Source organism: Geotrypetes seraphini, chromosome 1, assembly GCF_902459505.1.
Source record: "Geotrypetes seraphini chromosome 1, aGeoSer1.1, whole genome shotgun sequence".
Classification (NCBI taxonomy): Eukaryota; Metazoa; Chordata; class Amphibia; order Gymnophiona; family Dermophiidae; genus Geotrypetes; species Geotrypetes seraphini.
This window is the reverse complement of record NC_047084.1, coordinates 387,982,467-388,240,901: the sequence shown is the minus strand read 5'-3', so window position 1 is coordinate 388,240,901 and position 258,435 is coordinate 387,982,467. Positions and strand designations below refer to the sequence as shown.

Below are 258,435 nucleotides of genomic sequence, written 5' to 3'. Positions count from 1 at the left end.
GCATGCGCTGTTGAAATATCGTGAGTCCTGGTGGCATGAGGTGTGCCTCTGTGTCACTCCTCACGGCGCCTGCGCTAGCTGGAGGCGCATGTGCCAGCGACTCCTCAAAATTCAGCCGGGGGTGGGAAATCCGAATTGCACACGTGCTCCAGCTCCGGATCGGATCCCGCTTCTCCTATCTCCCCCCCCACCCCTTTCCCGGCTCCGGAGGGGAATCAGTCTCAGCCCTGGATGGGGGCGCGCACCGGTCCCTGGTCCGATCCTGCCTCTGGTTCAGGTTTTAGCCGCTTCCCGGTTACCCCGGTTCCGCTTCGGGATCGGAACTGGCTCCGGCTGCAACGGGGCGCCGACTCGGCTTCTCCCTTTCTTTTTCTTGCCCTGGGAGGAGGAACGGGGAGGGAAAGATGTCAGTCTGGAAACAGCTGGGCAAAGCCCAGCCCCGCGGGGAGAGAGGCAAAATGTGGATCCGGCAGGACAGGGCGGCCCTGACTGGCATCGGGGTGGGTGGGGTGGGGGTGTTTCAGTGGAAGGGGGATGGAAGGCAGGCAGGCTGGTATCGGAGGGGGTGGGGGGGTTCAATGGAAGGCAGGCAGGCAGGCAGGATGTCATCGGGGGGTGAGGTGGGGGGGGTTTCAGTGGAAGGGGGATGGGAGGCAGGTAGGCTGGCATCGTAGGGGGGGTGGGGGGGTTTAATGGAAGGCAGGCAGGCAGGATGGCATCGGGGGGGTTGGTTTCCATGGAAACATGCTGCTCAGGGGGATGGGAGGCAGGCAGGCAGGCTGGCATCGGAGGTGGGTGGGGGGGTTTCATGGAAACATGCTGCGGGCAGGCAGGCAGACTGGCATTGGGGGGTTCAATGGAAGGGGATTGGGAGGCAGGCAGGCAGGCATCGGAGGATGGGTGGGGGGTTTTCAATGGCAGGCAGACAGGCTGGCATCGGAGGGGGGTGGGTGGTTTCAATGGCAGGCAGGCAGGCTGGCATTGGGGGTGGGTGGGGTGGTTTCCATGGAAACATGCTGCTCAGGGGGATGGGAGGCAGGCAGGCTGGCATGGGGAGTGTTCAATGGAAGGGGGATGGGAGGCAGACTAGCATCGGAGGGGGGTGAGGTGAGGAAGGAGGCACTGGGGGCACTAAGGACAGAGAAAGGGGCACAGGGGGCACTATGGACATAGGAAGGGGCACTAAGGACATAGGAAGGAGGCACTGAGGGCACTAAGGACACAGGGAGATTCACAGACAGAAAAAATGACAGTCAGGCAGCGTGCAAGGAGAGAGAGACAAAGAAAAAAAATACCCAGACAGACAGACGTCTACTCTAGCACCCGTTAATGTAACGGGCTTAAAGACTAGTACCATATAATCAACTTTAAAAAAGCCTAAGCCCCAAACGTCTAAAACAAGAGCTTTTAGGCGAAGCCCTCTTGCCCTGCGATCCCCAAACCCCCCGACGACATCGGGGCAAGAGGGAGCCCAAGCCCTCTTGCCCCGCAGCACCCCCGACCTCCCCAACACTATCGGGGCAGGAGGGAGCCCAAGCCCTCCTGCCCCGCGATCCCCAAACTTCCCCCCAGGCCGAATCCGTTGGGGCCAGGAGGGAGCCCAAGCCCTCCTGGCCCACTGATCTCCCCCCCTACCCCCACCACATGATCCAGCCAGGAGGGAGCTCAAGCCTCCTGGCCCGTGACCCCCTCTAACCCCCATCCCCCACTAAAATACGGGCAGGAGGGATCCCATGCCCTCCTGCCCTCAACGCAACCCCCACCAACGACCACCTCCCCAAACCCCCGATCGGCCCCCCCTACTGACCCGCGACACCCCCCCACCGTCAACCTCACATCTCTCCCACCCTCACCCCTCTTCCCCGTATCTCAAAAAATGTTGGACGGACGGACGGGTGCCAAGCCCGCCCGTCCGGCAGGCCAGCCAGCGCAGGAATGGGGCCAGGTTGGCTCAAACCCATGTGCTTAAGACCCCACCCACAGGAGGAGCCTAAGGCTCCTGGGCCTATTCTGGTTGGCCCAGGCGCCTCATGCCCCACCTGTGGGCGGGGTTTGAGCCGACTGGGCCAATCCGGCCCCATTCCTGCGCTGGCTGGCCTGCCGGACGGGCGGGCTTGGCATCTGTCCGTCCGGCCAACATTTATCAAGGTACGGGGAAGGCGAGTGGGGGGGTCATGGGGTCGGCGGGGGGTCACGGGTCTGTGGGTGGGCCGATTGGGGATTCGGGGGGGTAGTCATTGGGGGGGCTGCGTCAAGGGCAGGAAGGCCTGGGATCCCTCCTGCCCGTATTTTAGTGTGGGGTGGTGGTTAGAGGGGGGTCGCGGGCCAGGAGGGCTTGATGAGGGTATCAATTTGTGTCTCCTCGTGTTTCGCCGCCATTTTGTCGGACGAGCTTGCCTCGGTTTTGGGCCGCTTACCGCTGGTCTGTATCGGAGCAGCGTCTCCCTTTATGATTTTCGGCGGTGACATGCAGGAACGAAGGTAGAATCACTTCTGGTAGTTTGAAACCGGTGGGGCAAGGAATAACCACAATGATCTAGTAAATTGGTGCTAGCGTGGAGGAGCTGCTACTCCATGCGTCCATTCTCTGTAGTCAGCAGGCCATGCCCCCAGCTGGAATCTAAGAATTTGAGAGATTCGTAAGTGCATTTTATAATAGGGTTATGTTTCCTATGTTTAGAGAGAGACATGTCAATAATTTTGGATAAGGAGAGAGATTGAGTATAATGAATTTCAAAGGAGAGCTATCGAGGTTGAGCAGAGGCATAAGAGGGTAAGATCCACTCAAGACCTTGGAGGAGGATGAATGACTTATAATAAAGAAGGTCAGGGAAATCTACTCCTCCTAAAATTTAGGGTTCCTCCATTTCTATAATGATATTCACGGTGTTTTGCCATTCCACAAGAATTTTACAAGGAGTCTCTCCAGCTGCCTGTAGAAAGGCAATGAAAATAATATAGGGAACATGATCAGTAGATAAAGAATTTTCGGGAGTAGGACCATCTTAAGGGATTCAAGTCTCCCCCACTAAGAAAGGTGGAGGGGGAACATGGAAGAATAGCTTGCTTGATTTTAGTCAAGATATGGTCCATATTAATCTTGGTAGAGGTGAATAGCTAAAGAATATTCCCAAGTATTTAAGGGATGAAGGGACCCAGGTTAAAGAAACATTAAGTAGATAAAAAGGAATACAGTGGTCATTCAATGACATACATTCGGTCTTGTCTCAGTTGATCTTGTAAAAGTTGGAAAAAAGGTTAATAAGCTCAATCAAGGCCAACAAGGAGTTCTCAGGATCAGTTAAGTAGAGAAGTATGTCGTCTGCATATGCAGATAGTTTGTACACCTCTACACCAAAATCCAAACCATGGATGTTAGTGTTAAGTCTTATGGCAATTAAAAGGGGCTCCAGGGACAAATCAAAAAGTAAGGGGGAGATAGAGCACCCCTGCATAGTACCTCTCTGGAGAATTCCCCATTGGCCAGAATTCTTGCTGATGGAGCAGTGTATAACAATTGTATCATTTGAATGAATTTGGGGGGAAATCCAAACTTTTCCAAGGCAGCAAATAGGTATGGCCATTCGACCTGTTCGAAGGCCTTCTCTGCATCCAAAGAGAAAGACATAACAGGAGAGGCCCTCGATTGGGCCGAATGTATGATGTTACAAAATAATCTACTGTTATCAGTACCATACCTACCACCAAGGAAGCCAACTTGGTCTCTATGTATAAGAGGTTATATGACCCTTTCTAATCTGAAACTCAAAAGTTTGGTGTAAATTTTATAGTCCACATTAAGCAAGGAAATTGGTCTAAAGTTTTGTATGAATTGATCATCCCTATCCGGTTTTAGTATAATGACGACGGTGGCTTCAGAGAATCTACCTAATGAAACAGGGTTAGACATAATCACTTGGTAGTAACACTGGAGCTTGTCAATCAATAAGGTTGAAAAGGACTTGTACAGTTCCGCAGGAAGTCCACCCAGACCAGGAGATTTTGCAGTTGGTAAGGATTTAATAGCTGATAGTATTTCAGAGGTCTGGATAGGAGCTTGAAGTTGTTGAAGTTGAGCAGACTTGATCTGAGGCATATGAAGATCCGAGAGGAAGCTTTGTATCACATTCAGTGAAGCATAACACTCCAAGGAGTACAGAGATTGATAAAAATTATGGAAAGCATGCAAAATCTGGGATGTAGAAGTGAGCAATTGTCCAGATGACCCTTTTATTAAGGCAATATGATGTTTAACTCTACGACCCTTCAAATAGGATGCAAGTAGTTTCCCCAACTTGTTAGCATCTGAATAGTATAAGGCACTTTGACGAAAAGAGAAGACCAGAGAAATGTCAGAGACAGTTGTGTTGTATTCAAACTTTAATTTCTGAAGCTTTTGTTGAGTAGCGGGATTCCAAATTGTGTATAGACTTCTCCATCTGGGACAGAGTAGAGGCCAGGGTTTTGTGTTTGTGAGCAGAATAGCTAATTACCACATCTCAGAGAAATGCTTTATACGCCTCCCATATGGAAATATAGGAGATATCAGGAGCTTCGTTGGATTCATAGAAGAGTTTGCTCTGCTGCTGTATGTAAGAGATGAATTTTTCATCCTGGAGCAAAGAAGTATTTAGTCGCCAGGAACCAGAAGATTTTTTCTCTGTAAACCAAGAAAGGCTGCACTGGATTGTAGCAAGATCTGAAATGGAAATTCCATGGATTTTGGCTGAAGTCAACATCAGAATAATAATAATAATAACAGCTTATATACCGCAATACCGTGAAGTTCTATGCGGTTTACAAAGATTAAGCAAAGGTACAAATTGATTGACTTTAAGAGGGGAGGAAGAAAGAGGGTTAATAGGACAGGAAATCCATTTTTGAGGAGAGAGTGATCAATAGAACAAGTTAATCGCTATGGAGGGGAGAGAGAAGAGAGGATCAGTTGTCTAGATATTTTAGGAACAGGTGTGTTTTCAGATGCCTAAATTCCTCATAAGTAGTGGGCAAAAGCAATTGTTCTAGGTCTTTACCCCATGATGCTGCTTGGTGCGAGAGAAGATGTTCATGGTGTTTTTTCAGTTTACAACCTCTCACTGGGGGGGAAACGAAGTTGGAATGTGAGCTTCTCTTGTGTCTGTTGGCTGAGAAGACGAAAAGGTCAGTTATATATTTAGGGGCAAGTCCGTGTAGTGCTTTGAAGCAGAAGCAGGCAAATTTAAACTTTACGCGCGCCTCCATTGGCAGCCAATGCAGCTGCCGGTAGTAGGGTGTCACGTGGTCAAACTTCCTCAGCCCAAAGATCAGTTTGACCGCTGCATTTTGCATCAATTGTAAACGCTGCATGTTCTTTTGGGAAATTGCTAAATAGGCGATGTTACAGTAGTCAAGTAGACTCAGTACGAGGGATTGGACTAGGGTTTTGAATGCCGCTGTATCGAAATAAGCTTTAATGGATCTGAGTTTCCAGAGAGTGAAAAATCCCTTTCTGATCAAGGAGTCCATCTGGTCTCTCATGGTTAGGCACTGATCCAAAGTTACACCTAGTATCTTTATGGTAGGTTGGATAGGGTAATTAAGATTATTGATACATAGTGGTGATTTGGTGTCAAGCGGAAGTGGCGAAGCAACGAAGAAAGTTGTCTTTTCTGAATTAAGTTTGAGCCTAAAGGTTGTCATCCAGTGTTCCATCACGTTTATGGCTTCTGAAGCTTTAGGAATAGTTTCAGAGATAGAATTAACGAATGGGAAGATGATCGTAAAATCATCAGCATAACTAAATAGTTTTATCCCTAACTGGGTTAGCTGCGTGCCTAGTGAGGACATGTAGACGTTGAAGAGCAATGGAGATAGCGGAGACCCTTGTGGCACACCGGATGGATTGCTCCAGGTATCTGAAAGTTCATAATTAAAACGTACTTGATAAGTGCGGGACATAAGGAAGCCACTGAACCAATTCAGCACCTCGTCCCTGATATCAATGGCGTCTAGGCATTGCAGCAGTTTCCCGTGGTCTACTAGATCAAAGACAGAACTCATATTGAATTGCATAACCAAGGCATTAAGGCCCTTACTAAACAGTAGGCGCAGATTGTCTAAAATAGCCACAATTACTGTCTCAGTAATGAATAACGGTCTAAAACCGGATTGAGTTTCATGTAGGAGAGAACTGATCCAGATAATCCATCAGTTGGGTGTGTACCAATCCCTCCATAATTTTTACAATAAACGGAATGGATGCTACTGGTCTGTAGTTGGATATTATAGCTGAAGATTCTTTTTGATTTTTTAGAATTGGGGTTATTATTATGTGACCATTATTAGAGAGGAACTTCCCAGTTTTTAGGTTATGAGCCAAATATTGCATCAACGATAGTTTAAATACTAAAGGTGCCGCTTTCATGATTTCTGGGTGGCATGAGTCCAGAAAGCAATAGGATTTAGAGTATTTGTTATATAGTCTGTTGTAATTGTTCCACTCTAAATCTTGAAAGGAGCTCCAGATCATGTCTGCCGGTGTATCATTTTCATGGGTGATAGGTATCGGATGATCACTAGGGTCGTTTGTTGAACAATGAATTCTAAGGTTTTTAATTTTCGAATCGAAGTGTAATAATAATAATAATAATAATAACAGTTTATATACCGCAATACCGTTAAGTTCTATGCGGTTTACAGAAGATTAGTGGAGTACAAGTTGAGTTGACGTACAAGTTGAGTGTAGTGCTATGTCATTTGCAGAGGGTAATTTAGAGTTGTGTGTGGGTGTGATGTAGTGAGCGGTGCCAAATAAATTTGTGATCAGGTTGAATAGTTCTTTTGTATTGATTCCTTGTGAACCATTACAAGATGAGTTGATTTTAATTGAGTAGAATGCTTTACGTTTGTCTTTTATCATTTGTTTGTAGATTTTTATGTTAGCTCTCCATTTGTTACGGTCTGTTAGTTCTCCTGTTTTTTTCCAAGTTCTTTCTAGTCGTCTAGCTAGTTGTTTCAGTTTTAGAAGTTCGGTGTCAAACCATTTGTTATATTTATTTGCATTGCTTTTGCTATTGCGCATAGGGGCGATTTTATTTAAAATGAGATCTTTGGAAGCAAAAAAGTAATCCAACCAGGAATATGATTGATGAGTATTAGAAAAAAAGGTGTAGTCTTTCATGGTAGGATTGAACAATCTCCAAACATCAGACCAACCATTGGTGTTGATCAGGATAGCTTGAACTTGGAGTTTAGATGGTCAAACTTGAGATGTCCTGTCTAATAGCGGGTCCAAAGGGAAGTTAAAATCTCCTCCTAAGATTGTATGAGATATTAATGCTGAAGAAGAGGCACAGTTAAGGGTTTAGGAAAATTGTGGATCATCCGCATTCGGGGCATATAGATTGATTAGAGTAATTGGGGAGCCTTCAATGGAGCCCTCTAGTCTAGACCAGCAATCCTCTGAATCACAAGCATGAGAAAGCATTTTGAAAGGGAAAGATTTATGAATTAGAGTAATAACCCCATTTTTTTCCCTTAAGAGCTGGAGAGGTGAAACATTGATCATAAAATTTACCAGTGAGCTTTTGAGCTTCCAGGGTGTTAAGATGTGTTTCTTGTAAAAAGCAAATGTTTGAATTCAAGTGCTTGAGGTATAAAAGGATTTTCTTCCTCTTGATGGGATTGACAAAACCTTTGACGCTCAAAGAAGTGATTCTAATCTGTAACATAAGAAGGGCACAAGAGGATGAAGAGAAAGATCATCACAGTAACAAGGTCAGGTAGAACTGATGGTGCTGTGAATTCCGGTGAAAGGTAAATAGCAAAACAGCACAGGATATTCTTGGAAAAAATAAACTGTAAAGAATGAGGATGTACAACTGTGCACATCCAGTCCAGAACTTACAGCGGAAACAAAAAAGAACAACAAGAAAAAATACTTTTGGGGTATGTGAGGTCAGCAGGACACAGCAAAACTAAAATCCCAGCAAACGGGTAATAAGGTAAAGTGGCAGATGAAATTTAATGTAGACAAATGCAAAGTGATGCACATTGGGAAGAATAGCCTGAATCACAGTTACCGGATGCTAGGGTCTACCTTGGGGGTTAGTGCCCAAGAAAAGGATCTGAGTATTTTTTTAGACAATACGATGAAACCTTCCGTCCAATATGTGGAGGCGGCCAAAAAAGCAAACAGAATGCTGGCAATTATTAAAAAAGGGATGGTTAACAAGACTAATAATGTTATAATGCCCTGTATCGCTCCATGATGTGACCTCATTTGGAGTATTATGTTCGATCCTGGTCTTCTTATCTCAAGAAAGATATAGTGGTGCAAGAAAAGGTTCAAAGAAGAGCCACCAAGATGGTAAAGGGGATGGAACTCCTCTCGTATGAGGAAAGACTAAAATGGTTAGGGCTCTTCAACTTGGAAAAGAGATGGTTGAGGGGAGATATGATTGAGTAGAATGGCTACAAGTGGATTGATTTTTCGCTGTGTCAAAAATTATAGACTAGGGGATACTCGATGAAGTTACACGGAAATACTTTTAAATCCAATAGGAGGAAATTTTTTTCACTCAGAGAATAGTTAAGCTCTGGAACGCGTTGCCAGAGAATGTGGTAAGAGTGGATAGCATAGCTGGTTTTAAGAAAGGTTTGGGTAAGTTCCTGGAGGAAAAGTCCATAGTCGGTTATTGAGAAAGACATGGGGGAAGCCACTGCTTGCCCTGTATTGGTAGCATGGAATATTGCTACACTTTGGGTTTTGGCCAGGTACTAGTGACTTAGATTGACCACTGTGAGAATGGGCTACTGGGCTTGATAGCCCATTGGTCTGACAAAGTAAGGCTATTCTTATGTTCTTATGATGTGAAAAAACAGCAGCACATCAGCCATAGAACTAAGGTGAAACACTGATATAGGGAGCCAGTGTAGCAGCCATTCAAGTTGGATGATTCAGCTGATCTTATAGGAATTTTTGAAGAGTGGCTGGGTCGTCATAGGTTTTTGTAGCATTCTTATAAGTCACCTTTATCTTAGCAGAGTAAAAAATGGCCATATTGGGCATCCAGAGATTTCAATTGTGGGTGCAATCCCAGGAAGATTTTTCTACGTTTGGCAGTAGGCTAGGAGAGATCAGGCACAAAAAATAATTTTTTATCTTGAAATTGCAGGTTAAAATTAGCTCTTGCCACATGGAAAATCTGTACTACTTGAGCATGGCACAGAACCTTAAAAATGAGAGGTCTGGGAGAGATGATCGATTGGATGGGTTTAGCCGGAATGTAATGGGCCCTCTCTATTTCAAGGGGAGGTGAAAATTGGAGGTGGAGGAAGCCCTGGAGAAAATTCAATAAGAAAGAGGCAGGATCTGTACCTTCTGTGGTCTCGGGCAGACCTAGAATCCAGATGTTCTTTCACCGCATTCTGTTGTTCATGTCCTCCAAGTCAAGCTGCAGGAGGTTGATTTTGTGCAGCTTGCGTTGAAAGACCACATGGAGTTCATCATGTGCCGAAGCATGCTCTTCCAGGAGCTCAATGCAGGCATTAAATTGGGTAAGCTGTTTGGACATGGTAGAAATGTCCTGTTTTATTTCGGAAGCAGTCTGTAAGTTTTGCTGCATTAAATCAATAAGGTGCCTAATATTTTCAGCAAGGGAATCAGGATAAAATTACAGTGGTCTAACTGATGTATTTGGCAAATTAAACCCATAGCTGGGAGAGAGATCGCGCTATGCGGCCATGCTGGATAGAGTCACATGACGTACCCTTGGATATCTTCTTTTGTTTTTTTCTATTCCATTTGTTGTTATATGAAAACTTAATAAACTAAACTAAACCTTAAGTTTATATACCGCATCTTCTCCACAGATGTAAACATAGAAACATAGAAAGATGACGGCAGAAAAGGGCTATAGCCCATCAAGTCTGCCCACTCTACTGTCCCATCCCATTAAGTCAGAGTGCTGCTCGACCCACGTAGAGATCCCACGTGGATGTCCCATTTATTCTTAAAGTCGAGCGCGCTAGTGGCCTTGATCATCTGCACCGGTAGTTTGTTCCAGTGATCCACCACCCTTTCTGTAAAGAAATACTTCCTGGTGTCACCACCAAATCTCCCTCCTCTGAGTTTGAGCGGGTGCCCCCTTGTGACTGAAGGTCCCTTAGGAAAGAATATGTCGTTTTCCACCTCGATACGACCTGTGACGTACTTAAATGTCTCAATCATGTCACCCCTCTCCCTGCGCTCCTCTAGAGAGTAGAGCTGCAACTTGCCCAGTCTTTCCTCGTATGAGAGACCCTTGAGTCCGGAGACCATCCTAGTGGCCATTGACTGGACTGACTCAGCTCGAAGTACATGTGGCCTCCAGAATTGCACACAGTACTCCAGATGAGGTCTCACCATGGTTCTGTACAGTAGCATTATGACTTCAGGTTTACGGCTGACGAAGCTTCTATTGATACATCCCATCATTCGCCTTGCCTTGGATGAGACCTTCTCTACTTGTTTGGCAGCCTTCATGTCTGCACTGATGATTACTCCCAAGTCCCGTTCTTCTGAGGTCGTAGCTAGTGTTTCTCCATTCAAGGTGTATGTTCTGCATGGATTTCTGCTGCCGAGATGCATCACCTTACACTTCTTTGCGTTGAAGCCCAGCTGCCATGTTGAGGACCAGTTTTCCAACTTGATCAGATCCTGCGCCATACCATCCGTGAGATCGCTTTCACCTACTATATTACACAGTTTGGCGTCGTCGGCAAACAGCGCTACTTTTCCCTGAAGCCCTCGGGTCAAGTCCCTTATGAATATGTTAAAAAGGGATGGTCCCAGGACTGAGCCCTGCGGCACTCCGCTAGTCACCTCCGATGCCTTAGAGAGGGTGCCATTGACCACCACCCTCTGAAGTCTTCCACTCAGCCAATCATTGACCCATGCCGTTAGTTCGGCACGGTTTACAAGAACTTAAATATAGGAAGAGAAGAATAAGGGGTTGGGGTTGCGTACAGGGGAGAAGAGAAAATTACATTTTTGTGAAAAGCCAAGTTTTCAGGTGCTTACGAAATAATTGGAGGGAGTTCAGATTCCGTAGTGGGACAGTAAACTTGTTCCAAAGCCCTGTGATTTTGAAAAGGAGGGATTTTCCCAGTTTACCCACATAGATAATACCAAGTAGAGATGGGAAGGATAGTTTATATTTTGTGTGGGTCTGGTGGGTTCAGGACTCGAGGAGTTTAGGGATTAGGGGAGGTGGAGGATGCCGTGAATGATCATAAAAGCCAGGCAGGTACATTTGAAATGAACTCTGGAAATCACTGGGAGCTAATGAAGTTTGGCCAGAAGTGAGATATGATCAGATTTGCGTTTTGCGAAAATCAACTTGGCCGCAGTGTTCTGGATTAGCTGGAGTCTTTGAAGACTTTTTTTTGTTAGACTTAAATAGATGGCGTTGCAGTAGTCTAGAGGATGATAGATTGGACAAGGACAGCAAAATGTTGTTGGCGGAAGTAGGACCTTACTTTCCTCAGCATGTAGAGGCTAAAAAAGCATGATTTTGCCAAGGAGTTGAGGTGGTCATTGAAGGAGAGGGAAGAATTGATAATGATGCCTAGGACCTTGCTTGAGAACTCAAGCTGAAGAGTGTCGCCAGAGGGCAGTGAGAAGAGGGTGGGCAGGTGTTCTAATTTTGGGCCGAGCCAGAGTAGTTTCATTTTAGATTTGTTCAGTTTCATCTGTACCGAGAGGGACCAGGAGTGGAGTCTCGTTATGCAAGCTGTAATGTTCTTGTGGAGGTTGGTGAGGTTCTGGTCTGTCTCGAGAAGGACAAGGATGTCATCAGCGTATGTGTAGATTGTTTCAAGGGGAGATAGTTGGAAAAGTTTCAGAGAAGACATATAGATGTTAAAGAGAATAGGGGATAGGGGTGATCCCTGCGGGACTACGCAAGATGGTTTCCAAGGAACGGACATGGTGCCATTTGTGTTGACAGTGTAGGAACGGGAGCGTAGGAAGTTTGAGAACCACTTTAGGACGGTGGAGTCAATGCCTATCTCGGAAAGTTGATAGAGTAGAATATCGTGGTGGACTACATCGAAAGCTGCAGAGAGATCGAATTGCAATAGGACAGCAAACTTGTTACGAGAATGTAATTGTTGCACCTTTGAAATTAAGGAGACTAGGAGGGATTCGATGCTGAAGCTGGGTCTGAAGCCATATTGGTAGGGTAGGAGAATGGAGAATCACTCTAGGTAAGATGAGAGCTGGGTAGAGATGATGGTCTCTAGCATTTTAGTCAGGAGAGGGATATTTGCTATTGGGCGGTAGTTAGATGGTAAGGAAGGGTCGAGATCAGCTTTTTTCAGTAGTGAGGACAAGGCAATATGTCCCATTTCTGTGGAGAACAGGCCCGATAATAAAGCAGAGTTTAAGGGAGGAGATGGTCTGCGCAGGAATGTTCTTGTAGAGGTAGGAAGGGAAAGGATCCAGGAAGCATTTGCAGGTTTTCAGTTTGAGGCAAAGTTTAGAGATCTGGGGTTCGGATACGATTTCAAAGGCAGTCCAGGATCTATCTGCAGGGATAGGGTTAGAGTCATTAGGGGCCAGAGAATTGTAAGAGACTGCTGGCGGGAAGGAGCTCCTTATGGTAGTGATCTTTTCGTTGAAAAATTTAGCTAGGTCTTCTGCGGATGGGGAGGAGGGAGGAAAGGTGGAGTCGTTTTTTGAAGTTAGGTTGCGCCAGATGTTGAACAGTGTACTACTTTGGTTTTTAGATCTGGAAATTTTATCACCATAGAAATTCTTCCTTGCTTTTTTTAATACTGTGTTATAGAACTTGATATTGTCTCTCCAGGATTGTCTATCTGAAGGGGATTTGGATTTTTTCCATTTACGCTCCAGAGCTCTACATTTCTGCTTCAATTCCCTGTGGTATGGAAGATACCAGGGAGCCTTGCGGGAGTAGGAGATAGGTTTAGTAGATAAAGGGGCAAGAGCACAGTAAGTGGTCCCGGAAAGGATTACCCAGTTGTGCCAGTTGGATTCTGGGTCAACAGGTTTAGGAAAAGAGGGAAGTTTGTTGATAAATTGGGTCCAGAACAGTTTGCTTGTGATTTTTTTGCGATAGGTAATAGAGTTTATGGCCCGGGGTGGATTACCAAGGTGAGACATGAAAATGGGAAGGCAGAAAGAGCCTATAAGGTGATCGGACCAGGGGACATATTCCCAACGAGCCTCTTTGGCAGAAGTTTTGTGCTCGGTCAGGTCGAGGAAGCTGATGATGTCTAGTGTATGCCCCTTTTCGTGGGTAGGGGCGGGCGTAGGTACGGTGAAACCTAGGGAGGTGAGAAAGTTGTTGAATTCGGTTGCATCCTTGCTGGTGTTATCATCTAGGAGGAGATTGATATCGCCAATGATCAATAGTCTAAGACTAAAAAAAAAAGGGAAAATAAAATAATACCATTTTATTGGACTAATGCATTTTTTAATTAGCTTTCGGAAGTCAAAATTTCTTTCCTCAGGTTAATAAAGTATCCTGTCCTGACCTGAGGAATGAGAATTTGATTGCTGAAAGTTAGTCATAAATGTATTAAAATTAGTCCAATAAAAGGATCACATTATTTCCATTTTCTATTTATAAACATTTATCAACAAAGCTACAATACTACTTTATCCTAAAGCAAAAAAAAAAAAAAAGATTTTTTTTTTCTACCTTTGTTGTCTGGTTTCTGCTTTCCTCATCTTCTTGTCATTCTCTTCCTTCCATTCATCCACTGTCTACCCTCTGTCTGCCTCTTCCATATCGCATCTGCACTCTTTCTATGCCCCTTTCAGAAACTGACTGCCTCACCCTTCCACCTCTCCTCCCTCCCATTGGTCTGGCATCCATATTCTTCCCTCTGTTCCCCCCATGGTCTGGCATCTCTCTACTTCCATCTCTCCTTACCTCCCCCATGTGGTTTTCTCCATCTCTCTCTTCTCATTTCCTCTGCTCAGATCTAGTATCTCTGTCTCCTTCCTCCTTCCCCCCATGCTCTGGCATCTCTCTCTCCTCTCTCTTCCCTGGTCTTATTCCTTCTCTATTTTCTTTTTCATCTAAATTAAATTCTTTTTTACTATCTAGTCCTCAGTTTCCCTCTTTTCACTGTATCTACCCATAGCTTGCCACCCCTTTCCTTCACCCCCTCCAGTATCTCACTAACTCTAACCTCTTCCCCATCCAGCATATGTTTCTTTATCCCCTCCTTCCATCCAGTATGTGTTCTTTTTCTCCACTTCCATTCAGCATCTACTCCCCTCCCAACTGATATCCAATATCTGCCTCTTCTCTCTCTCCCTTTACCACACTTCCATCATCTGCTCCTTCTCTCTCTCTCCCTCCACCCTAATTCCATCGTGTATCCAGCCCCCTACTCTCCTTCTCCCCCCTCCAGTTCCATTGAATATCCAGCCCCCTTCTCTCTCTCTCTCTCTTTCCCATTGAGTTATTCTGTCCCCTCACTCCCCACCACTACTGCTACTTTCTCACATACTCCTGACAGCACAAGATAAACCTCAAGCACCACTTAACCTCTTCCCCTTGTTGGAACATCTACCTCCGTTCCCCTCACCTTTGTGGTTGCCTTTCAGTTTCAAAATGAATGTTTTCTTTTTCAGATGGGCCCTGACATAGCAGCCATACTCTTAAGTTGCATGCGGCTGCTTGGCCCAAAGCTTCTCTTCTGACGCAGCTTCCTATTTCTGCCTGGGTGGCTCTTATCAGAGGGAAAGCTTTGGGCCGAGCAGATGTTTGCAACTTAAGAGCATGGCTGCTGTACCAGGGCCTATCTGAAAAAGAAAATGTTCATTTTAAAACTGAAAGGCGACTGCGAAGGTGAGGGGAAGGGAGGGAGATAGGCCAACCTTATTTCTCTATCCGGGGAAAATACTATTCAGCCAAAGTGTGATGTGTGCATGAGTGAGGAGGAATGTAATTCAATAAGCTTTCTGGAAGATGAGGAAATGCAGTGGGAGCTTGAAACTGAAATATAAGGTATGGTTGTGTTGGTATGAATGTTGTATTACAGTGGGAAATACTGAGGAATAAAGCTGACACACTTCAAAGCAGTTTCAGTTGCCTGTCAGGAGAATTACTGTAGGGGGAAGGGAATCCTTAACTCTTTTCTTCTCTAATTGACAAGCACAATTGCAGCAGTGCTAAAGCTTGAAGTTAAAGTTCTTTTTTTAAAAAAAAATATATTTATTGAAAACTGTAACCAGGACATACAAACAGGAAACATTCTGTACAATACAATTCCATGAATAGTAATACAATGCAAAGCAATATACAAAGCAGTAAAGAACAGGGAAATCCTCAACAAAGGCATCGATCCGGACCGTGCCCAAGTCACAGTCTGATATCATTTTAATCCCCAACCTAGCATTTCCAGCTCCCAACAAACACCCACTGCCACTGGAAAGCAAACCACCACAATCCCCACCACATGCTCCCAAATATACCAACAGACAACATACATTCAACATTCATGAAAGCCTGTCCCCTCCCCACTAATCTCCCCTTATAACCATAAGAGACAGCACCTCCCTATGGGCATCTGCCAATAGAATATCCATCAAGTAGTCAGCAGAGTTCTCCACAAGGCCACATAACTTAATCTGTCCAAATGGTATGAGGATTTAAATGTCTGGATTTCAAAGCGGGCAAGCTCCCTCACCTTAGCCATCCACTGCTGAACAAAGGCTGCTTGGTCTGTGACCCAATATTGTAAATGAAGCTTTTTAACCATGAGAAGCACCATGTAAATAAACCTTTGGTAAGGAAGAGACACCTCCTCCCGTATTAGTGCCCTCTGGTCCCCCAACAACAGCAAACTGTAATCCCATGGTACAGGGCCCTGCAAAATTTGCTCCAAGAGAGGGAGGACCCAGAGCCATAGCTCAGTAAGTGTACACTCTAGAAATGAGTGAATGAGAGTGCCTGGCTGTTGTTTACATTTGGGACATAAACTCTCCTTCCATAAACCCATGGTCACCCCCTGGCTCAAGAGATACAAGCACCATGCAGTATCTTGAATTACATCTCTTTCAGGCCAACAGAACCCCCCAGTTCATGGACCTGGGTAAAAAGATCCAAAAATTGTGGTTGCTCATAGGTTATCCCCATATCCCGCTGCCACCTCTGCCTCAGAGTATGCTTCAGAGCTGATTTTAAGACCTTATACCAGGTAGAAAGTGTGTTCATATCTAGGGTAACTTGAAGAAATATACATCCAAGGGACCACAGAGCCACGACTCCCCCCATCTCCTCTGCAAGGTACCTGAAGATAGGCCCAGAAATGAGTAGTAGGGAGCTTCCACCTATCCCGCACCTGAGCAAAAGAAGGAAAGATCCCCTCACCCTCATCCCACAAAACCTACAAAGTGCCACACCATCTCTGCTCACTCCCAAAAGACCAATGTCCCCAACCCTGGTGGAAACTCCGCATTACCCAGTATCTCCAGCAATAAATATGCTTCTGGCACTCTCCCCTGCTTCCTGTGCCACCAGCGCCAAGCCTGTCTAATTGAGGATAAAAGTGGAAGCTTTGGGCGCCCCCTGGAAAGGCTGTGACCGGTAAATGTAATATATTCATGAAGGAATGTGGCAAACACCACAAGGTCCACCTGGGGAATATTTGAAATTACCCATCCAACCCTCGTCAATAAAGTGAAGTAAGGCCACCACATTGTACAGCCTGAGATCTGGCAAATTCAAGCTCCTGACCTATTTATCCAGTACTAACTTAGCATAACCAATACGGGCCCCCTTGCCCCGCCAGATGAAAGATGTAATGGATCTAAAAGCCTTTTCATCCCTATTCAGTATCCATAAAGGTAAAGTCTGAAGTGGATAAAGATCTTGGGTAATAAAACCATTTTTGTTAAGGCAATCCTACCCCACAATCCCAGGGGCAAATCCTTCCACTGAACACACAAGGTTTTAATGTTCTCAAGATGGCAGAGAACATTGTACTGATACATGAGCTTGACATTCAGGCTAAGATAAAACTCCAAATACTGCATTGGTTTCTTAACTGATGGTATGGTCAACTGATCCTGCCAGGTGGCCCTCCCTGTAGAGTCCAACGATAATAGTTCAGACTTCTCATAATTAACCCGAAGGCCTAATATATAATCAAAATGCTGCACAAGGTCCAGAACTTTGTCCAAGTGCTGAGGAGCGTGTTCTAAATAAAGAAGAATATCATCTGCAAAGAGGTTAATGCGGCTCTCCTGATCCCCTATTCTAATACCAGCTATGCCAAAACCCCCTCTAATTTTCTGGGCCAAGGGTTCCAACTCCAGAACAAAAAGAAGCGGAGACAAGGGGCATCCCTGCAGGGTTCCTCGGGCTAGCGAAAATGGTTCTGACAGCTGACCAATCACTAAGAGGCATGCTTGAGGATTGATATATAAACAACGAATCTATTCTAAGAGTTGCCCTTCCAGGCCATATTTACCTAACACTCAAAAAGATATTGCCAGGATATGCTATCAAAAGCTTTTTCCATTCTAACCCCACAATGGCTGCTTGGCCACCTCTCCCTCGTCTGGAGTATAGCACTATCAGCACCTGGTCCTCATGCACTAGCAGGGGAAGAACCCTGTTCAAACATTTAGCCAACAAGGCAGCAAGCAATTTGGCATCCTGACTGAGTAGTGATATGGGATGATAGGAGTCCACCAGCGAAGGATCTTTGCCTGGTTTCTGCAGAAGGACAACATGGGCCATATTATAAAACTCCAACCCCCTCTGAGCATGTAATGCGTAAAAGGTGTCACTCAGTGCAGGCGCTACCATATCCGACAGTATTTTATAGTACTCTGGACCTGGTGCTTTAGTGAGCTTCAAGGCCTTGATACCCACCCTTATTTCCTGGGCTGTGATGGGAGCATGCAAGAAAGCAACCTGGTCCCCCGCCATGGAGGGCAGTTCCAGACCCTGAAAAAAGGAGTCCCTATCCATATTTGTATATGGCCTATCCACATACAGTTCCTCATTAAACTGAACAAATTGTTGTCTAATGTGGTATTCGTTCATATATCTACACCCCTTACAATCTTTGATAGACAAGATAACTTGACGTTTCCAATACGGGCAGATCAAATTGGCCAAAAGCCTCCCTGACTTCCCACCCCACCTGTGGAGCTTGTACCACTGATAATAAACATCCCGCTGGGCCCACTGTGTGAGAATATGGTCGAGCTGTTGTTTCACTTCCTGTAGTCTCTGCTTATCCTCTGCCCATTAAAAGCTCAATAAAAAGGGTCAAGAGCTCTGCCTCTCGCTTCCTCTTTTTGCAAGAGGTATAGGCTATGACAAACCCCCTAATCATCGCCTTAAATGCTACCCAAAATACTCTCAGATCATTCCCCGGGGTCTGTATAGTAGCACAATAATCCAGCCATTGTTCCCTCAAATATGTATGGAACACAAGATCCCCAAACAAATATCTCGGCAATTGCCAGCGACGTTCTCCTGAGTCAGATGCAATCGACAATGATAGCACTACTGGGGAGTGGTCGGACAGGGCGTGTCCAGAATACGAACATCGTCCACCTGAGGAAGCAGAGAGGGTGGGACCAGCAAATAATCCAACCTTGCATAAACATGAGGGTTGGAGCAAAAGGTATATGTACGTTCATTAGTATGCATAAGCCTCCAAGCATTCAAAAGATCCAACTGATCTGTCAAAAAATTAACCCCCTTGGCTCCGTGGTCCCTCGGAAACTTCTTGGGTGGATTATAATCCATAGTGGGGTTAGCAGTAACATTGAAATTGCCTCCCAGAATGAGTTGATATTCCGGATACAAGAACACTTTGGCTAAAATGTCAGAGAAAAACCAATGATTATAGACATTAGGTGCATGCAAATTACAAAACATCCATTTGCTGCCCCACAATTCTCCCAGCATGATCACCAATCTGCCCTCTTTATCTGGTAAGAAGTTGCGTATGAAATAGCACAGCTACTCTCCGCTGCCTGCTTTTGTATGCAGAGCAACATACCTCACCCACCTAGTCTCTACTCAATTTCAAATGTTCAAGATCCGTGAAGTGCGTTTCCTGAAGAAATGCAACACCACCCCCTCCTTCTTGATCCAATTCAATATTTTTTTTCTCTTGATAGGGGAATGAAGACCATCCACATTCATGGATGAGATTTTCAACTTAACCATGCTTTATATCCTTCTAGGTGCACAGAGGTTCAAAGTAGTTGAGTTAGTATCAGTGGAGTGATCCCCAACTAGACCACCCCCCTCCAAAAAAGGTCTCAGGATTGTAACCCAGAGGCACTACCTCCCAACTCCACCCAAGAGCAAAGAAGCCTAGCATCTCATAAAAAGGGACAGATTTACACACATATAGCACAAACCACACATTTGCACCCTGACACACTCTCCCCCTCCCATACCCCCAGATACTCCTGCAAGAAGGATTGCTCCTGTCCTGACTCACCACCAGGGCTTAAAGCAGGCCCACAGGAGGCCTGCAATGGGTCCAGGAGGTGGGGTGGTTAACAGTTTGCTAGGACAGGACTTGGAAAGAATCACTCCTGTCCCGGCTCATCGCTGGACCACCAGGACTTAAGAGAGGTCTGCAGTGGGCATCAGAGGCTGGGTGCAGAGCTGGGCAAGAAGGGAGGGAAGAAGGGCTGGGTGCGAGGCAGAGCAATTGAATATAACCCCCCTCCCGGTTTATATTCAAGCAAATCTTTTTCCCCATTTTTTTTTGGGGGGGGGGAAAGGTTACCTTGTTGTAGCGGTATATAAGAAATAAATTACATTTTATTATTGGATGGTTTATATTTGAGTATACACTTTTCCCTCTGTATTCACTGTGATAGGGGATTAACAGAACCGCAAATACAGAAAAAGCGTGAATAACTTTTTCATATGTTATTCGCTGTTTTCTATTAAAAACCATTGTGAATATGGTGAAACTGCAAATAACATGGTGGGAGACCTGGCTTGTTCCTGAAGGAGATGCAAAACACAGTGAAGAAAGTGCTGGGAATCAGCGATTTCTCTATGCAAGCTGACATAATTTAGGGGGAGGAGCCAGCAAGATAAAAACCATGAATAATCAAAACCATGATTGCTGAAACTGCGAATACGGAGGGATAAACGGTTGGAAGGTGATTGATGTTTCTAAAATATTTTATTTGCTCCCGGGGCATGCTTGGAGAGCAGAGAAGAAGGTCAATTGGCTACTTTGATGTAGATGGAATTTTCCCTGAGATCATACTTTCACTGTTACCCTGCAGGTAACCCTGTGCTCCAAAACTGATTGACTTTAAAAGTTATTTTAAGTTTAAAGATATTCCCTTCTAAGGACAAAAAGTAATATTAGTTGGGTTACACAGATGTGGAGGAAATCCTTTCTCTTTGTTAAAATAATATTATTGCAGTAGGGACAACTTTATTTTCAAGCTCCCCAGCAAGTATTTCACCAGGCTTCAAGAGAACAAATTCACTTTTGCTGATCCAGTGCATTTAGAAATTTCCTGAAGAATAATTGTGATGCATGAAATAATATTTCTTTTTCTGCCTGGTAATAGCTGTAGACTCTAAGCTATAAAAGATTTCACAGCTGCATGTGAAATAAATTGTTGACGATATTTCACTGTTTCTCTTTTCTTTTATGGTCTTTCATTCTTGCTCCCCCCTCCCCCCCAACACCACCACCCTTCTCCATCACTAACTGCTGAGTTCTGGAGCTGAATATTTCTGTTTTAATTTTTGTTGCTCTGTTCCCCCCAATATTGTAGTTATTATATTTCACCTTTGAAGATTATACTAACGCTCAAGTCAAAAAATGTTTTCTCATTTTATGGAAACTTCGTATCATTAAACATAGTAACATAGTAGATGACGGCAGATAAAGACCCGAATGGTTCATCCAGTCTGCCCAACCTGATTCAATTTAAATTTTAAAATTTTTTTTTCATAGCTATTTCTGGGCAAGAATCCAAAGCTCTACCCGGTACTGTGCTTGGGTTCCAACTGCCGAAATCTCCGTTAAAACCTACTCCAGCCCATCTACACCTTCCCAGCCACTGAAGCCCTCCCCAGCCCATCCCCCACCAAATGGCCATACACAGACACAGACTGTGCAAGTCTGCCCAGTACTGGCCTTAGTTCAATATTTAATATTATTTTCTGATTCTAGATCCTCTGTGTTCATCCCACACTTCTTTGAACTCAGTTACCGTTTTCCTCTCCACCACCTGTCTCGGGAGTGCATTCCAGGCATCCACTACCCTCTCCGTAAAGTAGAATTTCCTAACATTGCCCTTGAATCTACCACCCCTCAACCTCAAATTATGTCCTCTGGTTTTACCATTTTCCTTTCTCTGGAAAATATTTTGTTCTACGTTAATACCCTTCAAGTATTTGAACGTCTGAATCATATCTCCCCTGTCCCTCCTTTCCTCTAGGGTATTCATATTCAGGGCTTCCAGTCTCTCCTCATACGTCTTCTGGTGCAAGCCTCCTATCATTATCATCGCCCTCCTCTGGACCGCTTCAAGTCTTCTTATGTCCTTCGCCAGATACGGTCTCCAAAACTGAACACAATACTCCAAGTGGGGCCTTACCAATGACCTGTACAGGGGCATCAACACCTTCTTTCTTCTACTAGCTACGCCTCTCTTTATACAGCCCAGCATCCTTCTGGCAGCAGCCACTGCCTTGTCACACTGTTTTTTCGTCTTTAGATCTTTGGACACTATCGCCCCAAGGTCCCTCTCCCTGTCCGTGCAAATCAGCTTCTCACCTTCCAGCATATACGGTTCCTTCCGATTATTAATCCCCAAATGCATTACTCTGCATTTCTTTGCATTGAATTTTAGTTGCCAGGCATTAGACCATTCTTCTAACTTTTGCAGATCCTTTTTCATATTTTCCACTCCCTCTTCGGCGTCTACTCTGTTACAAATCTTGGTATCATCTGCAAAAAGGCACACTTTTCTTTCTAACCCTTCAGTAATGTCACTCACAAACATATTGAACAGGATCGGCTCCAGCACCGAACCCTGAGGGACTCCACTACTCACCTTTCCTTCCTCCGAGCAACTTCCATTAACCACCACCCTCTGGCGTCTGTCCGACAGCCAGTTTCTAACCCAGTTCACCACTTTGGGTCCTAACTTCATTCCTTCAAGTTTGTTCAACAGTCTCCTATGAGGAACTGTATCAAAGGCTTCGATTTCTTCTCCTTTTGACTGCTGGTTCAATCTCTGATCTTAAGTACCTTAGACTGTTGCAATATTGGGATCTCTCAAGAAAACCATCAAACGACTGAGAATCATCCAAAATGCTGCAGTCCGTCTCATTTATGACCTCAAGAAATCAGACCTTGTAAGCCCGTATTATAAAAAACTACACTGGCTGCCTCTGGAAGCAAGGGTCATCTTTAAGTTTTCTTGCCCTTGCTTCAAAACCATGACAGGTTGATCCCCAACCTATCTGTCTCACCAATTCAAATTCCCAGGCACAACTAATAAACACAGTGCCTACTTGTTCGCTTTTCCATCCCTAAAGGGCTGTACCTACAAGAGATACCTCGATAGAACATCATCATTCCAAGCAGGCAAATGGAACAAATGTTTAACCAACTTCATCTCAAACGCACTTTCATACCAAATGTTTAGGAAGTCAATCAAAACTTATCTCTTTGATAAATTTCTCTGACCCCACTTCAACCTTGATGTACACTTCCAGATAAACTTGACTAAGCTTAACATGCCAATGTAATTTCGAAAGTTCTCTGTAATGTCGCTGTCTGTATACAGTCTCTTCCCCTGTAAATTGCTTTGAACTGTTTGTGGTATGGTGGTATATAAAAACAAATAAGTTATTATTATTATTACTACTTATACTAATAAAAGAATATCTACATAGTAACATAGTAGATGACGGCAGATAAAGACCCGAATGGTCCATCCAGTCTGCCCAACCTGATTCAATTTAATTTTTTAAATTTTTTCTTCTTAGCTATTTCTGGGCAAGAATCCAAAGCTTTACCCGATAACAGAAGTAGAAGTCATGGTTCCACTGGGAACGAGTGATCACAATGTAATCAACTTTAAACTTGACATCGGGAAAGGGAAACATACCAAAACCTTAACCACCACCTTAAACTTTAAAAAGGGTAAATACGATTGCATGAGAGCCATGGTAACAAAACGACTCGAGAAGATGGTGGACAAACTTGAAACAGTAGATCAGGCATGGTGCCTATTGAAAAATACTATTGCAGAAGCACAAGATCTCTACATTCCGAGGATTTCCAAAGATCGGAGAACTAAAGGCAAAGGAGAACCGGCATGGCTTACCATACAGGTGAAGGAAGCCATAAAAGAAAAGAAGGACTCTTTCAGAAAATGGAAATGCACGAAGACAACCGAAGCCTGGAACAAACATAAAGATGAACAGAAGAAATGTCACAAGGTGGTGAGGGATGCAAAACAGGACTATGAGGAAAAAATAGCCCGGGAGGCTAAAAACTTCAAGCCCTTCTTTAGATACGTGAAAGGGAAAAAACCTGCAAAAGAGGCAGTGGGACCCCTGGACGACAAGGGAAGAAAAGGGTACATCAAGGAAGATAAACAAATCGCAGACAAACTAAATTCCTTCTTTGCGTCCGTCTTTACGAAGGAGGACACCTCAACAATACCTGAAGCGGAGAAACTGTTTACAGGAGAAATAGAGGACAGCCTCACCACAGTTGAAGTGAACTTAGATCAGATATACTATCAGATCGACAAACTTAAAAGTGACAAATCCCCTGGACCGGATGAAATTCACCCAAGAGTCTTGAAGGAATTGAAGGTTGAAATCGGAGAGTTATTGCAAAAACTTGCAAACCTGTCAATCAGAACTGGTCAGATACCAGACGACTGGAAGAAAGCAAACGTCACGCCAATTTTCAAAAAAGGATCGAGAGGAGAACCGGGCAACTATAGACCTGTGAGTCTTACGTCTGTCCCCGGCAAGATGATTGAATCACTGATCAAGGATAGCATAGTTCAGCACTTGGACACACACGACTTGATGAAACCCAGTCAACATGGATTCAGGAAAGGGAAATCGTGTTTGACGAATTTACTCCAATTCTTTGAGACCGTGAACGAGCAAATTGATAGTGGAAAGCCGGTGGACATAATATACTTGGACTTCCAGAAAGCGTTCGACAAAGTTCCACACGAAAGACTTCTCAGGAAACTACAAAGCCATGGCATAGAGGGAGATATACAAAGATGGATAGGCAAATGGCTGGAAAATAGGAAGCAGAGAGTGGGCATAAATGGGAAGTTCTCCGACTGGGAGAAAGTGACTAGTGGTGTACCCCAGGGCTCAGTACTTGGGCCGATCCTTTTTAATATTTATATCAATGACCTGGAAAACGGAACATCCAGTGAGATCATCAAGTTTGCAGACGACACAAAACTCTGCCGGGAAATCAGATCGCAGGAGGACAGTGAGGAACTCCAGAGCGATTTGTGTCGGTTAGAAAACTGGGCGGAGAAATGGCAGATGAAGTTCAATGTGGAGAAATGCAAGGTAATGCATTTAGGCAGTAAAAATAAGGAATACGAGTACAGAATGTCAGGTGCAACTCTGGGAAAAAGTGAACAAGAAAGGGATCTGGGTGTACTGATAGATAGGACCCTGAAGCCGTCGGCACAATGCGCGGCAGCGGCAAATAAGGCAAATAGAATGTTGGGCATGATAAAGAAAGGAATCTCGAGTAGATCGGATAAAGTTATAATGCCGCTTTATAGGGCAATGGTCAGACCACACTTGGAATACTGCGTCCAACATTGGTCTCCCTACCTAAAGAAGGATATAAAACTGCTGGAGAAGGTGCAGAGGCGAGCAACTAAACTAGTGAAGGGTATGGAGAAACTGGAATATGAGGATCGACTTAAAACACTGGGATTGTTCTCCCTTGAGAAAAGGAGACTGCGTGGGGATATGATCGAGACCTTCAAAATACTGAAAGGAATCGACAAAATAGAGCAGAGAAGATTATTTACATTGTCCAATTTGACACGGACAAGAGGACATAAAATGAAGCTAAGGGGGGGCAAGTTCAGGACTAATATCAGGAAGTTCTGCTTCACACAGAGAGTGGTTGACATCTGGAATACTCTCCCAGGGGAGATTATTGCAGAATCGACAGTCCTAGGCTTCAAGGGCAAACTAGATGCATATCTCCTTGAGAGAGGCATATAGAGATATGGTTGGCTATAGGGTAAGCCAGGTGTATACCTAGCAGGGCCTCCGCGTGTGCGGATCACCGGACTTGATGGACCGAAGGTCTGATCCGGAGATGGCGCTTCTTATGTTCTTATGTTCTTATGTTCTGTGCTTGGGTTCCAACTGCCGAAATCTCTGTTAAGACTTACTCCAGCCCATCTACACCCTCCCAGCCACTGAAGCCCTCCCCTGCCCATCCTCCGCCAAACGGCCATACACAGACACAGACCGTACAAGTCTGCCCAGTACTGGCCTAGTTCAATATTTAATATCTGTTCAAAGTGGCTCACCAATAAAATACATTCATAATCAAATTATACAAAAATACGTTTGCTTGCTGCTATAAATTACATGGTCTGCCTTTTCAAGCCTGTTGCTGTATTCAGGTAAGCTACTATTCCTGCTTCATCTGTGATGTTTTAGATGCTTATAGAAATGTATGGGGCTCAGGTTGCTGGTTCCCCTCTAAAAAGCCATTTTGAAACAGCGTTTAAAAATGCAGGGAGGAATCATTCTGCATAGGGGCCATAACAGAGTAAGAGCAAAGTTCTGACATCTGCAAAGACTATGAGAGATTCCTGGAGGAAAAGTACAGTGTCTGTAGTTCACAGTCATGGATAGGCAGCATGGAATGCTGCTACTGTTGGTTTTCTTGCCAGGTACCTGTCACTTCTATTGGCTTCTGTGATAATAGCATACAGGGCTACATGGACCATTGCTGTAATGCAGTATTGTTATGTGGCTCTTGTACTGTGTAGATCCCTCTCACACACACACACCCTGTAATATTGCATATGCAGCTGTACGATGTCCCGGCAAATAAAAACCTCCTTCCTCTTTTTCAGGACCTGGCTCATGTATTGCAGATACTACAGACACTCGCTACAGAGGAACACCTGCACATCATTCCTGGGGAACACACCTCTTCACTCTTCCCTTCCTCCATCCCTGCCTATGGGGGGAGGGGGCCCTCCTTATCCCATGATCTCACCTCCTTCCTCCAATGATTGCCTCACTTTAACCCCCTCCTTTCCCCCTCTCCTGGGATTCTTTCCTTACAAATCCTTGATCCTGGGCACATGTGTATGTGTGGCATTGTTGTTGGCTCCACTGCTACTGCAGGGTGCTTGTGCACACCGAATGGGGGGGGGGGGGGACTACCCTCTCAATTGACACTGGGCTGCTTCCTGATGCCTGACCTTGCACATGTGTAGCTCTTATGGGATCTATCTGTTTGTATATGATAGACAGCATTGGACAGCAGTCACTGGCTCTGCTTTACATGAGTCATCAATCATAACATGTCCCTTCTGCCTAGGGTTAGCAGACATCTCTAGAAATAGGAGGAGCTATTCAGACATTCAGGTGTTACTTCTATTGCAGATCATGGAACTCACAAGCCCACGTCTACATCTCTCCCCTTTGTCTTCAACTGTGACTAACACAACCTCTGTCTCATGCCCTGCATGTGACATGGACCTGTTGTCAACCAGATCTTACTTACACGATGGCCATGTTCCCACTTTGAGTTGGCTGCCTGCCTGCATGCCTGCCTGCCTGCCTGCCCTTTTGTTAGGTGCAGGTTTGTGAAATGACATAAAGGGATCAAACATAACACCCAGTTTAGAGATAGATATCTGATATTTATTTTGCTCTTTTTTCTAGTCAAGAATCAAATATAAATGCATACACCCTTGCTGAGGTAGAAATGAATGGTAGAACACCTGGTCACAAAAGACTGTCATAGAACAATAGCCATACAAATATGTATTCATTATGAAAATATGCTATCATACTTATGGTAACAAAATGGCACACGCCTGTCCAATTGTCCCAACATGCCTAACACTGTTCCACCCTGTGCAAAGTGAGCAGTTCTGAGCCTCACATACTTTTTCATTTTTAAGGGTCAGCAAATTTCAGTGAGGGCTGTCCTGCTGGGAGTGCAGCTGCCTCTTTCTCCAGAGGTTGTGGCTTCTAATCTCAATGGTGTTCCCTGTACTCCTGGCCTGGTTACATCATCATCCATTGGCCCATAGGTAATAGAAGATATTTGTACCCAATTAAAGGTCTGACCTCATAAATGCAGCCTAGCTTTCCCACTTTCTCACAGTGTCAACTTTATGGCCTCCTCACCACATTCCATATGATGGTTGGGTCTTTTAATTTCACTGGAGAATCAGGCCCCCTCTGATACCTCTTTTCCACTGATATAGGGAGGGTACCCTTTATTGAGTTTAACATTGTCCCACCATATGCATGTGGGGGAGGGGGTGAATTGGCGGTAGGCCTGGCTTCGGCGCTGGAGGGATGGAGGCAGACAGGCAGGCTGGCTTTGGCACGGAAGGGAGGGAGGGGAAGCAATCGCCTGTCCTGTTGTCCCCATGCACAGCTTCAGGACGTTGTCTTTGAAAACAGGACATTTCGGTGTCCCAAAGCTGTGCATGGGGACAATGGGACAGGGGATCTAAAAACAGGACGGTCCCATTCAAAACGGGACATATAGTCACATTAGTCATAGTCTTTATCTGCTGGCATGTTCTCTGTTTATGTGTAAACTAGAGAGTTTCGTGGGAACAGAAATTTCACCATCAACACGGGAATCTATCCTCTCCCCACTCATACCTGCAGGTACTTCCAGCACTAAGGATGCAAAGTTTAAAAATGAAATAGGGAATTGATTTTTGGAGCAGATTTAGTTATTCTTATAGGTGCATACCATTTCATATTAACTTTCACATGGACATTTTTATCAAGATCACTTAGAACAGTGGTCTCAAACTCAAACCCTATGCAGGGCCACATTTTGGGTTTGTAGGTACTTGCAGAAAAAATAGTTAATGTCTTATTAAAGAAATGACAATTTTGCATGAGGTAAACATCTTTATAGTTTATAAATCTTTCCTTTTGGCTAAGTCTTAATAATAATATTGTAATTGATAGCTAAAGAGACATATGATCAAGAAACTGTTTTAATTTACTTTTGTGATTATGATAAACATACCTAGGGCCTCAAAATAGTACCTGGTGGGCCGCATGTGGCCCCCAAGCCATGAGTTTGAGATCACTGGTTTAGAACAATATGTGAATATTGTACCTGCAGCCTGGTAAAGCCTTGATTTCAAAGCACCAGTTGAGCCAGTGCTCGAATAGCCTCTCAGTGTATTCCATTTCTCCTCCATGCATACCTGTACTCTGTCTGCCTTCCCTGCTTCCACATCTGTTCCTGAAGTTCATCCCTGTTCTTTTTGTTCTGAGATCTCGGATACCTTTTGAGTACAAATATGCTTACCCTGAATTTATAACTATTTATTTAAAATCAGCTGGTTTCCTTTTATTTATTTTCCCCATGGCTCTGCATTTCAGTTGCATTGATACGAATCTCACATAGAGGGTTTAAAAAAAGAAACAAACAAATTTGTACTTTACGTTATGTTATGTTAATCAGGTTTCTTTTCCATCTTTACCTATTCAGTTCAAGGTCTGATTACATTACAAGAGGTTGGGTCAGTTACCCAGGAAGTTACAATGGATAGTTTTGACATGGACATGCAATATGGTTGCTGGTACAGGTAAATCAGTACAGTTATTAATACAAGGATCCTATTATACTATTGTCCCTTAATACTGAAATTTTGGAAATCTATTTGGGATCAAGTAAATAATTTATTGGAGAATCCAGTGGCATTATCGTATGATACCATTTTATTTGGTACATTTATGAGAGCGAAGAGTCAACTATCTGCGAGAAATAATAAACTTCTTTTTATAATGACAGGAGTTGCCATTCAGCTTATTTTTAAAAATTAGGATAGACTAACCTACACATTTTGGTGGGAATCCCTCTGTTATATTTTTCAAATGGAACGCCATTGAGAAGGGAAGTTACAAGAAATTCATTAACTAAGTACTGTAAGGACTGATCTCTTTAGATGTCCTTTTAACATACACATCCAGGGATGGAGGGGGCATGTTTTGGAATTGATTTAAGGGGGATGTTTAGATATTTCTTGTAGGCATCTATGTATTGATCAACAGGTGGAAGGGTGTGGGGAAATAATTTTTTCTAATAAATTCTTATAAGTTTAACGTACTTTAATTGTAATATTCTATGTAAATGTATTAATTATTGTGCACATCTGTAATTAAAAAATGAATAAAGAATTTGAAAAAAAAAAAAATAAGGATCCTTTTACTAAGGCGCGTGCTGATTTAGCATGCGCTAATCGATTAGCGCACACTAAATTGGCTAGCATGCCTTAGTATAAGAGGGGGACAGTTAGGTCATAGTTACAAATACATATACATACATTTCAAAATACTGTAGTGGAAAAGAACAGAAAATATTCAGCTTGTGGCGGTCAGTGTTTTCTTCACAGGTTGAATTAGACTTGGATATTCATTTCCAGGCCTAATCCGGCTACTAGCACTGAATATCCAGGTCTTTGTGAGCTATCAGAAATTTCTGAGTCCACAGGAACAACCATACTGGGTCAGCCCAATGGGCCATCCAGGTCACAAGCACCCGGCAGAAACCCAAATGGTAGTAACATTCTATACTACCAATCCCAGGGCAAGCAGTGACTTCTCCCATGTCTGTCTCAATAGCAGACTATAGAGTTTTCCTCCAGGAACTTGTCCAAAACTTTCTTAACCCTTTCAGGACCATAAGGATCGTAGGCCAATTTTTGTGGTTTTGACGACATGTTTATGGTAAAAAGGGCTTGCAGATGCCAAAAAATTGTTTTTTTGTGTGAAATATCATTATTTTTATTTAAAAAATCACACTTCTGGCTTATGGACAGTGTGGCAAGTGAATCTTCTCGTCAATCTGGCAACGACGCTAATGAATGAATGTCGGAACCAGTTTGTTTACATAAAGGCAGTATCATATGGAATCCGTACATATCAAATTTAGAACTGTAGACTATCCCAATCAAAATTTATAGGATTTTAAAGTTATGGGACAAATATGTCCCTTGGTCCTGAAAGGGTTAAACCTAGCTACACTTACTGTTGTTACCACCTCCTCTAGCAATGAGTTCCAGAGCTTAACTATTTGTTTTAAAAGTACTTGGCTCCGGTATTTGGATTACTAACCGGTCAGAGTTACAAGAGGACTGCATTTTATGTAATCCTAATTGCCTGGTTAGTCGTCCACACACTGCCATTGAATTTCGGTGGTGCCCACATAACTTCTGGGTCCATCCCAGCACTAAGTGGGGAATGCCTTGGTAGTCAAATTTTCAGTGGCATAACATAACATAAAAGTTTATTTATATACCGCAAAACCTTGCATTTTAATGTGGTTAATAATAAAAGAAAAACTGTACAAACACAGTGATATACAAACTTAAGTTGACAAAATATTTTTAAACAAAAAAGTCTTAAGCAATTTCCTAAAATGTTGGTATGAAATAGAGTTGGTTATCAAAATATTAACGCTGGGTTATACTAAGCAGCGTAAGAGTATTTTACTGCGAGCCAGAAAGGTAAATGCTGCGACACTCATAGGAATTCAGTGAGTGTCAGAGCATTTACCTCAATGGCTCACGGTAAAATGCTCTTACGCTGCTTAGTAAAATGAGCCCTAACTTCTTTAGCCCATATCACAGCCTGAATAGACAATAATCTATGAAAATATCTTTTATGCAAACAACCTTTTATAGATGGAAAAGAGAACAAAGTAAAAATTTTTAGTACGTATCTACAAACAGAAAATGGTCAACAAGATAATCTGGAGTTAGACCTTGTGTTACTGAGTATTAATATTTGAACCAGGCAGAAAGATTTAAGGGAAAAAGAAATGGGACTTGTATACTGCCTTTTTGTGGTTGCACATTCAAAGTGGTTTACATATATACAGGTACTTATTTTGTTCCTGGGACAATAGAGGATTAAATGACTTGTCTAGGGTCACAAGGAGCAGCACCTTAGGGTGCTGAGGCAGCAGCTGTACCACTAGGCCACTCTTCATTTAACCAAGCAGAGACCCCATATTGATCCCCGTTTTTTAAAAAATGGATGTCAAAGGCGAATAAAATCAATCAATAAATGAATAAAATCAATGAATCTAAACCATGGAGGCATAAAGACAACAAGCAGAAATTTTAAGGATTGCTGGTATTTAATAAGGAACAAGTCTCAACAAAGTGGTGTTAGAAGCTTTGACGGTTTTCTCCATGTTCCTCAGGAGGTTATAGGATCATTTTCTCAAGCAGTTCCTGTGTTCTCTTTTTTGTCAGCAATGCTGATATCAGCGGTGGTGACTATCGGCAGACCTACAGGGAGCAAACAAATGTAATCATGACTAAATTGAGCTAATTATTTAGCACTCAGTGGCTCTTCTGGAGTAGAAGCATTCCCAGGCTAGGTACCTTTCAGCAAGGTTCCTACTTGCCTCAGTTTTGTGCCTGCAACTGCGGTCTCAGAATTTATACCATTTCATCCCACAGTGCTCAAAGTTTTTGTAAATGCTGGCTTCTGTAGGCTAATTTAGACCTGAATACTGTATCAACACCGAGCCATATTCGGCTACTGATGCTGGATATTTGGATCATCAGTGGTCACCAGAATTTATCTAGATATTGCCTATATTCAGTGCCAGTACCCAGATAGCTATCCAGGCAGGTTAGGACTGCTATTTATACAAGTGAATTTTTGCAATGCCAAATTGCTTCCTACTCCACCTTTGCTTCACCTCCACCACTACTCCACCACTCCACCACTAACTGGATAATGCTGCAGCAGTCTGCACAGATATTTGGCAGCAGTTAACCCGAGAGTGCCAATGAATACTGCACCAGATCTGGGTAATGTGAGACAACTGGGTAGAAGCTGCTCCTGCCGTTAACTCACGCTGAATATCGATCCTTTTGTTTTCCACATTTGGGATTGTGCTGCTTTATTCTGAGTTAATCTGACCTATTTTACAGAGCTGGCCAAAATGCCACAGCACATAGGCCTCCCTTATAAGACCTGGGAAGGTTAAGCCTCTCAGCCCCAACTACAGTCTCCCCTTGACTTCAAGTCAAAATGTCAGGCAATATTTATTCACCCTGCCTTCCCCTAGAGCAGGGGTGTCCAACCTTTTGGCTTCACTGGGCTGCATTGGCCGAAAAAAATGTTTCTGGGGCCCAAACGCTGCAGTAAGACACAGGAGGGAGCTGGCAAGACGGTAAACACCCAGGGGCAGCAAAGGAAAACACTGCATCGCCCTCGATCGGGGCCACACAAAATACTTCACTGGGCCGCAGGTTGGACACCCCTGCTCTAGAGAATGACATCTTTGTCCTGTCCCTGCAAGTTCTATCCCTTTCCCTGCCCCATCCATGCAAGCTTTTTCCTCATCTGCACAAGCCTCGAACACTTTCAGGGATAGGGTAGGAACAGAGACAGAATTTATGGGGATGGAGATAAATTCCTCTACCTGTCACTTTGACTTGGAGGCTGGGCTAAAGGATGTCCAGCCCCTGTAGTCCAGAATCTTCCTCTAGTTTCCTCCTCCCATCTTCCTGAGATCTGTACCAAAATAATAAAACCAGCATAAGGGCATGGAACCAATCTCTACTTGGCACTGCTGATTGTTCTGCCAACCCTGTCCTGGAGGACTACCAGCCTGTTAGGTTTTTTGGATAACCCTAATGAATATGCATGAGAGAGATTTGCATATAATGAAGGTGACAGGCATACAAATCTACCCCATTCATATTAATTAGGGTTATCCTAAAAACCTGACTGGCTGGTGGTCCTACAGGACAGGGTTGAGAACCACTGCTGTAAATGACATCTAACTTTAGGTGTCCACAATGTGGACTTCCATCGACTTAGGCATCCAAATAAAGCGGATAATAAGTCCTTTTAATGACTATAACAAGCATTAATTGGAACTTAGACATCCAAACGCTGGATGCAATTCTCAAAATAAACATCCACAATTTCGTGGACGCCTATCAGAAAAAGTTGTACCTAAAAAAATAGGCATGGGCAAGGCATGGAAGTGGCTTTGATTTGGACATCCATTAGAGAACTGCATGCCGCTCAGCACCCAAATGCGTCTACCTAACGCCAAAAATGTAGGTGTTGCAAAACCAGGTCTACTTTTGAGCGCGAGTTGGGCGTGAGCTAAGTGGACGTGACTTAGGCATCAGGTGGGTGTCCACATATAGGTGAACAGGGATTTATTTTTTGGGTTAAGGAGGACTCCAGGTTGATATTAAGGTCAAAATATGTTTGATAATGCATTACTTATGCAAAGCACATGAAAAATATAGATATATTGCATACTAAAATTCTATTTTGGGCTAAAGAGGACTCCTATGAATGTATGAGCAAGGTTTGTGAATGTATGTCCTAACATGGTTTGAAGTTGAATGTGAACAAAACAGAACTTATGATAGTAGAGAGGAAGGATGAAATCAATGGGAGAGAGAGTGTTCATATTATGGGAGAAGAGATAAAGGCAAAAAAGCATGTTACAGTGTTGGGTGTTTGCTTAGACTCAGCTCTAATTATGGGGATGCAAATTGGGTGTATCATTCTGAAAGATTATGCCCAACTTTGTATGTTGTATAGGCTAAAACCATTTCTGAATAAATATGACTTCCCGCTCCCAATGCTGCACTGTTTTCACTCTTTGGGTCATGGGCAGCATGAGTGATGTAAACCAGGCTGCCTTCGGTGGCCTGGAAGCTTTCCCTTTGTTTCAAATTCCCACCTAAGCGGAGACAGCAAGCTATAGCAGAGGGAAATCTTCTGGGTTGTCAAAAGTAGTATGTTTACTTGACTCACACTGCCCACAGTCTGAAGAGTGAAAAGAGTGAGGTGCTGGGAACGGGAAAAGTAAGAAGATACCATAACCAACTAGGGGAGGGAGATTGAGTGGGATCTGGTACAGGCTGCGAGAGCCACTTAAGAGGTCTTGGAGGGCCACCATTGGCTCACAGGCCTTGTATTGAAGACCACTGCTTTAGAACAGTATCTCAAACTGTGTGCCACGGCACAGTGGTGTGCCCCAAAGAGATTCTGGGTGTGCCACGAGAGATTCCAGAATTTTACTTTATTTATATACATTCTCTTCATAAGTATATACTAGAATAGATGATATATATATTGCGTACACAAGAGCCTGTCAATGTTATGAGTGTCTGTGTGCTTAAGGATACAACCATCCAGACAAACAAATGTGATTGGTCCTTGAAAACTAACGGCAAGTAAGTTTAGTTTTATTTTTAAGCAGTAGTTATCCTAACTTAAGCAACAAAGCAATCAAGGCTTTGTTATCGTTTGGATCTTCTTATCATTGCAAACTTGGATTTTCAGCTCTGACAGAAATGAAATTGAAAAAAAGAGAAATGATTGCAGATGGTGGTTGATGAAATGTATGTTTACTTGTTGACTATCGAGCCATTTTTTGAGTTAATTTGCACATATCATATGATACTGTGCTGTTTGGTATGGCAAATAATAACAAATTATTACTTATAATGACTGTGGGAGCCATTAACAAAGTATTGTACTGATTAGATGACAATTTTTCCCTTAAATTTACAAGTTCAATTGTGAGAGGGGGGAGGGGGGTAATTTTATTGTTACTTATTGTATAAGGTATTGATTATATGATAGGAAAGGGTGGGAAGGGTGCGAGATAAAAGCATATCATTTGTACCATTGATGATTATTAAGTGATATATTTTTTGTTAATTTGGACATATTGTCACACTTATTGTAAGTTTGAAAATGAATAATTAAAAAAAAAAAGTTAATTTGCACTAAAAAACAAGCTTATCCTTCGCATTGACTAGCAATTTTATTCTATCTAGTTTAGTTTCATTCTTGTTACAATTACCCATACATAGCTTAGAGAACTTTAAATAAATAACTCTCAAATAAAATTTTTTGTTGGTTTTGCAATTTTATAATTTCAATTATGAGCCGCAAAAAACATTTGCTCTGTTTAGTATGCTGGAGCTAAAAAAGTTTGAGAGACACTGTTCTAGAGCAACAGGAGCTTCCTCCTTTGGTTCTTCCACCTCGTCATCCAAATCTCCCTGTTCCGCTTCAAGCACAGATCTCTCCATTTCCAAGTTTAATCGGAACTTGCTATCCTGCAGATCAAATATTTGTTTCTCCATCATCTCTTGCTCTTTTGCTATTTTTTTTTCACTCTTCATTCTCCGCTTTTCTTCATCCTTCTTCCTTTTTGCCTGCCTTTCCTTCTGTAGTTCTTGTCTTCTGGTCTTAGGGAGGTTGACTGGTCCATTCTGACAAAGCCAATACTCCCAACTTTCCCTCTGTGACCTTTTATAAAGGCTAACAATCACAGGAATCTTTTTCTCTCTACTGTTGTCACAAAGTATATGTATTCCATTGACACAGGCTGAATTGCATCCCACATCAGTACAACTCTATTTCACACTTGCAGGTAAGTATTAGAGAATTGCGCGGGGACAGAAATCCCACTCGTCCCCGCCAAATCCCACCCGTCCCCGTGAGGAATCCCTCTGTCCCCACCCGTCCCCACGAGGAATCCCTCCATCCCCACCCGTCCCCGCGAGGAATTCCCTCTGTCCCCACCCGTCCCCACGAGGAATCCCCTCCGTCCCCATAAACTTCAGAAATAGTTATTTCATTTAATTATGCTACTGAATTAGGCTCTGGTAGAGACCCATTGACAAATAAGCAAAGACACTTTATTCATTTGGAAATATTAATTGGGAAGAATACATACTTTGTAAACGGGTTTCTACCAGAGCCTCTAATGTAAATATAAAATATAAATACTCAGCTGATGAGAACCCCCAAGGTGTCAGCTGAGGACTTCCTTTGCAGTTGGCCGGGGGTCCCTTTTGCCAAGCTTGGCAGGCAGCAGTAGTGTCCCTGAGTCACAGATGCTGGTACCTCAGTGGCTCATGGATGTTGCCAGCGACTGCTATGCTTGGTGGAGGGGAGTTCTGGCTGTCTCTAGAGGAGGTCCTCTGCTGGCGGTGTTTGGGGATCCCCACCAGTCACAGCAAGGGTCAGCAAGTACTTCAACACTGTAGAAATAAAAACAGAAATGCATTTCCTTTTCTTTTGAACACAATACAAAGACATCTGCTATATACATTTCCCAAAGCTAACATATTTTAGTCAATAAATTTCATTTTTTACCTTTGTTGTCTGGAGACTTATTTTTCCACCAAGTTGGTCCCAGTTTCTTTTTTCCGCTTTCCCATCTTCTTTAAATTCTTCTGTTGCTGTCCATTGGTTCCTCCAACCATGGTCCAGCATTTATCCCTTTCTCATCTTTCACCCCTGCCCACCAGTCCCATGCCCAACATTTCTCCTATCACCCCTCTCCAGCATCATGCCACATCTCTCCCTCCATTCCCTTCACTATGTGCATAACTTTACATTTCTCCACATTAAAGCTCATCTGCCATTTATCTGCCCACTCACTCAGTTTGTCCAGGTCCCTTTGGAGTTCTTTATATTCCTCTACAGATCTAACCTTACCAGAGAGTTTGGTCTCCGCGAATTTTATAACTTCATACTTTGTCCCTGTTTCCAAGTCATTATGGTCCCAGCACTGACCCTTGTGGGACGCCACTTGTGACCTCTTTCCAGTCAGAATAGTGTCCCTTTACTCCTACCCTCTGTTTCCTGTTTGCCAGCCAGTTTCTGATCCATCTGTGTATGTCCCCTTCCACCCCATGGTTCCACAGTTTCCTTAGAAGGCGCTCATGAGGTACCTTGTCGAAGGCTTTCTGGAAGTCTAGGTATACTATGTCTATGGGGTCACCTTTGTCCAAATGTTCTTCTTCACCCAGAGAGTGGTAGAAAGCTGGAACGCCCTTCCAGAGGCTGTTATAGGGGAAAACACCCTCCAAGGATTCAAGACAAAGTTAGACAAGTTTCTGTTGAACAAGAACGTGCGCTGGTAGGGCTAGTCTCAGTTAGGGTGCTGGTCTTAGACCAGAGGGCCGCCGCGTGAGCGGACTGCTGGGCATGATGGACCACTGGTCTGACTCAGCAGTGGCAATTCTTATGTTATGTTATGTACCACTATGTCCAACATTCCTCCCTCTTGCATCCATTTCAATCTGTCCCACTGTTCCCTTTCCACCACAATATTTCTCCCTCTCATCTGTACCTCACTCCCTCCCTATGACCAAAAATTCTCCTTTATTCCATTCCCCGTGTACACAACCATCTCTTTCCCTCCCTTCCTCTCATGCCTTCTGTGTCCAAAAACGCATTCCCTCCCCCACCTCAGCATCTCTTTCCCTCCCTTCCTCTCTCCCAAGTTTATGCCTTGTATCCAAAAACGCACTCCCTCCCCCCTTTTGTGTTCCGCGTTTGTCTCCCAGCCCTCATCTGCAAGCAAATTACCTTAGCAACTTTCTCAGCCAAATGGAGCTCGAGCCGTGAGGTTCGTCTTCTATTTCCTGTCTGCCCTGCCCCAGCACACATAGCCAACTGGAAGTCTTCCCCGATGTCAGCGCTGATGTCGGAGGGACGGCTTTACTTAAGCCCTCCCTCCAACGTCAGTGCTGACATCGGGGAAGACTTCCAGTCGGCTATGTGTGCTGCGGCAGGGCATGTAGAAAAAAGAAGATGAGCCTCGCGGCTCGAGTTGTATCGAACCCCGCAAGATCCCCGCGACCTTAGGAGGCATCCCCACAGGATCCCTGCGACCCTAGGGGGCGTCCCTACCAGATCCCCATGGTCCGAAGGGGGAACCCTCGAGTCTGCGGGATTCCCATCGTCCCCATTCCCATGCAGCTCTCTAGTAAGTATGAGATTCTCCATAAATCTGTCTTTCTCCTTCAATTTTGCTCTGCCCACAGAAACTTTGTCATCTTATTACCACATGGATTTCAACTTCACTTTAATCCTCACATGGCTATTTATAACAGGAGCACTGAATTTTGGATTTGCTTTGTAACCACAGACATCTCCAAAATTGACATACTGTTGCCATGGGATGTGCACCAGCTCCAAGTTTATTAAAAAAAATTTGATGCAACACTTATAAAATTTCTAAGCAATTTCCATAATAATAAAATTAAGGGTAAACAAACATCATGAAATAATTGACATCAACATTAATTATTTGAGGCTCAGGAAGGGAGGGATAGAACTACAAAATTATTATAGAAAAGAAGAACATAACAGGGCTAACAGTAGGGCATGGGGTTAAAAACAGCTGATTGGAGTCCAATATGCAAATTTCAATCTAGTGGCAAAAGGGTTAGATGACATGTGGATCAGTTCTCGAACGCATCTCTGAAAAGAAAACTCTTCAGGGAGCCCTTGAATCTTTCTAAAGTAGATTATTTTCTAATATAGGCTGGTAAAAGATTCCATGTTTGTGGGCAGTGACCATGAAAATGTCTGCACGCCTAGTATTAATAATTTTTAAGGATGGCATTGATAGGAGATGCTGGTCTGTTGATCTTAATATCCTAGGGGGAGCATATGGAGTGAGAAGTTTGTTGAGAAATGCAGGTTGTTTTGTTTGATGGATTTTAAAGGTTAAGAGTCAAATTAAATGTTATTCTATGGGGCACTGGGAGCCAGCATTTTTTAGGAGAGGCTTAACATGGTCATATTTCCTTGAGTTTGTAATGATTTTAACCGCCGTATTTTGTATAATTTGGAGTCAACTAGTTTCTTTTTGTGAGATACCTTTTATATAGGGTGTTATAGTAATCAATTTTAGAGATTATAAAAGTGTATTAAGACTCTGGTTCTAATACCTTTGCCAGTGATCTTATCATTCGTAATTTTTTTTAAAATTCAGTATCCAATTCTTTCTCGAACACCTTTGGAATGCTGCAAGGTTCGATACTATCACCGCTCCTATTCAACATCTTTTTGGCTCCATTGTTAACACTCGGTCAATCACTTGGATAGATGATGTATGCTTATGCTGATGATATACAACTCTTGCACCCTCTGGACTCCCTAACTTCCACACTTCTCTGTCACTTCCTTGAGTGGCAGGGCCTGGTCTCCCTGTCATCTTACCAGGTCTTCTGCACTGTTCCTCTGCTTTATATGAAAGGTAGTCTGCCACTTGAAGAAGCAGCAGAGTGGCACAGAAGTGGCAGTGTGTTAAGAAGACCATACTGCTATCCAGAGATATAACATAGGTATGCAGAATCAGCAACAGAAGGCCCAGTCCTGTCCTCCCAAAGTATTCCTGGCATGCAGAAGAGTGATGTAAAAAGCTCAAATCCTTTCATCTGAGTAAATGGCAGAGGATCCTAGATGTAAGTGACAGAGTAGGTGAACACAAGACCCCATCTGCACTGCACATGTCCGGGTAGAACAGAATGATTTCTCAGGTGTTAGAGAACTCAGGACTACTTCTCATGAAATCATCCTAGTGGCACATTACAGTGATGCCAGGGTTGATAAAGAGAGCCCAGGTCTCTTTCCTAAAGAGGAGAAGGCAGTAGCTGAATTTGGAGGGTGGGGGGATAAAAGATGGACAAGCATGAAGAAGGGAGGCGTCAGAGGAGGATGGGGAGGAAGAAGAGGGGAGTTAGATGAGGGGGATCCTCTCCATCCCCACCCATCCCCGCCAGGATCCTCTCCGTCCCCACACATCCCCACAAGGAATTACCTCCATCCCTGCCCGTCTCTATAAAAAGCAGCAATTACTTCTGACAGGATCATCAATTCTTCAGTTTCTTTTGTGTTTGCGCTGCTGTTTTCCTTGTGGAATCTCTTTGGTGGAACCCTTTTTTTGTTTTCTGTTCAGGTAATTAACTTATAAACCCCCTCTTTTACTAAGGCTGACGTGTCCATTATATTATATGGATGAACCCTGCTCCCAAAGCCTTCCATCCCCGTGGGAGTCTCGTGGGCCAGAGTTAGGTCCCCGTGGGAGGCCCATGGGTTAGGGGGGGATTCCCGCGATCCCCATTCCCGTGCAGACCTTTAGTAAGGAAAGGCTTTTGGAGGGTTCCAAAGAGGGAGGGGGAAGAATTCATTTTACAGGTCTTTACCAGATACGCAGTCCGTCTGTGCATATGTCTCCCCTCCTCACACATCCCCTCATAATCATACCTACCTACACAAATATCACACAAACCCTACCTCTTCTAATACCTAACCCCCAGCACACATAGTCCCCATCTCTTTACCTCCCATACACAACTCTCTCCCCTTGTTATCAACTTCTCATGTCCCCAAATTCATCAAATTACACATACCCCCTGATACTTTCAGTCACAGAATCCCATGCTCATATCACACATCTCCTGCAAACACACACACACATACCCCAAGTTTGCATATGCCACTGTCTGTATTTTCCAGACTGTAAGTGCCAGGTAAGATGATGTAAGTTATTATTAATAACAAAATTATTGGTCACATAGAAAAACATGGCTTTAATGGGAAAGAGCCAGCATGGATTTTGAAAATCACAGTAGTGTTTTACTAATCTTACTGTAGAATTCTTTGAAGAAGTGAATAGCTATATGGATAAAGGTGAGCAGCCTAATATGTGACACACTGGGCAGTTTCTACTGGTTATACTTCTGTTTATTGCTATAGCTAACTCCAGAGGGCATAGAAGAGCTCTGAGAGAAAATGAACACATGCAAGTTCTAGGAGCTATAATTCCTGAATGTTCTGAACTGACATGAAATGAGCTTACATTAGAGACAAGCAGCCTGGAAGATGGGGTAAGAAACAGCAAGGCTTCAGTGCACAGAAAAAGGAAACAAAGCACATGGGAACAATTAAGAAGGCTGCTAGTGAACAGAATAAAAAGCATAGATTGTTTTCAGAGAGAGGCCAACAAAGACAAAGCCTTGGAGAGACAAAGCTGTAAAAACCATTGGTGAACCCTCCTCTGGTTGAAGCACCTCTTTCTCCAGGAAGTAAGGGGTGCATGGAGAGGTCAAGAGGCTGCATCCCGCATTTGCGCAGCCTTCAGCTTTGCCTCAGAACAGGAAGTTGATGTCAAAAGGGGTGGGGACTAGCATAGCCAACAGCTGTGGGCATATGGACTGCTGCCTTACAACCACTCTGGCATTCCCCAACTCCCTGCACCCAGGGCGGACTGTCCCCACCACCTCATTCTTGATACACTAGAGGTAAGGACATAAGAGTTGCCATACTGGGAGAAACCAAAGATCTATCAAGCCCAGTATCTTGTTTCCAACAAGTCAATCCAGGTCACAAGCACCTTGCAAGATTCCAAAAGAGTAAAACAGATTTTATGCTACTTATCCTAGAAATAAACAGAATTTTCCAAAGTTCATCTTAATAATGGCTTATGGATTTTTCTTTTAGGAAATTATCCAAACTTTTAAAAACCTGCTAATTATTTTCACCATATTCTCTGGCAATGAATTTCAAAGTTTTGTTACATGTTGAATGAAGAAATATTTTCTCTTGTTTGTTTTAAATTTACTACTTTCCAGTTTCATTGTAGGCTTCCTAGTCCTAGTATTTTTGGAAAGAGTAAACAAGCAATTCACATCTATCCACTCCACTCACTGTAAAACCACAAGATGTATTCATTAGGTAGGGTTACCAGATGTCTGGATTTCCCCCTCCTTTTGAAGACATGTCCAGGTTTTGAAAAGCTGTGTCAGGCAGGGAGGAAGTCCACACATGCGTGGACTTCCTCCCTGCCCAACAAGAGCAGGCAGCAGGGGGGGAGGGGGAGGAGCTAGGGCAGGATTAGGGCGGGGATGGACATAACTAGGTGGGCCTTGGGGGTGGGGCTAGGGTGTCCAGATTTTCTAAAAGTTGTCAGATCTTGAAATGATAGGAACTTAAATTCTGTTGCAGTGTCTGGGCTGAGAAATTTTGTCAGAGGATTTGGAAAGCTGATATGAGAGTAATATGATTGTTTTGGGTGGTACCAACTTGATGTTGCAAGATTTTTATAGTGTTTGGGCAGGGAGTCTGTACTGGTGATCAGGCAGATAGGCTACAATAGGAGTACCGGTATATCCTGGATTGGAGTTGTGCCAGAATAAAAGTCTATGATACAGAGACAGACAAATCAGTGCTGCACATACAAAGCTGACAGGAGAGCCAGCTGGTACAGGCAAAGAGCCTAGGGGTTTTAATATGTATTGGAAAGTTGGACAAGTTGAAAGAAAGAACTTTATAGTATGTTTGGAAAGTATGCTTTGGATAACATTATGTTTATGTTTATTAAAATAACTTGTTATACCGACACTCTTCATCAGATCTAGGCAGTTCAAGTTTCAAGTTTTATTGATTTTGATATACCAACCATCAAATTAATAAGATAGGGAAAACTGAGAAGAATAAAAATGTGTGAACATATAATAAAACAAACAAACAAACGAACAAACAATTACCAGACGTACTGGAATGTGAGGGTGGAATAATGGGATGGGTAAAGTTACATATTAAAGAAGAAGAAAGGAGATAGTAGGGGTTGGGTAGTACATAAAGGGAGGGGTTGCTTTGTCAAAGAGATTGTTGTGAAAAGGAAGAATAAAAGTTTATAATAATAATAATATAAAAAACAGTTAAAAGAATAAAAGAACTCCATTTTCTGATAGGAAAGATTAAATCCACTTATAAAGACAGTCACTCAAACACTATGGGGTTCATAATTGAAACAAATGCATCTAAAAACCCGCCCAAGTGCCGATAATTTAAACAGCTTTTTGGATGTATCCAGGGACTTTTGTGCATCTGAATCCTACTGTGTGCCCATTTCTAGAGGATTGTTTAGGGCGGGATGTGGGCAGGACCAACCTAGACTTAGACGTCCTGCAGGGATAACTGTATGTTTGATGAGACTTCCTAGGCGAAACTTATACATTGTGACTTAGACGATGTAAAAGCAGGTATAAGTGCCAAAAAGGTATCCAAAATGACCAGATAACTACTGCAGGGACAAAGTAAAGACACCCACACACTCCCCCCATGTTCACTGACTCTGTTGCATCCCCACAAAGTTCAGAATAAAAATGTACATAATTGCCTCTGGAACATCAGTATCTGGTATAGGAAAGCCTAGTAGAGCTGCACAGAGGTGGCTTAAGTAGTCTGGGGGTGGGTTACTGAGCCATAGAGAGGAGGACCCAGGCCCATAAGCCACTCTAACCACTACATTCATGGTGGAAAATGTGAGCCCACCAAACATCACCTACAGACATAAGGGCTATTAGGGTTTTAGACAGGTGGGTATAGTGGGTTTTGGGAGTATTTTGGTGGGCTTACCATAACCTACAAGGGACCTCTGGTAAAATGCTTATCTGGCACCCTTTTTGTGAAGTTCACAGCAGTGCCCTATAAGGTGCCCCTCTGCTCTTTTGCCATGTCTGGGTGGCCAGTCCATCACAATGTGGCCCCTCCCAGGTCCAAATGGTCTTGTTCTGGGTGTTTAGGACTTGGACAAATTTTTGGTCGAGAATGTGGTATAAAGATAGACGTAGTGGCAGTCCGGTCTGGATGATCAAACACCTGGACGTACAGATAGATGACTTTCAAAAAAAATTATATATTTTAGACGTACTTTTCGAGAATGGACATTTTGCCCCTACATCCAAATCGGACTTAGACGTTTTATTTATTATGCCCCTCCATGCACCTTGTGTTTTCTCTACTGACCCCCAAACCCTATTCCCATTATAACAAATACACACTCTACCCTTCTATGTTTGCTTAGACTGTAAAGCAGTGTCTTTCAAACTTTTTCGAGCCGGGGCACACTAAAGGCACCCAGAAGTGTGCGGACGTCGCTGTGATGACATCATGTTCATGCGTGATATCATCATGCTGACATCCACGCATGCGCAGAGGCCCTCCAGACAGGCCCTGAAATGCCAGTAGGGTGTGCCAGCAGTAACAAATATCAACCGAGTACCCCCAAACATAGACCTCCCAAACTCCACCCTAGAACCACCTAAGCTCTTCCCCAGATCCCACCCCCTTTACTAATTGCAATGTAATTTTTTTCCATTCACTTTTCACATACATACAATATACACAGCAGATATAAATTCTCAAAACTGATACATTTCAATCACTATATATAAAATCATTTTCCTTATTGTTGTCTTGTGACTTTATTTTTCTGTGCTTTTAACTATGTTTCCAGGGCCTTCTTATCCATTGACTGTTTTTCTCTCCTTCTTCACTTTCTGCCTTGCATCCATCTTTCCTCACATTCAAGTTAGTAACCTAACCATAGGATTGTAACCAACAATTTTAAAGTCACTCAGAGATATATGAAACTCTTCAAGGGGGGACCGCACCCCCCTAGTGGTGAAACAGAGTTTACTTTCCAGTCATTGCAACTATTTCAATGCTGGTCATGCTCCAAGGTTGGTTGCAAAAAATAAATAAATAAAGATTGTTACAGTCTTTCAAACACTTGTGTGGAGATTCTTTTTCTTTTCAAGCAAACATCACTCTAAGATAAATAAGTTATAGCATAGTGACTTAACTTTATGACGGGTTAGGGGTCTCTGGTGCATTCCCAGTTTGTAAAACACCTCTTAGAACGAAGAGTAGGGCAACATACTCCATGCGGACACTGTAAAATGTGCAAATACAGTGTTACTTTACAGCATATGTCCATACACAGCAATTGTCTAAGCAAAATTAAATCTCCTGCTACAGATTGTGATTCCAGACAAGTGGTGTATGTGATTCAATGCCCGTGTCATCTACTGTACGTGGGATGTACTACATGAAGTATCAAGACCCGTATTGGAGAACACATTAGTAGGATTGGTTCAGCATTGGTTGCAACATCAGCATGCAATCATGGATCTCAAATTCTCCGTACTTAATGTTATTAATTTAACTAGAGGAGGAGATGTTGCCCATATACTTTGGAGACAAGAACAGAAATGGATTTTTACTCTTAATACGTTACATCCTAATGGCCTCAATAGCGAAATGGAATGGATTGCCTTCCTGTGAAAAGATCATTTGGTGACATAAACTTTATCAGCACATTGCTGCATTTACAGTGATTATATCAGTTTTATTGTCTTCTTTTTTGCCTTGGTCGCATGATAGCAACAAATCTTTTCATGGACTTATCTAGCAATAGTATTTGGATGATATTTACTGTGCCACGTATACTAATGACGTTAGTCATAACTCTGACGTGTAGGGAGCTCCTCCCCCATTTTACATTTAAACCGGAGAGCTGCCGCTGTGGTTCCTCTGGCTGTTGAAATCTTTTGCACCGACAGCGTTCTTCGACGGTATGTATCTTGCAGTGCCTCCTCTCATGTAATAGCCTTAAAGTTTATTTAGAAATTCGCCGCTGTGAGGACAGTGAAACCTTTCCCCATAAACCAGCTTTTTTGTATACTCTGTTTTTCAGATGTTGTTACATCACGAAGTCAAAACATTTTACCAGTATTGAAAAGGACTTTCACTATACTTATGATAGGGTCTCCTGAAGAAGAAATCGAAACGGGGTCACGTAGAGACCCCTAACCCGTCATAAAGTTAAGTCACTATGCTATAACTTATTTATCTTAGAGTGATATTTGCTTGAAAAGATAAGAAAGAAAAAGAATCTCCACACAAGTGTTTGAAAGACTGTAACAATCTTTATTTATTTATTTTTTGCAACCAACCTTGGAGCGTGACCAGCATTGAAATAGTTGCAATGACTGGAAAGTAAACTCTGTTTCACCACTAGGGGGATGCGGTCCCCCCTTGAAGAGTTTCATATCTCTGAGTGACTTTAAAATTGTTGGTTACAATCCTATGGTTAGGTTACTAACTTGAATGTGAGGTCAGTTGTTTTTTCTGGATCCTAGCATTTTCTGACTTCCACTAGTTTCCAACTAGTATTACCCCAGTGATTTCAAAAGGAAATTGCATCCATCTTTTGCATTAACTTAGAATTCAATATTTCCATTTTTCTGCTTTCTTCTCAAAATCTATTCTCTCTCTCTCTCCTTCCCTCCCTATTTCCATGGTCCGGACATCTCTCTCCTCCCCCCACCCCCAGTGGTCCGATGACATCTATCTCCTTCCTTTCCCCCCTTCCCAGTCTGGCATCTCTCTCCTCTCCTTCCCATAATCTGGCATCTTTCTTTACTACAGTACTACTGTTATTATTTCTATAGCGCTACCAGACTTCTCTTCTTCCCTTCTATTCTCTGGCCTGATATTTCTCCCTTCCTTTAGTCATCTCTCATCCTCCAATTTCTGTTTCCCTTATTCCTTTCTGTCCCCTGCATTCCATCTCCCTTCCCTTCCTCCTTTCTGGCCCCCCTCCCAGTCCAACATTTCTTCCTCTTTTCCACCAGTCCAACATTTTTTTCTCTCTTCCTCCTGCATGATTCTCCTCTGGTCCTCCTTCCTTCCCCTAACCAACATCTCTCTCTCTCCTTCCATGAGTCCAACTTTTCACTCTCTGCCCTCTCCCCCTTTTAGCTGTATGTATAAATTATGGTTCATTGAGATTTGAGTGTTTTATTGTTTTGTCATTAGAATGGTTCTTATTACGATATTTATGAAGAAAACATTTTTTTTTTTTAACTTTTGTTCTTAATCTTTCCTTTTCTATTTTTAATGGAGTTCTTTTCTTGATGAATGTGATTTATGCATTGTAAACCGCTTGGATCATTTTAGGCCGTTATGTGGTATATAAAGTTTTTAATAAACAAACATAAACATGTTCAGCAGTGCCCCTTCTCCTTTCCCTTTCCAGCAATACCTCTCCTGTCACTGCTAGCAACAGCTCACTGTGTGCTTTTAACTTTGGCACACAGCTGCCGCTAGCAGTAGTTTAGCCTGGTTTAATCAGGCAGCCTCGGGGGTCTTTGCTAGGCTGGCCTGCTTCGATGATATGATGCAGGCCGGCCTAGCAAAGGCCCCGAGGCTGCCTGATGAAACCGGGCTAAACTACTGCTAGCGGCAGCTGTGTGCCGAAGTTAAAAGCACACAGAGCCGCTGCTGCTGCTGCTCTGGGGGCATGGAGACGAGGAAGACAGGAGTCCTGGGGGCGCGGAAATGAGGAAAGCAGGAGTCCCGGCAGATACAAGCAACATGAAGGTAGAAGTCAGTTGACACAGGCGCCAGAGCCTCTCTTCCTGCCCTGTGAGCTGTGGCACACTTAAAATCTCAAAAAGAACACTAGTGTACCGTGGCACACAGTTTGCAATATACTACTGTAAAGGCTCAAGAAAGCATGCTAACTTCCATGCCTGTGAAACTTCGAAGTCTTGCTTAAAGAAATGGCATTTCAGCATTGATTTAAATTTCTTATGATTCAGTTCAATACGAATTTCACATGGCAAATGTTAACTGTAGAAAAATTTTACTATGAAGCTTATAGTAAAGAATCACATAAACTTGTAAAATAGGACCTGTAAATACAGTACAGTAGTACACCAATGAGGTCTGCTCATACTGTATATGAAAAGAATAGTACTGAGTTCCAGACATCAGATAGTTGAGCTAAATGGATAATGGTATGACAGATATACAGTATATGGATTTTAGACAGCACTTGGTCAACTATCTCATGGAATCTTCCTTGGGAAATTTAAAAGTCATGGGATAGGAAGCAATGTCATACTGTGGATTGCCAACTGGTTAAAATATAGGAAACGAAGAGCAGGATTAATTAGTCAGCTCTTTCTATGGAAAGGAGTCAATAGTGGGGTGCCTCGGGGTTCTATTCTGGAACTGATTAACATATTCATTAAAACAGCAGCCTATTTAATTAATTTATAAAATAACTGATAGATAATAATGATTTGTCTATCAGGAAGAATTATCAAAAGAAGGACAACTTTTGAAATATTGTAGAGTTTATTACAGCATTTATTAAGGGAATGTCCTAAGGATGTGTCAGTGCGCTCCCCCCAGCCCCCCATGGCATTCTAATTTCAAAAATGTAAATTGAAAGATAAACATCTAACGAGTGAACATTTAGTTATATAAAAAGACAAGAACCTGAAATACGAGAAACACTTACCAGTGGAAACTTCCTGATTTTTTGAGATGCTTTTGGTCAATGCAAAAATACATGGAATGGTTACAAGGAGAGTGACTGGATAGGTAACAGTTGCAAACACTAAATACAAAAAAAGAGGAAAGAGACACAATGTCCATGTTAGTTGAATATGGGATCTATATGGCCCCAAAATATTTTTGGCGGGTCCTAATCATAATCATTACTACAGAATGGATAAGTTGGGGGGGTCAAATTTAAAAATTGGGTTTCCATAGAATACGGGGGAACATTTTTCTTCCATTGATCACCCAGGCCCTTCTTTTCGATGGCATCTCTCACAAACTCACTTCAGAATTATTGCTACCATCCTTTGCACCATGATCTGCCCCATGACAGCACTATCTAGAAGAAAAATCAACCTGTAATCTGCAAGACCTTGCATGCTGACAGAGCCTATGGTAGCCCTGTTCCTTCTCCCTCATGGCTGCCTTATTGCCATGGAAACCCATGTGAGGGGGCAGCACATCATAGAGCCTGCCAGCAACCATGAGCTCATGCTGAAGTTTGTTCTCAGAATTGCTGCAGCAGTGGGGCAGATGCTAGTATAGGGGACATCAGCATGGTAACAAGTCCAGAGGGCAGCATGGCAGAAACAGCTGAAGTTCAGAGGCAATAGTCTGTGTCACCTATTTCCAAATATAGGCTTTATAAAAATTACAAATTAGAAATAGTGAAACCTACTAGTGACCAATGAAAAGTCGATATGTAGTACTAAATGTAACCAGGGTTAAAAGTTTAAAAGTTATCTGAGTGAGGAAAAACAGGGTTTAAAGATGATTTTAAAGGGTTTTAAAGCAAATAAGTTTTGGGAGAGGAAAATGGTGACAGAATTTTAAAAAGTGTGGGATAAACACAGAAGATCTCTAATTAGAAAAGGAATGGTATAAATTAAAGAACTAAGGTCGGTACTGGACATACTTGCACAGTCTCTGTCACATATATGGTGATTTGGTGTAGGATGAGCTGGGGAGGGCATCAATGGGAAATCCACTAACTTGGAACATGAGAACATTGTTGGCCAGACTTTACGGTAGGTATCCAGTAATCAATGGGATGGTTGGATAGGCTGGAGTGAGCTTGGATGGCAACTCCAGGAGTTGGAACCTAGGACAGTACCAAGTGGACTTTATAATCTATGGCCCAGATATATCAAAGAAAGAGACAAGTTAATTTAATCAAGTATTTTTAATGAATATAACTAATTGGTAGACTGGATGGACTGTTCAGGTCTTTATCTGCCATCATTTACTATGGGGCTCATAATCGAAACTTAAATACGTCTAATAACCTGTCCAAGTGCCGATAATCGAAATGGTTTTTTTGGATGTATCCAGGGATATTTTAGGCCTCTGAATGCTGTTGTGTGCCCAGAGCTGAAAGAGGTGTTTTTGAAGGCGAGGTTAGGGTGGGATGTGGGCCGACCTAGACTTAGTCATCCTGCAGGGATAATCAAATGTTTGACGAGACTGCCATAGTGAAACTTATATGTTGTGAGTTAGACGATAGGTATAAGTGCCCAAAAAGGTATTGAAAGTGACCAGATAACCACTGCAGAGACAAAGTAAAGACCCACACACACTGCCCCAATGTTCACTGACCTCCTCACATCCCCACAAAGATTGGAATAAAAATGTACATACCTGTCTACATAACATCATCACCTAGTATAGGAAAGCCTAATAGAGCTGCACACAGGTCTCTTAAATAGCCTGGAGACGGGCTAGTGAACCATAGAGAGGAGGATCCAGGCCCATAATTCACTCTAACCACTACATTTTTTGTGGAACTTGTGTTCCCACCAAAAACCCACAAAACCCTATTGTACTGCCATATAGGTGCCTCCAGCAGCTATAAGGGCTATTGGGGTTGTAGATGTGGGTATAGTGTGTTTTGGGAGGCTCACCATAATCTATAAGAGAGTTCTAGTGAGATGTTTATGTGACACCCCACTACTCTGTTACCATGTCTGGGTGGCCAGTCCATCACAATGCTGGCCCCTCCCACATCCAAAAGGTCTTGTTCTAGGTATTTGGGACTTGGATGAATTTTTGGTTGAGAATGTGGTATAAAGATAGACGTAGTAGCGGGCTGGACGATCAAATGCTAGGACGTACAGATAGACAATTTTCCAAAAATGAAATAGTTTAGAAGTACTTTTCGAGAATGGCCATTTTACCGGTGCTGACTGTGGGTGACTAGCGCCCTACATTCAAATTGGACTTAGATATTTCTTTTGATTATGGCCCTCTATGTTACTATGTAATTAAAAGGAAAATGGAGAGCGACAGGGCATGGGTTGAAGTTGAGATGTTAGGCTCAGGAGTAATCTAAAGAAATACTTTTTTTTAATAGAAAGGTTGGTAGATGCATGGAATAGTCTCCAGGTAGAGGTGGTGGAGCCCAAGACTGTGTCTGAATTCAAAAAAGGAGGAGATAGTAGATGGTGCGGATAGGCAAACTTGATGGTTCATTTGGCCTTTATCTGCCATCATGTTTCTATTCCAAGGCATAGTTACTACATCTGCTCAATAATGAAGTTAGAATTTCACATGCTGGTGAAACCTGGCCAAAGCCACTATTTGTATTTCCAGATCATAATTCTTTTCCAGGCTGAAAGAGAACAGTATTTGGCCTCTTTTTCTAGAGTTGGGATTTCAAGTCCTTGAGTAATGTAAACAAGTTCGGTTTTCAGGGTATCCTTACAAAATATGTACTGGAGATATTTGCATGCCTACTTCCTCCACTGTATCCAAGTTTCCAAGTTTATTAAAAATTTGTTATACAGTACTCCCCCGAAATTCATGGGGGTTTCATTCCAGGAACCCCCATGAATCTTGAAAAACCACGAATACGTGGGGGACACTGAAGAGGGCAGCCGGAGTGCTGGCGAGTGAAGAAAATCACTCACTGTATGCTCCGACCACCTCTTCCTGCACTAAAGTTGGGCCTTACCAGTCAGGAGCTACGTGTCAAAGCAGCTCCTGATTGGTAAGGCCCGACTTTAATGCAGGAAGAGGCGGTCAGAGCATACAGAGAGTGATTTCCTTCACTTGCTGGCAATCCGGCTGCTCTCTCCTGCCTCTCCAGCTGTCCTCTCCTGGTCGGCGGTCGCGGTCAGAAAATACTGCGAACGACTGGGGGGAACACTGTACCGCCAAATCAAAACTTAGCAGTTTACAAAACATTAAAAGGGTTCTTGATTGGCTCTTGATTGGTTTTCTAAATTTCTACTGTCTCGTTCTTATTCAGTCAATATTGAAGGTGATATTTCCAATTCCTGGCAGCCTCCTTGTGGGGTTTCCCAGGGTTCTTCGCTTTTCCAAATCTTGTTCAATCTTTATATGACTACTTTGAACACTTATAAGTTGTCAGTTTGGGAAATGCTTTTTACCTATGCGGATGATATCTTTATACTGATCGAGACTGATTCGAATAGTACTAATTTAGCTTTTAAAATAAACTACTGTATTTCTAAACTTCAAGCTTGGGCTATGTCTATCCAGATGAAGTTAAATGCAGTCCAAACTAAACTTTTGTGGTTAGGCCCCAAACTGGACTGCTTTCCTTCCACCATACTTCTGGATTCTGGGGCCTCCCTGCAAATCGAGTTCTCCTCTAAGATTCTGGGAATCCTTTTTGACTCCTCTCTTACCTTTAAGGATCAAATAAATTCTCTGGTTAAGAAATGCTTTTTCAGTTTACGAATGCTGAGGAAGGTTAGATCTCTTTTTCATCAACGCCATTTTTCTGTCCTGGTCCAATCAATTATACTATCTCAACTAGATTACTGTAATGCTATTTATCTTGACATCACAAAGATCTGTCTCCAAAGGTTACAACTGATTCAGAATACCACTGCGAAGCTGATTTATGGAAAAAGCAAATTCGACCATGTGACTCCTTTGCTTTTGAGCCTTCATTGGCTTCCGGTTCATCTCAGGATTCAATTTAAATGTGTATGCATTACTTTTACATTTTTATATGGTATTTTTATTCCTCTTGTTCCTCTGCTATGGAACGTTTATAGATTTTCCTATGCTAGAGGCATTCAACAATTTAAATTTTCCATTCCTTCTAGGAAAGGTATTAAAGGAGTCAATAACTTTAGCCTTTCTTTGGCTTTTAAATTTTCTCAATTATGGAATGAACTCCCTTTAACTTTGAGATGCCCTAGTCCTTTCCAATTCTTCTACAAATCATTAAAAAAATTTTTAATATGCTAAACATTTTGAAAATTAATCTCCTTGCAATTTTAGCATTGTTTTTAATTATTGTTAACCGAGTCAAGCTTCCTCTGGTTGATGACCCGAAAAATAAAGCTAAGTTTTAGTTTAGTTTAACATAATGTGAGTAACAAGGCTAAAAACAAAGTAAAACCAGCAAATTAGTAACAAAACAAATAAAATTGCAGAACCAAACAGGAACAAAAGGAGTTAAGGGTAAACTACATTATTGATAGGAAAGATAGGACAAGGAAAGAGAAACACAATTGGGACTCTTCTTCTGCCCTGTGTTCAGGGCCGACAGACCACCGTTCCTGCTCTTCTGCAGGCAGAGGAAGGAGGAAGAAGGCTTCCATTTTGTCCCTCCTTCCTCAGCCTGACTCTGCAGTACAGCGACGCCGATCGGGCCAGACTCCGCCCACCCAGTTCACTCTTCTTCTGCCCTGTGTTTAGGTCCAATGACTACCGCTCCTGCTATTTAAGGCAGAGGAAGGAGAAAGCCCCCTGCCATTTTTGCCATCCCTCTTCTGCCTGACACCGCTTGTGCAGGAAGGACTGATCTCGGTGCGGTTTTATCTTAATCTCGATGTTAGGTCCTACCTCGATGCAAGTCCTTACATAACACCAATAGCTGCTTAAGTTCTACCCTGCTTATGTCTTACTAGAAGCATTTGGGTGCTGAATTACCTTCTGATTTAAGTTTCTCCTCCATTCTGTCTTACCAGAAGTAATTAGATGCTAAGTCTTCTTTAAGTTTTATCTTACCAGAAGCAATTAGATGCCAAGTCTTCTTTAAGTTTTATCTTACCAATTTCAATGTCTTACCAGAAGCGACTGTCTTATAGATCAATATGCTCTTACTAGAAGAAATTGGGCGCTAAGTTTTCATCCTACTAGATGTAATTAGGTGCAAAGTTACTAGAAGCAATCAGCTGCTAAATTTTACCTCCACCTACATCTTACATCCTACTAGAAGCAATTGGGTGCTAAGTCTTTTATTCTGATTTAAGTCTTTTATTCTGATTTAAGTTTTTACCTCCGCTCTGTCTCCCTAGAAGCAATCAGGTGCTAAACTTTCTTCCATTTCAAGCCACTGTGCCAAGTTCTTTATCTGCTTTAAGCCACTTTTCAGAAAGTCAAACAAGTCCTAAGATATCTACTATCAAATACCCAACAAGAACCTAACCTCCAATTCCAGATCCTCACACGTTAAACAAACAGGTTCTGCCTTCAGTCCTCTTACTGGTTCTCCATCTTCTTGGTTTTTTCTTCTCTTACTCTGCTCATTTACCAACACTATTCACTGCCTGAAACCTCTCCCCCCCAATCTACTCGACTCCACAAATGTCAATAATATTTGCCCTGGCCTCAGAATCCCTGCGCTAGTGCGCACCAGAAATCACCCCTTCAAAAACACCCTCCAAGGAGTCAACTACATCTCTTTAAAGCCCGTTCCTCCTGCCAATCTACCCAGCCTCACCTCCGATTCTCTCACCCCAGTCCCAACACTCTATTGTAATGCTAGATCTGCTTGCAACAAGACCCTAATATTAAAGGACCTACTTGTGGACTTCGATCCTGGATTCCTGTGCATCACAGAAATATGGATTGAAAAAGACGATCTATTCATGCAAAAGAATTCTGCTCCTATGGTTACCATGGCCTCTTCTCTCCCAGAATAAATCGGAAAGGAGGAGGCCTGGCACTCCTCTACAAATCATTTTTCGACATTCAGCTCCTCAAAAAGGGTAGCTACACCTCACTAGAATATATGCTAGCTTCAGTCAAGGACGAACTCTACTCCTACCCATTAGGTATCTTATTACTATACCGGCCACCAACCCCCTGGAACAAATCCTCCAAAAACTCATCCTCGAGAACGCCTTCCTAAAATTTCAGAGACTATTGATCATTGGCAATATTAATCTCCACTTAGATGACAACACCAGCAAGGATGCAACCGAATTCAACAATTTCCTTACTTCTCTAGGTTTCCCTTCTCCTGCATCCTCCCCAACCCACGAAAAGGGGCTCACACTAGACATCATCAGCTTCCTTGACCTGACCGAACACAAAACATGTGCCGAAGATGCTTGTTGGGAACATATCCCTTGGTCCAATCACTTTTTAGGCTCTTTCTGCCTCCCCATTTTCATGTCCCACCTTGGATCTCCACAAATCCTATCACCTTCTGCAAAAAAATCGCCAGCAAACTGTTCTGGTCCCAATTTCTCAACCAACTTTCCTCTTGTTCTAAGCCTGCTGACCCAGAATTCAACTGGCGCAACTGGATAAACCTCTCCAAGACTACCTATTGTGCTCTTGCCCCTTTATATACCAAATCTATCTCTTACTCCCGTAAGGCCCCTTGGTATGTTCCGTACCACAGGGAACTGAAGCAGAAATGCCGAGCACTGGAGTGCAAATGGAAAAAATCCAAATCACCTTCAGACAGACAATCCTGGAGGGATAATATCAAGTTTTATAACGCAGTACTAAAAAAAGCAAGGAAGAACTTCTATGGTGATAAAATTTCCAGATCCAACAACCAGAGCAGCACTCTTTTTAACATCTGGCGCACCTTAACTTCTAAAAACGACTCCACCATTCCCCCCTCCTCCCCATCAGCAGACGACCTAGCAAAATTCTTCAAAGAAAAGATCACTACCATAAGGAACTCCTTCCCTCCAGCGGTCTCTTACAACTCTCTGGCCCCCAACAACTCTAACCCTATCCCAGCAGACAGATCCTGGACTACTTTCAAACTCGTATCTGAATCCCAGATCTCTAAACTCTGCCTCAAACTGAAATCCTGCAAATATACCCTGGATCCATTCCCTTCCTACCTGTATGAGAATATTCCTGCGCAGGCCATCTCATCCCTCACCAGACTTATAAACTCTGCTTTACTATCGGGCCTATTCTCTACAGAAATGGGACATATTGCCTTGTCCCCATTACTGAAAAAAAGCAGATCTTGGCCCTTCCTCTCCTTGTAACTACCGTCCCATAGCAAATATCCCTCTCCTGACTAAAATGCTAGAGGCCATCATTCCACCCAGCTCTCATCCTACCTAGAGAGATTCTCCATTCTCTTACCTTACCAATAAGGCTTCAGACCCAACTTCAGCACTGAATCCCTCCTGGTCTCATTAATTTCAAAGGTGCAACAATTACACTCTCGCAATAAGTTTGCTGTCCTATTACAATTCAATCTCTCTGCAGTTTTTGATGTCATCCACCACGATATTCTAATTTATCAACTTTCTGAGATAGGCATTGACTCCACACTCTTAGAGTGGTTCTCGAACTTCTTACGTTCCCGCTCCTACACTGTCAACACAAAAGGCACCACGTCCGCTCCTTGGAAACCAACTTGTGGAGTCCCGCAGGGATCACCCCTATCCCCTATTCTCTTTAACATCTACATGTCTTCCCTGAAAATCTTCCATCTATCTTCCCTTGAAACAATCTATACTTATGCTGACAACATCCTTGTCCTTCTCGAGACAGACTCGAACCTTACCAACCTCCCTGAGAACATAACAGCCTGCATAACGAAACTCCAATCCTGGTCCCTCTCTCTGTTCAAATGAAACTGAACAAGTCCAAAATGAAACTTCTCTGGTTCTGTCCACCCTCTTCGCACTGCCCTCTGGCACCACGCTGCAGCTTGAGTTCTCAAGCAAAGTTCTAGGCATCATCATCGACTCTTCTCTGTCCTTCAATGACCAGCTCAACTCCCTAGTAAAATCATGCTTTTTCAGCCTCCACATGCTGAGAAAAGTAAGATCCTGCTTCCGCCAACAACATTTTGCCATCCTTGTTCAATCCATCATCCTTTCCAAACTAGATTACTGTAATTCCATCTACCTAAGTCTAACTAAAAAGAGTCTTCAAAGACTTCAACTAATTCAGGACACTGCGGCCAAGTTTATCTTCGCAAAATGTAAATTTGACCATGTTTCCCCACTTTTGTCCAAACTCCACTGGCTCCCAATAATCGCCAGGGTTCATTTTAAATGTTCCTGTCTAGCTTTTAAAATCCTACACGGCATCCTCCCTCTCCTAATCCCTCTATCTTGGAACTACCCAAATCCCGACAACACCAGACCCACCCAAAAACTTAAACTATTCTTCCCCTCACTAAAAGGTATTCTCCATGTGGGAAAATTGGGAAAATCTCTCTTCTTTAGAATCACAGAGCTTTGGAATAACCTTACTACCCCATTGCAGAATCAGGTCTCCTTCCAACTATTCCGTAAGCACCTGAAAACTAGGCTTTTCACAAAAACGTAATGCTCTCCTCCCCCCCCCTTTACTCAACCACCAAACTCAATATGCTATACTTTCCTTTATTAAGCTCCTGTAAACTGTGCCGAGCTCTATATTCATGGAGAATATGCAGTATATAAACCTAAGGTTTAGTTTAGTTTAGTTTAGTTTAGGGAGGGGAGACAAATTCTTTCAGAAAAGAAAGGGATCAGAATCTTTGCTGAATGGAAAAATATCTCTTGTGTATTCACACAAGGACTCAACAAAGAAGTGAAATGGACTGTGTTGCAATAGAAAATCTGGAATTGGTAAGCTGACAGGGCAGGATACAAGAATGGAGGAAAGGAAGTGAGGTCATGCTGTTTGAATTTCCCGGTGAACGGTGTGTTTCATGTTGATCAGCTGATACCCGGTTTGTGTCGAACCCTGGGTTCCTGCTCGAGTCACATTAGTTTTACTGGTAGGTGATACATTTTATTAAAAATTATAGTGGGGAGTGTGGTATATTTGGTATATCTGGTATGTATGATTGGGAACGGGTGTGATCATTTTGTATTTTAGGAGAGCGTTTGTGGCTGGTGGGCCTTGTAAGCACAGCTCCTGAAGACGCCATGCGGGGAAACACAGTCCTGTGTCAGGCTGAATGCTTTGCTTTCTAAATGCTTGGTCTTCCAAAGTGTTGGACAATTGAGAAGAAAGGGCTGAGCCCTGTGTTCTAAAGTGATGGACAGTTGAGAAGAAAGAGGGGAACAGCGATTGGTGATCGAGGAGTTGGTATACATCTGTCTGGTTGTTGCGTAACCTTTAGTCTGATTCCCCCTCAAATGACATAAATGAACATTAAACTGTAATTCTTCATTAGATAATTGCGATCACATTGAATGCAGCCCTATTCATGAAAACACAATATGTTGTTATTGGTGGGTGAGTGATTATATGTATGTATAAGTGTGAATGGTGTATGAGTCGGTTGATGGGGGAAAGGTTCACCAATTGTGAAACATTTATAAATGATATTTATGTCTTGTGAAAATTTATGTACTATTTATACTTGATATTGGATGGTTTCTATAGTTAAAATAATTAAAAGAAAAAGTGATTTAATAAACAAAATTGCTGATTTAATTGTTGTGTATTCAATTGGGATATCCTGAAACATGGCTGGTTTGCAGATATTTGGGACTGAAGTTTGAGAACCTATTCTAGAAAGAAGAACGTGTAGAAAAATAGACATATTAATTAGAGCTAAGACAGAGGTATTCTGTCCATACCGTCTGTACCTGTAAGCAAAAGCAGCTTCCTTTAAAGGCCATATTTGCTCTTATAGGTTGAATGAGCTAGATGACCCATTTTCTCCAGTCTAATTGAGACTTTCCAGACTTCATGCTTTAGTCCAAGATATGATCTATGACCCTGTTGCCTGCTTTTGAGGATGTATCTTTTTTGTTCTCTTATAAGAGAAATTCAAACCTACGGGATATCTTATGTCCTGCAATTACTGGGTTGGGTAGGGAACATAGGGATGTTATAGCAGGACGCCGTACATGTTGCGGTCATTGCTCAGTTTGTGACTTGATGCTGCAGGCTACATAATTTAAGGCTCTTAATGAAGATCATATGATACCATGGAAATCTTTTACTTACTGCACTTCTATGTGTGTGATCTATGCCCTGATCTGCCCATGTGAGTTAATGTATATAGGGCAAACATCATGTCAAATGAATATTAGACAGCCATAGACATTGTGTATCTAGTCATAGACGTACTGCACTGCTGGTAGAACATTGTGTATCAGTTGGACATTCATTTTCAGACTTTAAATGCTTTGTAATTGAACAACTTGATGCTGATCTCCGTAGAGGAGATATTAGGCGGCGACTTCATCCGAAAGAACAGCGTTTAATTTTTTCTTTGCAGACTATTTCCCTTAGAGGTTTAAATTCAGCCATCGAATGGCAAGCATTTCCTATGAATGGAGTATTCTCTGTGGAATGTCGTCATCTCGTCCTTCTATGTCATCGCTTTATTACATCCATGCATGCTTGAGTTTTTAAATGCACGTTGTGAGTTTTTGATTTGCCACTTTTTGCCTTACTGAATGCGGAGCTACTTGTGGATTATTCCCCTGAAGATGTGCCTTGCGAAATGGGGTTCTCCCATAGGGATGATACTTGGTCTGCATTTCATACAGCCGGAAGAGAAGCAGCACAAGATAAGTAGTGGTTTTGAGATTTTTGTACTGTTAAGTGTTGGCTATATGTATGAGATTTATTTACATTAGTTGAAAGACACTGCAATTCCTGGTATCCAGTGAGAAGTCCTATGCAATACTATATATTTATAAAATAGCAGTTGGAGTTTTTTGTGACCTATGACTATTATGGAATCACTTATTATACTTGCATTGAAGCGTTCCCTAGTCCTTCGGGGCTTTAACTGAGGTCTTTTTCTGTATTTGGCTTGCTTCTTTTGCTTTGGTCTTCTGCTACCTCTCAGATTCCAGAAGAGAGTGGACTTTTTATTGTATGTAGAGTTATTTCTACTCTTTCCTTATATTATTTTCCTATGACCCTATTGGTCATCTTTAAGGAAACAGCCCTTATGGTTATCTATAGGGTAATCTGTTGTACTGCTCTCTCTGACGAAGACATCTTCATCGTAGACACAGAAAGCAAGCCTCTCCACTGTTTTCTTCCCCTTCTGCTGCTGTAAACAACATCATCCATTCACTCAGTTACCAGTGATGCAAATAAAATGTCTACAGAAACACTCATCATGCTTGTATTGAACCAGGGTCAGTGCAGCACTCTTGGGACTCCTTTTACAAAGGTGCGTTAGGGCCTTAACGCGCGGAATAGCGCGCGCTAGCCGCTACCGCCTCCTCATAAGCAGGCGGTAGGCGCGCTAATCCGGTGTGTGCCCTAAAAACGCTAGCGCACCTTTGTAAAAGGAGCCCTTGGTTTCAAGTACAGTATCTACAGTAAATTCCTTGTCAAACAGTTGGAAAATTAAATCAGATCGACATCTGTATAAGACTCATTTTCTTAATTTGCTGTCTAGTAATACATGCTACAAGGACAATACAATAATTATAGATAATATCAGCGCTGCTATTAGTACAAAATAACCTGGGATGTTATCTGTATAATAAACTTTATATAAGACCAAGTATTATTACAGTATTAGAGCTCCATGGAAGTCTTATTGCCCAGGTAGACAACTTCTCATCTTTTCATATGTAAAAAGATATATACATAAGTTATATGCATAAATATATATATAAGAGCAAGGGAAAAATGCCTTGTACCATTAGTAATTAGTAGTATGACTACTGCAGTGAAAGTGACAAAATGAAGCAGTGTCAGGCTTGCCAGGTATCTTCGTAGGCTGTGTATTGCTTCATTAAAATGTTGGCACTTCAGAGTGACTAGCAAATTACTAGCAGATAGAGAGAGGTCGTAGCTCCAATCCTTAAAAGAATGGAAAATAACTGTTAGAAATAAAGATGACAAAGACAGACAGATGTAGACACAGGTTTAGAGAGATCAATGAGATTCTATGGAATTTGTGTGCACACTCTGCTAAAAGCAGTCTGTGCCACCTATATAATTAAGCAATGCTCAGAGGAAATGAACATTTTACTATGCAGCCAGGAGGGTAAGGGGAGAATGAATTATTTATTTATTGGGATTTAGCAACCATCTTTATGAAGAGAGATTCACCCAAGGAGGTGTATAATAAGGTGTTTCTTTTTTTTTTTAATCAGGTACTCTTGTATTTTCTCTATCTGTCCTGGCAGGCTCACAATCTAACTATGGTATATGGAGCAATGGAGTGACGTCAGAAAACCAGAAAAGAAGGAGTGGGAAAGGGACTGAACACATCAACCTAAGAAACAAATACAGTTTTATTATAAGTAAAAATAACATAAAATCAAATCCTATATGTAAAACCAAGCCTTATATAAAGTCCAAGTCTTGTGGATTTAATTGACCCAACGCTCCGTGTTTCAGCTTCTGTAAAAAAAAAACCTTCCTTTAGGGGTTGGCCTGTGATTTGAAATACATATACAGAAATATGAACAACATATACAAACCATGTAAAACAAATAAAACATATCAATGAAACAATCATAGCCAATGTCAAGATAAAAAATTGACCATACATGTTAATGAAAATGAAAGAGAGAAGTAGTATATACACTTAAAAGATATAAATGCAGTGGTCGATACCAGAAGAGGCTAATATAAATCATAAATGCAATAAATATATCGCTCCCTTTTGTCTGTGCATCTTTGATTTTTTTGTATTCAAATCTTCATGTGATACAGTATCCTGTATTTATTTAATGAGCATGGGCCCACTTTTATGATCTGTAGTTCTTTCTATGCATGTTCTTTATTCAATATTTTCATTTTATGTCCATGGTTTTATGGTTCCTTAATAGTCTATTAATCTCTATGATCTTTGGAAACTCATCAATGAATTCAGTGATCTGATCTGTGCAGGCAGTTGGTTCCATAAGCGTGGGAAAAAATGGCTATAGGAGCGCTTGTGGGCTGTTTCCATCTGGAGGGCTGTTTCCATCTGGAGAGATCTCCCTGGGGGGATGCATAGCCACCTCTGTGCTTCAGAGCGGAGGGGGCAGGTGGGGGTGTACTGCTGAAGTTTGGAGGTGATGTAGACTGGAGTGATGAAATGGAGTCATTTGTGAGCTATTATCAGGGCTTGAATGTGCAGCGTTTGTTGATCAGTAGCCAGTGTTCTGCTTGGAGGGCTGGGGAGGTGGGGTCGCGATAATTGAGATTGCATAGGAGGCGGATTGCCGAGTTTGAACCTGCTGGAGGGGTTTGAGTTCCTTGTCGGTCACTCCATTAAATATGGAATTACAGTAGTCCATCCTAGAGAGTACATAGACATAGAGATGTTGAGCTAGGTCAGGTTTGGAGATATAGGGTCTGATCCTTCTCAGTTGGTGCAGGTAGTAGGAGGTGGAAACTACCTGCGAGATGTGGGCAGAGAGGGATAGATGGGCATCTAGTATTACCCTGAGGCTGCACCTGGTCTTTTGCCGTTAGGAGGGTAGACTCCCATGATAGTGTTGGATGGGTGAAGCTAGTGTTTTTTCCCTGATCCATAGGAGCTCTGATTTGGAGGCATTCAGTTGTAGTTTGTTGTCTGTCATCCAGTTTTTCATGTCCAAGAGGTAGTATTGAAGGTTAGTAAGTTGAGCTGAATAGTTTTCACCTAGGGGGAGCAGTAGTTGAATGTCATCGGCATAGGAGTGGACTTTGATGTTATCGTTTTGGGCAATATCAATGACTGGTTTGATGTAAAGGTTAAATAAAAGAGGGGACAGCAAGGCACCCTGGGGGACTCCGTATTTGATACGTTTGGGTTCTGATTTGTGTGATCCTAGTATTACTGACTGTGTTCTTTGATGCAGGAGGCGAAACATTGGAGGGCAGAGTCCTTGATGCCAAGGTCGGTGAGTCTGCGCAGTAGGAGCTGTTGATTGATGGTGTCAAAGGCAGCGCTCAGATCTAGTAGTATTAGGAGGGCGTCACTGCCTTTGTCCAGCATTGGCCAGCTGTCATCAATGATGTTTAGGAGAATCACCTCCATGCTGTGGCCTGCTCAGAAGCCAGATTGAAAGGGGGATAGGGCTCCTTGTTCTTCTATGAATGGTGTAATCAGTGAAGTACTATTTGTTCCAAGAGTTTGGAGACGAATGGGAGGCTGGATGGTTGTTGCTGAGGTCATTTGGGTTGAGAGAGGGTTTCTTGAGAGTGGGCCTGATAATTGCCAATTTCCTGTAGATAAGGAGGAGTTGATGATGGGGAGAATGGATTTTGTCAAGGCATCCTCAGTGGATAGAAGGAGACTGGAGGGCAGTGGTCCAGGATTGTGTTTGAGGGTCTAAGTCAGGGGTGTCTAACCTGTGGCCCGAGGGCTGCATGTGGCCCCAGTTGAGGGCGATGCTGTGTTTTCCTCTGCTGCCTCCAGGTGTTTACTGTCTGGCCAGCTCCCTCCTCTGTCTTGCTGCAGTGTTTGCGTGGCCCCAGAAACATTTTTTTCAGCCAATGCGGCCCAGGGAAGCCAAAAGGTTGGACACCCCTGGTCTAAGTTCCTTCAATGTTTCGAGGAGCTCATCGTGTATGGCCAGGTGTAGTTGGGATAGAGATCTAGGTATTGGGGTTTTGGGATTGTGTGTGAGATGAGTTTGGGGGGGGGCTGTTGGGCTGTTGCTGGTGGCGATATCAAGTTTATTGTGTATGTTGTCAATTTTTGTAGTGCTGGGGTTGGAAGAGAGTGGGGATAATTGAGCAGTGGTGGCCTAGGTTGGGTTGGCAAGGGAGGAGGGGGAGTGGAAGGTAGGGGGCATGATGATCAGGTGGCTTATAGGTAGGTGTTTGGGTAAGGGGTGGAGGGAGACCAGTGGTAGAGAAGAGTGAGATAGAACAGGTTGGGCGAAAGCAGTTGCTGACGTAGGAGAGTGGAGGGGTGATTTGCAGTTACTTACTGGACTGGGCGATGAGGTTGGTCATGACTGGTATTATCCCCAGCTTGGTCCTCTTGATCCCCATGAAGGGCCACACCAGCCTGCTTGGCAGCCCTTAAGAGGATGAAAAAATGACTGCAAGGGGGTGGGGCTTCCCACCAAACACGATCCTGCCCTCTGGTGCAGTGAAGGGGGAGGACTCGATCTCCCTTCCCCTTTACTGTGCTGGAACTGGAGGTGGCCTGGTCCGCTAAGCTATTAAGAGGGCTGAAAAGCAGGCTGTGTGAAAAAAATGGCTGCAAGGGGGTGAACACGATCCTGCCCTCCAGTGCAGTGAAGGGGGATGACTCGATCTCTCATTGCCTTCGGTGTACTTAAAGATATTTTTTATTGCTTCTTCAGGTTGGACCACTGTTGGTCCTTACCATACTATCAGTTCTTCCTTCAGGTATTCCTCCATTTTTCTAAAGTCCGCATGTTTGAAATCTAGGACTTTGAGTTTTGTGTGGTCAACCTTCACTTTAGCTGTTACATCAAACCAAACCCAACTAGACATTAAAGACACTCTCCCCATTTGTGAGGACCAGATCCAGTATTGCTTATTCCCTTGTGGGTTCTGTCACTATTTGTCTGAACAGAGCCCCTTGAAAGGGATCCACGATTTCTCTATTTCTTTCCGACTCTGCTGATGGAACTTTCCAGTCTGCATCTGGCAATTTGAAGTCACCCAACAACAGCACCTCCCCTTTCTTTCTCAACTTTTGTATATCTGCCACTAGATCTTTATCAATTTGCTGCGATTGAGCTGGAGGTTTGTAGACAACACCCACATAGATAGAAGATCCATCTTCTCTTTTCAGAGCAATTCATATCGCTTCTTCCTTTCCCCAGTTCCCCTGCATTTCAGTCACTTGGATATTGGTCTTTACATAGAGAGCTACACCTCCACCTTTTTGACCATCTCTGTCCTTCCTAAAAAGATTATAACCTGGCATGTTTGTGTCCCATTCATGGGAATCGGTGAATCATGTCTCTGTGATAGCAACAATATCCAGGTCTGCCTGTAACATCAGGGCTTACAGATCATGAACTTTGTTGCTTAGACTGTGAGTGTTTGTTGTCACTGCTTTCCAGCTACCCTTCAACATTAATCTCATGTTTTTCTATAGTATTTTTAATTTCACTTACTGTTGCATTGCTAAGTAGTTATTTGCTATGATTGTTGTTTACATTGCTACCTTTTCTATCATCACATTTTGTCTTTTGCTGGGGATGGCCACCAAAATTGTCCTGCTTTCAATAAACAATACATTAAGGAATATTTTGTTACTCCGAAACTTGTTTTGGGAGGTTTATGTGGAACAGAAGTTAATTTACTGACCAAATAATTTTGAGGTTGCAGTCGAGTTTTGATGAGGGTGGTGTGCAATCCAATTACTTTTACTCATGAACCAAAGTTTTCTCCAGCACAGAATTTTCACCAGCTCAATAGATCCTTATCCATTTCCCCTCATGGTGAGAGGATACAACATACAACAAAACCACCTTCTCTCATACCAGAGCTGAAGCTTCACACAGTCTGTCCTTGCATATTCATGATAATCATAGATGGCTTGGGGGGGGGGGGAGGGATGGATAGGATTGAGGTCTACAAAATGCTTAGTGGAGTAGAATGGGTAAAATTGGATTGATTTTTTTAAATACTGTTTCAAAAAGTATAAAGACTATGAGGCACCCAATAAAATAACGTGAAAATATTTTTAAAACAAATAAGAGGAAATAGTATTGGTAGCTTGGAATGTTGCTACTCCTTGGGTTTTGGCCAGATACTAGTGACCTGGATTGGCCACCGTGAAAACAGGCTACTGGGCTTGATGGACCATTGGTCTGACCCAGTAAGGCTGTTCTTATGCTCTTATGTTAGTTTTTCATTCAAAGAATTAAGCTCTGGCAACACTAGTATTGTATCTAGATTTAAAAAAATGGTAAGGACAAATTCCTGGAGGAAAAGTTCATATCAGCTGTTGAGGAAGACATGGGGAAAGCCACTGATTGCCCTGGGACCAGTAGCATGGAATGTTGCTATGGTTGGGTTTCTGTCAAGTACTTGTGACCTGGTGTGATGCTTCCATCATCTGACCGAGTCAGCAGAATCCATTCTAATCACCTCCAATATCTGTAATTGTCTCCAGTTCACTCCGGTCGCTGTAGTTGTGTCTGACTCACCCTAGTCTCTGTAGTCATCTCCAGCTTACTCTAATTGCTGTAATTGTCTCCAGCTCACTCTGGTTGCTGTAGTCATCTCTGGCTCACTGAAGGTTAGACCAGAGGCCCACATTCATCCCCTCAAGGATCACCTGCAGGAGCCAGAACTCAAAGAAAATACTCAGATCAGTCTCAAATAAAAGGACCAAAAGCAGTCAAAGGTCCTTCCTCAAGAGCCCTTTTTCCCTCAGGGTGAGGGGATTTCCAGTAAACCAAAAATGTTTCCCATATCAGGTCCCAAGGTTCATTCCAGCATTTATCAGTTGTGTTTGTGTCGACGTGTGTAGGTGTCATGCTGAGTAGTGTTCCTTATTGTTGCGTGTTTATTTGTGCCATCACAAGAATGTCGGAGCTTGAAATAAAGCAATGAACAAACATTAAATTTCTTATTAAACCTAACAAGAATGGTAGTGAAATCAGGGACATATTAGTCCAAGTTTATGGCGATAATGCCATGAAGAAAACGGCAGTGTAAAAATGGATTAAACATTTTTCTGAGGGGAGAGAAAGCGTCACTGATGAAGAAAGTTCAGGGCAGCCAGTAACGAGCAGAATTGACAAAAACATTGCAAACATTCATCGAATTGTATGTCAAAATCATCAGATAACTGTGAGAAGTATAGCACACCAAGCAAACATCAATAGAGAAACAGAAAAATCTTAACTGAAAATCTTGGCATGAGAAAGGTGTGTGCAAAAATAGTCCTGAAGGAGTTCACCAATGAACAAAAAGGAGAATCAAAGTTTGCCAAAACCTTTTGGAGAGGCAAGACGATGTTTTGGGCCATGTTATCACTGGTGATGAAACATGGGTGTATCAATACAAGCCTGAAACAAAACATCAAGTGCACAATGGAAGTCAGCCAATTCTCGACAACCAAAAAAGTTTTGCCAGTCCAAATCAAGAGTCAAAACAATGTTGCTAACCTTTCTTGATATCAGAGGAATTGTTCTTTATGAATTTGTACCAACTGGACAGTTAACCATGTTTACTATTTGGAAGTGCTGAAAAGGCTGCATGAGAAAGTTAGACATAAACAACCTGACATTTTTGCCAACAACTCGTGGCTCTTGCATCACAACAATGTCAGAAAACAAATAACAGTATTAGAATACCCTACCTACTCACCTGATCTGACACCCCAATGACTTTTTTCTGTACCTAAAGATAAAGGAAATATTGAAAGGAAGACATTTTGATGACATTCAGGACATCAAGGGTAATATGACAGCTCTAATGGCCATTCCAGAAGGGACACAAGGGATGTTGTGGAGGGGGGCATAGAAAGGGAAGAGTTGGGAAGAGAAAGGGAGAGATGGCGGATCTGGGGATGGTAGGGGTCCATTGCTGCAGCTGCGTGGGGATGCAGATGAAAAAAAGGAAAGATGCCAGACCTCCGGGGAAGGGAAGGGAAATGGAAAGGGAGGACAGAGATGGAAGATGGAGAAGACAACCAGAGCCTGGGACCAACATTATTTGAATAATGACCAGACAATAAAAGGTAGAAAAAATAATTTTATTTTCTGTTTTGTGATTACAATATGTCAGATTTGAAATGTCTATCCTGCCACAGCTGGTGTTAGACCGCAAACGTGAGTTAAGATTTAACAGAGAGAGGAAAAGTCTTTTTTGTTTGTTTATTTTGTTTACACCACAGTGCCAGTGTGGGTAGGAGAGGGCAAAGGGGGTGAGGAGGCTAGAAAAAGGGGTGAAGAGGCTATAAAATAAACCCACTAGGATGTTTGGAAAAAAAAAACCAAAAACACCCAATTGGGCAGGAAAATCAAATCGAAAAATCAATTCAGTAGGCTGAATCAAATCGAATTTTTTTTCTTCTTGAATTGGGCAGCACTAGTAAATAGTACACCAATCATGAAATGGGAGTTGCAAAGAACTAGCTTGAGTGACCAGTCTGTATCAACTCATATACTGAATGATTAGTAAAGGAGGAGTTCATCTGTGATTGGTTCATAATGTGGGAGGAATGTCAATGTGACTGAAAAAACAGACTCAAATCTAAAGCAAAGCTGCCAAGTTACTTAGTGCCAAAGGTGAGTCTTTTTGGCTATTTCTGGCTTTTGAACTTATTTCCCAAAGCAGAGTAGCATTTGTACTTCCTAGTTCTTTCTACTGAAATCAATGCTGCAGATCCTATAATGCAGTGTTTCTCAACTTCTTCAAGCCATTTACCCCCTAAGCATAACAAATACCAACCGAGTGCCCCCGCCCAAGCTCCACCCCAGACTCCACCCCTTTAATAATAGAAAAGGCCACACAGTTAATCTGAGTGGCCACTAACAGTGGGTGACATTGAAGGCTGGATTATGAAGTTAAAAGGGGATGGAATAGGGGGAGGGAAAGAAGAGTGAGTAGGGGTTAGTAACAGCAGATAAAGTTGATTGGAGGGTGCTGCTGAGAGTAGGGGATTGGGGGAGGGGAAGGGGGTGGAGCTAGGGATGAGGAGAGAAGGAAAGAAATTGGCGGGCTAAAGAATAAAGTACGGATGAAAGAGCAAGGGAGGAGAGAAAAGGGATTCAAGTTTTTGTTTGGTTTCTTTAAAGTTTAGGGTTGGCAGTGTTTAGTGAGGTTTTTTGTTTTTCCTTATGTCGCAAGACTTACTTGGTACGTTAGCGGGAGAGTTGGTCCTTCTGAGAATTCTGCAGTGCGTTTTCCATTGGTGCCGGTTGAGGGACCCAGCAGGGTAAGTGTTCCGTGTTGCAACTGGTCTAGGGTGTGGGTTTTATAGTCCTTTTCACTCACGGCCTGCTGCATTTATTGTGTGTAGCGTGTGGTGTTTGCCGTGGCCGCTAGCAGCGGTAAATGAGGTGTCGGGTGAGGTAATTGAGCAGGTGGAGCTTCTGTATTCAGGGGCGCGTCTTTGGCACTGGCGGAATTTGTAGTGTTGGTTGTGAGTGTCAGGCAATAGGCTGCCTGGTAGTTTATTGTAGATTGATTTAAGTCCGGTGGGGTTGGGGTTTGAGGGTTCGGGGTGATAAATAGGCTGCGAGTGGTGTGTGTTTGAAGGGAGAAATGGAGGGCGGTTTGTGAGGGGCTGGTTTGACTTGCTCAATCTGGTTTCAGGTTGGTGAGGGACTCATTGGGACATGGTGATTAGGTGTACTGTTCCTTGATAGCAGGTGGGTGTTCACAGTGCAGGGTGACAGGGTTTTTGTGTTGGGAAGGTTGCTTGTGGGGATTGGAAGGGCGGTGTATGGTAGTTAGGCAGTGGGAAGGTGGGGAGAGTTTGTGAGTGAATTTGGGGTTGTAACCATCTGTTTATACACCCATCCTTTTGATATGCTGTGTGGGTACTATTTATTGGTGGAGTGGGTGGGAGGAATGGGTGGGGTGCGGAAACCAGGTGCTAGTGGTAAGCAGGGAGGGACAAGGGAAAAGAAGGATAAGTCATTAGCTGGGAAAAGTATTCCCTTGAGGGCGGGTAAGCAGCAGCCCAAAGGGCGCAAGGATGGTGGTGGACAGGCACGACCAGCCAGACAAGCGGCCAGGAAGGATGTTCGGGCGGTGGCAGCAGCTCCTAGTGGCCCAGCGGCTGAAGCTCGGACCTGTGATGTGGTGCCAGTTCCGGTCCCTTCCCCCGTCAGTGCTGGGAGTGAAGAGGTTGCAGTGGCCAGTACCAGTGTTGCAGCGATACCGTGGACATCTGGTGAGTTGGTTCATTCTTTGCTCACTGCTACAGGAGAGGAGCGGGTCCTCTCAGTCTTCTTCCTCTTCTCCTTTGGATGGGGAAGCGAGGCTTAGTCCTGTCCGGACGGCTGTTGGGGGGTTCTGTCCCAGTGATGGTGTTGCAACGGGATAATCTAGAAAAGGGCATACATTATGTGCTATTGCTCCTTTGGATTGTCATATTTCTCCAAAGTGCAAGGGAAAGATTTTGCGGAGCAAGTTTATTGATTTCTGTACTCTTTTAGCACAGGAAAATACAGGGACTCAGAATAAAGATAGTGGTAAAGACGATACAAAGAAAAAGGGAGGTCAGATAGTAAAGAATATATTTAATTGGTTATTAGGATTTAATGTGTTTGCTAGTGTTTTAGGTGAGGCTCGTCCTGAATTATATCCTGGGTTATTACGCTTTGCGGATCTCATTTTGAGGGCTTACAGGACTTACGGGGCTGGTTTTGGCTTAACTATGATGAGCAGTTTCGGAAAAGTCTGATGTGTGATAAAGCGGATTGTTGGGGGTGAGGGGTGGCTAGCAGAGATGACCCCTTCACGGGGGGAGGGGGGGCGTCCTTTCAGACCCTTGGTTCAGCAGTTGGACAGTTTGGGGTGGAAATCTCCACAGGGGGACGGGAGTTGGAGGTATTCAGTGGGTTACCCCAGTTGTGGGATTCAGGACTGATGGGTGAGCTGGGAGGGGTCAAAGAGGGTCTGGCGTATCCAGCATGTTTTCAATTCAATGCGGGGCGCCGTACTCGTACCGCCTGTCATTTCCGGCACTATTGCAGTCATTGTGCAAGAGGTCACCCAGCCTTTCGTTGCCCAGGAGGCATGCAACTCGGTCAGGGACAGTTTTCAGGACAATCAGGGTCATTTGCTGCAAGGATTGGCTGGCAAAGCTCAATAATATGGTTTTACAGTTTTGGTTGAATGTGTATCCAAATAGGTGAGATGCTGCTCTTTTGGGGGTTGGATTTTCTGAGGGTTTCCCAATACCTTTTGATGGGCCGCCCTTGAGACATCGCTCGCAGAATTCTCAGTCTTTGGCTTTGCATTAGAGAGTTGCGCGGGGACAGAAATCCCACCCGTCCCCGCCAAAATCCCACCCGTCCCCACCCGTCCCCGTGAGGAATCCCTCCGTCCCCACCCGTCCCCGCGATGAATCCCCTCCATCCCCACCCGTCCCCGCGAGGAATCCCCTCCGTCACCATCCTTCCCTATAAACTTCAGAAATAGTTATTTTATTTAATTATGCTACTGAATTAAAGGCTCTGGTAGAGACCCATTTACAAATAAGCAAAGAGACTTTATTAATTTGGAAATATTAATTGGGAAGAATACATACTTTGTAAATGGGTTTCTACCAGAACCTCTAATGTAAATATAAAATATAAATACTCAGCTGATGAGAACCCACAAACTGTCAGCTGAGGACTTCCTTTGCAGTTGGCCTGGGGTCCCTTTTGCCAAGCTTGGCAGGCAGCAGTAGCGTCCCTGAGTCACAGATGCTGGCACCTCAGTGGCTCATGGATGCTGCCAGCGACTGCTGCGCTTGGTGGAGGGGAGTTCTGACCATCTCTAGAGGAGGTCCTCTGCTGGCGGTGCTTGGGGATCCCCACCAGTCACAGCAAGGGCCAACAAGTACTTCAACACTGTAGAAATAAAAACAGAAATGCATTTCCTTTTCTTTTGAACACAAAACAAAGATATCTGCCATATACATTTCCCAAGGCAGATGACTCTATGCAATGTCACCTCGGTAACAAAATACAAAAATAGACAAATACACCCCTCCCTTTTTACTAAACCACAATAGTAGGTTTTAGCACAGGGAGTTACGCTGAATGCCTCGCGCTGCTCTCAATGCTCATAGGCTCCCTGCGCTAAAAAACAATATTGCGGTTTAGTAAAAGGGAGCCATAGTGCAAAATATAGACAGCAGATATAAATTCTCAAAACAGACACATTTTGATCACTAAATTGAAAATAAAATCATTTTTCCTATCTTTGCTGTTTGGTGATTTCATGAGTCTCTGGTTGCACTTTCTTCTTCTGACTGTGCATCCAATCTTTCTTCCTTTCTTTCAGCCTCCTGTATGTTTCCTCTCCTCCAGACCTCATTCTCTCCCCCAACTTTTTCTTTCTGTCTCCTTGTTCCCCCTTCTTTCTGTCTCTGTCTGCCCCCTTTCTTTCTTTCTTTCTCCGTGCCCTCCCCCAAGCCACTCGGTTTGCTGCCACCGCCATCGGGGAATAGCCCCCAAGCCACCGCTGTCCCAAGCTTTCCCTGCAGAAGCGTCGCGCTGACCAGCATTCCGCTCCCTGACGTCAATTCTGACGTAGGAGAGGAAGTTCCGGGCCAACAAGGCATTTCTCCTCATTTCATCCAGCTTGAGCCCCATCTCTCCTTGATCCAGCATTTCCCTTCTGTGTCTGTCAGAATTACCATTCCACCTATTTTCCAGCATCACCCTTCTTTGTGTCCATCTCATCTATATCCCTATCTCACCACTTTTTCAGAATCTTCATTTGTCTCTGTCCTTGTCTTTATCCCATGTTCACCATTTGCCCTTTCAATGTCTTTATCTCCCCCCCCACACTTTTTCAGCATTACTTCTATGTCTCTATTTCACCTCCTCTTCATGTCCCCTCTGTATCTCTATCCTTAATCAGTAGGTCCTGCCCTTTCTCTTCTTTGTGTCACTATCTCCATTTTCAGCTTTCCCCCCTTTTCCTTTGTTACTGCACCCTGTAGCCAGAATCTTTCCACCCTCCCTCCACTCCGGCCCAGCCCAGTATGAAATATTTCCTTTTGTTTCCCTCCCCTCTCTCTTCTCCTCCCTCACCCACGAGTCCTGCATCTGGCCCTCTCCCTTCTACCTGCACCTGGCAACACCCCCCCTGCTCCGCGGCTCTCTTAAGCAACTCGTCAGCAGCGGTGATCAAGACAAGCTGCCGACATCGAGGCCTTCCCTCTACGAGTCCCGCCTTTGTGGAAAAAGGAAGTTGAAACAAGCGGGACTCGCAGAGGGTAGGCCCCGACGTCAGAAGCTTGTGTCGATCGCTGCTGCTGAGTTGCCGAAGAGAGCCGCGGAGCAGGGGTTGTGGCCGGAAGCAGGTAGAAGGGAGAGGGAGATAAGAAGGCTATAGAAGCTCCGGAGCATGACACTGAACCCGGCCAGGATGATTTCTTTTTCAGGCTGCTGCTGCCGCTGCCATCCCCCACCCGAAATGACAAAAAACAGCCTAATGCCCGCGTCGGGAAATAGCCATGCTGAGCAGTGAGCTCAGCACGTACACAGATGAAAGCCTTGCTTGCTGATTGGTCCGGCGGCACGGCGGGGCGGAGCCGCCGGACCAATCAGCAAGCAAGGCTTTCATCTGTGTACATGCTGAGCTCACTGCTCAGCATGGCTATTTCCCGCCGCGACGCCAGACTTGTAAGCTGCATGCCTGCATCGCCAGAATTTAGGTAGGCTGTTTTCATCCCCGTGGGAGTCCCGTGGGCCAGGGGGCGTCCCCGTGGGAGTCCCATGGGTCAGGGGGCATCCCCGTGGGAGTCCCGTGGGCCAGGGGGCGTCCCCGTGGGAGTCCCGTGGGCGAACCCTCGGGATCCCCATCCCCGCGATCCCCGTTCCCGTGCAGACCTCTACTTTGCATAGGGATGTTGTCTGTGCTAAGCTACAGAAGGAGCTCAGTTTGGGAAAGATTGCGGGGCTTTTTCGAGTTCCTCCATTCGGGGAGTTTGTTATATCCCCGTTAGGTATTATCCCAAAGAAGGAACCCGGTAGTTTTCGGTTGATACACAATCTGTCCTATCCAGCAGGTTGCATGTCAATGACTTTATTGATCCGCAGCTATGTAGAGTACAATATGCCTCGTTTGATGTGGTGGTGGGTTTGGTGTGGACATTTGGTAGAGGGTCATTGATGGCTAAGGCAGACATTGAATCAGCATTCCGTTTGTTGCCAGTACATCCCACAGCATTTCACCTCTTGGGTTTCCAATTTGAGGGTCAATATTATTTTGACAAATGTATGCCAATGGGATGTTCCATTTCTTGTAAATATTTTGAGGCATTTTCCACCTTTGTACACTGGGTGGTATGGCAAGTGAGTGGGAGCAGTTCCATAGTCCATTATTTGGATGATTTTTTGTTTGTTGGGGCTCCTGCTTCTAGGGATTGTGCTGATTTGATGTCTGCCTTTCAAGCAGTGGCAGATGCATTAGGGATCCCGTTGGCACAGGATAAGTGTGAAGATCCTGTGACATCTTTGATATTTTTGGGGAATGAATTAGACTCAGTTCGAACGGAATCCCGGCTGCCTTTGCATAAAGTGCGAGTTTTAGCGGCAGTTATTGAAATAGCCTGCGCTAAGAAAACACTGAGTTTGAAGGAAACCCAAACTTTGGTGGGCCATTTCAATTTTGCAGCCAGAGTAATTCCGATGGGGAGAGTATTTTCTCGGCGTTTGGCATTATTGTCGGTGGGTTTGAAAAGGCCGCACTATAAAGTTCGTTTGACAAAGGATGTTCGTCAGGATTTGAGACTGTGGCATTCATTTCTTTTGTCCTTCAATGGAGTCTGTATTTGGCAATCGGCTGCAGTTTCTAGTTCTGATCTGCAATTGTTTGCAGATGCTTCTAGGGAGATGGGATTTGGAGTGTTTTTTGGTGGAGCTTGGAGGCGATCAGTGGGTCTGTGTTCCAGTATGGGTAGTTTTGGATACTTGGGGTGCTCGGTTGGCTAACAAGAAAGTGGTCATATTTTCAGACAATTTGGCTGTGGTTTCGGCTCTTAATCACCAGTCGGCAAAATGCCCTAGACTGGTTGAATTGCTGAGACTCATTGTGCTAGCGTGTCTGCGTCTGAATGTGTGTTTGCCGGCATGGCATATGCCCGGGATGTTCAATAAAATTGCTGATGCCCTTTCTCATTCACAGTGGTCCCAGTTTAGGGCGCTAGCTCCTGCAGCGGATGGCTTCCCGACGTCAGTGAGGGAGGAATTATGGGAGATCTTCCAGTGGGCGGTCAGCACCTCTTGCACCGGTCTTTAGCTCCTAATATTTGGAAATCTTATGCAACTGGATGGAGGTGTTTGAGGTTCTTTTTGGACCAGGAGTATGCTGGTTGTAGTTTCCCTATATCAGAACAGGCACTGGTGGCATTCATTGTATTTTGTGCCCATCAGGGATGGTTGTATGCGATGGGGTCACAAACTACGGCTAATTTAGCTTTTGTGTCTTGGCTATACCAGTGGCCAAATGTCACTGGGACATTTGTAGTTAAACAGCTTTTGAAGGGATATGCGTGGTCGGGAGTACTGACCTCGCTTGCGATGCCTTCCTATTACTTATGAATTGATGGTCTTGCTGTGTGGTCAGCTTTCCACTATTTGCTCCGAGTATGAAGTCCTATTGTTTCAATGGCCTTTGTAGTGGCCTTCTTTGCAGCATGTCAGGTGGGAGAGTTGATAGCGCCATCAAAAAAGGCAATGAGAGAATCTGATTTGCTTTTTCAGGATGTCATATTGGAGGAATCTTATTTGAAGCTCCATTTTTGGAGATCCAAAATGGACCAAGAGGGTAGAGGAGTATGGTCGGTGTTGAGGAGGTCGAATAATTTGGCGGTGTGCCCGATACACTTAGCATACCGTTATAGTGATGTTCGACCTTCTGGGGACTTTACTGGTTGGGGCATTTGAATAGGTTACCTTTGAAACGTTATCAATTTGCATCTCTCTATTTTTTGGGCCCATAAGCATGCCAGAGAGTCTCAATGGGGTCACAATCTGGGTCTGAATGAGGCTGGCATCCAAATTCGTTGGCTTGCTATTCGAGAAATGCTTTGGGAGCAGCTGCTGCCTACCTTGCATCAAGCTTATTGTTTCTCATCTCCAGTCCTTATACTAGTGCATTTGGGGGGCAATGACTTATGCTCTGTAACAGGGGTTGCATTAATTTGACAAATCAAGCAAGATTTATTGTCCATTGCCTGCAGCTATTGAGCGTCTTCGCAGGCGAGTGAATGCTGAAGTTTCCAAATTTATTGCTATAATGGGAGGTCTGGTATTGGTCCATGACCTCATTTCGATGGATTGTCCTGGCTTATTTCGCACGGATGGGGTACATTTATCTTTAACTGGGGTAAATATATTTCTTAGTTCGATCCAGGATTTGTTACAGAATTGTTTATTGGGCTAGTTGGCTGCAGTATTGGGGGGAGCAGTGACAAGAATTTCTGTCACTGCTTGTGGCCTAAGGGCCTAAGGGCAGAGCCGTTATTAGAGGCAGATAGAATATGAAGTACTATGATTATGAATAGTAAATATGTCCTTGTGTGTGACACCGCCACGAGGTGAGGTGGCTTGACGACACCGTAAGTCACTGGGAGTTAAGGGAAAGTTTGGGATAAGGGAGCTACTGTCGATACCGAATAGCTCTTTGAAGGAAATCATAAATGGTTAAAGTGTGAAGTTTACTGATGTTTACAAAAGTTTTAAAATTAATGTTTGAAAATATATGAAGCTGTGACCAATATTTGTCCAATTTAAATGATGTCCTGGGTTATTATATGTAAAAGAGTGATGTATTTCAGAATGGCTGATGTATGAGTCCCAATGTTATACTTGTAATGCAATTTCTTCCATCCATTTTTCATATACACACAATATAATCTTAGTACATAATGGTAACCACAAAATTTTTAAAAAACACAAAGCAAACTGTACGTTCAGAAAATGTATTATCATTTATATTCGAGGAGTTTTTCAAAGAGGTCAAGGCAGAAGACTTTAAAATATGCAATCAGTAACAACTATAGAAAAATAGACAAATATAGAGCAAAATATAGACAGCAGATATAAATTCACAAAACTGACACATTTTGATAACTAAATTGAAAATAAGAAAATAAAATTATTTCTCCTACCTTTGTTGTCTAGTGATTTCATGAGTCTCTGGTTGCATTTTCTTCTGACTGTGAATCCAATATTTCTTTCTTTCTGCTTCCTGCACGCTTCCTCTCCTCCGGACCTCATTCCCTTCCCCAACCAACATCACTCTCTCTCTGTCCGCCATGATTCCAATTTTTCTTCCTCTTTCTTCCACCCCTATCCATCTGTCTTGAGAGATTCAGGCATCTCTCCCACCCCTTCTACTGCCATATCCAACATTTCTCCCTCTCTCATCCCCCGGATCATGTACAGCATTTTTCACCACTACCCAACAGCCCCATGCCCATTTCTCCTTCTATCACTATAGGTTCCTTTTACAAAGCCGCGCTAGGGCCTTAACACGTGGAATAGCGCATGCTAGCTGCTACTGCCTCCTTTTGAGCAGGTGGTAGATTTTCGGCTAGCGTGCGCTAAAACGCATAGCGTACCTTCATAAAAGGAGGCCTATGTCCAATATTTCTCCCCCTTGCATTCCCTTCAATCTGCCCTCTCCACCACCATATCCAACATTTCTCCCTCTCATCCTTCTATTCCCCATGCATCTCTCCCTCACTCCTCCCTCTCTCTCTCTACACACAATTTTCTTTTCTTCCTTTCCCCATGTGCACCATTTCTTACTCACACACTCATGCCCATCAATTCTCCCTTTCTAATCCCTCCCTCCAATGTCCCAAGTTAGTGCCTCCATGTGTCAAGTTTGTGCCCCCGTCCCCCCTCCTCCCCCAAAGCTGACCTGTCCACAGAAGCTGCAGGTGCCGCCGGCAATCCCTGCCTGCCCCCCACCCACCGAAGCCACCACCACCGGGGGATGCCTTCCTGTCTGCCTGCCCACTGTACCACCCCTCACACTGACTCTGCCACCATGCCGGAGCCGACACGCTCCATCCCCCCCCCCCCAGCTGCAAGCCTTCCCCCCCCCAACATCAATTCTGACATTAGAGAGAAGGTTCAAGGTTGGACCAGAACCTTCTCTCTGATGTCAGAATTGACATCGGGGGGGGGGGGAGGGGGAGGAGAAGGCTTGTGAGCTGGCCATGTGCAGCATATGAGTCGCTGTATGCGCTGTCGTGGCCCATCCCAGCCGGAGTTGCTGCAGGGGGGAATGCAGTGTGTTGGTGACAGGGTCGGCTTTGGGGGGGTGTGCAGCGGGCAGCCAGACAGGGATGCAGTGAAGGATCCCCAGCAGTGGTGGCTTCAGTGGGGGGGCAGGCAGGGATCCTGGCAGGAGACAGGGAGGGATCCCTGGTGGTAGCCAGGCTGCGTACCCCCAACAGGCAGCCCATGTACCCCCAATGGTACACGTACCGCGTGTTGAGGAACACTGCTATAATGCATCATGAGTAGAGTTACCAGACGTTACGAATTGCATGAACATGCATTCTTTTTAGAGGACTGTCTGGGTATCCAGACGGATTTTTAAAAAGCAGCAGTTCGTCCGAGTTTTCAAGTTCAGGACCACGTCTGGAGGGCCTCCAAGCATACATGGGTGTGATGCAATGATGTCACATGCATACAAGTGATGTGATTGCATCACATCTGCACATTCTCAGAGGCCTTCCAGATGCAGTTCCAAGCTCAAGGAGAGAGGAGAAGAGTTTTTGGGGAAGGGGGGAAGGCCTAGGGTGGAACAGGGCATGACTTCAGCAGAACAGGGCAGGGCTGGGGCCACATATCTGGGTTGTAGCTTAACAAAATCTGGTAACCCTAATCATGAGAGGGCTGTCAGAAATCAAAGAATGGCCTGAAATATCCTTCCTAGAACTCAGCTGGCAGCTTTGACTTTCCCTGAGAGGAAGCAGCAGCAGCAGCACTTTAAGGCTTAAGTTGACAGAATGAACCTTACCGGAGTCCTGCTTATGTCCCTTTTTGCTAGAGCAGTTACAGCTTTGTAAATTTTGTGAGGCAGATTTCCAATATGTTCAATCACTCTCTGAAGAACGTTGTAAATATTTACATGATGCCTTAGGGTCAACTGGGAAGTAAATATAGAAGAGAGATTAGAATAAATTAAAGCAGGGTCATCCCCTGCACAAAAAAACATGAGCTGCATATCAAATTGTCTTAGAGCCTCTGGGAATTAAAAAATTAACTTTCAAGACTGTATCTATCTTGAAGAAAATTCATAAGGAATTTTCAGAAAAGCATACTAAATAATGAATTAGATTCATATTGACATGTCATAAGTTTCATGTATTCATGGAGACCAAGATATATTATTAGTGATTTATCAGATTTTTTTTTTCTTTATTATTATGTATTTAAACGACTCTTTAATTCCTTGAATTTAAACTGCACTTGAAAAATCTGACATACACAGCTCCTACCATCCTAATTTCAAATGATAAAATCTCCAGGACTAGATCCAACAACAGCTGGGTGAACTTACCTTTGCCAAAGAAAAATAACAGGCCTCTATACACAGCTGAGATGGTATAGAAAACCTGCTTTAGATGGTATGTCTCACTCTCTATCTAGATTAATAGCTCAAAAAAACACAGGAATAGTGGAATTCAATAATAGACCAACTTAAAACTCATCCACCTCAAAAAAGTGCTGGATACTAAAAACATCAATTGTTTGAATAATACTTATTCAATGTTAAACATAGGATACACAACCTACACTGCTCGCACAGGCTCTTTATTAAGTTTTTTTTGAAAGAGAGTGTAGGTTGTGTATCCTATGTTTAACATTTAATAAGTATTATTCAAACAATTGATGTTTTTAGTACCCAGCACTTTTTTGAGGTGGATGAGTTGTAAGTCACTCTCTATCTAGACCAGGGGTTCGCAGATTGAATCCATGCTGTTGATGTCATGCACTTAAAGCACTGGGTTTATAAATTCCTGCTAATGCCCAGGGAGAGATCTGGACAACGATCATAATAGTCCTATTTACCACATGGACCAGTGGCAGAAAGACCTAGTGGTTAGAGCAGCTGCCTCAGCACCCTGAGGTTGTGAGTTCGAATCGTACTGCAGCTCCTTGTGACTCTGAGCTAGTCGCTTAACACTTCATTACCCCAGGTAAACTGCTATGATTGTGTAAACCACACAGAAAAAGCAGTATATCAAATCCCATCCCCTTTTGTCCTTTAAGGAGTGGCTAATTACTTGTAATGTATTCTTTTTTTTTTTTTTTTTACACTGTTTGATATACTGCCATTCGCCAATCACTTCATGGCAGTGCACAAAATTCAGCGCAAATACTGCAGCACAGAGTCAATGACACATTCTGCAATACTCAAAGTGCATATTATAACTAGAGACAATAGGAGGGGACCAACTACTCAAAATTAAAAAATAGTAATTATGATGCATGGTATCTCTTATGCTCCTATTAAATATTTCCAAGTAAATCGATATCACTTCCTTATTATCAGGGCTTAATTTGTAGATAAAAGGTAGAACTATGGAACCGGATCAGGCTTGGGTGGGCCAGGAACAATAGGAGAAGACAGGTTGGATTGGGAACTGTTCTCTGCTCCGCTCCAGTCTCATCACTTCCTCTCCTTTTCTCTTCAGGTTGCTCAGAAGAGAGGGATAAAGCAGAATGCCCTTGCTCAGTGGCGTAGTAAGGGGGGGTGAGGGGGGCAGTCTGCCCCAAGTGCCATGTTGGTGAGGGTGCTAACACCCCTCCTCCTCTCCGCCCCTCTCTCCGCTGCCTCTTCCCACTCCTCCCCTTGTCACATTTGCGCCTCCCTTCCCCTGTACCTCTAGTTTACCACCGCAAGCAACAACTTCAATGTGTTCCGTGCGACCACTTTTGCTCTCCTGCTGATGTCACGTCCGAGTGCTGCACAGGAAGTGATGGCAGAGGCAGAGGCACTGGGATTGCCAGGAGAACGTTGAATCACAGCGGTGAACAACTAGAGGTATGGGGGAAGGCAAGGGGGCACACAGGGCAGGGGGGATCGGTAAAGGGGTGGGGGGGGCAGAAACAAGAGTGGAGAAGGGACACCTCCACCCCGGGCGCCTCTCATCCCGCTATGCCACTGCCCTTGCTGCATTGGAGTCTGAAAGCAAGCGGTGGAACTGCATTCCAGGCTGTTCCACCACAGATTAAGCTGTGCTTATTGTTAAGGGCACGCTGATTTGACTTTGTTTTATAACAAGAGGGAGAGCCGTGCCATACCTCTTCCTGCTGTAAGATCTCCAGCAGAATCTCTATCACCTGCTTCTGGTTGGCTAGTTCATATTGGATGATGGTGGTAACAATGCGATTCAAAGCTCTCTCGTCTGCTTCTCTCAAAAAAACAAGCATTCCATGGAGGTTACCTGAAATTATAAATAGAAATGATGCACAAATGAACAGTGGTGTTGAAAGAGGACTGGAATCGATCGAGGATTTGCTCTATCTATTTTTCACTTTTCAATAAAATCAGAAAACTAAATTACAAAATAAGGCTGTCAACAAGCATTAAGGAGTTGTTAACACTAGGAGTGGGTAACAGTTAAAAATGTTAATCATGATTAATTGTTCAATTAAAAACTTTTAATTGCATGGTTAATCACGCATGATCACAGCATGCAAAGGCAAAATAGAAGTTGTGTCGGGGAGGGGCAGGACACAGCAGGGGGAAGGCTTTTGAGTCAGACACAGACAGCATGCGGGAATTGCCGTCTCTGTTGGCGATCCTATGAAGAGCCAGACATGTTAAGCGAAAGATGGGGAGGTGGGAAAAGAGATGCTGGAGAGGCAAGGGGAGAGAAAGCAACGCTGGACAACAGACTGACCAAAATTTTTAACTTCCAAGTTGAAAAACGTAAATCATAGTTAAAATTTTAACAAATTAAATTGGGTTAATAGTGCACTAAACTAAACTAAACCTTAGGTTTGTATACCGCACCATCTCCGCAAGCACAGAGCTCGGCACGGTTTACAGAGGTTGAGAGGAAAGGAACTACAAAGAAGGGACTAAGGACCCCCTTTACAAAGCCATGGTAACGAGTCCTGGCGAGGCAAATGTGACGCAGCCTATAGGAATTGAACGGGTTGCATCACATTTGCCATGCAGGAATTGCCGGCTTTGTAAAAAAATAAAAATAAAAAATGGATCAAAATGTCCACCCCTAGTTAATGTATAATTCAATCTGCTTTTGTCAGAAGGTCAATTCTCCATACCAGTTGGGAAAAAGTGGTATTCCCTGTGGCTGGAAGATCATTGACATTTTTTTTATTTTTAAACATTTTCCAACCCAAAGAAGTATTGGAAAGAAACTATTCATAATGGGTTAAAAATGTCCGCCTGCCTGCTTATTCAGGGGCAAACTAATTCTCAGAAAACATAAATGTAACAAGACCAGATTTGATGTGTGTGTGTGGGCGGGATGGGGTGGGGGGAGAAACAGGCTAAAGGCACATCAAATTTGAAAATAGGCTAGATCAGATTGGGAATGCCAGAGAAATAAAGTCCTCAGTAAAGCGACCCACTGCATTTCTCAGAGAGAAGCAGTCTAGCAGCTGCAGCAAAGAAGCATTGATACATACTGTATACACTCAAATATAACTGAAATGGCCCCAAAATGGGGGTCTTGGTTTATATTTGGGTCAGCGCCCACCCAGCCACCTCCCAGATCTGTTGCAGGCCTCCACCAGGCCTGCTGTAACACCTGGTAAGTCAGGACAGGAGGGATCTCTCCCGCCTCCTGTCCCTGCTGACTCTAACAACTCTCAGCTCCCTCCCACCTCCCCAATTGGTAAAAATCATACCTTTACAATCACTGCTAATCCAGCAGTGAACCAGGGCAGGAGCGATCTGCCTACGCTCCTGCCCCATGTAGAGCCGCTCTCTGAATGGCTACTGCGAGTTCTCATGAGACTGCGAGAGCTCACGGCAGCCATTCAGATAGTGCCTCTGCAGAGCCTGGCAGGGGAGGGAGTAGGGAAAGGGGGCTGGGTGCAGAACCTAACAGGTCAAGCACTTGAATATAACCTTCCCCCCTCCCCCCCCCCCACAAACTGTTTATATTTGAGTAAACCTTTTTTCCTCCTTTAACAAGCTCAGAATTGAAAAAAATGAGAATTAATTGGGTGATAGGTGCCAATCTTCTTAGACATGATTCTACATAAGATAGTCACCTAACTCCAAAGTAGGTGTGTGTAGGGGTGGAGAAGGACTTAGGCACCACTAGGTGCAATTCTCTAAAGGACTTAGGCACCTATAATGTAGGCCTTTAAAACCCAGGCCTTCATTATAGGAATCAAGTTGATTCTGTAATAGATGCCTAAGTGTGATCGGCAAGAGACAGGCGCCTGTATTGAAAAACCTTCCACTGTAACTGTGGCAAATCGTACCTGTAAACTGAATGTTATATAGAGAGATATTAGATTACTAATATGTGTCAAGTTAGGATAAAAACTTGTATCGAAAAAACTTGTACCGTAACTATGACAAACTGTAACCCGTTCTGAGCTCTTTGGGGAAAACGGGATAGAAAACGAAACAAATAAATATCCTTTTAGATGCCATTTACAAAATTTCCCTCTAAGTGACTTGCTCAATATCACAAGCAATTGCAGTTCCCCTAGTTTGAGTCCAATGCTCTAAACATTAGGCTACTTCTCCACTCCTGTGTGTGTTTTACAAAAGCAACATAGATGCCTGTTTATGAAACAGGCACCTTGAACAGGTCTCAATAGCACATCAATGCCAGTGCACGTTTTTAAACTCGCTCTGAGGCAGGTGTCAATGTGTGCATGCATTCTTTCTTCCTAATTCTAGAAAGTTGTGTATCCAAATTACCAATAGTGGTCAACAGTTTCCCTCCCTTTCTTGCCCTTTCCAGAACAGCAGTCAGCATATCTATAAGAGAATAATTGTTGCCAGCACAGGCCCTCTAACATCCATGCAAGCTTAAGGCCCGTGGCTCCTTCCCACTCAGAACCAGCAGACTTTGAGCATGCGTGAAGACACACCAGCCATGAGCTGTTTTTTTGTAGATAGTGTGACTGCCATATCAGTGCAGGTCCACAATGCCCCCCCCCACCCCCACACACACACTTGTGACACCCTAGGTGAATGCCTAGCCTGCCTAATGATCAGTCTGATCCTGAAACCAGCATTGAGTGGTAACGCCTGTTGTTCCTTAGGCTTTCTCATCCTTCCCAGGATGTGCTAAGGCCACATGAATGCAATCTTTAGTCCCAACATTGAAGAAAACTCAGCTATGCCACAAAGGTTTCTTATAGTTTGCTCTCTCTGCTCTCAGTATTATGGAAAGATTTTTTTTAAGTTCAAATAGTTTTATTGAATTTTGTAAACAGTACAAAACACAAAACAGAAAAACTACAAAACTTGTATTGCAGTAAAACAGACAAGTAAGTGCCAGATGTGCAGGCTATATCAAATAAAGATTAGGTAAGGTCAGTATATAATACATTGATATAAAACATTGATGTAACCACATATTCTTAAAGAGCATTGGTAAAATTCACAGGTAACTATACATGCACCTATGCAATGATCTAGTTTGATATGCAATATGCCAAAACAGGAGACCAAACTTTATTATAAGTAGGATAAGAGTTAGTCTTTTCAGCTGCTATCTTTTCATATTTGGAAAAGAGACAAACCGTGTTCCACCATGAGTTGTGATGTAACAATGAAAAATCTTTCCAATTAGATAAAATGGATTGGAACGCTATAAGAAGTAAACATTTTAGCAACCTAGATTCATATTTATCAAGTTGATATTTCTGCAAAGCACTGGCACCAAAAATAACAATAGCAAGGGATATATCCTCACTAATATGCAAAATCTGGCTAATAGTACACCACACATCTGACCAGAATGACAGTAAATGATTACAACTATATAGCATATGTACTAATGTTCCTACTTCGGACATACATGACCAGCATTTATTTGAAGTAGAAGACCCAATTTTGGACAATTTGAGTGGCGTCCAGTATGCTCGATGATACAAAAACAGCGTAGTGTGCCAGATGGCAGATGATTTTAGAGCTTTAAATGATGAAAGCCAAATTTCTTCCCAATCGAGTTGCTCTACTGGAACCGCAACATCACGAGCCCAACTGTCGTATAATACTACTGGTGGAGTATATTTATGTTTGTGTAGCAGTTTATACCAAGCTGAAGCTTGACCATTTGTAGCATTGATAAGAACGGACCAGTGTAATAAAGTAGGTTCATCTTCGGTTAATTTAGTTTTCTTTAGATAAGCTGTTAAGCAATGTTTCAATTGAAGCCATTCATACTGGCGATTCGATTCTATATTATATGACTTAGATAACGTTTCAAAATCTATACATTGATTTCCAATTACCAATTGACCAATGGACCATATACCCTTCCTGCGCCATGACTTCCATTCAATGTAACGACCCTGAATTTGCAGGCAAGGGTTACGCCATATGGGTGACCTAGTAGTATTATTCCATTGAATGGGAGCAATTTTATCTAACTCCTGGAGAGCAGTTACAGTAGAAGATAGTATAATATTATTGCATGACACACGTTCCTTGTGGGCAAATGGTAAGTATCTGAGATTTTCTTCAGGTAATAAGGCACGTTCTAAATGTAGCCAAGCAGGCGTCTGTGAATCTAATGAATCATGAAACCAGTGAGAACCTTGTCTGCACAAGAAAGCCACATGATACTCATAGAGGCTAGGAAAGTTAACACCTCCATTTTCCTTAGTACACTTTAATTTCCTCAGGGCGATACGGGGTGTTTTGGCTTTCCATAAAAACTTGACCAGTGCTGCCTCAAATTTCTTGTAAGCAGTAAGAGGAAATAGGAATGGAATCATGGACAATATGTATGTGATCTTTGGTGCTAAAACCATTTTAATGGAATCCAAACGACCCCACCATGACAGTTTGAGTGGCGACCATCTTGTAGTGGTATGGTTGATAATATCCATGATATAGGAGATATTATAGTCCTGTGTATCCTCCACAGAAACTCCAAAGTAAACCCCTAGATATTTCAGTCTAGTAGGGGCATATTTAAGGCCCAAAGACCTGATATCATCTCCACAAGGTACTCCAGAAAGAGGCAAGACTTCCGATTTAGTCAAATTAAGTTTGTATCCAGAGACTGAGGAGTATACAGTTATTGTATTTAGGACAATCGGAATGGATTCTAGAAGAGTATATATTTGCACATCGTCTGCATAAGCAGTCAATTTGAGATTGAGATCAGCAATTTGAAAACCACGGATGGAGGAATTAGTTCGAATATCAATCAGCAGTGGTTCCAGAGCTAAATTGAACAGCAGCGGTGACAACGGACAGCCTTGTCTCGTTCCTCTTGATGGACGAAAGGATTCTGAAAAGACATTATTGATGCGAAGTCTAGTAGTTGGATGTGAGTACAGTACTTTTATCATTTGAATAAAGGATTCTTTGAAACCAAACCAAGACAATGCTTTGAAGAGAAATGGCCACTCTACCCTATCAAAGGCTTTTTCTGCATCTAGTGAAATGGTGACATAGGAAGAAGCCAAATCTGTTGTTTGTGATATAATATGTGAGAATAATCTTGAGTTATCACTAGCAAGGCGACCCCTCATAAATCCATTTTGATCAGGATGTATTAATTTTGGCAAAACAAGTTGTAGTCTGGACGCCAACAATTTCGCATAGAGCTTGGCATCTATATTTATCAACGACAAAGGGCGATAGTTTGAAACAAAGAGAGGATCTTTGTCTGGCTTTGGTAAGACAATAATCAGAGCTTCAGTAAAGGATCCCATAGCCTCACCCTTACTAATAAGATGGTTCAGATAAGATAATAAAAATGGCAATAATGTGTCCTGAAATGCCATGTAGAACTCCACTGGAAAACCATCTGGCCCTGGAGCTTTGTGTTTGGCCATGGATTTCAGCGTCTCTTTAAGCTGATTCAATTCTAATGGTGAAGACAACAACTCATTGTCCGTTTCATCAAGTTTGGGTCCAATAAGATTACTTAGATAATCCTCAATTGACGACATTGCAGGAGTTTCAGTTTTGTATAGATCTCTGTAGAAGCAATGGAACTGTTGACATATTTCCACATCAGAAGTTACAGTTTCATCATTTGGTTTCTTAATGGCTGGTATGCTTGTTCTTTCCAATTTCAACTTCAGATATTGTGCCAGCTGATGACCAGCTTTATTAGAAGTAGCATAATAGTGTGAAGATTGGAGAAGGACCTCCGAGGCAGCCGCTGTACTTAGATGTAAGTTGTACTCGTAGCGTAATTTATTTAGTTCTGCTTGTAGGGTGATATTGGACGAATCCGCTATATGTAAAGATTCTAATGACGAAATACCCAATTCCAAATCTTTTAATTTTCTTCTATACTCAGATTTTTTCTTAGCTGAATAGGATATGATTAGTCCCCTAATATATGATTTAAATGCATCCCATGTGACTTGCCAAGAAGTCTCTGCAACGTTATTATTGACAAAATATTCACTAATATGCATGGTAATGTGCTCTATAAAGGCGGAGTCTTGCAGTAACGAGGAATTAAACCTCCATATGCCAGGAGATTTTGGAGGAGTAATGTCGTTCAAAGTGATTGTAATAGCCGAGTGGTCCGATACAGCCATCGGCTGAATATCAACAGAATCCACCTTATGCAGTAAGGTATAGCTTAGTAAGAAGTAATCAATTCTGGAATATGATGCATGAGGTGGAGAAAAGTATGTATAAGCCTCCTCATTTTGATGATGTAGTCTCCATGGGTCAACTAATTTCAATTGATATAAGAGGTCTTGTAAGCAATGCCATGCTCTAGATTTTCTGTAAGAGGACTTAGATTTCCTGTCTTTCACTGGGTCAAGAATTAAGTTGAAATCTCCACCAATCAGTAATGGATGTAAAGCTACATTGCTAATGTCATCTGCCAGGGCCTCAAAATAAAGTGGACAGTCTTGGTTTGGTGCATATACATTATAGGTGTGTAAAGTACAATTGCCCACTACTAAGGTGACACGAAGCCATCTGCCATCCATATCATGTGAAGAAGAAATTATTTTGACATCTGGACGTTTTCTAATCAGCGTAATCACACCATTCTTCCTTCCGACAGATGGGGAGAATAGTGGAGTGTATGCCCACCGTGGGGCAATCTTTAAGGCTTCAGCATCAGTGAGGTGTGTTTCTTGATAGAATATAATATCAGGTTTGAGCTGTTCAGTATAGCGTATTATTTTCATCCTTTTCACAGGATTGTGAAAACCCTTTACATTTAATGAAAAACATGTTAATGACATCAATACATAATAACAAAGATGCAAATTGAAGCAGCAATTATTGTAAGAGATGGCATAAAATCAATATACCAACAATTGATAGCAATGTACCTGGAATAGAAAGGGCGAACAGAGACTGCACAATCAAAGATCACTAATAACTGCAATAACATGAAAAACTGTTCAAAACAGTAGAATAACACTATGGGTCAGAAAGCTGACAAGTAAGATAAGCCTGAACAGCAGGCTCCAATGGAACAGGGATGAAATAAGTTTGGCTTCATTATCACATCATAATAAACAGTAAGGCAGCAGTAATACTTATTGTATAAGTATAATATGAACTGGGTAACTCAGAGAGAAGCAGAGTAATTTAATGCATAACACCAGGTTAAGTTTTATCTATAGCAGTGGGTTTCACAGACTCAATAAAATCTGCCAACTCTTCAGGATTGATGTAGTCTTTGGTGGAGTTATTATAAGTTACTCTCATGCGTGCAGGGTATAACATACCAAACTTAGCACCAAGATTTTTAAGTTGAGGTCTGTATGATAGTAACAACTTCCTCCTCTTCGCAGTTTCTTTGGCCAAATCAGGGATGAGCAGGATTTTATTTCCTTCAAATGTTATGGGGGAGTGTAATTTGGCCTGTTGCATTATTTTAAGGACTTGCTGATGTCTCAGTAAGGTAACCAACACAGGCCGGGGATACTTTTTGTTAAAGACATTGGTTTGTGGCAGGCGAAATGCACAGTCAAAGTCTAACTTAGTGTCATCGTTCATTTTCAAAATCTGGGGGAGAAGAACTGCTAGGAAATCCACGAGGTCACAAGCCTCCCTACCTTCCGGTAGGCCCAAAAGACGAAAGCTGGTTCTTCTCGCGCGGTTGTCTGCGTCCTCAAGGGCACTCTCCAGCGCTGCCACGCGATTCTTTTGTTTAAGCAGAGATTTAATAGATGTCTCAGCCGCCGCGGTTCTAACTTCCAAAAGCGCTGTTGCAGATTGCACGGATGTTAGCTCTTCTTTTAAGGTAATGAAGTCAGCCTTAAGATCTCCGACGTCTTGCTTCGTTTCTACCAATAATTCTTTAATAGATCTCAGCTCACCCAAGATGGCTGCCGTAGCTGTGTCGTCGGGCTTGTTGGCGTCCGCTTTCGATGGCGACGAAGGCTCAGCGCTTTTGCGCTTGTGGGGCTTGCCGGCAGACATTTAAGCATGCGAGGAGGGAATTTGCACTTAGCAATTGGTGATAATGATGTCTATTTGATTGATTTTTGATCCCGTTCCGGCGGAGCTCGCGTGATCAGCTACCTAGCTCATCGGGCTCGCTAGCGCCCCCTCCAGTATTATGGAAAGATGATATAAAGCACATAAGCAAAGAAGACTATAGTGATGTCTGTAGTCAAGTAAGAGCTCTGTATTTTTTTGTAAGGACTGAATGAATGTGATTTGGAAAACTTAGTACTCAGTGTACTTAGTAAGTCAATGTACGATACAAATGTCATTAAATGCAAATATAATCAATGTAACCTTCTGAGTAGAGTTCACAGGAAGAACTTAATGCAGTGGCAGGTGCCATAGAAACATGATGGCACATAAAGGCCAAATGACCCATCTGCAGCATCTACTATCTCCTCCTCTCCCTAAGAGATCCTATGTGCCTGTACCACGCTTTCTTTAATTCAGACACAGTCTGTCTCCACCAGGAGACTACTGTATTCTATGTATCTATCACCCAATCTGTCAAAAAGTATTTCCTTAAATTCCTCCCGAGACTATCACCTTTTAACTTCATCCAATGCCCTCTCATTCTGCAGCTTTCTTTCAAATGAAAGAGACTTGCCTCATGCACATTTGTGCTATGTAGGGAAGGAGTGGAAAACATGAATTAGGGATCTGCAAAAGTTAGAAGAATGGTCTAATGTCTGATGACTAAAATTAAATTGAAGAAGTGCAGAATGATGCATTTTGGGGGGTGGGGGGGGTAGAAATCTGAGGGAACCGTATGTGCTGGGAAGTGAGAGTCTGATAAGCACAGACGGAGAGAGGGACCTTGGGGTGATTGTGTCTGAAGATCTAAAGGCATCTAAACAGTGTGATAAGGTGGTGGCTGTAGTCTGAAACATGCTAGGTTGTATAGAAAGAGGAATAACCAGCAGAAGAAGGGACATTTTGATGCCCCTTTATAGGTCATTGGTGAGGCCACACTTGGAGTACTGTGTTAAGTTTTGGAAGCCATACCTGGCAAAGGATATAAACAGACTTGAAGTGGTCCAGAGGAAAGCAACCAAAAGAAGTACGAGAAGAGACTGGAAGACCTAAATATGTATACTTTAGATGAGGAGGGATAAGGGAGATATGATACAGAGCTCTGGGTTTCTAGAGAATGTACAGTTGGGCAGACTGGATGGATCATTCAAGTCTATATCTGCCGTCATTTACTATGCTACTATCATATCTCCCCCTCCTGCCTTTCCTCCAAAGTATATATATCAAGATCTATAAGTCTATCCCCATATACCTTATGACAAAGACTACTACAGGGGAGAGTGTGGCACAGTGGTTAAAGCTACAGCCTCGGCACCCTAAGGTTGTGGGTTCAAACCTACGCGGCACCTTGCGACCCTGGGCAAGCCACTTAATCCCCCATTGCCCCAGGTACGTTAGATAGATTGTGAGCCCACCAGGACAGAGAGAGAAAACTGCTTGAGTACCTGAATAAATGCCTGTAAACCGTTCTGAGCTCCCCTGGGAGAACGGTATAGAAAATTGAATAAAAAATAAAATAAAATACCAAATATTTTAGTAGCCTTCCTCTGGTCCGACTCCATTCTGCTTATATCTTTTTGAAGGTGCAGCCTCCAGAACTGTACACAGTATTCTAAATGAGGTCTTATCAGAGTCTAATACAGGGGAATCAATACTTCCTTTTCCTACTGGCCATACCTCTCCCTATGCAGCCTAACAGCCTTCTAGCTTTCACCATCACTTTTTCAACTGGGTTGGCCATCTTAAGATCATTCTTCACAGATGATAGACAGCCTCACACTTCATAAGTACAGGGTGCTCAGCAGAGCATTCATGTCATAGAACACGAGGAAGTTTCTTTTCCCTTTTGAATTAGGTACCCAACTGACAAGTCTGTCACACACAGCATTAGCGGGTTCTCTGAGGAAGCCAGGACGGCGAAACGCTTCAGAACCCCGCTGGGTCACCGCTGCAGAGACATTGAAACTAAATCTGTTTACTTATATGAGCTTTTCACAAAACTTTTGACTTTGGACTTTATTTTTACATTATAGAGATTTAAGAATTACTTATGAATCTATGAAGTTATTTAAAAATCATTTATTCTAACAAGATGGTGCAATGACTGATTCTATGAAAGTTTATAAAAGGGTTTTTCCCTATGCTGAGTTATTTTACTCTACTTTTGGATTCTAAACGCCATTTTTAAACTGTATTAATAACTATTATTGTTCCTTGTTTGCTGTTTGTGCTACATTTCCTTTGGAACAATATTCAGTTTATTCAATTACCCAGTTGTATTATATTGGGCATCTTAAGATCATTACATACTATCACACCCAAGCCCCTCTCCTCTTTCGTGCACAGATGTTCTTCGCCCCTTAAACTGTACCATTTCCTCATTTTTTTGCAGCTCAAATGCCTGACCTTGCATTTCTTAGCATTAAATCTTAGCTGCTAAATTTCAGACCATTCTTCAAGCTTCACTAGGTCCTTCTTCATGTTATTCACACCATCAGGGATGTCTACTTTATTGCAGATTTTGATATCATCCACAAAGAGGCAAATCTTACCTGACAGCCCTTTCAGCAATATCATTTACAAAGATGTTAAAAAGAACATGCCCAAGAACTGAACTATGTGGCCATACCACTGGGAACATCTCTTTCCTCAGAGCAATCTCCACTGACTACTATCCTCTGTTGCCTTCCACTCAAGCCAGTCCGTCACTTTGGGGCTCATTCTGAGGGCACTCAGCTTATTTATTAGATGCCTTGTATGGAACACTGTTTAAGGCTTTGCTAAAATCTAATTATACCACATCTAGTGCACTTCATTTGTCCAATTCTCTGATCACCTAGTAAAAGAAATTATCAGATTTGTCTGACATGACCTGCCTCTAGTGAATCCATGTTGCCTCGGGTCCTGTAATCCACTGGATTCTAGAAATGTCACTATTTTAAAAGCATTTCCATTAATGTACCATATATACTCAAATATAAACTGACTCAAATATAAACCAAGGTAACCTTTTTCCCCAACAAGAGGAGAAAAAAAGTTTGACTTAAATATAAACCAAGGGGGTTTAATATTCAAGTGCAGTGCCTTTGCCTTGCCCTTCCCCCCTCCCTCCTCCATTGCTGCTCTGCACCCAGCCCCCCTTCCTCCCTGCCAGGTTCTGTACCATTTCCCCCCTCCTTCCCGATGACTTACAGGCCTCCACCGGGCCTGTCGTGAGACCTAAAGGAACCAGCGGTGTCTGGATCCCTCCTGCCTCCTGTCCCAGCCAATTCTAATTATTTTTATCACCCTCCCGCCTCCCCGTATACCTTTTAGTTTCCCTAGTGGTCCAGTGACCTTCCTTCACTCCTGCCCATGCAGAGCCGCTAGCTAATTGGCTGCCATGAGTTCTCGGCAGATAAAAATAATTAGAATTGGCTGGGACAGGAGGCGGGAGGGATCCATCTTGTCCCGGCCACCGCTAGACTACCAGGTCTCACGGCAGGCCCGGTGGAGGCCTGCAAACATGTTCGGGAGGAGTGCGGGTCAGCACTGATCCATATACAAACTGAAACCCCCATTTTGGGCCTTTTTTTTGCCCAAAAATCTCAGTTTATATTTGAGTATATATGGTACTTACTACAGAAGTCAGACTTACCTGCCTATAGTTCCCTACTTCTTCCTCGTTTCTGTTATTCTTGAACTGACCCTAGTAACATGATAGAAACTGCCTGTTGCAAGGAAGCTGTTGTGACCTTTACATTCATAGACAAGACATGGCTCCTTCAGACTGGGGCTTCAAGCTCAGAGCCTAGCAACGGTTGGCTTATTAAAGATCGATGTATGGAATACCTCCACCTCTAAGCTGCAAAAAAAATTCCTTGTGTCTTGTACACCTTATGGAGCCTGTACCTCTATTTCTGCGCTTGGACAACAGCTGTGGCTGCGCCTGCTGCTATCACTCTTCAGCCTCTTCCTCACCAGTACCATTCTCCTTTCTTGCATGTCCAAATAATACTACCACCTGGCTCTGGGAACTGTAGAACATATGATGAAAACCACAAAGCGGGAGCTTCGTTTCAAACTGCCAAAGTTGTCCCTGGATATTCAAAACACAGTGAAATAAACGTCGAAAAAACAGTCCTAAATAGCTAAATGTAAACAATTATCCAACATGGCTGCCCTGAATATTGGTATAATCTGCTTACCCTCAGAATGCCACAAAATGGCTAGGGTATTCTGTTTGGTCCCTTCAATGCCTCAAGCTCTCATTTTATTGTTCCTCCTGTTACGGCATTATGGAAACGCTGAAAGTGGTTTATTTGACTGAATAACATGGCCAAATACATCTGCTTACACTTTTGTTATTTCTATTTCACAGCTATGAATATTTCTATTCTAATCAATCTCAGTGTTTCACTCTTTTGGTTGGATTTGGGTAGGGTTGCCAGATTTCCTCTTTGAAAAAAGAAAACACCTGGCCCTACTCAGTTCTACTTCCAGCATCGCCCCGTTGCACCCCCAGTCCTTCCCTCATAGGAACCTCCAGTTTCCTTCCCCGAGCTCAGGGCTGTGTCTGGAGGACCCATGACACACTCACATGTGCACGTGCATATGATGTCATAACATTGGCATCTGCGTATAAGCAGAGGGCCTCCAAACACGGCTCCGAGCTCAAAGACTTTCAAAACCCGGACAAACTGCCAGGTTTTGGAAATCCCTCCAGGCATCTAGACAGTCCTCTAAAAAGAGGACATGTCCGGGTTTTCCTGGACATCTGGTAATCCTAGTTTTGATGAGATTCTTCTTTCCTATCTGAAGAGTCCTTGAACCCCCTTCTGGGCGACGCCTCTCTTTCCTGGTTGAGGGGCTTCCAGATCTGTCCCTTTACTCCTCCAGGCTGGGTCCTCCAACTCCTCCCACTTAAACAGTTTCTTCACACGTCTCTTAGAGACTCCCAGAAGAATCTCCTGCCTTCTGCTCTACAACAGAGGCATTTTTTTGAAGGGTTACACATTTATTTATTTATTCAATTTTCTATACTATTTTCCCCGGGGAGCTCAGAATGGTTTACATTAATTTATTCAGGTACTCAAGCATTTTTCCCTATAAGCATCCAATGGTACCCAGACTTTCAGAAATGTGCACACACTTCTTTTCTTCCCAACAGCAACTTCCTTGTACTTCCTTACAAAGAAAAGTAACATTCTACCACGCATTCATTGAAATCTCAGTATTATCCTTCCTCCCAGATACAATAAATTGAATAGCCAGTCCCATTAGTACACCAATTTAGCCTTATGCAAAAGATGGGTCAAGACCACAGACTTATTTTTTAACAATTTTATATGCAAGCTCAACCTGAATTATATTTCCCAAAGTTTGCCTTTAATTTATTTTTTTATTTATCAATGCAGCAGATATGCAAGGAAACATGCAACATTGTAGAAGCATACCAGACTATAAAAGAGCTAATAACAAATGATATATAATATTAGCAACTACAATCAAGCGTAGAGTGGTGGCTCTATGTAAACGTTTTAATAAACAAAGCCGATTTTTTGAGTCAGCAGTAAGACCATTTGTCACTCTTTGGACAAGGTTTTATTTTTCCGTGACTCAGAGTTCAATAGTTTATCTCTGCAATTGGCATTATGGCCTCTAATGCTCGCTCTTTATTGCTCCATCTTACTTGTAATGAAGCTTATTTTCTGAGAGATGCAGTAAGAGTGCTTGTCATATGTCTGGGAATGGTTTCATATATCACTTCTATGGTTTAGCGACCAACAGTTCATTTCTGTGGTCAACATTATGTCCCATATGTAATACCGTTTGCTGGTAATCCAGACATGATATTTCACAATATGTGCTTTAGTGACTTTTTTTGACGTAAGGCTCTAAAAAAATGTCTTTCCATTTTCCACAATTATTTTTGGATGAATATATATTTATTTTTATTAGACACCTTATATGCAATTTACCATTTTATTACATTAATTTATATTTGGCTTTTTTTTTTGTCTTTTTAGTCTTTTATTTTACATGTGATTTGACTCATTATAAGGTATTGTTTTATCTCTTCCAACGTTGGTTATTTTGGATGGATTATAACTTTATATGTGTTTTAACTATGTTTTTATATTTGTTTATATATTTTGTTAATAAGACTCCTGATTCAGGCCCTCTGGCCAAAATACGGTCCATGTCGAGTCTCTATATATTTGTACAACTGGATATCAGTAAATTACCTTGGATTCGGACTGCTCTGCTTTATGTCTTTTGGATGTGTTGATTGTGCAGAGGCTGCTATTCCCTACTGACCAGTGGATTTATGTAAACGTTAACAGCATTCAGTCTCTCTGGTGGAACTCAAATCCAGAGGACTAGTCAAAGGCTCTATACATCCCACTGACTTCCTCCCCCCAATTATCCCACATCAAACAATCATATCCGCATATACTCTCTAACCAGAAGGCAGTAGCTGCTGCTTTTTCTCCCTACCAAAGACTTGAGTACATCACCTCCAAAGCATTCCCAAACTTGACCAACCCTGACAAATGAGGTATCTGAATCCAGACTCCCTACATCATGATACTGCATCCTTGGTAGTGGGGATAGTACACTACCTGGTATTCTACAATAGTTTACCTTTCTTAGAGTTATTATCTAAAATAATGAACAATGTGGGTAGTTTGTAATGCCCACTTCAATGAAAACAACTCAAATACAGTTCATGTGTATATTGATGAAAAATACAGACCATCTCTGTGTCATGTGTACCTTCCAAAAATCTGGTGTGTCCTTCAGTGCTTTGGGTTCAAAGACTCACCTTCTGTTAGAACAAACTTCTCTTCTATCTCCAACGAATCTTGTAAAATGATGTCCATTTTCCTATGAATTGAAACTGTATGTTAAGAGTTTGAAAAATTTTGTATAGTGTATTCAGCAGCTACCTTTCTGGACTTCATATTTTTAGAACAAAGATATGCATTTTGACATTTTGAGTTCTGACAAATAAAAAAGTGATAAGAATTACTCTAACAGTAGTGGCATCTGGGGATGACGCTGGACCAGCACAAAACCAATTTCTTTTTAGATCCGCAATTCATCAAGTCGTTAGGACTTGAGCATGAGTAAATGGCACCTAACAACAACAGTGGCATCTGTTGGAAGCCCATTCTATGAAGAAAAGTAAGTGCCTACTTTTCTTTACAATGATTTCAATATGTCAGATGTTGTGGGGTCATCTAGAAATAAAGAGTTTTTGGATTCTCTACAGCTATATCGAACCTAGTGCTTACAAATGAGGAGAATGTTTCTGATGTTATAGTGACTAAGTGATGTGGTTCAACATTAAGACACATGTGAAGAGGGATTATTCAAAAGAGTATGCTCCAGACTTCAAAAAAGAACTTTGTCAAGATAGGGGAATACTTCAAGAATTCGAGGGGGGAGGTAAAAAGCAGTGGGCACAACTGAAAGGAGCTATTTTAAGGGCAATAAACTTTTCTTAGGAAAGTAAATTAAAGCAAGAGGAAAAGAAGGATCTCAAAAGTAATGGCTGATAAAAGTACAGTAAGAGAAAAAACCAACAATGAGGCCAGTCTTCATAAACTACAACAGATAGCAGAAAAAAAAGACAGGAAGCAATATCTAGAAAAACTAAGAAAAGCTAATAAAGTAGTAAGGAAAGCAGCTGGAAGAAAAAATAGTCAATATGGTAAATTGGGGGGATGAAACATTTTATAGATATGTTGATAAGAGGAAGAGCAAAAATGATATTGTGAACTAGAACAATATGTAGAATCTGATAAGCAGTGGCTAACCAAAGGGGGGGGGGGGGACGACACAGGAGGGGCAGTCCGCCCTGGTTGTACACTCTAAGGGGCTTCACAGCAGGTAAATCGAGTCCAGAACCTCCCGCCCTACTCTGCCACTGCTGCTTTCCTGAACCATCAGCATAAGAACATAAGAAACGCCTTCACCGGAACAGACCAAGGTCCATCTAGTCCGGTGATCCGCACACGCGGAGGCCCATTTAGGTGCTCCTTGTTAGAAACCCGGATTTCCCGTATCCCTCAATATGTTTTGCAAGAAGGTGTGCATCCAACTTGCGTTTGAAACCCAGAACAGTAGCCTCTGCCACCACCTCCTCTGGGAGAGCATTCCAAGCGCCCACAACTCGTTGTGTGAAACAGAACTTCCTAACATTTGTCCTGAACCTGCTGCCACTCAGTTTCAGGTTATGACCTCTTGTCCTTGTCACATCTGAAAATGTCAGTAATGCTGTTTCCTGGTTAATTTGGTCAAATCCTTTTAATATTTTAAAAGTCTCTATCAGATCCCCACGCAATCTTTTCTTTTCGAGGGTGAACAGTCCCAGTCTCCCGAGGCGTTCCTTGTAGCGGCAGTAAACTTTAATTTCAGTCATCATGGGACCTTCCTGCAACTCCTGATGGTTGCCGGTCCACCTCCTCCAACATCATTTCCTTGTTCCAGAGTAGAGCTGACAGCTGCGGGGAGGTGCAGCAAGGTCCCACGATGACTGCATTTAAGTTTACAGCCGCTGTTGCTGGTTTAGGAAAGTATATAGCAGTGGTGGAGAGGTGAGAGGAAAGATACTCAATGGCATTGGAGTGGAGGAAGGGAGCAAGAGACTGGTATGGAAGGGTGGTGGAGGGAGAGAAAGGAAGAAGATACTGATGGAATTGGTATGCAGGGAGAGGGAGAGAGAAACAAGGGGAAGGATACTGGATGCAATTGGGTTGGAGGGAGAGAAAGGGACAAATGCTGATAGAAGTGGGGTGAAAGGAGAGAGAAGGGGCAGATGCTGATGAAAGAGGGGAGGATGAAGAGAGAGTGAAAGGGCAGACATTGGATGTTAGTAGGGTGGTGAGCCTATGCTGGATGGAAGTGGGGATGGGAGAGAGAAGGGAGCAGATACTGGATGGAAGTGGGAAGGAGAGAGAGAAAGAGGGGAGCACATGCAGAAATGAAGTGGGGAGAAGAGAAAGAATGAAAGTGGAGAGAGGGAGCAGACACTGGATGGAAGTAGAAAGGGAGAAGATGCTGGATGGAATGGGTAGAAAAAGAAGGCACATGAGCACATGATAGAAGGAGGGAATAAATAAAAAAAAGGGCATATGCTAGATGGGGGAAGAGGATAGAATTCATGAAATACTGGAAGGGGTGATGGAAAGAGGTAGCAAGCTGTAGGTAGACACAGTGAAAAGGGAAATTGAGGACTGGGTAGTAAGAACTTAATGCAGACAGATGCAAGAAATATATTGAGAAGGAAGACAAGGGAAGAAAAGGAGCGAGTGAAATGCCAGACCATGGGGGTGTGGGAGAGGGAAAGGAAGGAGAGGAGAGCCATTGGGGAAGGGGAGGGAAGGGAGGAAGATGAAAGTCAGACCAATGGGGGTGGAGGGAGAGATGGAAGGGGGAGGCAGACAGTTTCTGGAAGGGGCATAGAAGGAGAGAAGATGCTATATAGAAGGGGCAGGGAGAGGATAGACAATGGATGGAAGGAAGAGAGTGACAAGAAGATGAGAAGAGCAGAAACCAGAGAAGACAAAGGTAGAAAAATTTTCTATTTATTCTTTTGCTTTAGGATAAAGTAGTATTATAGCTGTGTTGATAAATATTTATAAATAGAAAATGTAAATAAGGTGATCCTTTTATTGGACTAATTGTAATACATTTTTTATGAATTCAGAGGCCAAAACCCCCTTCCTCAGGTCAGGACAGGATACCGTAACAGCAGTATACTTTACAGAACAGTGAAAAGGGGTTTTGGCCTCTGAAAGTTAATTGAAAAATGTATTAGTCCAATAAAATGGTATTTTCTTATTTTCCATTTTTGTTTTATCCCCCTCCCCCTTTTTGGTCCCCTTTTATGAAGCAGCAGCAATATTAGCTGACACTCATAGGAATTCTATGAGCGCTGGTGCTTTTACTGCCACGGCTGGCAATAAAAAAAAGACTAACGCGGCTTCATAAAAGGGAGGGAGGTTATGAAGCCATGTTAGGGTTTTTTATCGAAGGCCGAGGTGGTAAAACCTCCGAAGCTCATAGAATTTCTATGAGCGTCAGAGCTTTTACAGTTGCAGCCTCCAATAAAAAAAAACTCTAATGCAGCTTCATAAAGGGGGAGGGAGGGTATTTGCTAATTTGTAAAGTGATGATTGCTAGTTTTCTGGGTTTTTTTCAAATGTACATCTGCTATCTTTATATTTTGCACAATATTAGGGGAAATGCATCACTGTTTCTGTGCAGAGTCCAGCTCCTTGGTGGTTCAGTTTAACTTATGTCTACATATTTCGATTTTACCCCCCCCCCCACTCTTTTACAAAATGGTAGCAAGGTTTTTAGCGCCAGCCGCAGCAATAACCGCTCCAACACTCATAGGAATTCTGGCTTATTTAGTTATACAATGGGTGAGTATGTAAGATGTTGCCTTTTCCTAGGTATGCTCTTGTTGTGCAATGTGTTGATTGTTACTAAAAATCATGTTTTTCATATAGATGATGGGGTATCAAAAAATGTTGGGCTCGGGTGTCACATATGCTAGGTACGCCACTACTGATAAGGATAAAGCGAGCTGCCTAACAAATATTCCTGTTTTGTGTTCAGGATTAGGATCACAGAAGGCAAATAGGAATGGATGTGTCGAAGACCTTGAACAATTTTCAGAACACTGTGTTTGTGAGGACAAAGTGATGAGGACAGATGAGCTACATCAGAGGATACCGAAGGAACTCAGGAAAGTTCTAGAAGTTCCTCTATCTGACCTTTTCAATGCTTCTTTAGAGTCTGAAGTGATTATGAAAGACTGGAGCAAGGTGGATGCATCTCCTCCACAAAAGCGGGAGGAGGAGTTTGGAAACTACTGACCTCTGTATTGAATTCATTAATGGAAATGCTCTGCAAGAGGATACGAGGTGCTACCCAAAAGTTCGGGGAATGTGAACAGCGCACGCGAACTGGATATAGAATGCCCTTCCACTGCTAGAGCTGTCTAGCAGTATGCTTTGTGAATCAGTGTGCCAACGGGCGTGCAGCTGAGTGGTCGCGTTGTTGTGTTCTGTGCGATTTTGTAAGGTTGTGTTTGGAGATACTGCCATGTGCCAAAACAAACCTTTCTTTAGTACAAACGCTTCAAGGACGGATGAACATCTGTCTACAGCGATGACCGTTCTGGACAATCGTCAACAAGCACAACACTGGAAACCATAGCAAAAGTTCATGAGACTATCTTTGCAGATCGCAGGCAAACTATCCACGATGTTTGTGAGATAGTAGGACAGTCATATGGGACAGTTCAATGAATTTTGTCGGATGAATTGAACATGAGATGCATTTCTGCTAAATTTGTGCCAAAACTGCTAAATGGTGAACAGAAGGCCACTTACACATCACTCATTGTTTGACAATTCCTGACTTCCAGAAACATTACAGTGATTACGCACCCTCCCTATTCGCCAGACCTTGCCCCCTGTGATTATTTCCTAATCCCCAAAATGAAATTATGACTGAAAGGGCACCGGAGGTCCTCAAGGCACTCAATCAAGATGACTTCCATAGATGCATGGACTCATGGGAAAAACGCTGGGATCACTGTATACATTCTCAAGGGGACTACTTCAAAGGAGAGGGTCGAAACTAGAAGTTTCAGTAAGCAATTTTTTTTAACAATGGAATTCCCTGAACTTTTGGGTAGCACCTCATAATATGTTTTCTGGAAATGAATGAATTGCAGGGCTCAAGGCAGCATTGTTTTAACATAGAAACATAGAATATGATGGCAGAAAAGGGCCTTCGGCCCAACAAGTCTGCCCACTCAAATAACCCTCCCCTCTAAGTTCTTCTTTGAAGTGAGCCCACGTGTTGATCCCATTTGTTCTTAAAGTCAGTCACGTTACTGGCCTCAACTACCTGAAGTGGAAGATCATTCCAATGGTCAACCACCCTTTCGGTGAAGAAGTACTTCCTAGTGTCACTATGGAATTTCCCGCCCCTGATTTTTAGCAGATTCCCCCTGGTTGCCGTAGGGCCTATAAGGAAGAAGATGTCTTCTTCCACCTCAATACGGCCAGTAACGTATTTGAACGTCTCTATCATGTCATCCCTCTCTCTGCGTTGCTTGCGAGAGTAATGGTGCAACTTACCTAGTCGTTCTTCATAAGGGACATCCTTGAGCCCTGAGACCATCTTGGTGGCCAATCGCTAAACCGATTCCATTCTTAGCACATCTTTCCGATAGTGTGGCCTCCAAAATTGTACACAGTATTCCAGATGTGGTCTCACCATGGACCTATACAGCGGCATTATCACTTCGGGCTTTCGGCTGACAAAGGTTCTCCAGATGCAACCCAGCATTTGTCTAGCCTTGGATGAGGCTTTCTTTACTTGATTGGCTGCCTTCATATCTTCACTAATGATTACTCCCAGGTCCCGTTCTGCCACAGTTCTGGTTAAGGTCTCACCATTCAGAGTGTAGGTTCTGCATGGGTTTCTGCTACCAAGGTGCATAACCTTACACTTCTTGGCATTAAAATTCAGCTGCCAAATAGTAGACCAGTGCTCCAGAAAAAGTATGTCCTGTGTCATAGTGTCGGGCATTGTATCTCCGCCCACTATGTTGCATGATTTAGCATCATCAGAAAATAATGCAATTTTACCCCAAAGTCCCTAAGGTAGATCTTGTATGAAGATATTAAATAGGATTGGACCCAGGACCGAGCCCTGCGGTACTCCACTGTGCACTTCCGACTTTTCAGAGGGAGTACTGTTAACCACCACCCTCTGATGTCTGCCACTGAGCCAGTCCTTAACCCATGCAGTTAATATTTCTCCTAGCCCCAACGAACTCATCTTGTTTAAAAGTCTGCGGTGTGGGACGCTATCAAAGGCTTTGCTGAAGTCCAGATACGACACATCTAAGGACTCTCCTTTATCTAGTTCTTTTGTTACCCAGTCATAGAAGCTGAGGTTTATAGTTTATTACAACTTTTTATATCACTTTTTATTATTATAATAAAGCAGTTTATAATTAAATTAAAAACCTAACTAATCAGAAAGGAATGCCATAAACCTGACAGGACAGATAGAAAGTGGTAAGAAAAGAAAAAAGACAAGTCAGTGGATATCAGCAGACAAACTCATACCCAACCCCAAGATGCTAAATTTTAATAGTTTTTTAAAAACAGATTTATGGTAATTAGGTTCAAGTTGTAGTGCAGAATCCAAAGAATTTCAGAGAAGGGAACCTAGAAAAAAAATAAGCATGGATTTCTGGTAGATTCCAAATGGGCTGATGATAACGGTGGAAGAACCAAATCAACACCCGTTAGATAAGTGAAGAAAATGAGCTGCAAAAGGAAACAAGAGGGTAGCCAGGTAAGGAGGACAGTTATGATATAGAGCTTTGTGCACTAATGAATAGACTTTAAACTGAAAATTATATAAGATTTTGAGCCAGTGGTGAGTCACATGATGAAATTTACTGTCACAGGATAAAATGTGGAGAGCAGTATTTTGAACTGCTTGGAGATACTTAAGGAGCTAGGATGCAAGACCTGCATAGACTATGATTGCACAGACTAAACTCACCTGAGTAGAGGAGTCAGGTCGGCTGCATATGAAATGAAATTGATGCAGAGCCCAAAATCAACGTTGAACAATAGAGCTTACTTAAAGTTCAAAGGACAAACCCTAATCAATAATGACACTAAGATATTTAAAAGAGCTGACTAATGAGATAGCTGTACCATCTCATTAGTTGGAGGAGTTTTGGAGGGCTCAACATAAATTATAAGTGGTATATGATGAGATGTACATCTGGCACCCTTTATGTGAAGTTCACAGCAGTGCCCTCTAAGATGATTCATTGCTCTATAGGCATGTCTATGTGGCCAGTCCATTAGAATGGTGGCCCCCTTGGGGGGGAGGGGGGACAAGATGGTGACATAAATGGACGCATAGTAGGGAGCTCCGCTTGGGCTGTGACACTGCTAGTAAAACCAAAATGGTGAAGCGGAAAGGGAAGCAGACTTCTTACCCAGCTGAACCAGCTTCCTCCCTGGTGTTGATACAGCAGACTTTGGAGGCTTCCTCCTTCCTCAGGCGGAGAGAAGATTTGGGAGCAGGAGCATAATGAGGGGGACTTAGCTCTAAGTGCATCAGACACCACGCTTAACCCCGATTACCATGAGACTCCCTCTCAGCCAGGATGTGGATTTCAGCACCAGTTGAAGAGCGAGGTTTTGGATACCAGAAGTGTTGCCTGCCCTCGCATTGGAGCTGGGACACTGACTGCTGCCTCACATGGGGCGATGGGAGGCCCAACGGAGAAGCAATGTGTCTGAGCTGAAGGAGTAAGGATTGAGGGTTTGATGGACCCAAGAGCCCTTCCCAAGGGTTCTGAATTTGGAGAAAAGATTACTCCCAGGCTGAAGTGACCAGAAAAAAATTACATTGGAGGAGATATGGGACATTGTATATGATTTGGAAGCTGAATTGAATACTCATTTAGACAGTATGTTGCAAATTCCAGAACTTGTAAATTCTCATGTAAAGCAATGTAAGGACTTAGTTCCTAAGTTAGAATGTGGAAGGAATTATCAGCAGTGCATTTTCAGAATTGTCACTGTAAACTAGATGGGCTATATTTAAGCGTCAGCATAGAGGCGTTCTTGAGACAAAACACTGTGTTAAAGCTAAGTAATTAATTAGTCACTTTTTTCAGTGAAAATAGAGTTGTGCATCAAGCAAGTAAGAAATGATGAAGTTATAGAAATGAAATTATGTAGCTATATAAATGAAATAGAAAAAAAATCTATAAAGCTGGTAATATAAAAGATAAAAAAATATTTATTTTTAAAGAAGTTATAGAGAGTTGAGCTTCAAGAATTAAATTTGTATTCAAGTTAACGGGTTTTTATGGCCGATGACTGGAGCAAGGAGCATGGTAACTGCGCCGATTCATTCAGTCTATGACTGTGCGTAGGCTCCATATCTGAGGCCTTTTCCCATAGAATAAGTAGTCACAAAGGGAATGCACTTCTCTAGATAAGTGGGAGTAACATTTCGTTTAGTATAGTATATGACTATATTTAAGCACAAAAGGGAAGGAGGTTCCTAGGCGTGGGTCCAGGAAGTGAAATCAGAAGAGCTGACTCAGGCATGACAGCAGGTTAGGGGTTGCTGATCACCACTAGGAACATTACAGAGGTACGGGGAAGGGAAGTGGTGCACACGCAAGGGAGTGGGAGGGGGGGGAAGGAGCGGGGGGGCAAGAGGATGATGGATGCCGCATCCCTATCAAGACAGTGGCCCGCATCCATCCCCCACACCCCTTTAATATGTCACTAAGGGCTCCTTTTACTAATCTGTGCTAGCGGTTTCAGCGTGCGCTAAATTGCCGTGCATGCTAGACACTAACACCACCATTGAGCTGGCATTAGTTTTTGGCGCTTAGCGCAGGTTTGGTGCGTGCTAAAACCGCTAGCGCAGCTTAGTAAAAGGAGCCTTAAGTTTCCAAGTTTCTTTATTATTTGATATACCGTTTATCAAACAGATGGTTTACAATGGAATGAGTTTAAAAAAATAATAATTTAAAATTAAAAATAAAAGATATCTAAAATTTGAAATAAAGGGAAGAAAATAATAAAAAAAAAAAAAAGGGGAGCATAAACAGACTGGAAACGAAACAGGAGGAGAAATTAGGTAAGTTAATAAATACATCAAGATTGAAAATCAAAATAAGAGTAGAGGGAGATACATTATGGTAGGGCTCGCTTCAAAAGAAGCACTTTTTCCCAAAGTCCATCAAGGAACTAGGTGAATTTTATTTGAAAGAAATTAGTTCAGAGGTTGTAGGCATTTTTTAAAAGAAACGTCTTAAGTTTGGATTTGTTTGCACTATCAGGAATGAGCATGTGTTCTTATGAAAGAGTTCATTTTATTCACAAAGAGTGTGTGCTCTGTCCAAAAAGCCCTGTGTGGACCAGTTCAGTGGGCCCCTCCCCCATAACTGATGATCTGCTATATCATGTTGACTCCGCCTCCTAGCTCATACTCAATTTTCACAGATGGCACCACTGATTGCCAGTTTGTGGGCAGAGGACTGCTTCTGTTGGCAGGACATGGGGTCCCTAGGAGTGTGGGGCCCAAAACGGCTGCCCCTGGCTAAGATCAACACTTAAAAAGTTACTGCCATGTTACCATATGGGGAAAAAAAGGAATACTTCCAGAGATGCACCCCCTAGTAGCTATCCTTGTCCAAAATTATGCACCTATTTTGCAGCAGTTTTATAAATACTATATTTGTGCCTATGTACCTTTATAAAATAGCCTTTTAAAACTTGCAGAAACCATGGTTAAAATGCTCCTAAATGGGAATTGATGTAAATGTCTTCACAGGAAGTGCATGACTAAGTCAGACCAGGATGCTGGCTTGTCAACACAGAAACAGCTGTCTAAAGCTGTTTAAACTGAAGCTGAATCCCAGAAATTCTGAAGCCTTTATGATTCAGCAGATATCAACATCAGATATCTTCACCTAGGTACACTCAGGAATCTTAACTGCTTATGTTGTTAAATATTAAAGTTAAAGTTAACTGATTTAAGCTATCCATAGAAAAAGAGAAAAATGAAGATAGATAGTCTATATGGCCTTTTCAGTCTGCCCATCTATTCCATCTGCTCTCCCTTTCACTTCCTTAGAGATCATATGTACTTGTCTCGAATTCAGATACTGTCTTCATCTCTACCACCTCCACTGGGAGGTCGTTCCATGAATTCATGACCCTTTCTGATAAGTAGTATTTCCTCAGGCTACTTCTGAAGTTTGTCCCTTTTCACCTTCATCCTATGTGCCCCACATTTCAGAACTTCTTTTCAATCGAAAGAAACTCACCTCCTGTGCTTTTATGCTACATAACTATTTCATTGCCTATATCATCTCTCTCCTCTCCTGCCTATCTGGTTTGATTAAACCATATAAATAGGAGTGGGCAACCTGCAGCTTGTAAAATCATGGGACTGCTGAGGACCAATCACTTTACATCCTCGCTAACTATTCCTGCCTAGCAACTGCTGCGTGCATGTTAAGAACCCCATTAAAATATATATATCTACCCCGCAAAAAATCCAAAATATATCTAAACTTTAAATATATGTAAACTTTCATGTACATAAGCATTAGAAATATTTTTTTATTTTATTGGAATGCGCATAGCGAGCGCGGGAGTGAATCTCAGATTTGTAAAGCGCATGGCAAGAAAATCATGGATTAACCCCATGCTCTCCTTGCGCACTGTACATTTCATATATCAATGCCAAATTTAAAAAAATATCAAAAATAACTTTTAAAGGGCCAGCTATCCCTCCCCCCTTCCTTCCAGCTAGATTGTCACGGGCATCTGACGTCATGGGGTCGCCTTTGGTTGCTTCATGCTTCACAATAGAAAGAGCCGCACAGCCTCCTGGGATTTGTAGGTTGTAAATAACAGCACGTGATCCCAGCGCATTCAACTGCTGTTAATTGTTGTGCCGTCTAGCAACTTAACAGTTTTTTCCTGAGAGAAATGGTCGGCGCTTGTCAGCTATGCTATCTGCTTCGTTTGGAGCACGAGTATGCCGAGGAGAGGTTGATAAAAACTACAGTTCTTATATTGCATTTTTTACAACAACAATGCTTTGTGGTAGCCACATTCGGAGCCCGCCAATGACGTCTGCAATTAAACTCTGCCCCATTTCTACACAGTGAAGTCCTAAAGAGCTAGCGCATGTGTTATGTGCTTCAAAACCAACAAGGATACAGTGCGCATGCGCGTCGATCGATGTTACAGCGAGACGTGTGTGCGAATGGGAGTGTGTTTATGATTTGATCATTTGCATGGACAAGCTTTACTGGAATCGATTAGCCAGAATGACTCGGAAATGGATAGGACACGAATCGGAGTGATTTGTGGACTTTAGTCTTGAATCCCTGGTGAGTGTTTTCACCTATAACAGCGTCCGAAAGAGCGTTCCAGTTTTCTACCACTCTCTGTGTGAAGAAGAGCTTCCTTACGTTTGTACGGAATCTATCCCCTTTTAACTTTAGCGAGTGCTCTCTCACCTTGGAGAGGGTGAACAATCTCACTTTCTCTAAGTAATTCCCTTCAATATATTGAATGTTTCGATCATGTCCCCTCTCAGTCTCCTCTTTTCAAGGGAGAAGAAGACCAGTTTCTCTAATCTCTCACTGTACGGCAACTCCTACAGCCCCTTAACCATTTTAGTCGCTCTTCTCTGGACCCTTTCGAGTAGTACTGTGTCCTTCTTCATGTACAGTGACCATGCTGGATGCAGTATTCCAGGTGGGGGCGTACCAAGACCCAGTACAGTGGCATGATAACCTTCTCTGATCTGTTTGTGATTCCCCTTCTTAATCATTCCAAGCATTCTGTTCTCCCTTTTCGCCGCCACCACACAATGCGTGGATGGCTTCGTTGACTTGTCGACCAGTACTCCCAAGTCTCTTTCCTGGTGGGTCTCTCAGAGGACTGCTCCGGACATCCTGTATTCGTGTATAAGATTTTTGTTACCGACATGCATCACCTTGCACTTATCCACATTAAACCTCATTTGCCATGTCGCAGCCCATTTCTCAAGCGTGTTTATATCACGTTGCAGGTCTTCACAATCCTTCTGTACTTTCGACATTGTCCACCATGACATACTAATCCTCCAACTTTCTGAAATCGGCATAAATTCCACAGTCTTAGATTGGTTCGCAAAATTCTTACGTTCCCGCTCCTACCTCGTTAACACGAATGGTACCTCATCCCCCCCTTGGAAACCGATCTGCGGAGTCCCTCAGGGTTCACCTCTATCCCCGATTCTTTTCAATGTTTATATGTCCTCCCTGAAACTCCTCCAACTATCCACCTCGGAAACACTTTACACCTACACCGATGACATCCTTGTACTTCTAGAGACTGACTCTAACCTCACCAACCTCTCTGATAACATCTCATCTTGTATAACAAACCTCCAATCCTGGGCTCTCACCGTTCAAATGAAACTAAATGAGACCAAAACAAAACTACTTTGGCTCGGCCCGAAATTGGATCAGCTACCCTCCCGCATCCCACTTTCCTCTGGCACCAATCTGCAGCTTGAGCACTCTAGCAAAGTTCTGGGAATCATCAACGACTCCACACTGTCCTTCAACGACCACATCAACTCCCTAGTAAAAAAAATGCTTTTTCAATCTTCATATGCTAAGAAAAGTCAGATCCTGCTTCCACCAACAACATTTCGCTGTCCTTGTCCAATCCATCATTCTATCCAGACTTGATTACTGCAACTCCATCTACCTAAGCCTAACAAAGAAAAGTCTCCTCAGACTCCAACGGATTCAGAATACTGCAGCTAAACTAATATTCACAAAAGGCAAATTCGACCATGTCTCCCCGCTTCTGTCTAAGCTTCACTGGCTCCCAGTCACCCTCAGGGTTCACTACAAATGCGCCTGTCTCACCTTCAAATCTCTTCACGGCATCCTTCCTCCCCTCTTTCCTCTATCCTGGCTTTCAAGTACTCACTCCACCAGATCCACTCAGAAATTCAAATTATCCTTCCCATCTCTAAATGGCATTTCCCATACAGGAAAACTTGGAACATCCCTCCCCTTCAGGATCACCAAGCTGTGGAACAGCTTTACTGCCCATCTTCGGAGCTCGACCTCCCTCCAACACTTCAGAAAACATCTGAAAACCTGGCTTTTCTCCAAAATGTAACCCCCCCCTCTCCATTATTCTAAGCCCCCTCTTTCCTTCCCTAAGTCCCCTTCTTCCTTCCACTGGAGTTCCTTTCTTTGTTTTTAATTCCTGTAAACCGTGTCGAGCTCCACTTCCGTGGAGATGACGCGGTATATAAACTTAAGGTTTAGTTTAGTTTAGTTCACTACACTGAATAACTTTGTATCATCTGCAAATTTAATCACCTCGCTCGGCGTACCAATTTCCAGGTCATTTCCAGGTCCAAGCACCAAACCCTGTGGCACTCCACTCATAACGCTTTTCCAGTCTGAGTATTGTCCATTTACTCCCACTCTCTGTTTTCTATCCACCAACCAGTTTTTAATCCACGTATTTCACTCTCGATTCCATGACTCGCCAATTTTTCGAAGTAGTCGTTCATGCGGGACCTTGTCGAACACCTTGTGAAAATCCAGGTATACAATGTCGATCGGGTCACCCATGTCTATCTGCCCTGTTTACTCCCTCGAAGAAGTGCAACAAGTTCATCAAGTAAGATCTTCCTTTGCTGAAGCTGTGCTGGCTGGTCCTCATCAGATTGTGTCCATCAAGGTGATCAATGATGCGGTCCTTTATCAGCATCTCTACCGTCTTTCCTGGAATTGGAGCATTTACCTTGCCGGCCCACGGTAGAAACCTATACCATGGCTTTGTGAAAGGAGCCCTTAGTTTATTGTATTCTTTGCTGTTTTGTAATCCACCTTGACACTTAATTCATATTAGGCAGTGTATAAAGTCATGAAATCAAATCAAAATCCTATGAGAAAAGGCAAAACAGTTCAGATCGGTGAAATCTCAGATAGGTCACAGTACAGTGATATCAGCAAGCATTTTACAAGATGATTTACCATTTCTTAGTGGCCATCAGGACCAGTGCAATAGTATTGGATCCCCTAGGACAGTGGTTTTCAACCCAGTCCTCTGGACAGGCAGGGTTTCAGGATGTCCCTAATGACTATGCAAATCTCTCATGCATATCCGTTTATGGATGTCCTGAAAACTTAAGGACTGAGTTGAACACCACTGACCTAAGTGAGTCTTCAGCCTTACACCTCCCCCAGCAAATGATCTTTCTTGCCCCTAAGTGCCCTTCACCTCCACCCTCAAAATTTTCATAATTATCCCCAATGTAAGCCATCCTGGAACAATTCTGCAACAATGCAAATGATGTCACACCCACTGCATTCCATGGAAACAGCCCTTGCTAAAGTTTCCAATGACCTGTTGTTGGCCAGATCCAAAGACCTCTACTCTATCCTCAACTTTCTCGATCTGTTTGCTGCCTTTGATACTGTTGATCACCACCTACTCCTTGATACACTGTCCTTGTTGGGATTCCAGGGTTCTGCCCTCTCCTGGTTGTTTTCCTATCTCTCCCATTTTACCTTCAGTGTGTGCATTGGTGGTTCCTCCTCCACAGCCTTCTCGCTATCGATTGGTGTATCTTCAGGCTCCGTCCTGGGACCACTCCTTTTCTTAGTCTACACTTGTTCACTTTGGAGCGCTGATCTTCTCCCACGGCTTCCAGTAGCACCTCTATGCTGATGACTCCCAGATCTACCTCTCTGCACCAAATATCTCTACTGAAACCCAGACAAGAGTCTCAGCCTGCCTGTCCGACATTTCTGCTTGGCTGTCTCACCACCATCTAAAATTGAATATGGCTAAAACAAAGATGCTCATCTTCCCTCCTAAACCCGTCTCTCCGCTTCCCTCGTTCTCCATCTCATTCCTCTTTTGTCTGCTCGTCATCTCGGGGTCATCTTTGAATCCTCTCTCTCCTTCACCACCCAGATACAACATAACGCTAAAACCTACCGCTTCTTCCTCTATAATATTACCAAAATCCAACTCTTCCTCTCTGAGCACACTACCAAAACACTTATCCATGCCTTCATCACCTTGCTACTCTCAGGTAGAGATCTGCAGGGGAACGGGGATCGCAGGAATCCCGCGGGGATCCCCCCCTAGGTCAACAGGACTCCCATGGGGACCCCTCCAAGGCTGACAGGACTCCCACGGGGATGGACCCGGGGTTCCTATACCAAGGCCTACCTAATTTCTGGTCCAGATCTGGTGCTGAGCTGAGCTTCCGAGTCCCGATGAACCAGCAGCAACAGTCTCTGTCACGTAGGTAGTGAGCTCAGCACATAGGCACACAGACCCATCTATCTCTTTCCTCCCTTCCATCCGCATCCTCCCCCTCTCCTCCCTTCTATTCAATGTCTTCCTCCCCTCTCCTTTTCTTTACATCTATCATCTGTCTTTTTTCTCTCCTCAGGCATTCCAGCTTGTCTGTTACCTTTCCCCTTTAATCCAGTGTGTCTGATCCCTCCCCCTTTCTATCTACAGTCTGTCTCCTCTCACCTCCTACATCCAGTGTCTACCCACTCCCACCTGACACCTTAGTTGCCGCCAGACTGATGTGAAGCCTTCCCTCCGACGTCAGCTCTGACATCGGGGGAAGATTTCCAGGTCAGCTACATATGGCATGCTGCAGGCAGGAAAAGAAAACGAACCTCTCTGCTCGAGCTGCCTCTAACCCCTGCTGATATCTGGACTTGAATGAAGGGGTGGGGAGTGCGTTTTTGGACACAGAAGGCATGAATTTGGGAGAGAGGAAGGGAGGGAAATAGATGCTGAGGTGGTGGAAGAAATAGAAAGGGAGAATTGGGTGTGTCAGTGAGCGGGAAACAGAGATGGTTGTGTACGCACGGGGAATGGAAGAAAGAGGAGAATTTTTGGTCATAGGGAGGGAGTGAGGTACAGGTGACAGGGAAGAGAAAGATGAGAGGGAGAAAAGTGGTAGAAAGGGAACAGTGGGACACATTGAAAGGGATGCAAGAGGGAGAAATGTTGGACATAGTGGTGAAGGGAATGGAGGGAGAGATGTGGCATGAGGCTGAAGAGGGGTGATAGAACAGGAGAAATGTCGGGCATGGGGATAGTTGGCAGGGGCGAAAGATGAGAAAGGGATAAATGCTGGACCATGGTAGGAGGAACCAATGGACAGCAACAGAAGAATTTATAGAAGATGGGAAAGTGGAAAAAAGAAACTGGGACCAACTTGATGGAAAAATAAGTTTCCAGACAACAAAGGTAAAAAACAGAATTTATTGACTAAAATATGTTAGCTTTGGGAAATATATATAGCAGATGTCTTTGTATTGTGTTCAAAAGAAAAGGAAATGCATTTCTGTTTTTATTTCTACAGTGTTGAAGTACTAGCTGACCCTTGCTGTGAATGGTGGGGATCCCCAAGCACCGCCAGCAGAGGACCTCCTCTAGAGACAGCCAGAACTCCCCTCCACCAAGCGCAGCAGTTGCTGGCAGCATCCATGAGCCACTGAGGTGCCAGCATCTGTGACTCAGACGCTACTGCTGCCTGCCAAGCTTGGCAAAAGGGACCCCAGGCCAACTCCAGAGGAAGTCCTCAGCTGATAGCTTGAGGGCCATCATCAGCTGAATATTTATATTTTATATTTACATTAGAGGCTCTGGTAGAAACCCATTTACAAAGTATGTATTCTTTTCAATTAATATTTGCAAATTAATTAAAGTGTCTTTGCTTATTTGTAAATGGGTCTCTACCAGAGCCTTTAATTCAGTAATAAATGAAATAACTACTTCTGAAGTTTATATAGGGATGGGCGGGGATGGATTTGATTCCAGCGGGGATGGGTTTGACTCCTAGCAGGGACGGATGGGTTTGATTTCTGTCCCCGCACAACTCTCTACTCTAAGGCCTTACATTTAACTATCTCGCTCCCCTCCAATCCATCCAGAATTCGGCTGCACGACTCATATTCCTGGAGAGCCGATTTACTCATGTTACGCCTCTCCTAATGTTACTTCATTGGCTTCCCATCCATTTCTGAATACAATTCAAACTCCTCTTGTTGACCTACAAATGCACTCACTCACCTGCCCGTCACTTTCTCTTATCTCCACCTATAATTCCCCCCCCCATGAGCTCCGCTCAGCTGGTAAGTCCCTCCTATCTGTGCCCTTTTCGTCAACTGCCAACTCCAGACTCTGTCCCTTCTGCCTTGCTGCATCGTATGCTTGGAACAAGCTGCCCGAATCCCTATGGCGGGCTCCGTCTCTGGCAATGTTCAAGGCCCGTTTAAAAGCCCACCTCTTTGAGAGTGTTTTGATTCCTAACTCTTCTCACCTTGGGTTCTGCATCCTCTACCCTCTATGTCATGTCTGTCTGTTCAAGTTAGATTGTAAGCTCTTCTGAGAAGGGACTGTCTATAAATGTCAAAATGTACAGCACTGCATACGTCTTTCAGCACTATATAAGTAATAAGTAGTAGTAGTATTTTAATATTTGTAACATTTTTCAAGAATGATCAAGACAAAACTTGATATAAAAATTTTTCCATATAAGCAAAAATAATAGCCCAATAATAATGAAATATGGAAAATTCTAGTCCAGAAACAAAGGGATCCAAGAATAAAACCCCAAAAAATAAACTGGAAAAATTAAAAGGAGAAACTAGCTACTAAAGACTCGCTTAACCCAAGAAAGGAATTCATCAATTAGTACTATGGCTTTAATGCACCTTAATATGCGTTAAGGGAATTAGCACACACTAAATGCTATAAGCCCATAGGTCTAAACTGGGCTTTTAGCATTTAGTGTTCAGATTCCTTTAATGTGTGTTAAGGCCACTAACACCTAAGACTTGTGCTCATCACAAAAAGTAGCTTTACACATGTCTTGTTAGCTATCCACGTACTGGCAATGATCCCCCCCATTCTATACATTGTGTCTAAAGTTAGGCGTTTAGCTGAGGTAGGCGCCTAATTTGGAATAATAGGCTAAATCAACACCAATATTCTGCATTCAACACCTCTTAATTGGCATTAATTGGAATGAATTGAAAGTTAGGCGCCTGATTCGGTAGGCATGATTCTACAACAATTAGGCACCAACAGCAAAGTGCCTGGTTAAAAGTGGGCAAGATTAGGGGGCAGATTATGGGGTTCATAGACAACCCCACGAAAGACAAAGGCGCGCGCCGACAACTGAGCGCAAGACGGAGGTGCGCGCCGAAGAAAATTACAGTTTTTAGGGGCTCCAACGGGGGGTTTTGTTGGGGAGGCCCCCCAGTTTACTTAATAGAGATCGCGCCGGCGTTGTGGGGGGTTTGGGGGGTTGTAACCCTCAACATTTTACTGTAAACTTAACTTTTTCCCTAAAAACAGGGAAAAAGTGAAATTTTCAGTAAAATGTGGGGGATTACAACCCCCCAAACCCCCCACAACGCGGCGCGATCTCTATTAAGTAAAGTGGGGGGGTTCCCCCCCACATCCCCCCCGTCAGAGCCCTAAAAACAGTAATTTTCTGTGGCGTGCGCCTCCGCGCTGTGCTCAATTGTCTGCATGCGCCTTTGTCCCGGCGCGCTTTTGACCTGACACCGATTGTGGGCATGTTTTTGAGTTAGGTGCCATTTTATTAGGAGCTGTTGGGCACATAGCTTAGGTGCAGAATTTAGACCAAAAAAACCCTGGCGTAAATACGGCACAGTGGTGTAGTGAGGGAGGTTGGCACCCAGGGCGGTGGCGCCCAGCCTCACTGTGCCGTGTGCTCCTCACTCTTCCCCACCGTTTGAGCGCCCCCACTCTTGCCTGCCTCTTGGGCAGTCCTTGCCCCCTGTGTACCTCCTGGAATGTTCGCTGACACAAGCGGCATCTTCCACACGCTGCGCATGCCAGCTTCGACTCCCGTCTGTCACGTCCTGGTCCCGCGACCAGGAGGTGACGTCAGGGCAGCTGATGCCGGCGCAGGTAGAGGATGTTGCTCACGCCAGTGAATGTTTAAAGAAGTACACGAGGGGCGGAGAGAAGAAGTGCTGGAGTCCCTGTGAAGATGGTGCCAGAACCAGTCCACCCACCCTTACTACGCCACTGGCCTAGCAACAACTAAAGCTGCTTAAGACCAAACACAATTCTAAAATTTTATAGAATTGCACTTAGCATAACACTAGTCAGTGCCTAATTTTAGGTGCCACATATAGAATCTGGCCTTGAATGTCTGCCCTGATGCCACCCCTGCTCAGCCCTGGCTCTTAATCTGATAATGCTGCGGAAGCCAGTGCTAATATTCAGAGGCAATATCTGCTGTTTTAGAAGCTGGGCCAGCCAAGCACAATTTAAACAGGCGGGACCTTTGTCTTCTGGCTTTTGCCAGTTATTAAAGTATTTATTATTTTTAAACCTTGGCAGGATTAGAGTAGACTTGGATAATGCATTAGATAAATGTTGGTTTTACTTTTTCATGCTATACTGATAATAGTAATTTGATCTGAGCTGGAATTAGAAAAGCAGGATTAAGTCAAACAGATTTCAAACACCTTTGGTACAGAGAGAGAGGTGAGGGAGAGAGAAAGGCAAAGCCTGCAAACTCTAGACCAGTGTCCCGCAATCTTTCTCGAGCCGCGGCACACTAAAGTTAGTGGCCTGGAAGTGCGCAGATATCGCCATAATGACATCACGCGAATGCGTAACATCATCATGTTGATGTCCACATGTGTGTGAAGACCCTCCGGGTGGGCCCTGAGACGCCAGAGGGAGGTGCCAGAAGGGAAGAGGGCCAGAGAGAAGGATATGTGCTGGTGCCCACTGAGTGTCTACAAGATGTGCCTCTCGCCACAATAGGCACGTCCTGTAGCCAGTCAGCTGGTCTGGCGCCTCTTCTCCTCCTCAGTGTACTGTGGTACACCTGAAATATCAGGAGGCACACTAGTGTCTTGGCACACAGTTTGAGATACACTGCTCTAGTGCAATGAAAGCCAGATAGGGGACAACTGCTCAAAATTCACTTTCTGTGCCTGTTCTTTCACGGAAAGTAACCTGTGAGGAATTGAAAACACAATCTGTGCCCTTTAATGTGCTTCCTGAATGTAAAGACAGTACAGGGTAGGGATGAGGCAACAAACCTACAAAAAAAATGAAACTGGTCCCACTCCCAGAGGTAAACAACAGTCACAATATGTATTGAAAAACTCAGACAAAAGACTCAACATGGAGCTGTCCCTCAAAGTCGTGCTATCTGTCAGCTCTTGGGAATTGCTGGGCCTTCCTGTGCGAAACCAGCATACGTTACCACACCAATATACTATATAAACCACCATGTTACTTAAAAGAACCTACTCCCAAAAAGCCTGAGAGCCTCGTAATGTGGCTACATTCTTGCATGATCTGAAATGTCAGAGGTTCATCAAGCCTTGTTAAAGGGAGATGATTTTCAAACAGTTTTGAAATGTGTTCTCATAAAGTTGAAGTTGAACTTTGATAACCTTTAGGAATTCAAAATCAGGGTTTTCAGCTCAGTTCCTACTAGGGATGGGCAACTGAAAGTTTTCATTTCAAGTCATTTCAAGTTCAAAGAAGAGCGACCAAGATGATCAAGTTTCAAGTTTATTAGGTTTTTATATACCGCCTATCAAGATTATGCATGCAGATTGTGAAAAATTGCAGGCAGACCTTAGGAAATTGGAAGACTGGGTGTCCAAGTGGCACATGAAATTTAATGTGGACAAATGCAAAGTGATGCACATTAGGAAGAATAACCCAAATCAGAGTTAGCAGATGCTAGGGTCCACCTTGGAGGTTATTGCCCCAGAAAAGGATCTGGGTGTCATTGCAGACAATATGATGAAACCTTCCACCCAATGTGTGGCGGTGGCCAAAAATGAACAAGATGCTAGGAATTATTTAAAAAGGGATGGTTAACAAGACTAAGAATGTTATAATGCTTCTATATCGCTCCATGGTGTGACCTCACCTGAAGTATTGCGTTCAATTCTGGTGTCCCTATCTCAAGAAAGATATATAGCGGCACTAGAAAAGGTTCAAAGAAGAGCGACCAAGATGATCAAGTTTATTAGGTTTTTATATACCGCCTATCAAGATTATCGAAGCGGTTTTTACAATCAGGTACTCACGCATGATAAAGGGTATGAAACTCCTCTCGTATGAGGAAAGGCTAAAAAGGTTAGGGCTCTTCAGCTTGGAAAAGAGATGGCTGAGGGGAGATATGATTGAAGTCTACAAAATCCTGAATGGAGTAGAACAGGTACAGGAGGATCGATTTTTCACTCTGTCAAAAATTACAAAGACTAGGGGATACTCAATGAAGTTACAGGAAAATAGAGGAAGAAATTTTCCACAAAGCTCTGGAACTAATTGCCAGAGGTTGTGGTAAGAGCGGATAGTGTAGCTGGCTTTAAGAAGGGTTTGGACAATTTCCTGGAGGAAAAGTCCATAGTCTGTTATTGAGAAAGACAGAGGAAGCCATTGCTTATCCTGGATCAGTAGCATGGAATGTTGCTACTTTTTGGGTTTTAGCCAGGTACTAGGGACCAGGATTGGCCACCGTGAGAATGGGCTACTGGGCCCGATGATGTTCTTATTCTATAAATGGTGTATAAAGTTAAGCAACAAACCAATACAGAAAATATTGTAATATGGTGGCAAATGGGAAGTACTTCACTCAGGACCTGAAAACTAACTCCAAAAATAGTGGAGAAAAAAACCTCAAAGTACAACCAACAGTCTCATACAAACAGTATGCTACTTGTATATATTGTTTTCTCCTTTGAGTCATGTAATGCATAAAGCTAAGTACCATTTATAGACTAGTGCTTATTCCCAGGAGCTGCACCTAAGTTTAGGCGTGACCACCACAAAAATGTGGTGCAAAAACTCACACCTAAATTTAGAAGCAGATGTCCCTTATTCTATAATTATGCACCTAACTGAGGAATGCCTCTCCCCCCATTTCTGCACCCCCCTTTTTGACACCATATGTCAAATTTTAGGTGATCACCTGTCTAAATCTAGAGTGCCCAGAGAGCAGGGTAGACAGGCAGGAGAGAGAATTGGGCAGAAAGGAGGAGGCAGGCAAGCAGGAGAGAGTAGGGCAGAGAGAAGAGGAGTCAGGAGGAAGCAGCAGCGAGAGGTAGCTCCACCTACCCCTCCGACGTCATCCACAGATCCAGAGCTTCCCCTTAAAAGGGAAGGGGCAAACGGCGCTCAGCCATTCGGCGTGTGAAGGCGAACATCAAACGCGCTCGCCTTAGCGAGAGTGCCTTTGCGAAGGACCTTAAGAAGGGACAAGTCACTGTACTGAAGAAACACCAGGGAAGGACACCTACACAGGCAAGTACCACAAGGATAACAGGACAGGCACAAACAGGAGATAAACAAACACAGCAGTTGCAGATAACAAGCACAGCAGACGCAGAGGACATACACAAAAGAAACAGGAGTAGCAGGTATATAATTAGGGGAGGGACTGCACAGTAACAACACCAATGATGCCACACAGATTCCTACACAAGGAGAAGCCACTTCAGACAACACATAGACATAACTCACATGCAGCGTGAGAAGGCATATAGGAAAGATCAAGAAGCATAGAAGACCTGGGAAACAAGGAGAAGCCACTTCAGACTACAGACTGGCAAGCAGACAGCAATGGAAGCAGAAGATAGAAGCAGGATGTTGAGCTATCCATTTTTCTGCACCGTTTGTCATATGTATGACTACCTTCTCTCTGGGAGGCAGTCTTATGTATGCACTCAATGCGAGGAACTGGAGGGCCTGAAGAAGCAAGTCAGAGTACAAGAACTGGAAGCACTTTGAGCATTTGAGGAGGAGATCAGAGAGACAGAAACCTTCATGAAAGAATAACGTTGAGGAAGAAGTCAGGGAGTTAGAGAAGTTCATCAAGGAGGCATACAGAGAGGCTGTGGAAAATCACAAACAGAGGAACTGCCAAGATACACCTACAGTGAGTGAGGACCACCTGGAGGACAATTACAGGAAAGGAATAGATGACACAGCAGCAGGACCTGGACACAGCGGAGAGAACCCTCAGGAAGACGAGTCCAGTGCAAGCCAATGCTGCGGCTAGACAGATGGATGTACGAGGACACAGACCTGCGGCTGGAGAGACAAGAGAAGACAGAGAAGACAGCAATCATCATGGGGGACTCCATCATCCAACAAGTCAACAGCCACATAGCGGGAGGAAGAAAGGATCAGCTGGTGACCTGCCTACCAGGAGCCAAGGTGGAGGATCATCGACAGTGCAGAAGAGGGAGATATGGCAGTGGTGATCCATGTTGGGACAAACAACGTGAGCAATAGGAACTACAGCAGAGAAACACTGAAAGACCAGTTCCGGATGCTAGGATGGAAGCTGAAGACCAGAACACTGAAGGTAGCATTCTGGAGATATTGCCGGTACCCTGGGCCAATGGGAAGAGGCAGACGGAACTGCAAGCAGTCAACGCATGGATGAGGCACTGGTGTGAGGAAGGATTTCACTTTGTGCGCAACTGGACGACATTCTGGGGAAGAGCAAGCTATACAGGAAGGATGGACCCCACCTCAGCGGAGACGGAACAAGGCTACTTGCAAGCAACATCAATGAGAAATTGAGAAGTTTTTAAACTAAGAAGGGGAAAGCAGACAGTTGACCAAGAGTCGATGGTTCGAGAAATGGTATACCCAGAGGATACCATGCAAGAAAATTGCAGGGAAGACTCACCAGATCGTAGGCAAGATAGAAATTCTGATGGATCGAAAGGGACAGAAGCGAGGGAGACAGAAGGAGGAAGGAAGTGCAAGAAAGTAACAGGCTGCAAACTTAAATGTATGTACACAAATGCAAGGAGCTTAAGGAATAAAATGGGGGAATTAGAAGCTATGGCACAAAAAGATAACCTAGACATCATCGGCATCACGGAAACAAGGTGGAACGAGGACGTCTGGGACACTGTGCTACTGGGATACAAGCTATACCGCAGAGAGAGTAGGACAAAAAGGTGGGGGTATTGCCCGATACATAAAAGAGGGAATCAAGTCTACCAGAGAGAACATACCAGAAACGAATATTAAGGTAGAGTCTCTATGGGCCAAAATACCGGGAACAAATGGAACGGATACGAAAATCGGCATCTACTACTAACCTCCAGGGCAGTCCGAAGAGACTGATGAAGAAATGACGGATGAAATTAAACATGAATGGAAGGGAGGCAACACAGTTATCATGGGCAACTTCAATTATCCGGGGATAGATTGGAACCTAGGCAACTCCAGCTGCAGTAGGGAGACCAAGTTCCAGGATGCTGTAGACCAAGGGTCTTCAAAGTCCCTCCTTGAGGGCTGCAATCCAGTCAGGTTTTCAGGATTTCCCCAATGAATATGCATGAGATCTATATGCATGCACTGCTTTCAATGCATATTCATTAGGGAAATCCTGAAAACCCGACTGGATTGCAGCCCTCAAGGAGGGACTTTGAAGACCCCTGCTGTAGACAATTGTTTCCTGGAACAACTTGTCATGGAAAATATGAGAGGAAATGCAATTCTGGACTTAATTCTAAATGGACTACAAGGACCAGCACAAGGAATAGAAGTAGAAGGAACGCTGGGAAACAGTGATTACAACATGATCCACTTCCACCTAGACACAGAAACAAAAAATGACTGCCACGGCACTGAACTTCTGAAAAAGGAACTACGAAGGGATGAGAGTCATGGTGAGGAAGAGGATAAGCACTGTAAATACCCTAGAGCAAGCATGGTCCCTCTTTATGGACACAGTCACTGAGGCGCACAATCCATATATAGCAAATAACACTCCTTCCCCTCCTAAAAAAAAAATCAGATTTAGATCCTACTATTCCTTCTCATTATCGACCAATTGCCAATATACCATTGTTGACAAAGTTGCTAGAATCAATTGTAGCTGGTCAACTTACTAATTTTCTGGAGAAATTCTCACTACTTCAACCTTTTCAATATGGACTTCGTTCTAATTTCTAAAATCCAACATTTACAACTACAAAATAAATGTTCAATTTTGCTTCAGTTTGATTTGTCCGTGGCGTTTGATGTAGTACATCATGATATTCTGCTCCAATTACTTTCAGATATCGGACTTAATCAGGTTGTCCTTGTCTGGTTTTCTAAATTTTTACTGTCTCAATCTTACTCAGTTAATATTTCTAACTCCAGTAATATTTCTAACTCCTGGCAGCCTCCTTGCAGGATTCCCCAGGGTTCTCTGCTTTCCCCAATTTTGTTTAATCTTTATATGACGACTTTGAACATTTATAAGTTGTCAGCTTGGGAAATGCTTTCTACCTATAAGGATGATATCTTTATATTGATCGAGATTGACTCAAATATTACAAATTTAATTTTTAAAATAAACCACTGTACTTCCAAACTTCAAACTTGGGCTATGCCTATTCAGATGAAGTGCAGCCAAAACTAAACTTTTGTGGTTAGGCCCAAAACTGGACTATCTCCCTTCCATTGTACTTCTGAATTCTTGAGCCTCCCTACAAATTGAGTTCTCCTCCAAGATTTTGGAAATACTTTTTGACTCTTCCCTTACCTTTAAGGATCAAATAAATTCTCTGGTTAAAAAATGTTTTTTCAGTTTATGAATGCTGAGGAAGGTTAGATCTCTTTTCCATCAACGTCATTTTTCTGTCTTGGTCCAATCAATTATACTATCTCAGCTAGATTATTGTAATTCTATTTATCTTGGCATCACAAAGATCAATTGATTCAGAGTACCACTACAAAGTTGATTTATGGAAAAAACAAATTCGACCATATGACTCCTTTACTTTTGAATTTCTATTGGCTCCTGGTTTATCTCAGAATCCAGTTTAAATGTATATGTATTATTTTAAAAATGTTATATGGTATTTTTATTCCTCTTGTTTCTCTTCTATGGAATGTTTATAGATTTTCATATGTGAGAGGCACTCAACGATTTAAACTTTCCCTCCTTTCTAGGAAAGGAATTAGAGTCAAGAATTTCAGCCTTTCTCTGGCTTTTAAATTTCCCCAATTATGGAATGAACTTCCTTTAATTTTGAGGTGTCCTAGCTCTTTCTAATCTTTTCGTAAATCTTTAAAAACCTTTCTATTTGCTAAACATTTGTATTTTAGCTTATTTCTTAACTTATTGTTAACCGCTTCGAGCTTCCTTTGGTTGAAGATCCGGTATATAAAGTTTAAGTTTAGTTTCTCAGGCTCTCCCTAGGTACTGCAGCCAACAGGTGCCCCCTGAAAGGGCCTCTTGTTGTGGGATGTCCCTGATTGTACACATGTCCAGAGCTTTTAACTAGAGAATGACATGGGGACAAATTTTTCCCCATTCCCGCAGGAACTCAATTTCCTCGTCCCGTCCCTGTGAGTTTTGTCACTGTTCCTGTCTTTGCCTCATTCCTGTAAGCTCTGCCTTAATTGCACAATCCTCGAACACTTATGATTTTAAAGTGTTTGAGGCTTGTGCAGATGAAGACAAAGCTTGCAGGAATAGGGCAGGGATAGGAAAAGAACTCGATGAGATGGGATGGGATATGAGCTCCCACATGGATGAGGAAAAATTTGTCCCCATGTCGTTCTCTACTTTTAACTTTCCTTCCTTTTTTCTGAGTCCTGCCCTCTGACTCAGATCTTGCTTAGGCAGTTTAGCTCCTACTGCTGTCAGTCAGCTAAACTGCACCCTCACTACATCACACAGCACTAATTGGCATCAGTGGCTCAGTGAGGGAGGTTAGCGCCTGGGGAGGTGATACCCGGCACTGCCGTGCTGTGTGCCCCCCTACTCTTCCTCACCACTGGGCGCCCTCCTGCCCTTTGTACCTCTGCAAATGTTCACTAGCATGAGCAACTTCTTCCAGCTGCTGTTTGCGCTGGCATTGGCTCCCTTCTGATGTCACATCTTGGTACTGTGACCAGAAAGTGATGTCAGAAGAAGCAGAGGCCAGCGCAAGCAGCACATGGAAGATGCTTCTCATGCCAGTGAACATTTGCAGAGGTATGAGGAAGGAGAGGCACCAGCGCCCCTTACAAAGATGGTGCCCAGGGCGGTCCGTCCCTCTTACTTCGTCACTGATAGGCATTAATTAGAATTTATGCATACATCATTTTAGGTATATTCAATAAAAAGGTGTGCATAAATTCTAGTGTGAGGATCCATAAACTGAGTGTGGCCATAGGAGGGGCATGGGCAGGTCACCAGTGTTCCAATAATTTGCATGCACTGTTACAGAATACACCTGATCTGTGCATAAGTTAGGAGTGGGGAACTATACCCAGTTTAAGTTGGTGTAAATTCCCATGCCTAAAACGTTGCCACAGATCCCAGCAGTAAGTGTATTCTATAAATAGTGCCCAACTCAGAATACTCTTTAAAGCAGTGTGTCTCAAAAACGGAACAAATGTTTTTCACGGCACATTATAATTGAAATTATAAAATTGCAAAACCAACAAAAAATTAAATTATTTAAAGTTTTTAAGCTATATATGGGTAATTGTAACAATGATTAAATTAAAGTAGATCAACTAGAATTGCCAATCAATGTGATGGATGTGCTCATTTTAGAGTACAAATTACCTCAAAATATGACTCAATAGTCAACAAACACACATTTCATCTGCAGCTCGCACAGATAAGAAGATCCGAATAGTAACAAAGTCTTGATTGCTTTGTTGTTCAAGTTAGGATAACTACTGCATTTAAAAAAAAAATAAAATAAAAAATTACTTGCCACTAATTTTCAAGGACCAATCATGTCAAAGAATGATGCTTGTCTGAGCAGTTATATCCATGGGACCGGACAATTTGCACCCAAGAGTGCTCAGAGAGCTATGCGATGTTCTGGTGAAACCGTTAGCCATGCTCTTCAATCTCTCCCTAGGTACGGGGAGAGTCCCCCTGGAATGGAAAACAGCCAACGTTGTTCCTCTGCACAAAAAGGGTTGCAGAGCAGAGGCTGCGAATTACAGGCCAGTGAGTCTCACATCGATAGTGTGTAAACTCATGGAAACTCTACTTAAAGGTAAATTAGACACGATATTGGATGAGGGAAATCTGAGGGATCCCTGTCAACATGGATTCACTAGGGGCAGGTCATGCCAATCCAATCTTATCAGCTTCTTTGACTGGGTGACAGGAAAGCTAGACTCGGGAGTCTCTGGACATAGTGTACTTGGATTTCAGTAAAGCTTTTGACAGTGTCCCGCACCATAGACTATTAAACAAGATGAAATTGATGGGGTTAGGTGAGAAACTAACTGCATGGGTCATTGATTGGCTGAGTGGAAGACTTCAGAGGGTGGTGGTCAACGGCACCCTCTCTGAGACATCGGAGGTGACTAGCGGAGTGCCGCAGGGCTCAGTTCTGGGACCATCCCTTTTCAACATATTCATAAGGGACTTGACCCGGGGGCTTCAAGGTAAAGTAGCACTGTTCGCCGACGACGCCAAACTGTGTAATATAGTAAGTGAAAGCAATCTCAAGGATAGTATGACGCAGGATCTGATCACGTTGGAAAACTGGTCCTCGACATGGCAGCTGGGCTTCAACGCTAAGAAGTGTAAGGTCATGCATCTCGGCAGCAGAAATCCATGCAGAACATACACCTTGAATGGAGAAGCACTAGCTAGGACTTCAGAAGAACGAGACTTGGGAGTAATCATCAGTGCAGACATGAAGGCTGCCAAACAAGTAGAGAAGGTCTCATCCAAGGCAAGGCAAATGATGGGATGTATCAAGAGAAGCTTCGTCAGCCGCAAACCTGAAGTCATAATGCCACTTTACAGAACCATGGTGAGACTTCGTCTGGAATACTGTGTGCAATTCTGGAGGCCCATTACCGTAAAGATGTGCTTCGAGACGAGTCGGTCCAGCGGATGGCCACTAGAATGGTCTCCGGACTCAAGGATCTCTCATACGAAGAAAGACTGGGCAAATTGCAGCTCTATACTCTAGAGGAGCGCAGGGAAAGGGGTGACATGATTGAGACATTTAAGTACGTCATAGGTCGTGTCGAGGTGGAAAACGACATATTCGTTCCCAAGGGACCCTCGGTCACAAGGGGGCACCCGCTCAAACTCAGAGGAGGGAAATTTAGTGGTGACACCAGGAAGCACTTCTTCACAGAAAGGGTGGTAGATCACTGGAACAAACTTCCAGTGCAGGTGATCAAGGCCACCAGCGTGCTTGACTTTAAGAATAAATGGGACATCCACGTGGGATCCCTACGAGGGTCGAGCTAAGGAACTAGGTCATCAGCACTCAGACTTAATGGGGTGGGTCAGTAGAGTGGGCAGACTTGATGGGCTGTAGCCCTTTTCTGCCGTCATCTTTCTATGTTTCTACTGTGTCGAGCCACACAGTTTGAGAGGCACTGCTTTAAAGGATAATGCTTAGCATACATTTTTTTTCAGCACTGATTTTTCAGCACCATATGTATAATTTACACCAATGAGGGTAATCTCCCAAAAATATTTTTTCTGGGTAAATGAATTTTTATGCAGGTAAATTCACTATTTGAAAGTTTACCCACCTTCTCTGCACATAAAAATATTGCCAGGTACTTGTGACCTGAATTGGCCACTGTGGGAAACAGGATACGGGGCTTGTTGGACCTTAAATGTGTACTGATGGATTTTTAATCTATGAAAGTAATTTACAGTGTAAAATATATGAAATTAAGTTATAATAATATCTAAACTGAATATATTACTTCAAAGGTAGTCTTCCTAATTTTGAGTAATGTGTTAGAATTTCACATTTACTTACATACAAGATATAACATACTCTTAACACATCCCAGCATAATATTAAGTTGGCATAGGGAATGGAACTTAAAAATCCTCCTTCCTTGTGCACTATGAAATTATACTACAGAGAGATTTAAAAAAATAATTAATCTCCATGGAACTATTCAGACAGTAGTGCTGTACCATGTACAGTTCGATTCAGTAACTTGGGTATGGCAGACTTTGTATAGCTCATAGAAGTCAGGGGTGCAGCACAAATATTCTGGAATTGCTTGCCTCTCAGTAAGTAACACAGAAGGAAAAAAAGAAACATTCTTATTTGGATGTTAAGTTAAAGCACATATGAGATGATTAAATTCAAAGAGAAAAAAAAGGGAGGCAAGATGTTTCATCCAAGTGTCTTAGGGGATCAGGAATCTTGTCAGAAAGTAACAGCAGTGAAGGCTTACATATAATTTTATCATTATTGTACATTGCTACAACAGTTTTTTATGTTTATGAAGTAAACATTTTTCTCTTACTTTTGTACCAAAAGAAAAAATTATTATTGCTTTGCTTAAAAAACCCTACAATAATAAACTGTACTGTGAAATTTTGTGGATCCCCAAATCTTTCTCCCTTCTCCCACTGTATAAATAAAATCACTTGGACCCTTCAAAGGTGCTCACAGAGGTTTCTGAGGAACGCTGCTTGAAGGACACAGAACTACACTAACACTTAAAGTAGGCCTAGAGTAAGAGCCAGAATATCCGTCACTTTACCTCAGTGATAGAATCCAGATGACAAATGATCTGGCAGTAATAGGGGCTTCTCTCAGATACTGCCTGCTTCCTTCGACAGATACACAGTCAACCAACCACAGCCTGAGCCTTTTCCAGTTTTATTTTGTTCAGAGGTCACCAGGAGTCATCTATATTGTGACATCAATTTTTGAGGAAATTATAATTTTCAGTGTATAGGGGCATCCCTTGCTGCTATTTAATTTGGGAAAAAAATAAAAGTGGAGAGGGGGAGGCACAGAATAAAACATCTCAGATAACTAATCTAGGCTGACCACTTCAACAGCTCTTCTGAGGTTCGTTTTAGAGCAGTTTCCCAAGTCAATCCTGGAGTACCTCCTTGCCAATTAGGTTTTCAGGATATCCACAATGAATATGCATGAAAAAGATCTGCATACAATGCACATCAATCTCATGTATATTCAGTGGGGTATCCAGAAAACCTGACAGGCAAGGAGGTACTCCAGAACTGGTGTGGGAAACACTGTTTTAGAGTGTGCTATGAAAAAGGATAAAGTAGGTTAGGGCTCTTCAGCTTGGAAAAGAGATGGCTGAGGGGAGATATGATTGAAGTCTACAAAATCCTGAGTGGATTAGAATGGGTACAAGTGGATCAATTTTTTACCTCATCAAAAATTGCAAAGACTAGGGCACACTCAAAGTTACAGGAAATACTTTTAAAACCATAGGAGGAAATTTTTTTTTTCACTTAGAGCAGGGGTGTCAAAGTCCCTGCTCAAGGACCACAATCCAGTCAGGTTTTCCACAATGAATATGCATGAGATCTATTAGCATACAATGAAAACAGTACATACAAATAGATCTCATGCATATTGATTGGGGAAATCCTGAAAACCCGATTGGATTGCGGCTCTCGAGGAGGGACTTTGACACCCCTAACTTAGAGAGTAGTTAAGCTCTCGAACGTGTTGCCAGAGGTTGTGGTATGAGCAGATAGCGTAGCTGGTTTTAAGAAAGGTTTGGACAAGTTCCTGGAGAAAGACATGGGGGAAGCCACTGCTTGCCCTGGATCAGTAGCACTCCTTGGGTTTTGACCAGGTTCTAGTGACCTGGATTGGCCACTGTGAGAATGGGCTACTGGGCTTGATGGACCATTGGTCTGACCCAGTAAGGCTATTCTTTTCTTTTAATATAAATCTTTATTCATTTTTAAAAGCCAACATAAAGTGCAACAGGCTAACCAGCAATTAGTACAATAAATAGCACTCATTACAATTAAATGATATAAGTACTGTAGCGTGGCTGTCCCTTAGGGTACAGCAGGGACTGGCTCACGGTCACAATATAGCCCCGGCGTGCTTCCCCAAGTAGGAGAAAGTTCCTGTAGTGGTGGGCTTACCTAGTCTATAGCAGTCAGAATGGCACACCACAGGTAAGCTTTCAAAAATCAAATAGAATTTATTTGGCATTCAGGTTTGAATGAAAATTCATCACAAAACAGGACATATGGTCACCTTAGGTATGAATATTGTACATCTTGTTAGAACAGCCATGCTTTATAGATGTCTTCACCTATCACTCAATTTTGCACAGGGATCGAGTAGTTGGGAATGGGGGCAGAGTTGTAATCGTGTCATGATTGGTACCTTTTAACCCTTTCAGGACCATAAGGATCGTAGGCCAATTTTTGTGGTTTTGACGACATTTTTATGGTAAAAAGGGCTTGCAGATGCCAAAAAATTGATTTTTTTTGTGAAATATCATTTTTTTTTTTTTTTTTTAAATCACACTTTTGGCTTATGGACAGTGTGGCAAGTGAATCTTCTCGTCAATCTGGCAACGACGCTAATGAATGAATGTCGGAACCAGTTTGTTTACATAAAGGCAGTATCATATGGAATCCGTACATATCAAATTTAGAACTGTAGACTATCCCAATCAAAATTTATAGGATTTTAAAGTTATGGGACAAATATGTCCCTTGGTCCTGAAAGGGTTAAGGGCCTAAAAGAGAGTCACTGCAGAAAAAAGCAGATGGAGAGAATTATGTTGATAGCCCAAATTCAGGGTACTGCAATGGGGGTGGGGGGCTGACATTTTTTAGGTCAATACTATATAGTAGGGGGTTAGCAAGCCATCCTTCTCACATACTGTGGACTTTGTCCTTACATAGTGCCACTTAACCCAGTTAAGTTGGGTGTGAGAAACCACAGCTGCACCTAGTGCAGTGCAAGTAGGTGTTTTGCTAGGTAGGTGGGGGAGGTGTGAAATGTCAGAGGTCACCGTGGGTCTTGGACTATGTGCTCATTCCTCACAAAAATTGCCAGATGGTCAGTGAGAAGCAAGCAAGCAAGCACAACCTGGGGATTGGGAATGAAGTGTGTAGCTCACAAACCCATGAGGTATCTCTGTGTCTATATCACCTACTACTAGGAGATGAGCTGACTTTCTGTTTTAGAGGTCCTGTCTTTCTTTCTAGGACCCAGCTCTGGCAGGCAGGCCTCCTCCTCCTCAGCTGGAGAAAGCCAAGCCAGTACCGCTGGTAAGAGTGCATGGCATAGATGGGAAATGGGATGAGGATGGAGAGAGGGGTAACATTGAAGGAGATGAGCTGTCTGCTTCGGATTTCCTGTCTTTCTAGGACCTAGCTCTGCCAGGCAGGCCCCGTTCTGTGCAATGTTTACTAACGCAGAGAACAGCGTGTCACTAACCTTAATGCTGTCCGACTGTAGCTGTATTCTCTTACACATAAACATCACCACCCCCACCCCAGCCAACCTGTGCTAGACAGGGTGCTTTATGTCCTGCGCTGCACCTGACACTCTATGAGTGTGTGGGAGCAGTGTCAACAAGAAGTTTGCTCATAAGAACCTTTATCATGCTTTGGTAAAAGAGGGGGTGAGTTAGTGCAGGCCTGATCTTACCATATAGTGGAATTAGAAAAAGTTTTAAGATGAGCAACCCAAGATAAAGGGGACAGAGCTTCTTTCATAAGAAAAGGCTCAAGAGATTGGGACTTTTCAGCTTGGAAAAGAGATGGCTAAGAGCAGATATTGAGTTATACAAAATCCTGAGTGGTGTAGAAAGGGTACAAGTGAATCAATCTTTTACTCTTATCATAAATTACACAGACTAGGGGGGACACTCAATGAAGTTAGGGAAAAGGATTTTGACTTGTATACTGCCTTTTTGTAGTTTTACAATCACACTCAAAGCGGTCTACATGCAGGTACTTCAAGCATTTTCCCTATATGTCCTGGTGGGCTCATAATCTAATGTACCTGGAGCAGTGGAGGATTAAGTAACTTATCCAGGGTCATAGGGAGCAGCATGGGGTTTGAACCTATAACCTCAGGGTGCTGAGGCTGTAGCTCTAACTACACTCCCCTTTAAAATCAATAAAGAATTTTTTTTCACTCAAATAGTTAAGCTGTGGAACTCATTGTCCAGAGGATGTGGTAACAGCAGTTAACGTAGATGAGTTAAAAAAGGTTTGGACAAGTTCCTGGAGGAAAAGTTCACAGTTTTCTATTTAAACAGACATGGGGGAAGCCACTACTTAACCTGGGATCAGTCGCATGCAGTTTTTACTACTATTTGGGTTTCTGCCATGTACTTGTGACCTGGATTGGCCACTGTGGAAACAGGATGCTGGGCTACATGAACCATTGGTCTACCCCCGTATGACTATTCTTATGAATCTGAAGTGGGCAACAGACAACTGACTTCTTGGAAGAGTCTCTTTACTTGCAGAGGTCTGTATTGTGGCCTGATCCTTGCAGCAGCTGGCGAGACCATGAGTATCTTTTTCAAGAAAAAGTAACAAAGCTCAGGTAGTGGGAAGCAAACTCGGTAAGAATTCATCTGCCACATGACTAGCAGTGGCGTCAACACCAAAGGCTTCACCTCATTGTGCAGAAGATAAAGTCTATTTAGTTATTGGATTTATAATCCATCTACCAGACTTAAGGGAAAGGAAATGGGACTTAATACATTGTATTTCTGAGGTTACAATCAAATTGGTTTACATATTTCCATATTACATAGGTGATTTGCCCAGAGTCATGAAGAGTTGCAATGGGAATTGAACCCAATTCCCCAGGCCACTGCACTAACTACAAGGCTACTCCTCCACTCCACTAGGTAGAGTACAATAAATGTAGAAAACCTGCCATAACTAGGGAAAGCCACGTTTGCACTGGTTTTGTGCTGGATAAAGGCAATGCACTACATCAGTCTCCAACTGATGGGTGCTGGTCTGTGCTGCACCAGCACACAGTTAAACCTTGTGTGCTGACAGTAAGGTGATTACTTTAGTGCTGTTAGCTTGCTAAGACTTTCTTTGGCATAGGCAACACAGTAGGGATATGCTTCTGCTTTTACTTAAATACGGTGCCTTGTGAATCATCTGGGAGATGGTGGTGCATCTCCATCATTTAAAGAGTATGACAAGAGGCTTGTACAGACCTGTATGACAAACATCTGCATTTTAGGTCAAAAAGTTTCAGCTGAAACTTGTGCCATGCTGGAAGATCCATGGTACTGCCACTTCACAAGTGTTTTTGAAGCAACTGTGTAAAAAAAGTACAGCTAACATCTGCAGAGGAAGATTTACGTTAAGTATGTAGGCTGCTGATCTATGGACAAAAGACAATCTTTTCCTCCTCTTTCTGTGCAAGTAGGAGCCTGTTTTATGCCTCAATGGTTATGGAAGTGATCCTTTTGAGCTCAAAGATACATTTCCATGCTTCCACAATGTATGCATTCAGACTGGTTCTGATCTGTACCCCTACAGATGAAAAACCTGGAATGAGTGAAATTATGTATCTTTCTACTACACTGTAGGCATGGTCATAACCCTGATGTGCTCTATACTATGTTCTGCAGGAAAGAAGAAAAAATGTAAATACAAAACTCTGTTTTATTTAAGAGACTAAGGGCCAGATTCTATAAATGGCGCCCCAATTGTAGGCGGCGGTAGGTGTTCTAAAGTTTTCTAACCAGCCAATCAGGATGCATGTTTAAAAAAAAAAACCCTCCCAAGGCAGGCCACCTACATTGAAGGAGCCTAGGAAGGCGTGCAAGCCTACCTAAGCTTGCCCAATGCTGGGCGTGAGTTGGCCCAGACGTAGACTTGGGCAGCCATATGCTCTCCTAGGCCAATGGGAGACACCTAGGTTGTAAGTACATGCGGCAACTGAACTTATCGTGGTAAGGGATCTCCCTGCCACGATATGTTTAGCGGCCACCTGGTCCGTCTCTCCCCCTGCGAATAATCACGGCAGAAGGGATGCCCAGAATCCCTCCTGCCCAGCACCACCCCTCCCTAATGAACGCGGCAGGAGGGATGCCCAATTCATTCTGCTATAATCACCCCCAACCCCCTCCATAGATTGCCAGCAGGAGGGATGCACCTGGGGAGGGGCCTTAGGCACCTAGGCCAACCAGAATCTTAGGTTGGCCTCGCCCATAAGAGTGGCCTTAGCACCTCCCATGGGTGGGGCCAACCTAAGATTCCAGTTGGCCCAGGTGCCTAAGCCCCTTCCTATGGGTGGAGCCTTAGGCCCTACCCGGTGCATTCTACAAGGCACTGGGAAGGGACAGGTCCGCTATTTACATGGAGGTGGGCCCACCAACAAAAAATATTAGGGGGGAGTTGGGGGGGCTAGGAGGGGTCTGGGTGGGGTCCAGGGGGTGGTGGTTCTTGGAGGAGGGATTGGGCATCCCTCGTGCCGGCCAACTACAGAGGGTGGTAGGGGTGTTTCCTCCTGCCGCATTCGTTAGGGAGGGGGGTTGCCAGGCAGGAGGGACTGGGCATCCCTCCTGACAGTAGTCTTCGCAGGGGTGGGAACGGATTGCCACTAAACTAATCATGGAAGGGAGATCCCTTGCCGCAATAAGCTCAGCGGCAACCCGATTCTCTAACTGGCATCTGTAACATGGACGTTGGTTAGAGAATTGGGTTATTTTTAGGCGGGCTTAGGCGATTCTGTATAGGATGCCCATTGGCTTCTGAGACCTATACAGAATCCAGGCCTAAGGGTCTCATTTTCAAAGCACTTGGACACATAAAGTACTATAGGTTACTATTCATATGGTACTTTGTATGTCTAAATGTTTTGAAAATGAGCCTCCAAATTACAACACTGGAAGAGTGAAGAGATTGCAATTAGTCCAGAATATTGCTGCAAAGTTGGTGGCTGGAAAGAAAAAATGTGATCACATAACACTAATTTTGATTGATTTTCAAGCAGGGTTGCCTAAATAGTTGGCAGAGAAACCTTGCAATCATCTCAAAAGTTTGTTAACTTGCAAAACTTGAAACGGACCTTGCAAAACTTGAAACGTTTGAGCTCAGCAGAGAGGTCCTCTAATTTCTGAATGGCCGTAGTAACCTTACCCGTGGGACCTGTATTGTCAGGAATAAAGGTGCAACAGGATAAAGTATTGGGGAGAATTTTACAGACACCCCCCTTCTCAAAACTGAGTTTTGTAAAAACTGAAAACAACTAGAAACAAGAGTGTTCTGTTATATTGGACCTCACCTTTGTAATGGGTTGCCAACTAATTTTCATGTAATTTCTAGTTACACTGTATTGCAAAGCTTTGAAAACTTGGTTATTTAGAAACAGTTTGGGGTTACCATAACTTTGCTTTGATGTCATTCTAATAGATGCACTGAACACAGAGATGGGATTAGGCTGATGCAGAAAAGAAATTGTTTTAATCAGTGTTTATATTGTGTTATTTGTGGGAAATTGTTTTTATTATGTTATTCAATTTTTAGTGTAAACTGCTTTAACACATGAATGTATTTAGCAGTATATCAAGCAAATAAATCAAATCAAAAGAGAAAGCTTCAAAATGTGGAAATTACTTTTTTATGTCCATTCGATAGAGCGGAACACAAACCAGAGGAGAATGCTGAATGTGGAATAGGTCAAACAGCAAGGTCTGTAGCATTTCCTCAATGAATATGCATGAGATCTATTTGCATGCACTGCCTCCATTGTGTGCAAATACATCTCATACCTCACTAGGGAAATCCTGAAAACTAGACTGGGTTGCAGACCAAGGATGGACATTGAGCACTCCTGCCATACACACTCAGAACTTTATACTAATTCTGAGCTCTACAAGAGCAGCTCAATCCCAGTACTGCTTAATATCATAACATACTTCTGTGCCCAATGACATCCTTCTTGTAGTCAGAGACTATTTTTTTACTCATCATTCCATACTACAGAGATTACTGATAACGCATAGGGGAGAGAGTAACTAACTTAAATGAGACACTGAAAACCATAGAAATCCCATATATAAAAATATCATTTAATATGATCTTTACAATAACTTACAGGGTAGTGACTTTTAATATTTAAGGATATAACAGCATTCTTTTAGGTAAGCCATTAGTTTAATGACAAAGAATTTCAAAATACATAAAAAGGTCTCGGTTCTCAAACTCTGACTTAGCATGGAGAAAGGGAAAAGGATTAAATATACCATCTTTCTGTAGTTACAATCTAAGTCAGAATGTCTGATTTACATATTATATACCGGTACTTATTTTGTACATGGGGTAATGGAGGATTTGGTGACTTATCCAGTGGGAATTGTACCCAATACCCCTGGTTCTCAGGCCACTGCACTATCCTTTAGAGTTTAGACTATTTCTCCATGCAGAAGAAATACCTAGGGATATTCAGCCTGCAATGGGCAGGGGAGTAACCTGAAAGAGCAGACTGGGAACCAGAAGACCCAAATTCAAATCTTGTGGCCTGAGCAAGCCACTTAACCTTCCATTGCCTTGGGATGGGCAGGAGTGGTATGGTAATCTCACCCTATTTAAGGGGCCTGCCATTGAAACCAACTCCACAGGGCTCCATATTTATTTGAAAACAATCTTTTGGGAAAAATGTCTAACTTGAGGGTGAATCCAAAATACAACAGTTCTCAAAAAAAATATATAATAAGGTCACCCATCATTAACTTTCATAGTTGTTCATCTATGAATACCCAAAGTGCTCAGAACCATATGGTAGAAAAACCATAATTGGGAACAAGCAATATTTATCACTAATAATAAAAACCTAAGCGCACATGCGCACTCCTACTTGTGTGATCCGTGCTCTGTAACGCCGTGGCTTCGCATGTGCAGTAGAAGGAGTCAGCGGTGGTTTCTTCTGCGCATGCCGAGGCACTTTAAGCAGGGACGCACGGAGGCAACTCCCCCCTCCCGCCCTCACTCTGTCTAACAGCGGTGTCAAAGTCGTGACCCCCCAGGAACTGTTCTGCGGCCTGCAGTCTGGCCGGCTCCCTTACCCTTGCTGAAGCTATTTTTGAAGTTCAAAGTTGCTGCCGCGGCTCCTCTCACAAGCCATGCCTGCGCCAGAAGCCTCTCTGACATCACGTCAGAGAGGCTTCCAACGCAGGCGCGGATTGTGAGAGGAGTCGTGGCGGCAGCTTTAAACTCAAAAATAACTTCAGCAAGGGTAAGGGAGCCGGCCAGAAATGCTGCTGCACAAGGAAGTGGGGTGGGGGGAGGGAAATGTTGCTGCAGAGGGAAGTGGGGGGAGGGAGGGAAATGCTGCTACTGCACAGGGAAATGGAGGGGGAGGGAATGCTGCTGCTGCAGAGGGAAGTGGGGTGGGAGGAGGGAAATGATGCTGCACAGGGAAAGATGGGAGGGAAATGCTGCTGCTGCTGCATAGGGAAGTGGGATGGGGGAAGGGAAATGCTGCTGCTGCACAGGGAAGTGGGGTGGGGGAAGGGAATGCTGCTGCTGCACAGGGAAATGGAGGGGGAGGGAATGCTGCTGCTGCACAGTGAAGTGGGGGGGGGAGAGGGAAAGGGGGCCAGGGAGTGAACTTGCTTTGCTTTGGGGGGGAGGGGTATGCTGGGAGGTAGGAGCAATCTTGGTTTGCTTTGGGGGAGAGACAGAAGGGGGCCATGGAGAAAGACAAAGAAAGGCAGGCAGGGGGCCATAGAGAGAGACAGAAAGACAGGCAGGCAGCGCACAAGAACGAAAGACCGCGGGCAGGGAGAGAGACAGACAGAAAGAAAGACAGACAGAGAAACAGGGCCAGAGAGAGAGACAGACAGAAAGAAAGACAGACAGCGGGAGGGAGAGAGAAAGAAAGAAAGAAAGATAGACAGCAGGAGGGAGAGAGACAGGAAGAGAGACAGACAGACATATATTCTAGCACCCGTTAATGTAACGGGCTTAAATACTAGTTTGGCCATATTATAATTACAGATTCAAAACTGGCCTGAATATCTATTTGGCTATTATGTAATTTTTAAAATCCTAGATTTTTACAGGAAAAAGGGCCAAAAAGACAGAACCGACAATATTTGCCATAGCACAGCACTATTAGAATAAAGTTGGACTTCACCTAAAAGAGTTATAAGGAAACCATAAAAGAACCTGAAATCCATTTAAGTAATTTTTGGTAAAGAGATCATAGGCCTGTTCATTCTATTGCAGTTAATCTATTTAAAGTATTACTATTATAGCTGACATATATGAATGTATATGTATATTAGCTATATAAATAAGAAACAGCCTAGAGAATTCTCATTTTCTCTTGGTACACAAAGACTTTACTAGAGGAAATGAGATAATTCTCTGGTCTGTTCTTATTTCTATAGCTAATATACATAGACATTCATATATATCAACTTTAATAGTAAGACTTTAAATAGACTAACTGCAGTAGAATGAATAGGCCTATGATCTCTTTACCAAAAATGACTTAAATGGACTTCAGGTTCTTTAATGGTTTCCTTATAACACTTTTAGGTGAAGTCCAACTTTATTCTAATAGTGCTTGGCTATGGCAAATATTGTCAGTTCTGTCTTTTTGGCCCTTTTTCCTGTAAAATTGTAGGATTTTAAAAGTTACATAATAGCCAAATAAATATTCAACTCTACATGACTTTTCCTACATAAATGAAGCAGACATATGGAACAGTGCCCCAAGTTAAAAAAAAAATTCTAGTTATTAGAGCAATTCTGGTCATACTGAGTTGGTTTCTATCTTTGGGATCACCAGAATACAAAGAGAAATATCATTTAAACAGAATCAAGAGGATGCAGTCCCAGAATTATTTTAAATTATTCACTTTTTTTGAAACCCTGCCAGTTGAATGCGACTATGATAACAATTAGAATAATGCTGTTGACTGAAGAGATAATTCTCGTCAGACTGTGATTATAGTTATCTCTGCAAAAACATTGGTTTTGGAAGCATTTTCTCTGCTTATAGCATAAACAAATGCAACATCGTCCATGAACATGGGGACAGCAATCGGCCCACTGCTCATCCCAAAGGAACTTTCTATACATGATTTTATTTATATATTTTATTCCTGCCAAAGCATTCTCATGCAAATAGAGAAACACTTCATTGTGAGCCAAATGTAAAAAGCAATTTTTGCACTGACACACAACTGTGAAAATCACTTTTATACAGCACAGAACTTGTTTATTTTGAAAGATTTAGCCATAAGTGCCACCACTTTCAAACCACAATCCAAATTCCAAAAAATACTGTAAAAGATACTTATGATACAACAAAAAGAAGTACTTTCACCAAAAACATTTCGCCATCCTTGTACAATCCACCATTCTCTCCAAACTCGACTACTGTAATGCCATTTATGTATGCCTTACAAAAAAAAGTCTCCACAGACTCCAGCTTATCCAAAATACCGCAGCCAAGTTGATTTTTGCAAAACGCAAATTCGACCACGTCTCCCCACTACTTACCAATCTTCACTGGCTTCCAGTGCTTTCCAGAATTCATTTCAAATGCTCCTGTCTGGCTTTCAAGATCATTCACGGAATCCTTCCGCCCCTAATCCCACTATCTTTTAACACCTCAAGGTCTGCTACCACCAGATCCGCCCACAGACAACTATCCTTCCCCTCTCTGCATGGTATCCTCTATGCGGGTAAACTGGGAAAGTCCCTCGTCTCCAAAATCACGGGCCTTTGGAACGATCTCAGTATCCCGCTGCGGAACCTGAGCTCCCTCCAATTATTCCGCAAACAATTGAAAACCTGGCTCTTTTCTAACACATAATCATTTTTCTAACATAAGATCATTTATTCTCCTGTTCATATTCCTTCTACTCATACACTCTTGTAAATCATTCTCCTCTCTTCTTATATTTTTAAGCTTTGTAAACCGTGTCGAGCTCCACTTCCGTGGAGATGATGCAGTATATAAACCTAAGGCTTAGTTTAGTTTAGTCTAATAGACTCTCAGAGCGACCCGCCCTGTCAAAGCACTAATCCTAAAAGTAGTATGTGAAAGGAGGAGTCCTCAGTGTGAGGGGTAAGCAAAGGGAGAGAATTCTCCAGCACTTTACACAAAGTAGTGAAGATTCAATGACCTCCACCTGCACACCATCACTGGACCCCTCTGGTGTGCTCAAATCAATAAATAATAATAAATTAGATTTGTAATTAAAGTGATATAAATTAATCACAAGTACTAAAGTGCTAAAGTGAAGGCAGGACAAATCGCTCTGAGAATCCCCCAGCCAGCTCCTAGGTAAAAAACATATGACTTAACTTGAAGACATCATAGTCCGTAAGATTGGAATCAACGGTGGGGCAGGAATCCACCACCAAATAGTCAGATTCTACCAAACCATGTACAGAGCCATGGTGAGACCTCATCTGGAATACTGTATGCAGTTCTGGAGGCCACATTACCGTAAAGATGTGCTCAGAATTGAATCGGTTCAGCGAATGGCCACCAGAATGGTCTCGGGGCTAAAGGGTCTCCCGTACGAAGAAAGACTGAGCAAACTGCAGCTCTACACTCTCGAGGAGCGTAGGGAGAGGGGAGACATGATTGAGACATTTAAGTACATCACGGGACGGGTCGAGGTGGAAGATGATATCTTTCTTCTCAGGGGACCCTCGACCACAAGAGGACATCCGCTCAAACTCAGGGGAGGGAAGTTTCGTGGAGACGCCAGGAAGTACTTCTTCACGGAGAGAGTGATTGAGCATTGGAACAAGCTTCCAGTGCAGGTGATCGAGGCACGCAGCATCCCAGACTTCAAGAACAAATGGGATACCTATGTGGGATCCCTACGAGGGTCATGCCAAGGGATAGGGTCACTAGGGTATAGACTTGAAAGAGAGGGTCAGTAGAGTGGCAGTATAATTACAATTATACTTAAGAGGGTCAGTAAACTTAAAAGGGTGGGTCAATAGTGTGGGCAGACTTGATGGGCTGTAGCCCTTATCTGCCGTCATCTTTCTATGTTTCTAAACCCGGTTTCGGAGACTCTGGGTAACCTTCCTCGGGAACCTGTTACCAATAAGGAGACATCAACAACGTAGCCATGAATGGCGAAGAGACAAGACAGCCAGAAGGAGGGAGGAGGAGCTAACAGAGCAGAGTGCAACAGTGCACTTAAAAACTGAGCAGTGCAAAAACATCATGAGTTGAAGGCCAATCACAGCCCAAAAGCAAGCAACCAATCAGCTACACGATGGTATTCCACTCAATACATTCATTGAGGCCTTGTGGATAAACAGTATTCAATTCAAAAATCCAGAATTGCTCCCGTAATTGAATACGGGCCAATTTATCTCAAGTTTATTTATTTTTGATATACCGTCTATCGATGATAAACCAGGTAAGGTCAGAAAAACCATGGCCCTTCTCCAAGCAATGCGGTACCATAGGAGCAGAAGCTATTGAAGTATTGAGCTGACTCTTATGTTCTGGTAGTCTGGTTTTTATTTTACGGCTGGTACGGTCCACATATAAACCACCCATTGAGATAGACAGGTGGTATGTTGTCTTAACTTGTATTCACGCTGAGTAATGGGGTGATACCAGGTAGAAATAGAAAGAGTTAAAGCACATATTACAATGACCATAAGCTTTATGGCTGCCCTGAATCTGAGAATTATTGACATACGATTGGCTCAACAAGTTGCCCAAATTCCTTGGGCAGGAAAATGCAATTCTTGGTAGTTCCTTGAAAATATCATGTGAGCCTAAGATATGCCAATGTTTCCTAATGATGCCAGCCACTTTATGAGCTTAATCGGAAAAAGAGATGACACACACTTGCTGGTCAATGACAGAAGTTTTCTGGGGGGCAAGCAATAACTCAGGATTGGCACATCGTGCTCTCTGATAGGCACGATTGATTACCTAGTCAGGATATCCTCTATCCTTGAAGCGTTGCGTTAACAATTTGGCCTGGTTCTTGAATTTGGTAGTAGTAGAACAAATGCACCAATTGGCTAATGGGTAAAGGCTGCTTGAGCCTAGCGGGATGGCAACTGGAATAGTGGAGATAGGTATTGCAGTCAGTAGGTTTTCTATATACAGAAGTAGTCAGCTTATGAGCTGTCTTACTGACCACAGTATCTAGATAAGTAACTTTTTGCCTATCCACCACCGCAGAAAATTTCAGATGCACATTCAAAGAATTAAGCCATCTTAAAAATTCTTGAAATCTTTGCATAGAGTCAAACCAGATCCTGAGGAAGGGACTCGGAGTGTCCGAAACCGGGCTTGGTAGAACCTGACTATTTGGTGGTGGATTTCTGCCCCGCTGTTGATACCAGTCTTACGGACTATGTCTTCAAGTTAAGTCATATGTTTTTTACCTAGGAGCTGGCTGGGGGATTCTCAGAGCAATTTGTCCTGCCTTCACTTTAGCACTTGTGATTAATTTATATCACTTTAATTACAAATCTAATTTATTATTGTTATTTATTGATTTGAGCACATCGGAGGGGTCCAGTGATGGTGTGCAGGTGGAGGTCATTGGATCTTCACTACTTTGTATAAAGAACTGGAGAATTCTCTCCCTTCGCTTACCCCTCACACTGAGGACACCTCCTTTCACATACTACTTTTAGGATTAGTGCTTTAGATAGGGCGCATCTATTACACTGACTACTGCTTTTTAATGTATCTTTTAACCACTTTCAAACCAACAAAGTCAAAGAAAAGACTTTGGGCTTGATCTACAGACGGGTTCATTTTATTTTCTGCATGCAAGTAAATCTGTTTTTGAAGAGTGACTATTCATTGCTTCTTCTATCAGAGTTAGCAAAATTGTTTTGGAAGGCTTAAGAAGGATGAACTGGAATAAAAAATAAATGCTGTACATTTAATTATACAACTTCTGAAACAATTCTCCCTTTTGTTTTAAAATCATTACACATACGAAACCCCCTTTTACATTGAAAAGAACAATCTGATTGGAAAGAACCTAAGTTAAATAATACTTTTGTTGTCAAACATGCCACCCAGCAGTAATCACTCAAAGTAGTACAAACTTTATCCCCTGGTTATTAGTGTTACATTCAAAAGAGCAATATACAGTATGTGGAGAAAAATAAAAAGATCTGTGACTACACTTTAGGTCTCCAAGCAGCAAACAAATTTTGGGAGTAACTTTGGTATTGTATCTTGGCTAAGGTACTGGTCAGATCACTCAGAGATGTAGGAGGGAAAGCATACCTCAAACCCTTCAATATATCCTGAATTAACAGCCATCAACTACTATCACATCAGCCCAAGGATTACTTTGGGGATAGGGAAGGAAAAACATTAATCTGTAATAATTCAGTTTCCTATACAGACTTTCACTCAGAAAAGATCCTATAATACTTAAAGCACATTAAAATCAAGGGATATGGTCATGAATTATGGCTTAAGCACAGCACAGTATCTCTCAGGAGGGGAAAAGAAATAGTTTTATGATTATCATTACCTCTGTATAAGGTAAGACAAAGGAGGTAAATAATTTATTCATTACATGAGTCCAATAGTCAGATTTAGACTGAGATACAAACCCAGGAATTCTTGTATGTTTTTTTTCCCAGCCAGAAACCATTCTTCTTTCTAAACAAGATGCAGCTTTGTCTTTCTATGGTATAAGAAAATGATATGAATAGCTTTTCACATTTCTAGCATTATACACTTATGTGCCATTCTGACTTGGTCTACCAGAAAGCAGTAAGACACTGGAAGCACCAAACAACTGCTGTATGCAGTACAGAGGATTTGGCCAAAACCAAGTTAAAAAAAAAAAAGCAGCAGCTGGGCTGTTTATGACATTTTTAAATCTAAACGCAACACTTTAAAATTTTTAGATTATATAAGAATGCGACAATTCCAGTTAAGTATTATCACATTTTTAACTCATGAAATATGTATAAATGCTTGTAAAGAAATGACTTGAGACTTAGAAAAAGCCCATAAATAAATATAGGTATTTTGTTGTTCAGTGCTATGTCATAATTCTTTTTCCATGCCATGAAGCATCCAAAAGCTATGCGCCCCATTATCTTCACCTGGTCAGCCTCTGTGTTACTACTTCTCTGTACATGATAGAAATGTATATAAGCAACAGAAATATAACAAAGAAATCATCCAGAAACCCAAGGATTCCAAAAAGAGCTTCAGGAATAAAGTCCAAGGGTGAAGCTAAGTACAGTAAAGCTCCTATAAGGCAGAGAACAATTCTGATACGAAACATCCAGAAGAGACCACCGATGGAAAACATCTCCCTGAAAGCGTGGCGCAATAGTGTCGGTAGATCCATAATTCTCTCCATAATCTGTAGGCAAGTGAGGGAATGGGTAGGAAGAGGGACAAAATATTAATACACAATTAGAATGGTTATCAATTATTAAAATGTGCAAAGTATACAATCACAAATATAACTAGATTCTAAAATAAGTGATCTTGTATATAAAAATCAGAATGTCTTAAATAAGTGTCTAAGAATGCATTCCTTCAAAAAGTCACTTGACTTGTATTTTCAGCAATCATAGACACCCCCATTTAGTCAAAACCCACAGGCAATAGTTGACTTAAAGAACCCACTTATAAGGATGATTTAATTACATATTTTAAAAATGTGACTATATCTGCTTCTTTTCTGAAATATTCAGCCAGTGGAAATCAGTTAAATTCTTCTTTTTATCATACATTTATATTATGGGGGAACTTTTATAAACTACTTTTTATGCATAAATCATATTTATATCTTCTAATAAAACTGAACAGCCAAATATACATGTATGTGTACCATCAAGATGGCAATACTTTCACCCCCACTGTACACAAGCATTCTTGAGAACATAATTTGAGAGAAGGCGGAATTGTTATACTTTATTTAAAAAACGTGTATATATGATTGGAAGCAAATACAAATTTATATGAAAGCTTGTGTGCATTACTAGGAGCAACTACATAAGCCTATTTTATGGAGGTACATAAGTGTATATGTTGTCTTTATGGAAGGATTAGGTTCTTACCTTGCTAATCTTCTTTCTTGTAAACAAGAATGGTAGTCTTGACCAGTGGGTTAAACCCTCATTAGCCACGAGAGTTAGAGAGCCCATGGTTTCATTTTCATGCTCCACCTCCCATCACTCTGGGATGAGTTTCACCCCCCTCAGTTGGTACCAAAACTTCTAGTGAGTCCTAGAATGCAAACATAAAAGAAGGGTGAGGTGAATGCCCCCAAACTACATAAGTCTGTTCTGCTCTAAATACAAACATTAAAAAGCAATGCTTTTAAACCAATACTAAATGAAACAAACAAGACGGAAATAAAGGGAATATCTATCTGTGTGCCATCCGCACCAATAGTTCTGTTGCTCTTATGAATTAATTCCTCTTCATTCCTGACCCTACTAGGCAAGTGATAAAAACAAGACATCTGACTAAGCATGGATGTCAAACAGAAAGCAGGCTAGTACACATCTGACAGGGTGGGAATCAAGACTACCATTTCTGTTTACAAGAAAGATTAGCAAGGTAAGAACCTATGCAACAGGACTGGCAGTCTTGAAAAGAAGGATGTAACAGAGCAGTCCCTGGTTCCTAGGGTGGGACAGGCAAGCCTGAGTCAGTACTGAGGACACAAACAGTGTCCTGTCCAGCTGCCACATCCAACCTGTAAAATTTTAGTGAACATGTGGAGATTGGACCAAGTGGCCAGCCTGCAAATCTTTGCAGGTGAGACTGCTCTAGACTCCACCCAGAATGACAACGCTGCAAGTGGAGTATGCCTTCAGCAATACTGGAGACTGCTTTCTGCTTCCAATATAAGCAGAAGGTATGGCCAATCTAATTCATCTAGATATAGTTGCTTTAGATGCCAGTCTTCCCTGACATGTCACATTTGTATGGACGAAGAGGTGATCAGAGAGCCAGAACTCACTGCTGTCCTCCAGATAACTAAGCAAAATTCTACGCACATTCAGAAATTTTAACACTCTATCCACCTTCTTCACTCCCGTATGTGTAAAGGCTGGGAGGCACACCTCTTGATTTACGTGAAAATACGACATGACCTTTGGTAGGAAGGATGAACTGTTCAAATTGAGACACTACCTTCTGAAATTCGAAGAAAAGGCTCCCTGCAGGATAGGGCCTACATCTCCAACACTCTTCTCACTGACATTACAGCTACTAAGAAAACTGTCTTGACAGTCAGGTCTATCAGGGATGCTTCTTCCAAAGGCTCATATGGATTAAGATACCAAGACGGAAAAGGGCAGCACACTGGAGGATGAAGACGCAAGGCTCCTTTCAAAAATCTAGAAACATCCAGATGGGGCGCTGAACTGTGTTCTGAAGCAAAGTAGGCAAGTCCAGCTATTTATACCTTGAGAGAGTCAATCGCCAGGCCTTTCTTCAGGCTTTCCTGCAGGAAGTCCAGCACTACTGATAATGGTGCAGTCATTGGCTCTGAGCAATTTCGTTTGCACCAATTTTGGAAATGCTTCCAGGTTTTTGTGTAGGTTGCTAACGTGTACTGTTTCTTAGACCTCAGGAGCAGGGCAATATCCTCAGCTGAATAGCTCCTGTAGAGGGCACAAGTGCGCCCTTGCCAATGTACCTCATATTATTATGGCTACCATGGATCCCAGCAGTTGAAGATACTGCCAAGCTGTGTAGGCTGGCACGCAGTGAATCTCCTAAATTTTCTTTGAGAGCTTCATTTTGCTTACTTCCTGGAGGAAAACTGTTCTGTGCCGTCTTGAAACTGGTTCCCAGTTATTCTAGGCACTGAGTTGGGATCAAGTGACTCTTCTTGAGATTGACTACTCAGCCTAACGTTTGCAGGTGCTGGACCATTTGATCCATTGCTAATGATCCCTCATCCTTCGAGGGAGCTCTTATGAGTCAATCATCCAGGTAAGGTTGCACCTGAATCCCAGTCTTGCAGAGGTGAGCTGCCACCACAACCATCACCTTGGTAAAGGTTCGTGGTTCTGTGTCTAGGCCAAAGGGAAGAGCAGAGAATTAAAAATACTTGTCCAGACCATGAAACCTCAAAAACTTTCTGTGAGCTGGAAAGAAGGGAATATGCAAGTATGGGCCTCTGTTAGATCCAGAGAGGCTAGGTATTCCCCCGGGGCAACTGAGGCAATGACCAACTGAATTGTTTCCATGCAAAAGCGGGGCATTTTGAGGACTGCACTGACATGACTTTAGATTCAGAACCGATCTCCAGTCTTCCGAGACTCTTAAGCACGACAAAGTATATCAAGTATCTGCCCAAGCCCCATTTTCCTTGTGGTATGGGCTCAATGACTCCTAGAGCAATGACCCTCTGAACCGCCACCTGCACCTGGGCTGCCTTTTCCAATTTCCCTGCCAGAGAAGTGAGGAAGAGGTCCAGGGAGGGGCCAGTAGAATTCTATCTTATACCCCTCCCAAATGACCTCCAGTGCCCAATCTGAAGAGATCTGTGCCCAAGCCTGCCAAGTACTCTGCTAGCTTGTTCCCCACCCTTGGGGGAATGGCCACTATCCTGGTATCATTGCTGTTTCTTGGAAGCCACAGAGAAATGGGATCCGGACACTTAGGGATGCCTAGTGCTCCCTCAAACCTTTGTCTCCGGCCCATGAAATTTTCCCTACTGGACTTGCTTGCATTCCAGGGTCTGCTATCTAGTAAGGATTTTGGCTTACAATCCACCACACTAGCCATGAGATCATTTAGACCCTTGCCAAAGAGCAATGGTCCTTGAAAGGGAAATTTACTCAGAGTCACCTTGGAGGCCAAGCCTCCCACTCACTGTCTAGTCCAGAGCATTCTGTGGGTGGAGAGGGCATAAGCAAAGGTCTTGTTCAGGATCCTGCATCCACAACACAGTCAACCTCCTCCAAGAGGAACTGTCTGGATCCAGAGCCTGGCTTATCCGAGAGTGGCATGCCCAGGCAATATAAGATGCTGCCGCTGCTGCTTTCAGTTCCAGCACAGCAGCCTGTATTTTGAGGACTATGTCTATCCTGTGGTTGTGTGTCTCTGAGGACTACTCCACTTTTACTGGGCAGTGAAGTTTGCTTCATAACCTGTGCCATCAGCGAATTCACTTCAGGTGTAGCAAACTGCTGCTTGAACTCAGCATCCATCAGGTAAAGCTTAGCCATGGACTTAGCTATCCCTAAGGGTTCCTTAGGAACAAGCCGTGGAGGCTTGAGGCAGCTCCAACTTTAATTCCTGGAGCACCTCAGCAATTAAACTTTGCAGGCCTGAGAGTTTGAACAACCTTCGCACCCTCAGGTCATATCCAAGATCCAGGGTTGCCACCTGATGGTGGTCAGCCTTTCCCCAGCTGGGATGCTGAATCTTCAAGAGCTGAGGATCCAGAATGAGAAATTAAAGGCATGGACCCTGAACCTTTATCCTCTGAGTCCACCAGAGCTTGGATCTAGACTCTCAGGCTCCCACTGGAGCAGCATGATATCATAAAGGAGGAACGCAGTCATCCCTAATCCTGGATAGAACCGCCACAAGCGCTCAAGCCCACTGTGGACAGAACCTGGGTGAACCATTCAAGCCCACTGTGGATGAACCTGGGTTAGATTGCTCCCAATGGTACGGACCCTGAGCTCCGAGAACTACTGATGCAGACTGGCCACAGGGAAATCAGATGAGGCAAGTGCCTGTGGGCTACAGACTTCAGCCCTGAGAATCTGTTTCTTCTCGCAGCCAGAGATGCCCTGGGTTGACCGGGATCCTCTGCAGCATCAAGTCTCCATCTGGATAATAAAAAAACCCAAAATAATAAAACCGGTGCGCTATCAGTGGACTAAAAAATGGGTTCCTGATGTCCAATTAAAATGATAGGAAAAAAAAACATCCTAAAATGGATGTAATGGCCTCCTCCTCCCCTACAGCCACTCCCAAACCTCTGGTATATGAAAACAGGAGAAAGGTGTAGGAGAAAAAACTTGAGGACAATGGGTGTCTATTGAAAAGTACTAACATTGGCACATGTGAAGAAAAAAAACACCTGGTTGACCCTGCTTTATAGAAAACAGAGAAAGGGTTTGAAGAGGTGGGAAAGCTAACTTACAGGCTCTACATCCATTAGTTCCCGTCATAGTGTGACTGACTGACTGGTAGCACAGCAACAGGAAAAAAAAGCCACCTTACAGGCTCAATACAATACATTCTCCTTTATGCTTTACTTTAAGATAATATGATATACAGTCAAACCTCGGTTTATACAGTCAAACCTCGGTTTGCGAGTAAAGTGGTTTGCAAGTGTTTTGCAAGACGAGCAAAATACTCACAAATCTTGCGTTGACTCCTGAGAACTGGCATCGTCCCCCACCCGTCCAAACCCTTACCATGATCGGGCACCGTTAAGCAGCACCAATCCACAGGACGTGCCTGTGCTGAAAGAGCCTGCCGGTGATCTCTGCTAGGCCTTGAGCATCTGAGCATGCTCAAGGCCTTCTGGCTCCCACTATCTCCAAGCTTCTAATGAGATTCTCGGGTTCGATTGCGGTAAGGGTTTGGGCAGGTGATGCCGGTTCTCAGGGATGGGGTAGGTGAAGCCGGTTCCCGAGGGTGGGGTGGAAGCATGCCAGTGGCCTCGAGGGTGTGGGGTCTTTTCGGGTTGAGGTGGGGTGGAAGCGTACCAGTGGCCCGGGTCTTTTTGGGATGTGGAACGAATCGCCTGCGTTTCCATTCATTCCTCTGGGGAAAGTTGCTTTGATATATGAGCACTTTGGTTTACGAGCATGCTTCTGGAACAAATTATGTTTGCAAACCAAGGTTCCACTGTACTTTTATTAATTTAAAGACATATAATTGATGTTCTTTATTTGGCTTTTTATATTTAGCCCATTATACATTGTGTTACGCTATTTGGGTGACTATGGATGCTTTGATATTAATGTTTTTTGGTCTTTGCATGAAGTTGGCTATCAATGTATTTTGTGATCTTGTTGTAAAAATTACTTTTTAAGTTTCAAAGTGGGTTAATTATAACGCAATAACAAATCCTTGGAACAGATAGTTTTTAACTTAAATTTTTACCTCTATAAATATGCATAATGATTCACATTCTTTAAAATTTCAAGTCGTCTTAATGATATACAAAAATATATGTATATATATGGCCTATATTTTTATATATTTTTAATGTTATTTATTTTATATCTTTCTGGATACAACTTTGTTTATATGACATTCATCAATAGTAGATTTAGTCATTGGGGTTCTTTGTTTTGTTATTTTAATTGTTTATAGATTATCATGTTATTGTTTTATTAATTTTTGTCATGCTTTTCAACGATGTGTTACTCACTTATATGTTTATAATTGTTTGATGATTTTAATTTTTGTGTGTCATATATGCTTATAGGCTCTTGAGGCAGGCCGTATTGGCTGAAACACGTGTGTGTTGAGCCACCGCACAATTTTATATGATTGAAGAATAAAATTGTACACCAACATTCCAAATCTCCACTGTGGTTTGTGTTTTCATCTGGATTGTGGAGGTTTTTTCTGGTTTTCTTGTCTGCATATCTATTCCCTATCACTATACAATATATGAAAGAAATATTACCAGGAACCAACACAGACTCATTTAAATAGTATGATCATTTACAACAACCATTCTATGGTACTTTACTTACAGATCTGGGCTGACCAGAGAATCTTCTATTGTAATCAAGTACATACTGGAGCATCTGAACTGCTTCTTGCTGCTGATTTTCTTCACCAAACAATGGGAAAAGCAATGTTATCTGCACAAAATAGCATCAAGTCAGCATTAAGCTCTTCACATGAGTCCAACTATTCTTCCTCTCTCCTCCACCCCCATTGGAAACATGTCACCCCCTCTCTCTCATTCCCTCCTTTGCTGCAAAGGGAATGGGGAAAGAGAGAGAGATCCAGGGTGCATCTCTTCCACTACCTCTACTGTCACATCAACATTTCTCCCTCCTTTCCACCAGTCCAACATCACTTTCTCTCTGTCTCCTGCATGCTTCCTCTTCTCCAGTCCTCATTCCCTCCACCAACCATCTCTTTCTCTCCCTCCATGAGTTCAACTTTTTACTCTCTGCCCTCTCCTCCTTCCCCTGAGTGTGACATTTCTCCTTCCTTCTTTTCTGCCCTCCCCATCTATCTCTCTCTACGAGTCTGCCTCCTGCACGCTTCCTCTCCTCCGGACCTCATTCCCTTCCCCAACCAACAACTCTTTGTCCCTCCATGAGTCCAACTTTTCTTCCTCTCTCTCCTCCACCCCTATTGGCAACAAGTATCTCTCTCTCTCTCTCTCTCACTGTCCATCTGTCTTGAGAGATCCAGGCATCTCTCCCACCCCCCTCTGTCACATCCAACATTTCTCCCTCTCTCATCCCACGGATCATGTGCAGCCTTTTTCACCACTGCCCACCAACCCCATGCCCATTTCTCCTTCTATCACCCCTCTTCAGCACAATGCCACATTCCTCCCCCTTGCAATATCCTTCAAGCTGTCCCTCTGTTCCCTCTCCACCACCATTTCTCCCTCTCAACCTTCTCTCCCCCATGCATCTCTCTCCTCTCTCTAACCAATTTTCCTTTCTTCCTTTCCCCATGTGCCACCATCTTTTCCTCTCACTACCACATTCATACCCAACAATTCTCCTTTTCTATTCCCTCCCTCCGATGTCCCAAGTTAGTACCCCCTTCCTCCCTCCCTTTTGTGTCCCATGTTCATGCCCCCTCCCTTCCTTCTGTGTCAAATTCATGCCTCTCCCCCTCTTCCTCCCTGCATGTAAGTAGCCACCTGTCCGTAGAAGCTACTGCCGCCGGGGTTCTCACCTTCCTGCCCATTCCCTGCCGCTGATCCCTCCTCCCTCCCGAAGCCGACCCAGTTCTTGTTCATGTAGCACGTGCTCCTTCTTTCTTCAGCGGCACTCTTTGCAGGGATGGTACAGGCAGTGATTCACACGCTGCATGTGGCTGACCCACAAGCCTTCCTTCTGACATCAACGAGGTTTCCGCGCCATCCCTGCAAGGAGTGCCACTGAAGACTGAAGGAGTGAGTGCAGCTCAAACAAGAACTGGTTCAGCTTGGGAGGGGGATCCGTGGCAGGGGGCGGGCAGGAAGGTGATATCCCTGGCAGCAGGCGGGAAGGAAGGCGAGATCCCCGCTGGCAGCTTCTACAGACAGGCGGGAATATCCTCCACAGCGTACCCCCCAACAAGCAGTCTGCGTACCCCTAAGGGTATGCATACCGTGTGTTGAGAAACGCTGCAGTAGAACATGCAGTAAGTCCATACAATTATCCTATGAAACAATGATGAAAGAATGTCCTTCCCCCAGAAACAGAAATGGAGGTTCAAATGTCATACAGGGCTGGCTTGTATGCTAAGTGATGTATACTACTACACAACTGGTCTATTTGATCACAGATTTGGGTCCTCTACTCGTGTGTCAGCAGGAATAGGGATGCAGCTAAAGCAACCTTTCCAGTTCTAAGAATTTTTTTTTTTTTGGGGGGGAGCATCATAGTCATTTGCTTTATTTATCTATCAAGCACTATTTAGTTTATTGCCTTTCAATTCTGAAATCAAATGGTTATAAATAAATAAATAAACAATAAGATTAACTAAGGGGAAAAAACAGAAAAGGAAGAGGAAAATTATGAGTTTTTGTCACTTTGGCAAGTTGTTCTTCATATTCTTGTTTAGCTTTCTTTATCAATGCTTTGCATCTAATTTGCCGGTGCTTGTCTTTTTATTTTCTTCATTGGGATCCTTTTTCCATTCTTTAAAGGATGTTTTCACTTCGCCTTTAAACCACGCCAGCTCCCATTTTCCTTTCTTTCCACCTTTAATACATGGAATACATCTGGTCTGGGCTTCCACAATGGTATTTTTGAACAACATCCACGTCTGTTTTATACTTCTGACCTTTGCCACAGACCCTTTTAGTTTCTTTATTTTCTCATTTTCTCATAGTGGCCCTTGCAAATATTAAATGCTGCTACAGTAGATTTCTTTAGGACGTCTCTCTAGTTATCAGCTCAGATTTGATCATGTTATGATCCCAGCGGGCCCAACAGTTACCTCCCGTACTATGTCCTTCATTCCACTAAGGAACAAATCTAAAATAGCTCCCCCTCTTGTAAGTTCCCGTACCAGTTGCTCCAAGAAGCAGTCATTATGACGTCTAGGAAGTTTTCCTCCCTAGCACTCCCTGATGCAGCATTTATCCAGTCAATGTTGGCGTAGTTGAAATCACCAACTTTTTACTAATATCTTACTTAAAATAACAAACGAAAATCTATAACTAACCAGAGTATTGCTATATCACTGAAGTTTGAGGAAAAATTCACTGGGTAGGAGAAAAAAAGACCTCAGTTTGGCTTCATAGGCCACAAAAAAACAGCTCCCAAGCCCCACTGGTCTTGGTCTCATATGTTTCATATATTTCAATTCAAAAGAATACTTCAATTCTAAATCTTCTTCATTCAATTGAAATTAAACACAGCACTCTGCAGGCAGTCACTTCATAAAGCAGCACAGCAGTGAAGAAGAAAAACCAAAAAGTTACTTAGCTTGCTGAGATTCTCCTCCATACTCCAACAGACCTTTCACAAACATTTCCAGCAGTATCCACTACAGTATATCCAAACCGCGAAATCCAGCACAGAGATCCTACGGTAAAATTATGTTCTTACCTGTTAATTTTCTTTCCTTTAGAAGCAGCAGATGAATCCAGAGACAAGTGGGATAGCTCACATCGACCAGCAGGTGGAGATAGAGAAACTGATTAACAGTTGGTCTTATAGACTGGTATTCCTTCTGTCCATTCAGTTATGCTCCTTGCCCAAGCATCCAGAGATAGGAGAATGAGCACCAAAAAAAACTTCTTTCCAGTAGCGAATGTTGACACTACCAACAATAACCCAGCTGAAAAAAAAAAATCCTACCTAACCCTTAGACAGACAGTCCACAGAAGGGGTGGGGCTCTGGATTCATCTGCTGCTTCTAAAGGAAAGAAAATTAACAGGTAAGAACATAATTTTACCTTCCTTAGCATAGCAGCAGATGAATCCAGAGACAATTGGGATGTAGCAAAGCAAACTCAAACCGGGTGGGAAGCTAATGCCGCTTCCGCAATCACTGAAGCGCCAAAACTAGCCTCCGTACGGGCAGCCACATCTAATCGGTAATGCTTCGAAAAGGTATTTCTAGACGACCAAGTAGCCACCCGGCAAATCTCCTCCAAAGAAAGACCTCCGGACTCCGCCCAAGACGTAGCTAATGCTCGAGTCGAATGAGCACGAAGTTGCTCTGGCACCTGCTTCCCTGTTAACAAATAAGCTGAAGCAATCATCTCTTTGACCCAATGAGCAATGGAAGCCTTAGACGCAGCCATACCCTTGTTTTTGCCCGTGAACAACACGAACAGGTGATCCGACCGACGAAAGTCATTAGTCACCCCCAAATAATGTAGAACAATCCAGCGCACATCCAGGAGACGCAACGACGAGTATCGCTCCCCCCAATCCTCCCTCCGAAAGGCTGGGAGGAATAAATACTGGTTCACATGAAAGGAAGAAACCACCTTAGGCAGGAAGGACGGCACCGTCCGAATAGACACCCCAGCATCCGAAATACGCAAAAAGGGATCCCTGCAAGATAGCGCCTGCAATTCCGACACTCGTCTTGCAGAAGCCATAGCTACCAAAAACACTGTTTTCAACGTGACATCTTTCAACGTAGCCGCAGACAAAGGCTCAAAAGGCGCCGCTCGCAACCTCCCAAGGACAAGTTTAAGACTCCACGTGGGACAGGTTCGCTTTACCGGAGGCCGGATATGGTGAACCCCCTTGAGGAATTGGACCACGTCGGGCTGCGATGCGAGCGTCGAGCGAGAAACCCGGCCCCTGTAACAAGCAATGGCCGCCACCTGAACCTTCAGAGAATTATAGGCTAACCCTTTAGCTACGCCCTCCTGCAGAAAAGAAAGAATAGCCGACAGAGACGCCCGGAAGGGCGAAATACCCTGCCTCCTACACCATGACTCAAAAATTCTCCAGACTCTAGCATAGAAGGTAGAAGTAGAAATCTTCTTAGCTTGAAGAAGAGTGGCAATAACCTACTCCGAATAGCCCCTACTTCTCAGCCGCGACCGTTCAATAACCAGGCCGTAAGACCAAATTGGGCCGGATTTTCCATGGAGATTGGACCTTGAGTCAGTAAGTCCGGAGTCACCTGAAACTTTAACCGATCGCCTGCTGATAGTTGAATCAGATCCGCGTACCATGGCCGACGCAGCCAATCCGGAGCCACCAGGATCACCCTGCCCTGAAAGAGAGAGATGCGTTGTAACACTCGACCTATCATTGGCCAAGGAGGAAATACATACAGAAGGAAATACGGAGGCCACGGGAGAGCTAACGCGTCCACCCCCTCAGAGTCCTTCTCCTTGCGTCTGCTGAAGAACCGAGGCAGCTTTGCATTGCGGGACGAGGCCATGAGATCTATTTCTGGAAGCCCCCACCATAGGACCAGCAGATCGAACGCCCGAGCAGACAGCTCCCATTCGCCTGGATCGAGAAGATTCCTGCTGAGGAAGTCCGCTTGAACGTTTTCGTGACCCGCAATGTGTGCCGCTGAGAGAAGAGGAACATGCACCTCCGCCCATTGAAACAGCACCATTGCCTCTTTGGCTAACTGAGGACTCCGGGTACCCCCCTGACGATTGATATACGCCACCGCCGTGACGCTGTCTGAAAAGACCCTGGTCGGACGGTCCTGAATCATGGACTGAAACGCCCGAAGCGCAAGCCTGATAGCTCTCAACTCCAGCATATTGATTGACCACTGGGCCTCCTCCGAGGACCACACCCCCTGCACTGAAGCTTGCAGGCACTGAGCCCCCCAGCCCAGAAGACTGGCATCCGTTGTAATTACGACCCATTCCGGCGTCGCTAGCGGCATGCCCCGGAATAGATTGAACTCGTTGAGCCACCACTGCATGCTGCGAGCCGCCCGAGGACTCCACTGGAGACGCTGATCATAGTCCTGAGATGCCGGGGACCACCGGGAAAGTAGAGACTTTTGTAATGGCCTCATGTGAAACCGAGCCCAGGGAACCACCTCCAGAGTCGCCACCATCGAGCCCAGAACCTGTACATAATCCCAAACCCGAGGTCTGGGCGACCCGAGAAGTAGATGAACCTGAGACTGCAACTTCTCTCCCCGGTCTCGGGGCAGAAACACCTTCCCCAGACAAGTGTCGAACCTGACCCTCAGATGCACCAAAGACTGGGATGGGGACAGAGAGCTCTTGGGAAAGTTGACGATCCACCCCAACGACTGAAGGAGAGATATTACTCTCTGAGTCACCGACAAACTCTCCTGCTTGGAAGAGGCGCGGATCAACCAGTCGTCTAAGTAAGGGTGTACCCGAATTCCCTCTTTGTGCAGAAATGCTGCCACTACCACCATCACCTTTGAAAAGGTGCAGGGAGCCGTTGCAAGACCAAAGGGCATTGCCCGAAATTGATAATGCTGGCCGAGGATCGCAAAACGCAGAAACCGCTGATGCGGAGGCCATATCGGAATATGGAGGTACGCCTCTTTGAGATCGAGGGACGTGAGGAACTCCCCCGGCCTTACTGCCGCAATAACTGAGCGAACCGTCTCCATACGGAAATGACGAACACTGAGAAATTTGTTGACACCTTTGAGATCCAGCACCAGCCTGAACAATCCCCCTTTTTTGGGCACAATGAAGTATATGGAATATCTTCCGAGGCCCACCTCTTCCGGTGGTACCGGCACCACCGCCCCAAGATCCAGAAGCACCTGAAGAGTCATGCGGACCGAGTCTCCCTTGGCCGCCCCATTGCACGGGGACACCAAGAAAGAATCGGCGACGGGAGAGGCGAACTCTAACTTGTAACCTTCTTGAATAATGTCCAACACCCACTGATCCAACGTGATTTTGGCCCACTCCGCCAAAAAGGCCGACAGCCGCCCCCCTAAGGGAATGGTGGAGGGAGCCAAGACCCCGTCATTGTGGAGTGCGACTTGCTGGGGCACGGGCGGGCTGAGCTGAAGGAGGTTTTGCTGTACGAAAGGAACTCTTCTGCGGAAACCTAGGTCTCGAAGAGGTGAAAGAACCATACGCTGATCTGAAGAATGGTTTACCTGTCCTATATCTCTTAACATCCCTGAAACGCGGTCTAGAAGATGAGGACTTCAAAGGGGGCCTAGGCCTGTCTTCCGGTAATCGTTGGGTTTTGGTATCACCAAAATCTTTCACCAATCTATCTAAATCTTCCCCAAACAACAAACGCCCTTTAAAAGGGAGTTTCACGAGCCGAAGTTTGGACGCCGCATCCGCCGCCCAATTACGGAGCCATAAAGATCTGCGAGAAACAACTGAAAGAGACATCTGCTTTGCAGAAGTGCGAATAATATCATATAAGGCATTTGCCAAATATGCCAATCCCGACTCCAAATCAGCCAGTTCCGATGGGACAGAACCCCCGGACTCCATCAAATTATCAGCCATCAACTGAGACCACTGCAGACACGCCCGCGCCGCATACGAACTACAAATTGCGGCCTGTAAGGTGACTGCAGCCACTTCAAAGGACATTTTCAGTGAAGATTCAATCTTCCTATCCTGGGTATCCTTCAGCGTAACTCCCCCTTCCACCGGCAAGGTAGTCTTTTTGGTAACCGCGGCCACCAGCGCGTCAACCCTGGGTAACTTAAATTTCTCGAGTTCGTTCGGGGCAACCAGATACAAGAGCCGCATGGCTTTCGCCATCCTTAGACTGGCCTCCGGCGTGTCCCATTGCGCCGTGATAAGCTCCTGCATGGCTTCATGCACCGGAAAGGACCTAGGCGGCTTTTGCGTCCCTGCCATAAGGGGGTTTGCGGACCCAGAAACTTTAGCATCCTCCTGTGAGATGTTTAAACCCTGCAACGCCTTTGAAATTAAGGAAGAAAGTTCTTCTCTATGAAAAAGACGGAGAGCGAAAGGGTCATCCACTTCCCTACCCGGGGGATCCTCCGCCTCCAAATCCAACACCTCACCTTCCTCTAGTGACTCAGGAAGAGATAAAGGGGAGACTGGAATAGGATCCCCTTCGTCCGCGGCAGCAAGTCTACGCTTCTTCGCTACCTGCGACAACGCTTGAGGAGACACAGTATTAACAGCAGCCGTGCTAGCATTATTACTAGTAGAAGTAGTAGTAGAAGGAAAAGGAACAGGCAGCAACGGAAAATTCAAAGGCACCGGCTGAGCAGGCTGAGAGCTCTGCAAAACAAAAGCCCGGTGCATCAGCATGACAAATTCTGGTGAAAACGAGCCCAGCCCGAATGCCGCCGACCCTGCCTGTTCTGCGCCGTAGAGCGGAACCGCGGCTCCTCCCAGCGCTCCCGACGCCCCAACAGCCGCCGAATTCCCCTCAGCCGCCGAAGTGCACTGCAGCATGGCCGAGTCGACCGCAAGGGAAGGGGAAGTCGATCGCGCCTCCCCAACGCGGGAAATGGCCAAGTCACACGCCTGCAAGAAAGAATCTTCTGCCGGTGCATCTGTACAACCGGCAGAGCAGAATCCCGACAGTGTTCTGCGCTTCCCACAGCGCGAACACCGCTTAACAGCCTCTGCCGCCATAATCCTTTTCTTTTTTTTTTTTTTGAAACGGAGAAAGACCGCCAAAACCGCCGCCGACGCCCTCCAAAAAAAACCGGCGCTCGGGAACGAACAAAATGCAATAAAAGTACAAAAATCAGAAATCCTACTTACCACCAAACTCTCAAACCGCCCCACAGGAAGCAAGGTTATGGCTGGTAATTGTAACTGAAGGCCGACCAAAAAAGGCACAGCTCAGCATAGGCAGGCTCTTGCTTTTTTTTTTTTTTATACTGGAATGAAGAAAAACACTGCAGAGCCCAAGTAAACCCCTCAATCAACCGGAGGGGAGGGTGGAGAAGGGACCTGGGAGGGCCCAGGTGTAGCTCCCAAAGCCGGCACCGCTCAGCCAGGCACCCCTGTCCTTCTGAAGAGAGCTAATCTCAACAGAGGAATATAACTGAACACCAATTCACCCGGCACAGCCAGAATCCAGGAGCTAGAGTGATAGCTCCAACCCCTGCTGGGAGATAGAGCAAACTGAATGGACAGAAGGAATACCAGTCTATAAGACCGACTGTTAATCAGTTTCTCTATCTCCACCTGCTGGTCGATGTGAGCTATCCCACTTGTCTCTGGATTCATCTGCTGCTATGCTAAGGAAAGGGTCATTCCTGTTTTGCCATACTGGCTTCTTCAGGAATCTTCTGCCATCTGATCCAGCACAGAGCAGCAAGAAACTTCAACTACTGACACCCAGCCACTGGCAAACCAGAAGAAATACTTCCTGTAATACTAAGCTCCTCCTCTTCAGTTCAAACCACCAATTGGGACTTCTCCTTCTGCTGACTTCACACAACTCCTCTACATGCCTTCAAAAAAATATCACTCAATAAATGTATTTAAACCTTGTGGAGACACCGTATCAAATTTGTATATCCAGCGTTGTTCATGTTGTAACAGCCACTGTCGCCAATCATCATGCTGTGGAGACTCCAGCACTTGCTCCAGCACTAAACATTTTAAAGAGCAGAAATCATGGCAAAACTGAAGACAGTGTGCAACAAGTGGCTCCTCCATTCATTTAGTGTGCACACATGATCGATGTTCTAACATCTGTTTCCTAAACGTACGTGAGGGTCTGCCCCACATATAATAGTAGACATGGACACCACACCAGGTAAACCACTCCTACTGAGATACATGAAGTTTCTCATCTTAAAACATGTTTTGTCTTCGGACGACAAAACTCATCTGTATTCACCATGTTGGGACACACTCAACAATGTCCACAAGCCCCATGTCCACACACACCAGCAGATCTCCCAAACTTTGATTATGCTCAAAAGAAAACAAAATGTTCACATCTTTCAAACACAGAAGTATCTTTAATAGTGCTAAACAAGGGCGTATAGCCCATTGTAACAGTGCTGAAAGTCTGGAATATCGTGACACAAATGGTATCATTTTCTGGTGCTCCTCTGGTGATAGATACTCCAACAATCTTTCCCGGAGGTTATAAAATGCTCTTTTATACGCTCTTTTCACAATAGAGGCTGAATATCCCCTTTGTATAAGCTTGCAAATAACACTTGATTTTTCTTTAAATTCTGTGTTGGAGCAGCATATCCTATGAAAATCGAAGGAACTGAGCATAAGGAATATTTGCTTTTAAACAATATGGGTGCATGCTTGTAAATAGCCTTTAGAGTATTCCTACCTGTGGGTTTTGAAAACACCGTAGTTGTAAACCTATCATGATTTTTGACCACACATACATCCAAAAATGGTATTTTATGCTGATCCCATTATGCAGTTAATTATATTTTAGTATGATTTATTAATGTAACTCAGAAATACTTTGAATTCTGCTAGGGTCCCTTTCCACAAGCAAAAAATGTCATCAATATATCAGACCCAGCATACCATCTTGGAGAAATATTTAGAAGTGTATATCCTATCCATTTGTCCTAAAAAAAAATTCTCATACACAGGTTTGTTGCAGTTTGCAAAAGAAACACCCTTAGCAACCTCTGAGCACTGTTTATAATAAATGTCCTCAAACAGGAAGCAATTTTGTGTCATAGCGATCTTACTTAAATTCACTAAGAACTCTGTCGGAACTACATGGGGTCTAGTTCTACCCTCCAGGGAGGCTTGGATCATTGTTAGTGCCTCTTCCTGGGGTATAGAGGTGTATAAAGACAACATATTCATAGTGATCATGTAAAATCCTTCACTAAGGCCCAAATTTGCTGAATACAAGGTCGCAAATGAATGGCCACATATTTGCGCAATGGTTCCAACAGGGACCTCCGAGCTGATACAATGGGATGTCCTGGTGGGTTGTCTTTGTTCTTATGTATTTTGGGCAATAGATATACTACTGGTACCATACACACCTCTGAGGTAAAATATTTATACTCGTGGCTAGTAAGAATCTTGTTTTTAAGCCCATGGTCCATTATGAATCTCACCATTCCATAAATTTCCACTTTTGATCTTCTGTCAAACACAAATATGTATCTGTATCAGCCAAATTGATGAAATGCTTCCTGGGTATACTTCTGTTTATCCCAGAGCACTACAGCCACTCCTTTATCTGCTCTCTCGATACAATGGAGTGTTCTTTCAATTTTTCCACTGCCCCACACTCCTCCATAGTCAGGTTATGCTTATATCATACAGGCTGGCTCTCCAGCTCTTTCACTTTCTCCAAGACAGCCATTTTAAAAGTTAAGAGGACTGCATCAAGGGGTCCAGGGGGAACCCAAGTCGATATTTCTCTAACTACAAATCTATCTAAAACGCCAGGGCTACCAGAGAATAGTATATGTAGTTGCAACCAGAGTCTATTATAGGGGAACACACCCTCCATGGATTCAAGACAAAGTTGGACAAGTTCCTGCTAAACTGGAACGTACGCAGGTGAGGTTGGACTCATTTAGAGCACCAGTCTTTGACTTGGGGGCCACCGACACTGCGGACTGCTTGGCACGATGGACCACTGGTCTGACCCATCAGCAGCAATTCTTATGTTCTTTTTATGTATATTATACAATGGTTCAGTGGTTGTCCATAAAATTGTTGAAAGTTAAATAAAAACAAACATATAAATAAAAAAATCACTTCTATAAATCTTTTTTGTAAATTGTATAAGTACTTAGATAAAAATACCATTTAAAAAACATACTGTGTAGATAGAAAATGGTTAGAAAAGTATTACCGTTTGTCTGCAGATTGGGCAACTGATAGCACCAAGCCATGAGCCATACCTCCAGTATGCAATAATACAAGGACCTAGTGAAGGAGATAAACATCCAGAGTTGTGAAATCACCAAACATTTAGCACTTAAACACATCATCATGTGAAATATCTGGATTCAATTTTCAGGTTTGCCTTCTGCTCCCTGGATCATTTAGGGCTCTGGATACTGAGGAAGTCCTAACTAAAAAAGGGAGATATGTTGAAAGTCAACACCTACTACCCACAGTTGGTATGCTGGATTGGGGAAATCTCTGTAACTCACTATAATGGCCAGGCTCCAGCTAAAATTAACTTACCCAGTTGATTAACTATAGCCAGTAGAGTTAAGTTTGCCATAATTGCACTTAAAATTGACTGCCTAAAACCAGCACTAGTCAGCTAACTTGCATCTCCTCAGCCTAATCCCACCCAAATAGCCCACAGAGATATAATCACCTCACTATGAAATTAAGTTGCACCCATTTGTATCTATCTGCTGGTCTTGAGTGGTGCTTGGTCTATTTTCAGGCCCTCCAAAATGAACATGATTTAGATTTGCATCTATGTTCAGATAGTGTACATGTTGTCAATTATGCATATTCATTAGAAATATCTAAAATCCTATCCTGCTTACAGTCCTTGATGATCAAAGTTGGAAACTCCTAGCCTATCCCATGCATGCCTAAATTCTTTAGCAGCTTAACTCCCTTTTTTCTTTTAGAGAGCATATCTTCATCCTCTCTACAAATAGTTCATAGTTCTGACCACTTACCATTCTAATTACTTTGAATTGTCTCTACATTGTCAATACTCTTTTGTAGATGTAGTCTCTAGAAATTAACACAGTACTCAATGTCGGATCTCACCAAATATCTACTGAGAGATAATGTTACATTTCTCTTTTTACTAGTGGTACTTCTCTATGTATCATGTATACTATTAGCATGTATACTAAAGCAGGTGATAAAGCAAGGTAATAAATCTCAAGAAGAATGATAACAGACAGATTATTTTTTTCCATTTAAGATTTTATAGAGATACTATATAACAAGATCTCGGTAACAGATAACCAAACATCATAGAACATCCAATTTGAATAACTACAGGATCCATTAACAGCATGTGACATACTTTTATTGTCCCCTTCCCCCATCCCTTTCTATGCAACAACAGGATGGCAGAAGAGCTATCTGAACACAGAACTTGGGAATGGGAATTGATATATCACCTTTCTGTGGTGAATTGGTGGGAATTGATATATCACCTTTCTGTGGGGATTTCTTGCATCAAAACTCTTAATAGGGTGTACCTGGTATACAGTATATTATTGCCCAAAAAATCAAGTTTACACTTTTCCCAGATTTTCAGGGTATGTGTAGTAGTAATGTTCCTTATTCACAACTACTAGATGCTCACCTTGAATATAGAGGCTTCTCCTAATTTCTTCTGTTTGACTGATATCCATAGCTCTCCTCCCTCCAATTTCTTTTAATTCTAATGCAGCTTAAGTTGTGCTGCTTTATAGTAATTTTAAAAATTTGGGACTGCTAATATAGTAATGGATGACCAACTTGATAGGACATCTATAAGAGTTCTGTACAGACCTTTTAACTTACTAGATGCTGGGACAGTTTTCTACTCCCCTGATAAGACACCTATATGGCTCGCTTATCCACCAATGTATAGAATTGACAGTATATTTGTTACACAGTCTATGCTTGAGCAAGTGATCAAAATTAAGATAAATATCCCTACTCTTTCAGATCAGTCTATGGTATGGTAAATAGGTAGCCGGAATCTTGGTGGGAGATGGTGGAGTGTGCTGGAGATTTCCAGTTAAGACTTTATTCAGATCTGAAGGTTAAAATAATTTAGTTTGAAAAATGGAAAGTTATACCAGATAATTTTAAAATTCACATGCTAAATCGTGATGGAAGAAGAGGGGGAGGATTAGCAATTGTTTCTAAGGAAGGATTTGTTGTTGAACTATTGGATTCCAAAATGACCAATCAATCAGGCACTGAAACCCAAGACACCAAAAAACTATTCCAAATTCTAAAAACCCTAACCGACATCAAACCCTACCTGACCACTAACAATACTACCCCCCCCTCAGCCACTCTATTAGCAAAACACTTCCAAAATAAAATTACCAATGCAAGAGCTACCGTCAATGACACCTCTATCCATCCTAACGAATTCACAATTCTCCCCATAGATAGAGATTCTACTGCAGCAGATAGACTATGGTCTCAATTCCCCAACATACAATGGCCCGAATTCAACAAATACTACAAAAAATACAGCCATGCATCCTGTGACCTCAACAACTGTCCACCATATCTCCTAAAAACATCCAGCACAAAATTCCACGCTCTTCTTCTAAACTGGATACAAATCTCGCTAATAAACAGCCACTACCCTACCAACCTCAGCGAAATCATCATCACCCCGATCCTCAAAGACCCCAAAGGACTGATAGACCAAACAGCCAACTACAGACCCATTGCCTCTATTCCACTCTATGTCAAAATAACAGAAGGACTAGTTGCCAAATTCCTCTCCAATTACCTAGAAAACCGTAACATACTCCATCTCACACAATCCGGCTTCAGAAACAACTTCAGCACAGAAACACTACTAGGATCTCTCTTGGACACAGACAGACAACATCTCAGTACAGGAAAAAAAATGATGCTCATACAACTAGACCTTACCGCTGCATTCAACTTGGTGGACCATAACATTCTACTACAAATCCTGGATACAATAGGTATCACAGATAAAGTATACACATAGTTTGAAGGATTCCTTAAATCAAGAACCTATAGAGTAAAATCAGACAAACAAAAATCTGAACCTTGGTCAAACCCCTGCGGAGTTCCCCAAGGATCCCCTCTATCCCCGACTCTCTTCAATCTCTATACAGCCTCCCTCAGCTCTCACCTGGACAAACAAGGCATAACCTCCTACAGCTATGCCGATGACATTACCATTCTCATACCTTTCGATCAACCTGAACTCTCCATGACGAACACAATATACCAAACACTAAAATCAATAACAACCTGGATGAAAGATCACAAACTGAAATTGAACCCAGATAAAACGAAATTCATCCTCCTAGAAAACAACAAAATACCAACCATAACCAACATTGAAATCAACGCAATCAACTACCCCATACAAACCACCCTAAAACTGCTAGGAATAACTATCGACAGATGCTGCACCATGCAACCGCAAATCAATAAAATACAAAAGTCATTCTTATTCATGAGAAACTTAAGACAAGTTCGGAAATTCTTCGAGAAAACTCAATTCCAGCTCATAGTTCAGTCCTTAATACTAGGCCTACTTGACTACTGTAATATCCTCTACCTCCCATGCCCTACAACCGTAACAAAACAACTACAAACTATCCAAAACACAGCACTAAGACTCATCTACTCATTAAAGAAACATGATCACATTACAGAAGCATATCGCCAATCGCACTGGCTTCCGATCCCAGCAAGAATACAATTTAAATTCTACTGCCTACTATTTAAGACTTTATAAGGAGACAGTCCAAACTACCTGAATAACCGCCTCATCCACAACACCGCATCCAGACATAGGAAAACTCACACCCCATTCTCATACCCCCCAATTAAGGAGGTCAAACGGAAAATACTATATGATGGCCTCCTGGCCACTCAAGCAGCCAAACTAGACAACCAAATCGCCAATCTACTGACGGCATCCCTCGACTACAAGACTTTTAGAAAAGAAATAAAGACCATACTCTTCAAGAAAACTCTGAAGAAAGAAATAATACCGCAAGTCTCAAACTCCACCTCTCACTAAAGTCAACTACCCCAAACAAATAACCTTACCCATTTCTTACTCTTTTTGAAAATGACCATTTTTTTTTTTTGTAAGATCTTGCTGTAATACATCTTGGATAATTCTTTTGTAATCCGCCTTTAACTGCAAGGTAATGGCGGAATAGAAATCCCTAATGTAATGTAATGTAATTAGAAATATTAGCCTGTAAAATTATCAATAAGGAACTAGAAGATTCCCTTTCTTGTATATTATTCTATGTTCCGCCAAAAAGTTGGCCAAAAGCTAGAGAGGACTTTTGCGAATTTGTCCTACATAACTCAATCACTTCATCACATAATTTAATTGCAGGAGACATAAACTTACATTTAGATGAAGTGGACAATCCAAAAGCGAAAGACTAAAAACTTTCTATCTCTACTTAATTACAATCTCCCTTTACCCACACAAACACATGAAAAAGGCCATCATTTAGATAATAATAACAACAACAGTTTATATACCGCAGGACCGTGAAGTTCTATGCGGTTTATAATGAATTAGAAAGATTCTACAAATTGAATGGGACATTCATAGTTAGAGATTAATGGTTAACAGTTTACGGGATCAGATTTGGGGGGTGAGATTGTGATGGGGGTCGATTGTACGGATTCGTTACCTAGGTACTTCAAGAACAGGTATGTTTTTAGATGTTTCCTAAATTCACCATAGTTATTTGCGTGTATAATTAGTTTTTCGAGGTCTTTGCCCCATAAGGCTGCTTGATACGATAGAAGTTGTTGATGGTGTCTCTTAAATTTACATCCTCTAGCCGATGGGGAGACAAACTTCAGGTGTGTTCTTCTCTTATGTCTGTTGGTTGAGAAGGAGAAGAGGTCAGTTATATATTTAGGGGCTAGACCGGATAGTACCTTGAAGCAGAGACATCCCAGCTTGAACTTCGCACGTACCTCCATTGGCAGCCAGTGCAGGAGTCGGTAGGAAGGGGTTATGTGATCGGACTTCTTCAACCCAAAGATCAACCTGACTGCCGCATTTTGTATCAGTTGTAGTCTCTGCATTTTCTTTTGGGAGATTGTCAGATGGGCAATGTTACAATAATCAAGATGGCTTAGTATTAGGGATTGTACCAGAATTCTGAATGATGAAGCGTCAAAGTATGCTCTAATGGACCTAAGTTGTGGTAGCTATGTCCACAAAGGAGATCTTAGACCCTTCCATCTCTCTTTCGGATGGTACTTGGTGTCACGATATCTGGTCTGACCATTTCACTTATTATTTCAATTTAATCTGGACTCAATTAAAATCTAAAACACATCCACGGACAAAAAGAGAACACCTTAAAAGTGGCCATCCAGAGGAATATTGGTCACAATATGATCTGGCGACACCAGAAAGTATTTCTTCACAGAAAGAGTGGTTGATCATTGGAACAAGCTTCCAGTGCAGGTGATCGAGGCAGACAGCGTGCCAGACTTTAAGAATAAATGGGATACCCATGTGGGATCCCTACGAGGGTCAAGATAAGGAAATTGGGTCATTAGGGCATAGACAGGGGGTGGGTAAGCAGAGTGGGCAGACTTGATGGGCTGTAGCCCTTTTCTGCCGTCATCTTCTATGTTTCTATGTTACAAGCGAAGATAGAGGAGTTGATTTCTATGATCACTGGATGCAACTAGCACATCCATTTTAGATAAAATTGCCCCTAAACGAAATAGTAAAAGCTGCTCAAATAAATACAACAAATGGTTTGACATTGAACTCCTAACAATGAAACAATTAGTAAGACGATTAGAAAGAATCTAGAAAAAAACGGGAAAACTGTCAGACCGGAACAACTGGAGATACAACATAAAACTCTACAAACAACAGATAAAAGAAAAACGTAAAACATTTTACTCAACCAAAATTAACTCATCTAAGGAGCTAATACAAAAGAACTGTTCAACATAGTTACAAATTTATTAGACACCACACTCAACCCATGCATAATATCAAGCTATCCTCAGCAAATGATCTAGCACAACATTTCAATTCAAAAATTAAAAACCTAAGAAATAACTACTCGACAATTGACACATACGAACATCAATCAACTGATATACAAGGAAATGAAGTACCAGTGGACATGATTTGGAGTTCCTTCCACAATTTAGAATGGAATAAATATATCAAGTTATATAACAAATATTCTAAATCAGCGGTCTCAAACTCGCGGCCCTCCAGGTGCTATTTTGCGGCTTGCGGTCTGGACGCGATGATCAACTGCTCCCTTGCTGCAGTTGATTGTTCCTGTCAAAGCTGCGGCAAGCGGCGGCTCCTCGCGCCATCCATACCAGCATTTCTCTTCCCCCTTCCCTTCCTTGTGGATCAGCAGCGTGTCTAGCCGGCTCCCTTGCTTAGTCGGTCGTTCTATTCAAAGCCCCGGGTGGCGGCTCCTCACGCTATCCACTCCTACATCAGAAGCCTCTCTGATGTCACAACATCAGAGAGGCTTCTGACGCAGGCGTGGATCTCGCGAGAAGCTGCCACCCGCGGTTTTGAACGGAACGATCGACTGAGCAAGGGAGCCAGCCAGATACGCTACTGCTCCACAAGGAAGGGGAGGGGAAAGAGAAATGCTTCTACTGCATAGGAAAGAGGGACCCTAGGGAAATGCTGCTACTGCTGCACAGGGAATGGGAGAGGGAGGGAAGGGGGAAGAGAATGCCTTTGCTGCACAGGAAAGGGGGAAGGGAAATGCTGCTGCTGCACAGAGAAAGGGAGGGGGAGGGAAAGGGGAAGAGAAATGCTTCTGCTGCACAGGAAAGGGGGAAGGGAAATGCTGCTTCTGTTGCTGCTGCACCCAATTGGGGAAAGAGAGGGAAGGAAGGAGAAGGAAGACAAGTGAGAGGAGAGGAACAAGAGATGCCAAGTTCATGGGAGGGAGGGAAGGAAAGGAGATACCAGACCATGGAGGGGGAGGGAAGGAGACAGATGCCAGACCAGGGGAAAGGAAGGAAGGAGGGAGGGAGAGAAAGGAAGGAAAGATGTCAGACCATGGAAATAGGACGGAAGAGGAGAGAGATAGGAAGGGAAGGTAAGACATGGAAACGTAGATTTTGAAAAGAAAGCAGAAAAATTGAATATTAAGTTAATGCCAAAGATGGATGCAAGGCAGAAAGTGAAGACGGAGAGAAAAACAGTCAAAGGACAAGAAGGCCCTGGCAACATAAAGTCACCAGCCAACAAAGGTAGGAAAAATGATTTTATTTTCAATATAGTGATTGAAATGTGTCAGTTTTGAGAAAGAAAAGATATTAAACTTTAAATGTGAGGGCTGCAGAAAAAATAGAGTACTTGGAGGGCCGCAGATAAAATAGTTAATGTCTTATTAAAGAAATGACAATTTTGCATAAGGTAAAACTCTTTATAGTTTATATATATTTCCTTTTAACTGTTAAAGGAAAGTTTTATAAACTATAAAGAGTTTTACCTCATGCAAAATTGTCATTTCTTTAATAAGACATTAACTATTTTTTCTGCGGCCCTCCAAGAACCTACAAATCCAAAATGTGGCCCCACAAAGGGTTTGAGTTTGAGACCACTGCTCTAAATCACACTGTGTTCTGGACTCATGTCCCCCAGAAATTATGAAAGCAGCTCCATTAGACTTTAAACTATCTCTGCTGAACTATTTAACCAATAACCTAAAAAATGGAAAATTCTTCACTAATAATGGTCATATTATAATAACCCCAATTCCAAAAAATCGTAAAGAGTCATCAACATCAGTAACCAACTATAGACCAGTAGCATCCATTCCATTTATTGTAAAAATCATGGAAGGATTGGTACATACCCAATTGATGGAATATCTCGACCAATTCTCTCTTTTGCATGAAACTCATTCTGGCTTTAGGCCTCTGTTTAGCACGGAGACAGTAATTGCGGCAATACTGGATAATCTGTGTTACTTGTTTACTAAGGGCCTCAACACCCTGATCATGCAATTTGACAAGAGCTCTGCCTTTGACTTGGTGGACCATGGGAAACTGCTATAATGCCTAGACGCAATTGGAATCAGAGGAGAGGTATTAAACTGGTTTCGAGGTTTCCTTATATCCCGCACCTACCAAGTCCGTTTTAAGTACGATCTGTCTGATACATGGAGCAATCATCTGGTGTGCCACAGGGGTCACCACTATTCCCTTTGCTCTTCAATGTTTACATGTTCTCATTAGGTGCGCAATTGTCCCAGCTGGGGATAAAATATTTAGTTACGCAAATGACTTCACGATAATTATCCCATTCACTACCTCTATCTCAGAAGTCACCCCCAAAGCAACAGAAGTACTAAATCGGATGGAGCAATTTAGACTAAAGCTAAATTCAGAAAACATAAAATTTTTTATAGCATCACCACACCCACTTGACACTAAAGCATCAATGTGCATCAATAACCTTAGCTATCCTATTCAACCCACTATGAAGGTATTGAGAGTAACACTGGACCAGAGCCTGACCATGAAAGACCAGGTAGACTCCTTGGTTAGAAAGATTTTTCTCACCTCTGGAAGCTTCGGTCCATTAGAGCATATTTTGATGTCTCATCATTTAGAATTCTGATACAATCCCTTATACTGAGTCAACCTGATTATTGTAACATCGCCTACTTGGCACTCTCCCAGAAAAATGTGGCGATTGCAACTGATACAAAATGCAGCGGTTAGGCTACTTTGTGGACTGAAGAAGTTTGATCATGTAACACCTTCCTATCGACTTCTACACTGGCTGCCGATGAAGGTACGTGTGAAATTCAAGTTTGGTTGTTTTTGCTTCAAGGTACTTTATGGTTTAGCCCCTAAATATATAACAGACCATATCCGAACTTTGTTTCTCCACCGGTTAGAGGTTATAAATTTAAAAGTCATCACCAACATCATTTTTCACTCACATCAAGCAGCATTATGGGTTAAAGATCTGGAACAACTGCTCATGCCTACTACTTATAGGGAATTCAGGAAACACATCTGTTCCTAAAGTACTTAGGTAACTGACCTAAACAATCTTAGTCCTCAACAAATGATCTTTAGAACTGTTAATCACTAACTCTGAACCTTGTTAATTCCACTCAATCTGTAGCATCTTTTAATCATTGTAAACCGCACAGAACTTCACGGTCCTGCAGTATATAAACTGTTATTATTATTATTATGTGGACCCTGCTATCCTTTTTGGGAGACTGAGAAGTCTGTTCTACATGAGGAGATGGTTCTTATGTAATCACTCAAGAGAGAATTAAAGTAAAAAGATTAGGTTCTTACCTTGATATCTTTTTCTAGTAGATAGGAATGGTTTACTGAACCTTAGGATACTCTGTCCATTCTTGAAGCATACTGCAAAAAGATGTCAATCACAGCTTTCGAAACCTTCTCCTCCCAGGAGTCTGCTGCCCCCTTCAGTTTGTTACAAAGCATGCAAGAGCTCTAGAGCACAGTTCTTCAACCGCCGGTCCGCGGACCGGTGTCGGTCCGCAGGAAATTTTTGCCGGTCTGCGCAGGGCCGGCAAGATTGACTCACTTCAACTTCCTGCCGGTCCGCGCAGGGCCGGCAAGATCAACATGTGAAGCGTGCGCTGGGCCGGAGAGATCTTGGGGAGCCTCCGACAGTGGCTTTCTCCCCTCTCTGCAGCTCTCCTTTACTTCCCAGCGCAGCGATTCACGAAGGCAGCCTCGGGGCTTTTGCTGAGTCGCGGCTGCCTCTGATGATGCAACTTCCTCTTTCCTCAGAGGCGGCGCGACCCAACAAAGGATCCGAGGCTGCCTTCGTGAATCGCTGCACTGGGAAGTAAGAAGAGCTGCTGGAAGGGGAGAAAACCACTATCAGAGTCTGGGTGTTCCCTCTAAGGTGAGCGCATGAGCGATCGCTCACTATTTTCAGTGGCGTCGCTCATGCTTCTTCTGGTGGTGAGAGGAAGCGGCGGCGGTGGCGGCCTGCCCTGATCGCCTAAGATGCAGCAGCGGCGGCTCCTTTCATGATCCCCGCAATCAGTGGCGTATTAAGTGGGGGGCGGTCCGCCCCTTGTTCTCATTGGTGTAACGCCGGCCCTGCAGCTCCGGACTTCCCCACACCTGCCCCCCCCCCTTTCGGATCGCTATTATTTTAAATGTTATAGCGGCGACGCTGTATCCATCAGTGGAGACGTCTAACCTCGGCCTGCCCCGGATCTCTTACTGCAACAGTGACTTCCTGTTCCTGCCTAGACGGGCGGCTGCTGCAGTAAGAGTTCCGGGGCAGGCCGAGTTTAGACGTCTTCTCTGATGGATACAGCGCCGCCGCTATAACATTTAAAATAATAGTGATCTGGGGGGGGGGGGGGGAAGTCCGGAGCTGCAGGGCCAGCGTTAGAGGGAGTAAGAGCTGATGGTGCCGCAGGGTCCCGCGGGGGGAGGGAGGAAGGAAGGAAAAAGAGGAACCGAAGCATGGCAATTTTGGGAGAGCAGGTGTGGGGAAGTCCAGAGCTGCAGGGGAGAGTGTTGCGGTACTCAGCTGGAGGGAGAAGGAAGATGAGGGAGGGAATGAAAGGAGATGCCAGGGCTTGGAGGGAAGGAGGAAGGTATGCCAGACTAAGGGAAAAGGAAGGGGGAGATGTGAGAGCATGGAGGGGGAGCGAAAGATGGAAGAAAAGGAAAGGAGATAGATGCCAGAGAATCAGGGAAGGGAAGATACCAGACTATGGGGTGCAAAGGAAAGAAAGGAGAAGAGAGAGATGCCAGAGCATAGGGGATGGGGTGGTGACAGAGAAAAAAATGGAGAGGTGGCAGAGCTGGCTGGCTTTGGGGGTGGGCAAAATCTGGAAGACAGTGGGGGGACATAAGAAGGAGGCACTGGGGGCACAAAGGACACAGGAAGGAGGCACTGGGGGCACTATGGACACGGGAAGGAGGCACTGGGGGCACTAAGGACATGGGAAGGAAGGAGGGAGGGAATAGAATGGGACAATTGTTGGGCCTGAGTGCAGAAAGAAAGAAAGGATACACAGTCAATTAATAGATGTCCCCTTTTGATGAAAAAAATAAATGGTCACGTTACCACTGACTTACTTTCTCTTCAGCAGAGTCAGCATCCGCACTGAGGTGCAGGAAGGTCCCGCGATGACTCGTCTGCTGGCTCTGCTCTGGAAGAAGTAAGTTACGTCGGAGGGGGTGGACTCGGCAGACGCAGTCATTGCGGGACATTGCCGCAACTCCCTCCAATGTAACTTACATTGCCGGGTCCACCCCCTCCAATGTAACTTACTTCTTCCAGAGCAGAGCCAGCAGACAAGTTATCGCGGGCCCTTCCAGCATGCGGCTGCTGAGTCCGCTCTAGAGCAAGTACGTCGGAGTGGGGTGGATTGGCAGCAGGCAGCTACAATCATCGCGGGACCTTGCTGCATGAAGGGAGAGAAAGGAGCAGGACTGCTGGAATGGAAGAGTGGTGGAGGGAAAGAAAAGGGGCAGGGTGGTATGGAAGGGTGGTGCTGATGGAATTGATGTACAGAGAAAGGGGAGAGACATAAGGGGGAAGGATATTGGAGGGAAAGAAAGGGGGAAGATGCTGATTGAAGAGGGGTGGATGGAGGGAGAAAGGGCAGACATTGGATGGTAGTGGGGAGCCTATGCTGGATGGAAGTGCAGATGGGAGAGATAAGGGAGCAAATGCCAGAAGGAAATGGGAGGAGAGAAAGAGGGGAGCAGATGCTGGATGGAAGTGGAAAGAGAGAGGAGAAGGTACTAGATGGAAGGGTTGGAGAAAGAGGGTACATGATGGAAGGAGGGGATAAATAAAAGGAGGGCACATGATGGGGAGAAAAGGATTGAGTTAGGGAAACACTGGAGGGGTGAGGGAAAGAGGTGGCAAGCTTTAGGTAGACAGTAAAAAAGGACATTGATGAGAGGGTAGTAAGAACATAATCTAGACAGATGCAGAAAATAAATTGAAAAGGGAAATGAGGGAAAAAAGGGAAAGGGATTGCAGAGGAGAGGTGTGGGAGAGGGAAGGAGAGGAGAGAGATGCCAGACCAATGGGGGTGAAAGGAGAGATGAAAGGGGGAGGCATACAGTTTCTGGAAGGGGCATAGAAGGAGAGAAGATGCCATATAGGGGAAGAGAGACGGCAGACAGTGGATGGAAGGAAGAGAGTTACAAGAAGATGAGGAAAGCAGAAACCACAGAAGACAAAGGTAGAAAAAAAATTTCTTTTTATTTATTGCTTTAGGAGACATGTGTCACTGTTTCTGTGAAGCATTGTATGCAGAGTCCAGCTTCTTGCTGGTTCAATTTAACCTTTGTCTATGTATTTTTATTTTATCTCCCCTTTTACAAAACTGTGAAGCGTTTTTTAGCACCAGCCGTGGTGGTAGCAGCTCTGATGCTCAGAATTCTATGAGCATCAGAGCTGTTACCTCCGTAGCTAAAATCCACACTACAGTTTTGTAAAAGAGGGAGGGGTTAGTTTGTGATTACATATTCCATAATAGGCGAAGGTGTGTTCTGTGTGTTCGAAAGACATAGTTTTCTGTTAGGATTGACGGTGTAGGATTGATCTGTGCTGGTCTGGCTTGTTTAGTTTTACAATGGGTGTATTGATGTACTGTTCACTGCAATATGTAAGATGCTGCCTTTTCTTAGATACTCATGTGTGATGTGTGGCTTGTTACTAAAAATCATGTTTTTCGGAAAGATGGGGGGGGGTGCCAAAAAATGATGGGCCCCGGGTGTTACATATGCTAGGTACGCCACTGCATTATGTAAAGATACCAGAAAGCTGGCGAAGCAAAAACTTTAAGTAAATTGTTATTCTTCTAAGTTTTGAGTATTTAACCCTCCCACAATCTCATGGGCATTCGTTTCAAGTTTATTGAGATTTTGATTTAAATGCAATATCAAATATTTTCAATGTGTATAACAAAAATAAATTTTGGGAAATAAATAAAACCATTTGAACAATAAACATACAAACATATCCATAGATGATTAAAAATACATAAGGAGTACAAGGATAAACTACATTTGTTTAAAAATGCATCCTCCATGCCTGCTCATAAATTTGTGGAATATGTAACTTGTCGCTCATGCATATTTTTTTTTGCACACACCTCATCAATCCTTAGAGGGAACATTGGTCTGGGAAGCTGCTGGGCAGGGGGAAAAAGGGACAGCTGCTAGGAGAGGGAGAAGGAGAGATGCTGCTGAGAGGAGAGGAGGGAAATGAATCTGGGAAGCTGCTGGGCAAGGGAAAAAAGGGACAGCTGCTACTGGAGAGGGAGAAGGAGAAATGCTTCTGGGAGGGGAGGAGGGAAAGGAATCTGGGAAGCTGCTAGGCAAGGAAAAAAAGGGACAGATGCTACTGGAGAGGGAGAAGGAGAGATGCTTCTGGGAGGGGAGGAGGGAAAGGAATCTGGGAAGCTGCTGGGCAAGGAAAAAAAGGGACAGCTGCTACTGGAGAGGGAGAAGGAGAGATGCTGCTGGAAGGGGAGGGAAGAGAATTACTGCTGGACAGGAGGAGGAGGGAAGGGAGAATGAAAAAAGGAAGGAAACAGCTGGCAGATAGATTAGAGGAGGGGAAGGGGAGACACAGGCATGAGAAAGTAGAGAGATTGATAATAGGAAGGGGTCAGCAGAAAAATAAGCAGAGAGGGACAACGATGATAGATCTGGTGTAGGAGAGATAAAAATGAAGAGAGCAGTGTTAACTGGAATGAATCATGTAAAAAGGAGAGAGGGGGCACAAGCTGGATGGAAAGGGGAGAGGGGCATAGAAAGAAGACAGATACCATATGGAAGGGGGAGAGGACAGACAGTGGATGGAAGGGGCAGATGCTGGATTGAAGAGACAGAGAGGGCAGACGCTGGAAGGAAGAGAGTGAAAAGAAGATTGAAAGCAGAAACTAGAGACGACAAAAGGTAGAAAAAAATAATTTTATTTCTATTTTGTGATTAGAATATATCAGATTTGAAATATATATCCTGCTAGAGCTGGTGTTAGACATAACTGGGGACTGCAAAGCCCAGGCAGTGCTTCTTTAGCTTCCAGCTGGCTTAGGGCGCTCTCTGACCAGGGGGCAGTTGCCCTAGTTGCACTCCCCTAAAACTATTCCTGTCATGTGTGACTGCAGTATTCTGTTAGCATGATATTTCTGTGTAGCATTCTGTAATAATTTGGCTTGTTCAGTTTTCTTGATAGTAGAGGGGATATATGTGAAGGGGAGGGGAGACGGGGGTTTTGTTGATCCTGCTCTGAATTATTTGTATTTGTAAAATGACAATTGTACAGAATATTGTTTCTTTTTATACTTTAATAAAATACATTCAATATAAAATCTTAACTGAGGCTTGTGTGGATGGGATCAGATGATTTGTGGGGACCGACTCGCGGAGATGGGGCGGAAACGGGGTTTTTAAATTTTAGTCCTAGTAGTTTGCCGGTCCACAAAATAATTCTTTTTTTTCTGCCGGTCCACGGGTGTAAAAAGGTTGAAGAACACTGCTCTAGAGTAAAAGACAGGAGAAGGAGGGACATGGGAAACTCCCTGAAACTAAGATTCTGATCTGCTCATATAACTGGACGGCGCAAAATAACTGCGCAACTGGACGGCGTTCTGGGGAAAAAGCAAGTACTACAGAAAGGACGGACTACACCTCAACAAGGAAGGAGCAAGAATATTAGCAGGCAACATGAAGAGGGCCATCGAGAAGGCTTTAAACTAAAGGTCAGGGGAAAGCCGACAGTCGACCAATGGTCGATGGCTCGGGCAACAGGATGCCCCGAAGAACGAACTATGGACAACTACTCAGACACAGGAGGGGACGACCAAAAAGCAAATAAGGGAGACAACGAAGGAGCAGAAAAGGATACCGTGAAAGAAACAGTAGAGACTGCTAAGCTTAGAAAGTCCAAGGGGATAACACAAAGAGAACTCAAATGTATGTATGTATGCGAATGCTAGAAGTCTGAGAAACAAATTGGGAGAATGAGAGACAATAGCAAGACATGATGAACTGGAAATCATTGGCATAACAGAAACATGGTGGAATGATGAAAACGAATGGGACACAATATTGCAGAGATACAAACTATACAGAAGAGATAGAGCAGGGCAGAAAGGTGGAGGCATTGTCCTTTATGTTCACGAAGGAGTAGAATCTGTTAGAAAGGCTACGACGGAAAGGAAAGAGAAGCTGGAGTCCACAAACTGGTGGCTTTTTAAATTGTTCATCGCTTAGAAATTTGTATAAGCGATTCATCAAATGATAATAAAACTTGAAACTTGAAGATTCCTAGACACAATGGTGCGAACACAAAGATTGGCCTTTACTATCAACCCCCAGGACAGACGGAAGAGACAGACTCAGAAATGATAGAGGAAATTAAACAAGAATGTAGGACAGGTAATGTAGTAATCATGGGAGAATTCAATTTTCTGGGGATAGACTGGAGTCTGGGAACCTCGAACTGCGGCAAGAAGGCTAAGTTCCTGGAGACGCTAGGGGACTGCTTCCTGGAACAAATGGTGGGAGAACAGACTAGAGGAAACGCCACCTTGGACTTGGTCCTAAATGGCATTACAGAACCGACGAAAGTAGAAGTCTGGTCCCGCTGGGGATGAGCGATCACAACATGATCAACTTTAAGCTTGACATCGGGAAAGGGAAACGTACCAAAACCTTAACTACAACTTAAACTTTAAAAAGGGAAGATACAATAGTATGAAAGCCATGGTGAAACAACGGCTCAAGAAAAAGATGGGCAAAGTTAAAACGGTAGATCAGGCATGGTCCCTACTGAAAAATACTATCACGGAAACACAAAATCTCTACATTCCACAGATTTCCAAAGAAAGGAAAACTAAAGGCAAAGGAGAACCGGCATGGCTTACTAAAGTGAAGGAAGCCATAAAAGAAAAGAAGGACTCTTAAGAAATGGAAACGCACAAAAACAACTGAAACTTGGAACAAACACAAAGATGATCAGAAGATGTCACAAGGCGGTGAGGGATGCCAAAAAGGACTATGAGGAGAAAATAGCGCAAGAGGCCAAAAATTTCAAGCCCTTCTTTAGATATGTAAAAGGGAAAACCCCCGCAAAAGAGGCGGTGGGACCGCTGGATGACCAGGGGAGAAAAGGGTACATCAAGGAAGACAAACAAATTGCAGACAGACTAAATTCCTTCTTTGCGTCTGTCTTTACGAAGGAGGACACCGCAAGAATACCAGAAGCAGTGAAAATGTTCAAAGGGGTAAAAGAGGACAGCCTCACCACAGTAGAAGTGGACTTGGACCAGATTTACTACCAGATGACAAACTTAAAAGTGACAAATCCCCTGGACCGGATGGAATTCACCCGAGAGTCTTAAAAGAACTGAAGGTTGAAATCGGAGAGCTATTGCAAAAACTTGCCAACCTGTCAATTAGAACTGGACATTTACCGGACGACTGGAAGATAGCGAACGTCATGCCAATTTTCAAAATAGGATCAAGAGGAGAACCGGGCAACTACAGACCTGTGAGTCTTACATCTGTCCCTGGAAAGATGGTTGAAGCACTGATTAAAGATAGCATAGTCCGGCACTTGGATACACACAACTTGATGAGAGTCAGTCAACATGGCTTCAGGAAAGGGAAATCATGTTTGACGAATTTACTTCAAATTTTTGAGACAGTGAACAAACAAATTGATAGTGGAGAACTGGTGGACATAATATACTTGAACTTCCAGAAAGCGTTCAACAAGGTTCCACAGGAAACTACAAGCCATGGAATAGAGGGAGATATACTAAGATGGGTAGGCAAATGGCTGGAGAACAGAAAGCAGAGAGTGGGCATAAATGGGAAGTTCTCTGACTGGGAGAAGGTGACTAGCGGTGTGCCTCGGGGCTCGGTACTTGGGCTCATCTTATTTAATATTTTCATCAATGACCTGGAAGAAGGAACATCCAGTGAGATCATCAAGTTTGCAGACGACACAAAGCTGGGCATTCAGATCGCAGGATAGCAAGGAACTCCAGAGTGACTTGTCAGTTAGAGAAATGGGCAGAGAAATGGCAGATGAAGTTTAATGTGGAAAAGTGCAAAGTAATGCATTTAGGCAGAAAGAACAAGGAACACGAGTATAGAATGTCAGGTGCAACTCTGGGTAAGAGTTAACAAGAAAAGGACCTGGGTGTACTGATAGATAGGACCCTGAAACCGTCGGCACAATGCACGGCAGCGGCAAAGAAAGCAAATAGAATGTTAGGCATGATAAAGAAGGGAATCACGAGTAGATCAGAGAGGGTTATAATGCTGCTTTATAGAGCAATGGTCAGACCACAGTTGGAATACTGTGTCCAACATTGGTCTCCCAACCTAAAGAAGGATATAAAACTGCTGGAGAGGGTGCAGAGACAAGCAACAAAGCTGTTTAAAGGTATGGAGAACTTGGAATACGAGGAACGACTTTGGAGACTGGAATTGTTCTCCCTTGGGAAGAGGAGACTACGAGGGATATGATCGAGACTTTCAAAATACTGAAAGGAATCGACAAAATAGAGCAGGAAAATAAGTTATTTACAATGTCCAATTTGACACAGACAAGAGGACATGAACTGAAGCTGGGGAGGGACAAGTTCAGGACAAATATCAGTAAGTTCTGTTTCACGCAGCGAGTGGTAGACACCTGGAATGCTCTCCCAGAGGAGGTTATTGCAGAATCCACCGTCCTAGGATTCAAAAGCAAACTAGATGCACATCTCTTTACGAGAGGAATAGAGGGATATGGGTGACTAAAATTACGCCAGGTGTACACCTGGCTGGGCCTCCGCATGTGCGGATCGCTGGACCAAAGGTCTGATCCGGAGATGGCGGTTCTTATGTTACATTATAACAGTCAATAACGAAACTGTAATGTATAAATGGACGAACATTACCCACTGAACAGTAAAACACATCAAATAAAAGCAACAGCTTGAATATTAGTGGAGCTCAATTATCTCTTTAGATTCTATTTACAAACAAAAGTATGGTGTTTTGTGAACCGCCTAGGTGTTTAGGCAATGTAAAAATTATTACAACAAATAAATAAATAAATCTGAACCCATAGTCCAACTGGCAGAGAAATCTTAGCTATGGAGAGGGCCATGAAGCTTAAGGCAGAAACAAGCGCATCAGAAATTATTGGGCGGGGGGTTCAGCATAACCATTCCTATCTACTGGAAAAGATATTATCGAGGTAAAGAACATAATCTCTTTTTACAGTGCAATAGGAATGTTATGTTGAACCTTAGGGACATATCTATGCAGTTCCCGAAGTCCTGGGTGGGAGAGATAAGCCTGCTTTCAGGACTGAGGATCCAAAAGTGAAATACCCTTATGCTGCCACATTCACCCATCAGAATTTAGTGAAAGTATGTAGAGAACTACATATCCCCCTTATGCTGCCACAAAATTTAATGAAAGTATGTTGTAGATCTACATCTCTCTTCCAGAGGTATCGCCTTCGATTCCACCCAAAAGAAGGCTACTCCTCTGGTTGAATGTGCTTTCAACAACAACGACAGTTGTTTGCCACAGATAACGTAGGTCATGGGTGTCAAACTCAATCACAAAAGGGGCTGGAAAACATAGGCTAAGTCATGGGCCAAAGTTTTTATTAAGATAATTAGGTGTCCTTTTATTAAGGTACGCTAACTGATTTAGCGTGCGCTACATACACACCTTAATAAAAGGACCCCTTAGTCTTAGTAGAAGTATAGGGTTACAACCTCTCCAACTCCATGCCGACTCTGATATAAATAAAATTAAAAAAAAGACTTTCCTTTCTCTTTTAGGTTCTAGTTCACGCTTGCTATCTAACACCAGCTCTGGCATGATACACATTTCAAATCTGACATATTGTAATCACAAAACAGAAAATAGAATTATTTTTTCTACCTTTTGTTGCCTGGTCATTATTAAAATCATGTTGGTCCCAGGCTCAGGTTGTCTTCTGAAAACTTGCTTGCCAGGGTCTCCTGCCCATTTGTTGTTTTCTTCTTTCTCCATGCTAACCATCCATCTCTCCTTTTCTCAACTACCCTTTCATCCAGCATCTCTCCCTCCTCCTCACCACCTCAGGGTCCACCATCTCTCCCTTTCTCTTCCCAACTATCTTCCTATTCAGTATCTCTATCCCCCCTCTACACCATCCCTTGAGTCCAACTTCTCTCCCTTTCTGTTCCTTCCCTCTCTAAATCCCATTGTCCACCAACTCTCTTCCTCTCTGTTTTTAGACCCATTATTTCTTTTCTCCCCCTCCCCCCTCAGTCCAGCATATGCACATCTCTTTGGATCCCCCCTTCCCTCCCTCCGTCTTTGTACTTCTACACCAGGGCCCACCCCCCTTCTTTGTAGCATCCTCTGGCTTCCCCCTGGCCTCCCAGTCTCACCTTCAGCTAATTAGGGCAGCCTGCAGAGGATCGCCGATGCTGTAGCGATCCTAACGGGCTACTGTCGGCCTCCGCAGCATGTTCTCTCTGCCACAGTCCCGCCCCTGCTCTGACATCAGGAGCAGAATCACAGCAGAGGGAACGTGCTGCGGAGGCTTCAGCAGCCTGCTAGGATCACTACAGTCGACCGGCGATCCTCTGCAGGCTGCTTTAAAGGTGAGACCAGGAAGCCGGGATGCAGGGAAGAAACAGAGGGCCAAATCACGGGCAAAATTTAATTATCCTGCGGGCCAAATTTGGCCCACGGGCCTGTTGTAGGTGGAGAAGATTGCTGTCTGAATCCACAGGGAAATGGTGGCCTTGAAGGCTGGTCTGCCTTGGGTTGACTCTTTGGTTACAACAAAGAGATGGTCCGATAGATGAAACTCATTACCACCCAGGTAATACAAGAGAACTCTGTGGATGTCCAGCAGCTTTAAAGCCTTGTTTTTCTTCTTAGAACCCTTAGGTTGAAAGGCTGGTAGCCTAACTTCCTGGTTAATGTGACATGCTGAAACCATGTTTGGCAAAAAGGAAGATACTGTATGCAAGGTCACTCATTTCCGTGATATTCAGAAATGGTTCCCTGCACGACAAAGCTTGCAACTCTAAGACTTTTCTTGCCAAGGTAATTGCAACTAAAAACACAGCTTTGATCATAACAACCAAGAAAGAAGCTTCCTCCAAAGGCTCATACGAAGCCCTCTGAAGACCCTTTAACATAGAGATCTCAAAGTCCCTCCTTGAGGGCCGCAATCCAGTCGGGTTTTCAGGATTTCCCCAATTTTAAATGCATTGAAAGCAGTGCATGCACATAGATCTCATGCATATTCATTGGGGACAACCTGAAAACCCGAATGGATTGCGGCCCTCAAGGAGGGACTTTGAGACCCCTGCTCTAACGTGTTGTTGAGATTCCAGAATGGGAAGGTATCTTGGATTTGTGGTCTGAGCCTTAGGGCTCTTTTGAAGAATCTAATAATGTCTGGGTGAGCAGTCAGGGACCCTCACTTTTCTCTGCCTCTAAAGCAACCCAGGCCTGCCATCTGCACCTTAAGGGATGCCACTGCCAATTCCTTGTCCAGGCCCTCTTGAAGGAAGGCCAGTAAAGGCGATACTGGGGCTTTGTTGGGTTCCAGATTCTCCTTATTGTTTAAAAGCAGACTGAAAACTCACCTTTTTGATATAGCTTTCAATCCATAACCCTACTCCTCTGCCTTCCAACCCATCCAGATGATTAACCATTCCCCTTAACTGTATCCATGACATAGTAACATAGTAGATGACAGCAGATAAAGACCCGAATGGTCCATCCAGTCTGCCCAACCTGATTCAATTAAAAAAAATTTTCTTAGCTATTTCTGGGCAAGAATCCAAAGCTCTACCTGGTACTGTGCTTGGGTTCCAACTGCCGAAATCTCTGTTAAAACCTACTCCAACCCATCTACACCCTCCCAGCCACTGAAGCCCTCCCCAGCCCATCCCCCACCAAACGGCCATACACAGACACAGACCGTGCAAGTCTGCCCAGTACTGGTCTTAGTTCAATATTTAATATTATTTTCTGATTCTAGATCCTCTGTGTTCATCCCATGCTTCTTTGAATTCAGTCACAGTTTTACTCTCCACCACCTCTCTCAGGAGCGCATTCCAGGCATCCACCACCGTCTCCGTAAAGTAGAATTTCCTAACATTGCCTTTGAATCTACCACCCCATAACCTCAAATTATGTCCTCTGGTTTTACCATTTTCCTTTCTCTGGAAAAGATTTTGTTCTACGTTAATACCCTTCAAGTATTTGAACGTCTGAATCATATCTCCTCTGTCCCTCCTTTCCTCTAGGGTATACATATTCAGGGCTTCCAGTCTCTCCTCAAATGTCTTCTGGCGCAAGCCTCCTATCATTTTCGTCGCCCTCCTCTGGACCGCTTCAAGTCTTCTTATGTTCTTTGCCAGATACTGTCTCCAAAACTGAACACAATACTCCAAGTGGGGCCTTACCCAATATGTTGGCTTGGGTAAACTTTTTACTATCCACAGGAAATTTCCCTCCCGAGCAAGGCCATATCACAATAATTCCTATTATAAAAAACACAAAACAACCTTCCAACGCCCTGTCTAATTACAGATCCATCGTGAGCATCCCGCTATTCACCAAAATAGCAGAAGGGGTGGTAAATGCTGAACTCAACTCATATCTGGAAAAATTTAATATCCTAAATGAAAACCAATCGGGCTTTCGTTCGGACCACAGCACCGAAATCATTATAGCTTCCCTACTCGATCACTTGCATGCACTCTTTAGTCAACATACCGGAACCTGAACAAATCTTCAAGGGAAATCAAGCACAGAAGTTAACATCCATGGAAGTGAGCCTTGATGATGTACGCAGGCAGATAGAAAAACTAAAAACTGACAAATCGCCGGGTCCGGATGGAATCCATCCAAGGGTTCTGAAGAAATTAAAGGAGGAAATAGCGGAATTACTGCAGCAAATTTGCAACCTATCTCTGAAAACAGGTGTGATTCCGGAGGATTGGAAGATAGCCAACGTTACGCCCATCTTTAAAAAGGGATCAAGAGGTGACCCGGGAAACTACAGACCGGTGAGTCTGACCTCGGTTCCGGGGAAAATGGCGGAAGCACTGATAAAAGAAAACATCGATGAACATTTTGAAAGAAACGAACTTCTGATAACCAGCCAACATGGTTTCTGCAGGGGAAGGTCGTGCCTGACTAACTTACTGCACTTCTTCGAAGGAATTAACAAACAGATGGACAGATGAGACCCCATAGACATCATATACCTAGATTTCCAGAAAACCTTTGACAAGGTGCCTCATGAACGTCTACTCAGGAAACTGAAGAACCATGGGGTGGACGGAGACGTGCATAGATGGATCGGAAATTGGTTAGAAGGTAGGAAACAGAGGGTAGGGGTGAAGGGCCACTACTCAGACTGGAGAAAGGTCACGAGTGGTGTTCCGCAGGGCTCGGTGCTCGGGCCGCTGCTTTTTAACGTATTCATAAATGATCTAGAAACAGGGACGAAGTGTGAGATAATAAAATTTGCAGACGACACCAAACTATTTAGTGGAGCTCGGACAAAGGAGGACTGCGAAGAATTGCAAAGAGACTTGGACAAACTAGGGGAATGGGCAGAGAGATGGCAGATGAAATTCAATGTTGAGAAGTGTAAAGTATTGCATGTGGGAAGCAAAAACCCGAGGTATAATTATGCGATGGGAGGGATGTTATTGAATGAGAGTACCCAAGAAAGGGACTTGGGGGTGATGGTGGACATGACAATGAAGCCGACAGCACAGTGCGCAGCGGCTGCTAAGAGAGCGAATAGAATGCTAGGTATAATCAAGAAGGGTATTACAACCAGAACGAAATAAGTTATCCTGCCGCTGTATCGGGCAATGGTGCGTCCACATCTTGAGTACTGCGTCCAGTATTGGTCACCGTACCTTAAGAAGGACAAGGCATTACTCGAGAGAGTTCAGAGGAGAGCGACAAGACTGATTAAGGGGATGGAAAGCCTTTCATATGCTGAGAGATTGGATAAACTGGGACTCTTTTCCCTGGAAAAGAGAAGATTAAGAGGGAATATGATAGAGACTTACAAGATCATGAAGGGCATAGAGAGAGTAGAGAGGGACAGATTCTTCAAACTTTCAGAAAATAAAAAAACAAGAGGACATTCGGAAAAGTTGAAAGGGGGCAAATTCAAAACAAATGCTAGGAAGTTCTTCTTTACACAACGTGTGGTGGACACCTGGAATGCAATTCCAGAGGACGTTATAGGGCAGAGTACGGTACTGGGGTTTAAGAAAGGATTGGACAAATTCCTGCTGGAAAAGGGGATAGAGGGGTATAGATAGAAATTTACTGCACAGGTCCTGGACCTGTTGGGCCGCCGCGTGAGTGGACTGCTGGGCACGATGGACCTCAGGTCTGACCCAGCGGAGGCATTTCTTATGTCCTTAAGGCTCTAGCGCCCTGATCCTGCAACTTGACCTAAGCAGTGCCTTCGACCTTGTTGACCACACCATCCTCCTTGATTGCCTTGAACACATCAGCATCTCCGGCCAGGTCCTAAACTGGTTCCACGGGTTCCTAAGAAATAGATCATACAGGGTATTCAAGAACGACTCTTACTCATATAGTTGGGACAACTCCTGTGGTGTCCCACAGGATTTCCCCCTGTCCCCCACCCTGTTTAACATCTACCTCGCCTCCCTGGGTAACCTGGGCACAAATTCTTCATCTACGCAGATGACATTATAATAGTCGTCCCACTAACCAATTTCACCCCAGAGCTGCTCTCCTCCCTTTCAAGCTTACTTAATCAGATAGAACTCTGGATGTTATCCTACAGATTAAAACTAAATCCCGAGAAAACTAAATTCTTCCTAGCCACCCCCAATGACAAAATCAAAGACACCACAATCCAAGTGAACGGATTGGCCTTCCCTCTTGAACAAACTTCAAAAATACTGGGAGTCACGCTAGACAAACATCTATCCCTAGAGAAACACACTGATCTTACAATCAGGAAAAGCATCTCAGTACTCTGGAAACTCCGCACCATAAAAAAACACTTTCACGACTCCTCTTTCCGTCTGCTGGTACAATCCTCCATTCTCAGCATCCTGGACTACTGCAATATTATCTACTTGGGCTCCACGAAAAAAACCTTCAGGAGACTAAAACTAATTCAAAACACCGCTGTCCGCCTTATATTTGGCCTAAATAAATGGGAACACATCACCCCTTTCTATCTCAAACTTCTATCTCATATTCAAGTTTGCTTGCTTCTGCTACAAAACAGTTCTCAGTTTATCTCCAACCTACCTCAACCCACACTTCAACCTGAATTACAACACTAAGAACTTCCGCAGAATTCATCTATTCGCAAGGTTCTTCGACAAAACCTTCGCCTTTCAGGTGGCTAAACTGAACCCATGGCTAGCCCAAATGGTGTTCGAGGCCCCCACCTACCTCGACTTCAGAAAGCTACTCAAAACTCACCTATTCCACGTACACAACCCCTGATACCCCGTCCTCCACTACTCCCACCCCCTCTTCAATACACTGAAATCCCCTCCCTCTCCTTTACTGTATTATTCCTTCCCACTACCCTCAATAACCTATACTTCCCTTCTCTGGCTAACATTAACGACATCATTCTTTGTCATTTGTTCATTTTTGTTTGTACATTATTTGTAACTCTGATGTTTATAACTTTTGATAAATTGCTGTGAACCGCCTAGAACTCCCTGGGTATGGCGGTATACAAAAATAAAGTTATTATTATTACCAATGACCTGTACAGGGGCATCAACACCTTCTTCCTTCTACTGGCTACGCTGTGATTGACTTCTTTCTGCAGTATGCTTGCAAAAATGGACAGAATACCCCTAAGGTTCAGCATACCTACTGTACTGGAATTTACAATTAGAAACAATAGCCAAAAAAAAAAAAAAAGAAAACAAAAAAACAAGGAGAGTGTATAATAAATATAATTAAATAACTATCAAACATTGAAAGTTACTATATGTATATTTAAGTTAAAAAATAAATTTGTGAGAGTGGATCTTAGAGCCAAACACACATACATACACTCAAGCGTAGAATGTGTGAATGTATGCCACACAAGGTCAGCAACTAATGAGCCGACAGCAATGCTCATACAAAGTAGCCATCATCAAGCCATTCTTTAGTGTTGTTATAAATGGTGTATAAATTAGCAGAATTGACAGAACAGTGATAGGACTAGTTAGTCATATGGGGATGTGTATATTCAATTTAATTTCCAAGAACACTTAGCTTAGTTTTTTGTGAACTGACTTTACACTGTCTCAAGGGATCATGTCCTGATGTCCCTAATATTGCATATATACTGTAGAACAACAGTGTATTTTCAAACTGAAAATGATTGCTTCTATTCACCATCTTTTTTAATAAACAAACTCTACAGGTTTTTCATTCATGCTCTCATTATAAGTAGGCTAGACTATTGTAATAGTCTATTTGACATTACCACTAAAGAGAAACATCGTCTTCAACTCATAAAAAGTTTGGCAATAAAACTTCTAACTGGTTAAAAAAAAATTCAATCATGTTATGCCTCTTTAAAAACAACAACAATGTCTTCCCATTACACATAGAATCACTTTTAAAATTACTTTCCATTGTCTATAAAACTCAATTCCTATTTACCTCCCTAACAGTACTACTGTATTAGACAAAGGGACTGTGAACGGAGGCAGAATTTTCAAGATTCTGTGGCAAATGTGTGACAAATTTATCGAAAGATTAGGTTCTTACCTCAATAATCTTCTTCATTCTGGACAAGTGGGTAGTGAATCCAAACCTGCATGCAATGCAGAAGGTATCAATCAGTTTTCAACTCCTTCTCCTTCCTCAGTGGAGTGTACTGCTCCCTTCAGTTTGTACCAAAGCAGGCAATAGACTCTACAACAAATACAAGGAGGAGAAGTATGGGGACGCTCCCCAATAACACAGTTCTGTTCTGCTCTGTAATCATTTCAGATACCTTAAGCCCCTTCTATAGGTTTCTTGAGGGGATCAGTAGAACTAATCGCTATTTTTATGCATCACAAAGCTATGTTAGGGCAATGATCATTGGGATGGTTTTAATATTAAATGACCTCATTTCAATACTAATTAGGTCATTTGCATAGCAGAGTTGGAGATTGCAACAGATGCATGGAAAAGCGCACTGTGAACCACCGAGTACATTTGTCAGTAAAAATATCCTTGCTAAACCTGTTCAACTGGTTTAGTGACAATCATTAGATACACGGGGGCTTTAGTGCATCTGGGCCTGAGGACCCAAAGGCTGTATCTATTCTCGCCGCTATGTCTACTCTGTAGAACTTTGTAAACGTATGAAGGGTGGGCCAGGTAGCCGTCCTGCAGTTCTCATCAGGTGGAACAACCTGGGTCTCTGCCCATGAAGAAGCAATGTTTCTGGTCAAATGCACTCTCAAAGTTATCGGCGGCTGTTTCCTGCAGCTAAGGAAAACTGACTCAATGGCCCTGCGAATCAATCTGGAGATAATAGCCTTAGATTCTGGCTTGCCCACTTTAGTATGACTGGTGAGCATGAATAAATGATCTAAGAGGCAAAATTTATTAGTGACCATGAGATACCACAGCAACACACTCTGCACATCCAGTAAATGTTGAATTTTCTTTATTTGACCCAGTAGAGATGAATGCCGGCAGGCACACTTCCTGGTTGACATGGAAAGCTGAAACTACTTTTGGCAAGACGAAAGGCACCATGTGCAGGGAAACTCCTGTATCTGAAATCTTAAGAAAGGGTTCACTGCAGGAGAGTACCTGCAACTCCAAGACCCTTCTAGCTAAGACCCTAAGAAAGCCGTCTTCACTGAGAGATCCCTCAAAGATGCCTACTGTATCAGTTCATATGGAGCCTTGTTCAGTCCTTGTAGGACAATGTTAAGGTTCCAAGGTGGAACCGGCTAGCGACCAGGCAGATGCAACCTAAGTGCCCCTTTCAGGAACCTTGTTATATTTGGATGAGAGGATAACAGCCTCTGAAATACAAAACATCAGCTAACCCTTTTCAAGTCCCACTTGGAGAAAAGCTAGCACCACCGAGACCAGAGCTCGCAGAAGTTCCACCTGCTCTTTAATACACCTGTGCTGAAACATCTCCTAGGTCTTAGCATAAGCTGAGACCATGGCTAGCTTATTGGCTCTTGGGAGGCCCCATTGATACTCAATGCTTCGGAACTTCGAGCTTCTTATCAGGGAGATAATGCCCACTTTCCTAGATGTAGCGTCTATCTGCTGAGAAAATTGGTTTGTATACTATCAACTCATGCTACTTGTGCCGCTGATATCACTTGCAGGTGGGCCTCCGCCCATATGAACAATTGTGCCTCCTGATGAAACACAGCACTTTTGGTGCCTCCTTGTCAAATGACATAAGACTGCTGTAGCAAGTTCCTGCTAGACCAGAATGTACACAGGTAAGGCTAGACTCAGTTAGGGCTCTGGTCCTTGACCTAGGGGCCGCTGTGGGAGCGGACTGCTGGGCATGATAGAAAACTGGTCTGACCCAGCAGCAGCAATTCTTATGTTCTTAAAACTGACTGCCTTGCCTTTCTCTAACTTTAGCAGCGCTAGCCAAATGGTCCTTAGCTCTAGCCTGTTGATGGACCACTTCTTCTGAATCGGAATCTATCATCCTTAAATTGGATGACTGTTGCAATGGCCTCTCCAGCTGTACAGGCTGGCATCTGCGCCAGAATCTCTCCCATGAATCCAACTGAAGGGGCATGCCCTTCGAGAGTGATTGCAGATGAAGCTGCTAGCACAAGCTGGTCCTTGCTTTTGTCCAAGGCGATGGCATCTAAAACAAATCCTTTTGAGGGGACCAACGGGTCATAAGAGAGTCCTGTAGTGGCCGCATGTGTGTCTTCACCCAGGGTACTTCTATGGTCGCCATGGACCCTAGGATTTGGAGATAATGCCATGCCAACAGAGCTGGCATGCCCAACATAGCAAGTATTTGCTTGCAAAGCTTCTGTCTGTGTGCCTCTGGAAGATAGGCAAGGCCTTCCGCCATGTTAAAAAGAACCCTCAGATACTCAGACTGGGCTGGAGCCAGGTGGCTCATTTGAAAATTCATGATCCATACCAGGTTCTATAAAATCTGGATCACTTGTGCAACTATTTTCTCCCTTCACTCGGGACGGGGCTCTTATCAAACAATTGTCTAGGTACGAGTGTACCTGTAACCTCGCTTTGTGAAAGTGCACTACTGCCACTACGCTCACTTTGGTGAAAACGTGAGATGCTGTTGCTAGACTGAAGGGAAGTGCTGAAAACTGACAAGGTCTCAGCAGTACATGGAATCTTATAAACTTCCTGTTCTCCTGAAAAATGGGGATATAGAGGTAAGCCTCTGTCAGATCCAGAGAAGCCAGGAATTCCCTCAGTGCTACAGCCACAATGACCGACTGATCTCCATGCAGAATCGTGGAATTTTCAGATTCACATTGACGTACTTCATGTCCAGAATAGGTCTCCATTCATCTGATCCTTTCTTGGGAACGATGAAGTATTTGCCCAAGCCAGATTCTTCGGGTGGCTCTATGACTCAAATATTCAATAATTTCTGCACTATAGCAAGAACTTTGCTTACTTTCTCTGGCCTGCTGACCAGTGCAAACAAATCTGGGAGAGGAAGGGCAAATTCGAACTTGTAGCCCTCTCGAATGATATCTAGTACCCGTATCTCCATGGTGATTTGCTCCCAAGCTTCCACATAGTCCGTTAAGCGCCCCCTTACTTGCAGTGGGGATGCATTGGCTCTGGAATCATTGTACCTTGTTAGTGAATGTTGCTGGGTGAGAAGCAGAAGACTGAGGCCTCCTGACCAATAGAATCTCTGGCAGGAATCTTGAAAGGGATCCTGGGTCAAGGCTCTTTCTGAATACAGGTGAGACTGCCAAAAGCCTCGCAAATTAGACTGCCCAACCCTTCTAGGGGCCCTTGGCCTACTGTCGGGTAAAGAGTTTGAATGATGATCTGCCACACTAGCCATAAGGTCATCCAGCCCCTTTATGAAGAACATTTGCCTTTAGAGGCGAAGTCTCCCACCCATTTGCCTGATCCAGAGCATTCTACAAGCTGAGACAGAAAAGAGACTTTGCTCATAACCTTGATGATATTATAGAGGGTATCAGCTATATATTCCACTCCTGCTACTATAAACAAGGGGAATGGATCAACATTCAGAGGGAGACTGACGGAAATTGGTATGACAGGCACACACCACAAAATTTATTTCCAAGTTTATTTATCATTTGATAAACCGTATATCAATAATTATCTAGATGGTTTACAATCATAAATGACTAAGAACATGTAATAAAATAAAATCAACATAGAGATAAAAGATTTGCTATAGTAGGGGGGGTTACAGGACCTGTATAACAGACTGGAAAGAAAGGAAAGAACATTAGGCATTTAAAAAAATACATCGAGATGAAAAAAAGAAAATTAAACTGGGAAAAGGGAGAGCCAAGAGGAAGTCTTTAAAGGAGGAGAGAGAGGCTCAAGTATTAAAAGCTACTGAATTAGTTCCCAAGGCTAAGGCCTCAAACTGTCTCTTAAGAATCAGATCTACTCCGTGATCCTGTGCATCCTTCAATACTACACCTCCCTCACTCGGCAGTGAGGTGCATTTAGTAACCTGGGCTACCAGTGAGTCAACTTTGGGCTGTGTAAACAACTGCTTAAATTCCTGAGCCAAGGGGTATAGCTTAGACATGGTCTTAGCCACCCTTAAGGAACCTTCAGGAGCATCCCACTACTCTGTGACTAGGACATTAATGTCGGGATGCCAAGAGAATGAAGTAAGCTGTATTCACCCCACTCATGAATGAACACTGTGCAACAGACATGGATGGAAATTCTAAATTTAGCTCCTTCAGAGAATCCATAATAATCTCCAGCAACACTGTGGACTTGAACAGGTGATGCACAGATGGTTCCTCCCCCTGATCCAGTTGTACCATCGCCTCCTACCAGCCTCCAGGTGGGACCCCAAGTCTCCTATTAGAGAGGCATCATTCTGTGCCAGTTAAGGCATGGACCCAGAATCCCCATCCTCAGAGATTCTTTCAGACTGTATCTCTGTGTCTTGAACCTTATCCTATTCTGATGGGGGAGCATGCTCAGCTAGGGAAAACTCCCTTGCGCAGCCTCTGGAGATTCTCCAGACTGTGCAGGAGAATCCTCGCAGCTTAGATAAACTTTCCACATGAGACTTACAAAATCAGAGATGAAACCCTGATGAGTCAGTCCCGAGACACCCCAAGGGGACTCTATTCTTCTCCTCTTGGGGTCCTTGGTGCCTAAGTCTTTGTTTCTCACCAATCCGCAGTCCTGGGGCTCTGAGATAGATTCTTTCCTCGCTGTCGTGACCCGTCGGCTCTTCAGTTCTAGAAACATCTGGGGGGGGGGGGGGGGGGCTAAGCCTGAGGCACCTACCCCTCCAGTATGTGTTGCATGACATGTGGCACATGGCTGTTCCTCTACCAGCCTTCCTGTGCAAAATTGGCAAAAAATGGGGGGTAATAGAATCTGAGACGTCCATTATTATCAATTTTACAGTCAAACAATGGATTTTGAAATAGATGGAGAACTTGAAAATAAAAATTGGGAAATTCAAGATGGCCGGGGTGGCAGCAGGAGTTATTTTATGTCCTCATCATTAATGTCAAAGTTCAGGTTACTGTTTGCCAAGTCAACAGCAGCTATATTAATTCTGGAAATTTTTGCATCCTTTTCAAATCCCATAAGTCATGCACAAATCTCTTCAATACTGTCTTCTGTATGCCATTCTTGCACTCTTTGGAAACATCATCCCAGGCCCAAGTAAGGTTCTTTAAGGCATAGTAAATGCTACACTCCTTCCAGATCTCCTTCAGTGTCTTGCCAGTGTTGTTTGTTGCAGCAATAGCCTGGGCAAAAGTCCTTCTAAGGCAGTAGGCCTTAAAGGCTGTAATTACCCTTTGGTCCATTGGCTGTATCAAAGAGATGGTGTTTGGAGGGAGGAACCCAACTTTGATGATGGGGTAGAGGTTACCAATGAAAGGGGGTATAGGTTACCAATGAAAGGGGGATGTCCTGGAGCATTATCTACAATTAACAAGATCTTGAAAGAATGCATTCTTCCAAGCAGTACTTCTCTATCTCAGCAGCATAAAAGTTAAGGAGTGCATCTTGGAACAAGATTTGAGTCATTCAGGATTTCTTATGGGACCTGTAACAAACAGGCAGCGTATGCTTATTAATGTTCTTAAAAGCCCTGGTGTTCTCACTATGTCAGATGACAAAAAGTTTCAACTTTTATCCAACAATACTGTCATCCGGACTTTGAAAGCCTTAAACCAGGCATTGACTTAGCCTCCTTATGGATAAAGGTCCTTTCAGGTATTCTTATCCAGAGAGAACTAGAACTAGAAGGCCTTGAGCATGCGCAGATTCTCAAGGCCAAGCACAAGCAATAGGGAGGATCTTCGGGCACCGGCATGTCCTGTGCGTTGGTGCTGGTGCCAGAGCAGGGTAAGCGATTGTGTTTGGGTGGGTGGGGGATGCCGGATCGCAGGGGTGTATGGAGCAGCGCAGGTGGCATCGGGGGTGGGGGGCAGGGGAGGTGGAACGAATCAAGCAAGTTTCCCTTACTTCCTATGGGGAAACTCGCTTTGATATACGAGCAATTTGGTTTACGAGCATGCTTCTGGAACGAATTATGCTCGTAAACCAAGGTTCCACTGTAATTTAAATCAGAATAGAAATCCTGCCTTCCTTTAACCAGCTTTCATATTTTCCTTCTTCTCTGAAGACATTATCCATTTCATGCATCTGCTTACCACAGAAAAGATGGCCACAATTTGTTTCAATGGGGTATGTTGCTTGTTGTAAACAGACTGGACAGGACATGTCGGTGTAAAATTGTTGTCGAAGTTCAGCAGCAATACCTTGCTGGAAAAAGAAAGAATACAGCTTTCAAGTCTTATAATCGATTTCCTCTCTTGTAACACCAGTGTAGCTGAAGCACACATTGGACTCAATTCTATAAATGGCACCCAAATTTAGGCACAAAAAATATGCATGTTAAGTGTTATTCTTTGAATAGTGCTCAAAGTTGGGTACCATTTACAGAATAGCAATTACCACCAGATTCACTTTTGGGCCCAAGGATTTACACCAATTGAATCCTGGTGCAAATCCCCATGGCTAAATTAGGTGCAGAACCCCAAATTCTACAACACTGTGCACAATACATAGAACTGTCTGACCTGCACATGCTTCACCTCCTTTTCAGAACCAGGTGGAAAGATTTATAATGTACATCTTTATAGAATAGCGACTATAAAGATGTGTGTGTAAATTTCAATTGTTGATAATTACCACCAATAATTGATTAATGCCCATCAGTACTAATTGTCTCGTTAATTAAATTGCATGTACAATCTGGGCGTATGTCCAAATTTCAGTGCGTAATTTTGAGTGGCGTGCATAGAATTAGGGGGATTACCTACACAATCCCAAATGATCATTCACACATAGTTACAGATAAAAACAAATTAAACAATTTCTTTATCCAATAAATGTGAGTGTGTGATAAGTAAAGCAGGCTGGTACACACCAGCATAAAGCTAAAATCTGATGCTGGTGTTAAAACACTTGTACACAGAAACATAGAAAGTGACGGCAGATAAGGGCCAAGGCCCATCAAGTCTGCCCACACCAATGACCCCTCCCCCACCTCCCTTTGCGAAGAGAACCCACCATTCGATCCCATTTAGCTTTAAAATCAGGCACACTGCTGGCCTCAATCACCTGTATCGGAAGACCATTCCATCGATCCACCACCCTCTCGGTGAAAAATTATTTCCTGGTGTCGCCATGCAATGTCCCTCCCCTGATTTTCCATGGATGCCCTCGTGTTGACGTGGGTTCCTTGAAGAAGAAGATATCCTCCCCCCACCTCGATATGGCGCGTGAGGTATTTGAATGTTTCGATCATGTCCCCCCTCTCCCTGCGTTCCTCCAGGGAGTAGAGCTGCAATTTATTCAGCCGTTTCTCATACGGGAGATCCCTGAGCCCTGTGACCATCCGTGTGGCCATTCGCTGGACCGATTCAAGTCTCAGCACATCTTTGCGGTAATGTGGTCTCCAGAATTGTACACAGTATTCCAGATGGGGTCTCACCATGGACCTATACAATGGCATTATGACTTCGGGCTTACGGCTAACGAAACTCCTGCGTATGCAACCTATGATTTGTCTGGCTTTAGATGAAGCTTTCTCCACCTGAGTAGCAGTCTTCATGTCCTCACTGATGATTACCCCTAAGTCTCGTTCTGTTACAGTTCTCTCTAGGATCTCACCATTAAGAGTGTAAGTCTTACATGGATTTTTGTTGCCAAGGTGCATGACCTTGCATTTTTTGGCATTGAAGTTTAGTTGCCAGGTCCTGGACCAATTCTCCAGTAGGAGGAGGTCGTGTGCCATACTATCGGTCTTGGATTTGTTGTCAGGTCCTGTTGTGTTCTTGTCCACTATATTGCATAATTTGGCGTCATCGGCGAATAACGTTAATTTACCCTGAAGCCCCTCAGCCAAGTCCCTTATGAAGATGTTGAATAAGATTGGGCCCAAGACCGAGCCCTGCGGTACTCCACTTATCACCTCTGTCGTTTCGGAGGGGGAGCCATTCACCACCACCCTCTGAAGTCTACCTCCTAGCCAGTCCCGCACCCAAACCTATAGAGCTCATCTTGCTCAACAACCTGCGGTGTGGTACGCTATCGAATGCTTTGCTTAAATCTAAGTACACGACGTCCAGGGACTCCCCAATATCCAGCTTCCTCGTCACCCAGTCAAAGAAGCTGATCAGGTTGGATTGACAAGACTTCCCCTTTGTGAACCCATGTTGACGGGGATCTCGCAGATTCCCCTCGTTCAGGACCGTATCCAATTGGTGTTTGATTAGAGTTTCCATTAGTTTGCTCACTATTGATGTGAGACTCACTGGTCTGTAGTTCGTAGCTTCCGTCCTGCTTCCTTTTTTGTGGAGTGGAATGACATTAGTCGTTTTCCAGTCTAGCAGGACTTTTCCTTTGCTAAGGGAGAGATTGAAGAGTGTTGATAGTGGTTTCGCCAAGGTGTCTCTTAACTCCCTGAGTACTCTGGGGTGTATGTTGTCTGGCCCCATAGCTTTGTGAACCTTGAGTTTGGATAGTTCACTGTAGACACTACTGGGTGTAAACTCGAAGCTGCAAAACGGGTCTATCGAGCTATCCCCTGTTGGTAGCTGAGGGCCGGATCCCTGTGCCTCACGGGTGAAGACTGAGCAAAAGTATTCATTTAACAATATAGCCTTCTCGGAGTCCGATTCTACATAGTTCCTGTCCGGTTTCCTAAGGCGTACTATCCCTCCTGTGTTCCTGTTTCTATCACTAATATACCTAAAGAATGCTTTATCACCCTTTTTGATGTTCTTTGCTAGATTCTCCTCCATCTGCAATTTGGCCTCTCTGACTGCCGTTTTGACGGCTCTTGACTTGGCCAGATAGTCTTCCCTGGAGCCCTGCTTCCCTGAATGTTTGAAGGAGATGAATGCTCTTTTCTTCTCTTTTATGAGGTTGGAGACCTCCGTAGAGAACCACTGCGGCTTGTTTTTTCTTCGTCGTTTACTTACAGATTTAATAAATCGGTTTGTTGCTTCGTGTATGGTAGCTTTCAGTGTTGACCACAATTCCTCTACATTATCAGTCTCTGCTTGGTTTTGCAGCGACTGATGGATGAATTCCCCCCATGTTCTCGAAGTTGGTGTCCTTGAAGCTGAGGACCTTAGTTAATGTGTTGGATTTGGTGAAACCTTTTCTGAGGTTAAACCATACCATGTTGTGGTCACTGGATGACAGCGTGTCTCCCACAGAGACCTCTGTGACACTTTCTCCGTTGGTAAGTATTAGGTCTAGAATCGCCTGATCCCTAGTTGGCTCCAAAACCATTTGCTTGAGTCTTGCTCCCTTTATAGAGTTTAATAGCCTTCTGCTGCTGCCGGTCGCAGAGGAAAGTGTGTTCCAATTCACATCAGGCATATTGAAGTCACCCAATAATACTGTGTCCCCACGCAAGGTGATATTCTCTATGTCCTCGATTAATTCCATATCAAGGTCTTCTTGTTGCCTTGGAGGTTGTCCTTTTCCCTGGCCAAATTTACCCAAAGGGATTCCCCTGTGTACCTAACATCTGTAATTCTGGTAACTTTGATGTCATCTTTGGCATATAGTGCTACCCCTCCTCCCATTTTGCCCTCCCTGTCTCGGCGGAACAAATTGTAACCCGGTATGACCATGTCCCACCTGTGGGAGTCCGTGAGCCAGGTTTCAGATATCGCCACCACATCTAGGTCGGCGTCCCTCATTTCCGTCTCCAATTCCAGAATCTTGTTGCCCAAACTATGGGCATTGACATACATAGCCTTCCAAATCCTAGGTTTGTTATGGTTATCTAGTGATATTCCCGATTGAGCTCCATCGGCTCCTTTGGTATTGTTTGCAATGTGTGTATTCTCCTTAGACCCTGAAACACAGTGTAAACTTACCCCGGACTCGAAAACGTCCGTATCCCCCCCGAACATGGAAATGTGAGCACCCCCCCAGACCCATGATTGCTATGTGTATATACCTCAGATCCTAAATTGTATTTGCAGCTTACTTCATTAGGTAGGTTATTAGTGCCCGTACCCTCCCCCAACTTACCTAGTTTAAAGCCCTATGGAGCTTTGTAGAGCTAGAAGAAGACCAATAAGATTAGGAAAAAATACATTACAGATAAAAAGAATATAAAATGTAGTCTTGAAAAGAACATAGGTAGAAAGCATTGGTTAAAAGAAAGAAAAAAAAGGGAAAACAGTATATTTGTAACATGGCATGACATCAAATAAAAAAAACATTTCATCAGGCAACATAGATTCACTAGAGGTAGGTCTTGTCAGACAAATCTGATCAACTTCGTTGACTGGGTGACCAGAGAGTTGGATAGAGGATGTGCACTAGATGTGGTATATTTAGATTTTAGCAAAGCCTTTGACAGTGTTCCACACACACGTCTAATAAATAAACTGAGTGCCCTTGGGATGGGTCCCAAAGTGACGGGCTGGGTCAGGAACTGGTTGAGTGGAAGGTGACAGAGGGTAGTGATCAAAGGAGATTGCTCAAGAGACAAGGATGTTGCCAGTGGTTTGCCTCAAGGTTCTGTTCCTGGGCCTGTTCTTTTTAATATTTTTATAAATGATATTGCTGAAGGGTTGTCGGGTAAGATTTGCCTGTTTGCGGATGATACCAAAATCTGCAATAGAGTAGACATGCCGGATGTTGTGAAGAACATGAAGAAAGACCTGGCAAAGCATGAAGAATGGTCTGAAATTTGGCAGCTAAAATTTAATGCTAAGAAATGCAAGGTCATGCATTTGGGCTGCAAAAACCCGAGGGAACGGTACAGTTTAGGGGGTGAAGAACTTATGTGCATGACGGAAGAGCGGGACTTGGGTGTGTTTGTATATGATGATCTTAAGGTGGCCAAGCAGGTTGAAAAGGTGACGGCGAAAGCTAGAAAGATACTAGGTTGCATAGGAAGAGGTATGGCCAGTAGGAAAAAGGAGGTATTGATGCCCCTGTATAAGACTTTGGTGAGACTTCATTTACAATATTGTGTACAATTCTGGAGGCCGCACCTTCAAAAAGATATAAAAAGGATGGAGTCGGTCCAAAGGAAGGCTACTAAAATGGTGTGTGGTCTTCATCATAAGGTGTATGGGGAGAGGTTTAAAGATCTCAATCTGTATACTTTGGAGGAAAGGTGGGAGAGGGGAGATATGATAGAGATGTTTAAATACCTATGTGGTATAAATGTGCATGAGTTGAGTCTCTTTCATTTGAAAAGAAACTGCAATGAGAGGGCATAGGATGAAGTTAAGAGGTGATAGGCTCCGGAGTAATCTGAGGAAATACTTTTTTACAGAAAGGGTGGTAGATGCGTGGAACATTCTCCAAGAAGAGGTTGTGGAAACGGAGACTGTCTGAATTTAAGAGGGCCTGAAACAGGTACGTGGGATCTCTCGCAGGGAGAAAGAGATAATGGTTACTGCAGATGGGCGGACTAGATGGGCCATCTGGCCTTTATCTGCCATCATGTTTCTATTTTTAGGCAGTAGGCAAGGAGTAGTATGGGATGGTGTTAATCTTTAACTGAGAACTATTTTTACACTTGTATCTATGAGTTTGAGGTATTTTATATATTTAATGGTTTGATCTTCCTAGTGCAAGTATGGCACCAAATATCCAAAATTTATGTTCTACAATTTTCAGTCATGAGATCAGCATGGCAGAAGCCACTACTTGCCCTGAACTGGTGGTATGGAATGCTGCTATTTGCGTTTTTGCCAGGTACCTGTGACCTGGATTGGCCTCTGTGAAAACAGGATACTGGGCTAGATGGACCATGGTCTGACCCAGTAAGACTATTCTTATGTTCTCAAGCCTGTACAGTATGGATTGCAACCATAATAAAATACAGTAGAAATACACAGAAACAGATCTTCTAAAGAAACAGAAATTTCAGAGATACCCTTCCCTCTAAAACCAAACAAATATTGTACAATCCTACCCCACCTCCTAAATCAACACTGTTTAGAAAGCCAAGTCCTCAATATCTTTTCAAAAAGGAAAATAAGCTTCCAATTTTTTGTATTTCTTCTAGTCGCTTATTCCAAACAATCTAAAATTCATGGTCGATGGTAAGGCTATATTTAAGGAAGAACTAGATCAAAGCATTTGAGCAGTTCTATACCTAATCGTTTTGTCATTAGGTATTTTTGTTTCATCCTGTTATTTTTTCAAAGTAATTTAAGCTCTTTCTCCTTGTAGATGATATATATACTTTATGAACTATATACCATATACTAATCTAATCTTCTATTTGTGCGTTGCTCATACCTATACAGGCTCAAAGCGACTGTAAAGAGAGACAAGAGGGGAGAGGAAGAGAAGGGAGGTGGATAGGTAGGAGGGAGAGGAAGGGGAGAGAAAAAGAGGGGAGAGGAGGCGGGAGGGAAGGGGAGAGAGGAGAGGGTAAAGGAGATTAAGTATCAAACAGATGCTTACTATGACCCTATAGAAGAATGGCTATTAATAAGAGACTACAAATATAAAAAATGCATATATTTCAGGACAGTGCCCATAGCTTTTTAAAAAAAAATTCCTCTGGTTTATTTGTGAATCGATAGAGCCTTACCCAATGTGTGAACCTTCAACCTTTCACTTTCCAGCACTATCTTTCAGAAAAGAACGAAGGCATTTCCAAGAGGCATTGAGAGACCATGCAGAGAGGGAAACGGTGAGGTTTTGACTTAAGGGCAGGGTGGGGTTTTTATTTTAGATGTAACAAGATTTTACTTTGTATTAAACATCAGTGTTTTCTGTAGACTGTAAGTTTGCACTTACGGTAGATGAGGGGTTTCTGTTAGAGAGGTACATGCATTGGAATTCCTATGGCAGAGGGGTATTTGCAGAACATGTACAAGTTGTGGTGAGAGGAGATGAGCATGGTGTGCTGTATATAGCAGAGTGGTTGGAGGAGATTGCATGAAAGAGCTTTATGCAGAGTTTTGTTTGTTTGCGTTTAGGAGGGTCATGTGTAAAGTGTTTGAGGGTGGTATCTGTAGGTGTAAGTGTGGAGTGCATGGTTAATTTTCTTCTTGTATTCTCCACAACTACCCTATCACAGGTACCAAGAGTTCCTACTCTCTCCCCTTCCCAGTCCAGTTTCACCTTGCGAGGAATCTATAGGAAATTATTGCCCCCTTAACAGCACTCCCTCATAGGCACAGAGCCATCTTAAAAGTCATACTACAGAGCAGGAATGAACTCAGCAGAAGCAGAGCAGGAAGATGTGGACAAGGAAGGATAAAACCCTTAGCACAGCTCAGTCAGGGAGGCCCAGAAGAGAAAGCCTCCAGCCTATACCTCAGCATCAGCAATTCTACTCAGATAGACTAGAGCCTAACATGGTCCAATTGTGCTGAATTTATGAAAGACAGAAATTTAACTCTGGGATTCCAGGCCAGAGACAAACTAATGCATGCAGTAGTCCTGCCGGTGTATGCCATGGGAGAACTTTAAAGTAACAACTGATTTTTGTATTTATTTTCTCCTGACCTGTGCAGGGACGCAGTCACCCATTTTTTTCTGCCATAAATTGTTTTTACTTTATATTTAAACCTTTGACTGTGTTTTATCAAGGCTCCAGGTCCACCTTCATTCCTATTTATATACACCAGTTCAGCTGATTCTTCGAGTTCTAGGTTTGGGCTCCTCAATAACCCCAATTTGTTTTCTCTGCTAGCTTTTCAGGTTGCAGAACCTAGGCTTTCTATCAGTCCTGGTTTTTTTCACTGCCGTTTCTTCAGATAAGGCCTGGACTCTGCTAACCCCAGTCTTAGTTTCTCCAGTAGACAGCTTCTTTCATTCTCCACTTAAGCTCCAGTATTTATATTTTTGCATTTGTCCTCCTGTTAGTATTACTGTAGGGCTATTTCTGCATTCCATTTTCAGGCCTGTGGCTTAACCAGGCTAAGAACTAATTTCTCTCCTGTCTGTACATCTCGGAATTTTACAAGCTGTGTGTGGGTCAGCTAAGGTCATCTGTGTCAGCTGGGCCTCTGTGCTGCCCTGGTGGAATGTGCGGGAAGGACAATTTGATCTGAAGGACTTAGACAAGGCTAGCACCTGGTACCCTCTCCAGGCATGATTTGTCTTGCATGTGATCCTGTCCAGACAGTTTTGTGCTTGGGTGAGGTGACCCTAAAGATGCCCTGCAAGTCAGACATGGATTGGCTCTTGAAAAAGCCCACCAAGAAGGAGAAAGGAGTGGGCACATCTTGGAAGGAGGATAAAAGTAGGACAAAGTGACATCAGAAAGGGGGAGAGAAGGATCCAACAGGAACAGCAGTAAGAACAGCCGTCACAGGGTAACATCAAGAATAACCACAGCAGGGCACAGGAGGGGTGGTCCAAGATGGCGGAAGTGTAGTGAAGCGCTCCCGATTAGGACTCTGAGCGTTTTTTTGCTTCTTACCAAAAATGCCGCATTCCAAGAGAAAGGGAAGTGTTCGGCCTGAGCCCTTGGCAACCAGAACCCCCTTACCTTCTCAGCAGTCCATGGTGGAGTTCGGTTTCACTTCAACCCCGCAAGCGACCGGAGACAAGTCTGCAGTGCCCTCGGTGGGAGGAGACACTGAGGACCTAGACTTGAGTGTTAACATTTCCCTATCTCCTCTGGGTTCTGTGCCCCCGCTTTGTCCTGCTCCCATCGCGGCTCTGATGGATGAACCCGGTGAGGGAGTCTCAGCTGGGGAAATCCCAATCCAAGGGGCAGAAGCCGCGAGAAATGAGAAGGAGCAGAGACAGCTGGGAGTAGTTGGAGAAACTATTACCCGACTCGGAACATCCAAGGCAATAATGCTGGAGAGCATTTGGGAAGCTCTCCAGACTTTGAATGCTTCAGTTTCCAGATCTTCAAATGAACTTTCCACATTAGTAAGTACTGTTACAGCCCTGAGGAAGAAACTACCGTATTTTCACGTAGATACCGCGCACCCGTGTAAAACGCGCACACGGGTATAGCGCGCGAAAACCACAAATTTATGTACAGAAATTTTTATATACTGCGCACACCCGTATACCGCGCATGCCGCCCCAACTCTCCCGTCGCCCACCCCGAGTCTCCTCTGGTCCCGACTGCTCGTTTCCAGCCCTGCCCCAGTCTCCTCTGGTCCCGACTGCTCGTTTCCAGCCCTGCCCCAGTCTCCTCTGGTCCCGAATGCTCGTTTCCAACCCTGCCCCGAGTCTCCTCTGGTCCCGCCTGCTCGTTTCCAGCCCTGCCCCGAGTCTCCTCTGGTCCCGCCTGCTCGTTTCCAGCCCTGCCCCAGTCTCCTCTGGTCCCGCCTGCTCGTTTCCAGCCCTGCCCCGAGTCTCCTCTGGTCCCGCCTGCTCGTTTCCAGCCCTGCCCTGAGTCTCCTCTGGTCCTGCCTGCTCGTTTTGCCGCCCTGTCCTGCTTGCCGCTCTGTAAGCATGCGCAGACCATCTACAAAGAAAATGGTCTGAGCATGCTTGCCGCTCAGTTTTCTGCGCCGGGTTGTCGGGGCGCGCTTTTGATCTGTCACCAAGGCGGGCCTTTGTCACGGTGTGCTTTTGACCATGTGGCTTTGTCCCCCCCCTCTATCTGGCCTTGTGATTTGCCCAGTAAATACCATTTTGCCTTTACAACAGCATCTCAGCCTTTGGGTAAGCCTATAAAAGATTAATGCTGCATGTAGAGCCCACATTTCAGTAATTTGATCTCTTTAGATTGGTATTCTGCATTTATCTACCCGGTAGTAGAGTTTATCAATTAAATTTAAATTTACCGCCATAATGGAAGGAATGAGATGAAAGTCATATACAGCGGACTTTAAGCTTAAAGTCGTTGCGAAAGCTGAGGAAATAGGCAACCGGGCCGCAGCGAGAGAGTTCAATGTTGGAGAAACATTGGTGCGTGAATGGAGAAAAAATAAGAAGGAACTGGAGAAATGTAATCCGCGCAAACGGGTACGTCGTGGGGCCAAACCAAAATGGCCTCAGCTGGAGGATGACTTGAAGCAGTGGATTCTGGAGAGAAGGGAGCAAAATCAATCAGTCTCTACTGTTGCGATTCAGATGAAGGCAAAACTACTTGCCAATAGAAGAGGAATACCCGACTTCAAAGCTGGCTTCACATGGATCTCAAAATTTATGAAAAGGAACGGACTATCAGTTCGAATGAGAACAACTGTTGGCCAGCGACTTCCGGATGACTGGCAGCAAAAATTGATTGATTTCCGTGACTTTGTCGCCAAAGAAATATCTGAACTTGGCATCACTGCAAAGGACGTCATCAACATGGATGAAATTCCAATGGCATTCGACATTCCAGCGACAAGAACCGTAGCCCCCACAGGTACTAAATCTGTTGCCATCACCACAACTGGGCATGAAAGAACGTGTTTTACAGTAGTTCTTGGTTGCTCAGCTAGCGGGGTTAAGTTAAAGCCCATGCTCATTTTCAAAAGGGTCACTATGCCCCGTGAAAAGCTGCCCACCAGTGTGGTTGTGCACTGCAACAAGAAGGGATGGATGGACTGCGATGTAATGAGATTGTGGGTAGATAAATGCTTTAGGGCAAGACAGGGTGGATTCTTTGCAAAAAAATCCTTGTTAATTTTTGATGCCATGGCTGCCCACAAAGAAAAAAATGTTCAGGCCTACATTAATTCTACTCGTGCCCACATCGCTGTGATACCTGGAGGCCTGACGTGTAAGCTGCAGCCACTTGACATCGCAGTGAATCATCCATTCAAGACTTTTGTTAGAAAGGAGTGGGAGCAGTGGATGCAGAGCGGCACGCACGAGTACACACCTGCGGGGTGGCTGAAGCGGGCAACTTTCACAGAAGTCTGCAAGTGGGTGGCTTCAGCATGGGACAAAATAACACCAGATACCATTCAAAACGGATTTAGAAAAGCGGGCATTATTTATGAAACCAATGACACTACGGCTACTACCAGTGCAGCGGAAGGAGGCAACAACACGGATATCAGCGATGATGACGACGACGATGACGATATCACTTCAGAAATAAACAAGGATCGTCTGCAGGCTGTGCTCACTTTATTTAATGATGATGACGACAATTCAGATTTTGATGGATTCAAGGATTCAGATGACTGTGATGATGATGACTGAATAAACCTGTAAACTTTGTTTATTTACCGTACAACTTTACCGTAACTATGGTAACTGTATTTAGATTATTTTGTCCTCGATACTTCGTTTGATCTACCTGTTAATGTTATAGTTTATAAGAATGAACATGTGATTTCTGTTCTTGTTGCTGAATTCATACTCACTAACTCTAGATTAAAAGTTATACGGTTGTTTATAAGAATGAACAGTTTTTCTTTTGACGTTTTTGGTTGGAGGGTGTGTGAATGGTGCGTGAGTTCTCCTATGTCCATTTTTGTTCCCATTATAAAAAACACTGATAAGTTCCCAGAAAAAGATACATTAAAATAAGAAGTGAAAACAAAGGCCCCTACAGATGAGAACATAAGAATAGCCTAACTGGGTCAGTCCAATGGTCCATCATGCCCAGTAGCCCATTCTCATGGTAGCCAATCCAGGTCACTAAATACCTGGTCAAAACCCAAAGAATAACAACATTCCATGCTACCAATCCAGGGCAAGCAGACGCTTCCCCCATGTCTTAATAACAGACTATGGACTTTTCCTCCAGGAATTTGTCCAAACCTTTTTAAAACCAGCAATGCTATCTGCTTTTACCATAACATAAATCTTTCATTCCAAACAGAGACCTTGCTAGATGTCAAATACAGAAAGAACAAGGTACCGTAACTTCACAAGGACTTAGCTGTGCAGGAATACCTATACTTATATACCTATACCATATACCTAGTGCAAAAATGTGCAAAGGTCTGTTTTTTTCTTTCCATCACTACATAACCTATGGTAATGCCACACAAGCAGCGCTGTTACAAATATATTCTGAAGGTCAATGCTAAGGTTAACAAAGATTCCTTCCTTGGACCACAAGGAGATACTGACAAACCACTGAAAGAGATCCCAGGAACAATACCCAAAGACCCACTCAGTGTGTGAACCAGTTGAGTGGAGTGGACTAGGGTAACTGGGGGGTGGAAATGGACCCGGAGTTTTCTCAGCAGAATTTCCCAGACCACCTCTTCCTCTCAACACATTGACACGCTAGTGGGTTTATTTTATAGCTTTTTCACCTCCTCCAGTCTGCCTGTCCCCCTTGAAGGTCTGCCTGTCCCCCCTTGAAGGTCTGCCTGTCCCCCCTTGAAAGTCTGCCTGTCCCCCTTGAAGTCCTGTCCCCCCTTGAAGGTCTGCCTGTCCTCCTTGAAGGTCTGCCTGTCCCCCTTGAAGCCCTGTCCCCCCTTGAAGGTCTGCCTGTCCCCCTTGAAGTCCTGTCCCCCCTTGAAGGTCTGCCTGTCCCCCTTGAAGGTCTGCCTGTCCCCCTTGAAGGTCTGCCTGTCCCCCTTGAAGTCCTGTCCCCCCTTGAAGTCCTGTCCCCCCTTGAAGGTCTGCCTGTCCCCCTTGAAGTCCTGTCCCCCCTTGAAGGTCTGCCTGTCCCCCCTTGAAGGTCTGCCTGTCCCCCCTTGAAGGTCTGCCTGTCCCCCCTTGAAGGTCTGCCTGTCCCCCCTTGAAGGTCTGCCTGTCCCCCTTGAAGTCCTGTCCCCCCTTGAAGGTCTGCCTGTCCCCCCTTGAAGTCCTGTCCCCCCTTGAAGGTCTGCCTGTCCCCCCTTGAAGTCCTGTCTGTCCCCCCTTGAAGGTCTGCCTGTCCCCCCTTGAAGGTCTGCCTGTCCCCCCTTGAAGGTCTGCCTGTCCCCCCTTGAAGGTCTGCCTGTCCCCCTTTAAGTCCTGTCCCCCCTTGAAGGTCTGCCTGTCCCCCCTTGAAGGTCTGCCTGTCCCCCCTTGAAGGTCTGCCTGTCCCCCCTTGAAGGTCTGCCTGTCCCCCTTGAAGTCCTGTCCCCCCTTGAAGGTCTGCCTGTCCCCCTTGAAGGTCTGCCTGTCCTCCTTGAAGGTCTGCCTGTCCCCCCTTGAAGGTCTGCCTGTCCCCCCTTGAAGGTCTGCCTGTCCCCCTTGAAGTCCTGTCCCCCCTTGAAGGTCTGCCTGTCCCCCTTGAAGGTCTGCCTGTCCCCCTTGAAGTCCTGTCCCCCCTTGAAGGTCTGCCTGTCCCCCCTTGAAGGTCTGCCTGTCCCCCCTTGAAGGTCTGCCTGTCCCCCTTGAAGTCCTGTCCCCCCTTGAAGGTCTGCCTGTCCCCCTTGAAGGTCTGCCTGTCCCCTTTGAAGTCCTGTCCCCCCTTGAAGGTCTGCCTGTCCCCCCTTGAAGGTCTGCCTGTCCCCCTTGAAGGTCTGCCTGTCCCCCTTGAAGGTCTGCCTGTCCCCCTTGAAGTCCTGTCCCCCCTTGAAGGTCTGCCTGTCCCCCCCCTGAAGTCCTGTCCCCCCTTGAAGGTCTGCCTGTCCCCCCTTGAAGGTTTGCCTGTCCCCCCTTGAAGGTCTGCCTGTCCCCCCTTGAAGGTCTGCCTGTCCCCCTTGAAGGTCTGCCTGTCCCCCTTGAAGTCCTGTCCCCCCTTGAAGGTCTGCCTGTCCCCCCTTGAAGGTCTGCCTGTCCCCCCTTGAAGGTCTGCCTGTCCCCCCTTGAAGGTCTGCCTGTCCCCCCTTGAAGGTCTGCCTGTCCCCCCTTGAAGGTCTGCCTGTCCCCCCTTGAAGGTCTGCCTGTCCCCCCTTGAAGGTCTGCCTGTCCCCCCTTGAAGGTCTGCCTGTCCCCCTTGAAGGTCTGCCTGTCCCCCCTTGAAGGTCTGCCTGTCCCCCCTTGAAGGTCTGCCTGTCCCCCCTTGAAGGTCTGCCTGTCCCCCCTTGAAGGTCTGCCTGTCCCCCCTTGAAGGTCTGCCTGTCCCCCCTTGAAGGTCTGCCTGTCCCCCCTTGAAGGTCTGCCTGTCCCCCTTTGAAGGTCTGCCTGTCCCCCTTGAGGTCTGCCTGTCCCCCCTTGAAGGTCTGCCTGTCCCCCCTTGAAGGTCTGCCTGTCCCCCCTTGAAGGTCTGCCTGTCCCCCCTTGAAGGTCTGCCTGTCCCCCCTTGAAGGTCTGCCTGTCCCCCCTTGAAGGTCTGCCTGTCCCCCCTTGAAGTCCTGTCCCCCTTTAACCCCTTTAAGGTCTGCCTGTCCCCCTTTAAGGTCTGCCTGTCCCCCCTTGAAGTCCTGTCCCCCCTTTAAGTCCTGTCCCCCTTTAAGTCCTGTCCCCATCCTGAAAGCCTGATGCCCCCCCCCCCGATTCATCACCCGGAAGGACCGCTCGCACCCCCACCCGAAGGACCGCTCGCACCCCCACAGCCTCCCCCCCTCCCCCATGGAGAAGCTGTCTACCTTGTTTCCGGATGCCAGCGAGCCCAGCTGTTTCCTCTGCCGGCGGTCCCGCCCCTTCTCTGAGCCCTGCTGCGCTGCTTTCTCTTCCGGCGGTCCCGCCCTTTCTCTGACATCAGAGAAAGGGCGGGACCGCCGGAAGAGGAAGCAGCGCAGCACAGGGCTCTGAGAAGGGGCAGGACCGCCGGAAGAGGAAGCAGCTGGGCTGGCATCCGGAAACAAGGTAGACAGCTTCTCCATGGGGGAGGGGTGGAGGCTGTGGGGGTGCGAGTGGTCCTTCGGGGTGGGAGTGCGAGCGCTCCTTCCGGTTGATGAATCGGGCGTCGGGGGGGGGGGGGGAACTATGTAAAAAAATTTTTATACAACGCACTCAAGCGTATAACACGCAAGGGTATGCGCGGTTCGTAAAAACCACGTATAACGCGCGCGTTATATGCAACAAAATACGGTAGATGGGACTAGGGACGAATTTGCCATACAGATGAAGAATGTCACAGATAAAGCTGAAAAATTACAAGACTTAACAACTGAAAAAGTAATTCTTAATCGTAAGATTGAACAGCTTGAAAATTATAATCATAGACTGAATTTGAGATTAAATTTTCCTAAGTCTCTGAGTGTGTCTCCTGTTGAGTTGCTTAGGAAATATTTGTTTGAAAATTTGGGCTTTTCTTCTGAAAATATACCTCTTATAAATCGTATCTACTATCTATCGACGAAAAAATAAATGGGAGCCGCCCCAGAGACTCTGCAAATGAATTTAAATCAATCACCATTAAACATCACGGATGTATTGGAATCAACTTATTACAAAAAATTCTGAAAGAGCAAGGTGTCCTTTGTATTCGAGCAGGATGTTAGCAATATTTTTAGGTTGTTTTTTCGTAATTCTCAAAAGTTGTATTATGGGAAAAAATTTGGATATTTCCAGATGTGACTAAACAAACTCAAGACTGTAGGAAATTATTTCTAGTATTGAAATCAGATGTAATTTCTTTGGGAGGTTTTTTCCTACTATCCTTATACGTGTTTGGTAAAATATTTAGGCATAAAATATGTTTTCTTCATCCCAGAATAGCTCAAAGCATTTGTAGATATGAAGAGTCTGGTAACCTGAACTGTTTATTGTCACAGAACAGATATCTTAAGAATGCGGGATATTCTGTTAAACCTTTTCTGATTAATTTTATTTTGAATTGATAATCTCCTTGATTTTCCTGGAAACCCCCCCCTTTTGCTTATTTGTTATGGTCTAAGGAAGATAAAATTTTAAATTCTTTTAGAAGTGATAATTTTCCTTAGAATATTTGTTTTCTGTATTTCTGTAACAAGAGTTGTTCTTGTAAAAATTTCAAAATTATATAAATAAAATAATAATAAAAAAAGAATAACCACGATAGTACTTGGAGTTGGAAGGACTGCCAAGTTTATTGCTGGAGGAGTTGAGGAGAAAGCATAAGACTTCTAGTGCTGCCCCAGAAACAAGATTACAGTTGTGTTATAGAAACCTGTTTTTCATTTGTGGACAATGCGATGAAATCTTCCGCCCAATGTGTGGTGAATTATTTTTTTTTTTAAAAAGAGATGGTTAACAAGACTAAGAATGTTATAATGCCTCTGTATCGCTTCATGGTGCAACCTCACCTAGAATATTGCGTTCAATTCTGGTCTCCTTAGCTCAAGAAAGATATAGCGGCACTAGAAAAGGTTCCAAGAAGAGCGACCAAAAAGATAGAGGGGATGGAACTCCTCTCGTATGAGGAAAGACTAAATCGGTTAAGGCTCTTCAGCTTGGAAAAATCCTGAGTGGAGTAGAACGGGTACAAGAGAAAAGGAAACCGACATGGTTCTCTAAACTAGTTGTGGAGAAAATAAAGGCAAAAGAGGTGGCGTTCCTGAAATATAAAAAACCCCAAGTAGAAGAGTACAGAAAGGACTACCAGACGAAACTGAAAGAAGCCAAGAGGAAGATACATCTGGTGAAAGCACAGGCGGAAGAGCAAATGACTAAAAATGTGAGACACAAAACTTTTTTCAGCTGTATCAGTGAAAAGAGGAAGATGAATAATGGAATTGCTAAACTAAAACATGCTAGGAATCAATACATAGAGAGTGATGAAGAAAAAGCAAACATGTTAAACAAATACTTCTGCTGTGTTCATGGAAGAAAAACTTGGAGAAGGACCGAGATTGTCTGGCAAAGTTACACTAGAAAATGGAGCAGATTCTGCGCCGTTCACGGAGGAAAGTGTTTATGAACAACTTGAAAAACTGAAAGTCAACAAAGCGATAGGACCGGACGGGATCCATCCCGGAATACGGAGGAACTCAGAGAGGTTCTGGCAGGTCCTATTGTTCAACAAATCTCTGGAGACGGGAGTGGTTCCTGGGGACTGGAGAAGAGCGGTGGTCCCTATTCATAAAAGTAGTCACAGGGATGAAGCAAGAAACTACAGGCCAGTAAGCCTCACTTCGGTTGTTGGAAAAATAATGGAAGTGTTGCTGAAAGTAAGAATAGTTAACTTCCTAGAATCTAATGGGTTACAGGATCTGAGGCAACATGGCTTTACTAAAGGTAAATTGTGCCAAACGAACCTGATTTAATTTTTTGATTGGATGATCGGAGAACTGGATCGTGGACATATGCTAGATGTAATTTACTTAGATTTCAGCAAAGCCTTTGGAGCCTCATAGGAGGCTTTTGAACAAACTTGAAGGGCTGGAGTCAGGACCCAAAGTGGAGAACTGGATTAGAAACTGGACAGACACCAGAGGGTAATGGTTAATGGAAGTCACTCGGAGGAAGGAAAGGTGAGTAGTGGAGTCCCTCAGGTTTCGGTGCTGGGGCCGATCCTGTTCAATATGTTTGTGAGTGACATTGCCGAAGGTTTAGAAGGAAAAGCTTACCTTTTTGTGGATGATACCAAGATTTGTAACAGAGCAGACACTGAGGAGGGAGTAGAAAACATGAAAAATGATCTACAAAAGTTAGAGGAATGGTCTAATATCTGGCAACTAAAATTCAATGCAAAGAAATGCAGAGTAATGCATTTGGGGATTAATAATCGGAAGGAGCTGTATAAGCTAGGAGGTGAGAGGTTAATATGCACGGATGGGGAAAGGGACCTTGGGGCGATAGTGTCCGAAGATCTAAAGGCGAAAAAACAGTTTTTGACAAGGCGGTGGCTACTGACAGAAAGATGCTGGGCTGTATAAAGAGAGAGGTATAAACAGTAGAAGAACAAAGATTTTGATGTCCCTATACAGGTCGTTGGTGAGACCCCACTTGCAGTACTGTGTTCAGTTTTGGAGATCGTATCTGATGAAGGACACAAAAAGGCTTGAAGCAATCCAGAGGAGGGCAATGAAAATGATAGGTTTGCGCCAAAAGACATATGAGGAGAGACTGGAAGCCCTGAATATGTATACCTTAGAGCAGTGGTCTCAAACTCGTGGCCCGCCAGGTACTATTTTGAGGCCCTCGGCATGTTTATCATAATCACAAAAGTAAAATAAAACAGTTTCTTGATCATATGTCTCTTTAGCTATAAATTAAAATATTATTATTAAGACTTAGCCATAAGGAAAGATTTATAAACTATAAAGAGTTTTACCTCATGCAAAATTTTAATAAGACGTTAACTATTTTTTTTCTGAGGCCCTCCAAGTACCTACAAATCCAAAATGTGGCCCTGCAAAGGGTTTGAGTTTGAGACCACTGCCTTAGAGGAAAGGAGGGACAGGAGAGATATGATTCAGACGTTCAAATACTTGAAAGGTATTAACATAGAACAAAATCTTTTCCAGAGAAAGGACAATGGTAAAACCAGAGGATATAATTTGAGGTTGAGGGGTGGGAGACTCAGGAGCAATGTAAGGAAATTCTTCTTTACGGAGAGGGTGGTGGATGCCTGAAATGCACTCCCGAGAGAAGTGGTGGAGAGGAAAATGGTGACAAGTTCAAAAAAGCTTGGGATGAACACAGAGGATCTAGAATCAGAAAATAATAGTAAATATTGAAGAACTAAGGCCAGTACTGTGCAGACTTGCACGGTCTGTGTCTGTATATGGCCGTTTGGGGGACGATGGGCTGGGGAGGGCTTAAATGGCTGGGAGGGTGTAGATGGACTGGAGTGAGCTTTGACGGAGACTTCAGTAGTTGGAACCTAAGAACAGTACTAGGCAGAGCTTTAGATTCTTGTCCAGAAATAGCTAAGGAGAAGAAAAAAAAAAAAAAAACCCCAACAAACTTTTAGATTGAATCAGGTTGGGCAGACTAGATGGACCATTTGGGTCTTTATCTGCTGTCATGTTACTATTTTTCACTCCATCAAAAGTTACAAAGACTAGGGGACTCTCGAAGTTACACAGAAATAAATACTTTTAAAACCAATAGGAAATATTCTTTTCACTCAGAGAATAGTTAAGCTCTGGAACACACTGCCAGAGGTTATGGTAAGAGCGGATAGCGTAGCTAGTTTTAAGAAGCATTTGGACAATTTCCTGGAGGAAAAGTCCATAGTCCATTATTGAGAAAGACATGGGGCATGCAACTGCTTTTTATTGTAGCTATTTAAAGAAATTGATATAATATAGAGCACTGAGCACTTTTGGAGAATTGATTAATTAAAATTAATGGGTCTAATGAGAAAGCCAATGCCACAAATGTTTTTAGCCATTGAAAACACTTGGCTAATAACTGGCACTTTTGAAGACCTTAGAAAAAATATAAAAAATGAATATATGATATTGGCTGGTGTTTGAAGGGATGCCCTGTATCAGTAGCATGGAATGTTGCTACTTTGAGTTTTGGCCAAGTACTACTGACCTGAATTGGCCACCTTGACAGGCTACTGGGCTTGATGGACCTTTGGTCTAACCCAATAAGGCTATTCTTATGTTCTTAAGTTAAATCAATGAGAGGAGGCAACACTGACTGACTATAAGGATGCTTGAGCTGTGAATGCTGCCTAAATCCCCTAAGGCCCAGCTAGCATTTATGATTATCTGCATTAGCTGAGAGTCAGTCTTACCATTTACTGTGGTTCACACATTGGTAACAGAAAAGTGTCAGAATTAAGGAACTTTGCTTAAATCAGGATTCTGTGTGGAAATCCCAGGGGAATGGAAGTAGAGGTGCTCGGTGGTGCATTGAGGGTGTTCAGGAACCTGGAGACTAAGCAGGTTAGGGTGCTCAATAAAGCAAGAGGAGTTATGCGAGCACTTTCTCAAGCTCAAACAAGAGATTGACTGCATTAAAGGGCACATTCCAAAATGAATGACAGCACAATGGGTGTACTTGGGGGCATTGGACAAGGACACGGAGGAAATGAAAGATTAAATGGGTTTCATTTTAAAAAAAAAACCCAAAACAAAACATGGGTACACTTCAAACAGTGAAAGCATTTTTGAAAAGCAAATTAGAAGACATTGGAAACAGGTTGAGGTGCAATAACTTACATATTAAAGGTATCCCAGAAGAGGCTTATGAAGACTGCGGAGCCACTGCTATGGCAATGTGTAAAGCACTGCTGAGTACAGATGATCCCGAAATGGACACAATAGAAATGCATTTGGACAAAGCTCATATCTCTAGGGCCAGCCAGAGGCAATCATAGGATGTCTGTATTCATGTCTCTTTGATTAAAGATTGCACTGCAGCTAAATTGCTATCTCGGCTCAAATTTAAATGGAAAGTTGCTATATCTGCGGATTTAGCTCAAACAGCACTTCTGAACTTCAGGAAAGCAATAAAAACTCACCTCTTCCTCTAACCTTCTATGAAATAGCTCCAGTCTAAATACCATTGTTTAAGCAACAAAATTAATCATCACCAATACTACCATGCCCTACCATACTCCATACCATATCATACCTAACACATATCAAGTGCAGTTATGTATTATCTTGCCTTGCTACATACTATCATTCACTGTCACTGCTGACTCTTCCACACTGACATTTCATGCTATACCATACCTAGCATATATCATTCAGTTACGTATTGTCCTACCAGGTCATGCATTGTCATGTTCCTGCCATGCTCTTGTATGTATACCCTGTTAAGTTTTATTATGTATGTAAATTTGTAACCCGTTCTGAGCTCTTCTGTGAGAACAGGATGAAAATCTAAATAAATAAATAAAGAGAAAGCAAACTTCTCTGTAAGCAAAATAGAAAATATCACTGGCACCTTCCATTTGCAGTATCATTTACTAAGGAAGGTGTGACTATGAGGGAAAAAGCTACAAAGGTGGTGATTGAAGATTGATGGGAGATGGTGTCCATGTAGGGATCGGAGATGGCTGTAGGATATACGAGATCTCTGCCAAGAGAGCATAAATGACAAAAAGTGCGGTTGGGAGCAAATTAGTAGTGCAAGAGGCTAAGCAGAATTCTGTTAAGGACTACAGAGGACAAGGAAAGACTTTGGATAGGCTTTGGTCAGTAACAATTCACATTTTTTTTTTTAACTTATTATTTATTGAAATTTTCAATATATTACAAGAAACTAACATTCTTGCTAAGGAAATACAGCTGGAATAAATGTTAAAACATCACATTTATAAACAGATATGAAAATAAAATTCTCGCTTCCTTAGACCTCAAAAAAAAGAAGGGGAGTAACGGCAGTTATTATTAAGAAGTTAAACACAAAGAAAAAAGAACTAATTAATGTAAGGCTATAACATACTCTGCATTATATTAAATTTCCGCTAAACAACAGCAATTTTCTTTAGCTCCAGAAATGATTTTAGCTGCTCTGGCTGAAAAAAAAATATTTAACCTGGGTAAATTTTACTACGCATTTACAAGGGTATGCCAGTAAAAAGGACGCCCCAAGTGCCTTGGTCTCCTGTCTCAAAGACAAAAATTGTTTCCTTTTTTCCTGGGTAACCTTAGTTACATCCAGGAACACCCATATCTTTTTACCATAAAACAGTTCTTTTGATAAATGAAAATAGAGTTTCATAAAGGAATCCAAGTCACTCTCAATGAAGAGTCAGAAATAGACTCTTTAAAATAGCTGATATGTTAACATCCAATTGCAGTGTATCTGGATTAATTCCCTCCATTGTTTCCCGAGCTCTAGTGGATTGTGGAAGATAATATATTTTATTTAATGGAGGAATATGGTCTGGTGAATATTTTAAAACTTCCCCCAAATATCTCTTGAACATCTCATATGCTGAAATTCCAGGTACTCTGGGGAAATTCAAAATTCTGGCATTAAGTCTGCGGTTAAAGTTCTCAGTGTTTTCTATTTTTCTTTGAAGCATAGTATTATCTTTAATCGCAGCTACTTTAAAGGCTTGTAAAGCTTGAACTTCTGATTGCACATTTACTATAGAGTTTTCCATTTCTGTGTTAGAATGTTCCAAGGCTCTTGAAATATTGTCGATTTTACCAGCCAAAGTTTTTACCTCCTCTGATGTCTTTGAAGCAGCCTCTGATGTTTTTAACTGCAGCTTTATCCAATTTCTGGAGCATTTGCCAAATTGCTGCTAAAGTCACCTCGTTGAAGGGGTTCCTCTCCCCAATGTTAATTCCCATCGGCAGAAGCTCATCTGCCCCGGCTGCTTCCTCTACCGGAATTCCAGGTGCATCCTCAGCAACACTGGTAGTTCCTGCCTCCAGGGCGTTTGAATCCGCCAGACAAGGAGGTGGTTCTGTTTGCGGTGGCGAAAGAGAGATTTCATGCCTTTGTGAGGTAAGGCCTTCTTTATCTTTCCCCATTGCGGGGCTAGTTCCGCCAGTCCCAATGTAGATACCGGGCAATAATCGCTTAATCGTCTGCTGTCTAATAGGTGGTTTTGGCGTCGAGGAAGAAGGCGCCTTAACCAAACCTTTCCTTTTGTGCGGTATAATTGCTCAAGGGGGGGAAAACCCGCTAACAGCCACGAGAGCTCGATCTCAAAGCTCGGTCAATGCCGCCATCTTGGCCACTCCCCCCTATTTTCCACATGTATGTTTTAATCTATCCACTCTAGCCAAATCCCATTCTGACATTGTCATCGCCATGTCTCCTGGTGCAGAGAAGGCATTTAACAAGGTCAAATGGGATTATTTTATGTATTTAAATGGTTCAGAGTGCCTGATATTTTCATTAACCCCTCCCCTCCCCCTCTTTTACGAAGCCACATAGGCTTCTTTTTATCACCGGCTGCAGCAGTATTAGCTCTGACACTCATAGGAATTCTATGAGCATCAGAGCTAATACTGCTGCACCCGTCGATAAAAAAAAAAAAAAAAAAAAAAAAAAAGCCTAACGTGGCTTCAGAAAAATGGGGGGGGGGGAGGAGGGTAAAAGAATTAACATCCTTTACTCTGAGCCTTCTGCTCATATATTGGCTAGTAATGCCTTGTCTACTTTGTTATTCCTCAAGAGAAACTAGGCAAGGGCTCGCAAAGTCAGAAAGGTACTCCCAGACACTGGCTGCAGTCCAACAATGAGAATGTGATGAGTAGGCCGGAAAAGAAGGAGCAAAAGGGTGAAGAGAGACAGGGAAGAGACCTGGGAAACTTGCCAATGCAGCCAAATCCATCGCTGGGACTGCGAAAACATACCAGCATAAGCACTGAGCTATTAACCAGCAAGCAGGGCTGTATGGGCTCGTAATAGTCAAGCAACAAATTGAAAATGGGAGCTACAGCGGCCTCCTATACGAAATCCCCCCTCCCCCCCTTTGTTTTGACTTTTGTGCGGTCTGAGCATGCATCGGGATCATTCTTCAGTGATCCATTTTAGGTATGCCTTCAATTTAATTAATTTTAATGAGGAGGCTTGGTGAATCGGTTGCCTGCAAAGACCCACAGATCGGTTCCCTAAGGTAAGTTTATTGAATCTAGGCCATAAACATTTGGCTATAGTACAAGTGGGCTGTGCAGTCCCAAGTACAATCAGTCTGACGAATAGTCAAGCAGAACTAAGAAACTAATATGAAAGTACAAATTATAACAGCAACAATACTCCCCACAGGAGTAACAGAGAAATACTGTTGGAAATTGAATAGGAGAAGGAACTTCAGAAACATCCCCACAGCTCGCCAGCTGAACCAAAAGGCCGCTGTTCTTTTAATCTCCCCTAACCTATCAAAAACACAAGATCCCATAGAAAAAAACGCTCTCTTCATACGAATCCTGACAAAAACACAAACAGGGCAGGGGCTGTGCCGGTCTGGTGAGACTAAAAGAAAGAAAATTAGTTTATTTAAAATTTGATTGGATCACTTTTAGAGAGTTTCAAAACGATGTACATTTTAAAATTAATAGGAAAACAGACAACTTAAAATAATATACAATTACATAGACATGACAGTTAAGAGGAGCAAGGGAAGAACTACAATTGTTATAGGAAAGTGGAGAAGGTTTTAACACAGGGTATGGATGTACATATAAGGAAAAGTTTCAAATGCTTTCCTAAGATATGAATGCATCTATAAACAGAAAGCTTTTTAGTTTACCTTTGAAGTTATCAAAATTTTTTCATCCCTCAAATATGTTGGCAGTGAAGTCCAGATTTGTAGTGCCATAACTGAGAAAATGGTGTTCCAACGGGTATTGACGACCCTCAAAGATGGCACTGAAAGAAGGATTTTGTTTTTGAAGGGGTGTATGGAATGAGTATTTTTCCTATAAATAGAAGGGCTTTAGAGATTTGGACTTTGAAAGTCAGTAGGGCTTCTGAACATCTTTGGCTTAAATCCTGCACGCATGCTGACTTCGTCCATTACAAATTCATGCTGACATCCTTCTAATGTACCCTCTTGCTTGCCAAACAGGACTACTACAACCGTTTAACTAACTCTTAGTGCCAACTCTTGCCGTCTCTTTGCCATGCTCAACTCTCTACTCAAAGTGCCCCCGCCTCCCATCTCCTCTTCAATCTCCCCCCAGACGATGTCAGAGGTCTTCTGCGACAAGATCCACCTTGAATTCTCAACAATGTTGCCTCCCCTGCCGCCCCTTCCGACTATCCACTTTGTTGACTTCCTTTCAACAACCCTTATGACCCTTTCTTCTTTTTCTGAAGTTACAGAAAAGAAACTGCTCACCTTCTCTCCTCCTTCAAACCCACCACCTGTTCCTCTGATCTGATTCCTACCTGCCTACTCGGATCCATTGCTCCCGCTGTCACATCCTCAACCTTTCGCTCTCCACTGCTACAGTTCCTGATGTCTTTAAACATGCTGTAGTTACGCCCCTCCTTAAAAAGCCCTCGCTAGACCCTACGTCCCCCTCCAACTACCGCCCTATCTCCCTCCTTCCCTTCCTATCCAAACGTGCTGTTCGCCGTTGCCTGGACTTTCTTTCTTCTCATAATATTCTTGACCCGCTTCAATCGGGCTTTCGCTCTCTCCATTCTACGTAAATTGCCCTTGCTAAAGTCTCTAATGACCTGTTCCTGGCCATTCTATCCTCATTCTTCTCGATCTGTCTGCTGCCTTTGACATTGTTGATCACTGCTTCCTTCTCAACACATTGTCCTCGCTGAGATTGAGGTTCTGCTCTCTCCTGGTTTTCTTCCTATCTATCTCGTCATACCTTCAGCGTATGTTACAGTGGATCCTCCTCCGCCTCCATCCTGGAAGGGGAGGGCACTTCATTGGGAGAGCCCAGCCACGGAACCGGAAGCAGTTCCATCTGCAGGTGAAGGAAAAGCCCAGTGCTTTTTAAGTTAGGAAAAGCCCAGTGCTTTCTAAGCTAGGAAAAAACAAACAAACAGATAATTGATGTTCCCTATACTATTTCCCTCCCCAGAATTTTCTATATCTCAAATCACACACACACAAAAAATCAAATTCTCAATAAACTTTATAGCAGATATTCCCAGAAAAAGGTTTCCAAAGCAGTTTACAAACTTTCCTTCACCAAAAGTCTCTCACAACAATCTGTCACAGAAAATTTCATTAACTTCTCCAGAAATCAGCACCACAGACTTAGTACACAGACTGAAAATTTCTCCAGGAATCGGGTTTCAAAAGCAGCTCACAACCTTGCTTCACCAATATTTCTCTCACAACAATATACAGGAATCTCACATAGGACCTCTCATAAAATCTTCTCCAAAAATCAGCTTTGTCACTCAGAGAATCTCTCAAAATACTTCCCAGAAGATTCTCACAGACTAGTTCTAGCATCAAATAATTTCACACATAAAACATTTCTTCACATCAGCCAGAAAGAAATGTTTTCACCCTTGGATAAATACCAGAATTTATATGTCAAACCTCAACTTCAACCAAAACCTCCAATTCCTATTCAAAATTCAATAAACCAGCTATAATTACCTTCTTACAAGGCACAGAAACCAAACTTCCTGCACAAAGATCCAAGTCACCCTCCCAACTGTCAAATATGACAGTTATAGTGTTCAGACAGCTGATGCTGATCTCTGCACTAGGACAGCAAACCTGTGCAGGAGATCAGCAACAGAATACCAAAATTGCACCAATACAAAAAAAAAATTAAAAAAAAAAAAATTACACAAACCAAACTTCTCAAAATATTAAAAAACCTACAGGTCTTACATTCCAGATTTTCTTTGCTTTAAAAACCCTTTAAAATCTTCTTTAAACCCTGTTTTACTCACTCAGGTAACTTTTAAACTTTTAACCCTGGTTACAATAAGTTCAGTATAAAATCATAACTATTCAAGGCTTATGCGGATGGAATATGAGTTTGCAAGGCAGGGACAGGGACTGAGTTCGCAGGGACGGGGCAGGGATGGGGACTGAGTTTGCGGGAACAGTGATAAATTTTTTCCCTGTGTCATTCTCTATCTAGAGGCACTCTGGGATCTTGTGGCTTATTTTGGTGAAGCTATAAATCCCCATGTTCATTATATAGAAGGGAAACTGATTGAGAATACAAGAGACTTGAAAGAAATAAAAACGGAATTGATTGGCTCTAAATCCAGCATTCAGAAAGTTGAACAAGACCTAATTTCCTTCAAACAGATCCAAGAGACTTTAATTAAAGACAATATAAATCTTAGGAGGAAAGTTGAAACTTTAGAGAATACTGCACAGAGCAATAACCTAAGGTTGATTAATTTTCCTAGGGTCACTATAGTGACTCCTAGAGAAATGATTAAGATATTTTCATCAAGTCTTGGGAGCCTTGGAGGAACTTTTACCTCCATTCTCTCAGGCTTATTACCTACCTTCTAGTAATCAAGTTCAACATCAAAGGTCTAGTAATCAAGAAGTAATGGATGTCTCAGCTCTTCTTGAGACATCAGATAACAAAATCTCAACTCCAGCAACATTAATAATATCTGTAGCTCTTCAACCAGATAAGGCATGGATTCTGAGTCTATTCTTTAAGAATAGGCAGAAAGAATTTCTTGGCTATATAATACAGATGTTTCCCAATTTATCACGCGAAACGCAGAAGCGTAGGTGTGATTTTCTTCTACTCAAGCCAGGGGTCTTAACTTTTTACCTGCGACATCCCTGCAAGTGTATTGTGTATCACCAATCAAATAAATATGTCTTTTTTGAACCGTTTCAATTACCTTCTTGTCACTCTCCCAGTTGGATAAAGAAAAATCTTAAGCTCATTAGATTGTTATACATTTTGCTCTCAGCTTCAAGTCTTGATTCCATATTGTATTTTCTTGCCAAGTGTTTAAATCTTGGATCCAACTTGAGGACTTGAGTAAAATTAAACCTGTGTAGTTGATTTCGTTTGTTAAACTGCCAATTTTATTGGAATGTTGGAGAATGTCCTAGATTTAATTTCTTTCTGTACAAGTTATAATGTTTGATATTTAAGTTGAAAGTTATAAATAAATTAATAAAAAAGGTTTGGATAACTTCCTAAAAAAGAAGTCCATTATTGAAATGGCTTGGAGAAATCCACTGCTTATTCCTAAGATAAGCAGCCTAAAATCTGTTTTACTTCTTGGGACCTGGGTTTGCCACTGTTGGAAACAGGATACTCGGTTTGATGGACCTTCAGTCTGTCTCAGTATAGCAATCTTATGTTCTTAGGGTTGCAATGGGAAGAAAGGGATTGGCAGATGTTTATCATTTTAAGATGCCAATATCTTCTAACCTTGTTGAAGTGGGATATAAAATATTGTACTGAACATATTTAATCCTCCTGAGATTGAATAAGATGGGTAAACATTGAGATCCTGTCTGTTGGCAAAATGAGATCCTTCCTGAGGAAAAGTAGGCAATTTTGCACAAATATGATAGGAATATGCTGCTATACAAGATTACTGGAAGCAACTATTGGTCTTTTTTTTTTTTTTCAAATTCTTTATTTTTCATCTTACAACAAGTACACAATATTACATCATTTAAAACTTGAATTTCTTTCTATTGTCATCGTAAGTACATAAATTTATTCCCTCCTCACCCACCCTTCCTACAAAAATTTCAATCAAAAATATCATAAATATTGTATTCTTATCTATTGATTAAACTTTCAATAGAACTTTATACCATCCCCCCTCCCTCCATGTATAAATATATTGTCAGTGGAAAATGATGTCTAATCATTACAATAATTTGTCAATACTCTGACTTCTTAAGGTAGGAAATGGCTTTGGAACCTGAACTTTCATTGCTGGTGCTAGGTAAACTGATTTGAGCTAAAGGGAGAAAGCAGGAATATTCATTTGGATATGTTTAATTGCGGTGAAGCTGTACGTGGTAAAATAGTAGAAGCAACAAATATTACCATCTGTGGAACAGGTGTGCAAGAAAATGGATGTAATATATTGTAAGAATGAAATAACAGCCTATAACCCCTCCCCCCCAGCAATTAAAACGATTTCAGATGAACTGGAACAGATGGGTGAGCTGGAGAAAAAGGGCACTTTGAATTAAGTGAAGAACAAAGAGCCAAGGATACAGGAGAAGTCAAATAAACATCAAGACTTGGGTATACAGTATGTACAAAACAGGAGAATGAGAGCTAAAACCTTGATGCTGGGAATGTTATATAGCAGAGTTTGCACTCACGCTACAGTCCATGATTCTCATCTTATTTTTTTTTATAAGCCGCTATTGTTACACTTTCAATATAGGAAGAGACAGTGAAATATGGACTCCTGAGGAAGGTAATATTTGCTGAAACACAGACCATGTTGGGTCCTGGTATTTCAAGAACTGTAATAAATATATATATTTTTTAATACATTTTTCCTGTTTAATCCTTTTTTTAAGATTCTTTATTCATTTTTAAAACTTTAATCCTTATACATTATAGTTCCCACTTTTTTTTGTTGTGGCTTTTTTGTGGGTACTGTTTGCACCTCTTTCTTTTTTTGGTATACCATGATTAATCACATGTTTTGTTCAGGAGGGTAGGCTTTCCATAGTAATAAATGACATGTTACTTGCCAAGAAGAGAAAAAATATAAATGGCTTTGTGGAAACCATTTTTGTTTAAACATAGAAACATGATGGCAGATAAATGCCAAATAGCCCATATCTCTTCCTCTCTCTAAGATTCTTGGGTGACGGGACTAAAGCACGCCGATCGTACACAGACAAATGAGCAGAGATAAATGCATGCTGGACTTCAGTGCACCGGATTAAAAGTTAAATTTAAAGCGCTCCGAAGGGGGGTGGGTTCCCCCCACTTGGTTTCCCCCAAACCCCCCCTCGGAGTGCTTTAAATTTAACTTTTAATCCGGCGCGCTGACGTCCTGTGCACATTTGTCTCAGCTCATTTGTCCACGCGCTTTCATCTATGAATCCTCTAAAACAGTGTTTTTCAACCTTTTTTGAGCAAAGGCACACTTGTTTCATGAAAAAAATCACGAGGCACACCACCATTAGAAAATGTTAAAAAATTTAACTCTGTGCCTATATTGACTATATATAAAGTAATTCACTTGAGTGCCACCGCCGCCATCGGGAACAGGCCGGCGCCAAGTTCTCCCTGCTTCTCTTCCCCGCGGGGCCGACCAACTCTCGCCACCCGTCGTCAATTCTAACGTCGGAGAGGACGTTCTAGGCCAGCCAGGCAGCGATTGGCTGGCCCAGAACGTCCTCTCCGACGTCAGAATTGACGCGAGTGGAGAGAGTTGGCCGGCCCCACAGGGAAAAGCAGGGAGAACTTGGCGCCGGCCTGTTCCCGATGGCGGCGGTGGCACTCAAGTGGCTAAAGAGCCGCAGTTTGCCGGCCTAGGGACAACACTGGAGGGTGGCCAGCTGTGCACCCCCTTGGAACGTAAACCCGGGGTGGGGCAGACCGCCCCCCCCCCCTGGTATGCCACTATCTGTACCTCACTCCCTCCCTATGACCAAAAATTCTCCTTTCTTCTATTCCCCGTGTACACAACCATCTCTTTCCCTCCCTTCCTCTCTCCAAAGTCCATGCCTTCTGTGTCCAAACACTCATTCCCTCCCCCACCTCAGCATCTCTTTCCCTCCCTTCCTCTCACCCAAGTCCATGCCTTCTGTGTCCAAAAACCCATTCCCTCCCCCACCTCAGCATCTCTTTCTCTCCCTTCCTCTCTCCCAAGTTCATGCCTTGTGTCCAAAACGCACTCCCTCCCCCCTTTTGTGTTCCGTGTTTGCCTCCCAGCCCATCTTTGCAACTTTCTCAGCAAAACGAAGCTCAAGCCGCGAGGCTTGTCTTCTGCTTCCTGCCTGCCCTGCCGCGCACAAATAGCCAAACGGAAGTATTCTCCGACGTCAGCACTGACGTCGGAGGGCAGGCTTTGCTTAAGCCCTCCCTCCAACGTCAGCGCTGACATCGGGGAACGCTTGCGATCGGCTATATGTTAGCTGCAGGGCAGGCAGGAACAGAAGACGAGCCTCGCGGCTCGAGATGTATTGAACTCCGCGGGTCCCCCGTCCAGCTCTCTCCTGTCCACGTGGGGCGGACCGCCCCTCTCCCTAGACTGTGGCCTAGGACCCTGGGGGAGCCCGGGCCCCCTGTCAGCTCCGGGCCCCTGAATGCAGGACTGGTGGTACTGCCCTGATGGTGGCCCTGACCGTACGGCACACCAGGCAACATCTCAGCGGTTGAAAAACACTGCTCTAAGAGATCCCACATGCCTATCCCATGCCTTCTTGAATTCAGACAAGAGTCTCTGTCTTCACCACCTCTTCCAGGAGACTGTTCCACGCATCTACCACCCCTTGCTGTAAAAATGTATTTCTTTAGATTACTCCTGAGCCTATCACCTCTTAAAATACAAGTAGTTGGTCAGGAGATGTGAGATAGTCATAAAAAGGGGAAAAAACAAAAGCACAAAGATGAACACTGTTGACCACTGTTAAAAAAATGATTTATGCTGTTAAGCTGCTAAAAAAGGCAGTTAAATCTAAAGCACATATTTTTTCTCTTCCTTTTATTATTTCTCCAGTGGCCATGGCTAGATATCTAATATAATAAAGCCCTAAGCACGCATGCGCACTCCCACCTGTGTGCTCCCGTTTTCCGTGCACTGTAGGGCACCGCAGGTAGGAGTGTGCATGCGCGAGAATCCCCCGCGGCAGCTGTCGGCGGCTGCAGGCCGCAGCGGAAGATGGCTGAAGCCTGGTTTCCCAAACGCAAGAAGACGCGTCTTGCTTCTGTAAGAGGAATAGCCATTTATAGCGGCAGCTGTCATAAAGCAAAGAAAGCGAACAGGATGTTGGGCATGAAAAAGAAGGGAATCACGAGTAGATCGGCGGATGTCATAATGCCGCTTTACAGAGCAATGGTCAGACCACACTTGGAATACTGTATCCAACACTGGTCTCCCTACATAAAGAAGGATATCGCCCTGCTGGAGAAGGTGCAGAGGCGAGCCACAAGGCTAGTAAAGGGTATGGAGAATCTGAATTACAAAGAACACCTTGGAAAACTGGGATTGTTCACCCTCGAGAAGAGAAGGCTGCAAGGGGATATGATAGAGACTTTTAAAATACTGAAAGGTTTTGACAAAATTGAGCAAGATACATCGGTATTCACATTGTCAAATGTGACTCGGACACGAGGTCATGGACTGAAACTGAGGGGCAAAAGGTCCAGGAAGTTCTTTTTCACACAGCGAGTGGTGGACACTTGGAATGCTCTCCCGGAGGAGGTTGTGACGGAAACCACCATTCTGGGATTCAAGGGCAAGTTGGATGCTCACCTTCTTGCAAATCACATTGCGGGTTATGGGTCTTCAACAGGCAACACCTAGCTTAGCCGCCACATGTGCGGGTTGCCGGACTAGATGGACCCAAGGTCTGATCCGGTGAAGGCATTTCTTATGTTCTTATGTACTATCACGTTTGCCTCTTAGGGGGGGTGGGAGAGGGGTAAGTCACCATTGGGGGTTTAAGAGGGTGTGGGGGGGTCATGTCTTTATCCCTACAGCAGTTTGGCCATTATCACAAATTAAAAGCCTGCCCTGAAACACTCTGACATGCCCCCTTGAGATTTAGATGAACTGCAGTTTTGCCCAAAAAACATCTGCCTGCCACTTTATGCCATTTTAGAAACTGAGCCCCATAATAACAACCAGTCCTTAGGATAAATAGTTAGGTTTTCCATTCTCAGACTAGCCATATTGCTCAATTATCTATAAGTGTAGTCTTCTAGAGAATATTGTAATCACATCATATGTCATATTGTATTAATAATTGGGAGGAGGGTAGGAGAAAATGATTGTTTTATGTATTATTTGTGTATTTAATAGTGCGTTTTATGCAGTATTTTATGTTCAATTAAATGTATTGCACTGTCAAAGTTTGGAAAAAGGTGAAATAGGGATGGTAAAAGGGGAAATGGGAGTCTGAATATGGGTAGGTAAAAGGAAAGGAGAGGGGTTACTGCTGGACAGGGGGAGCAGGGAAGCGGTACTACTGGAGAGGGGGGAGGTAAAAGGAAGGGAGAAGGGCTACTGCTGGACAGGGGGAGCAGGGAAGGAGTACTGCTGGACATGGGAGGTAAAAGGAAGGGAGAAGAAACAGAAAGACAGACAGACATGGGGCCATGGAGAGAGACAGAAAGAAAGAAACTCCTCAGCGCCCCATTGTGTATAAAGTCTACACATCTATTCTAGCACCAGTTAATGTAACTGGCTTAAACACTAGTTAAAGAAATAAAAGGAAAAGTTGTTCTAAAGCTAAAAGCTCAGTGCCAGCAGGGGAATGGAAACAGCACCATTAGTTCAAAATGCACTCAAACCCTTTGGCTGCAAGCAGGACTAGAGCTTGCTGCTATGTACAACACTGCCATCATATCACAATACCAAATCAAATAAGGCATCTGTATCCTTACTACAGTACCTGTTCTGTTTGCAACTGTTCCCGAAGAACTCTCACTCGTTCTTGGTTCTCAGGATGAATGTTCTGTTGCTCATTTCTGTTCAAAGACAAATGTAATATGAACAGTCATGAAAATGGCAACATCTTACTTATTCAGTTATTCTATCAATCCTTCTGCCCCCATATTTATTTAAAAATATTTACAGCCCATATCAATAGATGTTGGTCATCAAAAGAATTAAGATTGGGACAAGCAGGGATAACACACACCTAGTAATCATAACATTTTAGATGACACAAACCAAAAATGAACCAAATTTGGTTTGCTCAATAAGGTGGTTAAGATTGCAACGGAAACTCAATGCAAGTCACTCCATCTACCCAGAAGCACAGAAAAGTCATTTCACTGCTGCTTTGTGCTTAAGACCCAAAGTTTGGTTTGCTTTATCTGCTATTAAAGTGTCTTTTGTGTTTATTCCAAAACATTTTTGCCTCTACTTCCTCCTCCACGATGGCATGACAGGTGTCTGTCACCTTTACAGAAAAAATATTTCCTATTTAAACTAAACTAAACTAAACCTTGGGTTTATATACCGCACCATCTCCACGGATGCAGAGCTCGGCATGGTTTACAGGAAGTAGGATGAGAGGAACTACAGTGGAGAGATTAAGAGTTAGGTGTAAAAGGGTGGGGGAAGGGGGAGAGGCCTAAGAGGGGGGAAGTGTTACAGTTTTGAGAATAGCCAGGTTTTTAGGTGTTTACGGAAAAGTTGGAGGGAGCTTGAGGTTCGGAGCGGGGAGGTGAGGTTATTCCAGATCTCAGTGATTCTAAAGGGGAGGGATGAACCAAGTTTGCCTGCATGGGAGATACCTTTTGTGGAAGGGAAGGATAGTTTAAAAATTTGGGACGATCTGGAGGAGGTAGGGGTTGGGGAGTTCCAGGATAGAGGGATTACGGCAGGAAGGATGCCATGTAGGATCTTGTAGGCTAGGCACGCACATTTAATCCCCGAGTTCAAAGCCAGTTGAATGAAAACAAAGGAAGGATGTGCTAATGGAGCACCCTTTTTATTTTTTAAATTCTTTATTCATTTTAAATTGACAAACAAGTGATTAATATTAAAACATGACATTACTAATAAAATATACAGCACTTGATATTCTTATACATATAATCCATTAAAGTAGAAATTATAACCCTTTCCCCACACCCAACAATTCTTCGACAGAAATCCAATCATTAAATAAAAATATTAATCATCCAATTTCCCCCCTCCCCCCAATAAAATACATGTATCCATCAGAAAGGAAAACGATGTTCATTCATTACAATTCTCCAATGTCCCCCAGATCTTTATAAAGTTGTTATAATTACCTTTCTGTACAGCAATTGCTCTTTCCATTTTAAAAATGTGACAAAGTGATTTCCAGCAAAAAGAATAATTAAGATTTGTATAATTTTTCCAATTAGCCGTAATGTGCTGAATTGCCACCCCTGTCATTATTAATAGAAGTTTGTTATTATAAGATGAAATTCAACTTTTTTTCCTCATAGCCATGCCAAACAGAATAGTTTTATTAGACAAAGCAACATGATTTTCAAGTAAACGGTTAACCTGTGTCCAAATTGAATTCCAAAATAATTTAATACAGGGACAGTAAAAAAGTAAATGATCCAATGTCCCTACTTCCAGATTACAATGCCAGCATTTATTAGACTTAGATCTATCTAACTTTTGCAAATGAACTGGGATCCAAAAAGCTCTATGCAACAAAAAGAACCAAGTTTGCCTCATAGATGCTGACATTGTACATCTCATTCTCTAAGACAAAATTCGTGGCCATTGAGATGCAGAAATTTGCTGCCTTATCTCAATACTCCAAATGTCTCTAAGACCATTTTTTGGTTTTTTTATTCACATATCCAGATAATAATTTATACCACAAAGCGGCTTGATGTCCCAGGAAATCCGCTTGAAAACAAAGGAACTCCAGACTATATTGATTATTCAGATTTTTCCATTCAGGGAACCTTACCTGAATAGCCTGCTTCAGCTGCAACCATTTAAAATTTTGTGATTTATTAAGACCGAATCTATGTTGCAGCTGTGAAAATTCAAGCAGTTTACCATCTGAAATAACGTCATTTAGAGTTCGAATGCCTGCAATGATCCGGGTTTTCCATAAGATTTTAGATCCGCCAATTTGAATCTTGGAATTAATCCATAAAGATTGATTTGTAGATTTACTTATTGAAATAGGTGTTAAATTGCTAATATATCTCAATGTTTTCCATGTATCTGATAACATTCTGTTCTCCTTATATCTTCTAGGTATTCTAATACTGGGCACATGAACCAAATTTAAGGGAAACAAGAGATGCCATTCTAAATAGAGCCAATCCGGTGCATTCTCAAAGAGTTCTGGGAGGATCCAATACATACCTTGACGTAAAATATAGGCTTGATGATACCTATAAAAATTAGGAAAATTTACCCCACCCTCCTCAATTGGCCTTTGAAGAGATACTAAAGCAATTCTATGCATTTTACCTTGCCAAAGAAATTTCATAAGGATACCGTTAAGTTTTTTATAAAAGGACCCATGAAAAAAGATTGGTGTCATACTCATTTGATAACAAACCACAGGTAATATCATCATTTTAATAGTTTGAACTCTCCCCCACCAAGAAATATATAATGGATTCCATTGATCACACAACTCTGTAACTCTTTTTAATAAAAAATTTTTCATTCTCTTTAACTGTATCGTCTAAATAGCACAGTTACTTACCGTAACAGATGTTATCCGGAGAATTAGAAGGGCTTGAGCATGCGCAGATGCATGCTCAAAGCTGGCAGAGACTGGGAAGAAGAAGATCTTCAAGCGGCACCGGCACTTGTGGGCTGTGTGCCGGTGCCAAAGGGGGGGTGAGTTAAAGTTGGTCGGGCGGGGGGTTCCTGTTCTCGCGGGGGGGGGAGGTGCCGATTCGAGTGGGGGGGAGCGGTTCTCGTGCCGGTGCCAGACGGGGGGGGGGGGGGGGGGTGAGTTAAAATTGGTCGGGCGGGGGGTGCCTGTTCTCATGGGGGGTGCCGGATCACGCGGGGGGGGGGGAGGGGGGAGGGGGGGAAGGGGGAACTTTGCATCCTGGCCTCAGGGGGGGAACGTATCAAAGCGAGTTTCCATTATTTCCTATGGGGAAACTCGCTTTGATAAACGAGCATTTTGGATTACGAGCATGCTCCTGGAATGGATTATGCTCGTAATCCAAGGTACCACTGTACTTTGCTTTCCATAGAAAAAAACAAGCATACAATTGAAAATGCAATATATACATATATTTTCCTCCCTCAATCTAAACATGCTGCCAGGAAGCATTCCTATGTAAATAGAAATGTTTGCTGTGGATAATGCATGCACTTTTACCCACATAGGAGAATGATTTTAAAGGCAGCTGTTCTATTCCAATGATTTGTTATACACCCAAGTAAATGTCTTTTGAAAAATGTCCTAACTTTAGATAATATCTAAGTTTTTATACAAATATGCTTTAACTTGTATTAAAACCTCCCACTTTTTAACACAACTGCTCCCAACACCAATGCACATACTTTTAACTACATGGAAAAAAGAGATTGTGTTAAGCCATGGAGATTTATCTTCAGATCACCACATGTACTTTCTGGCATGGATACAGACATACATAATGCAGGTATAACAGTGTCTCGCACACTAAACCCTGTGCCGCGGATGGAGGGCATCCGGAAATGCATGGACGTCAACACAATGACTTCATGCGCATGCGTATCATCATCACGTTGATGTCTGCATATGAGCGAAGGCCCTCCAGACGGGCCCTGAGCCGACAGTGGGGGGTACTGCAGGAGGAGAAGCACAGAGGAGAGATGCCAGCGCCAGCTGACTGCCTACAGAACATGTCTCTCGCTGCAAGAGGCACATCCTGTAGGCCAGTGTTTTTCAACCGCTGTTCCGCGGCACACTAGTGTGCTGCGAGATGTTGCCTGGTGTGCCGTACGGTCAGGGCCGCCATCAGGGCAGTACCACCAGTCCTGCATTCAGGGGCCCGGAGCTGACAGGGGGCCCGGGCTCCCCCAGGGTCCTAGGCCACAGTCTAGGGAGAAGGGCGGTCCGCCCCATGTGGACAGGAGAGAGCTGGACGGGGGACCCGCGGAGTTCAATACATCTCGAGCCGCAAGGCTCGTCTTCTGTTCCTGCCTGCCCTGCAGCTAACATATAGCCGATCGCAAGCGTTCCCCGATGTCAGCGCTGACGTCGGAGGGAGGGCTTAAGCAAAGCCTGCCCTCCGATGTCAGCGGTGACGTCGGAGAATACTTCCGTTCGGCTATTTGTGCGCGGCAGGGCAGGCAGGAAGCAGAAGACAAGCCTCGCGGCTTGAGCTTCGTTTTGCTGAGAAAGTTGCAAAGATGGGCTGGGAGGCAAACACGGAACACAAAAGGGGGGAGGGAGTGCGTTTTGGACACAAGGCATGAACTTGGGAGAGAGGAAGGGAGGGAAAGAGATGCTGAGGTGGGGGAGGGAATGGGTTTTTGGACACAGAAGGCATGGACTTGGGAGAGAGAAAGGGAGGGAAAGAGATGCTGAGGTGGGGGAGGGAATGCGTTTTTGGACACAGAAGAAATGGACTTGGGAGAGAGGAAGGGAGGGAAAGAGATGCTGAGGTGGGGGAGTGAATGAGTGTTTGGACACAGAAGGCATGGACTTTGGAGAGAGGAAGGGAGGGAAAGAGATGGTTGTGTACACAGGGAATAGAAGAAAGGAGAATTTTTGGTCATAGGGAGGGAGTGAGGTAGATAGTGGCATACCAGGGTGGGGGGGGCGGTCTGCCCCACCCCGGGTTTACGTCCCAAGGGGGTGCACAGCTGGCCACCCTCCAGTGTTGTCCCTAGGCCGGCAAACTGCGGCTCTTTAGCCACTTGAGTGCCACCGCCGCCATCGGGAACAGGCCGGCGCCAAGTTCTCCCTGCTTTTCCCTGTGGGGCCGGCCAACTCTCGCCACTCGCGTCAATTCTGACGTCGGAGAGGACGTTCTGGGCCAGCCAATCGCTGCCTGGCTGGCCTAGAACGTCCTCTCCGACGTTAGAATTGACGACGGGTGGTGAGAGTTGGTCGGCCCCGCGGGGAAGAGAAGCAGGGAGAACTTGGCGCCGGCCTGTTCCCGATGGCACTCAAGTGAATTACTTTATATATATAGTCAATATAGGCACAGAGTTAAATTTTTTAACATTTTCTAATGGTGGTGTGCCTCGTGATTTTTTTCATGAAACAAGTGTGCCTTTGCCCAAAAAAGGTTGAAAAACACTGCTGTAGGCAATCGGCCAGTGCCTCTCCTCGCCAGCATCTCACCGCGGCAGTTTGTGATACACAGATGTATAGGATGGGTGGATTTTCAAAGAAATTCCATGGCAAGTTTCCCTTGAACAGCACAGCTGAATTTAAAAACAGGTTGGACAAGTTCCTGAAGTCTATAAACTAATATTAACAAGGTAGACTCGGAGAAAGTCATTGCTTATCTAGGGCTAAGCAGCATGGATTATAGCTACATTTGGGATCCTGCTAGGCACTCATAACCTGGACAGACTACTAAAAGGGACAGGACACTGGGCTTGATCCAAAGACTTGAAATTAGGAGGAAGGCATTCTTGAATGATGACATCATAATTCAAGAATGCCTTCCCCCTAATTTCAGAATTTTATCCCTAGCAAGAGAAGAGGAAGGGGTGGGGGATTGGCTGTAATCTTTAAAGATTGCACCATTCTAAGCTCTAAATCTTCCTCTAATTTTGAAATCCTATCTCTAAAAGTTATTCTCTGAATTACTAGCAGATTCCCTAACGATCACTCTAATCTATATTCCCCCTAAAAAATGGACTTCAGCAAAAGAGGAATTTTCCGAATTTCTGTTAACCAATTCTCTATCTGGTCCATACAGCCTCTTAAGTGGAGATATAAACTTACATCTAGAGCAATCTGATCAACCAGAGAATTTCGAATTTTGGTCCTTTCTAGCTTCACTAGGATTTCCTAACTCATCCCCTGTTTCAACACACAAGAAAGGACACCAATTAGACCTGGTATCTTTGTCTTTTAATAACTTGATAAATTTCATTATCCGCTGGAAATCAGTAAATTGGTCAGATTCACTATGGTCACACCATAAAATATGCAACTTCGAATTCGATTAGCAATGGAAGACAACCTTAGTCACCAAGAAAGATAAGAACAGTACCAAACAATTTCATACCAGCAAAGGCAAGATCAACCCCAAAGAATTTTGGTCACACTATGATATTACTCATAACCAAGACGAAGAAAATGAGCAATTTATAAGTTCTTGGATCAGCACCAGCACCCGTATTCTGAATGAAATAGCCCCACTGAAAAAAAGAAGGAAGAGACTCAGAAACCTAACAGGCTGGTTTGACCTAGAGCTTCTAGAGAAAAAGAGGGAATTAAGAAAGTTAGAAAGGAAATGGTCAAAATTAGGAACTCCAAAGATGAGAGAGGCCTGGCGTCAAAAGCTGAAAAGCTATAAAAACTTATCCAAGGAAAAGAAAAAAATATTCTATGCCCACAAAATAGGTAATGTATCCATAAACAGCAGTAAGCTTTTCAAATTAGTTAACAACCTGTATGATACTCAATCATATACAAACCCAGTAGAAGAATCCACTGTGACAGCAGACAATCTGGCTGATTTCTTCAACACAAAAGTAAAAAAATTAAGACACTCTTTAACAGGCTCTTCTGACTCCCACTGGGATTACACCATTCTTCAAGACCTAGATGCCTCTAAAGCTGACATGACTTGGTCCAACTTCCGTGAGACTGACTGGCAAACATTCAATACGTTCTACAACAAGTATACCAAATCATATTGTAGATTGGACCCTTGCCCTCCAAATGTGATGAAAACGGCCCCAATCAACTTTAAAGCCAAACTACTTGTCTGGGTTAACCTACAACTATCTACAGAAAAATTTCCAGAAAATTTGGGTCAAATTGTAATAACACCTATTAAAAAGAACAACAAAGAATCAATCATCCAATAATATAGCCAATTTCAGACCTATCGCAAGCATTCCACTTGCTGCTATGTTAATGGAAGGGATGGTAAATGCTTAACTAAATACCTATTTAGATAGATTTAACATACTACATAACAACCAATCAGGCTTTAGATCTGGTTTTAGCACCGAAATGGTTGTGGCCTCGCTACTAAACCATCTAAATTCCCTTCTTAGTCAAGGTATCAGTGCTATGATTTTGCAATTGGACCTAAGTTGCGCCTTCGACCTAGTAGACCACATCATTCTAATGAATTGTTTAGAATCCATAGGTATCACAGGAAACGTCCACAAATGGTTCCAGGGCTTCCTAGGGAACAGATCCTATCAGGTATTCAAGGATGACAAACTTTCCTACAGCTGGAATAACAACTGTGGATTACCTCAGGGTTCCCCTCTATCTCCTACCCTGTTCAATATCTACCTCATCTCACTGGGAAATTTGCTACAAATCCTAAAGCTCAATTTTTACATTTACGCAGACGACATTACTGTAGTGATCCCTTTAACCTATCTGTCATCAGATTTTATTAATTTCTTAACCAACATCCTAAATCAAATTGAGATCTGGATGAAAGCCTTAAAATTGAAACTCAACACAGAAAAAACTAAATTCTTCTTGGCAACTCCCAACGAAAAGATAAAAGAAAACTCGATTCACATGAACGGTCGAGAATACAAAATTGATCAAACCATAAAAATACTAGGTGTAACCCTTGATAAGCACCTAACCCTGGAAAATCATACAGATCTATTGTTTAAGAAGCTTCGCACCATCAAAAAATTATTTGGACGAATCGTCTTTCCATTTACTAGTACAATCATCCATCTTGAGTACTTTGGATTACTGTAATATTATATACAGTGGTGCCTCGCATAACGGACGCCTCGCACAGCGAACGCTGCGCACAACGAACTTCAGGTCTTGCTTCCCACAACGAACTTCGTTTCACACAACGAAGTCGCCCGAGCTGCATCCTTCCGCGCAGTGTGCGTGACGCTACCGGTTACCCTCCTCCTCCTCCATCAACCAAATGGGAAGTTACATCATGAGGGGAGAGGAAGGAGGAAGGAAGCCGTTGGCAGCATACGCACTGTTAGAGCCCCGTGGCTTGTGTTAAAGTTGTTTACAGACTTCAACAGCAGCGGGAGAAAGCAGTCGCCGGCCCTGTTTCGCCGATCGAGGGGGGGCCCTGTTTCACCGATTGAGGGGGGGTGCCTGGTGTTGCCGATCACTGCGGGGAGGGGGCGGGCTTTGGCAGAGGTGGGAGAAAGCAGTAAATGAGTGGAAGTTGGCAGGCCTGGGGATGGAAGGGCAGTCGAAATACGGTATGTTGGAGCAGGGAATGAGAGGGAGGGAGAGAAGGGGAAATATTGGACAAGGGCAGAAGGGATGCTAAATCATAGGGTGACAGGCAGAGAGAACAACAGGAAAAAGAGTGGAAGCAATCTTGAACCCTGAGGGTGAGGGAAGAGAGAGGTGGTGAGATGATTGATCATGGGGAGAGGGACAAAAGGGAATAGAGATGGGATAGGAAGATAGTGGAAGTAAAAGGACAGGGAGATGTCAGGAGAGGAGATTATGGGCTACAAGAATGGAGGGAGGAGATATGCAGGAAATTGTGAAATTGTGGGACCGACCAAGGGACGGGGGTGGCAAGGACATGAATGAAAGGAAGATAACTTCTAGCCCCTCACCGCTGCTGCTTTCCCGCTTGTGCCTGATGCTGACGGCACAAGTTCTTCCCACTTCCATCATCTGCCTTCTTCTCTCCCTCCCTCCATCCCAGGCAATTCACTGAGAGGGGCAGGATAACTGATGGCACTGCGCTTAACTGCCCTCTCTCACTGTAAAATTAGACTCTACTTAGTCTGTCTTTAAATTTAAAAAATGTGTGTTGTTTTAAAAAACAATTATGTTTTTAGATGTATCTAAATAAAAATAACAAAAAATTTATCTTTTTTTATGTCATCTTAGCATATTTTATGCTACAGAATGAATTATTTTTTTAACATGTATTGTTATGGGAAAACGCGTTTCACATAACGAACTTTTCGCATAACAAACTTGCTCCTGGAACCAATTAAGTTCGTTGTGTGAGGCACCACTGTACCTAGGAACATATAAAAAGACACTTAAGCTGAGACTAATTCAGAACACTGCGGTCCGTCTAATCTTCGGTCTAAAAAAAAATGGGAACACATTACCCCTCATTTTCAGAAACTTCACTGGCTGCCTGTGGAATCTAGAGTTCTCTTCAAGTTTGCCTGCATTAGCTACAAAGCTGTTTTCGGGATGCTACTAGATTACCTTGCCTCTCAGTTCACTCTAAACCGTTCTAATAAGATCACCTCCAGAATAAATCTATTTAATTATCCCTCCCTGAAATCATGTCAATACGAGAAGTTTTTTGATAGAATGTTATCATTCCAGGCAGCTAAATCGAACACATGGCTTGGAAAACCCATACTTGAGAACTCCCCTAACACTATTCCTGTCATGTGTGACTGTGGTATTCTGTTAGCATGATTTTTCGGTGTAGCATTCTGTAATAATTTGGCTTATTCAATTTTCTTGATAGTGGAGGGGATATTTGGGAAGGGGAGGGGAGACAGGGGGTTTTGTTGATACTTGTTCTATATTATTTGTTTTTATAAAATGGTATTTGTACAGAATATTGTTTTTTTTAATACTTTAATAAAATAACCCCCTCTTTTACTAAAGCGCACTAGCCGATTTAGTGCGCGCTAATTGCTTTAGTGCGCGCTAATTGCTTTAGTGTGCGCTAAATGCTATATTCTACGGACGCGTTAACATTTAGCAAGCAATAAATTGATTATCGCACCTTAGTAAAAGGACCCATAAGTTCAGTATAAAATCATAACTATTTGAGGTTTGTGCAGATGGGATTAGATGGCTTGCGGGGATTGGGTGGAGACAGGGACCGAGCTCATAGGGACAGGCCTGAGCTGGCGAGGATGGGGACAATTTAAGATATATAAAAAACAAATAAGGGGATTGATGAAGAAATGCTGGTGAACCTAGTTTCAAGAATTTGAAACAAATGGCTCACACTGAATACCTCTGATGAGTCTAAAATACTTTTCATTAAATATAGGGACATGTAGTATATTTGATATAATGTATGCAACATGCCATTCATGAAACAGGCTACCAAGGGATGTACAGAGGTTTATTGTCTAAGGGAGAGTGAAACGCACTGATAGCAATGGGATGTACTCAAAACGAATTGGGTTTTAGACCAGAGTTAGATAGGTGGAGAAGGTAGTCCAATATGGGCAGAAAATGCAACGCACACCAGGAAGAAAATCTTGTCCATTTGAAGCAGTAACAGCATCGAGTGGAAGGTTTTCTACACGCTTCAATGACAGTAGATACTGCAACTTAAAGGGAAAAAACATTTACTTGGTTGGTGAAAGAAACCACGCAATGTTAATGAGTGGGGTTTGGGGTGAAGGAGGGATCCCTCATTCTGCGTCAGCAGTGTTGGGAATGGTTGCAACTTGCAGTTTCTTGGTCGCATGCGGCCCTGTGAAGTATTTTGTGTGGCCCCGGTCGAGGGCGATGCAGTGTTTTCCTCTGCTGCCCCCGGGTGTTTACCATCTTGCCGACTCCCTCCTCTGTCTTGCTGCAGCGTTTGCATGTTTCTGCGGCCCCAGAAACATTTTTTTTGGCTAATGCGGCCCAGGGAAGCCAAAAGGTTGGACACCCCTGTTCTAGACCATAGGGTTATTTCCCTTTACCTGCATGGACTGCAGAAGAGAACCATTCCAGGTTTTCCACTCCACCTCTAGAGTACTTCACAGGCTAGCTTAGCTCCTCCCATCAGTCAGTACCTACGCATGAAAGGACACACACAGCTTTGAAGTAGAGGCACCTGTAACAGGCTAAACATTGTTCTGCTCAAAACAACTAAGCAGCACCTGTAACCATCAACATAGGCTTCAAAGGAGCTCAGGAACTACTCCCAGAGCAGTGAATATGCAGATATGCCTCCGTGAGGACTAGGAATGCTAGAAATTCTCCTAGAGCCACAACTGCGATGATCAAAACGGACATCTCCATGTAGAAATATGGGACCTTCAGAAATGCATTCACTGCCTTGAGATCCAAAATGGGCCTCCAGTCTTGTGTGTCTTTCTTTGGCACGATGAAGTATAGGGAGTATCTGCCCGAGCCTGAGTTTTCTTCCGGAACAGGTTCTATGAACAAAATGTCTAAGAGTCTCTGGAGAGTGGCTCACACCCTGATCTCCTTCTCCAGAAGTCCAGCAGAAGAGTCGATGAACAATTTCATGGGAGAGTGATAAAAACTTGTTTTATGACCCTCTTGGATGATATCCAGCACCCAATGGTCTGAAGAGATTTTCTCAATCTCTCCAAGTAATGCCGACAACTGCCCCCAATAAGCGGGAGTGGGGCCGGCAGCCTGGTGTCATTGGGTCTTTTTAGAGGACAAGAGATGAAGGTCCCTGCAGTCCTCTGGCACCTGGAATTGCTGAAATGCTGCCAGTAACCGTGGATGGGTCTCTGTACCGAGGAACTTTGATAGTACTGTTTAGAGCAGCAGGAAGGATGAAAAGTACCCCTACTTCCGCCAGAAGGGTGGCAATCTGCCATACTGGCCATATCATCAAGGTGCTTACCAAAAAATATCTTCCCTTAAAAGGCAAATCTGCTCAAGGTAGCCTTGGACACCGAGTCGCCTGCCCACTGCCAGATCCAGAGCATTCTGCAAGCCAAGACTGCATAAGCAGAAACCTTACCCATGACTCTGATAAGGTCATAGAGAGCATCAGCCACATAATTCACCCCTTCTCATACAAGATGAGGGCAGGCATCTTTCTCTATCATCAAAGTCCAGTTCAGCCTGGTGTGGCAAGCTCACGCAGCAAAAGAAGCGGTAGCAGCAGCCCTGATCCCTAGAGCCAGGGCTTCAAACTGTTTCTTAAGTACTATGTCCACCCTGCGGTCCTGCGTATTCCTCAGCATGACACCACCTTTGCTTAGGAGAGCTATTTGCATGGTGTCTTGAGTGTCAGCCGAATCCACCTTTGGCTGCTCAAAGAGCTGCTGAAACTCAGGCACCATGGGATAAAGCTTAGTTATGGCCTTAGCAACCCGCAAAGACCCCTACAGGGTCTCCCATTGTTCCGTGACCAAGGTATTAATATCTGGGTAAAGCCAAGTCTGGTCATTAATGCCATTCATAACCGTGCATTTGGAAGTGCAGAGCTGCATTGCAGTTCAAGTTCCAGTTTCAATTGCAACTCCACATCAGAAAAAGTGGTGGACAGAGACCGACCTGAAAAGATAGCGAACACAAGAATCATTACACTGGTCAGGAGCCAGGGAGGCCCTACGGCTGTTGGGCCTGAACAAGGAACCAGTCATCTAGGGCAGAATCAGTATCCCGGGACAAAATAAGCATGAAATCCAACACGCCATCCAACCCATCGGGATCCGAAAAATCTCTGGAGCCAGGGGCTAGCTTGCTTATAGGAGAAGACGAAACCAGAGGAGAAGATGATCCCTGGGTCGAAGACTGTGTGCCCACTTGCCTCTGCTTCGTATCAACATGAGAAAAAGGTCCTGGGCAATATTTTTTACCCATTTCCCAGACCTATAGAGGCTCATCTGTCCTTGAGGACAAGTATGAAGCCAAGCCTGAGGCCCCCCACCCCTCCCTTGCATTCACTATGGCACGCAGTACACAGATGCTCTTCTGCTGGTAACTTGGCACATATTTGACAAGAATTCACATCCTCACCCCCTCAAGAGTCTATCCCAGTTGATTGGAAGCAAAATCAGGGGGTTTTCAGACAGATAGAGGCTTTTGAAAAAAAGATTGCTTGAAATCCGAGATGGCCGCCACCAGTAAAATTGCACCAAAAATAGCCTGTGGAAACTTTTCTAAAGTTCATAAACATAGAAATAGGGGGTTTTGAGGTGGAGACCTGAGCCCTAACCCCAGAAAACTTCAAGTTTGGGATTTTCTGACCCAGCCCGATTCTCCCATAGGAATGAATGGGGGTTTACTCACAGTCAGTTGGTATCTGCCTGCAGCTTTTTTCAATGCAGCTGAATGGAGGAAAGGACTTTTCTGCCTCAGATACTTCCAGCAATTCTTCCAGACCACAGACTCTTTGGGCTGCAAGCTGGATGGACCGATCTCCACCACTCACCCCCAAGGGAGCTCAGAGCACGACAGGGGTGAGTAAACACACACCAGTGCCCTGATACCCCAAGGGCTCTTACTCAGGATGCCCATAGCCTGTGCTCAAACCACTGAGAAACCCAGAAGGCAAGCCGGCTCCCAGGGGAATGGACCCCGAGCCCAGAAGACAACACAGCAGGCTGGTTCTCCAGGCCAACTCAAAGGTTTGCCCTGCAGAGCCGCAGAATGGCACAGCAGGTCTGCACCCTTTCCCAGGCAGAGAATCTCCCAGAATGGGGTCACAGGGCACTAAAACCTCTGAAAAAACAAATTTCTAACGCAAGAAAGCAAAAGGCTAAGCACAGCAGATCAGAACCCCTCTGCACAGTTTGCTTGCAGAGAACACCACTGATCTGTGAACTGCCTATATAGGGGGCTGGTTCAGGGGAAGGGATAAATCACCTCACATATGGAATCCAGAGTAAATGCAACTGAACTGTTTTTATATAATTCTTTCTAACTTCAATTGGGTTGGAAAGATTTAAAAAAAAAAAAAAAAAAAAAGAAAGACCACCACTTGTTAATATTTCTGGGGGAATTCTGAACTGTAGTCATGCAGAATTCTGCACATCCAGTGCAAAATATGGTACAGGCAGCTCCTCTTTTCACTCACTCTCTCCCTTCCTTGCTGAGACAAGCAGCCAAGAGGTGGAGTAAGTAAACAGCTGCATTTTAAGTCCCTTCCTCTGCCAGGCTAGACCAAACTGGTTATTTTAACCGTGCAGGCCTTTGGATAGCCCAATGATTCAAATAAATAGTTGGGACTAGGATGGCACAGGAAGAGGAAGGGGCCCTCATCTTCTTGCCATGCAATCTCAGCTGGGGAGGGAAGAAAAGAGTAGAACAACTGATGATGGTGACTGACTGTGCCATAAGATGATGGGGGGAAAAGTGAAGGAAAGTACAATGGAGATGGGGATGGGCATGAGGGAGCAAGCTAAAAGTGTGCTATGAGGATGAGATGATTAACAAAGAAAGCCGATATTGTGCATTGGAACTGGGATTGGGGTGGGGGCACAGCAAGCAGAGACTGTGTCACTTATGTGGGAGGAGAGATCAAATCCAAGGGTGGTCCAGTGATGTACCTGCCATGAGTGAGCTTTCCACATGCCTGCCTGGCCCCGAGCTGCTCCCTGAATGGCTGCTGCGAGTTCTCACAAGTCCCACGAGAACTCGTTGCAGCCAATCAGTGAGCGAATCAGCGCCCAGCAGGAGCAAAGAAAGCTCAATCCTGCCCGGTAAACTGCTTTACCGCGAGAACTCAAGACAGCCATTCAGGGAGAAGCTCAGAACCGGCAGGAGCGCAGAAAGCACCCTCCTGCCTGGTACACCACTGGACCACCAGGAATTCAAAAAGGTATAAGGGGGGAGACATGAGGGAGGTAAAAAAATTGTCATAGTCAGCCGGGAAAGGAGACGGGAGGGATTCCTCCTTTCCCGGCCCACCACTGAACCACCAGGTCCATACAGCAGGCTCATAAATTCCATAGAGAAAACTGGTGCTACAGATGCTACAGATTAAATCTTAAGAAAATCTTAAGATAGTGAGATCATAGCCTACAAAGAAGGCAATTCATTACTTTTGTGGCATTGGCAAAAAAGCAATCCACATGACGACACCACCTGAAGGAAGGTAAAATTATGTCCTTACCTGATAATTTCCTTTCCTTTAGTCACAGCAGATGAATCCAGAGACTACTGGGGATTACATCTATCAACCAGCAGGTGGCGATAGAGCACTTGATTTATCTTTGGTTATATCTTGGATGCACAGCCTCCTGGTCAACCAGTATAGGTCTTCTCAAACCAGTTGAATTAAAACACAAAGTAAAGCACATAAAGGCATGAGACATATGAATTAAAAGACACATATGCAACTTCATTCCCTCACACGTGCACATTGATGCTACAAATTAGAGAATGCAATTTCAACTAAAAGCATGCTAAAACTGCACCTGAGAGTGACAAGACCCCGCAACAGGGTGGGGCTCTGGATTCATCTGCTGTGACTAAAGGAAAGAAAATTATCAGGTAAGAATATAATTTTACCTTCCTTGTCATCAACAGCAGATGAATCCAGAGACTAGTGGGAAGTACCAAAGCAATCCAAATGTAGGGAAAGAAATAAACCAGCAAACAGGAAATCCCTAACCCCCAAATGAATATGAGAGAGATTTGCATACCCGTCACTTCCATTATATGCAAATCTCTCTCATGCATATTCATTAGGGATATCCTGAAAACCTGACTGGCTGGGGGGCCCCCAGGACAGGGTTGAAAACCACTGATCTAGGGCATCAAGCCTGGAAACGGGACAAGGGAAGACTCCTCCTCTAACTGAAGCCCTCTGAAGCACAAATCATTAGGCTCCCACAGGAGGCAAACTGCTGACCAAAGTCAAGAAGAATGTTAGAGAAGAGGCAAGACACCAAAATTGTGCCTGGGTCCCGAAGTGACAAGTGCCTTTCCCAGAGCCCCAACGAGATACAGAGAAAACTTCAGACACTGAGACAGATAATCCAACTTTTATCTCACTCCTCCACATGCATGACCCAGAAGGAGTGAAAAGAAAAACTCTGATCCAGAGAGAAAGAGCTGCAAACTAGCCCGCAACTAGCCTAGCCCCAGCTGTCAGCTGGCCGGGATTAAATAAGGTACACTAGGCCGCAAGCGAAGTGGCGCCCAGGCAAAGGCCAACCTCCTGGGGCCTACCGAATAGTGAGGACAAAGGCATCACTGCCGGAGGCGGTGTCCCTGCTCCGAGAGGAGAAAGACTGACAATGGAGGTGCCGGCAACTGCAGCAATGGTCCTCCCCCCCTTTCAAAGCGAGAGGGAAAGGCCTTGGCTGACCGCCCTCAGGGCCTCCTATCACCCGCTGCTGCCCACCCTAGCTGCAAGAAAGGGGCCACGCATGATTATGGCTGAAGCAGCTTCGGCTGCCTTTTGCAGCAAAGGAGTAGGAGCTTATGGGACCTAGGTATCCAGGTTCTTCAAGGAGGGAGGGGGGAAGGGAGGGAGGAGCCCAGGTGTTGCCCCCCCCAATGGCACTGTACAGCCCCCATCTCACAGCTCAACCGAGGCCCCAAGCCACAGGAACATGCCTAGGCCCATTCCTCCACCGAGGCCTCAAGCCACAGGGCTTGAGGAACATTTCTCTACTGCAGCCTAAACCACTGAAACCTGCACAGGAACATTTTTCTCTACTGAGGACTAAGCCACAGGAACATTTCTCTCTACTGAGGTCTAAGCCAGCTGGGAGGGCGAGGAAGGGACCTGGGTGGGCCCAGGTGTTGCCCCTAAAGTTGGCTCAGTATGACCAACACCCCTAGGCTCTACTGAAGCCGAAACCAGGAATCAGAACGATAACAGCCATTTTTCAGATCCAGGAAACTGGTACTGGTAGCTGCAGACAAGCCTGGCTGAAATCCACTGTAGAATCCAGGAGCTGTGAGAAACCTATCCATCAGCCTATTGGAGATAGAATATACTGGTTGGCCAGGAGATTGTGTATCCAAGATATTTCCGGTCCTCGGGAGCCACAGGCAGGTCAGGTTTTCAGGATATCCACAATGAATATGTACGAGATGGATTTGCATGCACTGCCTCATTGAGATGCAAATTTATCTCATGCATATCCTGAAAACCTGACCTGCCTGTGGCTCTCGAGGACCAGAATTGCCTACCCCTGCCCAAGGATAAATCAAGTGCTCTCTATCTCCACCTGCTTGTTGATGGCTGTAATCCCCACTAGTCTCTGGATTCATCTGCTGTTGATGAAAGAAAAATGCATTCTCTCTAAATCCCTTATGACAATAATAAAATACTATGGTGTGCACCACTGATAAACAGCTAGCTAGCTTTCTTCTTCAGAAGTGTGAAATATTTAAATGCACTATGAATTCATGATATCAGACTGAGTTGTTTCTTAAACTGTACAGTGGTACCTTGGATTACAAGCATAATCCGTTCCAGGATCATGCTCGTAATCCAAAATGCTCATTTATCAAAGCGAGTTTCCCCATAGGAAATAATGGAAACTCGCTTTGATGCGTTCCCCCCCCCGAGAACCAGCATTGCTCCCCCCGAAGGCCCTCCCCTGTGATCCGGCACCCCCCCCCCCCGAAGCGATTGGGCATCCCCCGCCACCCCCCCTACGCTTCTTACCCGCAAAGCAAGTTGGCCCAGAGTGCTTTTATGCCTCGAGGCGGTATTTAGACGTCTTGAAGGACCCCCGGGTAGGTAGTTAATCACCGAGAGGCTTGTACCTTCAATTCCAGCAAATCCCCATTCCCGTGTTACGCTCTGTTTCCACCTTGTCTTTCAGATCCCCGCTACAAATCCCGCCGCTTCCTTTCTCCAGGGTCCTGCTCTCTTCTGGCGCAAAAGTCTTCCAAATCTCCTTCAGCCTGCCTTCTCTGACGCAACTTCCTGTTTCCGGCAAGGCTGGACATATCCGAAGGAGAGACAGTGAATTTGAGGGGATGCTGCGCTGGAGAAGGAAAGTTGCAGGGCTGGTGGTGGGCGATCTCAGGTACTGTATTAGTTTGACGGGAGGAGGAGGGAAGGGCAAGCGGCTTTGAGAGAGAGGGGGGGAGACATGTTGGACCGGGGAGGGAAGCATGGTCCTCGAATGGTGTGAACAGATGTTTTCGGCGTGGTACAGCTGATGTCTTTTATTGTTGTTGTAAGAAGCGTCGGGGGGGAGGTGCCGGATCGTGGCGGGGGGGTGCCCAATTGCGTCGGGGGGGGGGGGGTGCCGGATTGCGAGGGGGGCACTCGTAAATCGAGCCATGCTCGGTTTCCGAGGGACCGATTTTGCAAATGTTTTGCTCGTCTTGCAAAACACTCGCAAACCAGTGCACTCGTAAACCGAGGTACCACTGTATATCTTAAAACGCTTTGTGCTTTTCAGCAAACACTTAGGACTGGTTTTGCACACAAATTCAATCAGGTTCAAACTTTGAGAAGCAGCATGAGCCTGCATTTCTTCTATTATCATCCGATAATGGTGGGGCAATTTTCAATAGAATCTAAGTTGAAAAGCACTAGAAAATTCATATATGAAAATGCCTTTCATGTCCTTGTTTGCTGTTATTTATTCTTCTAATAGTAATCTTACCTTACAAGCAGATATACTAATCCAGCAATGAATGTGAGACTGAGAACAACAGCCACCAGCACTTGGTCACTTATTCCTTCAATAACTGAGTCATCCTCCAGCTTCAGACTCACAACTTCTGCCTGATATTCGTCCATTCCAAGCTTCAAGCATCTAGACCTAGAAGAAAAATGAAAATATACACACAAGCCGCAGAGCTGTACATTATCTGTTTGATGCACAAGCTAGATTCATAAATAATACATTTAAATCAAGCAAAATAAAAAACATTATTTATCATAAGAAAACATAGTTCATATCTTCCTTAAGAAGTCAACACTTATTATTATTTTTTATGCAGAAAAATTTTCCAACACTACCACACTGCATTCTAGACTAATGAAAGTCAAACATCTTTTTCAATGAACTGCGCCAACACAGTTAGGAGTCTAATGACATCTCTCTATGTTAAATATCTATTTTCAGTACATAATAGGATTTTACTGACAAAAGTTAATTTTCTCTGAAAATTTATAAGCAATTTGTCTGCTTCAACTAATAGCCAATCTGTCGATCAAATCAAGAAGGATTCCGTAAGACTGGAAGGTGGCGAATATTACGCCAATCTTCAAGAAAGGTTTGAGGGGTGATCCAGGAAACTACAGACCAGTGAGTCTGACCTCAGTACCGGGAAAGATGGTAAAGGCAATGATAAAGGACTGCATCATTGAGCACCTTGAAGGATACAATTTGATGAGAAACAGCCAGCATGCTTGATGAACTTGCTGCACTTCTTCGAGGGAGTAAACAGGCAGATAGACAAAGGTGACCTGGTTGACATTGTATATCTGGATTTTCAGAAAGTGTTAGACTAGATTCAACATGAACGACTACTTTGAAAAATTGCGAACCATGGAATCGAGGGTGAAATACTCACGTGGGTTAAAAACTGGCTGGTAGATAGGAAACAGAGAGTGGGATTAAATGGACAATACTTGGACTAGAAAAGCGTCACCAGTGGAGTGCCGCAGGGTTCAGTGCTTTGGCCCGTGTTCTTCAACATATTTATAAATGATCTGGAAATTGGCACGACAAGTGAGGTGATTAAATTTGCAGACGATACTAAGTTATTCAGAACAGTGGATTGCGAAGATCTACAACGTGACAAACACACTCAAGAAATAGGCTGCAAAATGGCAAATCTTATACACGAACACAGGATGTCCAGGGCGGTACTTGGAGAGACACCCCAGGAAAGAGACTTGGGAATACTGGTCGACAAGTTGATGAAGCCGTCCACGCAATGTGTGGTGGCGGCGAAAAGGGAGAACAGAATGCTAGGAATGATTAAGAAAGGGATCATGAACAGATCAGAGAAGGTTATCATGCCGCTGTACCGGGCCATGGTACGCCCTCACCTGGAATACTGCATCCAGCACTGGTTGCCATACATGAAGAAGGACATGGTACTACTCGAAAGGGTCCAGAGAAGAGCGACTAAAATGGTTAAGGGGCTCGAGGAGTTGCCGTACAGCGAGCGATTAGAGAAACTGGGCCTCTTCTCCCTTGAAAAGAGGAGACCGAGAGGGGATATGATCGAAACATTCAAGATACTGTAGATAAAGACAGGTTGTTCACCTTCTCCAAGGTAGAGAGAACGAGAGGGCACTCTCTAAAGTTAAAAGGGGATCAATTCTGTACAAACGTAAGGAAGTCCTTCTTCACCCAGAGAGTGGTGGAAAACTGGAACGCTCTTCCAGAGGCTGTTATAGGGGGGAAACACCCTCCAGGGATTCAAGACAAAGTTAATCGAACATACACAGGTAGGGCTGGTCTCAGTTAGGGCACTGTCTTTGACCTAGGGGCCACCGTGGGAGCGGACTGCTGGGCACGATGGACCACTGGTCTGACCCAGCAGTGGCAATTCTTATGTTCAATAAAAATTTGTTTCGGTACCTCCTGAAAATGTGATTATAAAAATCCCACTCATACAAGAGTAATTTTTGCCATGGAAAGTTATGGGTACTGAGAAAGATAGTGAGGAACAAAGATGAGAATAGGAAGGGTAGTGAGTAGAAGGACACGTTAAGATTCTTTCGAGAAGCGCTTTTTAAGGTATGCTAAATTTAACCCATATGAGTCTCAAATTTACTGTGCAATCCAGAGGGAGGTACTGACTGTAAAAGTATGGTGGTACAGAATACACCTCATTCCTTTCTAGTTCCACACCTACCCCTCTGACATTTCTATCCCTTTAGGTCAGGGATTCTCAACCCAGTCCTTCCGACACACCTAGCCAGTCAAGTTTTCAAGATATCCACTATGAATATGCATGAGATATATCTGGAAACACTATCTCCATTCTGTGCAAATCTATGTCATGCATATTCATTGTGGGTATCCTGAAAACTTGACTGACTAGGTGTGTTCTGAGGACAGAATTGAGAACCCCTGCTTTAGACTTTTGAAGACAGAAGGCAAAGCTCCCTATGTTCAGCTGAAACTAAGTTTCATGGAGCAGGGACTGTCTCTGTGCGCCTAACATTTCCCTTTTAAGGCAATGAAAAAAAAGTTGAGGTTAAAGACCTATTCTTTTTTTTTAAATCTTTATTAAGTTTTCAAAGCTAACAAAAAGTACAAAACAATAAATATACATATATTAATAATCATAATAAGCACTTATCAATCAGTAACAATACAGGAAAAATAAAAACCCCTCTCCCATCCAACATTTTCCATCAGTGAATAAAACCAAACAAGAGATACCCCCCCTCCCACGGATGTGTGTGTGCTAAAAGATAAGACAACTATAACGAAGACACAAAAGACGTCAATGGACCCCAAACTAACTTGAATAACTTATTATGCCCCAGCATGTCAGCGTTCATCTTCTCATACTTATAACATAAGCATAAATTCGCCCACCAAAAAGTAAAACTAAGGCTATCCCAATTTTTCCAATTGCGAGTAACCATTTGCATGGCTATCCCGGTCGTAATAAGGAAAAGTCGATATTTATATCTGTCCAAGGGGAGGTTTATGATGAAATATCATCCCACATACGACTACATCATATGTCAATGGAATCGATGACTCCAGTATTAGACTGTCCCCATAATGATCTCCAAAAGTTGAGTATCAAAGGACAATAGAACAAATGATCCAGTGTCCCTATGTTTAGATGAAAGTGCCAGCATCTATTAGATTTAGAACTATCTAATTTTTGCAAACGAACAGGGGTCCAGAAACTACTATGTAACAAAAAAAACCCCCAAAAACATGTTTGTCTCATAGATGCTGATGTTGTACATCTCATCCTCCAAGTCCAAATCCGTAGCCATTGAGAAGCAGAATCTGCTGCTTAATCTCAATGCTCCAAATGTCTCTCAGACTAGTTTTTGGTTTCTTGTTCAAATATTCCGATATTAATTTATACTACTTGGCAGCCTAATGCCCTAGGAAATCTGTCTGGAAGCATAGGCCCGGAAAGCTATACTGATCCTTTAACCTTTTCTGAATGGCCTGCTTCAATTGCAACCACTTACACGCTTGGGACTTTGAGATACCGAATGATTGTTGCATTCGTGAAAAATCAAGTATTTTTCCATTTTATATTACATCATCTAAAGTACGTATACCTGCCTACATCTAATGCTTCCAGATGATCTTAAACTCGCCAATTTGAATCTTGTTCAACCATAAGGATTGACATGTGGACTGTTGTACCGGTATAGATGTTAAGTTACTCATGAATTTTAAGGTTTTCCAGGTGGTAAAAAGAATGTTATTGTCCTTAAAATTTGACTGCCTAGGTGTGTTCTGAGGACAGAATTGAGAACCAATGCTTTAGACTTTTGAAGACAGAAGGCAGAGCTCCCTATGTTCAGCTGAAACTAAGTCTCTATGTGCCTAACATTTCCCTTTTAAGGCAATGAAAAAAAACGTGAGGTTAAAGACCTATTCTATTATCTCACAACAGATAGCTTTTAGAACATGACAGCAAAAATTTGCCACTACAATATCACAAGGTATTTAATATAATGAGGCCATGAAAGGCGGTGCTGCAAAATGAAAGCAGAATTGTTCATGAAGTACTGCTGCTACCCTTCCTCACCTCTCTTTTCTTCCTGTCTTTCTAGCTTGATCCATAAACCTCCTTCTAATGGGCATGAATGCAAGTTGGTCCAGAGGAAGGCTACTAAAATGATAAGTGGTCTTCATCATAAAGCATATGGGGACAGACAAAGATGTATACTAGAGAATGACATGGGGAAAAAATTTCTCTCCGTCTCTGCTCCGTCCCCGCAAACTCGGTCCATGTCCCTGCCCCAGTGAGCTCGGTCCCCATCTCTGCCCCATCACCTTGAGCTCAGTCACCATCTCCGCCCTGTCCCATGAGCTTGGTCCCCATCCCTGCAAACCATCTGATCCTATCCGCATAGCCTCAAACAGTTTTATACTGAACTTATTTTATTAAAGTATAAAAAGAAAATATTCTGTACAATTGTCACTTTATAAATCAGAGTTCTGGCTGCCAAACTAGAGGAAAAGATTGCAGCTGGCAGGGCTTTGTTTATAAACGTTTATCAACACAGCTACAATACTACTTTATCCTAAAGCAAAAAAAAGAAAAAGAAAAGAAATATAATTTTTTTTCCTACCTTTGTTGGTTGGTTTCTGCTTTCCTCGCCTCTTCCTTCCATCCACTGTCTCTGCCTTCTCTCTGCCTCTTCCATATGGCATCTGTTCTATTTCTATGCCTCTACCAGAAACTGTCTGCCTCTCCCTTCCATCTCTCCCATTGGTCTGGCACCCATTTTCTTCCCTCCAATCCTCCATGATCTGGCATTTCTGTCTTCTTCCCTTCCATCTCTCACTCCCTCCACCAGGTGGTTTTTAGCATCTCTCTCCTCCTTTCCACCCTTCAGTTCTGGTATGTCTCCTCCCAATCTCCCAATGCTCTGGTATCTCTCTCTCCTCTCCCTTCCTTTTCTGGCTCTTCCTTTTCAATTTATTTTCTACCTCGTCTACTTTCTTACTTTCCAGTCCTCAATTTTCCTTTCATTGTGTCTACCTACAGCTTGCCACCTTCTTCTCTCACCCCTTCCAGTATCTCACTAACTCTGTCCTCTTCCCCCAATCCAGCATGTGTCCTTTGTTATTTATCCCCTCCTTCCATCCATTATGTGCTCCCCTCTCTCTCCTCTCAGCGTCTGTTCCCCTCTCTTTCAACTCCCCACTTCGATGCAGTGTCTGCTCCCTCTCAATCCCCACTTCCATCCAGCAACTGCTCCCCCCTCTCCTCCCCATTTCCCTTCATCGTCTGTTCCTCTCTCCCCTCCCCCTCTCCCCTTCTGCATATGTTCCCTTCTCCCCTACCTCTACTTCCCTTCAGCACCACTCAACCTCTTCCCTACTTGGGCCATCTCTCTCCCTTCCTGTCACCTTTGCGGCGCTTTTCAGAATCAAAGTTTTCTCTCTCTGAGCAGCCCGGAGACTGCAGCCTTCTCAGAAGTCACATGCGGCTATCCCAAACCTTCTTCTCTGACACAACATCCTGTTTCCGCACGGGTGGCTCACGTCAGAGAAGTTTCAGGGCACAATTTGTGAGAAGGGAGTGTCCAGGCCGCTCAGAGAGAGAAAACTGAAAAGCACAAGCGAAGGTGAAGGGAAGGGAGATGCCCCGACGAGAGGAAGAGATGCCCGGACTGCGGGGCCCAGGGCAGCTGCCCTGTCTGCCCTCCCCCAACACCAGGCAGGGATTGCCTGGGTCAGCCCCTCAGCGACATTAAGGTTCCAGTCGGAGCAGCCCTGCCTGCTCGAAGCTATGAAGAGTCTGATAGGCCAGCCCCAGGAGGTGCGAAAAAGCAGACAGCCCAGAAGTCACAGGTTTGTGGGTGGGGGGGGGGTTGCTGCTGGTGATCAGGAAGGAGGCTGCTGTACCACATGATAGCAAGGGAGGGAGGGGGAGGCTGCTAGACTGCATGATCATGAAGAGGGCTGCTGACCACGAGGGGCTGATAAGGGAGGCAACTTGCAGCAGATACTTTACTGCAGGGACAAGGCCATTCAGGTGAATGGCCTTGTCCCTGTACACAGGGCAACCAGACTTCCCCCCCTTCACGTTCCTGCGGGTTACCGTGTCATTCTCTAATGTATACTTTTTGGAGGAAAGGTGGGAGAGGGGAGATATAATAGAAACATGACAGCAGATAAAGGCCAAATGGCACATCTAGTCTGTCCATCCACAGTAACCATTATCTCTTTCTGAGAGATCTCACATGCCTATCCCAGGCCCTCTTGAATTCAGACACAGTCTCTGTTTCCACCACCTCTTCTTGGAGACTGTTCCATGCATCTACCACTCTTTCCATAAAAAAGTATTTCTGCAGATTACTCCAGAGCCTATCACTTCTTAACTTCATGCTATGCACTCTCATTACAGTTTCCTTTCAAATGAAAGAGACTCGACTCATGCACATTTATATTATGTAGGTATTTAAATGACTATCATATCTCCCCCTATCCCGCCTTTCCTCCAAATTATACAGATTGTCTGTCCCCATACGCCTTCAGTCTGTCCCCATACGCCTTATCATGAAGACCACACACCATTTTAGCATTCTTCCTCTGGACCGACTCCATCCTTTTTATAAATTTTTGAAGGTGCGGCCTCCAGAATTGTGCACAATATTCTAAATGAGGTCTCACCAGTCGTATACAGAGGCATCAATATTTCCTTTTTTCCTACTAGCCATATAGCTTCCTATGCACCCTAGCATCCTTCTAGCTTTCGTCGTCACCTTTTCAACCTGTTTGGCCTTAAGATCATCGCATACAATCACACCCAAGCCCCGCTCTTCTGTCGTGCACATAAGCTCTTCACCGCCTACTGTTTCTTTGGGGGTTTGCAGCCCAAATGCATGACCTTGCATTTCTTAGCATTAAATTTTAGCTGCCAAATTTCAGACCATTCTTCAAGCTTCACTAGGTCTTTCTTCATATTATCCACAAAGAGGCAAATCTTAACTGACAGTCCTTCAGCAATATTGTTTATAAAAATGTTAAAAAGAATAGGCCCAAGAACAGAACCTTGAGGCACACCACTGGTCAGTGGTGTACCAAGGGGGGAGGGGGCGGACCGCCCCGGGTGCACGCCCTAGGGGGGATGCACAGCCAGCCAGGTCCGGAACGTCCTGCCCTACTTTGCAACAGGACCTGCACCTCAGCGTGGCTGCCGGTGCACCCCCTCCAACATACTTGCTCTGAGGTGCAGGAAGGTCCTGCGATGACTACGTTTGCCAGCTCTGCTCCGGAAGTTACATCAGAGGGGGTGGACCCGGCAGACTCAGTCATCACGGGACCTAGCCGCAACTCCCTGCATCTACTGGGTCCACCCCCTCCGACGTAACTTACTTCTTCCGGATCAAAGCCAGCAGATGTAGTCATCGCGGGACCTTCCTGCACCTCAGCGTGGCTGCCGACTCTGCTCCAGAGCAAGTACGTCGGAGTGTGGAGGACCGGCAGCTACAGTCATCGTGGGACCTTGCTGCATGAAGGGAGAGACGGGAACAGGACTGCTGGTATGGAAGAGTGGTATGGAAGGGTGGAGGGAGAGAAAGGGGGCAGGGATGTATGGAAGGGTGGTGCTGATGGAATTGGTGTGCATGAAAAGGGAAAGAAAGGGGGAAGATGCTGATGGAAGTGGGGGGAAGGGAGAGAGAAGGGGTAGATGCTAATTGAAGAGAGGTGGATGGAGAGCTAGAAAGGGCAGACATTGGATGGTAGTGGGGAGGGTAGAGGGGGAGCCTATGCTGGATGGAAGTGTGGATGGGAAAGATAAGGGAGCAGATGCAGGAGGAAATGGAGAGGAGTGAAAGAGGGGAGCAGATGCTGGATGGAAGTGTCCAGAAAGAGAAGGTACTAGATGGAAGGGGTAGAGAAAGAGGGCACATGATGGAAGAAGGGGAAAAGGGGCACATGGTGGGGGGAAAAGGATTGAGTTAGTGAAATACTGGAGGGGGTGAGGGAAAGAGGTAGCAAGCTGTAGGTAGATAGTAAAAAAGGAAATTGATGACAGGGTAGCAAGAATGTAATCTAGACAGATGCAGAAAATGAATTGAAAAAGAAAATGAGGAGAAAAAGGGAAAGGGATTGCAGAGGAGAGGTGTGGGAGAGGGAAGGAGAGGAGAGAGATGCCAGACCAATGGGGGTGAAAGGAGAGATGGAAGGGGGAGGCATACAGTTTCTGGAAGGGGCATAGAAGGAGAGAAGATGCCATATAGGGGCAGAGAGACGGCAGACAGTGGATGGAAGGAAGACAGTAACAAGAAGATGAGGAAAGCAGAAACCACAGAAGACAAAGTTAGAAAAAAGATTTTCTATTTATTTATTTATTGCTTTAGGAGACATGTGTCACTGTTTCTGTGGTGTTGCATTGTATGCAGAGTCCAGCTTCTTGCTGGTTCAATTTAACCTTTGTCTATGTATTTCTATTTTATCCCCCCTCTTACAAAACTAAGGAGCGTTTTTTAGCGTCAGCCATAGTGGTAGCAGCTCTGATGCTCAGAATTCTATGAGCATCAGAGCTGTTACCACCATGGCTTAAAAACCACACTACAGTTTTGTAAAGGGGGAGGGGTTAGTTTGTGAATACATATTCCATACTAGGCGAAGGTGTTTTCTGTCTTCTGTGTGTTCAAAAGACATGGTTTTCTGTTAGGACTGACTTCAGGATTGATCTGTACTAGTCTGGCTTGTTTAGTTTTACAATGGATGTATTGATGTTGTACTGTTCACTGCAATATGTAAGATGTTGCCTTTTCCTAGGTATACTCTTGTGTGACGTTTGGATTGCTACTAAAAATCATGTTCCTATCCAAGATACTCGAGCGTGCTATTTTCCATCGCCGCCTGGACTTCCTTTCAACTTGACAGATTCTCGATCCTCTACAATCTGGTTTTCACCCCTAACACTCCACAGAGACTGCCCTCACTAAGGTCTGCAGTGACTTGTTCTTGGCCAGATCTAAGGGCCTTTACTCTCCTTATCCTTCTTGACCTCTCTGCTGCCTTTGATACTGTAAATCACAACTTACTCCATGATATGCTGTTCTCATTTGGATTCCGTGATTCTGTCCTCTCCTAGTTTGCCTCCTACCTTTCCCAACGCACCTTTAGTGTATGTATTGGTGGGTCCTCTTCTGCTGCTACTCCACTTGTAGTTGGTGTACCTCAGGGTTCTGTCTTAGGACCTCTTCTCGTCTCTCTCTCTACACCTCTTCCCTCGGTGCCCTGATCTCCTCCCTTGGCTTCCAGTATCATCTTTATGCTGATGACTCCCAGCGCTACCTCTCTACACCTGAAATTTCACCTAAAGTCCAAGAAAAAGTCTCTGCTTGTTTGGCTGACATCGCTGCCTGGATGTCTTGCTGTCATCTGAAACTAAATATGTCCAACACTAAGCTGCTCCTCTTACCTCATAAACCCTCTGCTCCTTTCTCCATCTCTGTAAATATTTATTTATTTAAAAATTTATATACCGCAATAAATACTATGCAGTTTACAAAATTACATGTATACATATTAAAAATACTAAAACATGTTTCGACAGAACAAACACAATAAAGCATTAACATTTGCATTATTAAAACCTTTTTTCAACAAGATAGAATGACAAATCCCATGAAAACATTTACAGGACGGTAAGACTTCAGCAGCAAATAGATTTAGCACATGAAGGCATTAGCAAATAATTGTGTTTTCAACATTTTCTTAAAATTCAGTCTCCCATCACAAAATCATTGTTCCAGTCTCCTCTGCTCGCAACTTTGGAGTCATCTTCGATTCTGACCTCTCATTTTCTACGTATATCCAATATGCTGTTAAGACTTGTCGCTTCTATCTTTTCAATATCACCAAAATTAATCCCTTCCTCTCTGAGCACACTACTCGGACCCTTGTCCAAGCTCTTATAACCTCACACTTAGATTACTGCAATCTACTCCTAACTGGTATCCCTCAGTGTTGCCTCTTCCCCTTGCAATCTATGCAAAACTCTGCTGCATGATTCATCTTCTACCAACCTCAGTACGCTCATGTCACCCCTCTCCTTAATTCACTTCACTGGCTCCCTATCTGCCTTTGCATACAGTTCAAGATCTTATTGCTGACCTACAAGTGTGTTCATTCTGCTGCCTCTCAATATCTCTCCTTGCACACCTCCCAGAGAACTCCGTTCCTCAGATAAGTCACTCTTAATGTTTCCCTTCTCCTCCACTGCCAATTACAGACTTCATTCCTTTCGTCTGGCTGCCCCCTTATGCCTGGAATAGATTACCCAAATTAGTCCTTCAAGCCCCTTCCCTTCCCTTGTTTAGTACACTGAAGACCCACATTTTTGATATAGCTTTCAATCCTTAACCCTACTCCTCTGCCCTCCAACCCAGCCAGCTGATTAACTGTTCCCCTTAACCGTATCCTTGACATCTTGTTTGTCTATCTTGCCTGTTTAGATTGTAAGCTCTTTCAAGCAGGGACTGTTTTCTTACTCTTTGTGACTTTGTACAGTGCTGCGTGCATCTGGTAGCGCTATAGAAATAATTAATAGTAGTAGTATATTCCAGAAACTTCACCATTCTCTGTTTTAAAAGCATCTCCATTAATTTGCTTACCACAGAAGTCAGACTTACCGGCCTTAATTCCCTACTTCTTCCTTACTTCCACTTTTGTGCAGCGGGACCACATCCGCCCTTCTCCAGTCCTCTAGTGCCACTTTCGACTCTACAGAAGCATTGAAAAGGTCAGTCAGTAGAGCCACCAAAACTTCCCTAAGTTCTTTCAGCACCCTTGGATGTACACCATCCAACCCCATCACTTTGTCTACCTTAAATTTAACCAGTTCATCACGAACACAACCCTCTGAAAATCGATCAAGGTCTACCACTACTCCAGGGGTGTCAAAGTCCCCCTTGAAGACCACAATCCAGTTGGGTTTTCAGGATTTCCCCAATGAATATGTATGAGATTTATTAGCATACAATGAAAGCAGTGCATGCAAATAGATCTCATGCATATTCATTGGGGAAATCCTGAAAACCTGATTGGATTGCAGCCCTCAAGGGACTTTGACACCCCTGCACTACTCCATCCCTATTCGCATTTGTCTTCTGAGGGCACAAGTCTAGAAGGATGCTAGGGTGCTTAGGAAGATGTATGGCCAATAAGAAAAAGGAGGTATTGATGCCTCTGTATAAGACTCTGGCGAGACCTCATTTAGAATATTGTGTATAATTCTGGAGACTGCACCTTTAAAAAGATATAAAAAGGATGAAATCGGTCCAGAGAAAGGTGCTTTCAACCTTGAACAAAGAACAGAAATATTTGTTAAGCAATTTAGCCTTTTCTTTATCAGTTAAAAACTAATTTTGGCTGCACAAGTTTAGCTGATCGAAATTTCCTCCTCTTCCCAATTTGGCAAAATATAAATGGGATCTCAACTGGTAGGAAGACAATTCGCAGGATATGACAATTGGTAGGATGAAATTGTTAGGAAGACAATTCATAGGATATAACAATTGGTAGGAAGATCCTGCTAATCGTCATTATCCTGCCGCTACCAATGGCATCAGAAAAGGGGGCTCCCCCCTCACACACATACCGACTCCACACCTCCATAGACCTCCTCCTGATACCCCTCTGACAACCCCCCTCATACTATTCCCTCTCATGGGTGGTCCATGTAGGACAACTCCATGCTGGCCAACACCCCTCCATACACCCCTGACATCACTACTAAAAATAGCCCACTCAGACCTAATATATATTTCTTATACACACATATGCTATATACACACAGACAGCCTTTCACTACACAAACAGATTTACTCTATTAAAATAAAAAAGAAAGGACAAGGGTCAGGGAAATGCATTCTTGAGACATGTTAACAAACTGATCTAGTTAACACCATATCCCGCACCAGGGCAGTCTTGAACTAGAAAGTACCCCTTCCTTTTCTGAGCTTACTGACTCAAAAAAGGCATTGTGTCTCAGCTAGTTGCTCTGCTCTGAAATGCCCAATATTCAGATGCAGTTAACCTGTTAATTTTAATTGGTTGATGTTATCTTGATATTCAGCTGCAGATAAATTATCAGGTTAATTCCACCACTCAGCAATTGTTTGAAATCTACCCTTTTGTAATCACAGCCACTACCCTGATCTCTTTTCTGACCCTTGATCTTTATATAGTTCCAAGAATACTTGAATTCTCTCATTGTTCAGCCAACAGGACCAGTAGCAAAGCCCTGAGGAAGCAGAGGAGGAAAAGCAGCTTTGGAGAACTGCAGAAGCCAGCTTCAAGTGAACCCCAGGATATTTGATTAAATAATCCACAAGATTCTTGAAAGGACTCCCTTGGGATCCCTGAGGAAGACATTTTGGTTGAAACACAAACCATGTTGGGTTCTCCTCATTTATCACATTGCGGATTATCTTGCTGAACAACCAATAAAAAAGACATCAGGAACATCAATTCCCAGAGATTTTTTTGTTTTGGTAGGCTATTCTCAGAACCTACTACCCTTTCAAAGGTCAACATAATAAAATAATGGTAAAAACCCATTTTAAAAAATTTATATGGATATTTTAATGCCAGGGCTAAGCAATTAGCTTACCAAACGATGTAATAAGATACAATATGCAAATCTGCACCATAATAAAAATCTACATGAACCTTAAAAAAAAAAAAAAAAAATCACCAGCATGGATTTTTAATGTGGTTCTTGTTAGATTGGCCCCTCTTGTACCTGGCTGCTTCAAGCTCCATAAAGGAAATAAAGGGAACACATGAAAGAAAGATCACCTGCTGTCTGTCTACACACGTGCATCTACTGTATTTCTAATATTAGTGAATGCTGTACACTGAGCTGCTGCTCCAGGTTTTGGGTGGTTGGGGTGGGAGGGGGGGGAGAACAGGGAACAATCTCTTGAAGGGGGGAATTTAGGAAACACCTAAAAACATATCTGTTCCTGAAGTACTTAGGTAGATGATTAGTACAATCTTATTCCACAATAACTGATCTCTAGAGCTATTAAATTACTAGCTTTTAACTTTGTTAATTCTACTTAATTTGTAGCATTTTTAATCATTGTAAACCACATAGAACTTCATGGTCCTGAAGTATATAAACTGTTGTTATTATTAAGATCGAATGGGATGGAAATTTACTGGCCAAGTGGCACAAAGTACTAAAAAGTAGAAGAAATGTCTGATAAGCAACAGCAGCCTATAAAAGATATAGTTTTGAAACATTTTGAAGTATTGTCCGTAATTGAGATGTAACTTTGTATATAATTTTTTTTGCCAACTATAGCAATAGTCTTTGATATTATAACTGTATATGTTCTTTTATACCCTGTGCAGAATAGCAGGATGTTGCGGGCTATAAATTTTAGAATAAATAAATATGAGCCGAGTGGTTGTTGGCCACACACTTTTTCCATGAAAAGTTGAGTTTCCACAACATCTATATGGCAGAAGATAAAGCTAGAATGGCTCATATCTGGACCAGCAGTAAAAGCAGCATGCATTAGTGCTGTCTCTTCAGCTACAGGATAGCAGGGAACAGTCAAAAAGAGCCAAAACAGTTGGTACAAGATTATCCACTGCTGACAACAAGTACTGCAACATCCTGTATATCTCCTGGCCCTAAGAAAAAGTCAACCCACTTCAAGTCCTGAGTTGGGGCTACCACTGCTCCAACATCTATACATGCCTCTCCTCCAACAAACACCTGGCAAACTTTTCCAAAATTTGTAAATCACCTCCAGGGTGGAATAAAGATTCTGCATTAAGTGAGATGAGCAAACACCTAGCATGGTTCAGTAGAGGCCAACTGAAACTGCTATCGAAACCAACCACTTTAAGCCAAAACCAAAACATCTCTAGTTTCAGCTGAAACTGAAATCTAAAGTTTTTTTTCACATTCACACAACCAATGAGGCCCTCTGGGGATTATCAGTAAGAGTTTGTAGTCCTCTACTAAGCCCACAGATTATTACCCTCCATTCCCAGGACAGGCTGACAACTAGGAGAGCCATTTTAATAAGAATTTCTCAACAAGTCTGGCATGTTTAAGTTTCCAAGTCAAGGCAGATATAGTTAAATATCCTTCAAGACTTTGTGGAAATGCCAGCTTTTTATGCTTACCCAAACTGTGCAGTTAATAAGAGAAAGTAGCATTGAATGTTTCCTTGTTCAAGACTTTTCTTTGTGAATGAGCCTTTAACTTTCCTCCCACCTAAGAACTTCTGCTTTTCTTTGATAATCTGGTCAGAGACCCAGGGAGACATGGACAAATATAATTTTAACATCATTATATTGTTGTTTTTTCTACCTCTGAGCATGTGTGATTGTGTTCTTTCCTGTTTTTAAATGGCATTCTTTTCAACAAATTTTATTTTAGTACTTTGTACACCACTTTGGTCCACATGCTAGAAAAGGTGGTCTATTAAATAAACAAACATTTAGGAGTCCTTTTACTAAGGCGTGCTAGCCAATTTAGCTCATACTAAACGCTAACGCATCCATAGAATATAGTGGCATTTAGCACGCATTAAAACAGCTAGCGCACCTTAGTAAAATGACCCCTTAGTTATAAAACTGCTTAAGGACAAGCACAAAATGGATTCTTACTAAAATATGGTAAAGGAGTCTAGACATTGGTTTATGCTACAGACATTATACCAACCTGGTGCACAATTCAGAATAAAAAATGTGAGGACTATATGCTTTGAAAAATTACAATCAAGAGCAATACATTTTGAAAATTATTTTCTAATATATAAACTTCATTTCACTATAATTTCACTTAATTTTGTATCAAAAGCATTTATTTGGAGAACTCTATTAACTGAAATATCACAAATTCATTACTTGCAACTATATCATGCAAAAAAAAAAAAAAAAAAAAAAAAAAAAAAAAAAAAAAAGCAAATAGTACCTCCCTGCCTATCTTACAATCCCTGGTGGTCTAGTGGTATATTCAGAGAAGGAGTTATCCTCAGTCACTCTTGTCCATGTCAGCTCTACTCTTAAAATAGCAGCCATGACATCTTGTGCACTCCGAGATTGCCACTACAAATCATGTCAGCCATTTTGAGAGCTAAGCCAGCATAGCAGAAATGAGTGGGGATCATTCCTGCTTCAACTACAATCCTAGACTATCAGGGATTGCAGAATAGGCCTGAGAGGGGCACCTACAGGTGGGCAGGGCAACTACTGTATTGAGGGAAGGGAGGAGTTCGGAAGACAAACAGGAGAAAGCACAAAATTTCAGCTTCCACAGAAAACAAAAGATTATTTTTTGTCAAAGCCTTTGCCCAAAATCAAAACTGGGAGAAAGCGAATTTTGGGCCAGTTTTGGCACCATAACCAAATTCAGTCAGCCTTTATGGTTCAGGATAGTGGAACACATACATGGGTTGGAGGGGCGAAACAAAACCAATCTTTGGCCCCCTAATTGCTGATTCTGAGTTATACTAACTATTCCCAGGCCATGGCCTAGCTTCTTAAACGACCTAGGGTATTGTGCTGATTTGCATGTGGATGAGTAGAGCAACAGGCTAAGAACCAGGAAAGTCATGATTCAACTCTCAATGATGCACGTTGTGATCGTGGACAAATCAATTAAACCTTTTTTGGCTCAGTTTACCTTGGAGAAAAAGATAATACGTTCAAGGTACTTTCGGCTACTGAAAACAGATATCTGCTGAATGCACTATTTAGCGTTGTGATTTTGGTGCAGATTTTTCCCAAGCTAAAACTCGCAACACAGGATCGTAATATTTGCAAAGACAAATTACACATAGGAACCAAGTAAAACCACTGCGCTAAAAACACAAGCATCTGCGGGGAGTGAATTACCCAGCTACTGGGCCGGGCCAACTTTTCTGCCACTCAGCAGCGCTGTCCAGAAAGGCTGAACAGCACCAGTAATTATACCTGCACGCCGACGCTTAACTTGCAAAACTAAGGCTACAGAATTAACATAAGCATACAGCAGCGTTGCCAACTCCCAATGACCCGCCAAATTAGGGTCCCTCTTTTTTTATTTTACCGCTACTGCCCACCTTCACTCCCGAAACTACCAGAGAAGCATATGGGGCGTGTACTGCACTGTTCCGCGCACGCGCTCTCAAATAAGACGTCACAGCCTGCGACGCCACGACGTCTGCCGGTTCTGCAGTCATATTAGTGCGATTACGCAACAACTCGGGACGTCGCCATCTCCAAACAGCAGTGTGTTATTTCCGGTTCTGCACTCGTACTACGACGCATGTGTCTTGTACGCTCTTTTCTAGGTCTCGCGTTAAGTGTGAGCCGAGAGTTAGATTTGTTGTTCACTAGGTTGCAAACAGACTGGAACTAACTGATCTCCGGAGGAAAGTGAGGGATCGGTTTTATCGGGTCTGGGAACAAGCAGGATCCTCTGGATCTTTAAAGTACCACATTAAGACCAGAATAATTTTCCTTTGGCAGCCACTGCTGGCTTTGGTATGGGCCAAGTCCCCAGGTTGACCTGTTATGTCTGGCTCTTTCCAATCAGAAAATCCGGATCCCTAGACCTGCCCCCCAGTTCCACCCATGCTGCCTGCTCTTGTCAGGCAGGAAGGACATCCACGCGATTACATCAGGTGGCATTTGCACAAGCACTTATGCCCGACACTGATTTCTTCAAAGCTTTTAAAAACCTGGACAAAGTGCTGGGTTTTGAAAAGCCCTCCGGTAACTTGTTGGGGTGAGATTAAGCAAAGGAGTATATAGCAGGATCTTTGCAGGAGGGCTGCATCCACTTGGATCTATCCCCCATTGCTTCCACGAGG

At 43.5% G+C, this 258,435-nt stretch overlaps 2 protein-coding genes across 5 annotated transcripts; both read right to left on the bottom strand.

Moving 5' to 3' along the window:
* Positions 1 to 31,410: 31,410 nt before the first annotated feature.
* On the bottom strand, positions 31,411 to 125,943 carry LOC117368307. Its single transcript, XM_033961883.1, has 8 exons — positions 125,828 to 125,943; positions 95,467 to 95,528; positions 80,312 to 80,454; positions 78,021 to 78,149; positions 66,672 to 66,704; positions 60,083 to 60,245; positions 48,238 to 48,336; positions 31,411 to 31,564 (listed from the first exon to the last, which is right to left on the bottom strand). Exons 2-8 carry the CDS (start codon positions 95,522 to 95,524, stop codon positions 31,497 to 31,499), a joined length of 693 nt encoding a protein of 230 aa, XP_033817774.1. The 5' UTR covers positions 95,525 to 95,528; positions 125,828 to 125,943; the 3' UTR covers positions 31,411 to 31,496.
* Positions 125,944 to 139,948: 14,005 nt separating this feature from the next.
* RNF170 (ring finger protein 170) lies at positions 139,949 to 257,886 on the bottom strand. 4 transcript variants are annotated; one of them, XM_033916900.1, is made up of 8 exons: positions 257,555 to 257,657; positions 252,244 to 252,334; positions 241,574 to 241,732; positions 223,131 to 223,206; positions 190,714 to 190,825; positions 158,949 to 159,022; positions 147,762 to 147,872; positions 139,949 to 141,424 (listed from the first exon to the last, which is right to left on the bottom strand). In XM_033916900.1, the coding sequence occupies exons 3-8, from the start codon at positions 241,708 to 241,710 to the stop codon at positions 141,155 to 141,157; spliced, it is 780 nt and encodes a 259-aa protein (XP_033772791.1). In that variant the 5' UTR covers positions 241,711 to 241,732; positions 252,244 to 252,334; positions 257,555 to 257,657; the 3' UTR covers positions 139,949 to 141,154. The 4 variants fall into 4 exon arrangements, with proteins under 4 accessions (XP_033772791.1, XP_033772799.1, XP_033772806.1 ...); XM_033916908.1 differs by lacking the exons at positions 252,244 to 252,334; positions 257,555 to 257,657 and adding an exon at positions 257,683 to 257,886; XM_033916915.1 differs by lacking the exon at positions 252,244 to 252,334 and having other exon boundaries at positions 257,555 to 257,575.
* Positions 257,887 to 258,435: the final 549 nt, after the last annotated feature.

Bases quoted from the DNA above. Each gene is read 5' to 3' on its own strand.
- LOC117368307 (XM_033961883.1), bottom strand. From the start codon at position 95,524: ATGGACATCATTTTACAAGATTCGTTGGAGATAGAAGAGAAGTTTGTT. The intron at 66,705-78,020 runs GTAAGGTTCATT...CTTTATCTTTAG, and splicing joins GGGACATAAGCAGGACTCCG to GTACAGAAAAAAGTCATTGG. The intron at 48,337-60,082 runs GTACAAGGCATT...TTTTGTATTTAG, and splicing joins CATACTACTAATTACTAATG to TGTTTGCAACTGTTACCTAT.
- RNF170 (XM_033916908.1), bottom strand. From the start codon at position 241,710: ATGGACGAATATCAGGCAGAAGTTGTGAGTCTGAAGCTGGAGGATGAC. The intron at 223,207-241,573 runs GTAAGATTACTA...GTCTTTGAACAG, and splicing joins TTAGTATATCTGCTTGTAAG to AAATGAGCAACAGAACATTC. The intron at 141,425-147,761 runs GTAAGTAAAGTA...ACTTGCCTACAG, and splicing joins TCTCTGGTCAGCCCAGATCT to ATTATGGAGAGAATTATGGA.